General features: G+C 51.4%; 8 protein-coding genes, 5 long non-coding RNA genes and 2 pseudogenes across 38 annotated transcripts, besides 71 other annotated features; 10 read left to right on the forward strand and 5 right to left on the reverse strand.

The window, feature by feature from the left end:
- Positions 28-878: an enhancer, noted in NCBI's record as "H3K27ac-H3K4me1 hESC enhancer chr22:39345610-39346460 (GRCh37/hg19 assembly coordinates)". NCBI's record gives its function as "activates a minimal SCP1, AML or CMV promoter by ChIP-STARR-seq in naive H9 embryonic stem cells {active_cell/tissue: H9 hESC(naive)}" and the evidence as "EXISTENCE:reporter gene assay evidence [ECO:0000049][PMID:30033119]".
- Positions 4,745-5,624: an enhancer, noted in NCBI's record as "H3K4me1 hESC enhancer chr22:39350327-39351206 (GRCh37/hg19 assembly coordinates)". NCBI's record gives its function as "activates a minimal SCP1, AML or CMV promoter by ChIP-STARR-seq in primed H9 embryonic stem cells {active_cell/tissue: H9 hESC(primed)}" and the evidence as "EXISTENCE:reporter gene assay evidence [ECO:0000049][PMID:30033119]".
- Positions 8,032-13,607, forward strand: APOBEC3A (apolipoprotein B mRNA editing enzyme catalytic subunit 3A). Of its 2 annotated transcripts, none has more exons than NM_145699.4 (5): positions 8,032-8,143; positions 9,965-10,109; positions 11,810-12,104; positions 12,521-12,636; positions 12,918-13,607. In NM_145699.4, the coding sequence occupies exons 1-5, from the start codon at positions 8,115-8,117 to the stop codon at positions 12,930-12,932; spliced, it is 600 nt and encodes a 199-aa protein (NP_663745.1). In that variant the 5' UTR covers positions 8,032-8,114; the 3' UTR covers positions 12,933-13,607. The 2 variants fall into 2 exon arrangements, with proteins under 2 accessions (NP_663745.1, NP_001257335.1); NM_001270406.2 differs by having other exon boundaries at positions 10,019-10,109.
- Positions 13,803-14,612: an enhancer, noted in NCBI's record as "H3K4me1 hESC enhancer chr22:39359385-39360194 (GRCh37/hg19 assembly coordinates)". NCBI's record gives its function as "activates a minimal SCP1, AML or CMV promoter by ChIP-STARR-seq in naive H9 embryonic stem cells {active_cell/tissue: H9 hESC(naive)}" and the evidence as "EXISTENCE:reporter gene assay evidence [ECO:0000049][PMID:30033119]".
- LOC105373033 (uncharacterized) lies at positions 14,327-18,276 on the reverse strand. 3 transcript variants are annotated; one of them, XR_007068098.1, is made up of 4 exons: positions 18,131-18,276; positions 17,397-17,536; positions 15,835-16,083; positions 14,327-14,710 (listed from the first exon to the last, which is right to left on the reverse strand). It is a non-coding gene; the product is annotated as an uncharacterized LOC105373033 (long non-coding RNA). The 3 variants fall into 3 exon arrangements; XR_007068099.1 differs by having other exon boundaries at positions 17,397-18,276; XR_007068100.1 differs by lacking the exons at positions 17,397-17,536; positions 18,131-18,276 and adding an exon at positions 17,174-17,255.
- Positions 16,048-17,027: an enhancer, noted in NCBI's record as "H3K4me1 hESC enhancer chr22:39361630-39362609 (GRCh37/hg19 assembly coordinates)". NCBI's record gives its function as "activates a minimal SCP1, AML or CMV promoter by ChIP-STARR-seq in primed H9 embryonic stem cells {active_cell/tissue: H9 hESC(primed)}" and the evidence as "EXISTENCE:reporter gene assay evidence [ECO:0000049][PMID:30033119]".
- Positions 18,277-18,535: 259 nt separating the features above from the next.
- Positions 18,536-19,790, reverse strand: LOC124905118 (uncharacterized). The gene is made up of 3 exons (XR_007068101.1): positions 19,663-19,790; positions 19,211-19,268; positions 18,536-19,022 (listed from the first exon to the last, which is right to left on the reverse strand). It is a non-coding gene; the product is annotated as an uncharacterized LOC124905118 (long non-coding RNA).
- Positions 24,597-25,374: an enhancer, noted in NCBI's record as "H3K4me1 hESC enhancer chr22:39370179-39370956 (GRCh37/hg19 assembly coordinates)". NCBI's record gives its function as "activates a minimal SCP1, AML or CMV promoter by ChIP-STARR-seq in naive H9 embryonic stem cells {active_cell/tissue: H9 hESC(naive)}" and the evidence as "EXISTENCE:reporter gene assay evidence [ECO:0000049][PMID:30033119]".
- APOBEC3B (apolipoprotein B mRNA editing enzyme catalytic subunit 3B) lies at positions 32,770-43,202 on the forward strand. Of its 2 annotated transcripts, none has more exons than NM_004900.5 (8): positions 32,770-32,893; positions 34,498-34,654; positions 36,235-36,514; positions 36,721-36,835; positions 39,880-40,033; positions 41,755-42,049; positions 42,457-42,572; positions 42,854-43,202. In NM_004900.5, exons 1-8 carry the CDS (start codon positions 32,877-32,879, stop codon positions 42,866-42,868), a joined length of 1,149 nt encoding a protein of 382 aa, NP_004891.5. In that variant the 5' UTR covers positions 32,770-32,876; the 3' UTR covers positions 42,869-43,202. The 2 variants fall into 2 exon arrangements, with proteins under 2 accessions (NP_004891.5, NP_001257340.2); NM_001270411.2 differs by having other exon boundaries at positions 41,830-42,049.
- Positions 32,904-32,953: a silencer, noted in NCBI's record as "silent region_13737". NCBI's record gives its function as "represses an Ori minimal core promoter by ATAC-STARR-seq in GM12878 lymphoblastoid cells {active_cell/tissue: GM12878}" and the evidence as "EXISTENCE:reporter gene assay evidence [ECO:0000049][PMID:35858748]".
- Positions 35,152-36,351: an enhancer, noted in NCBI's record as "P300/CBP strongly-dependent group 1 enhancer chr22:39380734-39381933 (GRCh37/hg19 assembly coordinates)". NCBI's record gives its function as "activates an origin of replication core promoter dependent on BRD2, BRD4, P300/CBP, MED14 and CDK7 cofactors, with strong dependence on P300/CBP, by STARR-seq in HCT116 cells {active_cell/tissue: HCT116}" and the evidence as "EXISTENCE:reporter gene assay evidence [ECO:0000049][PMID:35650434]".
- Positions 35,394-35,683: an enhancer, noted in NCBI's record as "active region_19024". NCBI's record gives its function as "activates an Ori minimal core promoter by ATAC-STARR-seq in GM12878 lymphoblastoid cells {active_cell/tissue: GM12878}" and the evidence as "EXISTENCE:reporter gene assay evidence [ECO:0000049][PMID:35858748]".
- Positions 36,918-37,113: a silencer, noted in NCBI's record as "fragment chr22:39382500-39382695 (GRCh37/hg19 assembly coordinates)". NCBI's record gives its function as "represses an EF-1alpha promoter that drives an FKBP-Casp9 reporter gene in an ReSE screen in HepG2 liver carcinoma cells {active_cell/tissue: HepG2}" and the evidence as "EXISTENCE:reporter gene assay evidence [ECO:0000049][PMID:32094911]".
- On the reverse strand, positions 41,982-48,643 carry APOBEC3B-AS1 (APOBEC3B antisense RNA 1). Its single transcript, NR_104187.1, has 5 exons — positions 48,509-48,643; positions 47,904-48,160; positions 43,361-43,426; positions 42,821-43,004; positions 41,982-42,041 (listed from the first exon to the last, which is right to left on the reverse strand). It is a non-coding gene; the product is annotated as an APOBEC3B antisense RNA 1 (long non-coding RNA).
- Positions 48,508-49,148: an enhancer, noted in NCBI's record as "OCT4-NANOG hESC enhancer chr22:39394090-39394730 (GRCh37/hg19 assembly coordinates)". NCBI's record gives its function as "activates a minimal SCP1, AML or CMV promoter by ChIP-STARR-seq in naive H9 embryonic stem cells {active_cell/tissue: H9 hESC(naive)}" and the evidence as "EXISTENCE:reporter gene assay evidence [ECO:0000049][PMID:30033119]".
- Positions 61,061-61,562: an enhancer, noted in NCBI's record as "H3K4me1 hESC enhancer chr22:39406643-39407144 (GRCh37/hg19 assembly coordinates)". NCBI's record gives its function as "activates a minimal SCP1, AML or CMV promoter by ChIP-STARR-seq in naive H9 embryonic stem cells {active_cell/tissue: H9 hESC(naive)}" and the evidence as "EXISTENCE:reporter gene assay evidence [ECO:0000049][PMID:30033119]".
- Positions 63,892-64,510: an enhancer, noted in NCBI's record as "H3K27ac-H3K4me1 hESC enhancer chr22:39409474-39410092 (GRCh37/hg19 assembly coordinates)". NCBI's record gives its function as "activates a minimal SCP1, AML or CMV promoter by ChIP-STARR-seq in primed H9 embryonic stem cells {active_cell/tissue: H9 hESC(primed)}" and the evidence as "EXISTENCE:reporter gene assay evidence [ECO:0000049][PMID:30033119]".
- Positions 63,892-65,128: a biological region, named in NCBI's record as "H3K27ac-H3K4me1 hESC enhancers GRCh37_chr22:39409474-39410092 and GRCh37_chr22:39410093-39410710".
- Positions 64,487-64,781: an enhancer, noted in NCBI's record as "tiled region #8537; K562 Activating DNase unmatched - State 1:Tss". NCBI's record gives its function as "activates a minimal TATA promoter and a strong SV40 promoter by Sharpr-MPRA in K562 cells {active_cell/tissue: K562}" and the evidence as "EXISTENCE:reporter gene assay evidence [ECO:0000049][PMID:27701403]".
- Positions 64,511-65,128: an enhancer, noted in NCBI's record as "H3K27ac-H3K4me1 hESC enhancer chr22:39410093-39410710 (GRCh37/hg19 assembly coordinates)". NCBI's record gives its function as "activates a minimal SCP1, AML or CMV promoter by ChIP-STARR-seq in primed H9 embryonic stem cells {active_cell/tissue: H9 hESC(primed)}" and the evidence as "EXISTENCE:reporter gene assay evidence [ECO:0000049][PMID:30033119]".
- On the forward strand, positions 64,680-70,775 carry APOBEC3C (apolipoprotein B mRNA editing enzyme catalytic subunit 3C). Its single transcript, NM_014508.3, has 4 exons — positions 64,680-64,802; positions 66,018-66,174; positions 68,189-68,468; positions 68,692-70,775. The coding sequence occupies exons 1-4, from the start codon at positions 64,786-64,788 to the stop codon at positions 68,808-68,810; spliced, it is 573 nt and encodes a 190-aa protein (NP_055323.2). The 5' UTR covers positions 64,680-64,785; the 3' UTR covers positions 68,811-70,775.
- Positions 64,701-64,810: an enhancer, noted in NCBI's record as "active region_19025". NCBI's record gives its function as "activates an Ori minimal core promoter by ATAC-STARR-seq in GM12878 lymphoblastoid cells {active_cell/tissue: GM12878}" and the evidence as "EXISTENCE:reporter gene assay evidence [ECO:0000049][PMID:35858748]".
- Positions 64,921-64,970: a silencer, noted in NCBI's record as "silent region_13738". NCBI's record gives its function as "represses an Ori minimal core promoter by ATAC-STARR-seq in GM12878 lymphoblastoid cells {active_cell/tissue: GM12878}" and the evidence as "EXISTENCE:reporter gene assay evidence [ECO:0000049][PMID:35858748]".
- Positions 70,312-71,152: an enhancer, noted in NCBI's record as "OCT4-H3K27ac-H3K4me1 hESC enhancer chr22:39415894-39416734 (GRCh37/hg19 assembly coordinates)". NCBI's record gives its function as "activates a minimal SCP1, AML or CMV promoter by ChIP-STARR-seq in naive and primed H9 embryonic stem cells {active_cell/tissue: H9 hESC(naive and primed)}" and the evidence as "EXISTENCE:reporter gene assay evidence [ECO:0000049][PMID:30033119]".
- Positions 70,312-71,991: a biological region, named in NCBI's record as "OCT4-H3K27ac-H3K4me1 hESC enhancer GRCh37_chr22:39415894-39416734".
- Positions 70,904-71,413: an enhancer, noted in NCBI's record as "active region_19026". NCBI's record gives its function as "activates an Ori minimal core promoter by ATAC-STARR-seq in GM12878 lymphoblastoid cells {active_cell/tissue: GM12878}" and the evidence as "EXISTENCE:reporter gene assay evidence [ECO:0000049][PMID:35858748]".
- Positions 71,153-71,991: an enhancer, noted in NCBI's record as "H3K27ac-H3K4me1 hESC enhancer chr22:39416735-39417573 (GRCh37/hg19 assembly coordinates)". NCBI's record gives its function as "activates a minimal SCP1, AML or CMV promoter by ChIP-STARR-seq in primed H9 embryonic stem cells {active_cell/tissue: H9 hESC(primed)}" and the evidence as "EXISTENCE:reporter gene assay evidence [ECO:0000049][PMID:30033119]".
- On the forward strand, positions 71,550-83,700 carry APOBEC3D (apolipoprotein B mRNA editing enzyme catalytic subunit 3D). 4 transcript variants are annotated; one of them, NM_152426.4, is made up of 7 exons: positions 71,550-71,959; positions 73,245-73,437; positions 75,493-75,772; positions 75,980-76,094; positions 79,786-79,942; positions 82,117-82,396; positions 82,621-83,700. In NM_152426.4, the coding sequence occupies exons 1-7, from the start codon at positions 71,943-71,945 to the stop codon at positions 82,737-82,739; spliced, it is 1,161 nt and encodes a 386-aa protein (NP_689639.2). In that variant the 5' UTR covers positions 71,550-71,942; the 3' UTR covers positions 82,740-83,700. The 4 variants fall into 4 exon arrangements, with proteins under 4 accessions (NP_689639.2, XP_016884085.1, XP_047297098.1 ...); XM_017028596.3 differs by having other exon boundaries at positions 75,493-76,094; XM_047441142.1 differs by lacking the exons at positions 79,786-79,942; positions 82,621-83,700 and having other exon boundaries at positions 82,117-82,386.
- Positions 71,992-72,831: an enhancer, noted in NCBI's record as "H3K4me1 hESC enhancer chr22:39417574-39418413 (GRCh37/hg19 assembly coordinates)". NCBI's record gives its function as "activates a minimal SCP1, AML or CMV promoter by ChIP-STARR-seq in naive H9 embryonic stem cells {active_cell/tissue: H9 hESC(naive)}" and the evidence as "EXISTENCE:reporter gene assay evidence [ECO:0000049][PMID:30033119]".
- Positions 78,396-79,324: an enhancer, noted in NCBI's record as "H3K4me1 hESC enhancer chr22:39423978-39424906 (GRCh37/hg19 assembly coordinates)". NCBI's record gives its function as "activates a minimal SCP1, AML or CMV promoter by ChIP-STARR-seq in primed H9 embryonic stem cells {active_cell/tissue: H9 hESC(primed)}" and the evidence as "EXISTENCE:reporter gene assay evidence [ECO:0000049][PMID:30033119]".
- Positions 80,779-81,575: an enhancer, noted in NCBI's record as "H3K27ac-H3K4me1 hESC enhancer chr22:39426361-39427157 (GRCh37/hg19 assembly coordinates)". NCBI's record gives its function as "activates a minimal SCP1, AML or CMV promoter by ChIP-STARR-seq in primed H9 embryonic stem cells {active_cell/tissue: H9 hESC(primed)}" and the evidence as "EXISTENCE:reporter gene assay evidence [ECO:0000049][PMID:30033119]".
- Positions 87,201-88,091: an enhancer, noted in NCBI's record as "OCT4-NANOG hESC enhancer chr22:39432783-39433673 (GRCh37/hg19 assembly coordinates)". NCBI's record gives its function as "activates a minimal SCP1, AML or CMV promoter by ChIP-STARR-seq in naive and primed H9 embryonic stem cells {active_cell/tissue: H9 hESC(naive and primed)}" and the evidence as "EXISTENCE:reporter gene assay evidence [ECO:0000049][PMID:30033119]".
- Positions 91,097-91,156: an enhancer, noted in NCBI's record as "active region_19027". NCBI's record gives its function as "activates an Ori minimal core promoter by ATAC-STARR-seq in GM12878 lymphoblastoid cells {active_cell/tissue: GM12878}" and the evidence as "EXISTENCE:reporter gene assay evidence [ECO:0000049][PMID:35858748]".
- Positions 91,287-106,395, forward strand: APOBEC3F (apolipoprotein B mRNA editing enzyme catalytic subunit 3F). 5 transcript variants are annotated; one of them, NM_145298.6, is made up of 7 exons: positions 91,287-91,400; positions 93,360-93,513; positions 95,364-95,643; positions 95,851-95,965; positions 99,848-100,004; positions 102,497-102,776; positions 103,000-106,395. In NM_145298.6, the coding sequence occupies exons 1-7, from the start codon at positions 91,384-91,386 to the stop codon at positions 103,116-103,118; spliced, it is 1,122 nt and encodes a 373-aa protein (NP_660341.2). In that variant the 5' UTR covers positions 91,287-91,383; the 3' UTR covers positions 103,119-106,395. The 5 variants fall into 5 exon arrangements, with proteins under 5 accessions (NP_660341.2, XP_047297140.1, XP_047297141.1 ...); XM_047441184.1 differs by having other exon boundaries at positions 95,364-95,965; XM_047441185.1 differs by lacking the exons at positions 99,848-100,004; positions 103,000-106,395.
- Positions 92,209-92,986: an enhancer, noted in NCBI's record as "H3K27ac-H3K4me1 hESC enhancer chr22:39437791-39438568 (GRCh37/hg19 assembly coordinates)". NCBI's record gives its function as "activates a minimal SCP1, AML or CMV promoter by ChIP-STARR-seq in naive H9 embryonic stem cells {active_cell/tissue: H9 hESC(naive)}" and the evidence as "EXISTENCE:reporter gene assay evidence [ECO:0000049][PMID:30033119]".
- Positions 93,833-94,063: a silencer, noted in NCBI's record as "fragment chr22:39439415-39439645 (GRCh37/hg19 assembly coordinates)". NCBI's record gives its function as "represses an EF-1alpha promoter that drives an FKBP-Casp9 reporter gene in an ReSE screen in K562 erythroleukemia cells {active_cell/tissue: K562}" and the evidence as "EXISTENCE:reporter gene assay evidence [ECO:0000049][PMID:32094911]".
- Positions 99,735-100,934: an enhancer, noted in NCBI's record as "P300/CBP strongly-dependent group 1 enhancer chr22:39445317-39446516 (GRCh37/hg19 assembly coordinates)". NCBI's record gives its function as "activates an origin of replication core promoter dependent on BRD2, BRD4, P300/CBP, MED14 and CDK7 cofactors, with strong dependence on P300/CBP, by STARR-seq in HCT116 cells {active_cell/tissue: HCT116}" and the evidence as "EXISTENCE:reporter gene assay evidence [ECO:0000049][PMID:35650434]".
- Positions 101,602-101,691: a silencer, noted in NCBI's record as "silent region_13739". NCBI's record gives its function as "represses an Ori minimal core promoter by ATAC-STARR-seq in GM12878 lymphoblastoid cells {active_cell/tissue: GM12878}" and the evidence as "EXISTENCE:reporter gene assay evidence [ECO:0000049][PMID:35858748]".
- Positions 102,943-103,877: an enhancer, noted in NCBI's record as "H3K27ac-H3K4me1 hESC enhancer chr22:39448525-39449459 (GRCh37/hg19 assembly coordinates)". NCBI's record gives its function as "activates a minimal SCP1, AML or CMV promoter by ChIP-STARR-seq in naive H9 embryonic stem cells {active_cell/tissue: H9 hESC(naive)}" and the evidence as "EXISTENCE:reporter gene assay evidence [ECO:0000049][PMID:30033119]".
- Positions 112,854-113,033: a silencer, noted in NCBI's record as "fragment chr22:39458436-39458615 (GRCh37/hg19 assembly coordinates)". NCBI's record gives its function as "represses an EF-1alpha promoter that drives an FKBP-Casp9 reporter gene in an ReSE screen in HepG2 liver carcinoma cells {active_cell/tissue: HepG2}" and the evidence as "EXISTENCE:reporter gene assay evidence [ECO:0000049][PMID:32094911]".
- Positions 116,750-120,398, forward strand: LOC107985563 (uncharacterized). Its single transcript, XR_001755547.2, has 2 exons — positions 116,750-116,781; positions 119,132-120,398. It is a non-coding gene; the product is annotated as an uncharacterized LOC107985563 (long non-coding RNA).
- Positions 117,429-117,528: a silencer, noted in NCBI's record as "silent region_13740". NCBI's record gives its function as "represses an Ori minimal core promoter by ATAC-STARR-seq in GM12878 lymphoblastoid cells {active_cell/tissue: GM12878}" and the evidence as "EXISTENCE:reporter gene assay evidence [ECO:0000049][PMID:35858748]".
- Positions 119,995-120,498: an enhancer, noted in NCBI's record as "H3K4me1 hESC enhancer chr22:39465577-39466080 (GRCh37/hg19 assembly coordinates)". NCBI's record gives its function as "activates a minimal SCP1, AML or CMV promoter by ChIP-STARR-seq in naive H9 embryonic stem cells {active_cell/tissue: H9 hESC(naive)}" and the evidence as "EXISTENCE:reporter gene assay evidence [ECO:0000049][PMID:30033119]".
- Positions 120,499-121,003: an enhancer, noted in NCBI's record as "H3K4me1 hESC enhancer chr22:39466081-39466585 (GRCh37/hg19 assembly coordinates)". NCBI's record gives its function as "activates a minimal SCP1, AML or CMV promoter by ChIP-STARR-seq in naive H9 embryonic stem cells {active_cell/tissue: H9 hESC(naive)}" and the evidence as "EXISTENCE:reporter gene assay evidence [ECO:0000049][PMID:30033119]".
- Positions 123,249-123,328: a silencer, noted in NCBI's record as "silent region_13741". NCBI's record gives its function as "represses an Ori minimal core promoter by ATAC-STARR-seq in GM12878 lymphoblastoid cells {active_cell/tissue: GM12878}" and the evidence as "EXISTENCE:reporter gene assay evidence [ECO:0000049][PMID:35858748]".
- APOBEC3G (apolipoprotein B mRNA editing enzyme catalytic subunit 3G) lies at positions 127,428-138,166 on the forward strand. Of its 5 annotated transcripts, none has more exons than NM_001349436.1 (8): positions 127,428-127,591; positions 129,355-129,508; positions 131,356-131,650; positions 131,894-132,008; positions 134,154-134,307; positions 136,702-136,990; positions 137,434-137,549; positions 137,830-138,166. In NM_001349436.1, exons 2-8 carry the CDS (start codon positions 129,371-129,373, stop codon positions 137,842-137,844), a joined length of 1,122 nt encoding a protein of 373 aa, NP_001336365.1. In that variant the 5' UTR covers positions 127,428-127,591; positions 129,355-129,370; the 3' UTR covers positions 137,845-138,166. The 5 variants fall into 5 exon arrangements, 4 of the variants coding, with proteins under 4 accessions (NP_001336365.1, NP_068594.1, NP_001336366.1 ...); NM_021822.4 differs by lacking the exon at positions 127,428-127,591 and adding an exon at positions 127,698-127,801; NM_001349437.2 differs by lacking the exons at positions 127,428-127,591; positions 129,355-129,508 and adding an exon at positions 127,698-127,801.
- Positions 127,452-127,501: an enhancer, noted in NCBI's record as "active region_19028". NCBI's record gives its function as "activates an Ori minimal core promoter by ATAC-STARR-seq in GM12878 lymphoblastoid cells {active_cell/tissue: GM12878}" and the evidence as "EXISTENCE:reporter gene assay evidence [ECO:0000049][PMID:35858748]".
- Positions 127,512-127,591: an enhancer, noted in NCBI's record as "active region_19029". NCBI's record gives its function as "activates an Ori minimal core promoter by ATAC-STARR-seq in GM12878 lymphoblastoid cells {active_cell/tissue: GM12878}" and the evidence as "EXISTENCE:reporter gene assay evidence [ECO:0000049][PMID:35858748]".
- Positions 131,888-132,388: an enhancer, noted in NCBI's record as "H3K4me1 hESC enhancer chr22:39477470-39477970 (GRCh37/hg19 assembly coordinates)". NCBI's record gives its function as "activates a minimal SCP1, AML or CMV promoter by ChIP-STARR-seq in primed H9 embryonic stem cells {active_cell/tissue: H9 hESC(primed)}" and the evidence as "EXISTENCE:reporter gene assay evidence [ECO:0000049][PMID:30033119]".
- Positions 135,183-135,756: an enhancer, noted in NCBI's record as "H3K4me1 hESC enhancer chr22:39480765-39481338 (GRCh37/hg19 assembly coordinates)". NCBI's record gives its function as "activates a minimal SCP1, AML or CMV promoter by ChIP-STARR-seq in primed H9 embryonic stem cells {active_cell/tissue: H9 hESC(primed)}" and the evidence as "EXISTENCE:reporter gene assay evidence [ECO:0000049][PMID:30033119]".
- Positions 138,164-138,973: an enhancer, noted in NCBI's record as "H3K4me1 hESC enhancer chr22:39483746-39484555 (GRCh37/hg19 assembly coordinates)". NCBI's record gives its function as "activates a minimal SCP1, AML or CMV promoter by ChIP-STARR-seq in naive H9 embryonic stem cells {active_cell/tissue: H9 hESC(naive)}" and the evidence as "EXISTENCE:reporter gene assay evidence [ECO:0000049][PMID:30033119]".
- Positions 138,974-139,782: an enhancer, noted in NCBI's record as "H3K4me1 hESC enhancer chr22:39484556-39485364 (GRCh37/hg19 assembly coordinates)". NCBI's record gives its function as "activates a minimal SCP1, AML or CMV promoter by ChIP-STARR-seq in naive and primed H9 embryonic stem cells {active_cell/tissue: H9 hESC(naive and primed)}" and the evidence as "EXISTENCE:reporter gene assay evidence [ECO:0000049][PMID:30033119]".
- Positions 141,485-143,274, forward strand: LOC101927202 (uncharacterized). Of its 3 annotated transcripts, none has more exons than XR_007068102.1 (4): positions 141,485-141,543; positions 141,948-142,219; positions 142,431-142,533; positions 142,953-143,274. It is a non-coding gene; the product is annotated as an uncharacterized LOC101927202 (long non-coding RNA). The 3 variants fall into 3 exon arrangements; XR_007068103.1 differs by having other exon boundaries at positions 142,030-142,219; XR_938259.3 differs by having other exon boundaries at positions 141,485-142,219; positions 142,431-143,274.
- Positions 146,789-147,988: an enhancer, noted in NCBI's record as "BRD4-independent group 4 enhancer chr22:39492371-39493570 (GRCh37/hg19 assembly coordinates)". NCBI's record gives its function as "activates an origin of replication core promoter dependent on BRD2, P300/CBP, MED14 and CDK7 cofactors, and independent of BRD4, by STARR-seq in HCT116 cells {active_cell/tissue: HCT116}" and the evidence as "EXISTENCE:reporter gene assay evidence [ECO:0000049][PMID:35650434]".
- Positions 146,789-148,198: a biological region, named in NCBI's record as "BRD4-independent group 4 enhancer GRCh37_chr22:39492371-39493570".
- Positions 147,311-148,198: an enhancer, noted in NCBI's record as "H3K27ac-H3K4me1 hESC enhancer chr22:39492893-39493780 (GRCh37/hg19 assembly coordinates)". NCBI's record gives its function as "activates a minimal SCP1, AML or CMV promoter by ChIP-STARR-seq in primed H9 embryonic stem cells {active_cell/tissue: H9 hESC(primed)}" and the evidence as "EXISTENCE:reporter gene assay evidence [ECO:0000049][PMID:30033119]".
- Positions 147,529-147,868: an enhancer, noted in NCBI's record as "active region_19030". NCBI's record gives its function as "activates an Ori minimal core promoter by ATAC-STARR-seq in GM12878 lymphoblastoid cells {active_cell/tissue: GM12878}" and the evidence as "EXISTENCE:reporter gene assay evidence [ECO:0000049][PMID:35858748]".
- On the forward strand, positions 147,667-154,490 carry APOBEC3H (apolipoprotein B mRNA editing enzyme catalytic subunit 3H). Of its 7 annotated transcripts, none has more exons than XM_011529990.3 (6): positions 147,667-147,766; positions 150,695-150,851; positions 151,660-151,927; positions 152,341-152,465; positions 152,913-153,028; positions 154,112-154,490. In XM_011529990.3, the coding sequence occupies exons 2-5, from the start codon at positions 150,702-150,704 to the stop codon at positions 152,979-152,981; spliced, it is 612 nt and encodes a 203-aa protein (XP_011528292.1). In that variant the 5' UTR covers positions 147,667-147,766; positions 150,695-150,701; the 3' UTR covers positions 152,982-153,028; positions 154,112-154,490. The 7 variants fall into 7 exon arrangements, with proteins under 7 accessions (XP_011528292.1, XP_011528293.1, NP_001159475.2 ...); XM_011529991.4 differs by having other exon boundaries at positions 154,115-154,490; NM_001166003.3 differs by having other exon boundaries at positions 152,935-153,028.
- Positions 148,199-149,085: an enhancer, noted in NCBI's record as "H3K27ac-H3K4me1 hESC enhancer chr22:39493781-39494667 (GRCh37/hg19 assembly coordinates)". NCBI's record gives its function as "activates a minimal SCP1, AML or CMV promoter by ChIP-STARR-seq in primed H9 embryonic stem cells {active_cell/tissue: H9 hESC(primed)}" and the evidence as "EXISTENCE:reporter gene assay evidence [ECO:0000049][PMID:30033119]".
- Positions 164,391-165,365: an enhancer, noted in NCBI's record as "OCT4-NANOG-H3K27ac-H3K4me1 hESC enhancer chr22:39509973-39510947 (GRCh37/hg19 assembly coordinates)". NCBI's record gives its function as "activates a minimal SCP1, AML or CMV promoter by ChIP-STARR-seq in naive H9 embryonic stem cells {active_cell/tissue: H9 hESC(naive)}" and the evidence as "EXISTENCE:reporter gene assay evidence [ECO:0000049][PMID:30033119]".
- Positions 168,164-168,263: an enhancer, noted in NCBI's record as "active region_19031". NCBI's record gives its function as "activates an Ori minimal core promoter by ATAC-STARR-seq in GM12878 lymphoblastoid cells {active_cell/tissue: GM12878}" and the evidence as "EXISTENCE:reporter gene assay evidence [ECO:0000049][PMID:35858748]".
- Positions 168,274-168,423: an enhancer, noted in NCBI's record as "active region_19032". NCBI's record gives its function as "activates an Ori minimal core promoter by ATAC-STARR-seq in GM12878 lymphoblastoid cells {active_cell/tissue: GM12878}" and the evidence as "EXISTENCE:reporter gene assay evidence [ECO:0000049][PMID:35858748]".
- Positions 170,627-170,987, reverse strand: COX5BP7 (cytochrome c oxidase subunit 5B pseudogene 7; annotated as a pseudogene).
- Positions 179,072-179,121: a silencer, noted in NCBI's record as "silent region_13742". NCBI's record gives its function as "represses an Ori minimal core promoter by ATAC-STARR-seq in GM12878 lymphoblastoid cells {active_cell/tissue: GM12878}" and the evidence as "EXISTENCE:reporter gene assay evidence [ECO:0000049][PMID:35858748]".
- CBX7 (chromobox 7) lies at positions 181,195-203,103 on the reverse strand. 3 transcript variants are annotated; one of them, NM_001346744.2, is made up of 6 exons: positions 202,799-203,103; positions 200,212-200,255; positions 191,794-191,859; positions 189,059-189,125; positions 184,824-184,896; positions 181,195-184,471 (listed from the first exon to the last, which is right to left on the reverse strand). In NM_001346744.2, the coding sequence occupies exons 1-6, from the start codon at positions 202,865-202,867 to the stop codon at positions 184,314-184,316; spliced, it is 477 nt and encodes a 158-aa protein (NP_001333673.1). In that variant the 5' UTR covers positions 202,868-203,103; the 3' UTR covers positions 181,195-184,313. The 3 variants fall into 3 exon arrangements, with proteins under 3 accessions (NP_001333673.1, NP_001333672.1, NP_783640.1); NM_001346743.2 differs by having other exon boundaries at positions 181,195-184,468; positions 184,824-185,175; NM_175709.5 differs by having other exon boundaries at positions 184,824-185,175.
- Positions 181,849-182,410: an enhancer, noted in NCBI's record as "H3K4me1 hESC enhancer chr22:39527431-39527992 (GRCh37/hg19 assembly coordinates)". NCBI's record gives its function as "activates a minimal SCP1, AML or CMV promoter by ChIP-STARR-seq in primed H9 embryonic stem cells {active_cell/tissue: H9 hESC(primed)}" and the evidence as "EXISTENCE:reporter gene assay evidence [ECO:0000049][PMID:30033119]".
- Positions 184,050-184,734: an enhancer, noted in NCBI's record as "H3K4me1 hESC enhancer chr22:39529632-39530316 (GRCh37/hg19 assembly coordinates)". NCBI's record gives its function as "activates a minimal SCP1, AML or CMV promoter by ChIP-STARR-seq in naive H9 embryonic stem cells {active_cell/tissue: H9 hESC(naive)}" and the evidence as "EXISTENCE:reporter gene assay evidence [ECO:0000049][PMID:30033119]".
- Positions 184,735-185,418: an enhancer, noted in NCBI's record as "H3K4me1 hESC enhancer chr22:39530317-39531000 (GRCh37/hg19 assembly coordinates)". NCBI's record gives its function as "activates a minimal SCP1, AML or CMV promoter by ChIP-STARR-seq in naive H9 embryonic stem cells {active_cell/tissue: H9 hESC(naive)}" and the evidence as "EXISTENCE:reporter gene assay evidence [ECO:0000049][PMID:30033119]".
- Positions 185,525-186,502: an enhancer, noted in NCBI's record as "H3K4me1 hESC enhancer chr22:39531107-39532084 (GRCh37/hg19 assembly coordinates)". NCBI's record gives its function as "activates a minimal SCP1, AML or CMV promoter by ChIP-STARR-seq in naive H9 embryonic stem cells {active_cell/tissue: H9 hESC(naive)}" and the evidence as "EXISTENCE:reporter gene assay evidence [ECO:0000049][PMID:30033119]".
- Positions 195,134-195,203: an enhancer, noted in NCBI's record as "active region_19033". NCBI's record gives its function as "activates an Ori minimal core promoter by ATAC-STARR-seq in GM12878 lymphoblastoid cells {active_cell/tissue: GM12878}" and the evidence as "EXISTENCE:reporter gene assay evidence [ECO:0000049][PMID:35858748]".
- Positions 195,134-196,163: a biological region, named in NCBI's record as "H3K4me1 hESC enhancer GRCh37_chr22:39540727-39541516".
- Positions 195,145-195,934: an enhancer, noted in NCBI's record as "H3K4me1 hESC enhancer chr22:39540727-39541516 (GRCh37/hg19 assembly coordinates)". NCBI's record gives its function as "activates a minimal SCP1, AML or CMV promoter by ChIP-STARR-seq in primed H9 embryonic stem cells {active_cell/tissue: H9 hESC(primed)}" and the evidence as "EXISTENCE:reporter gene assay evidence [ECO:0000049][PMID:30033119]".
- Positions 195,874-196,163: a silencer, noted in NCBI's record as "silent region_13743". NCBI's record gives its function as "represses an Ori minimal core promoter by ATAC-STARR-seq in GM12878 lymphoblastoid cells {active_cell/tissue: GM12878}" and the evidence as "EXISTENCE:reporter gene assay evidence [ECO:0000049][PMID:35858748]".
- Positions 196,284-196,523: a silencer, noted in NCBI's record as "silent region_13744". NCBI's record gives its function as "represses an Ori minimal core promoter by ATAC-STARR-seq in GM12878 lymphoblastoid cells {active_cell/tissue: GM12878}" and the evidence as "EXISTENCE:reporter gene assay evidence [ECO:0000049][PMID:35858748]".
- Positions 198,448-199,046: an enhancer, noted in NCBI's record as "H3K4me1 hESC enhancer chr22:39544030-39544628 (GRCh37/hg19 assembly coordinates)". NCBI's record gives its function as "activates a minimal SCP1, AML or CMV promoter by ChIP-STARR-seq in primed H9 embryonic stem cells {active_cell/tissue: H9 hESC(primed)}" and the evidence as "EXISTENCE:reporter gene assay evidence [ECO:0000049][PMID:30033119]".
- Positions 199,047-199,645: an enhancer, noted in NCBI's record as "H3K4me1 hESC enhancer chr22:39544629-39545227 (GRCh37/hg19 assembly coordinates)". NCBI's record gives its function as "activates a minimal SCP1, AML or CMV promoter by ChIP-STARR-seq in primed H9 embryonic stem cells {active_cell/tissue: H9 hESC(primed)}" and the evidence as "EXISTENCE:reporter gene assay evidence [ECO:0000049][PMID:30033119]".
- Positions 199,127-199,266: an enhancer, noted in NCBI's record as "active region_19034". NCBI's record gives its function as "activates an Ori minimal core promoter by ATAC-STARR-seq in GM12878 lymphoblastoid cells {active_cell/tissue: GM12878}" and the evidence as "EXISTENCE:reporter gene assay evidence [ECO:0000049][PMID:35858748]".
- Positions 199,307-199,601: an enhancer, noted in NCBI's record as "tiled region #533; HepG2 Activating DNase unmatched - State 9:DNaseU, and K562 Activating non-DNase unmatched - State 23:Low". NCBI's record gives its function as "activates a minimal TATA promoter and a strong SV40 promoter by Sharpr-MPRA in HepG2 and K562 cells {active_cell/tissue: HepG2 | K562}" and the evidence as "EXISTENCE:reporter gene assay evidence [ECO:0000049][PMID:27701403]".
- Positions 202,681-203,262: an enhancer, noted in NCBI's record as "H3K4me1 hESC enhancer chr22:39548263-39548844 (GRCh37/hg19 assembly coordinates)". NCBI's record gives its function as "activates a minimal SCP1, AML or CMV promoter by ChIP-STARR-seq in naive H9 embryonic stem cells {active_cell/tissue: H9 hESC(naive)}" and the evidence as "EXISTENCE:reporter gene assay evidence [ECO:0000049][PMID:30033119]".
- Positions 202,681-203,409: a biological region, named in NCBI's record as "H3K4me1 hESC enhancer GRCh37_chr22:39548263-39548844".
- Positions 202,720-202,769: a silencer, noted in NCBI's record as "silent region_13745". NCBI's record gives its function as "represses an Ori minimal core promoter by ATAC-STARR-seq in GM12878 lymphoblastoid cells {active_cell/tissue: GM12878}" and the evidence as "EXISTENCE:reporter gene assay evidence [ECO:0000049][PMID:35858748]".
- Positions 202,840-203,409: a silencer, noted in NCBI's record as "silent region_13746". NCBI's record gives its function as "represses an Ori minimal core promoter by ATAC-STARR-seq in GM12878 lymphoblastoid cells {active_cell/tissue: GM12878}" and the evidence as "EXISTENCE:reporter gene assay evidence [ECO:0000049][PMID:35858748]".
- Positions 205,930-206,686, forward strand: FUNDC2P4 (FUN14 domain containing 2 pseudogene 4; annotated as a pseudogene).
- Positions 222,121-222,926: an enhancer, noted in NCBI's record as "H3K27ac-H3K4me1 hESC enhancer chr22:39567703-39568508 (GRCh37/hg19 assembly coordinates)". NCBI's record gives its function as "activates a minimal SCP1, AML or CMV promoter by ChIP-STARR-seq in naive and primed H9 embryonic stem cells {active_cell/tissue: H9 hESC(naive and primed)}" and the evidence as "EXISTENCE:reporter gene assay evidence [ECO:0000049][PMID:30033119]".
- Positions 223,939-224,608: an enhancer, noted in NCBI's record as "H3K27ac-H3K4me1 hESC enhancer chr22:39569521-39570190 (GRCh37/hg19 assembly coordinates)". NCBI's record gives its function as "activates a minimal SCP1, AML or CMV promoter by ChIP-STARR-seq in primed H9 embryonic stem cells {active_cell/tissue: H9 hESC(primed)}" and the evidence as "EXISTENCE:reporter gene assay evidence [ECO:0000049][PMID:30033119]".
- Positions 226,607-226,901: an enhancer, noted in NCBI's record as "tiled region #8665; HepG2 Activating DNase unmatched - State 2:TssF". NCBI's record gives its function as "activates a minimal TATA promoter and a strong SV40 promoter by Sharpr-MPRA in HepG2 cells {active_cell/tissue: HepG2}" and the evidence as "EXISTENCE:reporter gene assay evidence [ECO:0000049][PMID:27701403]".

The raw sequence follows: 244,625 nt of genomic DNA on the forward strand, positions 1-244,625 counted from the left end.
CAGAGAGGGACTCTGTCTCAAAAAAAAAAAATTAAGTTTCAAGAATTAAATTGTATGATTATGGTTAATACTCTGGGAATAGCTTTCGATTTATTAATGAAATGATTGTTTTAATTGGCTTTGAAGCTACACTTCTAAAATAAAATGTTAAGAATCTTCCATAATTTGTTAGGTAATTGTACCATGAATTGCAAGTGTGTAAATAAACACTAGGAAATGAATAAATGTCATTCCTTTTGGAGTGGACCTTCATGTGGGGCAAAAGTCACACTAACTCCTTCTGGGATGAGAAAACACAGCTAACCCTTCCGGGACAAGCACCTGAATTCAAACTCTGACCTCACTCACAGAGCTCCCCACTGCTGGCCAGCCCTGGCCGGAACGGACAGGCCAGGCAATAAGAGGAGAGCCAGCGGGGAGTCTCCCTGTTGGAAAGGAGCCACACGTGTAGTCAGGGGGCCTTGGGAGCAGCCCTGTTCCCACCCCTTCCGGATTCCACCCACTAGAGAGGGAGCCCAGGTGGGAAGGGTTCCACATGGAGGATGGACTCTGCCCCTGGACAGCAGCCCCCACTTCCCAACCTCAGCCATGGTGGGCACTGGTGCTCTCTTGCCTTTCCATCTGCAGAGCCTGAAGCCCCTGGGTCCAGCCTCCCGGCCCTGGTCACCCTGGACGACAGGATTGTCCAGAAAGGGCAGCCTTCCCCAGGTCTCCCCTTGGCAAACTTCTGCTCACATATCTGGGGCCAAACTGTGCCACAACGTTGACAGTGACTATATGGGCCTGGGGGAAAATAATTATTTAGTGGAGGGGATTAGAAGCAGCAGTGAGAGGGGATGGCGCAGGAGGGCAGGAAGAAGTCTGGCAGCCGTTTAGGCCCGAAGGGAAGAGCTAGTAGACTCAGATCCATGGAGAGATGGAAGGAAAGGAGAAGAGAGGAGGGAGGAGAGGGGCAGGGCAGGGCTGCAGGCAACTGCGGGAGGACAGGAGGCAGTGGACACGAAGGAGCCAGGAGGACAGGGGCGTGGGAACAGAGGGAGCTGGAGGGAGGTCTGTGGCTGTGGGGACCAGCAGAGCTGCCTGAGGGGCTGAGTAGGGTTCGGTCATTACATACAACAAGATCCAGGCCTGCGACCACGCTCAGGATCCAGGCTCTGCCCCCACATCTGCTCCTGCAGACGCAGCTCTCCTGCTGGTCACCTGGTGGCCCCCAGAGGGATGGCTGGCCATCTCCAGGCACTGGGCCTCATCCCAGGGAGGAAGAAAGAGGTCGTGGCTAAGCTGTGAGTGAGCCCCAGGGGACAGGGGGCCTGGGCCCTTGGAAGGTGGGGTTCTGGGGGACGGTGGTCCGGTCTCCCTGAGACCCGCCCTGTGACATGACTAACTGTGGGGTTCTTTCACCAGGGTGAGCCCCTCTTGCCTCCCTTACACTGGCCCCTTTGCCCAGAATGACTGCACAATTTTTATCACTTACTTCCAATGAGTGGAGTCAGGGCTGTTATCAAACCCAGAGACACAAGCAAAGGGCAGGGCGTCACGTGGGGGTGGTGAAGGCTTCTCTGGGGACCCTTCAAGCCTGGCTGCCATGAGGTGCCAGGGCAGGAAGCACACTGTCCTTCCTTAAGCTCCCACAGTGTGCCCAGCCCTTGATGGAAGTCTCAATTTAATTATAAATGCAGGCTTGAGGTTGCCAGTATCAATCATCTACCCAACTAATCTATAAACGAGTGCAATCACATTTAAAATGTTGATAGGGCTTTACTGGAACCTGACAAGCTGGTCATTGCATTCAGAGGACTTGGATCCACTCATTTGATTTTGAAAACTACGAGAGATAAAGAGAGTTAAGGTAGAAAATGTCAATACATGGCTGGGCATGGTGGCTCATGCCTGTAATCCCAGCACTTTGGGAGGCTGAGGCAGGCAGATCACCTGAGGTCAGGAGTTCAAGACCAGCCTGGTCAACATGGTGAAACCCTGTCTCTACTAAAAATACAAAAATTAGCTGGGTGTGGTGGTGCACGCCTGTAGTTCCCAGCTACTCAGGAGGCTGAGGCAGGAGAATCGTTTGAACCCGAGAGGCAGAGGTTGCAGTGAGCTGAGATCACATGACTGTACTCCAGCCTGGGTGACAGAACAAGACTCTTGTCTCAAAAAAAGAAAAGAAAAGTCCATACTATTTTAAAGCTATAACAATTGGAAGAGTGAGCTGTACAAAGTCTCAATACAGTTATAAAGCTATAACATTCAGAAGGGTGTGTGTAGGAGGGTGGACGGGTGCTCAGAAGGAAGCTCTAAAGCCACAAGGAGAAATTTCACCCCCTTTGGACTGGACATGGGCTGGGCTCTGGCAAATTGCACAATGCAAGGTGCTGACATTATTGCCCACTAGGTCACATTGCCTAAGAGTAGCAATTTATAAAATCTCATTAGAGAGTGCCTGTGTAAATTCTTTATTTCTGGGCCACCCGTGTACTTCCTCATTAGTAAGGAGGAGAATTAGGTGAAGCTCATGGTTGTGGATTGCTGCAGTTTGCACAGACTTTACAAAAAGAGCTTCAGCTGGTGTCCTGCCCCTCTAGGGCACTCACTGGGGCTTTCACGCTGGCATTGGAAAAGTGGGCATCGGCAAGTTCCGTGGCTGAAGAGGAAAAAGAAAAGCAAGCTTTCACCCGCCCTGGGTGAACTGTGAATTCTAAAGTGTGTCCCCAGGAATATTGGGAGACCTCAGCAGTTTACACTTGGTGGGTTGAACAGGGTTTGTTAGTATGAATTATTCATCCAATATTGAACACCTACCTGTGCACAGCACGCTTGCCTAGTGAAGAGAGCAGGGCTGCTGTTCCTGCTCTGTGCCCGGGTGGGAGGCAGACACAGGGGCTGTCATGGGAGAAGCTGGGCTCAAACAGCCCATGAAAAGGGACCCATGCACAGGCACAAAAGCCCCGAGGAAGAAGCCAGCTTGGTGCACTCGACGGAGCATCACCCACTTGGCTCAACAAATGTGTGGTGGTATGTGCATGTGTGTGTGTGTGTGCATGTGTGTCTCACACATGCGTATTTATCTACATATGCAAGAGGATAGGAAGAAATACAGGAAAACACTTTTGTAATCTTGTGGTTGAGAAAGCTGGCATAAACAAGGCACACAATGCCAGACACTATGGCCTTCAGGCCTCCCTGCCACGGGGATGCTGCCTTTTCTGCTCCGGGTGTTTCCACGAGGCAGGCATGGAATCTTCCCTGGACAAGCGACATACCGTGGAGAGACAGGTAAGAATTTCTACACATAGGAAGGGTGGAGCAGCCATGGTCTTAGATGTGAGCCCAAGGGAAGACAGCCTGATATATTTTACTGGGCCATATTTGAAATTTCTGCACAGCGGAAGACACCATACAGTAAACACAGGAGCCTGCGAGAGAACCTCTGCCGAGCACCAGTGAACGGCCAAGTGACACGAGTGACACCATGAGCTTGGTGCCCTCTCCATCCCAAGCCAGAGGCGGAAGCCAGGCCCTTCCTCCCAGCCCAGACTCCTACATCCCAAACTTGAGCCATGGCACACATGCTGGGCACTTACTCTGTGCATAGCAGAGGGAGCTGAGCTGCATCCAGAAACAGACCTAGGAGCTCACAGACCCAAGGCCTGGGTCTCCACCCCTGGAAGAGGGTGGTGCCGAGAGCAGGGCCCCCGGCTGTCACTGGCCCGGAGCTCACCGTGCAGGGGCAGCCCAGGCCCTCCGGGGATGGCACTGGGGTGTCGGAGGCCAAGGAGCAGAAACAGCTGTGGATGCTTCCCTCGGAGGACTGGGTGGGGCCGGGACCACCAGGACCTGCCCACCACCTTCTCTATGGGGCATCTGGCTGTGTCTGGGAGTATCTTGTGGAAGGGTCCTTTTTACCATGTGGGATCGGTGGTCCAGACTTGTCTGGGAGCCAAGGATACCAGGCATGTCAAGTAGGCTCTTCCAGAAGGTTTTCCCTCCTGGGATGTCTGTGTCTCTGCCCCTCTCCTGCTGCCTGCATCAGGAAGGGAGGGAGCAGATGGGCTGGTGAAGTGAGCAATGTCAGTCACATGCATGGACTGTCCAGGGCTCATTCTGTGCTGAGGGTCCTCCCGTGAATACGTGGCTCACCAGCGTCCCACCCCATAGAGAAGGTGGGGGGCTGGCCCTGGCAGCCAGGGCTGGAGTGGGAGGAGGTTGACCAGGAGCATGGGGGTGAGGGAGAAAGAGAGAGGGACCCCACTGTGCTGCCCTAGCACAAGGGACACTGGTCTTCCTGATTCCTGGCCTTCCACGAGGTGGGACGCCCCTCCTTCTCTGGGCTCCTTCTCTGCCCCGCGGGGTGGTGGATGCAGTAGGGACCTTCCACCTCAGGACCTCAGGAGCCGCATATGTGGTACACAGTGGGCCTCCTCGACAGCTGCTCATGAGCAAACAGGCCCAACTCCTTCTGGTGGCAAAGACACAGACACACACAGACACATAAGCACACACAGACAGTGACAGGACAGAAAGGAACCTTCCCCGGGGTTTCCCAGACACACCCAGATGTCTACCTCAGCTCTGCCCCAAGTCAGAGGATTGCAGCAATTCTTACCGTGAAGAGTGCTGGGGAAACCACGTCATCAACCCCGATCCTCTCGTTTTCATTTCTGGGTTCTGACAACAGCCCCAGCTCCACCCCTTGAAACAAGTGACCGAAAAATGGACAACATGTAGTCACTCTGGGCAAAGAGGCCACCCCAGTGGGGGTATGGGGGACAGAGGGCCCCACCCTGGGAGGACAGCACTGTCCCCTGTCCAAGGGCAGGTGCAGCCACCTCCTCCACCTCCCTATTCCCCCCACCCTTTGTCCCCCCCGCCCCCCCGAGCTTGGCCCCTTTGCTTGGAGAGATCCTTTGGTTTTTTCGATCACTTGCTTCTAGGCTGAGGAGGGCGGGGCTGTTGTCAGAGCCCAGAATCAAAGCCAGAGGAGCAGGTGGACGCTGAGACTGTCCCCTCACCCTGCTCCACGGGCAATGTTGAAGTGGGCATCTGGGTGTGTCTGGGGTATCCCAAGGAAGGGTCCTTTTCGTCATGTCACTCTGTTGGGGGCGGGGCACAGGAGCAGGGAGCCCTTTCTCTCCCGAGCTCCTCAGACTCCCAGCTTCCCTGGGTCTCATCTCAGAGCTTTGCCTATGACCTGGGAGCCCTGTGGGTCCAGGGGAGGGGACTGGACGCAGCCCCATGACAATGCTCAGACCTGGGCTAGGAACTGGAAGCCTGTGGTTCCTCTGGGCTGTAGGGGTTGGGGCCCCACAGTGATGGCAGAGCCAGGACCTCATACACAGCAGCATGGACTCCAGACCCGAGCGGGACCTCCGTTCTGGTCCCAGGGTGACCTGGGCTGAGTGGCCCAGCAATCAGGGACCACTTCAGGGTCCCTCTGCACTGGTCTGTCCCTCTCACCCAGTCTGGACCCCTGTGGGGCACTTGCCCTGTCCCCAGTTTTCCTTACAGGGGACCTGGGCAAAGCCCAGGGAAGCTTGCACCTGTTAAGGAGGCCATTCTCCTGCCTCCCCCTTGGGGATCCAGTTTCTTTCTCTCGCCTTGGACCTTCCCCAGGATCCTATGGAAACTCCAGCAAGACCTGGTATTTTATCACATTTTCACAGTTATCGCATTGATTGTTCAGCCAACATTCCAGGGACAGAAATGGGGGAGGGGCTGTCCTTCCCCAGGAAAGGGTGGAATCTCCTTCCGTCTTCCTTACAGTTGGCCTAGGGAAGGTGCACACTCTTAACCACCCCTGGGTTCCCCTGATGCCTTGAAGACCCTGCCTTGCCCTGGCTGCAGGGGGACCAGGAAGGGGCCAGTTGTGTCTGGGACATTCCTGCCGGGAGAGAGTCAGGCCCTAGTGCACAGAAGGATGTGGGTGTGGTCGGTGGGGGCACTGGCAGGGGGTAGGGCACATAAGTCCCTGGGGAGCTCACTCAGAGGTTCCAGGTTGTGGCCCTTATGGAAGTTCCTGGGTCCAGGGGCTAGAGTGAGACTGTTCCCCGCTCATGTCTGGGCTGCAGACGCCCAACCAGTGGCTCCCCCTGTCCACCCTTGGCAAGGGAGGGTCCTGGCCTCCCTCTCTGCTAGTGGGGACCCCCCAACACCCTGTCTTCTCTCCTCTCTGGAGCTCTGCCTGGGTGCATGGCTTGTACAGTGAGTTACTGAGAATTGAACTCTGGACAGTAGCTGGGCCCCACTTTGCTTTAAACATTTTAGTCTGAGGCCTTCTTTGTCATCAGATGAGAAGGTTCACAGATGTGCAGATGTGCTGATAGTCTAACCTGACTGGTTTGTAAAACTAGAAAGAGAAACAGACAATGTGCCTGTTTCTGTGATGGGCCATAAAGTGGATCTTACAGATTTGGAGACATTCTGGAAGATCTGGACCTGTCTGGATCAGAGAGGGGAGGCAGGCATGGGCCAGTCATGAATCCAGTGGGGCTTGGGCCAGCTGGGGCAGCAGGGAGGAGGACGTGCCCAGGGTGGGTGAGCTGGGGAGACCCTGGAACCCAAGGCTGAGGACCCAGAGCCAGGAGATGCAGGAGACGCCCCAGGGATGCTGAACAAAGCGCTGTCCCCTGTTGCAGCTCTCCTGGGTCTCCCCATAGAAAGCTCATGTGGGGGCTGTCCTGACCATGGGTCCAGGGGTGTATTTGCTCCAGGGGCATTTGATGCATTATTGAGCCAGGGGAAAGGCCATCACACTCTGGGCAGCAGGAGCCACCGGGAAGGGTTGGGGAAGGGTTGGATCCTCCCAAAGTTGGTACAAGTGTGGTCTCTGGCCCAGGTGGGCTGTGGGTACTGCGGGGCGTCCAGCTGTGCATGCCTCTGGTGTGAACTGGGAAGGGTGGCCTCTGGTCAGACTCACACAACACACCAAGATGAGCTCACACCAGAACCACCTGAGACTCAAATGGCAGTTGACTGCCCCCAGGGGACATCTTCTTGACTAGAAGAGTCCAACATCTGGAGACAGAATGGGAGGGGTCCTCACGGCAGAGAACAGGGCCTCTTCTAGTCTGTGGCGCCCACCAAAATGGCAGGGACACTGTGCTGAGGTGGGAGGATTGCTGGCCAAAGACAGGGGGGTCTAGTAAGAGCCAGAACAGGGGAGCAGGCAGGACAGGGGACAGCCCCTGGGCCCACAGGGCCAGCACCTTCCAGGGGCAGCTGTGCTGGGTGTAGCAGGTGGACCTGGGAAAGGACGGCGCCAGACCTGCCGCCAGGACTCAGGGGCTCACTTGGGGCAGGAGCACAGTGTCCCTCACATTTCTGCAGGGCCCAGAGGTGGGAGAAAGGGCACAGGGTGGCCCTTCTGACAGGGGGGTGGGGGTGTGTCCCTGCTGGGGACTCTGTTTCCTGGGAGGGCCTGGATCTCTAGGTACCTTTCAGAGCCTTTAGCATCTCCTCTGGGTAATGGGGATGAAAACACTCCTCCCTCTAGTTTACAATTATTAGATACACTGATGCATAGGAGGATGCAGGACCTGCTGGTCTCCCATCTTCACAGCCAGGGAAGAAGATGCAGGACCCTAACAGAGAGCACAGGATGCAGCAGGTGCCAGGGAGCCTGGACCAGGCACATCCTGCACTGGCCACAGGGGAGGACACAGGGGTGGCTGTCCTGGAGCCTGCTCTCTGGACCGCTGAGTGTTATTCAGGGTCTTTCTCCAGGGTGTGGACACCTGTCTTCTCACCTGCCCCCTGGTCTCCTGCCTTCCAGATTCCTGTGGCCCACAGGGAGCAAAGTGTGGCCAGCTCTACATCCCCATTGTCACTCCACAGTGTCTGGTGGTTCAGTGGTCAGAGTGGGCACATCAAAACCAAAGCTTGCCCAGAGGCATGGCAGAGAACTTCCTTGTTCTGACGCTAATGAGGGTGGCACACTCGGCCTGAGCTGGAGAAGGGGTGGGGCAGGGTATCGCTGACTCAGCAGCTTCCAGGTTGCTCTGATGATATATTAAGGCTCCTGAATCCTAAGAGAATGTTGGTGAAGATCTTAACACCACGCCTTGAGCAAGTCGCAAGAGCGGGAGGACACAGACCAGGAACCGAGAAGGGACAAGCACATGGAAGCCAGCCCAGCATCCGGGCCCAGGTATGGGAAGCCCCTCCGAGCACCTCTGCGCCTCAGCCTCCTCTTTGAGCTTTTCTGATGAGCACTCACCTCTCACCCTCAAACCCCTGGGGCCTCTCTTTTCCTCCTGACCCTCTCTCTGGACCTGGCCTCTTGCTCTAGGTTCCCAGTTTTGGTCCCAGCGCTGGTCTCTCCTCCGATGGTACCAATTCCAGGTCTCCTTCCACCTCCCGGGGCAGGTGCACAGGGAGCCTGAAAATCCCAATAGATAATGGTGCTGTGCCCCAGCCAGTGAAGACGGTCAGAGAGGGGATTCTCCTCACTTGTCTTTAAATGAGCATCTACTATTTCTTGCAAATGTTCCATGTATCTGGACTTGGCCTAAGCCCTTTTTATGTTCAGTGTCATCTCGTTCTCCCTAATATTAAGAAAAGGGGGTTGCTTGTAGGACTGCTTGGCTATGAGGAAGCCTTGTTTCCTTTTTTTGAGAACACAGAGCAAGTGAGTGGTAGAGCCCAGATTCATGCCCAGGTCTACTCGAAATGGTGGGGAACATTTTGAACCTTCCTTCCTTCTTTCCTTCCTTCCTTCCTCCTTCCTTCCTTCCTTCCTTCAATTCTCTCTCTCTTTCTTTCTTCTTTCTTTCTCTCTCTCTCTTTCCTTCTTTATTTCTTTTTCTTCTTTCTCTCTCTTCCCTCCCTCCTTCCTTCCCTTCTGTGCTTCCTTCCTTTCTTCCAATATTTCCCTTTCTCTCTTCCTCCCTTCCTTCCTTTCTCTTTCTTTCTTTCCTTCTTTCTTTCTTTTTCTTTCATTCTTTCCTTCTTTCTTTCTTTTACTTCCTTCCTCCCTCCTTCCTTCCTCTCTTTCTTCTTTCCTTTCCTTCCTTTCTTCCTTCCTTCCTCTCTTTCTCCCTTTCTCCCTCCCTTCCTTTCTTTTTTCTTTCTTTTCTTTCTTTCTTCTTTCCTTCTTTCTTTCTTTTCCTTCCTTTCTTTTTTCTTTCTTTCTTTCCTTCTTTTTCTTTTCCTTCCTTCCTCCCTCCCTCCCTTCCTTCCTTCCTCCATCTCTCTTTCTCTTTCTTTCTTTCTTTCTTTCTTTCTTTCCTTCCTTCTTTCTCTTTCCTTCTTTCTTTCTTTCTTTCCTTCCTTCTTTCTCTTTCCTTCTTTCTTTCTTTCTTTTGTGCTGCCTCCCAACAGAGATTTTTCTAATTCTGATTATGTCAGGATGCATAGAGAGGGGCTGGGAGAGGTCTTCAAGGTGGGGCTGGTGTTTCCAGCCCAGGAGTCCTGAGCTGCCCCATCTCAATTGCCTGAGAAGCACATTTGGGAGACCTCAGGGCACCCTAAGGGATGTGGAAAATCCTATGAATTACCCGAAAAGAAGTCCCTGGCAGGTTCCTCTCCCCAGTCATCCCCCTCAGGAGTGTCCCTGTCCCGATGCTCGGTGTGGTAGGAGTTAACCCTGCAGGCAGGAGGAAGCCCCAGAGGGTCCATCTCCAGCAGGGGCTGTGGGTGAGCAGAGCCAGGACAGGGGTGCATGGTGAGGCCACAGAATAAGACCCAGCTCTACCCCAGGGAGAGGAGCAGGGTCCTCCTCGGAGGGCCTGAGCACACTGAGCTGACCCTGGGGAGACCCTGACAAGGCTTAGACAGGCCCCAGGGCTGCAGTGATCTCCCAGTGAGCCATAGAAGGGGTCAGAGGGGGAGGTTTGGAAGTGTGCTAAGGGATGTGCGGAGCAGGGGGAAGGAGGGTGGGGTGCAAGGGAGGAAGTGTGGGGAGGGAGGAGGAGGCAGGGCAGTCCAGGAGGGCTCTTCCTCCTCTGGTCTTTTCCCTGGCTGTCCACAGACACTTGATGGATCCACACATATTCACTTCCAACTTTAACAATGGCATTGGAAGGCATAAGACCTACCTGTGCTACGAAGTGGAGCGCCTGGACAATGGCACCTCGGTCAAGATGGACCAGCACAGGGGCTTTCTACACAACCAGGTGACCGACCCAGCCATCCGAATCCGGGCAGGGCCCTTCCAATCCAGGGACATTCATAGGTAGAAGGTTCCGGATTGTACTTGTGGTTTCCTGCAGTGTTTGTCACTTGTGCTTCCTGCAGCTGCTGCTGCTTGGCCCTGGGGTTGGGGGGAGACTTCGGCTTCAGTGACTATCCATGCCCAGGTGGGGTTGAGTCTGCCCAATGGCAAAGTGCTTCCTGAGGACCCTCCCAGGATCCCCTCACAGACACAGCTCTCACCAGGAACAATTCAGCAATGTGGGATCTGAGGACTCAGGGCCTACCTGACCTCACAAGGCCAGGATGCCCCAGTGCCCTCTCCTGGGCTTCATCCTGCACGGAGAGAGACTGAGGCAGGAGAGGCTGACCAGGGATCCTGTCCTGCCCAGGGTGGAGCCCACAGCAAGGCCAGAACAGGTCCCATGTCAGGATGCAGGGATGTCCAGCATTTGGGGAGGAGCTGGGCCAGGCCAGGCTGAGGGGCCCTGAGCCCGGGGGACTTTCTTCCCTGGCCCCTACCCAGCACAGCCTCTGTCTGGAGAGACCAGGTAATGCTTGGCTCCGGTGCTGGAAACTGGGACCTTCTCTGGGCTCTATGAGCTCAATGTGGGCCTCGCTGGATCCACACACACTGCTTGGAACATCCTTTCAAGGGTGCCAGTCTCCATCACCGCCTAAGCAGTGGGACTCCCCCAGGAACGACCCACAGCCCCTTCTCAGCACAAACCATGTCATCCACTCCACCCTGCATCACTGCTGATGGAGTCCCTCCCTGTCTTTGTCCCCATCACAATCACAGTCCTTGCTGCCCTGCTGTCCCCAACTTGACCGATTCCTAGTCTTAGTGGAAAATCCTTTTCTCTGGAGTTTGGAGTAAATACCATATTTCTATAAGTCAAAATAATGACAATTATACCATGTCACAGGGACCTTCCCACGTTGGAGTGAGTCCTGCTGGTCTTCTCTTCCCCACTACTTTTGGTGGAATTCATTTTGGCCTAAGTCTATATCACATTTGGGCTCAGCACAGGTTGTGGCACAGAATAGAAGCTTCTAGAATTATGGGCCACAGATGGGATGGGAGTAGGGGAGTTGATGAGTAGAGCAGGTCAATCTCCCCTTGAAGGAAGCACACTCACTCAGGGCCATCAGGCCAATGACCTCGGGGCTCCGCCGGCCCCTCCTCCCTGCCCCCATCTCTGTAGCCCCTCCCTGCAGGGCTGGGTCTGGGGTGAGGGTCCTGAAGGCTCTGACCTTGGGTACAAAATTGATGGGGGCTCCAAATGCTCAGTAATTAGAGAAAACACATTTTAATTTAATAATTAATGCAATATTTTAAAACGCAAATTTAATACAAATAGATCATGATGAATAAAAGCAAAGATTTTAATAAAGCCTGGCAGGAGAGTGCTGTCCTGTGTATAGTGGAGCTGGGGCAAAATAAAACCTCATTGCTCCTGATCTGTTTGTATTTAAATGGGCAACATTTTGCTTATCTTGGGATTTTTGCATAACATCTGATATTTTTAATATTGCATAGAAAATCATGCATCCTAATAACCGGGGTTTTGGTGACCCCTCTAATTTCGTGCTGGAGGCCCCCGCCTCCCCAGCCCCACCTGGTCCAGGCGCTCCCTCCCTGTTCACCACACATCACCTCACACTCTGTTTCCTTTTCTAGGCTAAGAATCTTCTCTGTGGCTTTTACGGCCGCCATGCGGAGCTGCGCTTCTTGGACCTGGTTCCTTCTTTGCAGTTGGACCCGGCCCAGATCTACAGGGTCACTTGGTTCATCTCCTGGAGCCCCTGCTTCTCCTGGGGCTGTGCCGGGGAAGTGCGTGCGTTCCTTCAGGAGAACACACACGTGAGACTGCGTATCTTCGCTGCCCGCATCTATGATTACGACCCCCTATATAAGGAGGCACTGCAAATGCTGCGGGATGCTGGGGCCCAAGTCTCCATCATGACCTACGATGGTAAGAATGGAAGGTTCAGGTGGGGTGGGGTGGGTGGGGGCAGGAGAGGTTCCTGGGAAGAAAAGGAGAAAGGCCTTGGTCTGCTGCCTGCAGAAACGATGGCTGGACTCTGGGACCTGACTTTGGGGTCGATGGGAAGAGAGAGGCCAGGCCAGGAGATGTGGGCCCAGGGAGGGCAGGGAGAGTGGCTGGAAGTGGAAGCAGAACTTGGGGCTTTCTGAAAGAATGAGAACTGGGCTGGCCCAGATTCCAATGGGAAGGAACTGCCTGATGAAGGAGCTAAGTCCCTAGGGGAGGGAGAGGGAAAGGAGGGACTGAAACCAGGATGTGGGAAGTCTGTCCTGAGAGTCATGGGCCCTAGGTGCCACCCCGATCCCACAGCGGGAGCGTGACTTATCTCCCCTGTCCCTTTTCAGAATTTAAGCACTGCTGGGACACCTTTGTGGACCACCAGGGATGTCCCTTCCAGCCCTGGGATGGACTAGATGAGCACAGCCAAGCCCTGAGTGGGAGGCTGCGGGCCATTCTCCAGGTGAGGGCTTCCTCCCTCTGCCCGGTGCCCCATCGGCCTCCCCCTCCTCCCCACTCCCCTGGGCCTTGCCTTCCCCTCTGCTCAGAGCCTCCTCTGGGTTCCCTGCTCCCCACAGGGCGCCCAGCTCCGTCCCTCCCTTTCCTTCTCACAGCCTCCTTCTCTTTCCCACCTCCCGCATCCCTCCCTCCTCTCCCGTCATTGTCACTGTCCCCAGGCCACCTCCCTGTGCCCTCTTTCCACTCTCTCACCTCCTGCTCCATTCAACCCCCCTGCTCTTCCAGAATCAGGGAAACTGAAGGATGGGCCTCAGTCTCTAAGGAAGGCAGAGACCTGGGTTGAGCAGCAGAATAAAAGATCTTCTTCCAAGAAATGCAAACAGACCGTTCACCACCATCTCCAGCTGCTCACAGACGCCAGCAAAGCAGTATGCTCCCGATCAAGTAGATTTTTAAAAAATCAGAGTGGGCCGGGCGCGGTGGCTCACGCCTGTAATCCCAGCACTTTGGAGGCCAAGGCGGGTGGATCACGAGGTCAGGAGATCGAGACCATCCTGGCTAACACGGTGAAACCCTGTCTCTACTAAAAATACAAAAAATTAGCCAGGCGTGGTGGCGGGCGCCTGTAGTCCCAGCTACTCTGGAGGCTGAGGCAGGAGAGTAGCGTGAACCCGGGAGGCAGAGCTTGCGGTGAGCCGAGATTGCGCTACTGCACTCCAGCCTGGGCGACAGTACCAGACTCCATCTCAAAAAAAAAAAAACCAGACTGAATTAATTTTAACTGAAAATTTCTCTTATGTTCCAAGTACACAATAGTAAGATTATGCTCAATATTCTCAGAATAATTTTCAATGTATTAATGAAATGAAATGATAATTTGGCTTCATATCTAGACTAACACAAAATTAAGAATCTTCCATAATTGCTTTTGCTCAGTAACTGTGTCATGAATTGCAAGAGTTTCCACAAACACTAGCAAATGTGTAGATGTCTTTCCTTGTGTAGCGGACCTGTAGCGGGGAAAGGTCACACAACATCCCTCTGGATCCAGAAAACTCAGCTAAACCTCACAGGAGAGGAACCTAAATGCAGACCCCACCCTCACTCACAGAGCCCCGCCCACCCTCACTTACAGAGCCCCGGGCGCTGATTGGAAGGGACAGGCCCAGCAGTAAGAGGACAGCCAGCAGCCAGTCTCCCTGTTGGAAAGGAACCACAAACGTGCAGTCAGGGGCCCTCGGGAGCCGCCCTCTGTCCACCCCTTCCTGATTCCACCCCCCTAGAGAGGGAGCCCAGGGGAGGCCATGGCTGAGACCCAGGACAGGCCCAGTCGGGGGAAGGAGCCCAGGGAGGGGGCAGGTGTCTAGGCTGGGCCCAAAGAGAGGGCTGGGGAGAGGAGCAGCCCAGGAGGCAGAGCCCAGCCACAGAGGGGAGGGGAGCTGAGTCCCGGGGACAGGAGGCTCCAGAGGCAGAGACGGAGCCCAGGGCTAGGGCGGCAGGTGTCAGGGCTGTGGCTTCAGCTTGGCGTCTGTCCTGGGCCTTCTGCGCTGGTTCCCAACTCTGGGATGTGTGACTTATATGCCTGATTACAGCGGCGGCTCCCACCTCACGATTTCTGGAAAGTCCTCAGAAGCCGCATATAAGACCAAGAACGGGCCTCACATGCAGCTGCTCCTGGGCAGAAACGACTCACTGTTTCCCTGGCCTAGACACACACAACACACAAACACACACAAGACACACATACACACAACACACACAACACATACACACACAACACATGCACAAAACACATACACACACACACCCACACACAGTGACAGAGACTTCACACAAAGAAACCTCCTCCAGGTGCCCCAGAGCACTCCGGGGCGCACCCCAGCCCCGCCCTGAGCAGAGGACTTTGGCATTTCCCACGCAGGGGCGGGTGCGGGAGGGACCGGCTTGTCAAAGCTGCCCTTTGCTTGTGTCTCTGGGTTTGATAACAGTCCTAACTCCACTTGTTGGAAGCAAGTGATGAAAAACGTGCAGTCATTCTGGGCAAAGGGACCAGTGTAGGGGAGGCATGAGAGGCTCACCTGGTGAAAGAACACCAGAGTTAGTCATGTCACAGGGCAGCTCCCAGAGAGACCTGCCCCTCGTCCCCCAGAACCCCACCTTCCAAGGGCCCAGGCTCCTGTCCCCCGGGCCTCAACTCACAGCTTTGCCCATGACCTGGGAGCCCTGGGGGTCCTGGTGAGGTGACTGGACACAGCCTCATGACACTGCTGGGACCTGGGCTGGGAACTGAGAGCCTGTGGTCCCTCTGGGCTGTAGGGGTCGGGGCCCCACAGTGGCGGCAGAGCCGGGACCTCGTACACAGCAGCATGGACTCCAGACCCAAGTGGAACCTCCATTCTGGTCTCAGGGTGACCCGGGCTGCACAGCCCAGCACCTGCCCAGGGTCCCTCTGCCCTGCTCTGTCCCTCAATAGTCTGGACCCCTGCTGGGTACTTGCCTTGTCCCCCCCTTACAGGGGACCAGGGTGAATCTTGGGCGAAGCCTGCACCTGTGAAGGAGGCCATTCTCCTTGCTCCCATCCCTGCCGCCCACATGGGGAACCAGCTCCTTCTTGTTCCTGGGGACCTTTCCTGGGCTCTGGTGGAAACTCCAGCGGAATGTGGGGTCTTTCATTTTCCCTCAGTGTTGCAGAGGCCGAAATGGAGAGGGGCTGTCACTCCCCAGGAAAGGGCACAATCTCCTTCCTTCCCTCCAGCTGGCCCAGGGACGGTGCACACTCTTATCCTAGTCACCCTGAGGACTGCAGCCCTGGTATGAGCCCAGAGTCACCCCCAGGTTTTATGGATGCCTTACACACTCTGCCCTGGCCTGACCTCAAGAGGACCAGGAAGTGCCCAGTTGTCACTGGGTTTTGCTGCCCTGAGAGAGTCAGGCTCCAGTGCACAGAGGAACGTGTGTGTGCAGGGTGGTGGCACTGTCAGGGGGCACAGCAATCCCAGGGGAGCGTGCCCTGCTGTTCCAGGTTGTGGCACTTATGGAAGATCCTGGGTCCAGAGGCTGGAGTAAAATCGTTCCCACTCACATCTAACCTACCCTGGGCTGGCTCGTGGGAGTCAAAGGCCCAGACAGTGGCTGGCCCTGTCCATCCTTGGCCAGGGAGGGTCCTGGCCTCCCTCTGCGCTGGGGGGGGAGCCCCACTCACCCTCTCTTCTTTCCTCTCTGGAGGCGCTGCCCTGCTCTCCGGCTTGTACAATTTGCTACTGAGAATTTAACTCCAGACAGTATTTTTGCCCCAATTTGCTGTAAACATTTGAGCCTGAGGCCATGTTTGTCATCAGATGAAGTGGTTTACAGATGTGAAATTGTTGTTTGTAGTCTAACATTTCTGGTTTGTAAACCCATCCGTGATGGGCTCCCAGCCCAACCCGCTGCAGATGAGGCCGCTGAGTTTCTGTTGAGAATGAAGACCGGGTTCCCAATTAGGGCAACTCGTCCCTCACACTGCTCCTTACACCCCCATCTTCCAGATCCCAGCCAAGCCCCCTCCACCCAATACACCCCAGCGTCCTTGCATCCAATTAACATCTCAGAGTGGCCACCTTTGCAGAGACCTGGCTGGGGAGGGAGGTCACAGTAAAGACACAGCCTGGCTCCTGTGGGCCCCCTGGGGACAGCAGCCCTGCACACACACTCTGGGCCTTTCTCTCCCCCTTTCAGCCTTGTCCTTGGATATCCCCCAGGTCACTCTTGCTCAGGACCAAGCAGATTGACTGGGGACAGCAAATGTAACCATAAAAGGGGATTCTACAAGGACTCCCCTCAGGGAGCAGGTGCCAGCGGTGGGGACTGGGGAGTAGATAAGAGGTGGCTGGGAGCTAGGATAAGAGCGACAGCCCAGAGTTCCTGGATCCTGGCTGAGGCTGGGTCCCGGGCCCCAGGACAGTCCTGCAGACCCCAGAATCAGAGACTGAGGAGTCAAAGACAGGCAGGAGACGCCCCTGGGGATGCCCAGCAAAGCACTGTCCCCTGCGTGCAGCTTTCCCGGGTCTCCCCACAGAAAGCTCAGTGAGGGCTGTCGTGGCCACTGGCGACCCAGGCACATTTGCTCCGGTAAGAGGCCATTGCTCTGGGAAGCAGCAGCCACACAGGAAGAGTTGGGGGAGGGCAAGGGCTCTGCCCTCCGAGGGTCCTGCAGGGCACAGGGTCTGCATAGCAGGAACCCCAGACTCTTTGTGCCCCACCCCCACTCTAACTCAGAGCTCTGTGCTAAGGAGAGCCTTATCATGCCCTCGGTGGATTCAGAAGCACTTTGTAGGGCTGAGTGACGAAACATTTGGGGCTGGGAGTAGAGCTGGCTGGGTCAGGACGACACCCCCTCCTGGAAGGGCAGGCCTGTGGGGGGCACAAGCAGGGACAACAGCCCATTCGTGTCTGCTGGTACAGGTGCAGTCTCTGTGCAGGTGGGCAGTGGGTACTGCAGGGCACCATGCTGTGTGTGCCTCGAGTGTGAACTGGGAAAGGTGGTCTCTGGTCAGACTCACACAACACACCAAGATGAGCTCACACCGGAACCACCCGAGACTCAATTGGGAGTTGACAGCCCCCAGGGGATATCCTCTTGACTAGAGAAGTCCAAGGTCTGGAGACAGAATGGGAGGTGGCATCCTCATGGCAGAGAACAGGGCCTCCTCTGGTCTGCCCATGAGGAGTGGTGCCCACCAAGATGGCAGGGACACTGTGCTGAGGAGGGTGGATCACTCCCACCTTCTTCTGAGGTTTCCACCTCAGCGAGCACCGGCCAGGCTGGGAGGGCGAGGAGCTGTGCTTGGTCCGGGTGGCCAGGGTGGGACTGTCCCCAGGATGTGGACTCTCTTGCATGAGACAGCTGGCCAAGGATGGGGGGTCTAAGAGGAGCCAAGACAGGGGAATCAGCAGGACAGGGGGCAGCCCCCAGGCCCACAGGGCCAGTGCATTCTTCGGGCAGCTGTGCTGGGTGCAGTAGGTGGACCTGGGAAAGGATGGCGCCAGACCTGCCGTTGGGACTCAGGGGCTCACTTGGGGCAGGAGCACAGCTTCCCACACATTTCTGCAGGGCTGGAGGTGGGAGAAAGGGCACAGGGTGAGCCTTCTGAGGGCATTTGTGTCCCTGCATCACTCTGCTCACTGGGAGGGCCTGGGCAAGTCTAGGTACCTTTCAGAGCCTCTCGTATCTCCTCTAGAGGAGTAATGGGGATGAAAGCACCCCTTGCTCTAGTTTGCCGTAATTAGATGGACTGACACAAACAAGGGCTCAGCATGTCTGTCTCCTTCCCTTCCCAGGGCCTGGGATCAAGACCCAGGACACACTCTGCTCTCTGCACTGCACGCCCTGCAGGGCCCTGGATGCAGCAGGCATGCCCTGTGCTGGCTATAGTAGGGGACGTAGGGTCGGCTGCTCTGGAGCCTACTCTCTGGGGGCGCTGAGTCTTATTCGAGACCTTTCTCCAGGGTGTGGATACCTGTCCTCCTGCCTGTCCCCTGGCCTCCTGCCTTCCTGGTCCCTGCTGCCCAAAGTGACTGAAGTGTGGCCAAGGCTCGCTTTCCTCATTGTCACTCCACAGCATCCCTGTAGGGCTATTGTCAGAGCAGGGAAATCAAAACCAATGCTTGTGGGAAGACACAGCAGAGAACTTCCTTATTCTGTGACACTGATGTGGGTGGCACAGGGGACCTGAGTTCAGGAAGGGGTGGGGCAGGTCATTGCTGACCCAGCAGCTTGCGGTCACTCTGAAGTGATGTAAGCCTCCTGTGTCCTAAGAGCAACCAGAGGAGGACCACAGGAGCACATGCTGTGACCGTCACAGAAGCAGGAGGACCCTGACCTAGGAACCGTGAAGGGACTAGGACATGATGGCTAATGGCTAACACGGTGCTGACAGCCAGTCCTGCAGCCTCTCGAAGCCTCTGCTCCTGAGCCTCCTCCTCGGGTTCCTTGGTGATGGTCACTTGCCTCCTGCCCTCCAGGGGCTCCTTCTGGTTCCCTTGGGGACTGTCCTCTCCCCTTAACCCTCTCTGGACCTGGCTTCTGCTCTAGGCTCCCAGCCCTGTTCCCAGCCCCAGTCTCTAGTCTGATGCTATCTATTGAGTCTCCTCCTGCTCCTGGGGCAGGTGTGCAGGGGGGCAGCAAATCCCAGGTGATGGCACTGTGCCCAGGGGGCGAAGACGGTTGGAGAGAAGATTCTCCTCACCCACCTTTAGAGTGGCACCCACCATTTCTGGCAAATGCACCATGTCTCCCCTCTGGGCTAAGCTCTTTTCGCGCCCAATCCAACCCTATCTTACCCAATATTGGGAATAGGGAGTTGCTCCCGACACCACCGTGCTACGAGGAAAAGCCATTCTTTCCTTTTCCTGTGAACACACAGAGGGTAAGTGGTAGAGCCCAGATTCACACCGGTGTCTATGCAAAACCATAGGCAGCACTGAGATTTCCCTAAGGCCAGGCTCATTAGGGTTATGTAGGGTGCACAGAGCGGGGCTGGGAGAGGCCTGCAAGGCCCAGTAGGTGCTTCCTGCCCAAGAGTCCTGAGGTGGCCCACCTGGCTAGAGAAGCATGGTCGTTGCTTGTTTGGCAGAACACAGGACTGTTGTGGTATCCTTCATTGCCGTGTTCATGTATATAATTTAAATTAAAATGTAAAATTAAAGAAAAGAAAGAAAGACGTTAGAGCAGCCCCGGTCAGCCCCGGTCCTGGGAGGTATCACCCAGGTTGTGGGCTTTGCACTCCTCTCCCATATGATCACAGCTCCCCTCGGCCCCGGTGGCCCCCCTGCCACGCCGCCTTGAATTTGACAATGCCACATTAGAAGTCTTGGTCTTAATCCTGAATGTTTCTTTTGCCCACCTTCCCTTTCATTCGCCCAGCTGTTTCAACCCCAAAACGCTGCTTCCTCCCCTTCCTCTCACTTCCATATCTAATTAGTAACTCACTCTGGCTGAATTCATCCCCACAATTCACCCCCAATGTACCCTGACTGCCATCACTGTCACCTGTCGCCTGGGATGTCTGACAGTCTCCGGTTCACCAGCTCAGCTCCCATTCCCTTTGCATGCAGCTACTGGAGTGACTTTGTTTTTTTCTTTTTTTAGAGATAAGCTCTGTCTCTGTCACCCAGGCTGGAGTGCTGCAGCGTGATCATATCTCACTGCAGCCTCGAACTCCTGAGCTCAGGCAATCCTCCAATCTCAGCCTCCTGAGTAGCTGGGACAACAGGACCATGCCACCATGCCTGGGGAATTTTTTGTAGAGACAGGGTCTTGCTATGTTGCCCAGGCTGGTCTTCAAACTCCTGGTCTCAAGCAATCCTCCATCCTTGACCTCCCATAGTGCCAGGATTACTGGCATCAGCCACCTGGCCCAGCTCTGGAGTGACTCTTCAAAAGAAAAACCAGGTCATGTCACTGTTTGGTGACATGAAACAACCCCTACCCCAACCACACATGGATATGCACATGTACACATGCATGTAGGCTCACACACCCATGTATGCATGTGCACGTGCATGTGGGCACATGCGGGAGGGTACACCCAGTTGTTGTCTTTTAAAATGAAATCGAGGCCGAGTGCGGTGGCTCACACCTGTAATCCCAGCATTTTGGGAGGCCGAGGCGAGTGGATCGCTTGAGGTCGGGAGTTGGAGACCAGCCTGGCCAACATGGTGAAACTGTGTCTCTATTAAAAATACAAAACTTAGCTGGGCATGGTAGCAGGCGCCTGTAATCCCAGCTACTCAGGAGGCTAAGGCAGGAGACTCGCTTGAAGCTGGGAGGCAGAGGTTGCAGTGAGCCGAGATGGCACCACTGCAATCCAGCCTGGGGGACAGAGCAAGACTCTGTCTCAAAAAAAAAAAAAAAAAAAGAAATTTACATTTTTCCCAATGACCCATGAGACTCCCTCCTCCCGTGCCAGCTTTGTCACCCTCTACTTTTTTTTTTTTTTTTTTTAAGACGGAGTTTCTCTGTTGTTGCCCAGGCTGGAGTGCAATGGCACAATCTTGGCTAACCACAACCTCCACATCCTGGGTTCAAGTGATTCTCCTGTCTCAGCCTCCGAGTAGCTGGGATTATAGGAATGCACCACCATGACCAACTAATTTTGTATTTTTAGTAGAGACAGGGTTTCTCCATGTTGGTCAGGCTGGTCTCGAACTCCCGACCTCAGGTGATCTGTCCGCCTCAGCCTCCCAAAGTGCTGGGATTACAGGTGTGAGCCACCGCGCCCAGCTCCTCTACTTGTTTTCTATGCTGTCTGGCTGGTGTCTGTTCTAGTCCAGGTCACCCAGCCCTCTCTCGCCTCAGACCACGGCACCTGCCATTCCCTCTCTCTGGACAAAGCTTCCCTCGGCTCTTCCCACTGCTATCCCTTCTCTCCCTCAGGATTCAGTTCCCAAGTCACCTCCCCTGGCCTCTTAAAGCGAGCTGCCCACACAGTTCCCTTCTGCCCCATCTCCATGTCTATTTCCTGCACCGCCCTTGTTACAAACCAGATTTATCTTCCCTGTGTGTAGATTCTCATTTCTTGACCATCTGCCTCCACTTCCCATAAACGCACTGAGGTCAGAGTCCACTGCTTCCTGCCCATGCCTCGACGGCAGTGCTGGCAGCCAGCCTTGCCCCCTGGGTAGGAATCCATTTACAATTGTTGAAAGAAAAAAAATGAATGATTAAAAACAGTATAAAGGAATGAGAAAACGGTGGATGGTAATACACAAATTATTCATTAGCCCCAAGGAGTGGGCTAGGAGGTACACAGAGTGGACAGTCACATCCTCTGTGATACCTGTTTGTATTGGGCTCTTGAGTAATTGACAGAATGATAACACTGCCACCAGAGATGAGCTTTCCATGACGACCAAGGTGGAGGAGTCAGATTCTGGGTGCTGCGGCCAAAATACACGTTTCAAAATAAATGGGTAAAGAAATTCGTCACTGGAGACTGCATAAAGGTTGGGGCAATTGCCAGAGCCTTGCATGGAGAATCACACCTGCTTCAAAGATCCATTTCTGTGCTACAAACCACCCCACCTTAAAGCTTACCATAAGGTGTATTGTTCAGGCTTCTGTGGATCAGGACTCAGATGACCTGTCCACTGGATGAGCCAGCAGCTGGCTCACTCGTGCAGCTACAGTCGGAAGGCGGCCAGGCGGGCTGGATGGTGCCCAGTGGTCTCACTTACCTGCCTGGTACTTGGTGTGGGCTATCAGCCAGGCACCCAGCTGGGCTGTCAGATGCTCTCCCTGTGGTCACCCCATGCATCCAGCTTGAGCTCCCTCACCGAATGGCATCTGGGTTCCAAAATACCAAGTCTGGTCAAGACTCTGCCTACATCACACTTGCTAATGCCCTGTTGGCCAAGGTAAGTGGTCAAGCTCAGTGTTGATATGGGAGGACGAGGCTGGGCATGGTGGCTCTCACCTGTTATTCCAGCACTTTGGAAGACCAAGGCGGGTGGATCGCTTGAGGCCAGGAGTTCAGGACCAGCCTGGGCCATATGGTGAAACCCTGTTGCTACCAGGTGTGCACCTGTAGTCCCAGCTACTCCAGAGGCTGAGACAGGAGGAGAATTTGAGCCCAGAAGGTGGAGGTTGCAGTGAGCCATGATGGTACCACTGCACTCCAGCCTAGGTGACAGAGCGAGATGCTTTTCAAAAAGAAAATATACGTGTATGTGTGTGTGTGTTTGTGTGTGTCTGTGTGTTGTGTGGGAAGCCAGTCACAAGGATGTGAATATCAGGGGGTGTGTTTCACTGGGGATCGCCAACATGACAGTTTATCAGTCTTCCCTGTGTGCCAATGCATCTTACTCCACCCACTTGAAAATAACCCACCCATTCCCAACAGCCACAAAGTATCACCCCAATATGGAATCATGTTCAGACATCACATCCAAGATCCTGTCATCTAAATCAATCCCAGGTATAGACAGGGCACCTTCAGTTTGTTTTGTGGGGGTGAGTTGCCTCAGGTTCAGAGATCTGTGCTCTAAAACACAAGTGATCTCCAGCTGGGCTCGGTGGCTCAGGCCTGTAATCTCAGCACTTTGGGAGGGTGAGGCAGGTGGATTATCTGAGGTCAGGAGTTCAAGACCAGCCTGGCCAACATAGTGAAACCCTGTCTCTACTAAAAAATACAAAAATTACCTGGGTGTGGTGGCGGGTGTCTATAATCCTAGCTACTCGGAAGGCTGAGGCAGGAGAATCGCTTGAACCCGGGAGGTGGAGGTTGCAGTGAGCCGAGATTGCGCCATTGCACTCCAGCTTGGGCAACATGAGAGAAACTCCATCTCAAAAAAAAAAAAAAAAAAAAAGGGAATCGCTAGATGGGGCTGAATATCCAGGGGGCCTTCATCACATGCCTGGAGGCTTGGGCAGGCTGTCAGCTGGGGTGTTTCCTCTCTCCACCTGGTCTCGCAGCATTTAGGACTACAAGTCTGTTTTCCTTGCATGTAGGTGAGCAAGTCCTAGATATGCAAAAAATGAAACCTACAAGGCTACTCAAAGCCCAGCCAAGGAAATCACATGACATCATTTCTACTGCATTTTATTGGCCAATGCAAGTCACAGACCAGCCCAGATGGAAGGGGACAAAAAAATAGACTGCATCCCTTGATGAGAAGAGTGTCAAAATCTCATGGCAAAGGGTTGTAAAAACAGACCGGAGGAAGCGTGAGGCGTACACTGCACCCCCACCACACCAGCCCAAGCCCTTAGAGAAAAATGATGAAAAATCCACCTTTGGCCAGCCACGGTGGCTCATACCTGTAATCCCAGCACTTTGGGAGGCTGAGGCAGGCAGATGGCTTGATTCCAGGAGTTTGAGACCAGCCTGGACAACATGGTGAGACCACCTCTACAAAAAATACAAAAAAATTAGCCAGGTGTGGTGGCGTGAGCCTGTAGTCTCAGTTATGTGGGAAGCTGAGGAGAGAAGATGCCTTGAGCTCCGGAGGTTGAGGCTGCAGTGAGCGGTGATCGTGCCACTGCACTCCAGCTTGGGCAACAGAGTGAGATTTTGTCTCAAAAAAAAAAAAAGTCGACATTTGTTAGAGTCACCCAAGCAAGGGAAGATCAGACGAATAAGGTCTCAAGTGAACATTTTCTACGTGAGCATATCCAACCCGGGGCCTCTGCAGGGCCTGTTTTCTCTAGGAGCAAGGACTATTAGCAGGCAGGGGATGGGCCTGGGGGGCCTGGGAAAGGGAGAACAGGTGGAGGCTCCATACAGGGGGACGCTGGGGCCAAGCTCAAGGTAGGGCACACCCCTCCATATCGAAGTAGGTCATCAAGAGTCATGCAGACGGGACAAGGCAAGGAGTTCCGGTGCAAGCTCGCTAGGACCCTCAGTAACACCAGAATAGAACCTGGACCCAGGATCCAGGGCAGAGAGAACCTTTTTACCAAAGCCTGCTGTCACCACCCAGGCTGCTTTGCCTTGACAGTCCCACTCCTCAACTGTAGGAAGGTGAGAAAAATTCAACTTCTCAAGTGTGCTGTTCAGGTCACACCCTCTAGAGGGCGAGCATGCAGCAGAGGCATGCGGCATAAACCTTTGTCCCTTTCCTCGGCAGGGTCCCGTGAAAGTCAGGTTGCAGGACCCCCAGGCCACACTGGAGGAGACCCTGAAGCTCCACTTTGTCACCCAGGAGTCCGTGCCTTGCAGAGCCTGGGCCAGGTGCTGAGAAACACAGGGATGGGGCTGGGCTGCACCTGCCCTTGCTTGTTTTTTTTGTTTTTTGTTTTTTGGTTTTTGGTTTGGTTTGGTTTTTTTGAGACAGAGTCTTGCTCTGCCACTCAGACTAGAGTGCAGTGGCACCAACTCAGCTCACTGCAACCTCTACCTCCCGGGTTCAAATGATTCTCTTGTCTCATCCTCCTGAGTAGCTGGGATTACAGGTGCACGCCACCACACCCAGCTAATTTTTTATATTTTTGGTAGAGATGGGGTTTCACCTTGTTGGCCAGGCTGGTCTCAAACTTCTGACCTTAAGTGATCTGCCCACCTTGGCCTCCCAAAGTGCTGGGATTACAAGTGTGAGCCGCCGCGCCCGGCCTGCCCTTGCTTTTTGGGTTTTGTCTTTGCCACCCAGAGTGGCGTCACCTGGATAACATGCCCTAAGACTGCAGGGATGTAGGTGAGTCTGTCCCAGTCCAGGAAACCAAGGCTAGTATCAGATTGGCTTTCATGGCTTCTGGGCAGAGCCCAGATCTGCACCTCACGTGTCCCGGAGTCAGGGAAGGGTGATACTGGCTTCCCCAGTTCTGCCCTCTGGACGGGCGCTCCGTTGACAGAGACCCTGAAGAGCATCATGCCAGGTGTGGCCTCAAATAGTAAAGATAAGAGAAACAGAACTCGAGGAGGAGAAATATAGAGGCCAGGCCAAGGCCGTGCACAGCCCCCTACAGCATCTGGCACTGTGGTCGCTTCTTTACTCTGCCTCCCTCCTCTGGAGCTCCCGTGAATGTGAGCGTCCTCCTCCTGGCTGGACGGCATCTCCTCTCTCTGGGCCTTCTGCCCTGGCCCCATCCTCCCTCGGACTGGGTGCCGAGTCTCAATGTTGGTCACTTATGACCCCAAATCGCCTTCTCCAGCTGGACACCCCCAGTCTCCTGGGCTGGACTCTGCAGTCACCTTTAGTGCTCCCAGCTCCCCTGTTCCTAAGCCCTGCTGTTTCTACCTTTGGGAGGACACGCAGGCTGTCAGCCCATGTTTGCCGAGTGCTACGGTGCTTGAGTGTGCATAGCCCTAAACAGGGAGCTGGCACTGGGTGTTATGACTCCCCTTGCTGTAAACTTTAAGGACTCAAACAGAAGCAGAAAAAAGTGAAAATAAGCAACATCTACTGAGTACTGACCACCCACCAGGCTCCGTTCCTTATGCCTGAAGGGGAGCGGCTCATTTAAACCTTACACCTGAATGGGAGCGCTCATTGAACCCTTGCGCCCAACCCCACAGTGAGGAGCCATCATTTTCACCTTCCCTGTTCAGATGAGGAAATGGACTATTGCAGTTAGAGGTTGCAAAGCCAAGCTGGGGTTGACCCAGCCAGGTAGGTCTCTACCCAGGTGCTCAAACGCAGCTGGGGCAATTGAAACAAGTCTTGAAATCAGTTACAGAGATTCTTTCTTTTTTGTATTTTACCATTTACCTAACTTTACATGCAACTTCCTTAGTTCAGATACAATGTTTCATTAAAAAAAAAAAAATCTGGGCTGGACATGGTGGCTCACGCCTGTAATCCCAGCTCTTTGGGAGGCTAAGGCAGGCAGATCACTTGAGATCAGGAATTCGAGACCAGCCTGGCCAACATGGTGAAACCCTGTCTCTACTAAAAAAAATACAAAAATTAGTCAAGCATGGTGGCACATGCCTATAATCCCAGCTACTCTAGAGGCTGAGGCAGCAGAATGGCTTCAACCCAGGAGGCAGAGTTTGCAGTGAGCCGAGATCACACCACTGCACTCCAGCCTGGGAGACAGAGTGAGACTCTGTCTAAAAAAAAAAAAAAAAAAGTCTGCTCTTCTTTAGAGCAAGGGTCCCCAACCCCCGGGCCTCGGATGGGTACAGGTACATGGCCTGTTAGGATCCCAGCTGCACAGCAGGAGATGAGCCGTGGGTGAGTGAGCATTACCGCCCGAGCTCTGCCTCCTCTTACATCAGTGGCAGTGTTAGATTCTCACAAGGGCGAGAACCCTATTGTGAACTGCTGTGAACTGCACATGCGAGGGATCTAGGTTGGGTGCTCCTTATAAGAATCTAATGCTGGCCAGGCACGGTGGCTCACACCTGTAATTCCAGCACTTTGGGAAGCTGAGGCAGGAGAATCACTTGAACACGGGAGGTTGCAGTGAGCTGACCCTGCCATTGCACTCCAACCCCCGGCGACAGTGTGAGACTCTGTCTCAAAAAAAAAAAAAAAAAAAAAATCTAATGCCTGATGATCTGAGGTGGAACAGTTTCATCCCAAAAGCATCCCCCTCACCCTGTCAGTGGAAAAATTGTCTTCCACAAAACGATCACTGGTGCCAAGGAGTTTGAGGACTGCTGCTCTAGAGGAAATCATACAGTGTCCTACTGGGAAACTACCTTTAAGAAAGGAAGTTAACGTGTTCTTTAATTCACAGATGGAATTTTCAAATATTTGCAACCCAAATTATTCCTATTTTAAATTATAAATGCACCAGTAAAATGCTTTTTTTAAAAAAAAGGTTTTTGGCTGGGCGTGGTGGCTCAAGCCTGTAATCCCAGCACTTTGGGAGCCTGAGGCGGGCAGATCACGAGGTCAGGGGATCGAGACCATCCTGGCTAACACGGTGAAACCCCATCTCTACTAAAAATACAAAAAATCAGCTGGGCATGGTGGTGGGTGCCTGTAGTCCCAGCTACTCAGGAGGCTGAGGCAGGGGAATGGGGTGAACCCGGGAGGCGGAGCTTGCAGTGAGCCGAGATTGCGCCACTGCACTCCAGCCTGGGAGACAGAGCAAAACTCTACTTCAAAAAAAAAAAAAAGTTTAGGCTGGGTGCGGTGACTGGTGCCTATAATCGCAGCACTTTGGGATGACAAGGCAGGCAGATCACTTGAGGCCAGGAGTTCAAGACCAGCCTGGTCAACATGGTGAAACCCAGTCTCTACTAAAACTACAAAAATTAGATGGGCTTGGTGGCATATGCCAGTACTCCCAGCTACTCGGGAGGCTGAGGCAGGAGAATCGCTTGAACCCAAGAGGTGGAGTTGCAGTGAGCCAGGATCTCACCATTGCACTCCAGCCTGGCTGACAGAGCGAGACTCTGTATCAAAAAAAAAAAAAAAAAATTACACACTTAATAACAGACCATCAAAATATATGAAGCAAAAATTAACAGAATTGAAGGAGAATTAGAGTTCTACAATAATTGGAGACTTCAATACCCAATGCTCAATAATGGACAGAACAACCAGATAGAAAAAAAAGGAAGGAAATAGAGAACTCAACACAATAAGCCAACTAGATCTAACAGACATATATGGAACACTTCACCCAATAACAGCAGACAGCCGCTGTGGAAAACAGCATGGCAGTTCCTCAAAAAATTAAGAATAGAATGGCCAGATGATCCAGCAATTCCACTGCCAGGTGTACACTCAAAAAAATTGAAAGCAGAGTCTCAAGGAGGTATTTGTACACCCATGGAGGTAACCCAAATTTTCATCAACACATGAATGGAGAGGCCAAATGTGGTCTACACATGCAATGGAATATTACTCAGCCTTGAAAAGGAAGGAAATTCTGACTCACGCTACAACATGGATGAACCTTGAGGATATTATGCTGAGTAAAATAAGCCAATCACATAAAGAGAAATACTGAATGATTCCATTTATATGACGCACTTAGAATATTCCCAATGGCCAGTCTGGCGCAGTGGCTCAAGCCTGTAATCCCAGCACTTCGGGAGGCCCAGGTGAGCGGATCACCTGAGGTCAGGAGTTTTTTGTTTTTGTTTTTGTTTTTGTTTTGAGACAGGCTGTGTCATCCAGGCAGGAGTGCAGTGGCATGATCTTGGTTCACTGCAGCCTTCACCTCCTGGGCTGAAGCAATTCTCCTGCCTCAGTAGCCCGAGTTGCTGGTATTACGGGGGGGCCCACCACCATGCTCGGCTAATTTTGTTTTGTTTTTTTTTTTTTTTGAGACAGAGTCTTGCTCTGTTGCCCAGGCTGGAGTGCAGTGGCGTGATCTCGGCTCATTGCAACCTCCACCTCCTGGGTTCCAGTGATTCTTCTGCTTCAGCCTCCTGAGTAGCTAAGACTACAAGCACACGCCACCACCCCCGGCTACTTTTTTTGGTGTTTTTAGTAGAGACGGGGTTTCAGCATGTTGGCCAGGATGGTCTCAATCTCCTGACCCTGTGATTCGCCCACCTTGGCCTCCCAAAGTGCTGGCATTACAGGTGTGAGCCACCATTCCTGGCCAATTTTTGTATTTTTAATAGAGACAAGGTTTCACCATGTTGGCCAGGCTGGTCTCGAACTCCTGACCTCGTGATCCTTCCGCCTCGGCTTCCCAAAGTGCTGAGATTACATGCGTGAGCCACCTCACCTGGCAGGTTCAGGACTTCAAGATCGGCCTGGCCAACATGCCGAAACCACGTCTCTATTGAAAATACAAAAATTAGCTGGGCATGGTAGGATATACCTGTAATTCCAGCTACTTGGGAGGCTAAGGCACGAAGAATCGCTTGAACCTGGGAGGCAGAGGTTGCAGTGAGCCAAAATCGTGCCACTGCACTCCAGCCTGGGTGACAGAGCAAGGCTCCATCTCAAAACAAACAAACAAACAAACAAACAAACAAACAGAGAATATTCAAAATGTTAAAGACAGAAAGTAGCATGGTGGTTGCCAGGGGCTGGCAGAGGAGAGAATGGGGAGGAGGGAATGAAGATTTTGCATTAAACGGGTACAGAGTTTCAGTCTTACAAGATGAAAAGAGCCGGCCGGGTGCAGCGGCTCACATCTGTAATCCCAGCACTTTGGGGGGGCCGAGGCAGGTGGATCTTTTGAGGTCAGGAGTTCAAGACCATCCTGGCCAACAAGGTGTAACCCCGTCTCTACTAAAAATACAAAAATTAGCTGGGTGTGGTGGTGCGCACCTGTAATACCAGCTACTCGGGAGGCTGAGGGAGGAGAATTGCTTGAACCTGGGAGGCGGAAGTTGTGGTGAGCTGTGATTGTGCCACTGCACTCCAGCCTGGGCAACAGAGTGAGACTCTGTCTCAAAAAAAAAAAAGAAAAAGAAAAAGAAAAGAGCCATGGAGAAGGATGGTGGTGGTGGTTGCACAACATTACAAATATGATTAATATGTTTAATACCACTAAACTCTGTACTTAAAAATGGTCAAGATGGTAGATTTTATGTTATGTATAATTTAACACAACATTTTTTTCTTTTTTTTTATTATTATTATACTTTAAGTTTTAGGGTACATGTGCACAACGTGCAGGTTTGTTACATATGTATACATGTGCCATGTTCACAACATTTTTAAAATTGGAAAAAAAGAAAACCAGCAGCAAGGATTTTACCAGAGCAATAAGTAGATGACAGTCACATGAAAAAGACATTCGACATCATTAGCCATTAGGGAAGTGAACATTAAAATCACAATATTACTACAGACCTATCAGAATGTTACCACAGACTTATCAATGGGTAAAATAAAACTTAGTGGCAGTGCCAAATGCTGGAGAAACTGGGTCATTTATACATTGCTGGTGAGAATATAAAATAGTACAGCTATTCTCCAATTTAGTTTAGTAGTTTCTTTCTTTCTTTCTTTCTTTCTTTTTTGAGATAGTTTCTCACTCTGTCACCCAGGCTGCAGTGCAGTGGGACGATCTCAGCTCACTGCAACCTCTGCCTCCCGGGTTCAAGTGATTCTCCTGCCTCAGCTTCCTAAGTAGCTGGGACTACAGGTGTGCACCACCATGTCCAGCTAATTTTTGTATTTTTAGGAGAGACGGGGTTTCATCATGTTGGCCAGGATGGTCTCGATCTCTTGACCTCATGATCCACCCGCCTCAGCCTCCCAAAGTGCTGGATTTTTATTATTTTTATTATTTTATTTTATGTTATTTTGAGATGGTGTTTCATTCTTGTTGCCCAGGCTTGAGTGCAATGGTGCAATCTCGGCTCACTGCAACGTCTGTCTCCCAGTTTCAAGTGATTCTCCTGCCTCAGCCTCCCAAGTAGCTGGGATTACAGGCATGCACCACCACACCTGGCTAATTTTGTATTCTTTTTTAGTAGAGATGGGGTTTCTCCATGTTGGTCAGGATGGTCTCGAACTCCCGACCTTAGGAGATCCCCCTGACTCGGCCTCCCAAAGTGTTGGGATTACAGGCATGAGACACCACGCCTGGACTATTTTTTTATTTTTTGAGATGGAGTCTCACTCTGTCGCCCAGGCTGGAGGATACTGGTGAGATCTCAGCTCACTGCAATGTCCACTTCCTGGGTTGCATCTATTCTCCTGCCTCAGCCTCCCAGGTAGCTGGGACTACAGGTGCGTGCCACCATGCCTGGCTAATTTTTGTAATTTTTTTTTTTTTTTAGTCGTGACAGGGTTTCTCCATGTTGGTCAGGCTGGTCTCAATCTCCTGACCTCAGGTGATCCACCCGCCTCAGCCTCCCAAAGTGCTGGTATTACAGGTATAAGCCACTGCACTCAGCCATATATAACCTTCTTCAAATAAAATTACACAGGTGGAAAATTTTTTTCTTTCTTTTTTTTTTTTTGAGACAGGGTCTCACTCTGTCGCCCAGGCTAGTGTGCGGTGATGATGTAATCATGGCTTAAGTGATCCTCCCCGCCTCAACCTCCCTAGTAGCTGGAATTACAGGTGCACACCACCACATCTGACTAATTTTTTTGTTTTTGTTTTTGTAGACACGGGGTTTCAGCAAGTTGCCCAGGCTGGTTTCGAACTCCTGACCTCAAGTCATCCGTCCACCTCGGCCTCCCACAGTGCTGGGATTACTGGTATGAGCTACCACACCTTGCCCGAAAACGTTTTCAAAATAATAAAATGGGCTGGGCAAGTGGCTCACGCCTGCAATTAGAGGCCTGGAGACATTAAGTAAACCACCCAAGGTCACACAGTAAGGAAGGGGCAGATCTCAGAGTCGCCTGGCTGCAAAGCTGGTGTCCCTTCCCCACTGTGCCTTAACTGCCGCCTTACAGCTGGGTTGGAGGATGCCTCCCTGGTCTAGGGTCATTATTACATTTTCTTTTACAAAGTATGTTTCTGATAAACGGAACTGTTTATTTTCCACCGATGGTCTTATCCTTTGTCCATCTCTTTCTGACGGCAACAGAAAACTTCACCTTCCAGAGGAGCGCCTCTGCCTGGCTGTCCCACCGTCTGGGAAGTAAGGAGCGCCTCTGCCCAGCCCCCGCACCGTCTGGGAAGTGAGGAGCGCCTCTGGACGGCCCCCGCACCGTCTGGGAAGTGAGGAGCGCTTCTGGACGGCTCCCAGCAACCCCCCAGGTGTGAAGTGACAGCCCTGTGTGTGATCTTTCTGCCCTCCCCAAGTTTGCATTTTCGACAATAAAATTTACTTTTAAATTAAAAGATTTATACTGGGGAAGATTTAAAAAAAAAAAAAGAAAGAAAAGAAAACTCACCTTCCAAAAACAACCACTGGGAGTCCGCTTTGTGCAGAGGTTGGACAAGCTTCTGTGCAGGTAGGGGCGCTGCTGCTCCCCCTACCACCCACGCATCCTCCTCCCTGTCTGCATTCCCGTCGTCGTAGCCAGAGGAGTTCAGAGCCTCTACAGAGAGCACAACTTCTCCAGCTGGAACAAACTCCCCTTAAAGGAATCTATTTAGGAAGATTATTTCAATGTACATTCATTCCTCCAAAATATGCTTAGATGGACTTAAATAATCAGAAAGCTGTGTGTGTATGTGTTTCCCGTTTTCTTGGCCCACAAAGAACCCCTTGAGAGGTCCCTGGGCAGTGAGCCTGTTTATAGACACCCTTCTCCCTTCCTTGGTGTCGCAGACATCGCAGTCCCTCTGAGGGGCTGACCTGCCCCCCACCTTCTGGAAGCTGGGAGGTTGGAAGAGGGGACGCATGCCATGGACCCAGCACACAGCTGGGAACTCGAGGCACACCTAAGCCTTCCCTTGTGCTGTGCGGAGTCCACACTTCCTTCCCCACTGGAGTCTCAAAACCTCCCCTCACTCAACAGGGTGGTGCTGCTCAAAGCTCTGGGCACACATTAGGGCTGGGGAGGGGGTGGTGGAGAGGGGGCTCCAGCCTGCCCAACCACCAGGCAACGGGGCACCTGCCCCTCTCTCAGCTGGGTCTGGACCCGCCTCCCAGGCTCAGGCTGCAATGCCTTTCTCTTTCTCTTTGCAATTCCGTTGGGTCCTGCCCAGGACAGATAAAGACAGAGCAGCCTGTCTTTATTGGAGGTTCCTCTGCCAGCGGGAAGGGTCCGGGGAAAACCAGAGCCAGAGCCAGAGCCAGAGAAACATGAAGCACCCCGGGGCCTCCCACACCAATGCCTGAGCAGGAATGGGGAGGGGCCATGACTCATAAGGCCCTGGGAGGTCACTTTAAGGAGGGCTGTCCAACTGCAAGGACGCTGTAAGCAGGAAGTGAAACCACAGAGCTTCAAAAAAAGAGCGGGACAGGGACAAGCGTATCTAAGAGGCTGAACATGAATCCACAGATCAGGTACCGCTGCCCACTCTGCCTGCTGGGCCCCTCCTGCCCCTTCCTGCCTGGTGGTCCTGCTGGGCCTCAACCCTGGCCTCCCCCCGCCCCTGCCCCAGCCCTGGGCTCCCTCCCCTCTGGCTCCCCTGCCACACGAATCCCAGTCAGGCTCTTTGTCCTGCTGTGTGGTCACCCCACTGCTGCTTCTGAATGGGCTGCCTCCCCTACCTGCACCAGCCCAGGCCCCGTGCTGAGACTCTCCCTTAAAGTCATGCCCGGACTGGTGCTCCCCGCCCTGGGAGGGTGCTCCCTCTGTGTGCTTCCTGCCACTCCTGAGCTCAGAAACTGGGAGAATTGAACCAAAGGGTAATTGGAGCAATCAGGCATTTTTGTTCTCAGTGTTTTGATGAAATTTCTGTAAGAATTACTTTGCTTAAATACAAAGTCTTAGGAGAGGGTGCGGGGGTAGGAATGGTCTCTGAAGCACATGATAAATCGTGTCATCCAAGGATGACTCCATGGTGAGCAGATGTCCCCAGACAGGTTCCACTCCAAGGTCACTCTTCATCTTTTAGAACATGACCAGTGGTTGAGCGTGGTGGCTCACACTTGTAATCCCAACACTTTGGGAGGCCAAGGCGGGCGGATCATGAGGTCGGGAGTTTGAGACCAACCTGGCCCATATGGTGAAACCCCGTCTCTACTAAAAAACATACAAAAATTAGCCAGGCATGGTGGCGCATCTCTAGTCCCAGATACTCAGGAGGTTTAGGCAGGAGAATTGCTTGAACCTGGGAGGTGGAGGTTGCAGTGAGCTGAGATCATGCCACTGCACTCCAGCCTGGGCGACAGAGTGAGACTTCATCAAAAAAAAAAAGAAAGAACATGATCAGTAACATGGAATGTGAGAATGTGGGAAAAAAGTGCAATGATGAGGAGAAATGCTCTGATTTTAAAATTTAGTGAAAAGAGAGCCCAGTCCCCAACAGCTTTCTCCTACAGGATCCGTGATGCAGAGGCTGGACAGGGCTGGCCTGGAAAGGGGCCCCTGCTCCATCCGTCCCCAGCTCTGTGGCCTCGGCAGGTTACCCCGCCTCTCTGTGCCTCTGGCATCTCCTCTGTAAGATGGGAATGGCCCCTGCAGGCCTAGGGTAGCCTCACGTGAGCTCACACCCGCTCAGCACTTAGAAGAGTGGCCTGGGCCTCAGAATTCAGTTCTACCATGATTTTAAAATAATGTTAACACGCAGAGTGAAACATCAGGAAGGAATTGAGCTGAAAGGTTAAAAGCTATTTTTTAGGGGTGAAGGGTTTTATTCTCTTTTGCATTCTCCTAATGGGTTGGGGAGTGGGTTGGCAGAAATACTAGGAGGGTGGGGAATGTACCCCTGGAAAGGCCAGAGTTGGACCCGAGCTGGGAGAGATCACCCCAGCCCGCCTGCCAGCATCCCCTCCTCTTCCTCTCCCCTCAGTCTTCCTGCCTGGGAAGGCAGCAGAAATTCTCAGGGCTGTGGAGGGGTCGGGGAGGCCCAGGGCCATCCTGGGAGCTGTGTTCAGTGGACATGAGCCCCGAGGACTCCCGGGAGGGCTCCCTGCATGGGCCGGTTTCTCTCTTGTGCCTTCAGAAATCCGATGGAGCGGATGTATCGAGACACATTCTACGACAACTTTGAAAACGAACCCATCCTCTATGGTCGGAGCTACACTTGGCTGTGCTATGAAGTGAAAATAAAGAGGGGCCGCTCAAATCTCCTTTGGGACACAGGGGTCTTTCGAGGCCAGGTACCACCCAAACTTCAATCGAATCACAGGCAGTGTTGCAGGAATTAGAGGACTGGAGAGACTGATATGGGTGAGACAGGAGGATTTATTTAGGTGCACTGGTTCAGCAGACTCACATCCAAAAAGGCTGAGCCCTTAACAAAGACAGACTGAGGTATTTATAAGCAAACTTACAGAAGCAGAACAAAGGCGATTAATCAAACAGTGACAGGTCACATAATCTATAGCATAACAGATGACTTAGCATAACTTGGGGCCTTCTATAGCTGGTGGCCTTGCAGCTACATCAAAAGGAAAACAGGAACTGGCTAAATACAGACATTTGTAAAATATAGTTATAATGGTTCTGGAAAGGAGAGACAGTAAAGGAATTTGTCTTTTTTTTAAAAAATTTTTTTAAAATTTTCTTCAACCTTGCCCTGGAGGGGTGTGGGGGTGGTGTCTGGAGCCCATTCCTTTGGCCTTGACTTTTCAGGCAGTGTTATAACTGTCGTTGGAGTGAGCTGGCTAGGCAGAGGAAAACTTGTTCTTCTTTTCTTTTTAACCCTTGCTACAGTAGGACCTAAGCAGCTGGAAATGCAGAAAACACAACAATAAGTAAAATGCCCAGCACTGGGCTCTCAATTGTGTATTTTTCCCACATTTCTTTTTTCTCTTTTTTTCCTTTTTTTTTTTTTTTTTTTTTTCCGAGATGGAGTCTCGCTCTGGCACCCAGGTTGGAGTGCAATTGCACAATCTTGGCTCACTACAACCTCCACCTCTCAGGTTCAAGTGATTCTTCGGCCTTAGCCTCCCGAATAGCTGGGATTACAGAAGGCTGCCACCACGCCCAGTTAATTTTTTCTATTTTTAGTTGAGACTGGGTTTCACCATGTTGGCCAGGCTGGGGAATTCCTGACCTCAGGTGAGTCACCTGCCTTGGCCTCCCAAAGTGCTGGGGTTACAAGCATGAGTCACCGCACCTGGCCACTTCCCACAGTTCTGTTTTTTTGTTTTGTTTTGTTTTGGTTTTTTTTTAAGACTGAGTTTCACTCTTTGTTGCCTGGGCTGGAGTGCAATGACTCACTCTCAACTTCCACCTGCCAGGTTCAAGTGATTCTCCTGCCTCAGCCTGTGAGCTGAACAGTCACATGAGGGTGAAGGTTGTTGCCACAAGCTCAGGGGATGCTCCAGACAGAGTGGCCTGGGATGTCGAGTCACAGCTGCTCCATGCCACGGGGACAAGAGGAAGCAGGAGTTTAGTCTGACACACTGCCCTTCCAGATAGAGGGCAAGAGACAGAAAGAGGGGCTGAAGTCACCCTTGAATAACCACAGCAGTGGCACCCACAAAGGTGCAGTCCCCACAGCCTCATAGCCTCTTCTAGGTGCCACCTCTTAAGGCCATTACAATAGCCATTAACACTGAACGTGAGCTTTGGAGCAGACAATCACTCAAACTAAACAGGGGGGATGGAGGAAAGGAGCTTCAATGGCAAGATCCCCTGGGCTCCTGTCCTGGCCCCTCCTCTCCCTGCCCCACCCCTGCACTCCTCCTGCTCCCCCTCTCAGAGCATCCCCTGCCCCCTGCTCCTCTCCCAGGTGTATTTCAAGCCTCAGTACCACGCAGAAATGTGCTTCCTCTCTTGGTTCTGTGGCAACCAGCTGCCTGCTTACAAGTGTTTCCAGATCACCTGGTTTGTATCCTGGACCCCCTGCCCGGACTGTGTGGCGAAGCTGGCCGAATTCCTGTCTGAGCACCCCAATGTCACCCTGACCATCTCTGCCGCCCGCCTCTACTACTACTGGGAAAGAGATTACCGAAGGGCGCTCTGCAGGCTGAGTCAGGCAGGAGCCCGCGTGACGATCATGGACTATGAAGGTGAGAGGTGGAGGGGTCAGGGGAGCGTGAGCGGGAGGAACAGCATGAAAGATGGATGGATCTGCAATGCCATGGCTGGGGGTGTCCCAGGGCAGCCTGCAGGGGTGGGACTGGCACTGACTGCAACTGACAGCCAGGAGACCAGGCCTGGGAGGACAGGCCAGGGTCAGGGGAGAGCCTGACTGCTTCCCGCTTCTTCATCTCAGAATTTGCATACTGCTGGGAAAACTTTGTGTACAATGAAGGTCAGCAATTCATGCCTTGGTACAAATTCGATGAAAATTATGCATTCCTGCACCGCACGCTAAAGGAGATTCTCAGGTGAGGGTCTCCCTCTGGCCTCATCATCTCTCTCCTCTCACCTGCTCATCCTCCTGAGGCCTCCGTTGGCCTGGCCCTCCCGCCCTCCCTCTTGACCCACTGCCTGCCCTCATGGTCACACCACCTTCCCTTAACTCCTGGTGCTCCCTCCACACTGCCTCCTCCCTGCTTTCCTGGGCCCTTCCTGTGAGTAAGAGGCCCCTTCTGCCTCTAAGGCACCTGGGTCTTGGACTAGAGGAACAAACAGCAAGACAGGGTGGCCTGGGACACCAGCCGCTGCCCTTCTGTGACATGGGGACAAGAGGAGGCAAGAGCTCAGCCTTCCAGGGAACAACTCTGGGCAGGAGATGTGGAAGGAAGGAGCTCAGTGTGGGGGCACCCATGGCATCCTGGGGGGACATCTGAGGGCCACCCCCACCCGCTATTCCTCCCTCCAATGGTGGCCTCTGAGTGTGAAGGCATGGGGGAAGGCAGACACCTGCCCCTGACTCTCCCTCACTACCACATAGCTGCTGGGTGGCTGGGGACGGGGGGGGTCCCTGGGATGATTCCTGAGGGCAGGATCCAGGGGTCCCTCCAGATGTCCTCCCATCCAGGTGAGAAAGCAGCATAAAGTGAGGCTTGCACTCAGATGGGCCTGGGAGGTCACTCACAGCGCAGGTGTCTCCTGGAACAAGGGCCCTGGAAGATAGAAATAGAATCCAAACCCAGGACTAACATCAGGGCCAAGACAAGCCTGCCAGGGAGGCTGCACATGAAGCCCCAGATCAGGGACCACTGCCCGCTCTGCCCATGGGGCCTCTGCTGCCCTTTCCTGCCTGGTGGTCCTGCTGGGCCTCAGCCCTGGCCTCCCCCTGTCCCAGCCCCAGCCCTGGGCTCTCTCCCCTCCTGTTCCTCTGCCACCCCCACTCCCAGCCAGGCTCTTTGCCCTGTTGTGTGGTCGCCCCACTGCTGCTTCTGAATGGGCCACCTCCCCCACCTGCCCCAGGCCAGACCCCCTGCTGAGACTCTTCCCTGAAAGTCACCGCTGGGCTGGTGCTCCCTGCCCTGGGAGGGTGCTCCCTGTATATGCTTCCCACCATTCCTGAGCTCTGGAACTGGGAGAATTGAACCAAAGGATGATTGGAGCAATCAGGCATTTTGTTCTTAGCATTTTGATGGAATTTCTGTAAGATTTACTTTGTTTCAACACAAAGTCTTAGGAGAGGGTGTGGGGGAGGAAATGGTCTCTGTACCAGAAAATAAGTCATTTCTTCCAAAGACGCCTCCGCTGTGAGCAGAGGAGGATGCACACGACCCCAGACACAGGCTCCTCCTCCGTGAGCACCATTCACCTTTTAGAATGACACCTGCAACATGGAGTGTAGGAAAACATATGATCAGGAGAAATGCTCTTATTTTAGGCAGGGCACGGTGGCTTATGCCTATAATCCTAGCTCTTTGGGAGGCTGAGGTGGGTGGATCACTTGAGGTCAGGAGTTGGAGATCTGCCTGGCCAGCGTGGCAAAACCTCCTCTCTACTGAAAATACAAAAAATGAGCCAGGCATGGTAGCGGGAGCCGGTAATCCCAGCTACTTGGGAGGCTGAAGCAGGAGAATCGCTTGAACCCGGGAGGGACAGCAGTGCTGGTCACGGAAACACCCAGGACTCAGGACTGAAGCACAAGTGTTTCCAGTCCCCACACACTAAAAAGGAGACAAGAACTCCTCTTCGAGCTTTTCTGATGAGCACTCACCTCTCACCCTCAAACCCCTGGGGCCTCTCTTTTCCTCCTGACCCTCTCTCTGGACCTGGCCTCTTGCTCTAGGTTCCCAGTTTTGGTCCCAGTGCTGGTCTCTCCTCCAATGGTACCAATTCCAGGTCTCCTTCCACCTCCTGGGGCAGATGCACAGGGAGCCTGAAAATCCCAGTGGATAATGATGCTGTGCCCCAGCCAGTGAAGACAGTTGGAGAGGGGATTCTCTTCACTTGTCTTTAAATGAGCATCTACTATTTCTTGCAAATGTTCCATGTCTCTGGACTTGGCCTAAGCCATTTTTATGTTCAGTGTCATCTCGTTCTCCCTAATATTTAGAAAAGGGTGTTGCTTGTAGGACCACTTTGCTATGAAGAAGCCTTGTTTCCTTTTCTTGAGAACACAAAGCAAGTGAGTGGTAGAGCCCAGATTCATACCCAGGTCTACTAGAAATTGTGGCAAACAGAGATTCCTTCCTTCCTTCCTCCCTTCCTTCCTTCCTTCCTTCCTTGCTTCCTCTCTCTTTCTCTCTTTCTCTTTCTTTCTTTCTTTCTTTCTTTCTTTCTTTCTTTCTTTCTTTCTTTCTTTCTTTCTTTCTTCCTTTCTTCTCTCTCGTCTTTCTTCTTTTGCTGCTGCCTCCAAACAGAGATTTTTCTAATTCTGGTTTTGTCAGGATGTCTACAGAGGGGCCGGGAGAGGCCTTCAAGGTGGGGCTGGTGTTTCCAGCCCAGGAGTCCTGAGCTGCCCCATCTGGCCTGAGAAGCACGTTTGGGAGACCTCATGGCATCCAAAGGGACGTGGAAAATGCTATGAATTATCCAAAAAGATGTCCCTGGCAGGCTCCTCTCCCCAATGATCCCCCTCAGGAGTGTCCCTGCCCCAATGCTGGGTGTGGTAGGAGTTAACCCTGCAGGCAGGAGGAAGCCCCAGCAGGTCCATCTCCAGCAGGGGCTGTGGGTGAGCAGAGCCAGGACAGGGGTGCATGGTGAGGCCAGGGAAGGAGACCCAGCTCTACCCCAGGGAGAGGGGCAGGGTCCTCCCCGGAGGGCCTGAGCACACTGAGCTGACCCTGGGGAGACCCTGACAAGGCCTAAACAGGCCCCGGGGCTGTGTTGACTTCCTGATAATCCACCAGAAGGGGTCAGAGAGAGAGGATCAGTGGCCCCCACAAAGGGAGTGGAAGCGCCTCCTCTGACAGGTGCCTCAGTATATGGGGAGCAGGGAAGGAGTGGGGGGTGCAGGAGAGGAGCGAGAGGTAGTCCCAGGAGGAGTCTTAGGGCTTTTGGTTTCCCCTGTCTTTGTCCACAGATACCTGATGGATCCAGACACATTCACTTTCAACTTTAATAATGACCCTTTGGTCCTTCGACGGCGCCAGACCTACTTGTGCTATGAGGTGGAGCGCCTGGACAATGGCACCTGGGTCCTGATGGACCAGCACATGGGCTTTCTATGCAACGAGGTGACCGACCCAGCCACCTGCATCCAGGCAGGGCCCTCCCAATCCAGGGACACTCATAGATAGAAGGTTCTGGGTGGTGCCTGTGGTTTCCTGCAGTGTTTGTCACTTGTGCTTCCTGCAGCTGCTGCTGCTTGGCCCTGGAGTTGGGGGGAGACTTTGGCTTCAGTGACTCTCCATGGCCAGGTGGGGTTGAGTCTGCCCAATGGCAAAGTGCTTCCTGAGGACCCTCCCAGGATCCCCTCACAGACACAGCTCTCACCAGGAATGATTCGGAACTGTGGGATTTGAGGACTCAGGGCCTACCTGACTCACAAGGCCAGGATGTCCCTGTGCCCTCTCTTGGGCTTCATCCTGCGGAGAGACAGACTGGGGCAGGAGAGGCTGATCAGGGGTTTTGTCCTGCCCAGGGTGGAGCCCACAGCAAGGCCAGAACAGGTCCCATGTCAGGATGCAAAGATGGCCAGCAGTTGGGGAAGAACTGGGCCAGGAAAGGCTGAGGGGGCCAGGCTAGGCTGGCCAGGAGCCCTGAGCCCAAGGGACTTTCTTCCCTGGCCCCTACCCAGCACAGCCTCTGTCTGGAGAGGCCAAGTTCTGCTTGGCTCTGTTGCTGGAAACTGGGGGCTTCTCTGGGCTCTATGAGCTCAATGTGGGCCTCGCTGGATCCACACACACTGCTTGGAACATCCTTTCAAGGGTGCCAGTCTCCATCACCGCCTAAGCAGTGGGACTCCCCCAGGAATGACCCACAGCCCCTTCTCAGCACAAACCATGTCATCCACTTCACCCTGCATCCCCTCTGATGGAATCCCTCCCTGTCTTTGTCCCCATCACAATCACAGTCCTTGCTGCCCTGCTGTCCCCAACTTGACCGATTCCTAGTCTTAGTGGAAAATCCTTTTCTCTGAAGTTTGGAGTAAATACCATATTTCTATAAGTCAAAATAATGACAATTATACCATGTCACAGGGACCTTCCCACATTGGAGTGAGTCCTGCTGGTCTTCTCTTCCCCACTACTTTTGGTGGAATTCATTTTGGCCTAAGTCTATATCACATTTGGGCTCAGCACAGGTTGTGGCACAGAATAGAAGTTTCTAGAATTATGGGCCACAGATGGGATGGGAGTAGGGGAGTTGATGAGTAGAGCAGGTCAATCTCCCCTTGAAGGAAGCACACTCACTCAGGGGCATCAGGCCAATGACCTTGGGGCTCCGCCGGCCCCTCCTCCCTGCCCCCATCTCTGTAGCCCCTCCCTGCAGGGCTGGGTCTGGGGTGAGGGTCCTGAAGGCTCTGACCTTGGGTACAAAATTGATGGGGGCTCCAAATGCTCAGTAATTAGAGAAAACACATTTTAATTTAATAATTAATGCAATATTTTAAAACGCAAATTTAATACAAATAGATCATGATGAATAAAAGCAAAGATTTTAATAAAGCCTGGCAGGAGAGTGCTGTCCTGTGTATATTGGAGCTGGGGCAAAATAAAACCTCATTGCTCCTGATCTGTTTGTATTTAAATGGGCAACATTTTGCTTATCTTGGGATTTTTGCATAACATCTGATATTTTTAATATTGCATAGAAAATCATGCATCCTAATAACCGGGGTTTTGGCGACCCCTCTAATTTCGTGCTGGAGGCCCCCGCCTCCCCAGCCCCACCTGGTCCAGGCGCTCCCTCCCTGTTCACCACACATCACCTCACACTCTGTTTCCTTTTCTAGGCTAAGAATCTTCTCTGTGGCTTTTACGGCCGCCATGCGGAGCTGCGCTTCTTGGACCTGGTTCCTTCTTTGCAGTTGGACCCGGCCCAGATCTACAGGGTCACTTGGTTCATCTCCTGGAGCCCCTGCTTCTCCTGGGGCTGTGCCGGGGAAGTGCGTGCGTTCCTTCAGGAGAACACACACGTGAGACTGCGCATCTTCGCTGCCCGCATCTATGATTACGACCCCCTATATAAGGAGGCGCTGCAAATGCTGCGGGATGCTGGGGCCCAAGTCTCCATCATGACCTACGATGGTAAGAATGGAAGGTTCAGGTGGGGTGGGGTGGGTGGGGGCAGGAGAGGTTCCTGGGAAGAAAAGGAGAAAGGCCTTGGTCTGCTGCCTGCAGAAACGATGGCTGGACTCTGGGACCTGACTTTGGGGTCGATGGGAAGAGAGAGGCCAGGCCAGGAGATATGGGCCCGGGGAGGGTGGCTGGAAGTGGAAGCAGAACTTGGGGATTTCCGAAAGAAAGAGAACTGGGCTGGCCCAGATTCCAATGGGAAGGAAGTACCTGATGAAGGAGCTAAGTCCCTAGGGGAGGGAGAGGGAAAGGAGGGACTGAAACCAGGATGTGGGAAGTCTGTCCTGAGAGTCATGGGCCCTTGGTGCTGCCCCCTCCCCACAACAGGAGCGTGACTTATCTCCCCTGTCCCTTTTCAGAGTTTGAGTACTGCTGGGACACCTTTGTGTACCGCCAGGGATGTCCCTTCCAGCCCTGGGATGGACTAGAGGAGCACAGCCAAGCCCTGAGTGGGAGGCTGCGGGCCATTCTCCAGGTGAGGGCTTCCTCCCTCTGCCTGGTGCCCCATCGGCCTCCCCCTCCTCCCCGCTCCCCTGTGCCTTGCCTTCCCCTCTGCTCAGAGCCTCCTCTGGGTTCCCTGCTCCCCACAGGGCGCCCAGCTCCGTCCCTCCCTTTCCTTCTCACAGCCTCCTTCTCTTTCCCACCTCCCGCATCCCTCCCTCCTCTCCCGTCATTGTCACTGTCCCCAGGCCACCTCCCTGTGCCCTCTTTCCACTCTCTCACCTCCTGCTCCATTCAACCCCCCTGCTCTTCCAGAATCAGGGAAACTGAAGGATGGGCCTCAGTCTCTAAGGAAGGCAGAGACCTGGGTTGAGCAGCAGAATAAAAGATCTTCTTCCAAGAAATGCAAACAGACCGTTCACCACCATCTCCAGCTGCTCACAGACACCAGCAAAGCAATGTGCTCCTGATCAAGTAGATTTTTTAAAAATCAGAGTCAATTAATTTTAATTGAAAATTTCTCTTATGTTCCAAGTGTACAAGAGTAAGATTATGCTCAATATTCCCAGAATAGTTTTCAATGTATTAATGAAGTGATTAATTGGCTCCATATTTAGACTAATAAAACATTAAGAATCTTCCATAATTGTTTCCACAAACACTAGCAAATGTGTAGATGTCTTTCCTTGTGTAGCGGACCTGTAGCTGGGAAAGGTCACACAACATCCCTCTGGATCCAGAAAACTCAGCTAAACCACACAGGAGAGGAACCTAAATGCAGACCCCACCCTCACTCACAGAGCCCCGCCCACCCTCACTCACAGAGCCCCGGGCGCTGATTGGAAGGGACAGGCCCAGCAGTAAGAGGACAGTCAGCAGCCAGTCTCCCTGTTGGAAAGGAACCACAAACGTGCAGTCAGGGGCCCTCGGGAGCCGCCCTGTGTCCACCCCTTCCTGATTCCACCCCCCTAGAGAGGGAGCCCAGGGGAGGCCATGGCTGAGACCCAGGACAGACCCAGTCGGGGGAAGGAGCCCAGGGAGGGGGCAGGTGTCTAGGCTGGGCCCAGAGAGAGGGCTGGGGAGAGGAGCAGCCCAGGAGGCAGAGCCCAGCCACAGAGGGGAGGGGAGCTGAGTCCCGGGGACAGGAAGCTCCAGAGGCAGAGACGGAGCCCAGGGCTAGGGCGGCAGGTGTCAGGGCTGTGGCTTCAGCTTGGCGTCTGTCCTGGGCCTTCTGCGCTGGTTCCCAACTCTGGGATGTGTTATTTATGTGCCTGATTACAGTGGCGGCTCCCACCTCACAATTTCTGGAAAGTCCTCAGAAGCCACGTATAAGACCAAGAAGGGGCCTCACATGCAGCTGCTCCTGGGCAGAAACGACTCACTGTTTCCCTGGCCTAGACACACACAACACACTAACACACACAAGACACACATACACACAACACACACAACACATACACACACAACACATGCACAAAACACATACACACACGCACCCACACACAGTGACAGAGACTTCACAAAAAGAAACCTCCTCCAGGTTCCCCAGAGCACCTGTCCCCGGACGGGGACTCCCTTGCATGAGACAGCTGGCCAAGGAGAGGACTCCCTTCTCCCCTGCCAGCTTTGTCACCTTCTACTTGTTTTTTTGTTTTTGTTTTGTTTTTGAGATGAAGTTTTGCTCTTGTTGCCAGGCTGGAGTGCAATGGTGTGATATCGGCACACCGCAACCTCCAGCTCCCGGGTTCAAGCGATTCTCCTGCCTCGGCCTCTGGAGTAGCTGGGATTACAGGCATGTGCCACCATGGCCAACTAATTTTGTATTTTTCATGGAGACAGGGTTTCTCCATGTTGGTCAGGCTGGTCTCGAACTCCCGACCTCAGGTGATCCGCCTGCCTCGGCCTCCCAAAGTGCTGGGATTACAGGCGTGAGCCACCAAGCCCAGCTCCTCTACTTGTTTTCTATGCTGTCTGGCTGGTGTCTCTTCTAGTCCAGGTCACCCAGCCCTCTCTCGCCTCAGACCACGGCACCTGCCATTCCCTCTCTGGACAAAGCTTCCCTCGGCTCTTCCCATTGCTATCCCTTCTCTTCCTCAGGATTCAGTTCCCAAGTCACCTCCCCTGGCCTCTTGAAGTGAGCTGCCCACACAGTTCCCTTCTGCCTCATCTCCATGTCTATTTCCTGCACTGTCCTTGTTACAAACTGGATTTATCTTCCCTGTGTGTAGATTCTCATTTCTTGACCATCTGCCTCCACTTCCCGGAAACGCACTGAGGTTGGAGTCTACCGCTTGCTGCCTGTGCCTTGACTGCCCAGCCTTGCCCCCTGGGTAGGAATCCATTTACAATTGTTGAAAGAAAAAAAATGAATGATTAAAAACAGTATAGACCTAGGGCAGTGGCTCACGCCTGTAATCTTAGCACTAGGAGGCAGGGGCAGGTGGATCATCTGAGGTCAGGAGTTTGAGACCAGCCTGGCCAACATGGTGAAACCCCGTCTCTACTAAAAATACAAAAATTAGCTGGGCGTGGTGGTGCATGCCTGTAATCCCAGGAGGATGAGGCAGGCTTGAACACAGGAGGTGGAGGTTGCAGTGAGCCTAGATCATGCCACTGCACTCCAGCCTGGGTGACAGAGCAAGACTCAACTCAAAAAAAAAAAAAATTAATTAAATTTTAAATATAGAATTTTTGTTTTTTTGTTTTGTTTTGTTTTTGACATGGAATCTCACTCTATTGCCTAGGCTGGAGTGCAGTGGTGCAATCTTGGCTCACTGCAACCTCCACCTTCTGAGTTCTAGCAATTCTCCTGCCTCAGCTTTCTGAGTAGCTGGGATTACAGGCATGCGCCACCCTACCCGGCTAATTTTTGTATTTTTAGGAGACACGGGGTTTCACTATGTTGGCCAGCCTGGTCTCAAACTCCTGACCTCAGGTGATCCACCTGCTTCAGCCTCCCATAGTGCTGGGATTACAGGCATGAGCCACTGCGCCCAGCCTATAGAATTTTTTTTAATTCTTAAGATTTAAATACGACAATATGCGAACACCAAAGTGTGTACTCCCCAACTTAAGAAATAGGCACAACACAACTCCTAGCCACCCCCCTCCCCATTCATCTGCAAAGTGAGTCTAGGGAGGTTCTTGTGATTCTTTGGCCCAATTTTTTTCCTGTCCAATACTTTTATAGCAGAGATGATAGAATGTAACAGTTAAAAGCATGGGCTGTGGATGCAGAATTCCTGGATTCAACTCCCGGCTCTTCCTCCTCCTACCTGTGTGACCCCCTATTGAGTGACTCACCCTCTCTGTGCCTTGGCTTGGAGCTCATTAAGGCAGGTAAAGTATTCAATGGATGGACCCAGCCACAGCCATGGCCAACAGGTAATAAATAGTGCTATGCTGGAAACTATCTTGTGCCCAGAAGTTGGAGTCCTGCGTCTTTCCTTATAGTATAGTTACAAACATTTCCCCACATCTTAGGAAAAGGCTTCAAAAGGCTGCATAATATACGTGTGATAGCCAGGTGTAGTGGCGCCTGCCTGTAATCCCAGCTACTCGGGAGGCTGAGGCAGGAGAATCACTTGAACCCGAGAGGCGGAGGTTGCAGTGAGCCGAGACTGCGCCATTGCACTCCAGCCTGGGCAACAAGAGCGAAACTTCATCTCAAAAAAATCCATGCCTGGAAAGCCCCTGATCTACAAGTTCTCACCAACCCCCAGTGGAGCACAGTTAGGTAGTTTTCAAATTTCCAGTATTGTCCATGAAGCTGCGATGTGGGGTTTCATAATTGCTTAGGCATTTTGGACAGATGGTCGTAGAACATTTCCTAAGAACTGAACAAAGCTTTTGATGCACTTAGCCAAACCCGCCTATGAAAATCTTCTTGGAGTTCACTGTCCCCACGGAAGGGTGTGAGGACCTGCCTCCTCACCCATCTCGCAGCTCCTCTGCATCTGGGCATCCCCAGTGAAACTGTGGCACTAGTTGGGGAAGAACAGAGCCAACCCAGGGGCCAGCAGGAGTCCAGCCCCAAACCAGGACCCGGCCACTGTTTTGGAACCAACTCCTTCAGTGTTACCCTACAACACCCTCGCCCCATGAAGGCTCCACCTCCAGCCCTGGGCTCGCCGGAGTTACCCAGTCAGACGATGCCATTTCTGCTCCCTCCTGAAAGAGGAAGTGTCCAGGATGAGAACTTCAGGCAAAGAGGTGCCTGTGGATGGGCAGTGGGAGAAGACTTGGAGACAGAGCATCTGTGGCTAAGGACAGGGAGATTTGGGGTGGTCATCACAAAGAGGAGGGCCTGAGGGAGGGAAGGCACCGTTCCTGGGGCTGAGAAGTGACCCCATCCCTGACTCTACACAAGGAAAAATGAGATGTGGCCTCGTGGACTAGGCTGGATTCGGGGCAGAAGGTCCTGGAGACCACCAGCAAAGAAAGCAAAAAGCTTTCCAGGCTCATCCCAGGTGGTCGGGGCCTCAGAGATGAACAAGTGCCTGCCAGGGCTGCAGGGCACCCGTCTGTGTCTTCCTTTCATCTCCCCTCTGACCTCTGGATGCCAGATGTCTCCAAAGGACTTCAACTTTTTTTTGTTTGTTTGTTTTTGTTTTTTGAGAGAGTCTCACTCTGTCACCCCCGCTGGAGTGCAATGGCACCATCTCAGCTCACTGCAACCTCTGCCTCCCGAGTTCGAGCGATTCTCCTGCCTCAGCCTCCTGAGTAGCTGGGATTACAGGTACGAACCACCATGCCCGGCTAATTTTTGTATTTTAGTAGATGGGGTTTCACCGTGTTGGCCAGGCAGGTCTCGAACTCCTGGCCTCAGGTGATCTGCCCGCCTCAGCCTCCCAAAGTGCTGGGATTACAAGTGTGAGCCACCGCGCCTGACCTGGACTTCAACTTTAACTATGAAAACCTACAGCTGGCCAAAGGGCGAGGGGAGACTTGCCTATCCTACCATGTAGAGTGATCAGATGGTGACACCCTGTCCTGCTGGACACCAGTGTCCTTCACAACCAGGTGTTAGCTGGGGATGGACACAGGAATCCCAGATTGGTAGGGAAAGGGGAGCCCCCCACAAGACCAGCTTTCTTCCTCCCATCAGGCTCAGACCAAACACATTGCACAACGCAGTTGCATGGAAGCCACAAAGATGGAAACCCAGGGCCTGGGGCCCTCTGGGAGGGACCTACACACGATCATAGCCCCCCCGACAATGCCTCGTGTGCCCAACACCAGCCCACCAGGTAGCTAGAGCCATTCCCTCTGGTCACTGGAGCAGAGCAGCCACCACAGCCTCCTGCAACACACCCTCCCATGCTGCGCCCACCCGCCTGGGCTCTCCCACCTCCCTTTGACCTACCTTGTTCCTGGGCACAGCCCCCTGTCCTGGCTGCAGATCTCAGGGTAACAGACCTCCACACAGCTGCTGATGCAGAAGTCCAGGCTGCAGTGCCCACAAGTGGATAGAGGAGGGGGTACGTGGGATGGAGGGGCTCACTATGGGTCCTCGTTGATTTCCCTACACTGTGATCTCCTGGAGGGAGGACCATGTGCCATCCATCCTTGCATCCCAGGTTCCTGCCTGAGCCGTGGCCCTGAGTGGGTGCTCTTGGGTTACTGTTGAAGGAATGAAGGAACTAGTATATGAATGAACCAGTTGTCCTTCCTTGCCTCCCCCCTTCCCTCCCTCCCTCCCTCCCTTCCTTCCCTCCCTTCATTGACCCTTCCTTCCCTCCCTCTCTCCCTCCCTCCTTCCCTTCCTTCCTTTCTTCCTTCCTTCCCTCCCTCCCTTCATTGACCCTTCCTTCCTTCCCTCCCTCCCTTCATTGACTCTTCCTTCCTTCCCTCCCTCTCTCCCTCCCACCTTCCCTCCCTCCCTCCCTCCTTCCTTCCTTCCCTCCCTATCTCCCTCCCTCCCTCCCTTCCTTCCTTCACCCTTCCCTCCTTCCCTCCCTATCAGGGGACCTGGTCCGATAATCATGTAGGTTCTTTTCTATTTTCTTAAGTGTCGGCTGGCTTGAGAAATAAAGGGACAGAGTACAAAAGAGAGAAATTTTAAAGCTGGGCTTCCGGGGGAGACATCACATGTTGGTAGGATCCGTGATGCCTCACAAGCCGCAAAAACCAGCAAGTTTTTATTAGGGATTTTCAAAAGGGGAGGGAGTGTGTGAATAGGTGTGGGTCACAGACATCAAGTACTTAACAGGGTAATAGAATATCACAAGGCAAGTGGAGGCAGGGCGAGATCACAGGACCTCAGGACTGAGGCAAAATTAAAATTGCTAATGAAGTTTCGGGCACCATTGTCATTGATAACATCTTATCAGGAGACAGGGTTTTAAGAGCAACCCGTCTGACCAAAATTTAGTAGGCGGGAATTTCCTCTTCCTAATAAGCCTGGGAGCGCTATGGGAGACTGGAGTCTATCTCACCTCTGTAATCTCGACCATAAGAGACAGGTACGCCCTGGGGGGGCCAGTTCAGAGACCTACCCCTAGGTGCGCATTCTCTTTCTCAGGGATGTTCCTTGCTGAGAAAAAGAATTCAGCGATATTTCTCCCATTTGCTTTTGAAAGAAGAGAAATATGGCTCTGTTCTGCCCGGCTCACCGGTGGTCAGAGTTTAAGGTTATCTCTCTTATTCCCTGAACAATTGCTGTTATCCTGTTCTTTTTTCAGGGTGCCCACATTTCATATTGCTCAAACACACATGCTGTACAATTTGTGCAGTTAATGCAATTATTACAGGGTCCTGAGGCGAAATACATCCTCCTCGGCTGACAGGATTAAGAGATTAAAGTAAAGACAGGCATAGGAAATCACAAGGGTATTGATTGGGGAAGTGATAAGTGTCCATGAAATCTTTACAATTTATGTTTAGAGATTGCAGTAAAGACAGGCATAAGAAATTACAAAAGTATTAATTTGGGGAACTAATAAATGTCCATAAAATCTTCACAATCCACGTTCTTCTGTCATGGCTTCAGCTGGTCCCTCCATTTGGGGTCCCTGACTTCCCACAACACCTCCCTCCCTTCCTTGACCCTTCCTTCCCTCCTTCCCTCCCTCCCTCCCTTCCTTTCTTCCTCCCTTCTTCCCTCCCTCCCTGCCTCCTTCCCTCCCTCCCTCCCTCCCTCCCTCCCTCCCTCTCAGGAGAGAGCAGCACACTGGAATGGCTGAGCTTGAGGACCCCCCATCTGGCTTGCACAGTCACCCAAACCACCACCCCTCCCCTTCCCTCCTCTTCTGCCTTGAGGAATCTGACTGTCTGGAAACTTGTTTCTCCTTCTCCATGAACATTCTAAAGCCACTGGCCATGCACTGGTGCTACCAGGTCACCTGGAGCATCTCCTGGAGCCCTTGTCCTTAATGTGCCCAGACAGTGAACAGCTTCCTGGCTGAGCATGTCAACGTCAACGAGAAGGCTTGAAGCCTGACCCCTCCACTGCCAACAGCCAGAAATTGCAGGAAATGAGGACCCTGCACCGGGCTGGTCAGCTGTCATGTGGGATGTCAGGGGGAGGCTTTGGGCTGAAGGGTGGTTGGGAGCCGGTGGGGAGAGTCCTTGGCTAGGACTGTAGGTGACACCAAGGACAAGACTCAGGACGTGGAAGACTCAGGACGTCCACATGGAAAGGATGCCAGGGCCAAGGCCGAGAGGTGCTGGGGAGGGCTCCCCACCTGCCCCACACACCATGGCCTCAGCCCCTGTGACGGAAGCTGACTATCTCCCCCTCACCGCAGTGTTTAGCCCTGCTGGGAAGACTGTTCAGACCACCAGGGAAAGCCCTATGAGACCTGGTCCTGCCTGGAGACGGATGGACGCCACCAGCCTGTCCTGGGTCACAGCTGTCCCCAGGGCTCTTCTCTCCCTCTGTACCTTGGCGGGCCCCATCCTCTCTCCATTTCCTCCATGATAGCCACTTTCCAGATTTCTAATGCAATACGTTAGTTTAGCTTTTTCTGCACTTGCTCTAAACACCAGCACATAGTACACAATCTTCTGTGTGTGGCTCTTGTCACTCAACCCTATGTTTGCAAGGTTCACCCATTCTGTTTATCACGGTTGCAGGTCAATTCCTATTGCTGTCCACTATCCCACCCGTGAATACCCGGCACTCACTTTGCCAGTTCTGTTGTTGATGGGCATTTGGCTTTGGGTGTGATGACTGTGGCAGAGTGGAGGAAGACACGAGGGGAGCGAGGGGGCCGGGGGCCGCTGGGACCCGGCTTCACCAGGACCATGTTCTCTCTGCAGAACATTGTTCATTTATCTACTCAGTCTCTTTGATCTTTTCCAATCTGGTATGAGAATGGGCTACTGTATAGTATTTCAATGGTTACTAGGGGGAGATTAAACTGATGTCTTTGTTGTTTTAAACTGTTTTGTTTGTTTGTTTGTTAGTGGTGGTTTTCTTTTTCTTTTTTTTTTTCTTTTCTTTCTTTTTCTTTTTTTTTTTTGAGATGGAGCCTTGCTCTGTCACCCAGGGTCGAGTGCAGTGGCGTGATCTCGGCTCACTGTAAGCTCCACCTCCCAGGTTCAAGCAATTCCCCTGCCTCAGCCTCCCGAGTAGCTGGGACTACAGGCAACCACCACTACGCCTGGCTAATTTTTGTATTTTTAGTAGAGGTGGGGTTTCACCATGTTGGCCAGGCTGCTGTCGAACTCCCAACCTCATGATCTGCCTGCCTTGGCCTCCCCAAGTGTTGGGATTACAGGCATGAGCCACCACGCCTGGTCTGTTTTAAACTGTTTTTTTTTTTTTTTTTTTTTTTTTTCCCAAGACAAAGTCTTGCTGTGTCGCCCAGGCTGGAGTGTAGTGGCACGATCTCGGCTTACTGCAAGCTCCGCCTCCTTGGTTCACACCATTCTCCTGCCTCAGCCTCCCAAGTAGCTGAGACTACAGGCGCCCGCCACCACACCTGGCTAATTTTTTGTATTTTTAGTAGAGACGGGGTTTCACTGTGTTAGCCAGGATGATCTCGATCTCCTGATCTCGTGATCCACCCGCCTCGGCCTCCCAAAGTGCTGGGATTACAGGCATGAGCCACCGCGCCCGGCCACAAAGTGTTTTTAAGGAAATTTCTATCCACTCTTACTCCCTTTCATCCCGTAACACGTAGCTCTACTAGCCTGCTATTGGGCTTTCCTGCTAATGAACAAAGTTCCATAGCCTCATTCTAAAAATTGTGCACATCTTTGTATATACGAAATACTATAAGATAAAGATGAAGATGTCCCCTCTCCCCTGCAGCAACTGAGGGGGGAGATCTTGCTTTTATAGAACGAGTTCAATGAATCTGAACGTAAGAGTAAAGTCTGGCCGGGCATGGTGGCTCATGCCTGTAACCCCAGCACTTTGGGAGGCCGAGGTGGGCAGATCACCTGAGGTCAGGAGTTAGCAGAGAGCAGAGAGCAGCCTGGCCAACGTGGTGAAACCCCGTCTCTACTAAAAATACAAAAATTAGCCAGACGCGGTGGCGTGCGCCTGTAATCCCAGCTACTCGGGTGGCTGAGGCATGAGAATTGCTTGATCCTGGGGGGCGGAGGTTGCAGTGAGCCGAGATCGTGCCACTGCACTCCAGCCTGGGCAACAGGGCGAGGCTCCGTCTCAAAAAAAAAAAAAGAAAAGAGTCAAGTCTGATATTGACAGAGCATCAGTCCTGATTTTATGTGCTATTGGATACTGGTAGGAACGCTTGTCACTGTTACCAAGCAGCACAAGGGGAGCAGTGTGAGTGGCAACTCTGCAGCCGGCTGCCTGGGTTTCATCCTGCTTCTGCCACTTACTGGATTGTGGCATTTAGCAAGTTACTTAGCACCTCTGTGCTTCAGTCTGTCATATGAAATGGAGATGATAATACAACTTCTTCATTGTGGGTTGTGAGGCTTAAACGAGTTTGTTCATATTCATATTATAGCTACATATATTATAAAGAGCACCTGGCCCATAGTGAGCCATTTAGAATATTGGTTTGTTATCTATCACCAGAAATCTGTCCCTGAAAACAGAGTGTTAAAAATCATCTTGATGGTCGGGCACAGTGGCTGATGCCTGTAATCCCGCACTTTGGGAGGGCGAGGCGGGTGGATCACCTAAGGTCAGGAGTTTGAGACCAGCCAGACCAATATAGTGGAACCCTGTCTCTACTAAAAATATGGAAATTAGCCAGGCGTGGTGGGGTGTGCCTGTAGTCCCAGCTACTTGGGAGGCTGAGGCAGGAGAGTTGCTTGAACCCGGGAGGTGGAGGTTGCAGTGAGCTGAGATTGCGCCACTGCACTCCAGCCTGGGCGACAGTGAGATTCCATCTCAAAAAAAAAAAAAAAATCATCTTGCAGGCAAGGTGCAGTGGCTCACATATGTAATCCCAGCACTTTGGGAGGCTGAGGTAGGTGGATCGCTTAAGCCTAAGAGTTGAAGACCAGCCTGGGCAACATAGTAAAACCCTGTCTCTACAAAAAATACAAAAATTATCTGGATGTGGAGGCGTGCACCTGCAGTCCCAACTACTTGGGAGGCTGAGACAAGAGGATCACCTGAACCTGGGGAGGTCAAGATTGCAGTGAGCTGTGATTGAGCCACTGCACTCCAGCCTGTGTGACAGGGCAAGACTGTATCTCAAAAAAAAAAAAAAAAAAGAAAAAGAAAAAAAATCATCTTGCAAAAGTTGTATAAGACCCATACACAGAAAACTACAAAACTCTACTAAGAACTAAGAGAAAGTTTTTAAAAACACCTAAATCAATGGTGAGATATACCATGTTTTGGGATTGAAAGACTTAATATTAAGAGGTTAAATCGGCCAGGTGCGGTTGTGCATGCCTGTAATCTCAGCACTTTGGGAGGCTGAGGTGGACAGATCACTTGAGATCAAGAGTTTGAGACCAACCTGGCCAACATGGTGAAACCCGGTCTCTACTAAAAATACAAAAAATTAGCCAGGCGTGGTAGCGTGCACCTGTAATCCTAGCTACTCAGGAGGCTGAAGCAGTAGAATTGCTTAAACCTGAGGTTGCAGTGAGCAGAGATCCAGCCACTGCACTTCAGCCTGGGTGACAGAGCAAGACTCCATCTCAAAAAAAAAAAAAAAAGTTTACAGATTTGATGCAATCCTAATCAAATTCTCAGGGTTTGGGGTCAGCTCTTCTGCCCCCTTGCGGAAGCTCTGTAATGTGTGCACTAAGTCAGGATGCCCTCCCTTCCCAGCGGTCAGATTTCAGGGCTAGCCACAGAGACCGCCCTGGCAAGTCTGCTGGGAGGAAGTGAGGCAGCAGCCCTTTTCTGGCATGCTCACATCTCCTTGGCGTGAAGCAGCACCTGGGCCTGCAGCTGCCAGGAGCAGTCCTAGATGGTCCCTGAGTGTCTCTGATCCTGAGCCAAGTGTGTGTCTTTAGCTCCTTGAGGAAGGTCCCCAGTAGGACACAATTAAAGTCAGAGGCAAGAACGATGACATGGGTTCTGTCTCTCCTCGTACGCTCCACAGCTCAGACCTGTGGGTTCCAGCTGGCTCTTGCTCTCCCACACCTAGCATCCCTCATCCCTTTCTGATGGCCCCTTGAACCACCCCGCCGCAGACTTCAAGCTCCAACATCACAGGCAGTGAAGACAACATTTTATGGGGGTTGCTTAACCAGCCCCTGCAACTGGATAAGGTCAGATTCAGATTTTTTAAAATTCGTAAACAAAATATATACATCTTAGTGGTTCTGTTTATTGGCTGAACCCCAACTAATACACCCCTAAAAAGCATTACCGTGGCAGGGTACAGTGGCTCATGCCTGTAATTCAAGCATTTTAAGAGGCAAAGTTGGGGCCGGGTGCAGTGGCTCACGCCTGTAATCCCAGCACTTTGGGAGGCTGAGGCAGGCGGATCACAAGGTCAGGAGATCGAGACCATCCTGGCTAACACAGTGAAACCCCATCTCTACTAAAAAAAAAAAAAAAGAATACAAATTTGGCCGGGCGTGGCGGTGGGCGCCTGTAGTCCCAGCTACTTGGGAGGCTGAGGCAGGAGAATGGCGTGAACCCGGGAAGGGGAGCTTGCAGTGAGCTGAGATTGTGCCACTGCACTCCAGCCTGGGCAACAGAGCGAGACTCCATCTCAAAAAAAAAAAAAAAGAGGCAAAGCTGGGAGGATTACTTGAGCTGGGGAGTTTGAGGTTGCAGTGAGCCATCACTGCACTCCAGCCTGGGCAACAGAATAAGATCCTGTCTCTAAAAAATTAAAAAATTAAATTTAATTAATTAAAAATTTAAAAATTAAAAAAATGTTTAAAAAGCATTATTCTCTGCTGGGTTCGGTGGCTCACACCTGTAATCCCAGCACTCTGGGAGGCCAAGATGGGCATATCACTTGAGGTCAGGAGTTGGAGACCAGCCTGGCCAACATGGTGAATCTCCGTCTCTACTAAAAATACAAAGATTAGCCGGGCGTGGTGGCAGCTGCCTCTAATCCCAGCTACTCGGGAGGCTGAGACAGGAGAATCGCTTGAGCCCAGGAGTGGGAGGTTGCAGTGAGCCGAGATCGTGCCATTGCACTCCAGCCTGGGTGACAACAATGAAACTCTGTCTCAAAAAAAAAAAAAAAGAAAAAAGCATTATTCTCCTACATCTCTCCAAAATTACTTAAAATATTTTAAGGGACAAATGGATATCGATTTCCAATGAGTTCAGGGTAGGCTGTGCTGCTAGACACGGTGGTGTCCGTATTTGAGCTCGATTCCCGTTCTTGCTAGGGTAGCACGTTATCGCTCCTAAATCATTCACGCGTTAAAGACAAAATCATAGTGTGAATTAGGCACACTTAGAACTCAATGATCTTTTTTTCTTTTTTTTGAGGCGGAGTCTCGCTCTGTTGCCCAGGCTGAAGTGCAGTGGCACGATCTCGGCTCACTGCAACCTCCGCCTCCTGGATTCAAGCAATTCTCCTGCCTCAGCCTCCAGAGTAGTGCTCTAGCAAATTAACTGAACCCAAAGAATGGGTCATGGGAACCTCAACTTGAAGCCTGTTGGTCAGACACTCCAGATGTCTGAGCTTTCTACTGGTGTCTAAAGCAGGGGCAGTTTTGGGGACTGGGCCCTCAACCTGTGAGATCTGACACCATCTCAAGGCAATGTTGGATGTGACTGAGAGGACACCTGGCTGGTGCCTGCTGAAGAATGGATTGCTTGTTTGTTGGTGGGAAGAAATCCCCCACATTTGGTCACAGAAGTCTTCTGTGTTGACTGTTGTTGTGTTGGTGCGAGAGCAGAGGAAAAACACGGCTTGAGTTTGTGTGTTTTTCTACACACTCAGTTTCCCAAGCCCTCTTAATTCCCAGCCGTTGCTTGTTGCCTGTTGCTGGGGTCTCCCGGCCAAAGCTGAATGCCTCTTCACAAGACCTTGTCGTGAGTCTTTCTGTGGTGTATCTGTCTGACCCTCACCCATCTGAAGCTTTCTGTAGGATGTTAGGTACATAATCTCTCTTTGACCATGGTTTTAACTCCCGGCCACCAATTCCAGGGCAGATGGAAAAGTCGTGCTTGGCCTTCTAGCACACTTACATAAATATTCCATAAAAGTAAGAATCACCAAAACTGACACAAAATGGAGAAAAATCACTCAGTTAGGTCGATCATCAATGAGGACACTGAAAAGGTAACCAATCCTCACCTAACCTCAGGCCTTGATGGTTTTACTGGCAATTTCTACCAAATTGTCAATGAACAGATCATTCCACATTACAGAGACTATTCCAGAGAAAAGAAAATGATGGGAAGCTTCCCAAATCATGACCGAGGTTTATCACAACCCTGATGCTACAACTGGGCAAAAATAGAAAACAATTTTTTAAAAACTATAATTCATGAGTAATTTCAGTCAATGAGACACAGCAGCCCAGGAACTGAAGAGTCCCTGACTAAAAAGGCATTAAATCTGGCCGGGTGCGGTGGCTCATGCCTGTAATCCCAGCACTTTGGGAGGCTGAGGCAGGCATATCACCTGAGGTCAGGAGTTCAAGACCAGCCTGGCCAACATGGTGAAACACTCCTCTCTACTAAAGATACAAAAATTGGCCGAGCGCGGTGTCTCATGCCTGTAATCCCAGCACTTTGGGAGGCCGAGGTCGGCAGATCACCTGAAGTCAGGAGTTCGAGACCAGCCTGGCCAACATGGTGAAACCTCATGTCAACTAAAGATACAAAAAATTAGCTGGGTGTGGTGGCATGTGCCTGTAATCCCAGCTACTAGGGAGGCTGGGGCAGGAGAATCTGTTAAACCTGGGAGGTGGAGGTTGCAGTGAGCCGAGATCACACCATTGCACTCCAGCCTGGGTGACAGGGCGAGACTCCATCTCAAAAAACAAAAACAAAAACAAAAAACAAAAATTAGCCAGGTGTGTTGGCACGCACCTGTAATCCCAGCTACTCAGGAGGTTGAGGCAGGAGAATCACTTGAACCCAGGAGGCAGAGGTTGCAGTGAGCTGAGATCGTGCCACTGAACTGCAGCCTGGGTGATGGAGCGAGACTCAGTCTCAAGAAAAAAAAAAAAAACAGAAAGGTATTTAATCTGCAGGCCCCAGAGCTGATGGCTTCCCGGAGCTGGGCAGGTCCACACTCCCTCAGCCTCAGGACCAAGTGTCCGTGTGCGTGAGTGACAAGGGGCCTCAGAAGCTACACGTGGGAGTCCTGAGACTTCCGCTCTGTGCTGTTACACACGTTGTCCCACCTGTCCTGTATCTTTTCTTAAAGCCAAGGAAATGCATACTGGGTGAAGCCTATCACGTCTCTTTTGATAGTCAATCCAAATCACAAGCCACTACTACTTGTCAAACAGAATGATATTGCAACTATATCAATAGATTAAAGGAGAAAAACCACATGACCATCTCAATCATAAAAAACAGAAAGCATATGCTATTAAAATAGCATCTTAGGACCAGGCACTAATCCCAGCATTTTGCCTGTAATCCCAGCATTTTGGGAGGCTAAGGCAGGTGGATTACTTGAGGTCAGGAGTTAATGACCAGCCTGGCCAACATGGTGAAACTCCATCTCTACTAAAAATATAAAAATTGGCCAGGTGTGAAGGTGAACACCTGTAATCCCAGCTACTCAGGAGGCTGAGGCAGGAGAATCGCTAGAATCCGGGAGGCAGAGGTTGCACTGAGCCGAGATCGTGCCAATGCACTCCAGCCTAGGCAACAGAGCAAGACTCCATCTCTAAGATAAATAAAATAAATAAAATAAAATAAAATAAAATAAAATATAAAATAAAATAAAAAATAAAATAAGTGAAATGAAATGAAATAAAACAAAATAGCGCCTTAGAAGATGCAAAGGTAGCTTAGAAGCTATCTTAAGAGCTTGAAGCATGCTGCCATGCCAAAGAAAGCATTCCCAGTTCAACAAAAGTCTTAGCAAGCTTTCTTCATCTCATAAAAGGTTTCTAGATAAAAGGTTAGTCTACTACAAGTATCTACTAGATGGTGAAATCAAAGTCAAGAGAAAAGGCTGGCTCCTGAAACCCCAATCCAGCATTGGGCTAGAGGTTTCTGCCAACAGAAAAATGGGCAAATGATATGCACAGGCAATTTATAGAAGAAATGAAATAAGCAATAAAATATGCAAAATTGAACAGCCTTATTAATATACAAGTAAACACTAGTGGGAATATCAACTGGGAATCTCACTTTGGAGAGTGTGGCAGACACTAAAGGCAGGCTCACCCAAATGAATAAAAATAAAATGTAATGCAAATAGTAACCAAAAGAGAGCAGCAGTGGCTACACTAATATCAGATAAGAGATTTTTTTTAACCAGGTGTAGTGGCTCACGCCTGTAATCCCAGCACTTTGGGAGGCCGAGGTGAGCCGATGACCTGAGGTCAGGAGTTCAAGACCAGCCTGACCAACATGGTGAAACCCCGTCTCTACTAAAAATACAAAATTAGCTGGGCGTTGTGGCGCATGCCTGTAATTCCAGCTACTTGGAAGGCTGAGGCAGGAGAATCGCTTGAACCGAGGAGGTGGAGGTTGCAGTGAGCCAGGATCTCACCATTGCACTCCAGCCTGGCCAACAGAGCGAGACTCTGTATCAAAAAAAAAAAAAATTTACACACTTAATAACAGACCATCAAAATGTATGAAGCAAAAATGAACAGAATTGAGGGAGAATTAGAGTTCTACAATAATTGGAGACTTCAATACCCAATGCTCAATAATGGACAGAACAACCAGATAGAAAAAAAAGGAAGGAAATAGAGAACTCAACACAATAAGCCAACTAGGTCTAACAGACATATACGGAACACTTCACCTAATAACAGCAGACAGCTGCTGTGGAAAACAGCATGGCAGTTCCTCAAAAAATTAAAAATAGAATGGCCAGATGATCCAGCAATTCCACTGCCGGGTGTACACTCAAAAAAATTGAAAGCAGAGTCTCAAGGAGGTATTTGTACACCCATGGAAGCAACCCAAGTTTTCATTAACACATGAATGGAGAGGCCAGATGTGGTCTACACATACAATGGAATATTACTCAGCCTTGAAAAGGAAGGAAATTCTGACCCACGCTACAACATGGATGAACCTTGAGGATATTTTGCTGAGTAAAATAAGCCAATCACATAAAGAGAAATACTGAATGATTCCATTTATATGACGCACTTAGAATATTCCCAATGGCCAGCCCGGCGCAGTGGCTCACGCCTGTAATCCCAGCAGTTTGGGAGGCCCAGGTGAGCGGATCACCTGAGGTCAGGAGTTTTTTTTTTTTGAGACAAGCTGTGTCACCCAGGCAGGAGTGCAGTGGTGTGATCTCAGTTCACTGCACCCTCTGCCTCCCCGGCTGAAGGAATTCTCCTGCCTCAGTCTCCCTAGTTGCTGGGATTATAGGGGCCTGCCACCATGCCTGGTGTTTTGTTGTTGTTGTTGACCGAGTCTTGCTCTGTTGCCCAGGCTGGAGTGCAGTGGTGTGATCTCGGCTTATTGCAACCTCTGCCTCCTGGGTTCCAGTGATTCTTCTGCCTCAGCCTCCTGAGTAGCTGAGACTACAAGCGCACACCACCACCCCCAGCTATTTTGTGTGTGTGTTTTTAGTAGAGATGGGGTTTCACCATGTTGGCCAGGATGGTCTCGATCTCCTGACCTTGTGATTCGCCCACCTCGGCCTCCCAAAGAGCTGGGATTACAGGCGTGAACTACCATGCCCGGCCAAGTAGTTTCTTATAAAACTAAACGTGTACTTAATATACAATCCAGCAATTGCACTATTGGGCATTTATTCCAGAGAAATGAAAACTTATGCTCACATTTAAAAAACAAAAACAAAAACAAAAACAAAAACCTGTGTTCATAGCATCTTTGTTCACGATAGCCAAAAACCACAACCAGTCTAAACGTCCAGTGGGCGAATGGTTCAACCTGCTTTGGTACATCCATGCAATGAGTCGTGCCCTGCAATGAAAACGAACAACCTATGGAAACCAGCAACAATTCAGATGAACCTCAAGGGTATTATGCTGAGTGAAAAACGTCAGTGACGAATGATTCCGTATATACATTCCACATATAATCATATACTGATGATTCTATATATATCAAAAGAAATCATATTAAAAGATCCCATATATATATTCTAGATATATATTTCATATAATCATATACTAAAGATCCCATATATATAAAACCTTCTTTTTAATATTTATTTTTATTATTTTATTTTGTTATTTTGAGATGATGTTTCATTCTTGTTGCCCAGGCTTGAGTGCAATGGCGCGATCTTGGCTCACCACAACCTCTGTCTCCCGGGTTCAAGTGATTCTCCTGCCTCGGCCTCCCGAGTAGCTGGGATTACATGGTGGCATGCACCACCACACCTGGCTAATTTTGTATTCTTTTTTAGTAGAGACGGGGTTTCTCCATGTTGGTCAGGATGGTCTCTAACTCCTGACCTTAGGAGATCCCCTTGCCTCAGCCTCCCAAAGTGCTGGGATTACAGGCGTGAGCCACCACACATGGCTTATTTTTTAAATTTTTTCAGATGGAGTCTCACTCTGTGGCCCAGGCTGGAGTACAGTGGTGAGATCTCCGCTCACTGCAACGTCCACTTCCCAGGTTCCAGCTATTCTCCTGCTTCAGCCTTCCAGGTAGGTGGGACTACAGGTGCATGCCACCATGCCTGGCTAATTTTGTAATTTTTTTTTTTTTTAGTCATGACGGGGTTTCACCATGTTGGTCAGGCTGGTCTTGATCTCCTGACCTCAGGTGATCTGCCCGCCTCAGCCTCCCAAAGTGCTGGTATTATAGGTATGAGCCACGGCAATCAGCCATATATATACCTTTTGCAAATAAAATTACACAGGTGGAAAACGTTTTTCTTTTTCTTTTTTTTTTGAGACAGGGTCTCACTCTGTCGCCCAGGCTGGTGTGCGGTGATGCAATCATGGCTCAAGTGATCCTCCCCCATCAACCTCCCTAGTAGCTGGAATTACAGGTGCACACCACATCTGGCTAATTTTGTTTTTGTTTTTGTTTTTGTAGACACGGGGTTTCACCATGTTGCCCAGGCTGATCTCGAACTCCTGACCTCAAGTCATCCGTCCGCCTCGGCCTCCCACAGTGCTGGGATTACTGGTGTGAACCACCACACCCGGCCCGAAAAGGTTTTCAAAATAATAAAATGGGCTGGGCAAGTGGCTCATGCCTGCAATTAGAGGCCTGGAGACATTAAGTAAACCACCCAAGGTCACACAGTAAGGAAGGGGCAGAACTCAGAGTCTCCTGGCTGCAAAGCTGGTGTCCCTTCCCCACTGTGCCTTAACTGCCGCCTTACAGCTGGGTTGGAGGATGCCTCCCTGGTCTAGGGTCATTATTACATTTTCTTCTAAGAAGTGTGTTTCTGATCAACGGAACTGATTATTTTCCATCTATGGTCTTACCCTTTGCCCCCATCTCTTTCTTATGGCAACAGAAAATTTCACCTTCAAGAGGAGCGCCTCGGCCCGGCCGAAGTACCGTCTGGGAAGTGAGGAGCGCCTCGGCCCGGCCGAAGTACCGTCTGGGAAGTGAGGAGCACCTCTGGACGGCCACGGAGCAACCCTCCAGGTGTGAAGTGGCAGCCCTGTGTGTGATCTTTCTGCCCTCCCCGAGTTTTCATTTTCGATAGTAAAATTTACTTGTAAACTAAAAGATTTATATTGGGGAAGATGAAAGGAAGGAAGGAAGGAAACTTCACTTTCCAAAAACAACCACTGGGAGTCCGCTTTGTGCAGCGATAGGTAAGCTTCTGTGCAGGAACGGGCGCTGCTGCACCCCCTACCACCCACGCAGCCTCCTCCCTATCTGCCTTCAGGTGGTAGCCAGAGGAGTTCAGAGCCTCTACAGAGAGCACAACTTCTCCAGCTGGAACTGAAGGGGGCCTGCCCCTCCACACCGGCGGGTATTTCTCGAAAGGTGGAGATGAGAGACTGAGAAAAGAAATAAGACACAGAGACAAAGTATACAGGAAGAAAAGTGGGCCCAGGGGACCGGCGCTCAGCATATGGAGGACCCGCATGGGCACTGGTCTCTGAGTTCCCTCAGTATTTATTGATCACTATCTCTACCATCTCAGCGAGGGGGATGTGGCAGGACTATAGGGTAATGGTGAGGAGAGGGTCAGCAGGAAAACATGAGAGCAAAGGACTTTGTGTCATAAATAAGTTTAAGGAAAGGTGCCGTGCCTGGATGTGCACGTAGGCCAGATTTATGTTTGACTTTATACAAACATCTCAGTGCAGTAAAGAGCAGTATTGCCGCCAGCATGTCTCACCTCCAGCCATAAGGCGGTCTTCTCCTATGTCAGTAAATAGAATGTATGATCGGGTTTTACACCAAGACATTCCATTCCCAGGGATGAGCAGGAGACAGATGCCTTCCTCCTATCTCAACTGCAAAGAGGCTTTCCTCCTTCACCAATCCTCCTCAGCACAGACCCTTTACGGGTGTCGGGCTGGGGGACGGTCAGGTCTTTCCCTTCCCATGAGGCCATATCTCAGGCTGTCTCAGTGGGGGGAAACCTGGACAATACCCAGGCTTTCTTGGGCAGAGGTCCCTGCGGCCTTCCGCAGTGCACTGTGTCTCTGGGTACTCGAGACTGGAGAATGGCGATGACTTTTACCAAGCTTATTGCCTGCAAACACATTTTTACCAAGGCACATCCTGCACAGCCCTAAATCCATTAAACCTTGAGTCAATATAGCACATGTTTCTGCGAGCACAGGGTTGGGGCTAGGGTTACAGATTCACAGCATCTCAAGGCAGAAGAGTTTTTCTTAGTACAGATCACAATGGAGTTTCTTATGTCTTCCTCTTTCTACATAGACACAATAACAGTCTCATCTCTCTTTCTTTCCCCCACAAGAACAAACTCCCCTTAAAGGAATCTATTTAGGAAGATTATTTCAAGGATACAATGTACATTCATTCCTCCAAAATATGCTTAGATGAACTTAAATAATCAGAAAGTTGTGTGTGTATGTGTTTCACATTTTCTTGGTCCACACGGAACCCCTTGAGAGGTCCCTGTGGGCCGTGAGCCTGTTTGTAGACACTTGCTTCCACCGCTTGATGTCGCAGACATCGCAGTCCCTGATGTAGGGTCTGGCCCTATGGGGCTTAGTGGGTGTTCTCCCCGTGTGTGGAGATGAGAAATCGTAAAAAGTAAAGACACAAGACAAAGAGATAAAGCGAAAACAGCTGGGCCCGGGGGACCACTACCATCAAGACACGGAGATGGGTAGTGGCCCCAAATGGTTGCGTGCACTGTTATTTATTGCATACAAGACAAGGGGGGCAGGGTAAGGAGGGTGAGTCGTCCAAGTGATTGATAAGGTCGAGCAAGTCACGTGATCATAGGACAGGGGGCCCTTCCCTTATAGGTAGCCGAAGCAGAGAGGGAAGGCAGTATACGTCAGCGTTTTCTTCTATGCACCTATCAGAAAGATCAAAGACTTTAAGACTTTCACTATTTCTTCTACCGCTATCTTCTGAGAACTTCAAAGAGGGACCAGGAGTACAGGAGGAAAGTGGACAAGGAGCGTGACCATTGAAGCACAGCATCACAGGGAGGGGTTTAGGCCTCCGGATGGCTGCAGGCAGGCCTGGATACTATCCAGCCTCCCACAAGAAGCTGGTGGAGCTGAGCGTTCCCTGACTCCTCCAAGAAAAGGGAGACTCCCTTTCGTGGTCCGCTAAGTAACGATGCCTTCCTAGGCACTGGCGTTACCGCCTGACCAAGGAGCCCTCCAGTAGCCCTTATGCGGGTGTGACAGAGGGCTCACCTCTTGCATTCTCGGTCACTTCTCACAACAGCCCTTCAGCACCTGACCCTATACCCACCGGTTATTTCTTGGTTATATTAGTAATACAATAAAGAGTAATATTAAAAGCTAATGATTAATAATATCTACACTAATGATTGATAATGTCCATGATCATCTCTGTATCTAATTTGTATTATAACTATTCTTATTGTAAGTATATTCTTTATTATACTGAAACAGTTTGTGCCTTCAGTCTCTTGCCTCAGCACCTAGGTAATCCTCCGCCCACATCTCTGAGGGGCTGAACTGCCCCCCACCTTCTGGAAGCTGGGAGGTTGGAAGAGGGGATGCGTGCGATGGACTCAGCACACAGCTGGGAACTCGAGGCACACCTAAGCCTTCGCTTGTGCTGTGCGGAGTCCACACTTCCTTCCCCACTGGGGTCTCAAAACCTCCCCTCACTCAACAGGGTGGTGCTGCTCAAAGCTCTGGGCACACATTAGGGCTGGGGAGGGGGTGGTGGAGAGGGGGCTCCAGCCTGCCCAACCACCAGGCAACGGGGCACCTGCCCCTCTCTCAGCTGGGTCTGGACCCGCGTCCCAGGCTCAGGCTGCAATGCCTTTCTCTTTCTCTTTCTCTTCTTTTTGCAGTTCCGTTGGGTCCTGCCCAGGACAGATAAAGACAGAGCAGCCTGTCTTTATCGGAGGTTCCTCTGCCAGTAGGAGGGGCCCGGAGAAAACCAGAAAGAGGGCCAGAGCCAGAGAAACATGAAGCACCCCGGGGCCTCCCACACCAGTGCCTGAGCAGGAATGGGGAGGGGCCATGATTCACAAGGCCCTGGGAGGTCACTTTAAAGAGGGCTGCTCAACTGCAAGGACGCTGTAAGCAGGAAGAGAAGCCACAGCGCTTCAGAAAAGAGTGGGACAGGGACAAGCATATCTAAGAGGCTGAACATGAATCCACAGATCAGGTACCTCTGCACGCTTTGTCCGCCAGGCCCCTCCTGCCACTTCCTGCCAGGCGGTCCTGCTGGGCCTCAGCCCTGGCCTCCCCCTGCCCCAGCCCCACCTCTGGGCTCCCTCCCCCCTGGTTCCCCCGCTGCCCCCACTCCCAGCCAAGCTCCTTGCCCTGCTGTGTGGTCCCACGACTGCTGCTTCTGAATGGGCCACCTTCCCCACTTGCCCCAGCCCAGTCCGCCTGCTGAGACTCTCCCCCGAAAATCATGCCCGGGCTGGTGCTTCCCGCCCTGGGAGGGTGCTTCCTCTGTGTGCTTCCCACTATTCCTGGGAGCTCTGGAACTGGGAGAATTGAACCAAAGGATGATTTGAGCAATCAGGCATTTTGTTCTCAGCGCTTTGGTGCAATTTCTGTAAGATTTACTTTGTTTCAATACAAAGTCTTAGGAGAGGGTGTGGGGGAGGGAATGGTCTCTGTACCAGAAAATAAGTCACTTCTTCCAAAGATGCCTCCACTGTGAGCAGAGTAGGATGCACACGACCCCAGACACAGGCTCCTCCTCTGTGAGCACCGTTCACCTTTCAGAATGACACCTGCAACATGGAGTGTAGGAAAAAATATGATGATCAGGAGAAATGCTCTTATTTTAGGCCAGGCACGGTGGCTTATGCCTGTAATCCTAGCACTTTGGGAGGCTGAGGCGGGCGGGTCACTTGTGGTCAGGAGTTTGAGACCAGCCTGACTAACATGGTGAAACCTCGTCTCTACTGAAAATACAGAAAATTAGCCAGGGGTGCTGGCGGGCGTCTGTAATCCCAGCTACTTGGGAGGCTGAGGCAGGAGAATCCCTTGAACCCGAGGGGTGGAGGTTGCAGTGAGCTGAGATTGCAAACTCCAGCCTGGGGGACAGAGCGAGATGCCGTCTTTAAAAAAAAAAAAAAAAAAGTAGCAGAAAAACTGGGAGGTTGAGGGTGTTCCATTGGTAGCCCCAGAGCTGGGGTTCCAGCTAGGAGAGGTCACCCCGGCCCTGCTGCCCCTGCCAGCGTCCCCTCCTCTTTCTCTCTCCCCGTCTTCCTGCCTGGGAAAGCAGCAGACATTCTCAGGGCTGTGGAGGGATGGGGGAGGCCCAGAGCCCAGGGACGTCCAGGCAGCTGTGTTCAGTGGGCATCAGCCCTGAGGACTCCGGTGCGGGGGTCTCTGCATTGGGGTTTCTCTCTTGTGCCTTCAGAAACCCGATGAAGGCAATGTATCCAGGCACATTCTACTTCCAATTTAAAAACCTATGGGAAGCCAACGATCGGAACGAAACTTGGCTGTGCTTCACCGTGGAAGGTATAAAGCGCCGCTCAGTTGTCTCCTGGAAGACGGGCGTCTTCCGAAACCAGGTAGCACCAAAGTCCTAGTTACACCCTAAATAGGAGCTAAGCAGCTGGGAATGCAGAAAACGCAACAATAAGTGATGTGCCCGGCGTGGGCTCTCCTGTGTGCACTTTCCTGCCACATTTCTATTTTTTTTTTTTTTTTTTTGAGATGGAGTCTCGCTCTGTCACCCAGGCTGGAATGCAGTGGTCTGATTTCAGCTCACGGCAACCTCTGCTTTCCAGGTTCACGCGATTCTCCTGCCTCAGTCTCCCGAGTAGCTGGGATTACAGGCACCTGCCACCATGCCCAGCCAATTCTTTTGTATTTTTAGTAGAAACAGGATTTTGCCATGTTGGCCAGGCTGGTTTCGAACTCCTGACCTCAAGTGATCCACCAGCCTTGGCCTCCCAAAGTGCTAGGATTACATGCGTGAGACACCATGCCCCTGGCCTCCTCCCCACATTATTTATTTATTTATTTATTTATTTTGAGACGGAGTCTTGCTCTATCGCCCAGGCTGGAGTGCAGTGGCACAATCTCAGCTCACTGCAAGCTCCGCCTCCCGGGTTCACGCCATTCTCCTGCCTCAGCCTCCCAAGTAGCTGGGACTACAGGCGCCCACCACCATGCCCAGCTAATTTTTTCTTTTTTTCTTTTTTTTTTTTTTTTTAGTAGAGACGGGGTTTCATGGTGTTAGCCAAGATGGTCTCGATCTCCTGACCTCATGATCCGCCCGCCTTGGCCTCCCAAAGTGCTGGGATTACAGGCATGAGCCACTGTGCCCGGCCTCCCCACATTTTTTAAGTCCATGGCCCAGATCTTCCTCCCTGACTCTCCTGTGATCAGATCGTGGAGGGGGTTTGCTTCCTCCCAAAAGGCCTTGTTTAGCGCCCAGCACCCTCACTCTTGACTTTGTTTCCCAAAATCTTGTTATGGAGCTGTGCGTCCGGCAGTCCTCGGGAATCAGCAGCTGTGGGAAGCGGGGGGTGTTGTGTCCAGCGCTGTGTCTGGGCCAGTGACTGCGGGCTGGTGGGGCCGCCCCCGCCACTGCCCTGATTCCTCAGCAGAAGGCAGGCAGGGAACAAAGCTGACCCCAGAGAGCCAGGCCATAGCAGGGGCTGAGGATGCCTGGTGAATGGATGCCTGGGAGAAAAGATGGCAGAATTCACACATGAGTCTATGAGACAGGGAAAGAATCAATAAAATAAAGAAGGAAGGGGCCGGGCACGGCGCGGTGGCTCATGCCTGTAATCCCAGCACTTTGGGAGGCTGAGGCAGGCGGATCATGAGGTTGGGAGTTCGAGACCAGCCTGGCTAACATGATGAAACCCAGTCTCTACTAAAAATACAAAGATTAGCCAGGTGTGGGGGTGCATGCCTGTAGTCCCAGCTACTCAGGAGGCTGAGGCAGGAGAATTGCTTGAACCTGGGAGGCAGAGGTTGCAGTGAGCCGAGATTGTGCCACTGCACTCCAGCCTTGGCGACAGAGCAAGACTCCATCTTTGAAAAAAATAAAAATAAAAGAATAAAGAGAGAAGGAGAAGGATAGAAGAAGGGAAACTCAATGAATAAAACACCCTGGGGCCTACTATGTAGCCAGAAAAATGAAAAGTAAAGAAATAAAATAAGGCTGTGCATGTGGTTTATGCTCATAGTCCCAGAGCTTTGGGAGGGTGAGGCAGGAGGATCGCTTGAGCCCAAGAGTTCAAGATCAGCCTGGGCAACATGGTGAAACCCCGTCTCTAAAAAAATTATTTAAAAAATTAGGCAGGTGTGGCGGCATGCACCTGCATCCCAGCTTATCAGGAGGCTGAGGTGGGAAGATTCCTTGAGCCTGGGAGGTCAAGGCTGCAGTCAGCCCAGATCCCACCACTGCACCCCCTAACCTGTGCACCAGAGAGAGACCCTGTCTCAAAAATGAGTAAATAAGGAAACGGCCCGGGGCTCCAGGCCCGCCCTCTGCTCCCATCGCCCCACCCCTGCACTCCTCCTGCTCCTGGTCTGAGCTCCCCTGTCCTCCTCCTCCTCCTTCGCCAGGTGGATTCTGAGACCCATTGTCATGCAGAAAGGTGCTTCCTCTCTTGGTTCTGCGACGACATACTGTCTCCTAACACAAAGTACCAGGTCACCTGGTACACATCTTGGAGCCCTTGCCCAGACTGTGCAGGGGAGGTGGCCGAGTTCCTGGCCAGGCACAGCAACGTGAATCTCACCATCTTCACCGCCCGCCTCTACTACTTCCAGTATCCATGTTACCAGGAGGGGCTCCGCAGCCTGAGTCAGGAAGGGGTCGCTGTGGAGATCATGGACTATGAAGGTGAGACGTGGGGGGCTGAGGAGAGTGGGTGCAGGAGGGACAGCATGAGGGGCAGATGGTTCTCCAATGCTGTGGGGCGGGTCAGTGTCCCCTGGGTGTCTGTGGGGACCGGGCCAGCGCCCACTGCAACTGGCAGCCTGGATACCTGGGCTGGGAGGGGAGGGCCCAGGGCCAGGAGAGAGGCCTGCTGGGCCCTCACTGTTTTCTCCTTGTTTTTTCTCAGATTTTAAATATTGTTGGGAAAACTTTGTGTACAATGATAATGAGCCATTCAAGCCTTGGAAGGGATTAAAAACCAACTTTCGACTTCTGAAAAGAAGGCTACGGGAGAGTCTCCAGTGAGGGGTCTCCCTGGGCCTCATGGTCTGTCTCCTCTAGCCTCCTGCTCATGCTGCACGGGCCTCCCCTCCACCCTGGACCCGCTCTGTTTCTGCCTGGTCATCCTGAGCCCCTCCTGGCCTCAGGGCCATTCCACAGTGCTCCCCTGCCTCACCGCTTCCTCCTCGCTCTTCCAGACTCTTCCTGCAGAGGCTCCTTTCTGCCTCCATGGCTATCCATCCACCCCCACAGACCCCGTTCCTCCAGCCTGCGTGCCCCTAACCTGGCTTTTCCCATCTCCCCAGCATAACCAAATCTTACTAAACTCATCCTAGGCTGGGCATGGTGACTCACGCCTGTAATCCCCCAGCAATTTGGGAGGCAAAGGTGGGAGAATCGCGTGAGCCCAGGAGTTCCAGACCAGGCTGGGTCACATGACAAAGCCCCATCTCTACAAAAAAAAAAAAAAAAAAAAAAAAAAAGCCAGATGTGGTGGCATGCATCTGTAGTCCAAGCTACTTGGGAGGCTGAAGTGGGAGGATTACTTGAGCCCGAGAGGTGGAGGCTGGAGTGAACAGAGATCGCGCCACTGAACTCGGGTCTGGGCAACAGATAGAGACCCTGCCTGAAAATAAATCGATAAATAAACTCAACCTAAACAGGTGTGAATATATGTAAGTTGAAAACCCGAAGTTTTGAGAAACATCCTTTGTAAATTTCATCCTATGAATTGGGTCATTCATGTCCTACCCAGCTAAAACAGAGGCCAGGAGCCAGGGAGGAAAAGCAGTCAGGCCACACAACATTGTTTCCGAAATGGACTTCTCTGCAAGCCTGACTCCTGAGACTGTGCATTGTACCCTGAAACCAGCTTTATCCATAGCTTCTGCGATAAATGGCTGTAAGTCTTGGACTCCTTGCTCCAAACGCAGCGACTCAGCAATAGAACCTCCCAGCTCCCAGCCCTTCCTAGTGCCCATGGGCTTTACATAGGGCAAGAGAACATTTCTCCTTCTATAATTGCCATCTCTTTGCTCTCTCAACATGGTGAACACCATCCGGACTCCGTGTATGTCTCAAATTACAATTCTTTCTTTGCAAATGAAATATGAAATTTAGAGGCTCTTCTAAACACTTTAAATTTGATTTGACATTTTCAAAGCAGATGTAAGTTTTAGAGAATGAGATTCTCCATAAAAATGACCCTTTCATGCTGTGGCCTCCATAGAAGATGTCCCAGGCCAGGTGCCCACATGGCAGGCATTTATTTTCTCACAGATCTGGAAGCTGCAGGTCCAACTTCGAGGGGTGGGTGGGGTTGTTTCCTCTGAGGCCGCTCCTTCTGGCTGGCAGGGAGTCTCTTCCAGCCGTGTCCTCTGTGGCCTTTCCTCTATGCACACGCACCTCTGGGATCTCTCTGCCTCCAAATATCATCTTTTTTTTTTTTTTTTTTTTTTTTGAGACAGAGTGTTGCTCCTCTTGTCCAGGCTGGAATGCAATGGCACAATCTGGACTCACTGCAACCTCCGCCTCCCGAGTTTAAGCGATTCTTCTGCTTCAGCCTCCCGAGTAAAAGGCATGCATCACCACACCTGGTTAATTTTGTAGTTTTAGTAGAGATGGGGTCTCACCATGTTGGCCAGACTGGTCTCGAACTCCTGACCTCAGGTGATCCGCCTGTCTCAGCCTCTCCAAGTGCTGGGATTACAGGCATCAGCCACTATGCCCGGCTGGGATCATATGTTCCACACATGTTTGTTCAATAAGCATGGACTGCAACCACCTACATGAATATTCATAGCTCCTCCTGTAGCCTGTTGAATATGTATGTTTAGCCAACCTCTTCAGCATAAAGCTCCTGCCCAAACCCCTCCTGCTCCTAAATGTCTGTCTCTGGTGTTAACCAGAGGCTGCTCTTCCCAGGCTGCTGGATGGCTACCTTGCAGGCTGTCACCCTTAACAAGAAATAAAGTGTCCTTTGCAAATGCATCCCTTGTGTAATTTGTAGGTCACCGCGCCATGGGAACACGCTACCATGGGAAGGGAGCTGTGAGACGCGCAGGGAGGCTCCAGACAGGCTGGCCTGGGACACCAGCCGCTGCCCTTCCATAACATGGGGACAAGAGAGGGCAAAAGTTCAGCCCAACACGGAGGATCTTCGGGCAGGAGATGGGGAAGAAGGAGAAGCAGGAAGGAAAGAGCTCAGTGTGGGGGCGCGCATGGCATCCCGGTGGGACATCTGAGGCCCACACCCACCTGCTGTCCCTCCCTCCCACGGTGGCCACCGAGGGTGAAGGCCTGGGGGGAGGCAGACGCCTGGCCCTTTACTCTCCCTCCCTGTCCCCATGGCCGCTGGGTGGGGGCCGTCTCTGGGATGATCCCCGAGGGCAGGATCCGGGAGTCCCTGCAGAGGCATCAGCCTGTCTGTCTTGATGGTGGAGTGGCGGCTCCAGCTGGGCGGGACCACCAGGGGAGGGGCTTGTGCTCTGCTGGCTCAGCCTGGTGTGGACCCACCTCCCGGGCGCTGGCTGCAATGACTTTCTCTTTCCCTTTGCAATTGCCTTGGGTCCTGCCGCACAGAGCGGCCTGTCTTTATCAGAGGTCCCTCTGCCAGGGGGAGGGCCCCAGAGAAAACCAGAAAGAGGGTGAGAGACTGAGGAAGATAAAGCGTCCCAGGGCCTCCTACACCAGCGCCTGAGCAGGAAGGGGGAGGGGCCATGACTACGAGGCCCTGGGAGGTCACTTTTTTTTTTTTTTTTTTTGAGAGGAAGCCTCGCTCTCTCACCCAGGCTGGAGTGCAGTGGCAGGAACTTGGCTCACTGCAACCTCCGCTTCCCAGGTTCAAGTGATTCTCCTGCCTCAGCCTCCAGAGTAGCTGGGATTACAGGCGCACGTCACCACACCTGGCTAATTTTTGTATTTTTAGTAGAGACGGGGTTTCTCCATGTTGGTCAGGCTGGTCTCGAACTCCTGACCTCGTGATCCGCCCGCCTCGGCCTCCCAAAGTGCTGGGATTACAGGCGTGAGCCACCGTGCCCGGCCGGGAGGTCACTTTAAGGAGGGCTGTCCAACTGCAAGGAGCCGCAAGCAGGAAGTGAAACCACAGCACTTCAAAAAAAGAGGGAGACTGGGACAAGCGTATCTAAGAGGCTGAACATGAATCCACAGATCAGGTACCGCTGCCCACTATGTCCGCAGGGCCCCTCCGGCCCCTTCCTTCTGGTGGTCCTGCTGGGCCTCAGCCCTGGCCTCCCCCTGCCCCAGCCCCAGCCCTGGACTTCCTTCCCTCTGGCTTCCCTGCCGCCCCCACTCCCAGCCAGACTCCTTGCCCTGCTGTGTGGTCGCCCCACTGCTGCTTCTGAATGGGCCACCTTCCCCACCTGCCACAGTCCAGGCCCCCTCCTGAGACTCTTCCCTGAAAGTCATGGCCAGGCCGGTGCTCCCTGCCCTGAGAGGGTGCTCCCTCTGTGTGCTTCCCACCATTCCTGAGCTCAGGAACTGGGAGAATTGAACCAAAGGATGACTGGGGCAATCAGGCATTTTGTTCTCAGTGCTTTGATGAACTTTCTGTAAGATTTACTTTGTTTAAATACAAAGTCTTAGGAGAGGGTGTGGGGAGGGAATGGTCTCTGAAGCACAAGATAAATCACATCGTCCAAGGATGACTCCACAGTCAGCAGATGTCCCCAGACAGGTTCCACTCCAAGGTCACTCTTCATCTTTTAGAACATGACCAGTAACATGGAATGTGAGAAAGAACGCGATGATCAGGAGAAATGCTCTTATTTTAAATTTAGTGAAAAGAGAGCCCAGTCCCCAACAGCTTTCTCCTGCAGGGCCCGTGATGCAGAGGCTGCACAGGGCTGGCCTGGAAAGGGGCCCCTGCTCCAACTGTCCCCAGCTCTGTGGCCTGGGCAGGTTACCCCACCTCTCTGTGCCTCTGACCCCTCCTCTGTAAGATGGGAATGGTCCCTGCAGGCCTAGGGCAGCCTCACATGAGCCCACCCCCACGCAGCACTTAGAAGAGAGGCCTGGGCCTCAGAATTCGGTTCTACCATGATTTTAAAATAATGTTAACACGCAGAGTGAAACATCAGGAAGGAATTGAGCTGAAAGGTTAAAAGCTATCTTTTAAGGGTGAAGAGTTTTATTCTCTTTTGCATTTTCCTAATGGGTTGGGGAGTGGGTGGGCAGAAATACTGAGAGGGTGGGGAATATACCCCTGGAAAGGCCAGAGTTGGGCCCGAGCTGGGAGAGATCACCCCAGCCCCCCTGCCAGCATCCCCTCCTCTTCCTCTCCCCTCAGTCTTCCTGCCTGGGAAGGCAGCAGAAATTCTCAGGGCTGTGGAGGGGTGGGGGAGGCCCAGGGCCGTCCCGGGAGCTGTGTTCAGTGGACATGAGCCCCGAGGACTCCAGGAGGGCTCCCTGCATGGGCCGGTTTCTCTCTTGTGCCTTCAGAAATCCGATGGAGCGGATGTATCGAGACACATTCTACGACAACTTTGAAAACGAACCCATCCTCTATGGTCGGAGCTACACTTGGCTGTGCTATGAAGTGAAAATAAAGAGGGGCCGCTCAAATCTCCTTTGGGACACAGGGGTCTTTCGAGGCCCGGTACTACCCAAACGTCAGTCGAATCACAGGCAGGAGGTAAGCAGCTGGGAATGCAGAAAACACATAAGTAAAATGTCTGGCGGCGGGCTCTCAACTGTGTATTTTTTCCCCACATTTATTTATTTTTTCTATTTATTTATTTATTTATTTATTTTGAGACAGAGTCTCCATCTGTCGCCCAGGCTGGAGTGCAGTGGTGCGATCTCAGATCACTGCAACCTCCACCTCTTGGGTTCAAGCGATTCTCCTGCCTCAGCATCCTGAGTAGCTGGGACTACAGGCGCGTGCTACCACGCCCGGCTAATTTTTGTATTTTCAGTAGAGATGGGGTTTCACTGTGTTGAGCAGGCTGGTCTGGAACTCCTGATCTCAGGTGATTCACCTGCCTTGGCCTCTGAAAGTTCTGGGATTACAGGCATAAGCCACCGTGCCTGGCCACTTCCTATATTTCTTTTTTCTTTTCTTTCTTTCTTTTTTTTTTTTTTTGAGACAGAGTTTTACTCTTGTTGCCCAGGCTAGAGTGCAATGGCTCAATCTTGGCTCATTCAACTTCCGCCTCCTGGGTTCAAGCGATTATCCTGCCTCAGCCACCTGAATAGCAGGGATTACAGGTGCACGCCACCGTGCCCAGCTAATTTTTTTGTATTTTTAATAGAGAAGGGATTTCACCATGTTGTCCAGGCTGGTCTTGACCTCCTGACCTCAGGTGATCCACCCAACTCGGCCTCTGAAAGTGCTGGGAATACAGGTGTGAGCCACTGCGCCTGGCCTCCACTTCCCACATTTCTTAAGTCCGTGGCCCAGACCTTCCTGCTTGACCGCCCCGGCCACCGCCCGGATTCCTCCTTGGCAAAGATGCCTCATCACAGTTTGGTGAACCCTCACTCCTCACCCTGCCACCCCCACTGGGGACACTAAGTTCCCCGCCTTGTCCCACCCATCCCTACGGCCCCCTCCACCCAGGGAGGAGACTTTTCAGAGTGTGTTTGGGGAGGGAGTCGTCTGTATGCTGGGCAGTCCTGGCCTACAGCGGTGCTGGCCACGGAAACACCCAGGACTCAGGAATGAAGCACAAGTGTTTCCAGTCCCCACACGCTAAAAAGGCGACAAGAACCGGTGAAAGTAATTTTAATATTCTATTTAATCCAGTGTAGCTAACATATTACTTCAACGCTGATTAACATAAAATTCTTCGCGAGATAGTGAAGTTTCTTTTTCTTCTCACACTGAAATGAGTGGTGTATTTTTGATGTGCCGAGGTCTCTCATCAGAGCCCTGTTTCAGATGCTCAGTAGCGCCCTTGGCCAGTGCCCCCCAATATGGGACAGCGCAGGTCCAGTGGCCTCCCCAGTGGGGAACAAGGCGGACCCCAGAGGGCCAGGACACAGTAGGGGCTGAGGATGCCTGGTGAATGGATGCCTGGGAGAATGGATGCCAGAATTCACACACGAGGCCATGAACAGGGCTGGGAAAACTTCCAAACACAGGGAAGCACGTGTCTTGGTGCACCTTGTGATGCTTCAACAGCAGGACTGAGACGGGGACATTTACAGTGAACAGAAATGTGTTGGCTCGAGTTCTGGACTCCAGGAAGTCCAACGTCAAGGCACCAGCAACTTTCCAGGGCCTGCGAGCTGCACAGTCACATGGGGGTGAAGGTTGTTGCCAGAAGCTCAGGGGATGCTCCAGACAGAGTGGCCTGGGATGTCGAGTCACTGGTGCTCCGTGACATGGGGACAAGAGGAAGCAGTTTAGTCTGACATACTGCCCCCCCAGCTAGAGGGCAAGAGACAGAAAGAGGGGCTGAGGTCACCTTTGAATAACCACAGCAGTGGCACCCACAAAGGTGCAGTCCCCACAGCCTCATAGCCTCTTCTAGGTGCCACCTCTTAAGGCCAGTACCATAGCAATTAACACTGAAGGTCAGCTTGGAGCAGACAATCACTCAAACCAAACAGGGGGGATGGAGGAAAGGAGCTTCAATGGCAAGATCCCCTGGGCTCCTGTCCTGGCCCCTCCTCCCCCTGCCCCACCCCGCACCCCTCCTGTTCCCCCGTCCCAGAGCTTCCCCTGCCCCTGCTCCTCTCCCAGGTGTATTTCCGGTTTGAGAACCACGCAGAAATGTGCTTCTTATCTTGGTTCTGTGGCAACCGACTGCCTGCTAACAGGCGCTTCCAGATCACCTGGTTTGTATCATGGAACCCCTGCCTGCCCTGTGTGGTGAAGGTGACCAAATTCTTGGCTGAGCACCCCAATGTCACCCTGACCATCTCTGCCGCCCGCCTCTACTACTACCGGGATAGAGATTGGCGGTGGGTGCTCCTCAGGCTGCATAAGGCAGGGGCCCGTGTGAAGATCATGGACTATGAAGGTGAGAGGTGCAGGGGTCAGGGGAGCATGACGGGGAGGAACAGCCTCAGAGATGGATGGATCTGCAATGCCATGGCTGGGGGTGTTCCAGGGCAGCCTGCAGGGGTGGGGCTGGCACTGATTGCAACTGACAGCCAGGAGACCAGGCCTGGGAGGGCAGGCCCAGGGTCAGGGGAGAGCCTGAGTGCTTCCCACCTCTTCATCTCAGACTTTGCATACTGCTGGGAAAACTTTGTGTGCAATGAAGGTCAGCCATTCATGCCTTGGTACAAATTCGATGACAATTATGCATCCCTGCACCGCACGCTAAAGGAGATTCTCAGGTGAGGGTCTCCCTCTGGCCTCATCGTCTCTCTCCTCTCGCCTCCTGCTCATCCTCCTGAGGACTCCCCTGGCTGGGCCCTCCTGCCCTCCGTCCTGCCCCCCTGCCTGCCCTCATGGTTACACCCCCTCACCCACACTCCTCATGCTCCCTCCACCTTGGTGCCTCCCCCCTGCTTTCCTGGGCTCTTCCTGTGAGTGAGAGGCCCCTTCTGCCTCCAGAGCGACCTCCATCCACCCCCGAGGCTGCCCTCCCCACAGCCTGGGAGCCCCAACCTGGCTCCTTCTATCTCCCTGGCATAACCGAATTTGTCATAAAACTGGACGTAGTAAGTGGGCATGAATAGTCACAAGCCCGACAGTCGGAAGCTTTGAGCAACATCCTTCAAGGCCGACCTGAGCCCCTGAGAAGGAGCCGCCACCATGGAAACAGAGCTTCAGGCTTCCGCGGCCATAGAAGATGCCCCCGGGCCGGGTGCCCACAGGGCAGGCATTTATTTTCTCACAGATCTGGAGGCTGCAAGTCCAAGGTGGAGGGGTGGGTGGGGTTGTGTCCTCTGTGGCCGCTCCTCCTGGCTGGCAGGGGGTCCCTTCCAGCCCTGTCCTCTCTGGCCTTTCCTCTGTGCACCTGCACTCCTGGGGTCTCTCTGCCTCTAAATGTCCTCCTTGTTTATGGACCCCAGTCAGACAGGATTAGGGCCCACCCTAAGGGCCATGAGTTAATTTAATCACCACTTTAGTGTACTTGTCTCCAAATACAGTTATCCTGTGAGGAGGTGGGGTTGAGGGCTTCGACATGTCAATGTAGGGAAGATACAATTTAGCCCATGACAATGACCCAGGGGGCTTGGGTCAAGCTTGGGTGGGGTGTGCAGGGGTCCCCGTTCTGTGTGTCTGTCTCCCAGGCGAGTCCTGCCCTGACTCCCACAGCCCCTCCCTCCAGACCATGGCTTCCCCACCTAACAGCACCTAGCTGGGCCTCCGGCTCACGCCTGTCCCTTCTCAAATCCCTCCCACAGGGATGGAGATGCAGAAAGAGTCAAGCAAACACTCAGTGATCAAGGTCCCATTTGAGTAAGGTTTTTTTGTTTTTTTTTTTTTGAGACAGCGTCTCCCTCTGTTGCCCAGGCTGGAGTGCTGTGGTGCGATCTCGGCTCACTGCAACCTCTGCCTCCCGGTTCTAGCAATTCCCTTGTCTCAGCCTCCCAAGTACCTGGGATTACAGGCTCATGCCACCATGCCGGCTAATTTTTGTATTTTTAGTAGAGACGGGGTTTTGCAATGTTGGCCAGGTGTTGAGTAAGATTTTACAAAAGAGTAGGCTTGGATCATGGGAGGCTTGAGATGCTAGGAGCTCTCCAGGAAGCACAACAGAAAAGGGCAACCAGGGACCAGAGAGGCCCTAGAAAGAGATCTAAGGCCCTCGGGAGAGATGGGAACTGAGCACCTGGGTCTTAGACCGGAGGAGCAAACTGCAAGACAGGGTGGCCGGGGACACCAGCCTCCGCCCTTCTGTGACATAGGGACAAGAGCTCAGCCTGCCAGGGAACAACTCTGGGCAGGAGATGTGGAAGGAAGGAGCTCAGTGTGGGGGCACGCATGGCATCCTGGGGGGACATCTGAGGGCACCCCCACCCACTATTCCTCCCTCCAATGGTGGCCTCTGAGTGTGAAGGCAAGGGGGAAGCAGACACCTGCCCCTCACTCTCCCTCCCTACCACATAGCTACCGGGTGGGGGGCGTCCCTGGGATGATTCCTGAGGGCAGGATCCAGGGGTCCCTCCGGAGGTCCTCCCATCCAGGTGAGAAAGCAGCATAAAGTGAGGCCTGCACTCAGATGGGCCTGGGAGGTCACTCACAGCGCAGGTGTCTCCTGGAACAAGGGCCCTGGACGATAGAAATAGAACCCAAGCCCAGGACTAAAATCAGGGCCAGGACAAGCCTGCCAGGGAGGCTACACATGAAGCCTCAGATCAGGGACCACTGCCCGTTCTGCCCATGGGGCCTCTGCTGCCCCTTCCTGCCTGGTGGCCCTGCTGGGCCTCAGCCCTGGCCTCCCCCTGCCCCAGCCCTGGGCTCCCTCCCCTCTGGTTCCTCTGCTGCTCCCACTACCAGCCAGGCTCTTTGCCCTGCTATGTGGTCGCCCCACTGCTGCTTCTGAATGGGCCATCTCCCCCACCTGCCCCAGCCCATGCCCCCTGCTGAGATTCTCCCCTGAGAGTCATGCCCGGGCTGGTGCTCCCCGCCTTGGGAGGGTGCTCCCTCTGTGTGCTTCCCGCCATTCCTGAGCTCAGGAACTGGGAGAATTGAACCAAAGGATGATTGGAGCAATCAGGCATTTTATTCTCAGCACTTTGGTGGAATTTCTGTAAGATTTACTTTGTTTCAATACAAAGTCTTAAGAGAGGGTGTGGGGGAGGAAATGGTCTCTGTACCAGAAAATAAGTCATTTCTTCCAAAGACGCCTCCGCTGTGAGCAGAGTAGGATGCACACGACCCCAGACACAGGCTCCTCCTCCGTGAGCACCATTCACCTTTTAGAATGACACCTGCAACATGGAGTGTAGGAAAAAATATGATCAGGAGAAATGCTCTTATTTTAAAGTTTAGTAAGAAGACAGCGTGGTTGCCTACAGCTCCCCACCGCAGGGCCTGCGATGCAGAGGCTGGACAGGGCTGGCCTCGAAAGGGGCCCCAGCTCCATCCACCGCCCCAGCTCTGTGGTGTGGGCAGATTATCTGGCCTCCCTATGCCTCTGGCACCTCCTCTGTAAAATAGGGATGGCCCCTGCAGGCCTCAGGCACATGCCATGAGCTCAGACATATGCAGCACTTAGGAGAGTAGCCTGGACCGGCCGGGCTCAGTGGCTCATGCCTGTCATTCCAGCACTTTGGGTGGTTGAAGCAGGCAGATCACGAAGTCAGTTCAAAAGCAGCCTGGCCAACATGGTGAAACATGATCTCTACTAAAAATACAAAAATTAGGGCCAGGCGCGGTGGCTCACACCGGTAATCCCAGCACTTTGGTAGGCCGAGGTGGGTGGATCACAAGGTCAGGAGTTCAAGACCACCCTGGCTAACGTGGTGAAACCCCGTCTCTACTAAAAATACAAAAAATTAGACGGGCGTGGTGGCATGCACCTGTAGTCCCAGCTACTTGGGAGGCTGAGGCAGGAGATTTGCTTGAAACCAGGAGGCGGAAGTTATAGTGAGCCGAGATTGCACCACTGCACTCCAGCCTGGTGACAGAGTGAGACCGTGTGCAAAAATAAATAAATTCGCTGTGATCCCGATATAAAAATAATCATCATCATCATCGGACAGGTGAAATGTGAGGAAGGAATTGAGCTGAAATGTTCAAGCAATTATTTCAGGGTGAAGAGTTTTATTCTCTGTTGCATTTTCCTAATGGGTTGGGAGATGTGTGGCAGAAAAACTGGGAGGTTGAGGGTGTCCCATTGGTAGGCCCAGAGCTGGGGTTCCAGCTAGGAGAGGTCACCCTGTCCCTGCTGCCCCTGCCAGTACCCCCTCCTCTTTCTCTCTCCCAGTCTTCCTGCCTGGGAAAGCAGCAGACATTCCCAGGGCTGTGGAGGGATGGGAGAGGCCCAGACTCCAGGGACGTCCAGGGAGTTGTGTTCAGTGGGCATCAGCTCCGAGGAATCTCTGCACTGGGGTTTCTCTCTTGTGCCCTCAGAAACCCGATGGAGGCAATGTACCCACACATATTCTACTTCCACTTTAAAAACCTACTGAAAGCCTGTGGTCGGAACGAAAGCTGGCTGTGCTTCACCATGGAAGTTACAAAGCACCACTCAGCTGTCTTCCGGAAGAGGGGCGTCTTCCGAAACCAGGTAGCACCAAAGTCCTATTTACACCCTAAATAGGAGCTAAGCAGCTGGGAACGCAGAAAACACAATACGTGACGTGCCCCGCGTGGGCTCTGCTATGTGTACTTTCCTCTTACATTTCTTTCTTTTTTTTTTTTTTAAGACAGAGTCTCCCTCATGCAACCTCTGCCTCCCGGGTTCAAGCGATTCTCCTGCCTCAGCCTCATGGGTAGCTGGGATTACAGGTGCCCGCCACCACACTCAGCTAATTTTTATTTTATTTATTTATTTTTTTAGTAGAGACGGGGTTTCACCGTGGTGGCCAGGCTGGTTTCAAACTCCTGACCTCAAGCGATCCGCCCCGCTTGGCCTCCCAACGTTCTAGGATTACAGGCATGAGCCACCACGCCCAACTTCCTCCCACATTTTTTAAGTCGGTGGCCCAGATCTTCCTCCCTAACTTTCCTGGGATCAGATTGTCGAGGGGTTTTGCCTCTTACCAAAAGGCCTTGTTTAGCGCCCAGCGCCCTCACTCTTGACTTTGTTTCCCAAAATCTTGTCATGGAGCTGTGCGTCCGGCAGTCCTCGGGAAACAGCAGCTGTGGGAAGCGGTGGGTCTGGTGTCCAGCACTGTGCCTGGGCCAGTCACTGTGGGCTGGTGGGGCCGCCCCCGCCACTGCCCTGATTCCTCGATGTCAAGGACACATCCTCACAGGGTGGTGAACCCTCGCTCCTCACCCTGCCGCCCCCACAGCAGCCACTGACCTCCCACCCACCCTGCCGTGTCCCACCCAACCCTGCGGCCCCCTCCTCCCAGGCAGGAGATTTTTTCAGAGTGTGTTTGGGGAGGGAGCCGTCTGTGTGCTGGGCAGGCCTGGCCTACAGCAGTGCTGGCCTCGGAAACACCCAGGACTCAGGATGGAAGCGCAAGTGTTTCCAGTCCCCACACGCTAAAAAGGCGATAAGAACTCGTGGAAGAAATTTTAGTGTCTGCATTAGCTCAATTATCTCACATAGGATTTCAACATATACTTAATATAAAATGCCTCATGAGAGAGTTAAAGTTTGTCTATTCTCACAATGAGATTTTGAAATGCGCTGTGTATTTTACACGTGCCAACGTTTCTAATCAGAGCCCCATTTCAAGTGCTCAGTAGCCCCTTTGGCCAACCTTCAACTCCATGGGACAATGTGGGTCCAATGACCTTCCCAGCAGAAGGCAGACAGGGGACAAGGCAGACCCCATAGGACCAGGCCACAGCAGGGGCTGAGGATGCCTGGTTAATGGATGCCTGGGGGAAAGGATGCCAGAATTCGCACTTGAGGGCATGATGAGACAGGAAAAGACTCAATAAAATAAAGAAGGAAGGGGCCAAGCGCGGTGGCTCACGCCTGTACGCAGTAGCTCACGCCTGCAATCCCAACACATCGTGAGGCCTAGGCGGGCGGATCATAAGGTCAGGAGTTCAAGAACAGCCTAGCTAACATGGTGAAACCCTGTCTCTACTAAAACTACAAAAATTAGCCAGGCGTAGGAGTGCGCGACTGTAATCCTAGCTACTCCGGAGGCTGAGGCAAGAGAATCGCTTGAACCCAAGGGGCAGAAGTTGTGGTGAGCTGAGATCGTGCCGTTGCACTCCCGCCTGTGCAACAGAGCAAGACTCCATCTCAGAAAAAAATAATAAAAAAATAAAGAGGAAGGAGAAGGATGGAATAAGGGAAACTCAATGAATAAAACGCCCTGGGGCCTACTATGCACCCAGAAAAATGAAAAGTAAAGAAATAAAATAAGGTCGTGCATGTGGTTTATGCTCATAGTCCTAGAAATTTGGTAGGCTGAGGCAGGAGGATGGCTTGAGCCCAAGATTTCGAGATCAGCCTGGGCAATGTGGCACGACTCCGTCTCCACAAAAATTACAAAAAAATTAGCCGGGCGTGGCAGCACACACCTGCAGTCCCAGCTAATCAGGAGGCTGAGGTGGGAAGATTCCTTGAGCCTGGGAGGTCAAGGCTGCAGTCAGCCCAGATCGCACCACTGCACCCCAGCTTGGGCAACAGGAGAGACCCTGTCTCAAAAATAAATAAATAAGAAAATGCCCTGGGGCTTCAGGCCTGCCCTCTTCTCCCATCGCCCCACCCCTACACTCCTCCTGCTCCTGGTCTGAGCTCCCCCTGCCCTCCTCCTCCTCCTTCCCCAGGTGGATCCTGAGACCCATTGTCATGCAGAAAGGTGCTTCCTCTCTTGGTTCTGTGACGACATACTGTCTCCTAACACAAACTACGAGGTCACCTGGTACACATCTTGGAGCCCTTGCCCAGAGTGTGCAGGGGAGGTGGCCGAGTTCCTGGCCAGGCACAGCAACGTGAATCTCACCATCTTCACCGCCCGCCTCTGCTACTTCTGGGATACAGATTACCAGGAGGGGCTCTGCAGCCTGAGTCAGGAAGGGGCCTCCGTGAAGATCATGGGCTACAAAGGTGAGACGTGGGGGGCTGAGGAGAGTGGGTGCGGGAGGGACAGCATGAGGGGCAGGTGGGTCTGCAATGCCGTGGGGCGGGGCAGTGTCCCCGGGAAGCCTGCAGGGATGGGGCCGGCGCCAGCTGCAACTGGCAGCCAGGAGACCTGGCTTGGGAGGGGAGGGCCCAGGGCCGGGAGAGAGGCTTGCTGGGCCCTCACTGCTTTCTCCTTGTTTTTTTCTCAGATTTTGTATCTTGTTGGAAAAACTTTGTGTACAGTGATGATGAGCCATTCAAGCCTTGGAAGGGACTACAAACCAACTTTCGACTTCTGAAAAGAAGGCTACGGGAGATTCTCCAGTGAGGGGTCTCCCTGGGCCTCATGGTCTGTCTCTTCTAGCCTCCTGCTCATGCTGCACGGGCCTCCCCTCCATCCTGCACCAGCTGTGCTTTTGCCTGGTCATCCTGAGCCCCTCCTGGCCTCAGGGCCATTCCATAGTGCCCCCCTGCCTCACCACCTCCTCCCCGCTCTCCCAGGCTCTTCTTGTAGAGGCTCTCCATCCACCTCCCCAGTCCTGTTCCCCCAGCCTGGGTGCCCCTAACTTGACTCTTCCCATCTCCCCAGCATAACCAAATCTTTTTTTTTTTTTTTTTTTTTTGAGACGGAGTTTCACTCTGTCGCCCAGACTAGAGTGCAATGGCTGGATCTCAGCTCACTGCAAACTCTGCTTACTGGGTTCAAGTGATTCTCCTGTCTCAGCTTCTGAGTAGCTGGGATTACAGATGCCTGCCACCACGCCCAGCTAATTTTTTTTTTTTTTTTTTTTTTTTTTTGTATTTTTAGTAGTGACTGGGTTTCACCATGTTGGCCAGGCTGGTCTTGAACTCCTGACCTCAGGTGATCTGCCCATCTCTGTCTCCCAAAGTGCTGGGATTACGGGCGTGAGCCACCCGGCTCGGCCGCACAACCAAATCTTATTAAACTCAATCTAGTCTGGCCCTGGTGACTCACGCCTTTCGGAGGCAGAGGTGGGAGAATCGCTTGAGCCCAGAAGTTTGAGACCAGCCTGGGCCACACGACAAAGCCCCATTTCTACAAAAAAAAATACCAAAAAAAAGCCAGATGTGGTGGCATGCACCTGTAGTTTAAGCTACTTGGGAGGATGAAGTGGGAGGACTGCTTGAGCCGGGGAGGTGGAGGCTGGAGTAAACTGAGATCGCGCCACAGAACTCCAGTTTGAGCAACAGATCAAGACCCTGCCTGAAAATAAATCAATAAATACACTCAACCTAAATGGATATGAATATATGTAAGTTGAAAACCAGTTTTGAGAAACATCCTTTGTAAGTTTCATCCTACGAATTGGGTCATTCATGTCCTACGCAGCTAAAACAGAGGCCAGCAGCCAGGGAGGAAAAGCAGTCAGGCCACACACCATTGCTCCCAAAATGGACTTATCTGCAAGCCTGACTCCTGAAACTGTGCATTGTACCCTGAAACCAGCTTTATCCATAGCTTCTGCCATAAATGGCTGTAAGTCTTGGACTCCTTGCTCCAAACGCAGTGACTCAGCAATGGAACCTCCCAGCTCCCAACACTTCCTAGTGCCCATGGTGGGCTTTCCCACAGGGCAAGAGAACATTTCTCCTTTTTTTTTTTGAAGTGGAGTCTCGCCCTGTCACCCAGGCTGGAGTGCAATGGCGCAGTCTCCGCTCACTGCAACCTCCACCTCTGTTGTTCAAGTGATTCTCCTGTCTCAGCCTCCCGAGTAGCTGGGATTACAGGCGTGCACCACCACACCGGGCTAATTTTTGTATTTTCAGTAAAAACGGGTTTCATCATGTTGCCCATGCCAGGCTTATTTTTATTTTTTTCAGATGAAGTCTTGCTCTGTCACCCAGGCTGGAGTGCAGTGGTGCAACCTGGGCTCACTGCAACCTCTGCCACCCGGGTTCAAACTATTCTCCTGCCTCAGCCTCCCGAGTAGCTGGGATTACATGGGTGTGCCACCACGCCTGGCTAATTTTTGTATTTTTAGTAGAGATGGGGTTTCAGCATCTTGGCTAGGCTGGTCTTGAACTCCTGACCTGGTGATCCACCCGTCTCGGGCACCCAAAGTGCTGGGATTACAGGTGCGAGCCACCTGGCCAGGCTTAGGCTGGTCTTAAACTCCTGACCTCAAGTGATCCGACCTCCTTGGCCTCCCAAATTGCTGGGATTGCTGGTGTGAGCCACAGCGCCTAGCCCATTTCTCCTTTTTATAAAACCTGTTGCTGTCTCTGTTCTCCCAACATGGTGAACACCACCCAGACTGCGTGTATGTCCCAAATTCTTTCTTTGCAAATGAAATGTGAAATTAGAGGCTCTTCTCCACACTTTAAATTTGACTTGTCATTTTCTAGGCAGATGTAAGTTATTAGAGAATGAGATTCTCTATAAAAATGACCCCTTCATGCTGTGGCCTCCACAGAACATGCCCCAGGCCAGGTGCCCACACAGCAGGCATTTATTTCCTCACACATCTGGAGGCTCCAAGTCCAAGTTCGAGGGGTGGGTTGGGTTGTTTGCTCTGAGGCTGCTCCTCCTGGCTGGCAGGGAATCCCTTCTGGCTGTGTCCTCTGTGGCCTTTCCTCTGTGCACCTACCTGCACCTCTGGGGTATCTCTGCCTCCAAATATCATCTTTTTTTTTTTTTTTTTTTTTTGAGACAGAGTTTTACTCTCGTTGCCCAGGCTGGAGTGCAATGGCATAATCTTGGCTCACTGCAACCTCCACCTTCAGGGTTCAAGCGATTCTCCTGTCTCAGCCTCCTGAGTAGCTGGGACTACAGGCATGCGCCACCACGCCCGGCTAATTTTGTAGTTTTAGTAGAGGCGAGGTTTCTCCATGTTGCTCAGGCTGGTCTTGAACTCGTGAGCTCAGGTGATCCACCCTCCTCCACCTCCCAAAGTGCTGGGATTACAGGTATGAGCCACCGTACCCGGCCTTTTTGTTTTGTTTTGTTTTTGTTTTTGTTTTTGTCTTGAGACGGTGTTTTACTCTGTTGCCCAGGCTGGAGTGCAATGGCATGATCACTGCTCACTGCAACCTCCGCCTCCCAGGTTCAAGCAATTCTCTGGCCTCATCCTTCTGAGTAGCGGCGATTACAGGCGCCCAGAACCACTCTCTGCTAATTTCTGTATTTTTTAGTAGAGATGGGGTTTCACCATGTTGGCCAGGCTGGTCTCGAACTCCTGACTGCCCACCTCGGCCTCCCAAAGTGCTGGGATTAAAGGCATGAGCCAGGGCACTTGGCCACCCTTCTCCTTGATGGACCCCCGCCAAGTGAATTTGTGCCCACACTAGAGGTCTCGTTTAAATTAATCATCTTGGCCGGGCGTGGTGGCTCACGCCTGTAATCCTCCCACTTTGGGAGGCTGAGGCTGGCAGATCACTTGAGGTCAGGAGTTGGAAATATGCCTGGTCAACATGGTGAAACCCCGTCTCTACTAAAAATACAAAAAAATTAGCAGGGCGTGGTAGTGGATGCCAGTAATACCAGCTACTCGGGAGGCTGAGGCAGGAGAATCGCTGGAACCCGGGAGGCAGAGGTTGCAGTGAGCTGAGATCGTGCCATTGCACTCCAGCCTGGAAGACACAGTGACGCTGCATCTCAAAAAAAAAAAAATTAATTAATTAGTTAATCATCTGTTGGCTGGGTGCGGTGGCTCACGCCTGTAATCCCAGCACTTTGGGAGGCTGAGGTGGCGGAGTTGGAGGTCAGCCTGGCCAACATGGTGAAAACCCACCTCTACTGAAAGTGCAAAAAGTAGCTGGGCATGGTAGTGGGCACCTGTAATCCCAGCTACTCGGGAGGCTGAGGCTTGAATCACTTGAACCAGGGAGGCAGAGTTTGCAGTGAGCCGACACGGTGCCACTGCACTGCAGCTTGGGCGACAGAGTGAGACTCCATCTCCAAAAAAATTAATTAATTAATTAACTAATCATCTGTTGAAAAGGACCTGTCTCCAAATACAACCACACATTGAGGTAGAGGGGTTAGGGCTTCAGTATATTGATTTTTGGGAGAAACAGGGCAACATGGCAACAAGCCACAGTCACTGTGGGCGGGCCTGAGTGGGGAGTGCAGGGGTTCCTGTCCTGTGTGTCTGTCTCACAGGGGAGTCCTGACCTGACCCTCACAGCCCCTCCACCCAGACCTTCCTGCATGTTCCACCCAGCCCACCCTCCTGCACCCAAGAGCACCCAGCCCTCCCTTCTGCTCATGCCCCTCCCTTCTCAAATCCCTCCCAGCAGTGCAGCTCTGGGCTAGGACACAGCCTAGGGAACGTGACTGAGAAAGAGCCAAGAAAACTTGATCAGTGATCAAGTTGGTGTTTAAGTAAGATTTTCAATAAAAAGTAGAATTGGGTACTACATGGAGGCTTGAGATGCTCAGAGCTTTTCGAGAAAGCAGAACAGAAAGTAGAAGGGCAACCAGGAACCAGAGGTGCCAGAGAACTGGAAGCGCGGGCCCTCCGAGGAGACAGGGAGTGGGCACCTGGGTCTTGGGCCTGTCGACAAAAAGAGTCAAACTCTGTAAAATATTTGAAGAGACGTATTCTGAGCCAAATACGAGTGACCATGGCCCGTAACACAGGGCTCAGGAGGTCCTGAGAATGTGTGTGTGCTCAAGGTGGTGTGGGTGCGGCATGACTCCCCAGACCCCTTAGATAGGAATTTGGTTTTATATATTTTAGAGAAGCATCAGCTATCAATCAAACACATTTAAGAAATACAGAAGCTGAGCGTGGTGGCTCACGCCTGTAATCCCAGCATTCTGGGAGACTGAGGCAGATGGATCATGAGGTCGGGAATTCTAGACCAGCCTGGCCAACATGGTGAAACCCCGTCTCTACTAAAAATACAAAAAATTAGCCAGGTGTGGTGCTGGGCACCTGTAATCACAGCTACTCGGGAGACTGAGGCAGGAGAATCACTTGAACCCAGGAGGCAGAGGTTGCAGTGAGCCAAGATCACGCCACTGCACTCCAGTCTGGGCGACACAGCAAGACTCCGTCTCAAAAAAAAGAAAAGAAATACTTCGGATTGCTCCAGAAAGGTCGGACGGCTCAAAGTGAGGGCAGGAGTGCTGGGGGGCTTCCAGGCTACAGGTAAATTTAAACATTTTCTGGTTGACAATTGGTTGAGTTTGTCTAGAGACCTGGCATCCATAGAAAGGAAACGTTCAGGTTAAGATAAAAGATTGTGGAGATCAAGGTTCTTTTGAAGTCTCATAGTGGCTGCCCTTAGAGACAATAGATGACAAATGTTTCCCATTCAGGCCTTTAAAAGGTGCAATTAGTTCATCTGTTTAGGACCGGGAGGGCCTAGAAGAAAAAGATCCAGCTATGTTAATAGAGATTCTTTACAGATACAAATTTTGCCCCACAAAGGACAACTTTGCAGGGCCATTTCAAGATATGGCAAAGAAACATGTTTTGGGGTAAAATATTTTGTCTTTTTACTTTGTCACATAATGTTGTGCCTGAGTCAGATTGGAAAGTAACTCACAATATATAGGGTTAAATAAAACCCATGTGGGCCGGGCGCAGTGGCTCATGTCTGTAATCCCAGCACTTTGAGAGGCCTAGGTGGGTGGATCACCTGAGGTCAGCAGTTCAAGACCAGCCTGGCCAACATGGTGAAACCCTGTCTCTACTAAAAATACAAAAATTATCCAGGTGTGGTGGCGGGCACCTATAATCCCAGCTACTTGGGAGGCTGAGACAGGAGAATCGCTTGAACCCGGGAGGCGAAGGTTGCAGTGAGCCGAGACCACACCATTGCACTCCAGCCTGGGCAAGAAGAGTGAAACTCGGCCTCCATTAAAATACAATAGGAAAAAAAAAAAAAAAAATAGAACCCCTCTGATGAGGATGTACGGGTTGTAAGGCATGACTCCCCAGACCCCTTAGATAGGATTTTGGGCAAGATTAAATAAAAACAAATCAGAGCTTAGTCCAAAGGCCTATGAACTAAAAATAAAGTCTTTAGCCCCCACCGATCCCCCCCAACTTTGGCCCCCAGTGGCCAGGGGTATCTCAGAAAAACCTTAAAACTGAGTTCCCAGCCATGATGGGAGGGGAGGTCAGGCACGCCTCATTATCACCCCGCCCTTTTGCAGTTTAGACACAACTGACCAGCAGTAATGTTAAAACAGAATCATAAGATGGGCAGAACCAGAACAGACTCTTCATGGCAATCAGATACCAAATCACAACCAGGACCTCAGGCCGTGCCAGGCAAGGGTGAGATCACACACCCCACACTTAAACAGTCAACTCTGTTCTGCCTGCCCCAAGGTTTTTTTTTTTTTTTTTTTTTTGCTCTAGCAGCTAAACAAGCACTGCCTCCAGATAAAGATGAAAACAATCACAGCTCACCCAGCGCCCGGACGCGGAGCAACAGAGCCCCTGCTCCACAGCCCTAATTCCAGGTTTCCCTGGACAAGAGACTGATTTCAGTAACTTTCTCCAGATCGGAAGACCACGGACCACGGACTAGTTCTGAATGGTTTACAGACCTGGCAAATTTTGGTGCCTTCATGTCCTGAAAGGACCTTTTGACATACAGGCTTAATTGTGGTACATTTAAATGTTGTCTCCACCGCAATGTGAGGACGGATTATACGGTTGCTTTTTTTTTTTTTAGATTTTTGTTTGTTTGTTTTTTGTTTTGAGATGGAGTCTCACTCTGTCTCCCAGGCTGGAGGGCAGTGGCGCGATCTCGGCCCACTGCAACCTCTGCCTTCTGGGTTCAACTGATTCTCCTGCCTCAGCCTCCCGAGTAGCTGGGATTTCAGGCACGTGCCACCACACCCGGCTAATTTTTGTAGTTTTAGTAGAGACCAGGTCTCACCATGTTGGCCAGGTTGGTCTCGAACTCCTCACTGTCATGCGTGTCTGTATAGAAAACCACCTAAACAGGCTTTGTGTAAGCAATAACGCCATTTATTCACTTGGGTGCAAGTGGGCTGAGTCTGAAAAGAGAGTCAGCGAAGGGAGATAAGAGAGGGGCAGCTTTATAGGACTTGGGTAGGTGGTGGAAAGTTACAGTCGAAGGTGGTCATCTGTTGTCAGCAGGGGAGGGGGTCACCAGGTGCATGGTGGGAGACCATGAGACCCATTGTCCAGAAGAAGAATGTCATAAGGTCGATTGATCAGTTAGGGTAGGGCAGGAACAAGTCCTAATGGTGGAATGTCTTAAGGTTGGTTAATCAGTTAAGGGAGAAACTGGCTGTTTCACTTCTTTTGTGTTTTTTTGGCTGCTCCAGACTTCTTGGCTGCTGCAGGCCATCTGGATGTATATGTGCAGTTCACAGGGGTCACAATGGCTTAGCTCCGGCTCAGAGGCCTGACACTGACCTCAGATGATCCACCTGCCTCGGCCTCCCAAAATGCTGGGATTACAGGCGTGAGCCACTGTGCCTGCCTGGGATCATATGTTACACGCATGTTTGTTCAATAAGCATGGAGTGCAGCCACCCACATGAATATTCATAGCTCCTCCTATAGCCTGTTGAATATGTATGTTTAGCCAACCCCTTCAGCATAAAGCTCCTGCCCCAACCCCTCCTGCTTCTAAATGTCTGTCTCTGGTGTTTCCCAGAGGCTGCTCTTCCCAGGCTGCGGGATGGCTACCTTGCTGCCTGTCACCCTTAACAAGAAATAAAATCTCCTTTCCAAATTTATACATTGTGGCCAGGCGCGGTGGCTCACACCTGTAATCCCGGCACTTTGGTACGCCAAGGCGGGCGGATCTCCTCAGATCGGGAGTTCGAGATCAGCTGACCAACATGGAGAAACCCTGTCTCTACTAAAAATACAAAAATTAGCCAGGCATAGTGGTGGGCGGCTGTAAGCCTGACCAACATGGAGAAACACTGTCTCTACTAAGAATACAAAAATTAGCCTAGGCGTAGGGGTGGGTGCCTGTAATCGCAGTTACATGGGAGGCTGAGGCAGGAGAATCTTTTGAACCTGGGAGGCAAAGGTTGCGGTGAGCTGAGATTACGCCACTGTACTCCAGCCTGGGTAACAGAGCAAGTCTCCGTCTCAAAACAAACAAACAAACAAAAAAACACAAAAAAACAAAAGCAAACAAAAAAACCAAATGCATCCCTTGTGTAATTTTTAGGTCACCGCGCCATGGGAACACGCTACCAGGGGAAGGGAGCTGTGAGACGCGCAGGGAGGCTCCAGACAGGCTGGCCTGGGACACCAGCCACTGCTCTTCCATGACATGGGGACAAGAGGAGGCGAGAGCTCAGCCCACCAGGGAGGAACTCCGGGCAGGAGATGGGGAAGAAGGAGAAGCAGGAAGGAAAGAGCTCAGTGTGGGGGCGCGCATGGCATCCCGGTGGGACATCTGAGGCCCACACCCACCTGCTGTCCCTCCCTCCCACGGTGGCCTCCGAGGGTGAAGGCCTGGGGAGAGGCAGACACCTGGCCCTTTACTCTCCCTCCCTGTCCCCATGGCCGCTGGGTGGGGGCCGTCTCTGGGATGATCCCCGAGGGCAGGATCCGGGAGTCCCTGCGGAGGCATCAGCCTGTCTGTCTTGATGGTGGAGAGGAGGCTCCAGCTGGGCGGGACCACCAGGGGAGGGGCTTGTGCTCTGCTGGCTCAGCCTGGTGTGGACCCACCTCGCGGGCGCTGGCTGCAATGACTTTCTCTTTCCCTTTGCAATTGCCTTGGGTCCTGCCGCACAGAGCGGCCTGTCTTTATCAGAGGTCCCTCTGCCAGGGGGAGGGCCCCAGAGAAAACCAGAAAGAGGGTGAGAGACTGAGGAAGATAAAGCGTCCCAGGGCCTCCTACACCAGCGCCTGAGCAGGAAGGGGGAGGGGCCATGACTACGAGGCCCTGGGAGGTCACTTTAGGGAGGGCTGTCCTGAAACCTGGAGCCTGGAGCAGAAAGTGAAACCCTGGTGCTCCAGACAAAGATCTTAGTCGGGACTAGCCGGCCAAGGATGAAGCCTCACTTCAGGTACCGCTGCCCGCTCTACCCGCTGGGCCCCTCTGCTGCCCCTTCCTGCCTGGTGGCTCTGCTGGGCGTCAGCCCTGGCCTCCCCCTGCCCCAGCCCCAGCCCTGGGCTCCCTCCCCTCTGGCTCCCCTGCCCCCGCCACTCCCAGCCAGGCTCTTTTTCCTGCTCTGTGGTTGCCCCACTGCTGCTTCTGAATAGGCCGCTTCCCCACCTGCCCCAGCCCAGGTGCCCTGCTGAGACTCTCCCCCGCCACCGAAAGTCATGGCAGGGCTGGTGCTCCCGGCCCTGGGAGGGTGCTCCCTCTGTGTTCTTTCCGCCATTCCTGAACTCTGGAACTGGGAGAATTGAACCAAAGGATGATTAGAGCAATGTGGAATTTTGTTCACAGTGCTTTGATGGATTTTCTGTAACATTTACTTTGCTTAAATAGCAAGTCTTAGGAGAGGGTGTGGGGAGGGAATGGTCTCTGAAGCACAAGATAAATCGTATCTTCCAAGGATGTCTCCACTGTGGGCAGAGGAGGATGCAGATGACCCCAAACACACGCTCCTCCTCCACTATCAGCATTCACTGTTTATAAATGACACGAGTAACATGGAATATAGTGGCCGGGTGCGGTGGCTCACACCTGTCATCCCAGCACTTTGGTAGGCTGAGGTGGGTGGATTGCCTGAGGTCGGGAGTTCGAGACCATCCTGATCAACATGGATAAACCCTGTCTCTACTAAAAATACAAAATTAGCCGGGTGTGGTGGCGGGCGCCTATAATCCAGCTACTCCACAGGCTGAGACAGGAGAATCGCTTGAACCCAGGAGGCGGAGGTTGCAGTGAGCCGAGATCGCCCCATCGCACTCCAGCCTGGGCAACAAGAGCCAAATTTCGTCTCAAAAGAAAAAAAAACAAAAACAAAAAACATGGAATATATGGGAAAAAAACTCAATGATCAGGAGAAATGCTATTATTTTAAAATTTAGTAAGAAGAGAGTCTGGTCCCCAATGGCTCCCTCCTGCAAGGCTGGTGACACAGAGACTGGACAGGGCTGGTCTGGTAAGAGGCCCCAGCCCCATCCGTCCCCAGCTCTGTGGCCTGGGCAGGTTACCCCATCTCTCTGCGCCTCTGGCACCTCCTCTGTAAGATGGGAATGGCCCGTGCGGGCCTAGGGCAGCCTCACATGAGCTCACATCCGCGCAGCACTTAGAAGAGTGGCCTGGGCCTCAGAATTCGGTTCTACCATGATTTAACAATAGTAATATACAGAGGTGAAATGTCAGAAGGAACTGGCTGAAAGGTTAAAATCTATTATTTTGGGGTGAATAGTTTTATTCTCTCTCTCTTTTTTTTTTTTTTTTTTGAGATGGAGTTTCGCTCTTGTAGCCCAGGCTGGAGTGCAGTGGCACGATCTCGGCTCACTACAACCTCCGCCTCCCAGGTTCAAGCGATTCTCCTGCCTCAGCCTCCACAGTGGCTGGGATTACAGGCACCCACTACCACGCTTGGCTAATTTTTATATTTTTAGTAGAGACTGGGTTTCACCATGTTGGTGAGACTGGTCTCAAACTCCTGACCTCAAGTGATGGGCCTACCTCGGCCTCCCAAAGTGCTGGGATTACAGGCATGAGCCATAATGTCCAGCCAAGAACTTTGTTCTCTTTTGCATTTTACTAATGCGTTGGAGAATGGGTGGGAGAAATACTGGGAAGGTGGGGAATGTACTCCTGGAACGACCAGAGCTGGACCCTGAGCTGGAAGAGGTCAGCCTGCCCCTGCTGCCCATGCCAGCATCCCCTTTTCTTGCTCTCTCCCCGGTCTTCCTGCCTGGGAAGGAAGCAAAAATTCTCAGGGCTGTGGAGGGGTTGGGGAGGCCCAGAGCCATGCAGGGGGCTGTGTTTAGTGGACATCAGCCCTGAGGGCTCCCGGGAGCGCTCTCTACATTGGCTGGTTTCTCTCTTGTGTCTTCAGAAACACAGTGGAGCGAATGTATCGAGACACATTCTCCTACAACTTTTATAATAGACCCATCCTTTCTCGTCGGAATACCGTCTGGCTGTGCTACGAAGTGAAAACAAAGGGTCCCTCAAGGCCCCGTTTGGACGCAAAGATCTTTCGAGGCCAGGTACCACCCGGACTTCAATCACTTTGCAGGCAGGAGCTAAGCCAGCTGGGAAAGCAAACCACGCACTGATAAGTGAAGTGCCCGGCGGCGGGCTATCCAGTGTGTCCTTCTCTCCCACACTTTCCAAGTCCGTGGCCCTGACCTTCCTGCTGGACCGTCCTGGGATCGGATCGTGGAGGGGGTTTGCCTTTGCACAAAAGGCCTTGTGTTTTTTTTTTTTTTTTTTTGAGACAGAGTTTCACTCTTGTTGCTCAGGCTGGAGTGCAATGACGCGATCTCGGCTCACAGCAACCTCTGCCTCCTGGGTTCAAGCGATGCTGTCGCCTAAGACTCCCGAGTAGCTGGGATTACAGGTGCCCACCACCACGCCCAGCTAATTTTTTTTTTTTTTGTATTTTTAGTAGAGACAGGATTTTACCATATTCACCAGGCTGGTCTCGAACTTCTGACCTCAGGTGATCCACCTGCCTCGGCCTCCCAAAGTGTTGGGATTACAGGTGTGAGCCACAGCGCCGGCCTAATTTTAATATTTAATTAATCCAATGTGGCTAACATATTACTTCAACATTAATTAACATAAAATTCTTGACAAGATAATGAAGTTTCTTTTTGTCACACTGAGTCTTTGAAATGAGCTGTGTAGGCCACGCTTGGTGGGTGGCTCGCGCCTGTAATCCCAGCACTTTGGGAGGCCGAGGTGGGTGGATCACCTGAGGTTAGATGTTTGAAAACCAGCTTGGCCAACATGGTGAAATCCCGTCTCTACTAAAAATACAAAAAAAAAATTAGCCCGGTGTGGTGGCAGTCGCCTGTAATCCCAGCTACTTGGGAGGCTGAGGCAGGAGAACCGCTTGAACCCATGAGGCAGAGGTTGTAGTGAGCCGAGATTGCATCATTGCACTCCAGCCTGGGCAACAAGAGTGAAACTACGTCTCAAAACAAAAACAAAAAACAAAAAAAGATAAATGAGCGGTGTATGGTGTATTTTTCAGGTGCCCAGGTCTTTCATCAGAGCCCCATTTCAAGTGCTCAGTAGCCCCTTTGGCCAGTGCGCCCCACCACATGGGACAGCGCAGGTCCAGTGGCCTCCCCAGCTGACCGCAGGCAGGGAACAAGGCAGACCCTAGAGGGCCAGGCCACAGCAGGGGCTGAGGATGCCTGGTGAATGGATGCCTGGGAGAATGGATGCCAGAATTCACGCATGAGGCTCTGAACAGGGCTGGGAAAACTTCCAAACGAAGGGAAGCTCATGTCTTGGTGCACTTTGTGATGATGCTTCAACAGCAGGACTGAGATGGGGACATTTACAATAAACAGAAATGTATGGGCTCGAGTTCTGGCCTCTGGGAAGTCCACTGTCAATGCACCAGCAACTTTCCAGGGCCTGCGAGCTGCACAGTCACGTGGGGGTAAAGGTTGTTGCCAGAAGTTCAGGGGATGCTCCAGACAGAGTGGCCTGGGATGTCGAGTCACTGCTGCTCCATGCCACGGGGACAAGAGGAAGCAGTTTAGTCTGACATACTGCCCCCCCAGCTAGAGGGCAAGAGACAGAAAGAGGGGCTGAAGTCGCCCTTGAATAAACACGCCAGTAGCACCCACAAAGGTGCAGCCCCCACAGCCTCATAGCCTCTTCTAGGTGCCACCTCTTAAGGCCATTACAATAGCCATTAACACTGAACGTGAGCTTTGGAGCAGACAATCACTCAAACTAAACAGGGGGGATGGAGGAAAGGAGCTTCAATGGCAAGATCCCCTGGGCTCCTGTCCTGGCCCCTCCTCTCCCTGCCCCACCCCTGCACTCCTCCTGCTCCCCCTCTCAGAGCATCCCCTGCCCCCTGCTCCTCTCCCAGGTGTATTCCCAGCCTGAGCACCACGCAGAAATGTGCTTCCTCTCTTGGTTCTGTGGCAACCAGCTGCCTGCTTACAAGTGTTTCCAGATCACCTGGTTTGTATCCTGGACCCCCTGCCCGGACTGTGTGGCGAAGCTGGCCGAATTCCTGGCTGAGCACCCCAATGTCACCCTGACCATCTCCGCCGCCCGCCTCTACTACTACTGGGAAAGAGATTACCGAAGGGCGCTCTGCAGGCTGAGTCAGGCAGGGGCCCGCGTGAAGATTATGGACGATGAAGGTGAGAGGTGGAGGGGTCAGGGGAGCGTGAGCGGGAGGAACAGCATGAAAGATGGATGGATCTGCAATGCCATGGCTGGGGGTGTCCCAGGGCAGCCTGCAGGGGCGGGGCCAGCACTGACAGCAACTGACAGCCAGGAGACCAGGCCTGGGAGCGCGGGCCCAGGGTCAGGGCAGAGCCTGACTGCTTCCTGCCTCTTCGTCTCAGAATTTGCATACTGCTGGGAAAACTTTGTGTACAGTGAAGGTCAGCCATTCATGCCTTGGTACAAATTCGATGACAATTATGCATTCCTGCACCGCACGCTAAAGGAGATTCTCAGGTGAGGGTCTCCCTCTGGCCTCATCGTCTGTCTCCTCTCGCCTCCTGCTCATCCTCCTGAGGCCTCCCCTGGCCAGGCCCTCCTGCCCTCCGTCCTGCCCCCTGCCTGCCCTCATGGTTACACCCCTCACCCACACTCCTTGTGCTCCTTCCCCTTCTTGCCTCCTCCCTCTTTCCTGGGCCCCTCCTATGAGTGAGAGGCCCCTTCTGCCTCCAGAGCAACCTCCATCCACCTTCGAGGCCGCCCTCCCCACAGCCTGGGATCCCCAACCTGGCTCCTTCCATCTCCCTGGCATAATCGAATTTGTCATAAAACTGGACGTAAGTGGGCATGAATATTCACAAGGCCGACAGCCAGAAGCTTTGAGCAACATCCTTCAAGGCCGACCTGAGTCCCTGAGAAGGAGCAGCCTCTGTGGAAACTTCAGGCTTCGACTGCCATAGAAGATGCCCCCGGGCCGGGTGCCCACAGGGCAGGCATTTATTTTCTCACAGATCTGGAGGCTGCAAGTCCAAGGTGGAGGGGTGGGCGGGGTTGTGTCTTCTGCAGCTGCTCCTCTTGGCTGGCAGGGGGTCCCTTCCAGCCCTGTCCTCTCTGGCCTTTCCTCTGTGCACCTGCACCCCTGGGGTCTCTCTGCCTCTAAATGTCCTCCTCGTTTATGGACCCCAGTCAGACAGGATTAGGGCCCACCCTAAGGGCCATGAGTTAATTTAATCACCACTTTAGTGGACCTGTCTCCAAATACAGTTATCCTGTGAGGAGGTGGGGATGAGGGTTTCAACATATCAATGTGGGGAAGATACAATTTAGTCCATGACAATGGGTCAAGCTTGCGTGGGGCATGCAGGGGTCCCTGTTCTGTGTGTCTGTCTCCCAGGCGAGTCCTGCCCTGACTCTCACAGCCCCTCCCTCCAGACCTTGCTGCACCCTGGGCCCCACCCCATGGCTTCCCCACCCAACAGCACCCAGCCCGGCCTCTGCTCACGCCTGTCCCTTCTCAAATCTGCCCCCAACAGGGATGGAGATGCAGAAAGAGCCAAACAAACACTCAGTGATCAAGGTCCCAATTGAATAAGATTTTTTTTTTTTTTTTGAGACACTGTCTCCCTCTGTCGCCCAGGCTGGAGTGCTATGGTGCGATCTCGGCTCACTGCAATCTCTACCTCCTGGTTCTAGCAATTCTCTTGTCTCAGCCTCCCAAGTACCTGGGATTACAGGCTCATGCCACCACACTGGCTAATTTTTGTATTTTTAGTAGAGACGGGGTTTTGCAATGTTGGCCAGGTGTTGAGTAAGATTTTGCAAAAGAGTAGGCTTGGATAATGGGAGGCTTGAGATGCCAGGAGCTCTCCAGGAAGCACAATAGAAAAAGGCAACCAGAGACCAGAGAGGCCATAGAAAGGGATCTAAGGCCCTCGGGAGAGACGGGAACTGAGCACCTGGGTCTTAGACCGGAGGAGCAAACTGCAAGACAGGGTGGCCGGGGACACCAGCCTCCACCCTTCTGTGACATAGGGACAAGAGCTCAGCCTGCCAGGGAACAACTCTGGGCAGGAGATGTGGAAGGAAGGAGCTCAGTGTGGGGGCACGCATGGCATCCTGGGGGGACATCTGAGGGCACCCCCACCCGCTATTCCTCCCTCCAATGGTGGCCTTTGAATGTGAAGGCAAGGGGGAAGCAGACACCTGCCCCTCACTCTCCCTCCCTACCACATAGCTACCGGGTGGGGGGCGTCCCTGGGATGATTCCTGAGGGCAGGATCCAGGAGTCCCTCTGGAGGTCCTCCCATCCAGGTGAGAAAGCAGCATAAAGTGAGACCTGCACTCAGATGGGCCTGTGAGGTCACTCACAGCGCAGGTGTCTCCTGGAACAAGGGCCCTGGAAGATAAAATAGAACCCAAGCCCAGGACTACCATCAGGGCCAGGACAAGCCTGCCAGGGAGGGTGCACATGAAGCCCCAGATCAGGGACCACTGCCCGCTCTGCCCACGGGGCCTCTGCTGCCCCTTCCTGCCTGGTGGCCCTGCTGGGCCTCAGCCTGGCCTCCCCCTGCCCCTGCCCCAGCGCTAGTCTCTCTCCCCTCTGGTTCCTCTGCTGCTCCCACTACCAGCCAGGCTCTTTGCCCTGCTATGTGGTCGCCCCTTTACAGCTTCTGAATGGGCCATCTCCCCCACCTGCCCCAGCCCAGGCCCCCTGCTGAGACTCTCCCCCGAAAGTCACCCCTTTGCTATTGCTCCCCGCCCTGGGATGGTGCTCCCTCTCTGTGCTTCTCGCCATTCCTGAGCTCAGGAACTGAGAAAATTGAACCAAAGGATGATTGGAGCAATCAGGCATTTTGTTCTCAGCACTTCCATGGAATTTCTGCAAGATTTACTTTGTTTCAACACAAAGTCTTAGGAGAGGATGTGGGGGAGGGAATGGTCTCTGTACCAGAAAATAAGTCACTTCTTCCAAAGATGCCTCCACTGTGAACAGAGGAGGATGCACATGACTCCAGACACAGGCTCCTCCTCCGTGAGCACCATTCACCTTTTAGAATGAAACCTGCAACATGGAGTGTAGGAAAAAATATGATGATCAGGAGAAATGCTCTTATTTTAAAGTTTAGTAAGAAGAGAGTCCGGTTCCCAACAGCTCCCTCCTGCAGGGCCTGTGATGCAGAGGCTGGACAGGGCTGGCCCGGAAAGGGGCCCCAGCTCCATCCATCCCCATCTCTGTGGCCTGGGCAGGTTACCCCGCCTCTCTGTGCCTCTGGCACCTCGTCTGTAAAATAGTGATGGCCCCCTGCAGGCCTCAGGCACATACCATGAGCTCAGACCCTCACAGCACTTAGGAGAGTGGCCTAGGCTGGCCGGGCACAGTGACTCACGCCTGTCATCCCAGCACTTTGGGAGGCTGAGTCGGGCAGATCACAAGGTCAGGAGTTCAAGACCAGCCTGGCCAACATGGTGAAACCCAGTCTCTACTAAAAATACAAAAACTAGGTCTGGCCGCGATGGCTCACACCTGTAATCCCAGCACTTTGGGAGGCAGGCGGGCAGATCACAAGGTCAGGAGTTCAAGACCATCCTGGCTAACATGATGAAACCCCATCTCTACTAAAAATACAAAAAATTAGCCGGGTGTTGTGGCACGTGCCTGCAGTCCCAGCTAGTTGGGAGGCTGAGGCAGGAGAATCGCTTGAAACCAAGAGGCAGAGGTTGCAGTGAGCCGAGATTGTGCCACTGCACTCCAGCCTGGCGACAGACTGAGACCCCGTATAAAAATAAATAAATAAATAAAAGTACAAAAATCAGCCGGACGTGGTGACACAAGCTCGTAATCCCAGCTACTCAGGAGGCTGAGGCAGGAGAATCACTTCAACCCGGGAGGTGCAGGTTGCAGTAAGCTGAGATCGCGCCACTGCACTCCAGCCTGGGCAGCAGAGGGAGACTATGTCCCAAACAAAAACAAAAACAAAAAAAACAAAAAGAGTAGCCTGGGCCTGGGAATTCGGTGTGATACCAACGTAAAAAGAATCATCATCATCGGACAGGTGAAATGTGAGGAAGGAATTGAGCTGAAATGTTCAAGCAATTATTTTAGGGCGAAGAGTTTTATTGTCTGTTGCATTTTCCTAATGGGTTGGGAGACGTGTGGCAGAAAAACTGGGAGGTTGAGGGTGTCCCATTGGTAGGCCCAGAGCTGTGGTTCCAGCTGGGAGAGGTCACCCCGGCCCTTCTGCCCCTGCCAGCATCCCCTCCTCTTTCTCTCTCCCAGTCTTTCTGCCTGGGAAAGCAGCAGACATTCCCAGGGCTGTCCAGTGAGTGGTGTTCAGTGGGCATCAGCTCCGAGGAATCCAGGGGGGTCTCTGCATTGGGGTTTCTCTATTGTGCCTTCAGAAACCCGATGGAGGCAATGTATCCACACATATTCTACTTCCACTTTAAAAACCTACGCAAAGCCTATGGTCGGAACGAAAGCTGGCTGTGCTTCACCATGGAAGTTGTAAAGCACCACTCACCTGTCTCCTGGAAGAGGGGCGTCTTCCGAAACCAGGTAGCACCAAAGTCCTATTTACACCCCAAATAGGAGCTAAGCAGCTAGGAATGCAGAAAACACAATAAGTGACGTGCCTGGCGTGGGCTTTCCTGTGTGTACTTTCCTCTTACATTTCTTTTTTTTTTTTTTTTTTGAGACAGAGTCTCACTCAGTCACCCAGGCTGGAGTGCAATGGCGTGATCTCTGCTCACTGCAACCTCTGCCTCCTGGGTTCAAGCAATTCTTCTGTCTCAGCCTCCTGAGTAGCTGGGATTACAGGTGCCCACCACCACACCCAGCTAATTTTTATTCCATTTTTAGTAGAGACGGGGTTTCACCGTGGTGACCAGGCTGGTTTCGAATTCCTGACCTCAAGTGATCCGCCCCCCTCGGCCTCCCAAAGTGCTAGGATTACAGGCATGAGCCACCACGCCCAACTTCCTCCCACATTTTTTAAGTCCGTGGCCCAGATCTTCCTCCCTAACTTTCCTGGGATCAGATTGTCGAGGGGTTTTGCCTCTTACCAAAAGGCCTTGTTTAGCGCCCAGCGCCCTCACTCTTGACTTTGTTTCCCAAAATCTTGTCATGGAGCTGTGCGTCCGGCAGTCCTCGGGAAACAGCAGCTGTGGGAAGCGGTGGGTCTGGTGTCCAGCACTGTGCCTGGGCCAGTCACTGTGGGCTGGTGGGGCCGCCCCCGCCACTGCCCTGATTCCTCGATGTCAAGGACACATCCTCACAGGGTGGTGAACCCTCGCTCCTCACCCTGCCGCCCCCACAGCAGCCACTGACCTCCCACCCACCCTGTCGTGTCCCACCCAACCCTGCGGCCCCCTCCTCCCAGGCAGGAGATTTTTTCAGAGTGTGTTTGGGGAGGGAGCCGTCTGTGTGCTGGGCAGGCCTGGCCTACAGCAGTGCTGGCCTCGGAAACACCCAGGACTCAGGATGGAAGCGCGAGTGTTCCCAGTCCCCACACGCTAAAAAGGCGACAAGAACTTGTGGAAGAAATTTTAGTGTCTGCATTAGCTCAATTATCTCACATAGGATTTCAACATATACTTAATATAAAATGCCTCATGAGAGAGTTAAAGTTTGTCTATTCTCACAATGAGATTTTGAAATGCGCTGTGTATTTTACACGTGCCAACGTTTCTAATCAGAGCCCCATTTCAAGTGCTCAGTAGCCCCTTTGGCCAACCTTCAACTCCATGGGACAATGTGGGTCCAATGACCTTCCCAGCAGAAGGCAGACAGGGGACAAGGCAGACCCCATAGGACCAGGCCACAGCAGGGGCTGAGGATGCCCGGTTAACGGATGCCTGGGGAACAGGATGCCAGAAATCACACATGACCTATGATGAGACAGGAAAAGACTCAATAAAATAAAGAAGGAAGGGGCCGAGTGCAGTGGCTCACGCCTGTAATCCCAGCACTTAGCGAGGCTGAGGCGGGCGGATCATGAGGTCAGGAGTTTGACACCAGCCTGCCTAACATGGTGAAATCCCATCACTACTAAAACTACAAAAATTAGCCAGGCGTGGGGGTGTGCCCCTGTAGTCCCAGCTACTTGGGTGGCTTAGGCAGGAAAATCGCCTGAACCCAGGAGGCAGAGGTTGCAGTGAGCCGAGATCTTGCCACTGCCCCCCAGCCTGGGTGACAGAGCAAGACTCTGTCACTCAAAAAGATAAAGAGGAACGGCCAGGTGCAGTGGTTCACGCCTGTAATCTCAGCACTTTGGGAGGCCAAGGCGGGGGATCACGAGGTCAGGAGCTTGAAACCATGCTCGCTAACTCGGTGAAACCCCATCTCTACTAAAAATACAAAAAATTAGCCAGGCGTGGTGGCGGGCGCCTGTAGTCCCAGCTACTTGGGAGGCTGAGGCAGGAGAATGGCGTGAACCCCGGAGGCGGAGCTTGCAGTGAGCGGAGATCGCGCCACTGCACTACAGCATGGGTGACAGAGCGAGACTCAGTATCAAAAAAAAAAAAAAAGAAAGAAAAAGAAAAGAAAAAATAAAGAGCAAGGAGAAGGATGGAAGAAGGGAAATTCAATGAGTAAAAAGCCCTGGGGCCTAGTATGTACCCAAAAAAATGAGAAGTAAAGAAAATAAGGCCATGCATGTGGTTTATGCTCATAGTCGCAGAGTTTTGGGAGGGTGAGGCAGGAGGATGGCTTGAGCCCAAGAGTTCGAGATCAGCCTGAGCAACATGGTGAAACCCAGTCTCTACAAAAATTACAAAAAAATTAGGCAGGCGTGGTGGCACGCACCTGCAGTCCCAGCTAATCAGGAGGCTGAGGTGGGAAGATTCCTTGAGCCTGGGAGGTCAAGGCTGCAGTCAGCCCCAGATCGCACCACTGCACCCCAGCCTGGGCAACAGGAGAGACCCTGTCTCAAAAATAAATAAGGAAACGCCCTGGGGCTCCAGGCCCGCCCTCTGCTCCCATCGCCCCACCCCTGCACTCCTCCTGCTCCTAGTCTGAGCTCCCCTGCCCTCCTCCTCCTCCTTCCCCAGGTGGATCCTGAGACCCATTGTCATGCAGAAAGGTGCTTCCTCTCTTGGTTCTGTGACGACATACTGTCTCCTAACACAAACTACGAGGTCACCTGGTACACATCTTGGAGCCCTTGCCCAGAGTGTGCAGGGGAGGTGGCCGAGTTCCTGGCCAGGCACAGCAACGTGAATCTCACCATCTTCACCGCCCGCCTCTACTACTTCTGGGATACAGATTACCAGGAGGGGCTCCGCAGCCTGAGTCAGGAAGGGGCCTCCGTGGAGATCATGGGCTACAAAGGTGAGACGTTGGGGGGCTGAGGAGAGTGGGTGCGGGAGGGACAGCATGAGGGGCAGGTGTGTCTGCAATGCCGTGGGGCGGGGCAGTGTCCCGGGAAGCCTGCAGGGATGGCGCCAGTGTCCACTGCAACTGGCAGTCAGGAGACCTGGGCTTGGAGGGGAGGGCCCAGGGCTGGGAGAGAAGCCTGCTGGGCCCTCACTGCTTTCTCCTTGTTTTTTCTCAGATTTTAAATATTGTTGGGAAAACTTTGTGTACAATGATGATGAGCCATTCAAGCCTTGGAAAGGACTAAAATACAACTTTCTATTCCTGGACAGCAAGCTGCAGGAGATTCTCGAGTGAGGGGTCTCCCCGGGCCTCATGGTCTGTCTCCTCTAGCCTCCTGCTCATGTTGTGCAGGCCTCCCCTCCATCCTGGACCAGCTGTGCTTTTGCCTGGTCATCCTGAGCCCCTCCTGGCCTCAGGGCCATTCCATAGTGCTCCCCTGCCTCACCACCTCCTCTCCGCTCTCCCAGGCTCTTCCTGCAGAGGCCTCTTTCTGCCTCCATGGCTATCCATCCACCCACCAAGACCCTGTTCCCTGAGCCTGCATGCCCCTAACCTGCCTTTTCCCATCTCCCCAGCATAACCTAATATTTTTTTTTTTTTTTTGAGACGGAATTTCGCTCTGTCACCCAGACTGGAGTGCAATGGCTTGATCTTGGCTCACTGCAAACTCTGCCTACCAGGTTCAAGCGATTCTCCTGCCTCCGCCTCCCGAGTAGCTGGAATTACAGACGCCTGCCACCACGCACAGCTAACTTTTTTTTTTTTTGTATTTTTAGTAGTGACTGGGTTTCACCATGTTGGCCAGGCTGGTCTTGAACTCCTGACCTCAGGTGATCCGCCTATCTCAGCCTCCCAAAGTGCTGGGATTACAGGCGTGAGCCACTGGCCCGGCGGCACAACCAAATCTTATTAAACTCACCCTAGGCTGGCCGCGGTGACTCATGCCTATAATCCCCCAGCAATTTGGGAGGCAGAGGTGAGAGAATCGCTTGAGCCCAGGAATTCGAGACCAGCCTGGGCCACATGACAAAGCCCCATCTCTACAAAAAAATTACAAAAAAAAAAAAAACAGGTGTGGTGGCATGCACCTGTAGTTGAAGCTACTTGGAAGGATGAAGTGGGAGGATTGCTTGAGCCGGGGAGGTGGAGGCTGCAGTGAACTGAGATCACGTCACTGAACTCCAGTCTGAGCAACAGATCGAGACCCTGCCTGAAAATAAATCAATAAATAAACTCAACCGAAATGGGTATGAAAGTTGAAATGGGTATGTAAGTTGAAAACCAGAAGTTTTGAGAAACATCCTTTGTTAACTTTCATCCTACAAATTGGGTCATTCATGTCCTACGCAGCTAAAACAGAGCCCAGGAGCCAGGGAGGAAAAGCAGTCAGGCCACACACCATTGCTCCCAAAATGGACTTCTCTGCAAGCCTGACTCCTGAAACTGTGCATTGTACCCTGAAACCAGCTTTATCCATAGCTTCTGCAATAAATGGCTGTAAGTCTTGGACTCCTTGCTATAATCGCAGCTATTCAGCAATGGAACCTCCCAGTTCCCAACCCTTCCTAGTGCCCATGGGCTTTCCCATAGGACAAGAGAACATTTCTCCTTTTCTTTTTTTTTTTCTTTGAAATGGAGTCTCGCCCTGTCACCCAGGCTGGAGTGCAATGGTGCGGTCTCGGCTCACTGCAACCTCTGCCTCCCTTGTTCAAGTGATTCTCCTGTCTCAGCCTCCCGAGTAGCTGGGATTACAGGCGTCCACCACCAAACCAGGCTAATTTTTGTATTTTTCATAAAAACGGGTTTCATCATGTTTCCCAGGCTGGTCTTATTTTTATTTTATTTTTTGAGATGGAGTCTTGCTCTGTTGCCCAGGCTGGGGTGCAGTGGTGCAATCTGGGTTCACTGCAGCCTCTGCCGCCTGAGTTCAAGCTATTTTCCTACCTAAGCCTCCCAAGTAGCTGGGATTACATGCGCGTGCCACCACGCCTAGCTAATTTTTGTGTTTTTAGTAGAGACGGGGTTTCAACATCTTGACCAGGCTGGTCTTGAACTCCTGACCTCGTGATCCACCCGTCTCGGCCTCCCAAAGTGCTGGGATTACAGGCGTGAGCCACCTGGCCAGGCTTAGGCTGGTCTTAAACTCCTGACCTCAAGTGATCCAACCTCCTTGGCCTCCCAAATTGCTGGGATTGCTGGTGTGAGCCACAGCGCCTAGCCCATTTCTCCTTTTAATAGGACCTGTTGCTGTCTCTGTTCTCCCAACATGGTGAACACCACCCGGACTGCGTGTATGTCCCAAATTACAATTCTTTCTTTGCAAATGAAATGTGAAATTTAGAGGCCCTTCTCCACACTTTAAATTTGACTTGACATTTTCTAGGCAGATATAAGTTATTAGAGAATGAGATTCTCTATAAAAATGATCCCTTCATGCTGTGGCCTCCACAGAAGATGCCCTGGGCCAGGTGCCCACATGAATAATGCGGGCCACAGGCAGGCATTTATTTTCTCACAGATATGGAGGCTACAAGTCCAAGGTGGAGGGGTCGGCGGGGTTGTTTGCTCTGAGGCCGCTCCTCCTGGATGGCAGGGATCCCTTCTGGCTGTGTCCTCTGTGGCCTTTCCTCTATGAACCTGTACTGTACCTCTGGGGTCTCTCTGCTTCCAAATATCTTTTTTTTTTTTTTCAGACAGTTTTGCTCTTGTTTTCTAGGCTGGAGTGCAATGGCACAATCTCAGCTCACTGCAACCTCTGCCTTCCGAGTTCAAGCGATTCTCGTGCCTCAGCCTCCTGAGTAGCTGGGACTACAGGCGTGTGCCACCACGCCTGGCTAATTTTGTAGTTTTAGTAGAGACGGGGTTTCTCCATGTTGCTCAGGCTGGTCTTGAACTCATGAGCTCAGGCGATCCACTCTCCTCAGCCTCCCAAAGTGCTGGGATTACAGATATAAGCCACCATACACAACTTTTTTTTTTTTTTGAGATGGAGTTTCACTCTGTTGCCCAGGCTGGAGTGCTAAATAGCAGAATCACTGCTCACTGCAACCTCTGCCTGCTGGGTTCAAGCAATTCTCCCACCTCAGCCTCCTGAGTAGCTGGGATTACAGATGCCCAGAACCAATCTCTGCTAATTTTTCTATTTTTTAGTAGAGATGGGGTTTCACTGAGGAAGGAGACCACCTCTCTCATTGTCTCCTATTTCAGAAGGAAGCAAAAAGTTAGAAAGATGCAGAAGTAAGATCAATGGCCAGACTGTTTGGCGCTGCTACCTGGGCCTGGTAGTTAAAGATCAACTCCTGACCTGACCGCTTGTTTTATCTAAAGATTCCAGACATTGTATGAGGAAGCATTGTGAAACTTTCTGGTCTGTTCTGCTAGCCCCCACCACTGATGCATGTAGCCCCCCAGTCACGTAGCCCACGCTTGCACAATCTATCACGACCCTTTCACGTGGACCCCTTAGAATTGTAAGCCCTTAAAAGGGCCAGGGACTTCTTCAGGGAGCTCCAATCTTCAGATGCAAGTCTGTCAACGCTCCCAGCTGATTAAAGCCTCTTCCTTCCTAAAACTGGTGTCTGAGAGGTTTTGTCTGCAACCGTTCCTGCTACATCACCATGTACATTCCAGGCGAGGCTGGTCTCGAATTCCTGACGCCCACCTCTGCCTCCTAAAGTGCTGGGATTAAAGGCATGAGCCATGGCACCTGGTCGACCTTCTCCTTTATGGACCCCAGACAAATTAATTTGTGCCCACACTAGAGGTCTCATTTAAATTAATCATCTTGGTCGGGCGTGGTGGCTCACGCCTGTAATCCTAGCACTTTGGGAGGCTAAGGCAGGCAGATCACTTGAGGTCAGTGTCACACGTGTCCATGTGAAGAGACCACCAACAGGTTTTGTGTGAGCAACAAGGCTGTTTATTTCACCTGGGTGCAGGTGGGCTGAACCAGAAAAAGGAGTCAGCAAAGGGTGGTGGGATTATCATTAGTTCTTACAGGTTTGGGATAAACCTATCCCAAACCTATAAGTGTACATTCTTAAAGGCATACAAAGTACATTCTTAAGTGTGGGGGAGAATATTACAAAGTACCTTCTTAAGGGCAGGGGAGACTATATGGTATCAGTTGGGGTGGGGCAGGAACAAATCACAATGGTGGAATGTCATCAGTTAAGGCTATTTTCGCTTTTTTTTGTGGATCTTCAGTTGTTTCAGGCCATCTGGATGTATACATGCAGGTCACAGGGGATATGATGGCTTAGCTTGGGCTCAGAGGCCAGACATTCCTGTCTTCTTATATGAATAAGAAAAAACAAAATAGTGGTGAAGTGTTGGGGTGGCGAAAATTTTGGGGGGTGGTATGGAGAGATAATGGGCGATGTTTCTCATGGCTGCTTCAAGCGGGATTAGGGGCAGCGTGGGAACCTGTGGTGGGAGAGATTAAGCTGAAGAAAGATTTTGGGGTAAGGTGATATTTTGGAGTTGTTAGAAGGAGCATTTGTCGTATAGAATTATTGGTGATGGCCTGGATGCGGTTTTGTATGAATTGAGAAACTAAACGGAAGACACAAGGTCTGAATAAAAGAAGGAGAAAAATAGGTTGGTTTTTTTTTTTTTTTTTTTTTTTTGAGACAGAGTCTCGCTCTGTTGCCCAGGCTGGAGTGCAGTGGCACGATCTCGGCTCACTGCAACCTCTGCCTCCCTGGTTCAGACGATTCTCCTGCCTCAGCTTCCTGAGTAGCTGGGACTACAGGTGCACGCCACCACGCCCGACTAATTTTTTTGTATTTTTAGTAGAGAAGGGGGTTTCACCATGTTAGCCAGATGGTCTCAATCTCATGACCTCGTGATCCGTCCACCTCAGCCTCCCAAAGTGCTGGGATTACAGGCATGAGCCACCACACCCAGCCAGAAAAATAGGTATTAAAGGACTAAGAATTGGGAGTACCCAGAACATCTAATTAGACAGTGTCCAAGGGGGTTCAACATAATTATTTGCTTGGTTGGTGAGTTTTTGGCCTCTATCCTTGAATTTTTTTATGTTGTCATATACCTGTCCAGATTGATTTAGGTAAAAACAACACTCTTCGTTTAAAAATATACAGAGTCCTCTTTTTTTTAGCAGTGAGTAAGTCGATGCCTCGGCAATTTTGGAGGAAAGAGAAATGCAAAGCCAGCAATTGTTCATTTAAGAAGGATTAGAAATGGCTAAGAGAGAGTTTGATAGTGTGGTGGAGATAGCTGGGGAGAGGTAGAGGGTAGCATAAGAACGGAACCAGAATAAGAGTGAGTATAAAAGTAAAGAATAGGACTTCATCAGGGTGAAAGTACTGGAGGGTACCTTGCCACTGAAGATCTTCTATCGACTTCAAGAGCGACTTAAGGGTGGTGATTTGAAGTAAAACCAGGAGCCTCCAAATACCAAGAGCCTGAGAACCTTCTTGGGTGATTTGACTAATAAAGGCCGGTGCGTTATCAGACTGTATAGAGGTGGGAAGGACAAACCCAGGAATTCTGTCTAAAAGAAAGGAAGAAATGATCACGGTGGACTTCTCAGACCCTGTGGGAAAGGCCTCTACCCATCCAGTGAAAGTGTCTACACAGACCAAGAGGTATTTTAGTTTCCTGACTCAGGGCATGTGAGTAGTCAATTTGCCAGTCCTGGGCAGGGCCAAATCCCAGAGCTTGATGTGTAGGGAAGGGAGGGGGCCTGAACAATCCCTGAGGAGTAATAGAATAGCAGATGGAACACTGAGAAGTGATTTCCTTGAGGATAGATTTCCACAATGGAAAGGAAATGAGAGGTTCTAAGAGGCAGGCTAGTGGCATGTAACCTACATGGAAGAGGTTATGAAAGGACGACAGAATAGACTGGGCCTGTGAGGCTGGAAGGAGATATTTTTCTTGGTCCAAGAACCATTTGCCTTGTGTGGGAAGAGATTGATAGGTGGAAGTTTCGGTGGGGGAGTAGGTGGGAGTGACTGATGAGAAGGAGAAAAACCGGCCATGAGGGACAGAAGTTGGAATGCTAGCTGCTTCTTTAGCATTGCCCTGAGCGATGGGATCCGATGCCTTTTGATGGCCCTTGCAGTGAATGACTCCAGCTTCCTTTGGAAGTAAAGCAGCTTTAAGAAGACTTTTTATTAAGGAGGCATTGATGATGGAGGACCCTTGCGTAGTGAGGAAACCTCTTTCTGCCCATATAACAGCATGGTGGTACAGGATATGGAAGGCATATTTAGAGTCAGTATAAATATTGATGTGTAGTCCCTTTGCAAGAGTGAGGGCCTGAGTTAAGGCAATGAGTTTGGCTTGCTGAGAAGTAGTGGAGTGGGGCAGAGTGGTAGCCTCAAGGATAAATATGGAAGATACTATAGCATAGCCTGCCTTTGCTGGTGAGTGGCAATTAGGCCTGATGGAACTGCCATCAATAAACCAAGTGTGATCAGGGTGAGGAACAGGAAAGAAGGAAATATGGGGAAATGGAGTGAATGCCAGGTGTATCAGAGAGATACAGTCATGGGTGTCAAGTGTGGTATCAGGAATAATGTGGGAGGCCAGATTGAAGTCTGGGCCAGGAACAATGGTAATTTTGGGAGACTCAACAAAGAGTGAGTATAGCTGAAGGAGCCGGAGAGCAGAAAGTATATGCATCAGGTGTGAGGAAGAAAATAGATTTTGGAAGTTATAAGAACTGTAGAGAGTGAGTTGAGCACAGTTTGTGATTTCAAGGGCCTCTAAAAGTATTAAGGCAGTGGCAGCTGCTGCACAGAGACATGATGGCCAGCCTAAAACAGTAAGGTCAAGTTGTTTGGACAAAAAGGCTACAGGGCACAGTAGCCTTGTGTAGGAATCCTGGTCCTTGTGTAAAAATTCCGACTGCACAGCCCTGTACTTTGGCTGTGTGTAATGAAAAGGGTTGGGATGAGTCAGGGAGAGCTAGTGTGGGAGCAGTCTCTAAAGCTGTCTTCAAGGAACGGAAAGAGGAGTAGGGAAAGGATTTAGGATCTATGGGGTCAGCTAGGTTTCCCTTTATGAGTTTACATTAGGTTTTGTTAGTACGGCAAAACCAGGTATCCAAAGATGAAAGTATCCAACCATGCCCAGGAAGGAAAGAAGTTGTTTTTTTGTAGAAGGGGTTGGAGTTTGAGAGATTAGCCAGACATGATTGGCAGGGAGAACATGCATGTTTTCATGAAGAATTATGCTGAGGTAGGTAACGGATGGGGAAGAAATTTGAGCTTTGGAGGGGGGATACCTGATATCCTCTGGAGAATAAATGTTGAAGGAGCAGGAGGGTATCTTACTGAGAAGACTCAAAGGAGGGACTACAAAGTAAAAGGTCATCCATGTATTGAATAAGGTGGGAAGCAGAGGGGTGGAAAGAAAGTAAATCACGAGAAAGGGCTTGGCTGAAGTAATGAGGGCTGTCCCTGAAGCCTTGTGGCACTATAGCCCAGGTAAGCTGCTGGGACTGACGTGTGTCAGGGTCAGTCCAGGTAAAAGCAAAGAGAGGCTGGGATGAAGGGTGCAAAGGAATAGTAAAGAAACCATGTTTGAGATCCAGGACAGAATAATGGGTTGTGGAGGGAGGTATTGAGGATAGGAGAGTATATGGATTTGGCACCATAGGGTGGATAGGCAAGACAATGTGGTTGATAAGGCACAGATCCTGAACTAACCTATAAGGCTTGTCCAGTTTTTGCACAGGTAAAAGGGGGGAATTGTAAGGAGAGTTTATAGGCTTTAAAAGGCCATGCTGTAACGGGTGAGTGATAACAGGCTTTAATCCTTTTAAAGTGTGCTGTGGGATAGGATATTGGCATTGAGCAGGGTAAGGGTGATTAGGTTTTAATGGGATGGTAAGGGGTGCATGATCAGTCACTAAGGAGGGAGTAGAGGTGTCCCATACTTGTGGATTAAGGTAGGAAGACACAAGGGGAGGACGTGAAGGAGGCTCTGAACTGGGGAAAAGGGCGGCAATGAGGTGTGGCTGTAGCCCAGGAGTAGTCAGGGAAGAAGAAAATTTGGTTAAAGTGTCCTGACCTAATAAGGGAGCTGGGCAGGTGGGGATAAATAAAAAAAGAGTGCATAAAAGAATGTTGTCCAAGTTGGCGCCAGAGTTGGGGAGTTAAGAATGTTGTCCCAGTTGGCGCCAGAGTTGGGGAGTTTTAAGAGGTTTAGAAGCCTGGCTGTCAATACCCACAACAGTTATGGAGGCAAGGGAAACAGGCCTTTGAAAAGAAGGTAATGTGGAGTGGGTAGCCTCCGTATTGATCAAGAAGGGGACAGACTTACCCTCCACTGTAAGAGTTACTCAAAGCGTCCGTGATGGTCCAGGAGGCTTCTGAGGCAATCGGACAGCGTCAGTCTTCAGCCACTAAGCCGAGAAGATCCGGGAAGGAGTCAGTCAGAGAACCTTGAGCCAGAGTTCGAGGGGCTCTGGGACTGTCTGCTGGGCGAGTTGGACAGTCCGATTTCCAGTGGGGTCCTGCACAGGTGGGGCATGGCTTAGGAGGAATCCTGGGCTGTGGGCATTCCTTGCCCCAGTGGCCAGATTTCTGGCACTTGAAGCAAGATCCTGGGGAAGGCAGTCCTGGAGGAATGCCTGACCCTTGCAGTTTAGGCGTTCTGAAGTTCTTGTGTGCTGGAGATGTGGCTGGGGTTTCTCTCACAGAAGAGGCAAGTAATCGCAACTCTTCTCTATTATTGTACACCTTGAAGGTGAGGTTAATTAAGTCCTGTTGTGGGGTTGAGGGCCAGAATCCAATTTTTGGAGCTTTTTCTAATGTCAGGAGCGGATTGGGTAATAAAATGCATATTGAGAATATGACGGCCTTCTGGCCCCTCTGGGTCTAGGGCGGTAAAGCATCTAAGGGTTGTTGCCAAACGGGCCATGGACTGAGCGGGGTTTTCATATTTGATGAAAAAGAGCCTAAACACTAACTGATTTGGGAGAGGTTGGGTAAAGAAAAAGGAGCATTAACCTTGGCTATGCCTTCAGCTCCAGCCACCTCTCTAAGAGGAAACTGTTGGGCAGGTGGGGGAGGGCTAGACGCAGAACAAAACTGTAAGCCAGACCCGGTGTGAGGAGGGGAAGTGATAGAAGGATTATAGGGTGGGGGAGCAGAGGCTGGCGAAGAGTTGGGACCTGGCTCAGCCTGGCGAGGAGCAGCCTGAGGAGAAGAGGAGAGGTCAGATGAGTCTGTGGAAAAGGAGGATTCAAAGGACTCAGAGCTTGGGGTGGAGACTGAAGGAACAGACAGGAGAGAAAGAAGAAAGTTTTGGGATGAGTCTCATCAGGAGCAGAGATTAGGAAGGGACTGAAGTGTAAAAGAATGCCTGGACATCAGATACCTCAGACCATTTGTCCATTTTATGACAAGAATTATCTAGATCTTGTGGGATGGAGAAATTGAAAGTGCCATTTTCTGGCTATTTGGAATCATTGTCGAGTTTGTACTGGGGCCAAGCGGTGTTGCAGAAGAAAATAAGACGCTTAGGTTTCAGTTCAGGTCTGAGTTGAAGAGGTTTTAAGTCTTTGAGAACACAGGCTAAGGGAGAAGAAGGAGGAATGGAGGGTGGAAGGTTGCCCATAGTGAAGGAGGCAAGCCCAGAGAACAGAGAGGGTAGAGACACGGAGAAGAGGGGGTAGTGAGCAGCCCTGGGCTGCAATGTGGGTGAGCAGCCAAAGCAGGCATCCCCACAATTGACTGACCACCAAGGGAATGTGGGTGAATAATCAGGCAGGCGTCCCCGTGGAGATCAGACACCAATGGAGTGTGGGTGAATAATCAGGCAGGCGTCCCCGCGGTGATTAAACACCAAGGAAAGGCTGTCTTCCCGAGTCCGTGACTGGCGCCGGAGTTTTGGGTCCATGGATAAAATGTGTCTCCTTGTCTCTACTAGAGAAGAAAAAGAACTGGAATTGGAAGGACAGGAAGATTGAAGGGTAGCGAGAGAGGAAGGCTGGAGGGTAGTGAGAGAGGCTGGAGAAGAGCGAAAAGACCACTTACCTGATTTGAAATTGGTGAGATGTTCCTTTGGCTGGTTGGTCTGAGGACCCGAGTTGTAGGTGGATCTCCTCACCCAGTGAAGGTGAGGACAGGGGACCGGTCTCCCGAAGGAGTCCTCCCGTCCCGAGTTTTGGCACCAAACGTCACGCACGTCTGTGTGAAGAGACCACCAACAGGCTTTGTGTGAGCAACAAGGCTGTTTATTTCATCTGGGTGTGGGCGGGCTGAGTCCGAAAAAGGACTCAGCAAATGGTGGTGGGATCATCATTAGTTCTTATAGGTTTGGGATAGGCGTACAAAGTACAGTCTCAAGAGTGGGGACAATATTACAAAGTACATTCTCAAGACTGGGGAGAATATTACAAAGTACCTTCTTAAGGGCGGGGGAGAATATATCATATCAGTTAGGGTGGGGCAGGAAAAAATCACAATGGTGGAATGTCATCAGTTAAGGTTATTTTCACTTATTTTGTGGATCTTCAGTTGCTTCAGGCCAGGTGGATGTATATGTGCAGGTCACAGGGGATATGATGGCTTAGCTTCAGCTCAGAGGCCTGACAGTCAGGAGTTCAAAACAAGCCTGGTCAACATGGTGAAACCCCGTCTCTACTAAAAATACAAAAAAATTAGCCAGGCGTGGTAGTGGATGCCTGTAATCTCAGCTACTTGGGAGGCTGAGGCAGGAGAATCGCTGGACCTTGGGAAGCAGAGGTTGCAGTGAGCCGAGATCATGCCATTGCACTCCAACCTGGAAGACAGAGTGAGACTGCATCTCAAAATAAAAATAAAAATAAATTAATCATCTGTTGGCTGGGTGTGGTGGCTCACACCTGTAATCTCAGCACTTTGGGAGGCCAAGGTAGGCGGATCACCTGAGGTCAGGAATTCAAGACCAGCCTGGCCAACATGGCAAAACCCCGTCTCTACTAAAAATACAAAAAGTAGCTGGGCATGGTGGCGGGCACATGTAATCCCAGCTACTCGGGAGGCTGAGGCTTGAATCGCTTGAACCAGGGAGGTAGAGGTTGCAGTGAGCCGAGATGGTGCCACTGCACTCCAGCTTGGGCAACGGAGTGAGACTCCGTCTCTAAAAAAATTAATTAATGAATTAATTAATCATCTGTTGAAAAGGACCTGTCTCCAAATACAACCACACATTGAGGTAGAGGGGTTAGGGCTTCAATATATTGATTTTTGGGAGAAACAGGGCAACATGGCAACAAGCCACAGTCACTGTGGGCGGGCCTGAGTGGGGAGTGCAGGGGTTCCTGTCCTGTGTGTCTGTCTCACAGGGGAGTCCCGACCTGACCCTCACAGCCCCTCCACCCAGACCTTCCTGCATGTTCCACCCAGCCCACCCTCCTGCACCCAAGAGCACCCAGCCCTCCCTCCTGCTCATGCCCCTCCCTTCTCAAATCCCTCCCAGCAGTGCAGCTCTGGGCTAGGACACAGCCTAGGGAACGTGACTGAGAAAGAGCCAAGAAAACTTGATCAGTGATCAAGTTGGTGTTTAAGTAAGATTTTCAATAAAAAGTAGAATTGGGTACTACATGGAGGCCTGAGATGTTCAGAGCTTTTTGAGAAAGCAGAACAGAAAGTAGAAGGGCAACCAGGAACCAGAGGTGCCAGAGAACCGGAAGCGCGGGCCCTCCGAGGAGACAGGGAGTGGGCACCTGGGTCTTGGGCCTGTCGACAAACAGAGTCAAACTCTGTAAAATATTTGAAGAGACGTATTCTGAGCCAAATACGAGTGACCATGGCCCGTAACACAGGGCTCAGGAGGTCCTGATAACATGTGCCCAAGGTGGTGGGGGTGCAACTTGGTTTTATATATTTTAGAGAGGCAAGAGCTATCAATCAAATACATTTGAGAAATACAGGAGCTGGGTACAGTGGCTCATGCCTGTAATCCCAGTGCTTTGGGAGGCTGAGGTGGGTGGATCATGAGGTCAGGAGTTCGAGACCAGCCTGGCCAACACAGTGAAACCCTGTCTCTACTAAAAATACAAAAAATTAGCCGGTGTGATGATGTGCACCTGTAATCCCAGCTACTCAGGAGGCTGAGGCAGGAGAATCACGTGATCCTGGGAGACGGAGGTTGCAGTGAGCCGAGATCACGCAAGGGCACTCCAGCCAGGGCGACGGTGTAAGACTCCATCTCAAAAAAAAAAGAAAGAAATACATTGGTGGCTGGACACAGCAGCTCACGCCTGTAATCATAGCACTTTGGGAGGCCGAGCCAGGTGGATCACGTGGGGTCAAGAGTTTGAGACCAGCCTGGCCAACATGGCAAAACCCTGTCTCCACTGAAAATACAAAAATTAGCTGAGTGTGGTGGTGGGCGCCTATAACCCCAGCTACTTGGGAGACTGAGGCAGGACAATTGCGTGAACCCAGGAGGCAGAGGTTGCAGTGAGCCAAGAGCATGCAACTGCATTCCAGCCTTGGAGACAGAGCAAGACTCTGTATCAAAAGAAAAGAAAAGAAATACATTGGTTTGGTTCAGAAAGGTCGGATGACTCAAAGTAAGGGGAGGGGGTTTGGGGGGCTTCCAGGGTACAGGTAAATTTAAATATTTTGTGGGCCAGGCACAGTGGCTCACACCTGTAGTTGCAGCACTTTCGGAGGCTGAGGCAGGCGGATCACGAGGTCAGGAGATAGAGACCATCCTGACTAACACGGTGAAACCCCATCTCTACTAAAAACACAAAAAATTAGCTGGGCGTGGTGGCGGTCGCCTGTAAGCCCAGCTGCTCGGGAGGCTGAGGCAGGAGAATGGCGTGAACCCAGAAGGCAGAGCTTGCAGCGAGCCGAGATCGCACCACTGCAGTCCAGACTGGGTGACAGAGCAAGACTCCATCTCAAAAACAAACAAACAAAAAACATTTTCTGGTTGACGATTGGTTGAGTTTGTCTAGAGACCTGGCATCCATAGAAAGGAAACGTTCAGGTTAATATAAAAGATTGTGGAGACCAAGGTTCTTTCGAAGTCTCATAGTGGCTGCCCTTAGAGACAATAGATGACAAATGTTTCCCATTCAGGTCTTTAAAAGGTGCAATTAGTTAATATGTTTAGGACTGGGAAGGTCTGGAAGAAAAAGATCCAGCTATATTAATAGAGATTCTTTACAGATGCAAATTTTCCCCCACAAAGGACAACTTTGCAGGGCCATTTCAAGATATGTCAAAGAAACATGATTTGGGGTAAAATGTTTTGTCTTCTTTGTCACGTAATTTTGTGCCTGAGTCAGACTGGAAAATATCTCACAATATATAGGGTTAAATAAAACCCATCTGGGCCGGGTGCAGTGGCTCATGTCTGTAATCCCAGCACTTTGGGAGGCCTAGGTGCGTGGATCACCTGAGGTCAGGAGTTCGAGACCGGCCTGGCCAACATGGTGAAACCCCATCTCTACTAAAAATACAAAAATTAGCTGGGCGTGGTGGCGGGTGCCTGTAATCTCAGCTACTTGGGAGGCTGAGGAAGGAGAATCGCTTGAACCAGTGAGGCAGAGGTTGCAGTGAGCCAAGACTGCACCATTGTACTCTAGGCTGGGCAAGAAGAGTGAAACTCAGTCTTAATTAAAATAAAATGAAATAAAATAAAATAAAAATAGAAGCCATCTGATGAGGATATATGCTTGGTAGGGCATGACTCCCCAGACCTCTTAGATAGTGTCACACACGTCCGTGTGAAGAGAGTCCACAGTAGGCTTTGTATGAGCAACAAAGTTATTTATTTCACTTGGGTGCAAGTGGGCTGAGTCCGGAAAGAGAGTCAGCAAAGGGAGATAGGGGTGGGGCAGTTTTATAGGATGTTGGTGGGCAGTGGAAAATTACAGTCAAAGGGGGTTTTTCTCTTGTGGGCAGGGGCAGGGCTTACAAGGTGCTTGGTGGGGGAACTTCTGAGACTCATTGTCCAGGAGAAATAACTTCACAAGGTAATGTCATCAGTTAAGGCAGGAACCGGCAATTTTTACTTCTTTTGTGGTTTTTCAGTTGCCTCAGGCCATCTGGATGTATTTGTGCAGGCTTGGGCTCAGAGGCCTGACATTCCTGTCTTCTTATATTAATAAGAAAAATAAAACAAAATAGCGGTGAAGTGTTGGGGCAGTGAAAGTTTTTGGGGGTGGTATGGAGAGATAATGGGTGATGTTTCTCAGGGCTGGTTTGAGTGGGATTAGGGGCATCATGGGAGAGATTAAACTGAAGAAAGATTTTGGGGTAAAGGGTGATAAACCAAGTGTGATCAGGGTGAGGAACAGGAAAGAAGGAAATATGAGGAAATGGAGTGAATGCCAGGTGGATCAGAGAGATACAGTCATGGGGGTCAGATGTGGTATCAGGAATAATGTGGGAGGCCGGATTTAAGTCTGGGCCAGGAACAATGATAATTGTGGGAGACTCAACAAAGAGTGAGAACAACTGAAGGAGCTGGAGGTCAGAAAGTATATGTGTCAAGTGTGAAGAGAAAAATAGATTTTGAAATTTATGGGAACTGTAGAGAGTAAGTGGAGCATGAGCATAGCTTTTGATTTTGAAGGCCTCTAAAAGTATAAAGCAGCGGCAGCCACTGCACAGAGACATGTGGGCTAGCCCAGAACAGTAAGGTCGAGTTGTTTGGACAGAAAGGCTACAGGGTGCTGTCCCGGCTCTTGTGTAAATTCCGACCGCACAGTCTTGTACTTCGGCTGTGTGTAATGGAAAGGGTTGGGTTGAGTTAAGAAGCGCTAGTGTGGGAGCAGCTTCTAGGGCTGTTTTTAAGGCATGGAAAGAGGAGTGGGGAAGAATTTAGGATCTATGGGGTCACCTAGGTTTCCTTTTGTGAGTTTATGTAATGGTTTAGCCAGGATGGCAAAACCAGGTATCCAAAGGCAAAAGTACTTAACCATGCGTAGGAAGGAAAGGAGTTGTTGCTTTGTAGAAGGGGCTAGGGTTTGGGAGATTTGCCAGACACAATCAGCAGGGAGATCACGCGTGTTTTCATGAAGAATTACAGTGAGGTAGGTAACGGATGGAGACAAAATTTGAGCTTTGGAGGGGGATACCCGATATCCTTTGGAGAATAAATGTTAAAGGAGCAGGAGGGTGTCTTGTTGAGAAGATTCAAAGGAGGGGCTATAAAGTAGAAGATCATCAAAATATTGAATAATGTGAGAAGTAGATGGACGGAAAGAAAGTAAATCATGAGAAAGAACCTGGCTGAAGTAATGAGGGCTGTCCCTGAAGTCTTGTGGCAGGACAGCCCAGGTAAGCTGCTGGGACTGATGGTGTCAAGGTCAGTCCAGGTAAAAGCAAAGAGAGGCTGGTATGAGGGGTGCAGGGGAACAGTGAAAAAAGCATCTTTAAGATCAAGAACGGAATAGTGAGTTGTGGAGGAAGGTATTGAGGACAAAGAGTGTACGGGTTGGGCACCACCGGGTGGATAGGCAAAACAATTTGGTTGATAAGGCACAGATCCTGAACTAACCTGTAATACTTGTCCAGTTTTTGGACAGGTAGGACAGGAGAGTTGTAAGGAGAGTTTGTAGGCTTTAAAAAGCCATATTGTAACAGGCTGGTGATAAGAGGCTTTAACCTTTTTAAAGCCTGCTGTGGGTTGGGATATTGGCATTGAGCAGGATAAGAGTGATAGGGGTGGGACAGTTTTATAGGATTTGGGTGAGTAGTGGAAAATTACAGTCAAAGGGGATTTTTCTCTTGCGGGCAGGGGTGGGGGTTACAAGGTGCTTGGTGGGGGAGCTTCTGAGACTCATTGTCCAGGAGAACGGATTTCACAAAGTAATGTCATCAGTTCAGGCAGGAACCGGCCATTTTCACTTCTTTTGTGGTTCTTCAGTGCCTCAGGCCATCTGGATGTATACTCGCAGGCTGGGCTCAGAGGACTGACAGGTAGGAATTTGGGAAAGATAAAAAAAAAAAATCAGAGCTTAGTCCTCACGCCTATAACTAAAAATAGAATCCTTAGCCCCCACTTACCAACTTTGGCCCCTAGTGGCCAAAGGTATCTCAGAAAAACCTTAAAACTGAGTTCCTGGCCATGATGGGAGGGGAGGTCAGGCACGCCTCATTATCACCCCTCCCTTTTGCAGTTTAGACACAACTGACCAGCAGTAATGTTAAAACAGAATCATAAGACCGGCAGAACCAGAACAGACTCTTCATGGCAATCAGATACCAAATCACAACCAGGACCTCAGGCCGTGCCAGGCAAGGGTGAGGTCACACACCCTACACTTCAACAGTCAACTCTGTTCTGCCTGCCACAAGGTTTTTCTTTTGCTTGTTTAGCAGCTAAACAAGAACTGCCTCGAGATAAAGAAGATGAAAACAATCGCAGCTCATCCAGCGCGCTGACACGGAGCAACAGAGCCCCTGCTCCACAGCCCTAACTCCAGCTTTCCCTGGGCAAGAGACTGATTTCAGTAACTTCCTCCAGATCAGAAGACCACTGACAACAGACTGGTTCTGCATGGTTTACAGACCTGGCAAATTTCGGTGCCTTCATGTCCTGAAAAGACCCTTTGACATACAGGCTTAATTGTAGTACATTTAAATATTGTCCTTTAGGAGGCCGAGGTGGGTGGATCACGAGGTCAGGAGATCGAGACCATCCTGGCCAACATGGTGAAACCCCGTCTCTACTAAAAAGGCAAACATTAGCAGGGCGTGGTGGCGCACACCTGTAATCGCAGCTACTCAGGAGGCTGAGGCAGGAGAATCACTTGAACCCAGAATACAGACGTTGCAGTGAGCCGAGATCTCTCCACTGCACTCCAGCCTGGTGACAGAGTGAGACCCCATCTCAAAAAAAAAAAAAATTCCTCATGAGAGAGTTAAAGTTCGTCTTATTCTCACACTGAGATTTTGGAATGAGCTGTGTATTTTACACGTGCCAAAGTCTCTAATCAGAGCCCTATTTCAGGTGCTCAGTAGCTTCTGTGGTCAACCTTCAACTCCACGGGACAATGCTGTTCCAATGGCCTCCCCAGCAGAAGACAGGCAGGGAACAAGGCTGACCCCAGAGGGCCAGGCCACAGCAGGGGCTGAGGATGCCTGGTGAATGGATGCCTGGGAGAAAGGATGCCAGAATTCGTGCTCGAGGACATGATGAAACAGGGAAAGACTCAATAGAATAAAGAAGGAAGGGGACGGGTGCGGTGGCTCACGCCTGTAATTCCAGCACTTTGGGAGGCTGAGGCGGGCGGATCACGAGGTCGGGAGTTCGAGACCAGCCTGGCCAATACGGTGAAACCCTGTCGCTACTAAAAATACAACATTTAGATGGGCATGGTGTCACGAGCCTGTAGTCCCACCTACTTGGGAAGCTGAGGTAGGAAAATCCCTTGAACCTGGGAGACAGAGGTTGCAGTGAGACGAGATTGTGCCATTGCACTCGAGCCTGGCTACAGAGTGAGACTCTGTCTCAGAAAAAAATAAAAATTAAAAATAAAGAAGGAAGGAGAAGGATGGAAGCGAATCTCAATGAACAAAATGCACTGGGACCTACTATGTACCCAGAAAAATGAAAAGTAAATAAATAAAATAAGGACTTGCATGGTGGTTTATGCTCATAGTCCTAGAACTCTGGAACTCTGGAAGGCTGAGGCAGGAGGATCGCTTGAGCCCAAGAGTTTGAGATCAGCCTAGGCAACATGCGAAACCCATCTATACAAAAAGATATGAAAACATACAAAAAAAATTAGCCAGGTGTGGTGGCACGCGCCTGCAGTCCCAGCTAATCAGGAGGCTGAGGTAGGAAGATCCCTTGAGCCTGGGAGGTCAAGGCTGCAGTGAGCCCAGATCGCACCACTGCACCCCAGCCTGGGCAACAGAGAGAGACCCTGTCTCAAAAATAAATAAATAAGGAAATGCCCTGGGGCTCCAGGCCCACTCTCTGCTCCCATCGCCCCACTCCCGCACTCCTCCTGCTCCTAGTCTGAGCTCCCCCTGCCTTCCTCCTCCTCCTTCCCAGGTCAATCCTGAGACCCATAGTCATGCAGAAAGGTGCTTCCTCTCTTGGTTCTGCGACAACACACTGTCTCCTAACAAAAACTACCAGGTCACCTGGTACACATCTTGGAGCCCTTGCCCAGAGTGTGCAGGGGAGGTGGCAAGTTCCTGGCCAGGCACAGCAACGTGAAGCTCACCATCTTTGCCGCCCGCCTCTACTACTTCCAGTGTCCATATTACCAGCAGGGGCTCCACAGGCTGAGTCAGGAAGGGGCCTCCATGGAGTTCGTGGGCTACAAAGGTGAGACGTGGGGGGCTGAGGTGACTGGGTGCAGGAGGGACAGCATGGGGGGCAGATGGGTCTCCTGATATGGTGAACACCACCCGGACTGCGTGTATGTCCCAAATTACAATTCTTTCTTTGCGAATGACATGTGAAATTTAGAGGCTCTTCTCCACACTTTAAATTTGACTCAATATTTTCAAGGCAGATGTAAGTTATTAGAGAATGAGACTCTCTATAAAAATGACCCCTTCATGCTGTGGCCTCCACAGAAGATGCCCCGAGTCACGTGCCCACATGGCAGGCATTTATTTTCTCACAGATCTGGAGGCTGCAAGTACACGTTCGCGGGGTGGGTTGGGTTGTTTGCTCTGAGGCCGCTCCTCCTGGCTGGCAGAGAGTCTCTTCTGGCTGTGTCCTCTGTGGCCTTTCCTCTTTGCACCTGCACCTCTGGGATCTCTCTGCCTCCAAATATCAACTTTTTTTTTTTTTTGAGACAGAGTTTTGCTCTTGCTGTCCAGGCTGGAGTGCAGTGGCACAATCTCAGCTCACTGCTACCTCTGCCTTCCGAGTTCAAGCGATTCTCCTGCCTCAGCCTCCCCAGTAGTTGGGACTACAGGCATGCGCCACCACGCCCGGCTAATTTTGTAGTTTTAGTAGAGATGGGGTTTCTCCATGTTGCTCAGGCTGGTCTTGAACTTGTGAGCTCAGGTGATCCACCCTCCTCGGCCTCCCAAAGTGCTGGGATTACAGGTATGAGCCATTGTATCCAGGCTTTTTTTTTTTTTTTTTTTTTGAGAGGAGGTTTCACTCTGTTGCCCAGGCTGAAGTGCAGCGGTAGAATCACTGCTCACTGCAACCTCTGCCTCCTAGGTTCAAGCAATTCTCCTGCCTCATCCTCCTGAGTAGCTGGGATTACAGGTGCCCAGAACCACTCTACTAATTTTTGTGTTTTTTAGTAGAGATGGGGTTTCACCGTGTTGGCCAGGCTGGTCTCGAATTCCTGACTGCCCACCTCGGCCTCCCAAAGTGCTGGGATTAAAGGCATGAGCCAGGGCACTTGGCCACCCTTCTCCTTGATGGACCCCCGCCAAGCGAATTTGTGCCCACACTAGAGGTCTCGTTTAAAGTAATCATCTCGGCCGGGCGTGGTGGTTCACGCCTGTAATCCTAGCACTTTGAGAGGCTGAGGCCAGCAGATCACTTGAGGTCAGGAGTTGGAAACAAGCCTGGTCAACATGGTGAAACCCCGTCTCTACTAAAAATATAAAAAAATTATCCGGGCGTGGTAGTGGACGCCTGTAATCTCAGCTACTCCGGAGGCTGAGGCAGGCGAATCGCTGGAACCCGGGAGGCAGAGGTTGCAGTGAGCTGAGATCGTGCCATTGCACTCCAGCCTGGAAGACAGAGTGACGCTGCATCTCAAAAAGTAAATAAATAAAAAATAAAAAGAAATTAATTATCCGTTGGCTGGGTGCGGTGGCTCACGCCTGCAATCCCAGCACTTTGGGAGGCCAAGGCGGGTGGATCACCTGAGGTCAGGAATTCAAGACCAGCCTGGCCAACACGGCAAAACCCCATCTCTACTAAAAATACAAAAATTAGCCGGGCGTGGTGGCAGGTGCCTGTAATCCCAGCTACTCGGGAGGCTGAGGCTTGAATCGCTTGAACCAGGGAGGCAGAGGTTGCAGTGAGCCGAGATGGTGCCACTGCACTCCAGCTTGGGCAACGGAGTGAGACTCCGTCTCTAAAAATATTAATTAATGAATTAATTAATCATCTGTTGAAAAGGACCTGTCTCCAAATACAACCACACATTGAGGTAGAGGGGTTAGGGCTTCAATATATTGATTTTTGGGAGAAACAGGGCAACATGGCAACAAGCCACAGTCACTGTGGGCGGGCCTGAGTGGGGAGTGCAGGGGTTCCTGTCCTATGTGTCTGTCTCCCAGGGGAGTCCCGACCTGACCCTCACAGCCCCTCCACTCAGACCTTCCTGCGTGCTCCACCCACCTCATTCCTCCTACACCCAACAGCACCCAGCCCTCCTGCCTCCTCATGCCCCTCCCTTCTGAAATCCCTCCCAGCAGTGCAGCTCTGGGCTAGGACACAGCCTAGGGAACGTGACTGAGAAAGAGCCAAGAAAACACTCAGTGATGAAGTTGGTGTTTAAGTAAGATTTTCAGTGAAAAGTAGAATTGGGTACTACATGGAGGCTTGAGATGTTCAGAGCTTTTTGAGAAAGCAGAACAGAAAGTAGAAGGGCAACCAGGAACCAGAGGTGCCAGAGAACCGGAAGCGCGGGCCCTCCGAGGAGACAGGGAGTGGGCACCTGGATCTTGGGCCTGTCAACGAAGAGTCAAACTCAGTAAAATATTTGAAGAGATGTATTCTCAGCCAAATACGAGTGACCACGGCCTGTGACACAGCCCTCAGGAGGTCCTGAGAACATGTGCCCAAGGTGGTGGGGGTGCAGCTTGGTTTTATACATTTTAGAGGGGCATGGGCCATCAATCAAATACATTTAAGAAATACAGGAGCTGGGCGCGGTGGCTCACACCTGTAATCCCAGCACTTTGGGAGGCTGAGGCAGGTGGATCACGCGTTCAGGAATTCAAGACCACCCTTGCCAACATAGTGAAACCCCGTCTCTACTAAAAATACAAAAAATTACCCGGGTGTGGTGGTGTGCACCTGTAATCCCAGCTACTCGGGAGATTGAGGCAGAAGAATTGCATGAACCCAGGAGGCAGAGGTTGCAGTGAGCCAAGACCACACCACTGCACTCCAGCCTGTGGGACAGAGCAAGACTCTGTTCCAAAAAAAAAAAAAAAAAAAGAAAAGAAAAGGCCAGGCGTGGTGTCTCATGCCTGTAATCCCAGCACTTTGGGAGGCCAAGGCGGGCGGATCACGAGGTCAGGAGATGGAGCCCAGTCTGGCCAACATAGTGAAACCGCGTCTCTACTAAAAATACACAAAAAGTTAGCCGGGCGTGGTGGTGTGCACCTGTAAACTCAGCTAGTCAGGGGGCTGAGGCAGGAGAATCGCGTGAACCCGGGAGGCAGAGGTTGCAGTGAGCCAAGATTGCCCCACTGCACTCCAGCCTGGGCGACAGAGCAAGACACAATCTCAAAAAAAAAAAAAAAAAGAAAAGAAAAGAAAAAGAAAAAGAAAAAAGAAAAAAAGAAACAAAAAAAGTAAAGAAAAGAAATACATTGGTTTAGTCCTGAAAGGTCAGACGACTCAAAGTGAGGGAAGCGGGGTTGGGGGGCTTCCAGGCTACAGGTAAATTTAAACATTTTCTGGTTGAGGATGGGTTGAGTTTGTCTAGAGACCTGGCATCCATAGAAAGGAAATGTTCAAGTTAAGATAAAAGACTGTGGAGACCAAGGTTATTTTGAAGTCTCATAATGGCTGCCTTTAGAGATAATAGATGACAAATGTTTGCTATTCAGGTCTTTAAAAGGTCCAATTAGTTAATCTGTTTAGGACTGGGAAGGCCTAGAAGAAAAAGATCCAGCTATGTTAATAGAGGTTCTTTACAGATGCAAATTTTCCCCCACCGGGGACAACTTTGCAGGGCCATTTCAGATATGGCAAAGAAACATGTTTTGGGGTAAAATATTTTATCTTTCTTCTTTGTCACATAATGTTGTGTCTGAGTCAGATTGGAAAGTAACTCACAATATATAGGGTTAAATAAAACCCATTTGTGCCAGGCGCAGTGGCTCATGTCTGTAATCCCAGCACTTTGGGAGGCCGAGGCGGGTGGATCATCTGCAGTCGGGAGTTCGAGACCAGCCTGGCCAACATGGTGAAACCCCATCTCTACTAAAAATACAAAAATTAGCCAGGCATGGTGGCGGGGACCTATAATCCCAGCTACTTGGGAGGCTGAGACAGGAGAATCGCTTGAACCCGAGAGGCGGAGGTTGCAGTGAGCCGAGACCGCACCATTGCAGTCCAGTCCGGGCAAGAAGAGTGAAACTCGGCCTCCATTAAAATACAATAAGATAAAAAAATAAAAAATAGAACCCCTCTGATGAGGATGTATGGGTTGTAAGGCATGACTCCCCAGACCCCTTAGATAGGATTTTGGGCAAGATTAAATAAAACAAATCAGAGCTTAGTCCAAAGGCCTATGAACTAAAAATAAAGTCTTTAGCCCCCACCGATCCCCCCCAACTTTGGCCCCCAGTGGCCAGGGGTATCTCAGAAAAACCTTAAAACTGAGTTCCCAGCCATGATGGGAGGGGAGGTCAGGCACGCCTCATTATCACCCCACCCTTTTGCAGTTTAGACACAACTGACCAGCAGTAATGTTAAAACAGAATCATAAGACGGGCAGAACCAGAACAGACTCTTCATGGCAATCAGATACCAAATCACAACCAGGACCTCAGGCCGTGCCAGGCAAGGGTGAGATCACACACCCCACACTTAAACAGTCAACTCTGTTCTGCCTGCCACAAGATTTTTCTTTTGCTCTAGCAGCTAAACAAGCACTGCCTCCAGATAAAGATGAAAACAATCCCACCTCACCCAGCGCCCGGACACGGAGTAACAGAGCCCCTGCTCCACAGCCCTAATTCCTACTTTCCCTGAGCAAGAGACTGATTTCTGTAACTTTCTCCAGATCAGAAGACCACAGACCATGGACTAGTTCTGAATGGTTTACAGACCTGGCAAATTTTGGTGCCTTCATGTCCTGAAAGGACCTTTTGACATACAGGCTTAATTGTGGTACATTTAAATGTTGTCTCCACCGCAATGTGAGGACGGATAATACAGCTGCTTTTTTTTTTTTTTTTTTTTAATAGATTGTTGTTTGTTTGTTTTTTGTTTTGAGATGGAGTCTCACTCTGTCTCCCAGGCTGGAGGGCAGTGGTGCGATCTCGGCCCAGTGCAACCTCTGCCTCCCGGGTTCAACTGATTCTCCTGCCTCAGCCTCCCAAGTAGCTGGGATTTCAGGCACATGGCACCACGTCCGGCCAACTTTGGTAGTTTTAGTAGAGACGAGGTCTCACCATGTTGGCCAGGTTGGTCTCGAACTCCTGACTGTCATACATGTCCATATAGAAGACCACCTAAACAGGCTTTGTGTAAGCAATAATGCCATTTATTCACTTGGGTGCAACTGGGCTGAGTCTGAAAAGAGAGTCAGCGAAGGGAGATAGGAGAGGGGCAGCTTTATAGGACTTGGGTAGGCGGTGGAAAGTTACAGTCAAAGGCGGTCATCTGTTGTCAGCAGGGGAGGGGGTCACAAGGTGCATGGTGGGAGACCATGAGACCCATTGTCCAGAAGAAGAATGTCATAAGGTCGATTGATCAGTTAGGGTAGGGCAGGAACAAGTCCTAATGGTGGAATGTCTTAAGGTTGGTTAATCAGTTAAGGGAGAAACTGGCTGTTTCACTTCTTTTGTGTTTTTTTGGCTGTTCCAGACTTCTTGGCTGCTGCAGGCCATCTGGATGTATATGTGCAGTTCACAGGGGTCACAATGGCTTAGCTCTGGCTCAGCGGCCTGACACTGACCTCAGATGATCCACCTGCCTCGGCCTCCCAAAATGCTGGGATTACAGGTGTGAGCCACTGTGCCCGCCTGGGATCATATGTTACACGCATGTTTGTTCAATAAGCATGGAGTGCAGCCACCCACATGAATATTCATAGCTCCTCCTGTAGCCTGTTCAATATGTATGTTTAGCTAACCCCTTCAGCATAAAGCTCCTGCCCCAACCCCTCCTGCTTCTAAATGTCTGTCTCTGGTGTTAACCAGAGGCTGCTCTTCCCAGGCTGCTGGATGGCTACCTTGCAGGCTGTCACCCTTAACAAGAAATAAAGTGTCATTTGCAAATGCATCCCTTGTGTAATTTGTAGGTCACCACGCCATGGGAACACGCTACCAGGGGAAGGGAGCTGTGAGACGCGCAGGGAGGCTCCAGACAGGCTGGCCTGGGACACCAGCCGCTGCCCTTCCATAACATGGGGACAAGAGAGGGCAAAAGTTCAGCCCACCACGGAGGATCTCCGGGCAGGAGATGGGGAAGAAGGAGAAGCAGGAAGGAAAGAGCTCAGTGTGGGGGCGCGCATGGCATCCCGGTGGGACATCTGAGGCCCACACCCACCTGCTGTCCCTCCCTCCCACGGTGGCCTCCGAGGGTGACGGCCTGGGGGGAGGCAGACGCCTGGCCATTTACTCTCCCTCCCTGTCCCCATGGCCGCTGGGTGGGGGCCGTCTCTGGGATGATCCCCGAGGGCAGGATCCGGGAGTCCCTGCGGAGGCATCAGCCTGTCTGTCTTGATGGTGGAGAGGAGGCTCCAGCTGGGCGGGACCACCAGGGGAGGGGCTTGTGCTCTGCTGGCTCAGCCTGGTGTGGACCCACCTCCCGGGCGCTGGCTGCAATGACTTTCTCTTTCCCTTTGCAATTGCCTTGGGTCCTGCCGCACAGAGCGGCCTGTCTTTATCAGAGGTCCCTCTGCCAGGGGGAGGGCCCCAGAGAAAACCAGAAAGAGGGTGAGAGACTGAGGAAGATAAAGCGTCCCAGGGCCTCCTACACCAGCGCCTGAGCAGGAAGCGGGAGGGGCCATGACTACGAGGCCCTGGGAGGTCACTTTAGGGAGGGCTGTCCTAAAACCAGAAGCTTGGAGCAGAAAGTGAAACCCTGGTGCTCCAGACAAAGATCTTAGTCGGGACTAGCCGGCCAAGGATGAAGCCTCACTTCAGGTACCGCTGCCCGCTCTACCCACTGGGCCCCTCTGCTGCCCCTTCTTGCCTGGTGGCTCTGCTGGGCGTCAGCCCTGGCCTTCCCCTGCCCCAGCCCCAGCCCTGGGCTCCCTCCCCTCTGACTCCCCTGCACCCCCTACTCCCAGCCAGGCTCCTTGCCCTGCTGTGTTGTCGCCCCACTGCTGCTTCTGAATGGGCCGCCTCCCCCATCTGTCCCAGCCCAGGTCCCCTGCTGAGACTCTCCCCTGAAAGTCATGGCTGGGGTGGTGCTCCCGGCCCTGGGAGGGTGCTCCCTCTGTGTGCTTCCCGCCATTCCTGAACTCTGGAACTGGGAGAATTGAACCAAAGGATGAGTAGAGCAAGGTGGAATTTTGTTCACAGGGCTTTGATGGATTTTCTGTAAGATTTACTTTGCTTAAATACCAAGTCTTAGGAGAGGGTGTGGGGAGGGAATGGTCTCTGAAGCACAGGATAAATCATGTCTTCCAAGGATGTCTCCACTGTGGGCAGAGGAGGATGCAGATGACCCCAAACACACGCTCCTCCTCCACTATCAGCATTCACTGTTTATAAATGACACCAGTAACATGGAATATAGTGGCCGGGTGCGGTGGCTCACACCTGTCATCCCAGCACTTTGGGAGGCTGAGGTGGGCGGATCGCCTGCGGTCAGGAGTTCAAGACCAGCCTGACCAGCATGGATAAACCCTGTCTCTACTAAAAATGCAAAATTAGCTGGGTGTGGTGGCGGGCGCCTGTAATCGCAGCTACTTGGGAGTCTGAGACAGGAGAATCCATTGAACCCAGGAGGCGGAGTTTGCAGTGAGCTGAGGTCGCCCCATTGCACTCCAGCCTGGGCAACAAGAGCAAAACTTCGTCTTGAAAGAAAAAAAAACAAAAACAAAAGAAAAAACATGGAATATATGGGAAAAAAACTCAATGATCAGGAGGAATGTTGTTATTTTAAAATTTAGTAAGAAGAGAGCCCGGTCCCCAATGGCTGCCTCCTGCAGGGCCAGTGATACAGAGACTGGACAGGGCTGGCCTGGAAAGGGGCCCCCACTCCATTTGTCCCCAGCTCTGTGGCCTGGGCAGGTTACCCCGCCTCTCTGCGCGTCTGGCCCCTCCTCTGTAAGACGGGAATGGCCCCTGCCAGCCTAGGGCAGCCTCACATGAGCTCACCCCCGCGCAGCACTTAGAAGACTGGCCTGGGCCTCAGAATTCGGTTCTACCATGATTTAACAATAATAATATACAGAGGTGAAATGTCAGGAAGGAACTGAGCTGAAAGGTTAAAAGCTGTTATTTTGGGGTGAAGAGTTTTATTCTGTCTCTCTCTCTCTTTTTTTTTGAGACGGAATTTCGCTCTTGTCGCCCAGGCTGGAGTGTAGTGGCGCGATCTTGGCTCACTACAGTCTCCGCCGAAATTCTCAGGGGAGGGGAGGGATGGGGGAGGCCTAGAGCCGTCCAGGGGGCTGTGTTTAGTGGACATCAGCCCGGAGGGCCCCCAGGAGTGCTCTCTACATTGGCTGGTTTCTCTCTTGTGTCTTCAGAAACACAGTGGAGCGAATGTATCGAGACACATTCTCCTACAACTTTTATAATAGACCCATCCTTTCTCGTCGGAATACCGTCTGGCTGTGCTACGAAGTGAAAACAAAGGGTCCCTCAAGGCCCCCTTTGGACGCAAAGATCTTTCGAGGCCAGGTACCACCCGGACTCCAATCACTTTGCAGGCAGGAGCTAAGCCAGCTGGGAAAGCAAACCACGCACTGATAAGTGAAGTGCCCGGCGGCGGGCTATCCAGTGTGTCCTTCTCTCCCACACTTTCCAAGTCCGTGGCCCTGACCTTCCTGCTGGACCGTCCTGGGATCGGATCGTGGAGGGGGTTTGCCTCTGCACAAAAGGCCTTGTGTTTCCGTTTTTCTTTTCTTTTCTTTTTTCTTTTTTTTTTTTGAGACAGAGTTTCACTCTTGTTGCTCAGGCTGGAGTGCAATGACGCGATCTCGGCTCACAGCAACCTCTGCCTCCTGGGTTCAAGCGATGCTGTCGCCTCAGACTCGCAAGTAGCTGCGATTACAGGTGCCCACCACCACGCCCAGCTGATTTTTTTTTTGTATTTTTAGTACAGATGGGGTTTCACCATATTCACCAGGCTGGTCTCGAACTTCTGACCTCAGGTGATCCACCTGCCTCGGCCTCCCAAAGTGTTGGGATTACAGGTGTGAGCCACAGCGCCGGCCTAATTTTAATATTTAATTAATCCAATGTGGCTAACATATTACTTCAACATTAATTAACATAAAATTCTTGACAAGATAATGAAGTTTCTTTTTCTTGTCACACCGAGTCTTTGAAATGAGCTGCGTGGGTCACGTACAGTGGGTGGCTCGCACCTCTAATCCCAGCACTTTGGGAGGCCAAGGCGGGCAGATCACCTGAAGTTAGATATTCAAAACCGGCCTGGGCAACATGGTGAAATCCCATCTCTACTAAAAATACAAAAAAAAAAAAAATTAGCCAGGCATGGTGGCAGTCACCTGTAATCCCAGCTACTCGGGAGGCTGAGGCAGGAGAACCGCTTGATCCCATGAGGCAGAGGTTGTAGTGAGCCAAGATTGCATCCTTGCATTCCAGCCTGGGCAACAAGAGCGAAACTCCATCTCAAAAAAAAAAAAAGAAATGAGTGGTGTATTTTTCAGGTGCCCAGGTCTCTAATCAGAGCCCCATTTCAAGTACTCAGTAGTCCCTTGGCCATGTCACCCCCCCCGACATGGACAGTGCAGGTCCAGTGGGCTCCCCACTGACTGCAGGCAGGGAACAAGGCAGACCCTAGAGGGCCAGGCCACAGTAGGGGCTGAGGATGTCTGGTGAATGGATGCCTGGGAGAATGGATGCTAGAATTCACACACGAGGCCATGAACAGGGCTGGGAAAACTTCCAAACTCAGGGAAGCACGTGTCTTGGTGCACCTTGTGATGCTTCAACAGCAGGACTGAGATGGGGACATTTACAATGAACAGAAATGTATGGGCTCGAGTTCTGGACTCTGGGAAGTCCCCTGTCAATGCACCAGCAACTTTCCAGGGCCTGCGAGCTGCACAGTCACGTGGGGGTGAAGGTTGTTGCCAGAAGCTCAGGGGATGCTCCAGACAGAGTGGCCTGGGATGTCGAGTCACTGCTGCTCCGTGACATGGGGGCAAGAGGAAGCAGTTTAGTCTGACATACTGCCCCCCCAGCTAGAGGGCAAGAGACAGAAAGAGGGGCTGAAGTCGCCCTTGAATAACCACAGCAGTGGCACCCACAAAGGTGCAGTTCCCACAGCCTCATAGCTGCTTGTAGGTGCCACCTCTTAAGGCCATTACCATAGCAATTAATACTGAACATGAGCTTTGGAGCAGACAAACACTCAAACCGAACAGGGGGATGGAGGAAAGGAGCTTCAATGGCAAGATCTCCTGGACTCCTGTCCTGGCCCCTCCTCCCCCTGCCCCACCCCTGCTCTCCTCCTGCTCCCCCTCTCAGAGCTTGCCCTGACCCTGCTCCTCTCCCAGGTGTATTCCGAACTTAAGTACCACCCAGAGATGAGATTCTTCCACTGGTTCAGCAAGTGGAGGAAGCTGCATCGTGACCAGGAGTATGAGGTCACCTGGTACATATCCTGGAGCCCCTGCACAAAGTGTACAAGGGATATGGCCACGTTCCTGGCCGAGGACCCGAAGGTTACCCTGACCATCTTTGTTGCCCGCCTCTACTACTTCTGGGACCCAGATTACCAGGAGGCGCTTCGCAGCCTGTGTCAGAAAAGAGACGGTCCGCGTGCCACCATGAAGATCATGAATTATGACGGTGAGAAGTGGGAGGTTCAGGGGTGTGGGAGAGACTGCTTAAGTGTCTGTGATGGGTCCTTCCCACACATACCTGTGGGTCTGCTCTGATGCCTGCAAAGGCCAAGTGTCCCAGGGGAGCCTGTGGGGTTGGGTCTGGCGCTGACTGTAACTAGTATCTAGAATATGTCTGGGAGGGGAGGGTCCCGAGGTCACAGAAGAGAGGCCAGCTGGGCTTGACTGCGTTCTCTCTTCTTTTTCTTAGAATTTCAGCACTGTTGGAGCAAGTTCGTGTACAGCCAAAGAGAGCTATTTGAGCCTTGGAATAATCTGCCTAAATATTATATATTACTGCACATCATGCTGGGGGAGATTCTCAGGTGAGGGTCTCCCTCCAGGCTCATCGCCTCGCTCCTCTCACCTCCTGCTCATCCTCTTGAGGCCTCCCCTCTGTTCCAGACCAGGTCCTCTCCTGGCCAGGCCCTCCTGCCTTCCCTCCTGCCCCCTGCCTGCCCTCGTGGTTACACTCCCTCACCCACACTCCTCGTGCTCCCTCCACCTCCCTGCCTCCCACCTGCTTTCCTGGGCCCTTCCTGTGAGTGAGAGGCCCCTTCTGCCTCCAGAGCAACCTCCATCCACCCCCACAGCCTGGGAGCCCCAACCTGGCCCCTTCCATCTCCCTGGCATAACCGAATTTGTCGTAAAACTGGACGTAGTAAGTGGGCATGAATAGTCACAAGCCCGGCAGTCAGAAGCTTTGAGCAACATCCTTAAAGGCCAACCTGAGCCCCTGAGAAGGAGCTGCCTCCATGGAAACAGAGCTTCAGGCTTCGGCTGCCATAGAAGATGGCCGGGCTGGGTGCCCACAGGGCAGGCATTTATTTTCTCACACATCTGGAGGCTGCAAGTCCAAGGTGGAGGGGTGGGCGGGGTTGTGTCTTCTGCAGTCGCTCCTCCTGGCTGGCAGGGGGTCCCTTCCGGCCCTGTCCTCTCTGGCCTTTCCTCTGTGCACCTGCACTCGTGGGGTCTCTCTGCCTCCAAATGTCCTCCTCGTTTATGGACCCCAGTCATGTGAATTTGGGCCCACACTGAAGGTCTCATTTAAGTTAATCATCTGATGAAAGGACCTGTCTCCAGGCCAGGTGCAGAGGCTCATGCCTGTAATCCCAGCACTTTGGGAGTCCAAGGCGGGTGGATCACCTGAGGTCAGGAGTTCGACACCAGCCTGGCCAACATGTTAAAACCCCATCTCTACCAAAAATACAAAAATTAGCCGGGAGTGGTGGTGGGCGCCTATAATTCTAGCTACTCGGAAGGCTGAGGCAGGAGAATCGCTTGAACCCGGGAGGCGGAGGTTGCGGTGAGCCCAGACTGCGCCGCTGCACTCCAGCCTGGGCAAAAAAGCGAAACTTCTTCTCAAACAAACAAACAAGAAAGAAAGGACCTGTTTCCAAATACAGCCACCCTTTGAGGGAGCGGGGGTTAAGGCTTCAATACATTGATTTTGGGGAGAAACAGTGAAGGCCACGGCAAGAAGCTGCAGTCATTGTGGGCGGGCCTGGGTGGGGAGTGCAGGGGTTCCTGTCCTGTGTGTCTGTTTCCCAGGGGAGTCCTGACCTGACTCTCACAGCCCCTCCACCCAGATGTTCCTGTGTGCTTCACCCACCCCATTCCTTCTGCACCCAACACTCCTGAGCCCCTCCTTAGCTCCCCCGACAGGCTCCCCTGCTCCCCCACTCCCGGGCTGCTCCTCTTCTCAGCCTCTCTCTGGGCCTCTCTGGGGTCCGGACATGACCCCTCAGCTGATGCCTGTGGCTTCCCCAGCCAGAATCTTCCCAGTTCCAGGCTGGGCTCTGCAGAGTCCTATCAAAGGTGGCATCCTCCCCTCTGTCCACTCCAGGGTGAAGATCTGGTGTTTCTGGTTTGGAAATGCCTCTGCACTGGGTGCTAATAATTCACTTTTACCTTTATAATTGTGGTTTTGTAAGGACAGGTATTTTTGGCAACAGAAGAAATCCTGTGAGTTATTTAAAAAAAAACAAAAAAACTCCCTGGCAGGCTCTTCTCCCCGCTGGTCCCGCTCAGGAGTGTCTCTGCCCTGATGCTGGGTGTGGCAAGAGTTAACCCTGTAGGCAGGAGGGGTGCCCCAGTGGGTCCACCTCCAGCAAGGACTGAGAGCGAGCAGAGCCAGGACTGGGGTCTATGGTGAGGCCAGGGAAGAAGACCCAGCTGTACCCCAGGGAGAGGGCCTGAGCACACTGAGCTGACCCTGGGGAGACCCTGACAAGGCTTAGACAGGCCCCAGGGCTGCCGTGATCTCCCAGTGAGCCCCAGAAGGGGTCAGAGGGGGAGGTTTGGAGGCTCTAGCAAGTGAGTGGGAGCCCCTTCTGACAGGTGCTAAGGGATGTGGGGAGCCGGGGGAAGGAAGGAGGGTGGGGTGCAAGGGAGGAAGCGTGGAGAGGGAGGGGGAGGTGGGACAGACCAGGAGGGCTCTTACTCCTCTGGGCTTTTCCCCCACTTTCCAGACACTCGATGGATCCACCCACATTCACTTTCAACTTTAACAATGAACCTTGGGTCAGAGGACGGCATGAGACTTACCTGTGTTATGAGGTGGAGCGCATGCACAATGACACCTGGGTCCTGCTGAACCAGCGCAGGGGCTTTCTATGCAACCAGGTGACCAACCCAGCCACCCGCATCCAGGCAGGGCCCTCCCAACCCAGGGACACCCATGGGCAGAAGGTTCTGGGTGGTACCTGTGGTGTCCTGCAGAGTGTCTGTCACCTGTGCTTCCTGTAGCTGCTGCTGCTTGGCCCTGGGGTTGGGGGAGACTTCGGCTTCAGTGACTCTCCAGGATTGGTGGCTTCCAGCCCCACACGCCTAACCAGCCACATGTCTCAGGGGCTAACACCACTAGTCCAGAGTCACCCCCAGGTCCAGGTCTCAGCCGTCCCCACTCCTGCTGTGCTCTGAGAGGGTCAGGGCAGAGGAAAAGGGTCTGCACCAGGGCCAAGTGGGATCAAAGAAAAAGCGCTTCCGGCCGGGCACGGTGGCTCATGCCTGTAATCCCAGCACTTTGGGAGGCCGAGGCTGGCGATCACAAGGTCAGGAGATCAAGACCATCCTGGCTAACACGGTGAAACCCCATCTCTATTAAAAATACAAAAAATTAGCCAGGTGTGGTGGCAGGCGCCTGTAGTCCCAGCTATTCAGGAGACTGAGGCAGGAGAATGGCATGAACCTGGGAGGCAGAGCTTGCAGTGAGCCAAGATCGTGCCACTGCACTCCACCTGGGCAACAGAGCGAGACTCCGTCTCAAGAAAAAAAAAAAAAGTGCTTCCTGAGGACCCTCCCAGGATCCCCTCACAGACACAGCTCCCACCAGGAATGATTCAGAACTGTGGGATTTGAGGATCAGGGCCTACCTGACCTCACAAGGCCAGGATTCCCCAGTGCCTGCTCCTGGGCTTCATCCTGCGGGAAAAGAGACTGAGGCAGGAGAGGCCGACCAGGGATTCTGTCCTGACCAGGATGGAGCCCACAGCAAGGCCAGAACAGGCCCCAAGTCAGGATGCAGGGATGGCCAGCATTTGAAGAAGAGCTGGGCCAGGCCAGGCCGAGGGGCCCTGAGCCCGAGGGACGTTCTTCCCTCGCCCTTGCCCAGCACAGCCCCTGGCTGGAGAGGCCAAATTCTGCTTGGCTCTGGTGCTGGAAACGGGGTTCCTCTGGGCTCTATGAGCTTAATATGGGCCCTGCTGGGCCCACACACACTGCTTGGAAGCTACTTTCAAAGGCACCGGTCCCCATCACTGTCTAACCAGTGGGATGGGACTCCCCCAGGAATGACCCACAGCCCCTTCTCAGCACAAATCGTGTCATCCATTCTACCCCGAGTCCTCTCTGCACTGGACTCCTGGGCTTGACTAGTTCCCAGTCGAAATTTGGACAAAACACCATCATTCCTTGGGCTCAACAAGGACAATCACCCCATGACTGGGGCCCTTCCCAATGTGGGGTTAGTCCTGCTGGGGGCCCCTCATCCCCACTTCTCCCTGCAAAGGGAGCCCTCTGGCCTCAGTCTATGTCACTCGTGGGCTTAATACAGGGTAAAGCACAATGTGGAAGCTTCTAGAATTATAGGTCACAGAAGGGGTGGGGCAAGGGGAATTGACGGGTAGACAGGTCAGCCTCCCCATGAGGGAAGCACACGCAGCTCAGTGGCATCTGTCCTCCCTCCCCCAGCTCTACAGCCCCTCCCTGCAGGCCTGGGGCGGAGTGAGGGTCCTGAAGGCACTGACCTCATGTGCAGAATGAGAGGATGCTCCAAATACTCAGTATCAGAGAAATCTCATCGTAATGGAAAATTAAATTATTTAATAGATTATTGTAAAAATCCGGTCAGGTGTGGTGGCTCATGCCTGTAGTCTCAGCACTTTGGGAGGCTGAGGCGGGCAGATCACTTGAGGTCAGGAGTTCAAGACAAGCCTGGCCAATATGGTGAAACCCCGTCTCTACTGAAAATACAAAGATTAGCCAGGCGTGGTGGTGCATGCCTGCAGTCCCAGTTACTGGGGAGGCTGAGACACCAGAATCGCTTGAACCCGGGAGGTGGAGGTTGCAGTGAGCCAAGATGGCGCCACTGCACTCCAGCCTGAGTGACAGAACCAGACTCTGTCTCAAAGAAAAGAAAGGAAAAGAAAAGAAAAGTCATCTTGATAACTGGGGTTTGGTGCCCCCGTCTAATTTTGTGCTGGAGGCTGCCCCGCACCCACCCTGATCCAGGCTGTCCCTCCTGACTCACTAAAAATTCCCTCGGCCGGGCGCTGTGGCTCATGCCTGTAATCCCAGCACTTTGGGAGGCTGAGGAGGGCAGATCACCTGAGGTTGGGAGTTTGAGACCAGCCTGAACCACATGGAGAAACCCCTTTTCTACTAGAAATACAAAATTAGCCTGGTGTGGTGGTGCATGCCTGTAATCCTAGCTACTTGTACACTCCAGCCTGGGCAACAAGAGTGAAACTCTGTCTCAAAAAAAAAAAAGATTACCTCATGGCTTGCTTTCTTTTCTAGGCTCCACATAAACACGGTTTCCTTGAAGGCCGCCATGCAGAGCTGTGCTTCCTGGACGTGATTCCCTTTTGGAAGCTGGACCTGGACCAGGACTACAGGGTTACCTGCTTCACCTCCTGGAGCCCCTGCTTCAGCTGTGCCCAGGAAATGGCTAAATTCATTTCAAAAAACAAACACGTGAGCCTGTGCATCTTCACTGCCCGCATCTATGATGATCAAGGAAGATGTCAGGAGGGGCTGCGCACCCTGGCCGAGGCTGGGGCCAAAATTTCAATAATGACATACAGTGGTGAGAATGGAAGCCTGGAGTAGGATGGGGTCAGCCAGGGCAGGAGAGGGCCCCGGGAAGTTACTAGAAAGTGGGGAGGGTCGGCATCCCTGTGGGAAAGGCCTTGATCCTCTGCCTGCAGAGGCGATGGCTGCACTCTGGACCTGACTTTGGGGTCGACGGGAAGAGAGAGGCCAGGCCAGGAGATGTGGACCTGGGGAGGGCGGGGAGGGTGGCTGGAAGTGGAAGCAGAACTTGGGGCTTCCAGAAAAAATGAGAACTGGGCTGGCCCAGATTCCAATAGGAAAGAAGTGCCTGATGAAGGAGCTAAGTCCCTAGGGGAGGGAGAGGGAAAGGAGGGACTGAAACCAGGATGTGGGAAGTCTGTCTTGAGAGTCATGGGCCTTTGGTGCCACCACGATCCCACAGCGGGAGTGTGACTTATCTCCCCTGTCCCTTTTCAGAATTTAAGCACTGCTGGGACACCTTTGTGGACCACCAGGGATGTCCCTTCCAGCCCTGGGATGGACTAGATGAGCACAGCCAAGACCTGAGTGGGAGGCTGCGGGCCATTCTCCAGGTGAGGGCTTCTTCCCTCTGCCCAGTGCCCCATCGGCCTCCCCCTCCTCCCCTCTCCCCTGCGCCGTGCCTTCCCCTCTGCTCAGAGCCTCCTCTGGGTTCCCTGCTCCCCCAGGGCACCTGTCTCTGTCCCTCCCTTTCCTTCTCACAGCCTCCCTTTCTCTCCCACCTCCCACATCCCTCCCTCCTCTCCGATCATTGTCACTGTCCCCAGGCCTCCACCATATGCCTACTTTCCACTCGCTCACCCTTTGCTCCATTCAACCTCCCTGCTCTTCCAGAATCAGGAAAACTGAAGGATGGGCCTCAGTCTCTAAGGAAGGCAGAGACCTGGGTTGAGCCTCAGAATAAAAGATCTTCTTCCAAGAAATGCAAACAGGCTGTTCACCACCATCTCCAGCTGATCACAGACACCAGCAAAGCAATGCACTCCTGACCAAGTAGATTCTTTTAAAAATTAGAGTGCATTACTTTGAATCAAAAATTTATTTATATTTCAAGAATAAAGTACTAAGATTGTGCTCAATACACAGAAAAGTTTCAAACCTACTAATCCAGCGACAATTTGAATCGGTTTTGTAGGTAGAGGAATAAAATGAAATACTAAATCTTTCTGTATATGTTTCCCTGTGTGATTGTATCATGAATTGCAAGTGTTTCCATAAACACTAGCAAATGTGTAGATGTCTTTCCTTGTGTAGCGGACCTGTAGCCGGGAAAGGTCACACGACATCCCTCTGGAGCCAGAAAACTCAGCTAAACCTCACAGGAGAGGAACCTAAATGCAGACCCCACCCTCACTCACAGAGCCCCGCCCACTCTCACTCACAGAGCCCTGGGCGCTGATTGGAAGGGACAGGCCCAGCAGTAAGAGGACAGCCAGCAGCCAGTCTCCCTGTTGGAAAGGAACCACACACGTGCAGTCAGGGGCCCTCGGGAGCAGCCCTGTGTCCACCCCTTCCTGAGTCCACCTCCTAGAGAGGGAGCCCAGGGAAGGCCATGGCTGAGACCCAGGACAGGCCCAGTCAGGGGAAGGAGCCCAGGGAGCGGGCAGGTGTCCAGGCTGGGCCCAGAGAGAGGGCTGGGAAGAGGAGCAGCCCAGGAGGCAGAGCCCAGCCACAGAGGGGAGGGGAGCTGAGTCCCAGGGACAGGAGGCTCCAGAGGCAGAGACGGAGCCCAGGGCTAGGGCGGCAGGTGTCAGGGCTGTGGCTTCAGCTTGGTGTCTGTCCCGGGTGTTCTGCATTGGTTCCCGACTCTGGGATGTGTTATTTATGTGCCTGATTACAGCAGGTGGCTCCCACCTCACGATTTCTGGAAAGTCCTCAGAAGCTGCGTATAAGACCAAGAAGGGGCCTCACACGCAGCTGCTCCTGGGCAGAAACGACTCACTGTTTCCCTGGCCTAGACACACACAACACGCACACACAATACTCGCACTACACACAACACACACACAACACACACAATACTCACACGACACACAATACACACATACAAGACACACAAAAACACACATGCACGTACACAACACACACAACACACGTGCACACACACACACACACACAGTGACAGAGACTTGACAATAAGAAACCTCCTCCAGGTGCCCCAGAGCTCTCCTGGGATGGGAACTGGACACAGCCCCATGACACTGCTGAGACCTGGGCTGGGAACTGAGAGCCTGTGGTCCCTCTGGGCTGTAGGGAGGCGGGCCCCCACAGTGGTGGCAGAGCCGGGACCCCGGACACAGCAGCATGGACTCCAAACCCAAGCGGAACCTCCATTCTGGTCCCAGGCTGCACAGCCCAGCACCTGCCCAGGGTCCCTCTGCCCTGCCTTCTCCCTCAATAGTCTGGACCCCAGCTGCGTGCCTGCCTTGTCCCCCCCTTACAGGGGACCAGGGTGAATCTCAGGTGAAGCCTGCACCTGTGAAGGAGGCCATTCTCCCTGCTCCCATCCCTGCCACCCACATGGGGAACCAGCTCCTTCTTGTCCCCGAGGACTTTTCCTGGGCTCTGGTGGAAACTCCAGCGGGATATGGGGTCTTACATTTTCCCTCAATGTTGCAGAGGCTGAAATGGGGGCGGGGCTGTCACTCCCCAGGAGCTGACCCCTGTCACCTGTGCTTAGAAGTGTCTCCGGGAGGCACAGTGTTTTATCAGTGTTATCTACAAGCATTTTACAGTGTAGTTTGTTTTTTTTGTTGTTGTTTGTTTTTGTTTTTTTTGAGACAGAGTCTCGCTGTGTCACCCAGGCTGGAGTGCAGTGGCGCGATCTCAGCTCACTGAAACCTCTGCCTCGCAAGTTCCAGGATTCTCCTGCCTCCACCTCTCGAGTAGCTAGGATTATAGGTGTGCACCACCACACCCAGCTAATTTTTGTAGTTTTAGTAAAGATGGGGTTTCACCACTTTGGTCCAGGATGGTCTCAAATTCCTGACCTCAAGCGATCTGCCCGCCTGACGTCCCAAAGTGCTTGGATTACAGGCGTTAGCCACCGTGCCCAGCCGTGAGTGCTAGTTTTAGATCGGATCCCAGGCCCCAGGCTGTGTCTGTCATGGGCAATCATGATGAACTTTTGTTGCGCTGTGCTCTGGGAAAAGCTGGACATTTTGCCACCCACTCCACTCCACTCCACGTAGCAAACAAAACAAACCCATCAGGATCCCAGCATGGAGGGCCATGCAGTCTAATGATGGTTGGACAGACTGGCAGAGGCAGCCCCGAGCTGTTCCTGGGTAAGACCAAGGGAATAAGACCATGATTCCGGTCAGTTCTTGGTGAATGTCATCCCCCTACCCCACCCTCAGAACAAATACAGATTTTCAAAATCTACCACTTTTTTCTTTCAAATTTTCTACCCATGGAAGAATGAATGACCATCCGGAGACAGCAGGGAAGGTTATTGCTTAATCAAGATGCTGGTGTGTTTCAGGGAGCTGGCCAGGGTGGAGTAGGCTTGTGGCCACGTTCCCTGGGTGGGAAGACTGAGATGGAGGTGGGCGTGGTCCAGGGACTGTCAGGAGCAGGGCTGGGGGAGACGACCTGGCACAGGGCCGTGCCTGCACACAGAGCAACAACGCCCACCATCAGGTCTGCCCTGTGCCAATCAGAAAATTCTGGACAGAGACTGTGACCCTCTGTGTCACTCTGGGGCAGGGGGTAATGGTTCCACACACTTCTATGGGGACCTGGAGAGTGGAGACCAGAGCACTGGTGGGCAGGCAGGCGAGCCTGGGTCTAAGAGCCCACTGTGCCTGCCACTGTCCCGTACCTCGGCACGTCACCTCCCCTGAAACCTCTCTTTACTCATCTGTAAAGTGGGGGCAATTATACCTCCCTCTCAACTGTGCACTTGGAGGGCAGTGAGGGCTGGATTTGGGACAGACCTGGTACGCACCAGGCGTTGGGCAAGTCTGAGTCTCCTCCTCTCCCTGAGTCAAGCTGCCTGACGTGATGGCAGTCTTCCTGCCCACAAGTTCTGGTCCAGCCCCTCCACCCAGGAAGCCCTCGGGGAGGTGATGCCACCGGCAGCGCTGTGGTTTTGGCACCCACAGGCATAGGATGGGCTGCCGTGGAAGGTGCCTGCTGTCCCTCAGGGTCTGTACCTCAGCCACCCTCCAGGGTGGGGCCCTATCCTCCTCCCACTGCCTTCTCCGGCCCTCACCACCCCGGGCAGGCACTGCTTCCCAGAGAGCCACCCGGGTCAGGAGTAAAGTGGCCTCTGTGGTCAAAGTCTGAAAAAGTTGCCCCCACACCTGCCTAACGGTGCACAGGGCTTTCTGGGGGGGTAGGGAGGAGGCAGGCAAGACTCTGGCACCTTTTCTGAGTCACATCCCTTCTACCGGGGCCCTGAGCCTGCAGGACGGAAGGATGTGGCCTTGCCTGTCAGAGGGTTCTGAGAACACGGAAGGCTCCTGAGTCCTCGAAGGGCATCCTCAGTGGGAGAGTGGCCCTGAGCAGAGAGGAGCGTAAGGGGCAAGGCACACCCCTTGAGAGGTCGGTGTCAGCAGCAAGCCCGTTTGCCTGTAGACATCTGTCTCCACTCTTTATTTATACATATTTTTTGAGTAAGGGTCTCACCCTGTCACCCAGGCTGGAGTGCAGTGGCAAGATCACAGCTTGCTGCAGACTCAATCTCCCGGGCTTAACCAATCCTCCCACTTCAGCCTCCCAAGTAGCTGAGACTTCAGGCGTGCGTCACCACACCCAGCTAATTTCCGTGTGTGTGTGTGTGTGTGTGTGTGTGTGTTTGTGTTTAGTAGGGATGGGGTTTTTCCATGTTGCCCCAGCTGGTCTTGAACTTCTAGGCTCAGGCAATCCTCCTGCCTCAGCCTCCCGAGGTGCTGGGATCACAGGTGTGAGCCGCCACTGGCAGGCATCTCCTCAACTTGACATTGCAGTGAGAAAGGGCAAAAGTAGCCGGTCTCACAGAGCAGACATGTGCTTCCCGTCCTGACCTGCAACGTGCTGCCTCCTTACAAGTGCTACCAGATCACCTGGTTCATATCCCGGAGCCCCAGCCCGGACCATGTGGTAAAAGTGGCCGAGTACAACAAAGTGAAGCTGAGCATCTTCATTGCCCGCCTCTATCACGACTGTGACCCGGGATTCCAGCACGGGCTTCGCAGACTGCAGGACACAGAGGCACGCGTGCACATCATGTCTTCTAAGGGTGAGAGGTTGGGGCCTGAGGGGTGTGTGTGGGGGAGGGACAGCATGAGGGGCAGGGGAGTCTGGGATGCCATTGGGACGATGTCCCAGGAGAGCCTGCAGGGACTGAGCCAGCACTGACAGCCAGGAGATCACACCTAGGAGGGGCAGGCCCAGGGTCAGGGGAGAGAGGTCTGCCGGGCCTGACTTCTTTCTCCCCTCTTTTATCTCAGAATTTGAACACTGTTGAGAAGACTGTGTACAAGAGAGATGTGCCATGTCAGCCTTGCAAGGGACAGCGTGAAAACTACCCATCTCCGGTCACCAAGTTGCAGGGTAGCCTCACAGCTGATGCCCTCGCTCCTCTCGGCTCCTGCTCAGCCTCCTGATGCCTTCCCTCTGTCCTGGATCAGATTCACCCCTGCCTGGGCCTTCTGAGCTGCTCCTGCCCTGAGTACCACCCCTCAGTGCCCCCCACCTCACTGCCTCTTCCCCACTTTCCTGACCCTGCCTGTGAGAGGCTGCTTTCTGCCTCCATAGCAACCTCTATCCACCCCCCAGTCTCCTTCCTCCCATCCTGGGGGCCCCTAGCCTGGCTCCTTCCATCTCCTCATCATACCTAAATCTTGTCATTGAACTGATATAAATAGGTAGTAGAAATATACATAAGTGTGAAAGTTAAGTTTTGAGAAACACCTTTTGTAAAAAACCGATGGTAAGTATTGGGTCATTCTTGTCACACCCAACTCAAACAGAGGCCAGGAGCCAGGAGGGGAAACCACTCAGTTTGCAAAACGTCGCTTCCACAAGCCTGATGGCTGAAACTGCTCACTGTACCCTGAAACCAGCTTTACCTACAGCTTCTGAGATAAACTGCTGCAACTCTGGGACCCACGATGCCTATCACAGTGGCTCATCAATGGAACCTGCCGGCTCCCAACCCTTCCTAGGGCCCATGAACTCTCTGAAAAGAGGAACAGAAATATTTCTCCTTTTTGTAAAATCTTTAACCTTCCCTTTGTTCTTCATGTACACGCTGAACTGCAATTCTTCTTCCCAAATAAAACATTAAATTTAGAAATTTCTCTCCATAGTTTTATTTTGACTTCAACATACGTGGGGTCAGAAGTGGGATCCAATTCTCACTTCCCTCCAGGGGAATCAGCAGCCCACAGAACGATGGTGGGAGGTACCCACGCTGGTAACCTCTTCTGCCCCCTGGCAGATCTTTCTTGGACAAAACTCCAGAATTGGGTTTGCATTCTGTTTCATTTGGGATAAGGCTGGGGAGGGGTCTTTCCCCTTCCTGTTTGGGAGATTTTCTGTTAGGAGGGTTGTTTTCCTCCCGTTGATCTGGGCTGTGAGGTTTGGACCTCGACAAGTTTGGAAGAGGTGATTCCCCCTCATTTGGAGAAAGCTATCATCCTTCCTGGTAAACACCTACTTTATTTCCCATCAGTGCTTGCATTTATTGTGCTTTTGTGTATTTGATGTCAAACTAAATTACCTAGATAAACTGAGCAACAGGCAGGGCGCGGTGGCTCACGCCTATAATCCCAGCACTGTGGGAGGCTAAAGCAGGTGGATCACCTGAGGTCAGGAGTTTGAGACCAGCCTGGCCAACATGGTGAAACTCTGTCTCTACTAAAAATACAAAAATTAGCTGGGCGTGGTGGCGGGCGCTTGTAGTCCCAGCTACTCGGTAGGCTGAGGCAAGAGAATTGCTGGAGCCCAGGAGGCAGAGGCTGCAGTGAACCAAGATCATGCCACTGCACTCCAGCCTGGATGACAGAGTGAGACTCTGTCTCAAAAAAAAAAAAAAAAAAAAAAAAAAAAAACTGGATTACAAATGAAATCAAAGTTCAAAGGCATGCCAAGATATTTTCTGGGACTCCCGCCTGTAACGTCTTCAAACATTATAGGGATTATTCAATCTATTGTTCTTTTTGTTTTGAGATGGAGTTGTTTTTTGTTGTTGTTTTTGTTTTGTTTGTTTGTTTTTTGGAGATGGAGTTTTGCTCTGTTGCCCAGGCTGGAGTGCAATGGCTTGATCTCAGCTCACTGCAACATCTGCCTCCTGGGTTCAAGCGATTCTCCTGCCTCAGCCTCCCGAGTAGCTGGGATTATAGGCATGCGCCACCACGCCTGGCTAATTTTTGTATTTTTAGTAAAGACGGGGTTTCTCCATGTTGGTCCAGGCTGGTCTCAAACTCCCGACCTCAGGTGATCGGCCAGCCTCGGCCTCCCAAAGTGCTGGGATTACAGGCATGAGCCACCGTGCCCGGCCCAATCTATTGTTCTTAAAACTAAACCAAAAGACCATGGTTTAAAAATCATACACTTTAAATAAGATATGCATATCTCATTGATATCTTTTTTTTTTTTGAGATGGAGTCTCGCTCTGTCGCCCAGGCTGGAGTGCAGTGGCAGGATCTAGGCTCGCTGCAACCTCTGCCTCCCGGGTTCAAGAGATTCTCCTGCCTCAGTCTCCCGAGTAGCTGGGATTACAGGTATGCTACCACCACGCCCACCTAATTTTTGCAATTTTAGTAGAGATGGGGTTTCACCATGTTGGCCAGGCTGACCTCGGACTCCCAAAGTGCTGGGATTACAGGTGTGAGCCACCATGCCAGGCCCTGGATAACTTTCTTTAAATCAACAAAGTAATAAATTTTGTCACACTGTCAGCTTGCTTGCATGTAGACATGGCTTAGGTTTTACATTGGTAAGACTCCAATATAAGGAGAGTTTAGGCCAGGCACAGTGGATGAGGTCATTGGGGTAGTTCCTAATCCAATAAATCTGGTGTTCTTATAAAGGGGAGATTTAGGCCGGGCGTGGTGGCTCACACCTGTAATCCCAACACTTTGGGAGGCTGAGGTGGGCAGATCAGGAGTCAGAAGTTTGAAACCAGCCTGGCCAATATGATGAAATCCCCTCTCTACTAAAAATACAGAAATTAGCTGGGTGTGGCACTGCACACCTGTGAACCCAGCTACTCGGGAGTCTGAGGCAGGAGAATTTCTTAAACCTGGGAGGCAGAGGTTGAAGTGAGCCGAGATCGCACCATTGCACCACATCCTGGGTGACAGAGCGAGACTCCATCTCAAAAAAAAAAAAAAGAAGCTTAAAACAAAGACGGGACGTTCTTCCTTCTGCCTTCTGAGGCCTCCCTAGTCTGTAGTGCCGGAGCTTCTAATAAATGATCACAACTTCACCGCACCCTGTGGCTCAGCTTGAGTTCTTTCCTGTGAGAGATCCAAGAACCCATTCTTGGGGTCTGGATCGGGTCCCCCTTTGCAGCAACGAACACAGGCCAGAGTGGCCAGCCTAACCTCCCGTCCTCCTGGAGATAACACCTAAGCACAGGCCCGTCCTAGACACCACAGGGTCTCTGCTGCAGGAATTCACTGGAGGAGTAGTGGGAATGCTGCCTGTGGGAAGGACCAGGAAAGGGTTCCGCCTTCCTTTCCATCCTCCCTGCTTCTCAGCCTGGGAGACTCAGCTCTGTGATTAACCAGCACTACAGTGTGCAGATCTGATGTCTCTCCTGGCAGGACCCCGCTCATTCTGGAATCTTCCATGGACTGTAGCCCCAACATTTAGGACAGATAGGGTGGAGGGGATGCCATTCCCAGGAACCTTCTAAATTCTCACCCAAGCTCCTGTGACCCCAGGGGCCATGCAGGGTCTAGAGGGCTGTCAGGGTGTGCAGGGCGGGAGGATATGGAGGGACAAGCTGGGCAAGGTTCAATGGGACTCCTTGGTGTGGAACCTAGACTCCGCAGTGACTGCCCCTAGTCCTCGCCCTTGGGATTCAACTTTCCTAGGGGTTCTTTGGTTTTTCTTTTTCTTTTCTTTTAGACAGAGTCCCGTTCTTGTCGACCAGGCTAGAGTGCAGTGGCACAATCTCGGCTCGCTGCAACCTCTGCCTCCCAGGTTCGAATGATTCCCCTGCTTCAGACTCCTGAGTAGCTGGGATTACAGATGCCCGCCACCACGCCTGGCTAATTTTTGTATTTTTAGTAGAGACGAGGTTTCACCGTGTTGCCCAGGCTGGTCTCGAACTCCTGACCTCAGGTCATCAGCCTGCCTGAGCCTCCCGAAGTGCTGGGATTACAGGCGTGAGCCACAGCACCTGGCCTGGCTCTTTGGTGTTTATGATCTGAAGGGTGTTGGTTGATATGCATGAAGACGAGGACATGGGTTCCAGAATGCAAATGTGAAGTCCAGGTCCTTCATCTCTGACCTGGGAGGCCCTTTAGGAGCAGTAAGTCCCCTCCCTCGTGTCTCCTCTCCTGCTCCTTTCCATGGAGCAATGAAGAACCTCAAAGTAGCTAGCTGTGGGGGAGAAGGGACACAGGAAGTCCTGGCCAGCACTCCAGCTCTGCTGTTGATTTGCTGTGTGACGTGGGGACAGTATCTTAGCCTCTCTGTGCTTGGGACCTCCTCTGACTGTCAGGATCACTGCCCTCCCCTCCCAGTGCTATCTGGGGACTGGGCTAGATAATGGGCACTGGATCCGCTGGAGATGCAGTCCTGAGCCTGACCCCAGTGCTCATTTCACATCAGGCTCAGGGTCCTGCCAGGAGGCTGAATGCCAAAGGTCAGTGGGGTGGTGGGGAGGGGGCTGCAGCCTGCCCTGTCCACCAGGGGAGTGGCATCTGGTCTATGGTGTCAGCCCTGGTCTGGATCCCTGCTCCTTTCTGTGGCTTCTATTCCTTTCATTTATTTTAGTTTAGTTTAGTTTTTGAGACGGAGTTTTGTTCTTATTGCCCAGGCTGGAGTGCGGTTGGCCAGGTTGATTTTGAACTCCTGACTTCAGGCAATCCACCTGCCTCAGCCTCCCAAAGTGCTGGGATAACAGGCACCGTGACCAGCCATCAATTCCTTTCTTTTTTCTTTCTTTTTTATTTTTATTTATTTATTTATTTTTTGAGACAGGGTCTCGTTCTGTTGCCAGGGTGGAGTGCAGTGGTGCGACGTCGGCTCACTGCAACCTCTGCCTCCAAGGTTCAAGCAATTTCCCTGCCTCAGCCTCCCAAGCAGCTGGAACTACAGGCGCAGGCCACCAAACCTGGCTAATTTTTTGTATTTTAGCAGAGACGGGGTTTCACCATGTTGGCCAGGATGGTCTTCATCTCCTTACCTTGTAATTTGCCCACCTCAGCCTCCCAAAGTGTTCGGATTACAGGTGTGAGCCACCGCATCTGGCCTTTGTTCTTTTGTAAACTATACCTGGGGAGGGAGTTGAGTCTGGCTGTACCTGGAGAGGGAATTGGGGGTGGGAGGATGGGAGGTGAGCCACCTCCATCAGACTTCCCCTGCCAAGCCCGAGGAAATAGAGAAAGAAAGGAGCCTGAGGGATCTGAAGCACCCCAGGGCCCTCCCACTCCAGTCCCACAAAAGGAAGAGGGTGGAGCCACCCTCATCAAGCAGTGACTTTTTGTGACTTTTGGGAGAGCTGACCTTTTGTGACTTTTGGGAGAGCTGCCAAAAGTGAAACTTAGTGCCTCAGACAAGCAGGGGCAAGTCTGCTAAGGAAGCTGTGGCCAGAAGCACAGATCAGGTACTGCCGCCCACTCTGTCCACTGGGCCCTCTGCTGCCACTTCCTGCCTGGCAGCCCTTCTGTGCCTCAGCCCTGGCCTCCCGCTGCCCCAGCCCCAGCCCTGGGCTCCTTCTCCTCTGGCTCCCCTGCCATCCCCACTCCCACCCAGGCTCTTTGCCCTGCTGTGTGGTCACCCCACTGCTGCTTCTGAACGGGCCGCCTCCCCGGCCTGCACCAGCCCAAGACCCCTGCTGAGACTCTCCCCTAAGAGTCATGGCTGGGCTAGTGCTCCCCACCTTGGGAGGGTGCTCTCTCTGTGTGCTTCCTGCCATTCCTGGGCTCTGGAACTGGGAGAACTGAACTAAAGGATGATGGGAGCAATCTGGAATTTTGTTCACAGTGCTTTGATGAACTTTGTGTAAGATTACTTTGTTTCAATACAAAGTCTTAGGAGAGGGTGTGGGGAGGCAATGATCTCTGAAGCACAAGGCAAATCATCTCTTCCAAGGATGTCTCCACTGTGGGCAGAGGAGGATGCAGATGACCCTGAACACACACTCCTCCTCCATGATCAGTATTCACATTCACCGTTTATAATGACACCAGTAACACGGAATATACGGAAAAACTCAATGATCAGGAGAAATGCTTTTATTTTAAAATTTAGGAAGAAGAGAGCCTGGTTCCCAAAGGCTCCCTCCTGCAGGGCCCGTGATGCAGAGGCTGGCAGGGCTGGCCAGGAAAGTGGCCCAGCTCCATGGCCTGGGCAGGTTACCCCACCTCTCTGCACCTCTGGCCCCTCCTCTGTAAGATGAGAATGGCCCCTGCAGGCCTAGGGCAGCCTCACGTGAGCTCAGATCCTCTCAGCACTTAGAAGAGTGGCCTGGGCCTGGGGATGGAAGTGCTACCCTGATTTTTTGTTTCGTTTTGTTTTTTTGAGAAGGGGTGTCTCAGTCTGTTGCCCAGGCTGGAGCGCAATCTCGGCTCACTACAAGCTCCACCTCCTGGGTTCACGCCATTTTCCTGCCTGGCCAGGCAAAATGGCTCATGCCTGTAATCCCAACACTTTGGGAAGCTGAGAGGGGAGGATCATCACTAAAGGCCAGGAGTTCCAAACCAGCCTGGGCAACACAGGGAGACCCCCTTATCTACTAAAACTAAAAAAATAAAATAAAATAACATGAATAGGTAAAATGCCAGGAATTAATTGAACTGAAATATTAAGAGCTCTTATTTTGAAGGGGAGAATTTTATTCACTTTTCTTATTTTTAATGGGTTAGAGGATGGGTGGCAGAAATACTGGGAGGATGGGAGATCCATCCCTGGAAAGACCAGAGCTAGGGCCCTGAGCTGGGAGAGGTCACCCCGGCCCTGCTGCCCCTGCCAGCATCTCCTTCTCTTCTCCTCTCCCTGGTCTTCCTGCTTGGGAAAGCTGCAGAAATTCTCAGGACTTGGAGGCTTGAAATGCTCAGGGGTTTTCCAGAAAGCAGAATAGAAAGTAGATGGGCAACCATCAATCAGACAGGCCAAAGAAAAGGAGCTCAGGCCCTCGGGGAGACAGGAGGTGAGCGCATGGGTCACAATCCTGGCGGGGCGCGGTGGCTCACGCCTATAATCCCAGCACTTTGGGAGGCCGAGGTGGGTGGATCACCTGAGGTCAAAGGAGTTCAAGACCAGCCTGGCCAACATGGTAAAACTCCATCTCTACAAAAATACAAAAATTAGCCGGGCATGAAGGAGGGCGCTTGTAATTCCAGCTACTTGGGAGGCTGAGGCAGGAGAATTGCTTGAACCCGGGAGAATCACTTGAACCTGGTAGGTGGAGCTTGCAGTGAGCTGAGATTGGACCACTGCACTCCAGCCTGGGCAACAGAGCAAGACTCTCTCTCAAAAACAAAAAAAAAGCAAAATCCAAAATTGAATCCTCTGTAGAATGTAATCACAATTCAGGAGAGCAAAATCTATGTAATTTCTTCAGCCAAAAATGTGTCACAACACTCCCTTGGTGACAACAGCTTTTCTGTTCACTCAACTGTGTTCTGTGCAGACAAACTTGTCAAACACACACCTGAGCAAAGAGCACAGTGCTGGAGGAAGCCCCAGTTTCCACCCCATCACTCCCCAAGGGGAAGGGTTCTGGTATTGGACATGTAGGGGTCGAGAGGCCTGTGGACCTCAAGGAGGGGGTGTCCAACTGCAGCTGGAAAGAGGGATCTGGGACTCAGGCCAGAGGCGTGTGAGCAGCTCAGAGCAGCTCTGAGCCCAGGGGAGCCAGAAAGGCACACCCACAGTTCTCAGGCAGGGGATCCCCACCCAACCCAGGAAGAATAGTGACGAGGTCGGGGCATCCCCATGCAAAGAGCCTCAGCTGTGGGCAGCAGCCGGTGCCCTCCCAGGTGGGAGGATGGGAGATAGCAGACAAGGTGGGAGGGAGCACTCCCCTCCTCCTGTCCTCCTGCCAGCCCTTCCTTCCCCTGCTCCACTGCAGTCCTCCTGGCCAACAACTAAAGGGGAGACCCTCCCTCACCAAGGGGAAGGGCCCAAATGAACAGAAAGGGTTGGGTTTGGCTGGGCGCAGGGGCTCACACCTGTAATCCCAACACTTTGGGAGACCAAGGTGGGTGGATCACCTGAGATCAGGAGTTCGAGACCAGCCTGGCCAACATGGTGAAACCCCGTCTGTACTAAAAATACAAAAATTAGCCAGGCGTGGTGGCAGGCATCTGTAATCCCAGCTACTTGGGAGGCTGAGGCAGGAGAATCGCTTGAACTTGGAAGGCGGAGGTTGCAGTGAGCCAAGATCGGGCCACTGCACTCCAGCCTGGGCGACAGAGCGAGACTCTGTCTCAAAAAACAAAAAAGAGTTGGGTTTGAAAAGTGGCTTGAGCCTGGGGTGACTCAAGAGGACGCTCCCTTCATCTTTGGTTTTCCCCTTTCTGTTGCACAGAAACACGATGGCTCTGTTAACAGCCGAAACATTCCGCTTACAGTTTAACAACAAGCGCCGCCTCAGAAGGCCTTACTACCCGAGGAAGGCCCTCTTGTGTTACCAGCTGACGCCGCAGAATGGCTCCACGCCCACGAGAGGCTACTTTGAAAACAAGGTGCCACACGGGCTCTCTGGGCACAGGGCCGGCAGGGGCTAACCCCATCTGATGTGTGCAGAAAATACATGAAATGCCTGCCTATAAATTTCTCAATTTTTGATGTAACACCCTCTGTGTTTTCGTAACCCTTGGTGCCTGCCTGGGTTTTGGCTTAGCTGGATCTGAGTGGCCCAGTTTCCCTAGGACACTCCCATTCTTTCCCGTCCCCGGACCTCTGAAGAGGCCAACCCTTCTGTAGAATGCTCCTTCTGCCCCTCTCATTTACTCATTCTCCCGATCTCAGCTCAGTCACTACTTCGGGAAAGCCGAGGTGCCGTGCCACGGTCCGAGTGCAACTCCATCACACCCCTGTCCTCTCCGCTCTATTGCCAGCCCCTACCTGCCCTGCCTCCCCGCCTCCCCGCCCCCCGCCCCGGCTCTCACCTGCTCTTTAGGATCATCCCGGGTTGGACACAGCCTCCTAGGCGGGTGTCCAAAGGCAGGGTCCACAGAGCTTCGGGACTGGGGCGTGGAGGTGTTGTCTCCTCCTCTGGACACAGGGATCTTTGTCCAATTTACAGAAAGATGTGGAAGTCCTGGGACAGATGAATTAACACACGGGTGCGTGAGTGCAGGGCTGTATAAACCAGGGAAGGCAGGAAGCGGGTGCTTGCCCTGCACTAGGCCAGGCCACGCACTAGAAAGTTCACCGGACAGACCCCTCTGCCCCCCCATCCCCGCCCCCGTCCCGGCCCCCGCCCCCAGTCACATGACTCCTGGCCTCTCTCTTCTCCCCTCCCTTCTCTCTGTTTGGGACCCTCCCCAGAAAAAGTGCCATGCAGAAATTTGCTTTATTAACGAGATCAAGTCCATGGGACTGGACGAAACGCAGTGCTACCAAGTCACCTGTTACCTCACGTGGAGCCCCTGCTCCTCCTGTGCCTGGGAGCTGGTTGACTTCATCAAGGCTCACGACCATCTGAACCTGGGCATCTTCGCCTCCCGCCTGTACTACCACTGGTGCAAGCCCCAGCAGAAGGGGCTGCGGCTTCTGTGTGGATCCCAGGTCCCGGTGGAGGTCATGGGCTTCCCAGGTAGGAAAGAGGCTTTGCAGTTATAAGAGTGCAAACCCCCGGGGGCACAGGCTTGGCAGGGGCTGGGGGTTGGGGGTTGGGGGTTGGAGGAGGTTGGCGGGGGGCGGGGGCGGGTTGGAGGAGGTTGGCGGGGGGTGGGGGCGGGTTGGAGGAGGTTGGCGGGGGGCGGGGGCGGGTTGGAGGAGGTTGGCAGGGGGTGGGGGGGTGGCGGGGAGCGGGGGGTCTGTGGGAGGCCAGGAAGGAAGGATTGTGGCTCAGTCAAGGCCCAAGATCTGACACCACCCGGGAGGGAGAATTCCCCAGACAGAGCAATGTCCAGGGAGAGGAAGAGAAGAGAGGGGAAAGGAAGCAAGAGCTCCTGGCACTGCAGCTGCTGCCCCTGGGGCCTGGCTGGTTTCCCTCTTCCCTCTCAGAGTTTGCTGACTGCTGGGAAAACTTTGTGGACCACGAGAAACCGCTTTCCTTCAACCCCTATAAGATGTTAGAGGAGCTAGATAAAAACAGTCGAGCCATAAAGCGACGGCTTGAGAGGATAAAGGTGAGGCACTGTCCTGCCTGCTGCCCCCGACCTCCTCACCGCCTGCCGCAGCCCCATACCCAGTCACACCTCTGCCCACTGCCCTTACCCCTACCTTTTTTTCTTTTCTTTTCTTTTCTTTTTTGAGACAGGGTCTCACTCTGTCACCCAGGCAGGAGGGCAGTGGTGTGATCTCGGCTCAGTGCAACCTCTGCCTCCCGGGTTCAAGTGATTCTCCTGCCTCAGCCTCCCGAGTAGCTGGGAGTACAGGCACTCGCCACCATGCCCAGCTAATTTTTGCATTTTTAGTAGAGATGGGGTTTCACCATGTTGCCCAGGCTGGTCTTAGAACTCTTGGCCTCAAGTGACCTGCCTTCCTTGGCCTCCCAAAGTGCTGGGATTACAGGTGTGAGCCACCGTGCCCCGCCCCACTACCTGTTTCTTTTTTGTGTTCTCCTCTCGCACCAGGGGCTCCTTCTTGTTCTTTTAGATTCCAGGGGTACGTGCGCAGGGTCGTTACATGGATATATTGTGTGATGCTGAGGTCTGAGTCACCCAATCTACTGGAACATAGCACCCAATAGGTAGTTTTTCAACCCTGGCCCCCCTCCCACCCTCTCTTCTTTTGGAGTCTCCAGCGTCTATTATTTACATCTTTATGTCCATGTGTACCTCTCACCATATACAAAAATTAACTCGGCCAGGCACAGTGGCTCACGCCTGTAGTCCCAGCACTGGGAGGCCGAGGCAGGTGTATCAAGAGGTCAGGAGTTCGAGACTAGCCTGGCCAACATGGTGAAACCCTGTTTCTGCACCTATAATCCCAGCTACTCAGGAGGCTGAGGCGGGAGAATTGCTTGAACCCAGGAGGTGGGAGGTTGCAGTGAGCCGAGATCATGCCACTGCACTCCAGCCTGGGCAACAAAGCAAGACTCTGTCCCAAAAAAAAAAAAAAAAAAAAAAAAAAAAATTAACTCAACATGTGCTGAGCATGAGGACTCATGCCTGTAATCCCAGCACTTCAGGAGGCCAAGGCGGGTGGATCACTTGAGCCCAGGAGTTCAAAGACCAGCCTGGGCAACATGGCAAATCCCCATCTCTACAAAAAATACAAAAATCAGCCAGGCATGGTGGCATGTGCCCGTGGTCCCAGCCATTCGGGAGGGTGAATGGGAGATTGCATGAGTTCAGGGAGGTGAAGGCTGTAGTGAGCTGAGATCGTGCCACTGCACTCCAGCCTGGGCAACAGAGTGAGGCTTTGCTTAAAAAAATAATAATAACCCAAGATGAATTAAAGACTTAAATGTAAGACCTCAAACTATAAAAATCTTAGAAGAAAACCCGGGAAATATGAAATACTCTACTGGACACTGGTCTATGCAAAGAATTTATGATTAAATTCTGAAAAGCAGATGCAACCAAAACAGAAATTGACAATTGGGATCTAATTAAATGGAGCACAGCAAAAGAAACTATCAACAGAGTAAACAGACAATCTCCCTTTTCTAAGATGCTCTTGTCACCTCCGTGTTTTTCTCCAGGCCTTCTGGGCCCTTCTGGTGCCAGTTCTTTTCTCTTCCTAATGATCTCATCCTCACCTCTCCCTCCCTTCCTCCCTGTGGTGTCCCACCAGTTGGTACCTCCTAACTTCTCTCTTTCCCTCTCAGCAGTCCTGAAGTGTGGATGTTTTAGAGAATGACTTAAGAAGTTTGCAGCTTGGACCCGTATCCCACTCATTATCAAGAAGCAACTCAAGATGACTTTCCCTGGGGCATGTCAGTTGCCTCATAGCCTGCTGGTCCTGTAAGCAAGCACTAAGCTCCACAGTGCCAGTTCCTTGCCCCAACCTGGCCCCATCCAAGTACAGAAGACCTTCCTTTCCTCCTTTTTCCATATTGCTTTCTGTTCTAAGTGGGTGAATAATTTTATAATTGAAAAAATAAAGATAAAGTCTGTAAATCCAGCCGGGTACGGTGGCTCACGCCTGTAATCCTAGCACTTTGGGAGGCTGAGATGCTCGGCCAATAAATTTCTATTGTTTATGAATCACCCAGTCTGTGGTATTTTGTTATAGGACATATGGACTAAGATACTGAGTTAAGGCCAGGTGCGGTGGCTCATGCCTATAATCCCAGCACTTTGAGAGGCCGAGGTGGGTGGATCACCTGAGGTCAGGAGTTTGAGACCAGCCTGACCAACATCGCGAAAACCTGTCTCTACTAAAAATATAAAAAATAGCCAGGCATGGTGGCACGCGCGTGTAATCCCAGCTACTTGGGAGGCTGAGGCAGGAGAATCACTTGAACCTAGGAGGTGGGGGTTGCAGTGAGCCGAGATCACGCCACTGCACTCCAGCCTGGGCAAGAGAATGAGACTCCATCTCAAAAAAAAATAAGAAAAAAGGCCAGGCACGGTGGCTCACCAAAATGCTGTAATACCAGCATTTTGGGAGGCTGAGGCAGGTGGATCACCTGAGGTTGGGAGTTTGAGACCAGCCTGACCAATGTGGAGAAATCCCGTCTCTACTAAAAATACAAAATTAGCCTGGCGTGGTGGCGCATGCCTGTCATCCCAGCTACTCGGGAGGCTGAGGCCGGAGAATCGCTTGAACCTGGGAGATGGAGGTTGCAGTGAGCTGAGATAGCGCCATTGCACTCCAGCCTGGGTAACAAGAGCAAAACTCCATCTCAAAAAAAAAAAAAAAAAAAGAAAAAAGAAAAGTACAAAGGATTTTATTCTACAGCACCAAAAAAATAAAAATAAAAAAACAAACAACAACAACAATGCTCTATTGAAGGAGTCTCTGTTGAGTCTAGAATCGCTGCATTATTTTGTAGTCCAGGTAACCTCTGTCCTTTCTCAGTATCTGTGTTCAAATAAATAAGGTCAAACTCTATGGAGCAGAGGTGCCCACAAAATTGATTGAAAAAAGCAAAAAACAGCCAAGTGCAGTGGCTCACGCCTGTAATCCCAGCACTTTGGGAGGCTGAGGTGGGCAGATCACAAGGTCAGGAGTTCGAGACCAGCATGGCGAACATGGTGAAACCCCGCTCTACTAAAAATACAAAAAAATTAGCCGGGTGTGGTGGTGGACACGTGTAATCCCAGCTCCTCAGGAGGCTGAGGCAGGAGAATTGCTTGAACCTGGGAGGCAGAGGTTGCAGTGAGCTGAGATCACACCACTGCACTCCAGCCTGGGTGACAGAGCGAGACTCTATCTCAAAATAAAATAAAATAAATAAAAATTATAATTATTTATAGTCATTTCCACAGTTAATTGCTTAAGGCTGATGCAGTTTCTGAAAACTTCAGAAGCATGCAAAATCCTAGAATATGGTATCTTTTAAAAGGTTCATAAAAGGACTCTGAAAAGCACCTTTGAATACAGGTTTCTAGTAACTTTAAAATCATATCATGTAAAAATAAATAAATTTTGAAAGATCACATCATAAGTAAGAATTTCCCATGAATTCCACAATTCCCCAAGAATTGGACTGGGTAAGAATTCCTGTTGCTTCAATAAGAAAAGAAAACAACTGACTGGTTTATAAAACTGCTAACACAAGTAAAACAAAAATTCATGAAATACCAAAAAACTTTGCCAGATTATCATGCTAAATCGGCCAATATTAAAATTGTTTAGATATACAATTTGAATGAACTTTATGGTCTAAATCAAATTACCTATGATAACCCATTAGTTATCACTGCTATGCACCTAGATTGGAGAAGCAGCTGGTATTCAAGAGGACATAAGTCCAGTGTTAAGCATGGACTCATGGAGAACCAGGACGGCCGCCTTGTCCTTCCTGAGTCCTAAAAACTTTTGTTATTAAAGGTTCTATATTCCATGACTCATCATGGAAAAGATAAAATAATCCAAATTGAATATGTGGACTTACAAATTGAGGAAATAGTTTATTTTTATTTATTTATTTATTTTTGAGATGGAGTTTCACTCTTGTGGCCCAGGCTGGAGTGCAATGGCGCAATCTCAGCTCACTGCAACCTCCACCCCCCGGGTTCAAGCGATTCTCCTGCCTCAGCCTCCCGAGTACCTGGGATTACAGGTGCCTGACACCACGCTCAGCTAATTTTTGTATTTTTAGTAGAGACGGGGTTTCACCAGGTTGGCCAGGCTGATCTTGAACTCCTGACCTCAGGTGATCCATCTGCCTAGGCCTCCCAAAGTGCTGGGATTACAAGCGTGAGCCACTGCGACCGGCCAAGGAAATAGTTTAAAATCAATGTTTGGTTGCATATTCTTGGGAAGACAATCAAAGCTTCAGGTACATTTGGCTGCGTGATGGGCCATTTAAACATTTATAAAGGGATTTCATTCAATTGTCATTTTCAGTGCTTTTTTTTTGGTTGTATAAAAGCTTTCCCATGCAAGAGGGCTAATGTAGCAGTAGATTATTGTGCTACAGTGTATTTTCACCAGATAAAGAAAGCTTTGTGTGGTTCACTGAGGACAACCCTTTCACAATCCAGAACCCGAAGAATGGATCTTCTGAACATCAGAGAAAGACTGTCCTTGCCATCCACATTGCAGCAAAACTTTGGAACCTTGAACTTTGGGTTCATAATCTCACAACTGAGAAGCGACCCTCCACATTCTTGGAACTGTTCACCCACCAGAACCCTTAAAGTAAAACTAACCAGAGATGTCACTCCCCAGAAGAAGATGGCATCCTTAATGTGAACAGCTTTTCCCAAGATCACAGATCAAGACTTCTCTAGGCTGGGCGTGGGGGCTCACGCCTGTAATCCCAACAATTTGAGGTGGGAGGATCACTTGAGGTCAGGAGTTCGAGACCAGCCTGGCCAACATGGTGAAACCTCTTCTCTACTAACAGTATAAAAAATTAGCCAGGCATGGTGGTGGTGCAAGCCTGTAATCCCAGCTACTCAGAAGGCTGAGGCAGGAGAATTGCTTGAGTCTGGGAGGCGGAGGTTGCAGTGAACCGAGATCGCGCCACTGCACTCCAGCCTGGGCAACAGAGTGAGACTCCATCTCAAAAAAATAAAAAAAGGTTTTTCTATTATCGTGAGACTCTTATCCTTGAATATTTTTTCTTATTTATGCCTCTATGAACAATAGAAGTGGAAAAGGGGTCTATTATGTGCACTTATGGGGTATACTTTTATTTGTAAAGGAGTTTGCAGCCAGCCTTATATATGAATAACCTTATACTTTAATAGATAAAAGATAAAGGCCCAGTGTAGGTGAAAAACTTTAATGGTACATATGTTGCCTCATAATAAGTCAGAAACAGAACATTCATTCATGTCTCTTAACCCACATCACGAGTTAAAGAAAACACTGCCTTTACTCTTCTAGAAGGACATCATTTGTTAGGTCCTTTTTCCATAGTTTAGAATAAAAGTGGCAATACTTAGTATGTATCCCTCACAATAGACTCTATAGCAGATTCTACTTTTTTTTGGGTGGGGGGGGTAACAGAGTCTCCCTCTGTCACCCAGGCTGGAGTGCAGTGACACGATCTCGGCTCACTGCAACCTCTGCCTCCTGGATTCAAGCAATTCTCCTGCCTCAGCCTCCTATGTAGCTGGAATCACAGGCGCCCACCACCATGCCCAGCTAATTTCTGTATTTTTAGTAGAGATGGGGTTTCACCTTGTTGGCCAAGCTGGTCTCGAACTCCTGACCTCAAGTGATCCGCCCGCCTCGGCCTCCCAAAGTGCTGGGATTACAGCATGAGCCACCACAGCTGACCCTTTTTTTGTTTGTTTTTAAGATGGAGTCTCGCTCTGTCACCCAGGCTGGAGTGCAGTGGCGTGACCTTGGCTCGCTAGAACCTCCGCCTCCCGGGTTCAAGCGATTCTCCTGCCTCAGCCTCCCCAGTAGCTGGGATTACAGGCACGTGCCACCATGCCCAGCTAGTATTTGTATTTTTAGTAGAGACAGGGTTTCACCATGTTGGCCAGGCTGTTCTCAAACTCCCGACCTCAAGTGATCCTCCCGCCTCGGCCTCCCAAAGTGCTGGGATTACAGGAATGAGCCACCATGCCCGGCCAGCAGAGTCTACTTTAAAGGGTAGCATTATACAGCAGACTTTAAATTCTCTTGTGAAAGTTATGCTGAACAATAGAATTCACGAAACAGAAAAGTACCTGGGCTGCTGTTGACACTTGTGGCCTGTGGAGAAATACATCAAATGTAGGTTACACAAATTCAGTTGTAGTAGATTAATGAAAAGACTACTTAGTCAAGATGAAGAGTAGACTCTTCATCCAGCTCATTTTCTATTTAATTTTAAGGTTTGGTGTATGGGGACCCTGGGTACTCCAAATTCTTGGTGTTATCCTCCCGATAGTCATAATAGTCTCCCTGATGTGCTGTATTCTCTCAAAGGTTTTTAATGTTTGTACACAGCCAGCTCTAAAACATCAAATGGTCTCTCTTCAACTGGAATGACAAAAGCTAAAAGAAATGTGTGACCATGAGGTCACCATGACCTATGAATGACATGCTGAGACCCACAACCCAAAATGATAACAGAGTGGTGATAAGGCCCTAAGTTTTGGTCACACTCTCACTTAAGTGAGAACCTGGCCAAAAAGGGGGAATTTTTAAAACAAAATTAAGGACGGCCATTATTTTGGACTGAGCTCATACACTAGGCCTCAACAGACCAAACCAAACAAAATGGAGTCACTCGTGCTAAATGTGACATAATCAAACTAAGACTTTAACGAAACATAGATCCTAGAACACACCAGGTTTTGTTTTTCTCCTGTAAACAGAACATCCCAGCATAAAGGGGTACCGTCTACTCAGTTCTTGTTCCCTCCTCACAAAACCTACTGTTCTACTGTTTCCCAGTGGGTTTCAAGACCAAATAAGCACATTTATGATGGTAACAGTGACATCAATGACTAATGTTTTCATCAGTCTCTCAAATTGAGAAAATTATCAAAAGGGGGAAACTGGCCAGGAGTGGTGCCTTACACCTGTAATCTCAGCACTTTGCGAGGCTGAGCAGGCAGATCATGAGGTCAGGAGATCAAGACCATCCTGACTAACACGGTGAAACCCCTTCTCTACTAAAAATACAAAAAGTTAGCTGGGCCTGGTGGTACGCACCTGTAGTCCCAGCTACTCGGGAGGCTGAGGCAGGAGAATCACTTGAACCCAGGAGGCGGAGGTTGCAGTGAGCTGAGATCGCACTGTTACATTCCAGCCTGGGCGACAGAGTGAGACTCCATCTCAAAAAAAAAAAGAAAAAAAAAGAGGAGGGGGATTGTTATAGCAAACTAAATATGGCCTGAGAAGGACTCCATACTTCTATATTTGAGTCCTTGTGGATGAACTGTAACCTAGCTTAACAGTCAGACAACATTTAAAACCTCATTTAGGAGTATGCACCTGTAACAATAACTGAGGCTGGGCCAATCCTAGCAGCCATACTTCAATCACTCATAGACTGCTGTGTTCAAACTGTGTTCAAATAAAGTAAACGCTAACCTGTAAGCAATCCGTCTGTTTCTGTACCTCGCTGCCGATTTCTGTATGTCATTTCCCCTTTTCTGTCTATAAATCTTTTTCCACCACGTATCTGCACTCAGTCTCTGTGAATCTGCTGTGATTCTGTGGGCTGACCGATTCGCAAATTGTTCATTGTCCAATTAAACTCCTTTAAATTTGGGCCAGGCACCTGTAATCCCAGCACTTCGGGAGGCCGAGGTGGGCAGATCACCTGAGGTCAGGAGTTCGAGACCAGCATGGCCAACGTGGCGAAACCCCATCTCCACTAAAAATACAAAAATTGGCAGGGCATGGTGGCAGGCGCCTGTAATCCCAGCTACTAGGGGGGCTGAGGCAGGAGAATCGCTTGAACCCAGAAGGTAGAGGTTGCAGTGAGCCGAGATTGACCCATTGCACTCCAGCATGGGGGATGGAGTGAGACTCAGTCTCTAAAAAAAATAAAAATTAAAATTAAAAAACTCTTTTAAATTTAATTCAGCTGAAGTTTTTCTTTTATCTGTACCGAGCTTAATACCTGGGTGATGAATTAATCTGTACAAAAACCCCCATGTCACAAGTTCATTGTCGATAAAAAGAGTAAAACTCTGTAAAATATTTGAAGAGATTTATTCTGAGCATAATATGAGTGACCATGGCCCATGACACAGCCCTCAGGAGGTCCTGAGAACATGCGCCCAGAGTGGTCAGGGCGCAGATTGGTTTTATGCATTTCGGGAAGGAATGAGACATCAATCAAATACATTTGAGAAATACATTGGGCTGGACGCGGTGGCTCACGCCTGTAATCCCAGCACTCTGGAGGGCTGAGGCGGGTGGATCACAAGGTCAGGAGATCGAGATGATCCTGGCTAACACAGTGAAACCCTGTCTCTACTAACAATATAAAAAATTAGCCGGGCATGGTGGCGGGCGCCTGTAGTCTCAGCTACTTGGGAGGCTGAGGCAGGAGAATGGCGTGAACCCGGGAGGCAGAGCTTGCAGTGAGCCGAGATCGTGCCACTGCACTCCAGCCTGGGTGACAGACCAAGACCCCGTCTCAAAAGAAAGAAAGAAAGAAAGAAAGAAATACATTAGATTGGTCCAGAAAGGCGGGACAACTCAAAGGTAGGAGGGCTTCCAGGCTATGATAAATTTAAACATTTTCTGGTGAAGCAGGGGTTAAAAGAGAAAAACAAGTTTCCTCTTGCTAGGCTGACCCACTCCAAGACCTGGTGATAGGCAGCAGAGCTCTGGCAAAGATTTGATAACTATCTGCAAAACCAGAGCCCTCAAAGGATGTGCTCCAGAGCCCCCTCCCCTCCCAGTTATGGGCAAGGACGAGAAAACAGGTTCTTCTCCTATCCCAGCTCCCCACTCCCCTCTTAGTAACCCTTCCTTAGTGAAACTCAAGGTTACTTTACAAAGTTTTACGGATTCCTGTTTCTCCTCTGTGTAACATAACAAGGTCATCAGACATGCTCAGGTAAGACATGTACCAGCTGTAAATCCTGCCTTAGTTTGGTAAGTTCCTGTTTTTTCCTCAGGTTGCAAAACCTGTCACTGTATGATTAACTGCCTTTGTTCTGCCTCTGTAAGTCCGCTTGCCTGCCTTGTAAGCTTTGTGCAACTAGATGGCCAACCCCCTCAGTTGTATGTATAAAAGTCAAGCCCCGTCTTTGTTCAGGGCTCAGCCTTTCGGATGCGAATCTGCTGAGCCGGTGCACACTTTAATAAAATCCTCCTGTTTCACCCATTTGGTCTCTTTGGTCCTTTGATTCCTACAACACTAGTTGACGATTTGCTTGTGATACCCTACCTTGTTTAACCTGAGTAACTCTCTCCTAGCAGAGAGAGAGCCGGACAGACTCCATTTTAGTTTCTTCACTTGCAGCCTCCCTTAAGGCATAACTAGTGTAAACCGACTCACAGCACGTCCAGGAATGCACCTACTGAGAAGATACTGAGGCAAGCTGCACTAGCAGCTCCTGGGGACGCGCGTGGTGGATGGCACCCAAAACCCCTGCATTTATCTCTTCGTGATAGTTTAGGCCCCTGCACCTGGAACTGTTTATTTTTTGTAACTGCATTTGTAACCAATTAATTTTTTTAACTTTTTGCCAGTTCTGCTTCTGTAACAATTGCCTCAGCTAAACTTCCCCCTCCCCTATTTAGACCATGGTATAAAAACAAAACTAGCCCCTTCCTCAGGGCTGAAAGAATTTTGAGCATTAGCTGCCTCTCGGTCGCCGGCTAATAAAGGACTCCTTAATTTGTCTCAAAGTGTGGCATTTCTCTATAACTCGCTTGGTTACAGCAGCTGAGCTGTCTAAAGACCTGGGATCACTAGGATCATAGAAAAGAAATGTTCAGGTTAAAACATTGTGGAGACCAGCCAGGTGCAGTGGCTCACGCCTGTAATCCCAGCACTTTGGGAGGCTGAGGCAGGTGGATCACCTGAGGTCAGGAGTTTGAGACCACCCTGGCCAACATAGTGAAATCCCGTCTCTATTAAAAATACAAAAATTAGCCAGGTGTGATGGTAGGTGCCTGTAATCCCCCACTCCAAAGGAAAAAAAAAAGACTGCAGAGACCAAGGTTCTTTTGAAGTCTTATAGTGGCTGCCTTTAGAGATAATAGATGACAAATGTTTCCTATTCAGATTTTTTTTTGAGATGGAGTCTCGCACTGTCGCCAGGCTGGAGTGCAATGGTATGATCTCGGCTTACTGCAACCTCCGCCTCCTGGGTACAAGCAATTCTCCTGCCTCTCAGCCTCCCGAGTAGCTGGGATTACAGGCACCCACCACCATGCCCGGCTAATTTTTTGTATTTTTAGTAGAGACGGGATTTCTTTATGTGGGCCAAGCCGGTCTCAAACTCCTGACTTCGTGATCCACCCACCTCGGCCTCCCAAAGTGCTGGGATTACAGGTGTGAGCCACCACGCCTGGCCCTATTCAGATTTTTTAAAGGTGCTAGACTCCTAGTTAATCTGTTTAGGATTGGGAGGGCCTGGATCTAGCTACATTAATAGAGATTCTTTACAGTTGCAAATTTTCCCCCACAAAGGACAGCTTTGCAGGGCCATTTCAAGATATGGCAAAGAAACATGTTTTAAGATAAAATATTTTTATTTTCTTCCTTGTCTCGTAATGCTATGCCAGAGTCAGGTTGGAAAGTGAGTCACGATATGTAGGGTTAAATAAAACCCATCTAGTGAGAATTTATGATTTGTAGGGCATGACTCCTCAGATCCCTTAGATAGGAATTTGAGCAAAACAAAAAAATCACAGTGTAGTCCTCATCACCCATGTAACAAACCATTCGTTGTCCCCCTGTACCTATAATCAAAGTTTAAAAAATAAAGTATTTTTGAAAAGAAAATGCAGTATATACAAACAGTAGAATATTAGGAGATTCTATCATGTGCTACAAAGTAGGTGGTATGTACACATAGTAGAATATTATTCAGCCTTGAAAAAGGAGATTCTGTCATACCTATAATATGTTTATAATAAAAGTTTTAAAATATACCCCTGTACCTATAATAAAAGTTTAAAAAATAAAATAAAGTGTTTTTTGTTTTGTTTTTGTTTTTGTTGTTTTGAGATGGAGTCCCGCTCTGTCGCCCAGGCTGGAGTACAGTGGCACGATCTCGGCTCACTGCAACCTACGCCTCCTGGGTTCAAGTGATTCTCCTGCCTCAGCCTCCCGAGTAGCTTGGACTACAGGCACTTGCCACCACGCCTGGCTAATTTTTTGTATTTTTAGTAGAGACGGGGTTTCACCATGTTAGCCAGGATAGTCTCAATCTCCTGACCTCGTGATCCGCCCGCCTCGGCCTCCCAAAGTGCTGGGATTACAGGCATGAGCCACCACGCCCGGCCAAATAAAGTAGAAATAAAGCCAAATAAAAAAGAAAATGTGGTATATACAAACAGTAGAATATTAGAAGATTCTGTCATATGCTACAAAGTAGGTGGTATATACACATAGTAGAATATTATTCAGCCTTGAAAAAGGAGATTCTGTCATGCACTACAAAATAGGTAAACCTGGAGGACACTATAGCAGGTGAAATAAGCCAGTCACAAAAAGACTAATACTGCATGATCCCACCTCCTTGAGATATCTACAACAGTCAAACTCAAGGAAACAGAATGTAGAACAAGGGCTATCTGGGGCTAGGGGAGGGGGAAACTGAGAGTTGTCATTCAATGAGTATAGAGTTTCAGTTTTGCAAGATGAAAAAGCTCCAGAGATCTGTCACCAAACAATGTAAGTATAGTTAACAACACTGGGCCAGATGAGGTGGCTCATGCCTGTAATCCCAGCCTCCCTGAGGAGGGCGAATCGCTTGAGCTCAGGAGTTCAAGACAAGCCTGGGCAACATGGTGAAACTTGTCTCTACCAAAAATAGAAAAAAAAAAAAAAAAAAAGCCGGGCATGGTGGCGCATGCCTGTCATCTGAGCTACATGGGAAGCTGAAGTGGAAGGATTGGTGGACCTAGGAGGTGGAGGTTGCATTGAGCCGAGATCGCACCACTGCATGACACAGTGAGACCCTATCTTCAAAAAAAAAAAAAAAAAACCCACTGAACTGTACACTTAAAAATGGTTAAGAAGCCAGATGTAGTGGCTCACACCTATATTCCCAGCACTTCCCAGAATTTATGGTTTGTAGTGTAATGCCTAACTTTGTTTTTTACTAACCTTATTTTAACCTTGTTTTTACTAACCCTATTTTTAAATGTTCCCTTTTTGTCTCCTTAATTACCTAGCCTTGTTTCCCATATGAATAGACTCTCCCTTAGCGGGGAAAGCCGACGAACTCCATCTGGCCCCTTGATTTACAAGACGTTAAGGGCTCCTTACCCGACCCCCTTCGTCAAGGAGTTAACCTGTGTAAGCTGATCCTCAGCATTTCAAAGGAGCTCAATGAACTGATAAGGTACTAGAACAAACAATGTATGAAGTTCCCAGGATTTTGCTCAAAAAGATAACAACATAAAGCCTTGAGTCTGTGTCCGGCATAGCATCCATATCTAACTCTTATGAAGGATTTAGAGCCCCGCACCTGGTTCCGTTGCTTTTTTTGTAACCATTTGTCTTTTAAATTGTTTATTTCTCTGTAACCATTTGTTTTTTGATTCTTGCGTGTTTTTACTTCTGTAGAATTATTGCATTTGAGCTCCCCTCCCCTTCCTAAACCAAGCTATAAAAGTAAATCAAGCCCCTTCCTCGGGGCCGAGAGAATTTTGAGCGTTAGCTGTCTCTTTGGCCACCGGCTTAAATAAAGGACTCTTAATTCGTCTCAAAGTGTGGCGTTTTCTCTAACTCGCTCGGGTATAACAGTAGGGCATGACTCTTCAGACCCCTTAGATAGGAATTTGCACAAGCTGAAAAGATCAGAGCTTAGCCCACACAAAGTAGATGAATAGGAGAAAAGGCATACTAATTTATTAACATGTCCATGAGAGAGAATGACAGAGGGAGCACTCCAACCCCACAAAGAGCTGTAGCAGTTCATATACCATCTTGAGGTTACAGAAAGATTTGGGGCTTGGATCCTGGCAAAACAGGCTATGGGAAAGGGAGAAGAGGAGGCCTGGCTGGCAAAGGTGGTCTTGTTATGTAGATGAAACCTCACAGATAGCAGTCCTCGGAGGAAAAAGATGGTAAATGTTTCTTTCAGAGTTTTAGGGTGTCAGAATCTCAGTTCCTCTTTCCTAGATCTGGACAAGGGAGGGCCTGGGAGAAAACCAGGCTGCAGCAATGCAGATTTTCTACAGATGCAAATCTCCCCCACAAAAGACCGCTTTTGCCGGGCGCGGTGGCTCAAGCCTATCTGTAATCCCAGCACTTTGAGAGGCCGAGGTGGGCGGATCACCTGGGGTTAGGAGTTCAAGACCAGCCTGGTCAACACGGGGAAACTCCATCTCTACCAAAAATAGAAAAAAAAAAAATTAGCTGGGTGTGGTGGTGTGTGCCTGTAATCCCAGCTACTCATGAGGCTGAGGCAGGAGAATCGCTCGAATCCAGAAGGCGGAGGTTGCAGTGAGCAGATATCATGCCACTGCATTCCAGCCTGGAGGACAGAATGAAACTCAGTCTCAAAATAATAATAATAATAGAAGACCGCTTTGCAGGGCTGCTTCTGTTTGCAGGAGCAGCCATCTCAAAATATATCAGAGAAGGATATTTTGATTACCTTTACTAGCCTTTCAGGTCTCAGAAGCAGATAGATGATGATGGATAGATGGATGGATAGATGAATGGATGGATGGATAGATAGATAGGTAGATATGAGGACTAAGCTCTGCTTTTTTTTTTTTTTTAATCTTGCCCAAATTCCTATCTAAGGGGTCTGGGGAGTCATGCCCTATAAACCATAAATTCTCATCAGATGAGTTTTATTTAACCCTCTGTTTCATGACTTACTTTCCAATATGATCGCTGAAGGGGTTCACCTTGCCCACTGCCTAGACAGAGCTGATTTATATCAAGACACAGCAATTGCAATAGAGAAAGAGTAATTCACGCAGAGCAGGCTGTGCAGGAGACTGGAATTTTATTATTACTCAAATCAGTCTCACGGAAAACTTGGGGATCAGAGGTGGTTTTTTGTTTTTTGGTTTTTGGTTTTTTCTAGAAGGAGACTTGCTGTCATCCAGACTGGAGTGTTACCGGTGGTGACAGTCTAGCACCTTTTAAAGGTCTGATAGGAAACATTTGTCATCTCTTGTCTCTAAGGGCAGCCACTATGAGACTTCAAAAGAGACTTGGTCTTCACAGTCTTTTATTTTATTTTATTTTATTTATTTTTGAGACACAGTCTAGTTTTGTCACCCAGGCTAGAGTGCAGTGGACCTCTGCTCACTGCAACCTCCCGCCTCCTGGGTTTGAGAGATTCTCCTGCCTCAGCCTCCCGAGTGGCTGGGATTACAGGCGTGCCACCATGCCTGGCTGATTTTTATATTTTTAGTAGAGATGGGGTTTCGCTGTATTGGTCAGGCTGGTCTCAAACTCCTGACCTCAGGTGATCCATCCGCCTCGGCCTCCCAAAGTGCTAGGATTACAGGTGTGAGCCACTGTGCCCAGCCACAATCTTTTATCTTAACCTCAACATTTTCTTTCTGTTGATCCCAGGTCTTTAGACAAACTAAACCGACTGTCAAGCAGAAAATGTTTAAATTTACCTATAGCCTGGAAGCCCCCTGACTTCGAATTGTCCTGCCTTTCTGGACCAAACCAATATATGTCTCGAATGTATTTGATTGATGTCTCATGCCTTCTTAAATATATATAAAACCAAGTTGCACCCCAGCCACCTTGGGCACATGTTCTCAGGACCTCCTGAAGGCTGTGTCATGGGCCATGCTTACTCATATTTGGCTCAGAATAAATCTATTCAAATATTTTATAGAGTTTGACTCTTTTCGTTGACAGATAGACAGACAGATACTGGCATAGGAATAGACAGGCAAATCTAAGACTTTTAATCTCTCTCTTTTTTTTTTTTTTTTTTTGAGATAGCATCTCACTCTGTCACCCAGGCTAGAGTGCAGTGGCGCGATCTCGGCTCACTGCAACCTCCGCCTCCCGGATTCAAGTGATTCTCCTGCCTCAGCCTCCCGAGTAGCTGGGATTACATGCGCTCGCCACCATGCCCAGCTAATTTTTGTATTTTTAGTAGAAACGGGGTTTCACCATGTTGGCCAGGCTGGTCTAGAACTCCTGACTTGAGGTGATCTACCTGCCTCAGCCTCCCACAGTGCTGGGATTACAGACGTGAGCCATCATGCCCGGCCTTGATCTCTTAATTAAAACATCAATTTGCTGGAATAACAGGATGTATTTTTCTTTTATCATGCAGGACGGAGATGAGTAAAATCTCAGTAATCCTCTTCAGGGTTGACACAGCCCCCTTTTTTAAGTATTTAAGTGCTTAAGGAATATACAAAGATGTTGATTACAACATTATTACCAGGAAATATGGCTATCAATTAGAACCGAAGGCTTCTTCTCAAAGGTTAAGACTATTTTCATATTGAGGTAGTTCAGCAGGGCTGGTTTCACAAGTTACAGATCACAAGGACCCCCTGATAAAACAGGATGCGGTAAAGAGGCCCGGACCAAACCTGCCAAAACCTCTGATCATCCTCACCGCTCATTATATGCTAATTAAAATTAATTCTTGTGCTAAAAGACGCTACCGCTACCACCAGTGACTTGACAGTTTTACAAATGCCATGGCAACATCTATACATTACCCTGTATGGTCCGAAACGGGAAAGAGTCCTCAGTTCGGGGAATCCCCCACCCGCTGCCCAGAAAATTCATGAGTAATTGAATGAATAACTGTTGATAACCTTCAAGTCATGTTCAACAGTAAGCAGGCTTCCAAAGCAATCCACCTTGGGAGCTGTAACCCAGCCTATGCTATAACAACCATAAGATGTTGGTTACTTATTTTCTTCTCTGTTCTTTTCTTCCTCCACATGTGGTCATTGAAGTAGAGGGTGTTCACCAATTCACTAGTAATTGATTAACGTCACATTCTGCCCCCTGGAGGCTGCCTGCAAGATTCATGAACTTGTTTTGCTTCTGAAGAATGAAGATCCTGAGGTCATGCGACCTCCTTGGCGATGTCCAGAAGTTTGATTGACGAAGGGACGCAAACAGCTTTGATCATGGGGGAATCTCACCTCCCGCCCTACCCACCTTACAAAGGAAGGTCAGATTCGAGAGTTTGGGTCTCCCATCCTCAGGCCGTGGCCAAATTGAATAAACCTTTCTCTGCTCCTAAGCGCCCACATGTCAGTGCTTGGCTTACAGCGTGTCAGGTACTCAAACCTACCCTTTGGGGTTCTGCAACAGTCTTTTGACTCGATGGTAACATTGCGTCTCCAACTAAAGAATCTTATCATAAATTTCTCAAATGATTGATGTACTGATCAGTGTGTAACCTGCAGACACTAAATAGGACACTGATTTCTTTTAAGGTGAGCTGAAGTCTGAAGTTCGACTGATTGTCTTGTGTGTAGGCATTCTTATCCTGTATGATGTCATCTGTACCCCATGATGGTGATGGTAACCTCTGTGTTGTACCCTCTAAGGAAAGGAGTCCCCCTCCATTGTTTTTTGTTGTTGTTGTTGTTGTTTTTGAGATATATTTTTGCTCATGACACCCAGGCTGTGGTACTGTGGCACAATCTCGGCTCACCGCAACCTCCACCTCCTGGGTTCAAGCGATTTTCCTGCCTCAGCCTCCCAAGTAGCTGGGATTACAGGCATGCACCACCATGCCTGGCTAATTTTTTTTTTTTTTTTTTTGTATTTTTAGTAGCGACAGGGTTTCACCATGTTGGTCAAGTTGGTCTCAAACTCCTGACCTCAGGTGATCCACCCACCTCGGCCTCCCAAATTGTTGGGATTACAGGCATGAGCCACTGCGCCCAGCTCCCCCTTCCTTCTTTTAAACTTTCCTAAAAAAAACCTTGTGACAGACTCTGAAATACCCCCAACCTTGTTGGTGTGTCTTCCTGGGTCGATCATCACATTTGGCTTCCAATAAACCTTTATCAAATTATTTCTGCCTCAATAGCCTTAATTTCGGTGGACACTCTGGACTGCTTAATAAATGGTGCTGGCACAACTGGCTATCCATCTGGAAGAAAATTGAGTCCTTTTTCATACCATATGCAAAAATAAATTCCAGATGGCTCAGAGCTTCAATGTAAAAAATTAAAATCTTAGAAAAAAATCCAGAAGACATGTACAAAACAGAAATTAGGAAAATCCTTATAATTAAAAGAGAGAATCCAGAGACCTTCAACAAAAATATAGATCTATTTGATTACATAAAATCTAAAATGTCTGTATGGGAAAAGATACAAATAGACAACTAGGCCAGGCATGGTGGCTCACACCTGTAATCCTAACACTTTAGGAAGCCAAGGCAGGCGGATCGCTTGAGGTCAGGAGTTTCAGACCAGCCTGGTCAACATGGTGATACCCCATCTCTACTAAAAATACAAAAATTAGCCAGGTGTGGTGGCGTGTGCCTGTAATCCCAGCTACTCGGGAAGCTGAAGCAGGAGAATCACTTGAACCCGGGAGGCAGAGGTTGCAATGAGCCAAGACTATCCCACTACACTCCAGCTTGGGCAACTCTGTCTCAAAAAAAAAAAAAAAAAATCTGCATGTGACTTTTTTTTTTTTTAAATAGTTAGGGTCTCACTATGTTGGCCAGGCTGGTCTAGAACTCCTGGGCTCAAATAATCCTCCTGCCTCGCCCTCCCAAAGATGTGGGATTACAGGCATAAGCCACCATGCCTGGCCTTTTTTCTTTTCTTTCTTTCTTTCTTTCTTTCTTTTTTTTTTTTTTTGAGAAGGAATTTCACTCTTGTTGCCCAGGTTGAAGTGCAATGGTGCGATCTCTGCTCACCACAACCTCTGCCTCCTGGGTTCAAGCGATTCTCCTGCCTCAGCCTCCTGAGTATCTGGGATTACAGGCATGCGCCACCAAGCCCGGCTAATTTTGTATTTTTAGCAGAGACGGGGTTTCTCCATGTTGGTCAGGCTGGTCTCAAACTCCTGACCTCAGGTGATCCACTCACCTCGCCTTCCCAAAGTGCTGGGATTACAGGCATGAGCCACCGCGCCCGGCCCTTTCTTCTTTTTTTTTTAATGGGAGAAGGAGCCAATGCAATGGCTACTCTTTATTGGAAAGAAGAAACTTTGCAGCACATTTTGGGTAACTTGGTGCAGGTGCTCAGTACGTCAGCTGGCGGGGCACCAGCTTGTAATGGGTTCCATAGCTGGGGCATCACTGGGTCTCGCCTTTGTGCAGCCCAAAGCAGGTGATGGTACTGTTGTCCTCTACGCAGATGCAGCCCACTCTTCTCTTGTTGGTGATGGAGAGGACTAAATTAGGGTCTTCTTTGGTGCCTGAAGCTGCCTTTAGGGGTAGTATATTATATGGGTCCGGTCCCTTCCTTGCAGCCATGATGACCTCCCTCTCCAACGCAGTTGCCTGCTTGTCATCAGTAGTGCGATGCTGTTTGCAGGGTAAATAAATTGGAAATAAAGTGAATTCCCACTGGTGGATGAATGTGTAATTTATGGTACATTCACACCATTGACTAGTATGCAGCCAAAATTTCTACAAGAAATTATTGAGAAAAGGGACAGAATGATGTGTATAATCATGTGTGATGGTTAATACTAAGAGTCAACTTGATGGGATTGAAGGATGTAAAGTACTGATCCTGGGTGTGTCTGTAAGGGTGCTGCCAAAGGAGATTAACATTTGAGTCAGTGGGCTGGGAAAGGCAGACCCACCTTTAATCTGGGTGGGCACCATTTAATCAGCTGCCAGTGAGGCCAGAATATAAAGCAGGCAGAATAACGTGAAAAGTCCAGACTGGCTTAGCCTCTTAGCCTACATCTTTCTCTCATGCTGGATGCTTCCTGCCCTCGAACATCAGACTCCAAGTTCTTCAGCTTTGGGACTTGGACTGGCTTTCTTACTCTTTAGCTTGCAGATGGACTATTGTGGGACCTTGTGATTGTGTGAGTTAATACTCCTTAATAAACTCCCCTTTAGATAGATAGATAGATAGATAGATAGATAGATAGATCTTATTAGATAGATAGATAGATCGACAGATAGATAGATAGATCCTATTAGTTCTGGCCCTCTAGAGAATCCTAATACATCACGTGATGTTGTTTTTATAAAACAATGAAAAAACCTACATATGCTCATGCACAAGTACCTATGTTCCTTTGAAATTCTATGATCATGGAGAATATTTCTTGTATTCCAAGATCATTTACATGAGTTATCTGAAGAGCCGTGTGAAGTGGGAGAGAAGAAACAAGGGATGTGGGGAGCAGGGAGCAGTAAACCAAAAAGAAGGCCGGGCAAGGTGGCTCACATGTATAATCCCAGCACTTTGGGAGGCTGAGGCGGGTGGAGGTCAGGAGTTTGAGACCAGTCTGGCCAAGATGGTGAAACCCTATCTCTACTAAAAATACAAAAATTAGCCGGGTGTGGTGGTGCACGCCTGTAATCCCAGCTACTCAGGAGGCTGAGGCAGGAGAATTGCTTGAACCCGGGTGGTGGAGGTTGCAGTGAGCCAAGATGGCACCACTGCACTCCAGCCTGGGTGACAGAGTGAGACTCCGTCTCAAAAAAAAGAAAAGAAAGAAAGAAAGGAAGAAAGAAAAAAGCCAAAATGAAATAAACTGCATTCAAAAAAAGAAATTATACACAATATATTTTCATTTGTTCATTTAAGTGAGAGAGAGAAAGAGATTGTGTGTGTGTGTGTGTGCGTGTGTGTAATATAGAGAAATTCTTAGTGGTCAGTAAAACAACAACATATTTAGGTAGGATGATGTAAAAAGTCAAGTCAGAGGTATTTATATACTTAGAAATGCTTTTCTGCTCTGCCACCAAAAATAATAATAACTAAGAAGAAGAATCAATTTTAGGCTGGGCACAGTGGCTCACGCCTGTAATCCCAGCACTTTGGGAGGTAGAGGTTGGAGGATCGCTTGAGGCCAGGAGTTTGAGACCAGCCTGAGCAACATGGAGAGACCGCAGCTCTATTTTGTAAAAGTTAAAAATAAATAAATAAATATAAAGAATAAATTTCAGGGGCCCTCTAGTGGCTGCACATCATTTTCCTCCACTCTGACAGGTACCCCAGTAGCACCTCTATGACAAAAAGAAACTTAGTCCCGGATGCCACAAATAAACATTGTTATCATGATTTAAAGAGACACGGCCTGACGATGAAAGGTCTCCGTTTAAATCTCCTTGGTTTGTGCAACTCTGTAAAGAATCAATCATTAGATTGCTCAGATCCCGCCATCTCGATCAATCTGAAATACTGTATTTGTGTGTGTCTGGCCTGCTAGTTAAGATGTCTGGAGTGTTCAAAAGAATCAGTCTAGATTTATAATACTAGATTTATAATTAATCAAATTAATAATGTTTAAATGCTTAAGGAAAATTGATTTTCAGAGTTATATTACTTGAATAAATTGAGCAATAAAGTACCAATGTTAATGAGTATTCCTCTCCATACACAAAAATATCTTGAATAAAGCAACTATTAAAAAATCTGTTTTATTACTTAAAATTTTTTTTTTTTTTTTGAGACGGAGTCTCACTCTGTCGCCCAGGCTGGAGTGCAGTGGCGCCATCTCGGCTCACTGCAAGCTCGGCCTCCCGGGTTCACACCATTCTCCTGCCTCAGCCTCCTGAGTAGCTGGGACTATAGGCACCCGCCACCACGCCTGGCTAATTTTTTGTATTTTTAGTAGAGACAGGGTTTCACCGTGTTAGCCAGGATTGGTCTTGATCTCCTGACCTCGTGATCCGCCCACCTCGGCCTCCCAAAGTGCTGGGCTAACAGGCGTGAGCCACAGCGCCCGGCCATTTTTACTTAAAATTAAGATCACCTGCAAGTAACTGAAGCCTCAAAGCCAGAGGCCAAAACCAGACAGAAGCAGGCCTTCTGAGGATGGCCATGCATTTGTTCACCTTACAACCCCAGGTGAACCGGACATGCACAGTGTCAGCTGGATGATCAGACAGACAGGGGAAAAGTGAGCCCCCAAATGGACAGGTGAGAGGCATAGGCTCTTCCTCTCTGGCAAAGTGCTCTCCCTCCAGCAAGGCAGGGACGATGGCCTGCACTCCCGCTGGCCTGACTGCCCTGGCCTGGCCATCAACCGGAACCTGGCCCTCCTTCTCCAGAGGAGACCTCCCCGCATCCCCCCAGCCACATGGCTTCCTTGAAAGATTCCCACCCCCTGTCTGTGGTGGGCAGGGACCCAAATCCCACCACACCCTCCCAAAGTCAGAATGGACCCGGTGAGGCCAGGCGAGATGGCTCACACCTGTAATCCCAGCACTTGGGAGGCTGAAGCGGGCAGATCGCTTGAGCTCAGGAGTTTGAGACCAGCCCGGGCAACATGGTGAATCCCCATCTCTACCAAAAATACAAAAAACTAGCCAGCGTGGTGGTGGGCACCTGTAGTCCCAGCTACTTGGGAGGCTGACGTGGGAGGATCACCTGAGCCCAGGAGCTCAAGGCCGCAGTGAGCGCAAATGGTACCACTGCACTCCAGCAGGGGCAACCAGAGTAATATTCTGCCTCAATAAATAAATAAATTAATTAATAAGAACGGATCCAGTGAGGTGAGAAAGCACCGAAGCCACTGGAGGAGGCCAGCAGAGGAGCACAAGGAGGAAGGAGGCAGGGGGTGCAGGGGCAGGCGGGGCTCAGAGCCATCGGATTCCATCTAAAAGGCAGGGCCCAAAGGTGCAGTCAAGAGGAGGACAGGGAGGTCCTGGGGGTCCGGGGGTGGGGCAGCTTCTTCCCCGCTTTCCCATGGGATTTATTTTCAGGACAGCTGGGCAATTTGGGGAGCCGGGAAGGCTGCACCTGCCCCACCCCAGGCCAGCCGGGCGGCCTCCCTCCCCTGCTCCACCTTCTTGGGGTGCTGCTCTTCCTCTCCCTCTCCCTCTCATGGCACCCGGCCCTTGGGGCCTGCTTCCTCTGTGCCTCCTCCCTCTCAGGACAGTGGAAGAGGCGTCCGCCTTCCCCTGACCCCAGCGACCGCCGTCCCCTCCTCTCCCCTAGTGCCTGCATTCCTTCCTCTTTCCTTCTGCAGCTTTTCTCTCTTGCCCCCTCCCCTCCAGCTTCACAGGAACTTTCCCGCGCCTGCTTTCCTTCGTGCTGTATGGCTTTTCTTTCCAGGAGGCATCCGGACTGAACAGTGAAGCGGCCAGGGATGGGGGGGTGCGGAGGGGGTCGGGGAGGGGGGCGGGGGAGGGCAGTGAAGCTGGGAGGTGGACGGTGAAGCGTGGGGGACTGTGAAGCGGGGCGCTGACAGGGGATCTCCACGCAATGAGCTCTCCCGGGGCACCGGCCAGAAGCCACGCCTTCCAGGAATGGACCACGGACCGGCCTCAGATGGCTAGCTGTGGCCACCTGCCCAGGCGAGCTACAGGGAAGAAGACGGTGGCTTCCAAGTGTGCCCCCAGCCTTTTCAGGGCCTGTAAGGTCCACGGTTCTCATCATCATGTTTAAGATGTTGTCTTCCCGCTCTCATGTTCTCACAACGAACTGCGGAATTTTCCAGAGGCTGCATGCCATGCAATACTGCAACAGGTTTTTACGCAGGAGATATGATAATCCACCTAACTATTAAGCCAAACAAAAAAGAGGCAACGGGGCGTGGGGGGGACACGGCGGGGAGTAAAGCAACGCCAACTCTCCTCACTGAATCTTTCTGTTTTGGAAAATATATTTTTCATAAAATGTGTTACTTATGTTAATAGGTAATGGCTTCAGGCCCAGTGCGGTGGCTCACATCTGTAATCCCAGCACTTTGGGAGGCTCAGGTGGATCACCTGAGGTCGGGAGTTTGAGACCAGCCTGGCCAACATGGCGAAACCCCATCTCTACTAAAAACACAAAAATTAGCTGGGTGTGGTGGTGGGCACCTGTATTCCCAGCTACTCGGGAGGCTGAGGCAGGAGAATGGCTTGAATCCAGGAGGCAGAGTTTGCAGCCGAGATCACGCCACCGCACTCCAGCCTGGGCAACAGAGCAAGGCTGTCTCCAAAAAAAAAACAAAACAAAAACCATATATATATATATATATATATATATATATATATATATATATATATATATATATGAGAAATTTAAAAATATCTAATTCATTAAAAAATAATGAAGCCATTACTTTTTTTTTTTTTTTTTTTTTTGGAGAGAGTCTCGATCTTGTCGCCCAGGCTGGAGTGCAGTGGTGGGATCTCGGCTCACTGCAACCTCCACCTCCTGGGTTCAAGTGAATCTCCTGGCTCAGCCTCCCAAGTAGCTGGGATTACAGGCGCCTGCCACCACGCCTGGCTAATTTTTGTATTTTTAGTAGACATGGGGTTTCACCATGTTGGTCAGGCTGGTCTCAAACTCTTGACCTCAGGTGATCCACCTGCCTCGGCCTCCCAAAGTGATGGGATTACAGGCGTGAGCCACTGCACCTGGCCTCTAATATGATAAATATTGATAGCTATAACCCACATACACAAAAGCTCTCTGGGGTTCTTAACAGTTTTTAAGAATGTATATGGATTCAGCAACCAAAAAGTTTGAGAACTGCTGTAGAAGGATTAGTCATGAGGTGTCTGGTGCCAGATACAGGTTCAAGTCTCTGCTCTGCTACGTCCTAGCCATGTAGCCTTGAGTAACTAACCGCAGCCTCTCTAACCACTTGTCTCCACTCACAGAAACAGGTGCAACAATAGTACCTACCTCAGAGAGTCGTTGTCAGCATGCAGGTAACAACATACACAAGAGCTATACTGAGCACGTGTACCAGGGCAATTCTGAGACTTTTCTTGTTTTTCGTTTTTTCCTTTGAGACAGGATCTCACTCTGTCACCTGGGCTGGAGTGCAATGGCATGATCATAGCTCACTACAGTCATGACCTCCTGGACTCAAGCAATCCTCCTGCTTCAGCCTCCCATGTAGCTGGGACTAGAGGTGCCACCACACCCAGCTAATTTTTTCTCATTTTTCATAGAGACGGGGTCTCGCTATGTTGCCCAGGCTGCTTTCCAACTCCAGGCCTTAAGTGATCCACCTGCTTTGGCCTCCCAAAGTGCTGGGATTACAGGCTTGAGCCACCACACCCAGCCATGACATGTTCTTGGGGATTCAGAACTTGGGTTAAGGCTTAAAGCTAAAGACAAAGCATGCTGAGTGCCCCACTTTTTATTTTATTTTATTTTATTTATTTATTTTTTGAGACAGAGTCTCGTTCTGTTACCCAGGTTGGAGTACAGTGTCAAAATCTCGGCTCACTGCAAGCTCCGCCTCACAGGCTCAAGTGATTCTCCTGCCTCAGCCTCCCAAGTAGCTGGGATTACAGGTGCACGCCACTATGCCTGTCTAATTTTTATATTTTTAGTAAAGACGGGGTTTCCCCAAGTTGGCCAGGCTGGTCTCAAACTCCGGACCACAGGTGATCCTCCCGCCTCGGCCTCCCAAAGTGCTGGGATTACAGGCATGAGCCACTGCGCCCGGCCCTGAGTGCTCCACTTCCTAAAGGGAGCCACCAAGGAGTTGCCAGCAATCGACTAGAGCCAGACTCTACCCCCAGTGCAGGAAACTAGGACGAGGCAGAATCAGCCCTCATGTTACCACCTATGAGCATACACATGTGCGTGCATGCGTGCGCACACACATACACGAGCGTGCTATAGGAAAACAGCAAGAGTGACGCCACCTTGAAGCGTAACCGCCAGGAGGACTGGTGTCTGACCCTTGCATAACAATGTGTCCTGCAGCAAGGTCTTTAAACAATGCCCATCGCACAGATGACCCCTCGTAAAGATGCTTATCCAGCCTCCCCAGTGCTCATGAGTCTTGACAACAAAGTCTGAAGACATGACCAGCTACACGTTTCACCCTAAAAGCTTGCTATATAAAGAACACTTTCTGGAGGGCGGCTACGGGGATCTGCCATCTCTCAGCTGCCGGAGACACGGCCTCTGTTCTTAAGTCCCCATTAAATGTTTCTTTCTCAGAAACTGGATTTGTCAGCCTCTGTCTTTGGTCTCTTGCCTCCCTTGGTCTTGGGGGCAGGCATGCATAAATCTACCCACCACCAAACACAGGCACATCGCCTTCTTCCTCCTCTGACCCTTCCCCCACCCGTGGCTTTATCTACCACTATGTGCCCAGGCCCCAGCATCTGCATCCCAGCAAGTGTGGGGTAGCACTGAGGATGGTGGAGTCTGGGTGAGTGGCGCATGAGGGTCTTTATATTGCTGCCTCTACTTCTGCATGTTTGAATTTTTTCATAATAAAAAGTTTAGGCCAGGCACAGTGGCTCACGCCTGTAATCCCAGAACTTTGGGAGGCCAAGGTGGGTGGATCATGAGGTCAGGAGTTCAAGACCAGTCTGGCCAAGATGGTGAAACCATCTCTCTACTAAAAATACAAAAATTAGCCGGGCGTGGTGGCATGCGCCTGTAATCCCAGCTACTAGGGAGGCTCAGGCAGAGAATTGCTTGAACCTGGGAGGCAGAGGTTGCAGTGAGCCAAGATCGTGCCACTGCACTCCAGCCTGGGCAACAGAGCAAGACTCTGTCTCAAAAAAAACAGGGTGGGCGCAGTGGTCACACCTGTATTCCCAGCACTTTGGGAGGCTGAGGCGGGTGGATCACGACGTCTGAAGTTAGAGACTAGCCTGACCAACATGGTAAAACCCCGTCTCTACTAAAAATACAGGCATGGTGGTGCGTGCCTGTAATTCCAGCTACTCAGGAGGCTGAGGCGGGAGAATCGCTTGAACCTGGAAGGCAGAGGTTGTAGTGAGCCGAGATCACGCCATTGCACTTCAGCCTGGATGACAGAGGGAGATTCCGTCTCAAAAAAAAAAAAAAAAAAAGGCTGGGCACAGTGGCTTGTGCCTGTAATCCCAGCACTTTGGGAGTCCCAGGCGGGTGGATCACGAGGTCAGGAGATTGAGGCCATCCTGGCTAACATGGTGAAATCCCGTCCCTACTAAAAAAGATACAAAAAATTAGCTGGGTGTGGTGGCAGGCACCTGTAGTCCCAGCTACTCAGGAGGCTGAGGCAGGAGAATGGCATGAACCCGGGAGGTGGAGTTGCAGTGAGCTGAAATCGTGCCACTGCACGATTCTACCAAATGTGTTTTTCTCCCCTAAGCTTCAGAACTGTTTGTGAACTGCTTGTGGGACCACTCTACCTCAACACCTGTATCATGGACTGAATGTCTGTGTGTGTGTCCACCCTCTCATCACCCACCGCAAATTCTTATGTTGAAGCCTTAGGCCCCAGTGTGACGTTATTTGGAGGTGGGGCCTTTGAGAGGTCTTTAGATTTACTTGAGGCCATGAGGGTGGGGCCCCCATGATGGTATTAGCATTCTTAGAAGAAAAGAAAGAGACATCAAAGCATCCTCTCTCTGCCAGGTAAAGACACAGTGAGAAGGTGACCCTCGCCAGATACTGTATCTGCCGGCATCTTGGTCTTGGACTTCCCGGCCCCCAGAACTGTGAGAAATGAATATCTGTGTTCTGGTGTATGACACTGTGTTAGAGCTGCCTGTACTGCCAACCCACACACACTCTGAACTCAGTGAAACCAGCCCGGCCACGCCTTCCTCTGCCAGGTGTTTCCACTTGCTCAGCTCTCACCCTGCCATCCTCATCTCTGCCTTTAGCCATGGCCAGGGTCCAGTCTTCACTTTCTGCCTAGTGGGTAATTTGGATGCCAGGTGGGGGTGCCTTGGCCTCTGCATGGACCCAGCTGAGAAGTGCACGAAGTCAACACGCCAGAGCAGCTTCAGTAATGGGATGGGAAGGATGGGAGAGTGGCTATAGATTCCTATCCCCAGTTGGACGGACAATTTCGGGAGGCGTTTCGAACCCTTCCCCGAAAGTCCAGGTGGAATCAAACTCCTGTTCCCACAGCACCCACCTCAATAATGTGCCCTTACCCTGGCTTTCCCTCCTCCCCTGGCCCTGTCTCCACTCTTGCTTCCTAGAACCCCCTCCCAAATAAACTACCTGCACCCAAGTCCCTGCCTTAGACTCTGTTCTCATGGACGCTGCATCAGCTTGCTACGGCTGCCATAATAAGCTCCCACAGACCAGGAAGCTTAAACAACAGAAATGTATCCTTTCACAGTTGTGGAGGCTGAAGTCCAGGATCAAAGGTCAGCAGGGTTGGTTCCTTCTGAGCTTGGAGAGAAGGCTCTGATGTAGGCCTCTCTTCCTGGCTTATGGATGGCATCTCTGTCTTCACACAGTCATCTCACAGCATGTGTTTGTGTCCAATATCCCCCTCCCCCCCTTTTTTTTTTTTTCGAGATGGAGTCTCCAGGCTGGAGTGCAGTGGCGATCTTGGCTCACTGCAACCTCCACCTCTTGGGTTCAAGAGATTCTCCTGCCTCAGCCTCCAGAGTAGCTGTGATTATAGGTGCCCGGCTAATTTTTGCATTTTTAGTAGAGACAGGGTTTCACCATATAGGTCAGGCTGGTCTCAAACTCCTGACCTCAGGTGATCCGCTCACCTCAGCCTCCCCAAGTGCTGGGATTATAGGCATGAGCCATTGTGCCAGGTCCCAGGCATATTCTTGATCCCTCACTTTCATCAATTCAGTGGCCACATCTTGACGCTTCCACCACCTAAACCTATCCCCAGTCTATCTGTTTCTCTTTCACTGACATGTCCACAGTTGCGGCCACCATCCCCTTCCACCTGCATGGCTACAACAGACTGTTTAACTCTTCTCCCCACCATCAGCCCTGCCTGCTCCAGCCTAGCCTCTGTCCTGCAGCCCATGATGCACTGAAATGCAGACGTGCTCCCAGGACTTGCCCTTGGCTCTGACCACCTGTCTCAACGTTCAGATGTGTGTGCTAAGCTTGGCTGAACACACAGTAGGTGAGCGTTAGCCCCATGACAGTCCTGCGATCCGGAATCTGCCGTTGCAGAGACCTGCGATGCTCACCCCTCCAAGGTTCTGGAATAAAGGACTCTTGGGGAGAAGCAGATAAAAGGTGCCAGAAGCACTTCCAGGCCTCTGATGACACACTACGGACCATGGTGATGGCCTCACCCAGAGACACCCGCAGTTTCCTGTTCCCGTCACCTCAGTGAATTCTCTGTCCATCTGGGGTCTCAGCGAAGGGAAAGACTTGTCCGAGATTATGGCCGGTGACCAGCAGACCTGGGACCTAAACCCCAGGCATTGCCAGGGGCTGAAGCTCTTTCTTCAGCACAGTGGGGACACCACTGTCTGGCCTCTGAGCTGCAGCTCAGCCATTGTAACCCCTGTGACCTGCACATATACATCCAGATGGCCTGCAGGTCCATTATGGCTTGTTCCTGCCCTGCCCCAACTGATCGACCTGGTGACCTTCTTCCGGACAATGAGTATTATGATCTCCCCAACAGGCACCTTGTGACCCCCTCCCCTGCTGACAATAGCTAACCACCTTTCACTGTAACTTTCCACTGCTTACCCCAGTCCTATAAAACTGCCCCACCCCTATCTCCCTTGGCTGACTCTTTTTGGACTCAGCCCACTTGCACCCAAGTGAAATAAACAGCCTTGTTGCTCGCACAAAGTCTGTTGGTGGACGGATGCACTTGACAACCACCAGAAGGAATAATCAAATGCCCAGGAATTTTCTTTTTTTTAAATCATCTTTAATGTATTTTTAATAATTTTTTTGCCTCATTTACCAGATAAATCATCTAAATAAATAGATGCTATACAGTCTCTTACCAATGTCAGTACAAAAATAAAACCGCGCTCTACATCCACTCTGACTCTCCCAGCACACACACACTCAGCAAAGGCATGTGCTTGGAATCAACTCGTGCCCCCGACCCCTCCCAGATACATTCATTTAGTCTGAACAAAGCTCGAAGCTCATTCTGTGCAAAGGAAGCGCTCTTGTGCTGAGACCTGGTGGCCGCAGCTGGCCACTTCGAAAGCAAAAGCTAAACCACCTCACAGAAGCACAGCGCCTGCCCCCAGAACAAGGGGACAGGAGGAGCTTGGCAACGAGGTCATCACCCGAACAGCAGTGACAGTCCTGCATTCCAGGCGGCTGTGCCAGGGGTGGGGGTACCTCCTCCGCACCCCCCACCACAAAAGGAAAAGTGCCCACGGGTCTCTACATTCAAAGCGGGTGGGGGCTGGGGGAAAGAAAGGCAGATGGGCAAATGCTTTCTAAACCCTCCCCCCACCCCCAAGAGTACTGGCCTTTTAAGAGGGCTGCGGGGGTGGAGGTCACTGTCTGCCTTGCTCTACTGGGCCACTCTGGGCTGGAAGGAGGCCTGCACGGCCACAGCCGTAGGTGACCTCATAGAGGTCACCTGTCCTGGAGGATGGTCCTAACGGCCCACAGCCTTTTCCCCCAGGGAGCTGGCTCACTACAGCCCATGAGCCACCTGGCTGCCCTGAGCTGGGCACCTCAGGCCCACCCGTCCCAGGTCACACCCCTGGAGTTCAGCTCTCCCTGAGCCACGGAGTTCCCCATGGGCCATAAAGGGCTGAGTAAGAGGAAAGATGTGTCCTGCTGCTGCAGACAAAAGCAACTGCAGCACCCACACAGAAAGCCCCGTGAATCCACAGACCCACAGATTGCGCAAATAGTTCTTTGAAAGTGACCAGGAAGCAGGAAAAAGGTCCTATGTCCCCTGGGGGATGGGGAGCGTGACTTCTGCTGGAAGCTGCCAGCCATGTTCCAAAGTCATGGGCCAAAACATTCAACTAGAGACCCCCCACAACCCTCTATCATCTTTACCTCCGCTGGGCACCCCTCTCCTGGAAGAGTCCCCTCTGAACCCCAAGCTTCCCCTTCCCCTCCACAGGGCTCCACAGCTGGAGATGGGTGGTGATTCCTGCCGCTCCTTGTCCAGACCCACCCCACGTATTCCTCTAGATTCCATTCCCTGGGCTGGAGGTGAATCAGGTCATCCCGGAGGGGACTGTCCCCCAATGGAAGCACTGAATTGACCGTGGACAACTAAAGATCGAGGAGGAAGGAAAGAGAGACTCAGGGATCTGGGAAGCCTGTCAACAGAGCACCCCATGCAGAAAGGGCTGCAGGCTGTCTTTGGTTTGGGAACCAGGGAAGAAGGGATTTGGGGAAAGAATCACCCTCTCCTTGCCTCAGTAGACTCTGTGACTTCCTGAGGACACAGAGCAGAGCTGCGAGGAGGGCGGGCAGGTCTCAAACTTGCTGGCCGCACTCCACTCTTGGTGTGTGTTACCCTGACTCTGACAGCCAAGGAAAGACAGGGGAGCCGGCCTTTTCCATGCTCCCCTTGGGCCCCCCAATCTGGTTTTGTCTCCCCTACAGGACTGGAAGAGAGGGAGAAGTCACTCCTCACTGGCAGGGAAGCCACGGGCCCCCAGGACACCTTGTACAAACCAGAAAACAAGTGCACCTTGCCAGGGGTGGGCTGGGGCAAAGCCTGCCCATCACACAGCACAGCCTGACCTCAGAGAGGCACGGCAGAGGTCCCTCCACAGGAATACAGCTCAGCCCCAGCTGTGGCATTTAGGTTGGATGGGGAGGGGATGCAGAATGGAAGGAGGAAGGGGCTTAGGAGTCAAGGGCTGCCCTGAGAACGTGGTGGGACACTCCCTCCCTCCCTGACTGCCCACACCTGGGTTGGCTGAGTTGGAGGGGAGGGCAGAAAAAGAGGGGAATTGGAAGGGCTGAAAAGTCACCTGAGTCAGAAAGAACAAGAACCCCTCACGGGAGGAAGGACAGGGTCCAGACGTCTCAAAGCCTGTGCTGATACATCACACAACTTAGCAGACGCCTGCACACCCGCAGCCTGGCCCGGTGCAGCCGAGAAACCACATCTGTATGCCTGGAGCATGGGGTGCCATCGCACCTGTGCCAGACCCCTGCCCTCCACTGAAAGCCGCAAGCAGGTAGCAAGGTGCATGCAAGGTGGGGTGAGTGCAGGTGTGGTGGTGAGGTCTTTTGTGCTGTGAATCACCCCACGTTCGCCTGGCCAGGGTTTCTAACCCAGGTTCGCAAGGCCCATGTGGACACGTCTGCAGCCACACATGCTTTCACGGGGCACATGGGAACGTACACGCGAAGGGTAATGCGTGCACACCTGTGCAGCCAGGTGTGCATGAGCGTTTCTGCACAGGCCAGGTGATGAGGGGAGGGCAGAGCTCTCAGCAGAAGGGTCTCAGCGGCGCCTCCTCCCTGGGAAGGATAGAAGCCTCTCTGAAGGGGAAGGGACTCGCCCCAAGTAACCTCAACCCTTCCTCCTGCCCCTTCCTCCCGCCCCACTCACTTTTGGTCAAAACCAGCCTCCACAGCCCACCGCAAAGCCAGAGAGGAGAGTTCAAGGTAAAGACCCAATTGAAACAAGAGAAAAGGGGAAAACCAGCCAACCAGGCTGGGGTGGCCACTCAAGGGAGAGGGTTTGGGCCTTCCAATGCTCCTTTAACTCCCAGAACCAGCTGCTGCGTCACTAGAGGAGAATGATAATGGTGGTGTCCCGGGCAGGTGATCCTGTCCCCATCCTGCCCTGGGGGTGGTACCCCAACTCCCAGAGCAACTCTCTCCATCCCCAGCCTGAGGCCTCGTGGTAAACGTCCCTCAGAGAAAGGGCAGGTGGTGGGAGAGTAGTGGGATCTTCTCCCCTTTTGCTGCTCGGTATTTTTTTAAATAAAATAATTACCCCGCCCCCAACCCATCCCTATCTCTGGAAGTCCCACCCCAAGCCCAAAAGAAAACAGTTTAAGAAGAGTAAAAACGGTGATTCAGAACTTCCCACTGCGGTCTCGGAAGAAGCCCTCAGCTGCCTGGGCCTCGCGGAAGGTGACGGTGATGGAGTTGGCGGTGATGTCGGTCACGGTCACCTCACTTGAGGGGAGCGCAGGTGTCCAGGGAGGGGGCCCCTCGGCCAGGTCGGCATCTGCTGCAGCGTCAGACACACAGATGGGGGCAGCGTTGACAAGGTGGGAAGCCATGCAGACCACCCAACCCGACCCCAACTCCAGCTCCTCCTCTCTGTGTCTTCAGTCAGCTCAGGGCCTCACACAGGGCTGGACACTTGGGAGGAGGGCACTGGGTGCATCCTCCCCACCTAGACAAGAGCTCAGCCAGAGCGGGACGACAGGAGGAGCCCTGGGCTAGTGTTGGGCCCTGAGCCCAGACCCGACTGGCCCCACAAAGCACTACAGGCCCTCTTTGGACATTGAACCAGCTGGACCTTATGACCCATAGGGCCCTTTCCAGCTCTGAGGGTCTCTGGGCTGGGGCCGCCTTACCCTCCTCTTCAGGGGGCTGCGCAGCAGGCTCCCACTCGCCAGCCGCCTGCAGGACGTCTGGGGCCGGTGGCTCCTGCAGGAAGAGCTCCCGTCGATGGCTGTGGCTCTCCAGGTTGGGCCCGCGGGGCGGGAACTTCTTGCGCGAGAGCCGCAGGTACTTGTGGGCCTTTCGGGGCTTGCGGAGCGGGAAGGGCAGGGTGGGCACCAAGGGGCCCTTGTCCACCAGCTCAGGTGCCCCCGCCTTGACCACCCCCTCAGGGCTCCCGCTGCCGAGTGGGCACGTCAGGGAGAAGCAGAGCTTCTCCTTGCCCTTGGCCTTGTGGGAGCTCCGCAGGTCCATGCTGTACAGCCGCTGCGGGGGCAAGCCAGGGCAGCGCGGGTCAGCCCCACCCTCCCACCCGCCACACCTTTGCTCATGCTGTTCCTCCCACCCGGAATGCCCTTCCCATGCCATGTCTACCCACTCAACTCCTTCCCATGCCACGGCTGGCCATCACCCCACCCCACCCCAGCCCAGAGAGTGCGCCCCGGGCAACCCCAGGGTCGGCCAGCTCAGCCCTGCCTCTGGGCCCCACAGAGCACTCGCGTCCCAGCGTTTACTCCTTTGATACCCAGCAGAGAAGCATACAAGAAGGACAAACTGAAAACTGGCCAAGAGAAACAAATCTGGATGCATTAAGGAGTTAGCCTTCGTTTTAGGAAAGGCATCTTTGCTTGCCAGAGCACCTCCAAAACTGACACTGCCAGCTCACCCGGGAGATGGTGCAGGCAGAGGGCCAAGGTGTGCTCTTGGAGTTGCTTGGGGCAAAGCCAGGCCAGCAGCACACACAGCCCCGGATGCCCATGCTATCCAGCCAAAGGGACAGGGCTCCACCTGGCCTGCAGATGCACCCCGACCCCTCCAGGGGGCTCCTGGGCTCTGTGATTGCAGCCCGCTCTGCTGATTGCCCGCGACACATCTGGAGCTGGAGGGCAAGTCTGTCCACCCCTGGAGTTTGTAATGTCGGGATTTATCTTATTTACTTGGGGAGAATTTACATGAATCTACAAAAGATTCATGGTGCCAAGATGTTGGGAGACTCTGGATCACTGGGACAGTACCTTCTCCTGCCACCTGCTACCAGAGGTCAGGAGCTCCCAGGAAGATAGTGCAGCCATCAGATGGGACCTGTGAGGTCAAACACCTCCAAGCTGAGGGAAGGGATGACACACGCAGGTCCCACTCACAGTCGTGCCTGTTAACGGCATCACATGTCCCCAGGTGCCGGCTGCTGCAGTGATGGGAGGAGGGCTAAACTGGGAGGGGACTGGGAAAATACTGCAGTGCCTGGGAGGCACATCTGGTAGGCAGCTGACTCAAAACCCACTCCTCCCAGCGGGCTCACAGGCCATCAGAAGCCTAGTATGGGCCAGGCACAGTGGCTCACGCCTGTAATCCCAACACTTTAGGAGGCCGAGGCAGCTGGATCACCAGAGGTCAGGAGTTCAAGGCCAGCCTGGCCAACATGGCGAAACCCCATCTCTACTAAAAATACAAAAATTAGCCGGGTGTGGTGGCAGGTGCCTGTAATCCCAGCTACTTGGGAGGCTAAGGCAGGACAATCATTTGAACCCAGAAGGCAGAGCTTGCAGTGAGCAGAGATCGCACCACTGTATTCCAGCCTGGGCGACAGAGCGAGACTCTGTCTGGGAAAAAAAAAAAAAAAAAAAAAGAAGCCCAGTACATTCTACCATTCTGCAAGGCAGGGTCTTCTACGTCCTTGGCAACCTCATCACGAGAGAACTACAGCTACTAAAGGGACGCGGGTGCCAACAGTCAGGTCCTGGGTAAGCTACCGGCCTCCCTGGGCCTCAGTTTCTTTCTCAGCGAAACAATGAAGAGACTGTAGGAGCCAGCCTCCGAGGAGGGCCCCAACCACACCCACCTCCTGGAATTCACACCTATGCGCCGTCCATTCCCACACCCAGTGCTGTGTTGTGTGACTTCCCAGGCTAGGGCATAAAAGACACTGTGGCTTCTTCCCTGCTCTCTCTCTCAGGTCACCCACTCTGGGAAGCTGGTGGCTGCACTGTAAGGACACTCAAGCAACCCTCTGGAGAGGTCCACATGGTGAGGACCAGTCCCTGTCAACGTCCAGCCCTGACTCGATGGCACGTGAGCAGCCCCCTCGGAGGCAGATCCCGCAGCCCTGGTCGAGCCTGCAGATGACTGCAGCCCAGCCAACACCTTGACTGCAGCCCAGACTAGAACCACTGAAGAACCAGCTAGCACAATTCCAAATTCCTGACCCCCAGAAGCCATGTGAAATAATCAATGTTTATTGCTTTGAGTTGCCATGTTAGAGGGGAAGAGATAACGAACACACCTGCCCTGTAGGCTTAGTATGTGGATGGAGTATATTCATCTGTGAGGCACACTGGGCAGACAGCCTGGCACACAGACGTCCAGGAGATGTTACTTCCCTTCCTAGGCTCAATTCATGCCAAACCCAATGGAACATGCCCACTGCATGAAGGGAGGCCCACCCCCTCTGGCGAAAGCCTCCATGGGTTTTAATCAGGAGTGGCCAAGGACGCTTGACATGGACCACATACAAGTGGACCAAGAATCCTGACTTTCTGGCTTCCAATATCCTGCCTGGTGGGTCTTATTACATTAAGGAGAGCGGGTATTCTCTTCATACCCATTTTACAGGTGAAGAGGCTTACCTACAACCACACACAGGCAGAGCATTCCTTATCCGAAATGCTTGGAACCAGAAGTGTTTCAGACTTCGAATTTTTTTAGGATTTTGGAATATTTGCATTATATATACTAGCTGAGCATCCCCAATCCAAAAATCTGAAATTTAGACTGCTCCAATGAACACTTCCTTTGAACATCATTTTGGTGCTCAAAATGTTTTGGATTCTGGAGCATTTCAGATCTTGTTTTTCTTGTTGGGGTGGGGGGGCGGGGCGGCAGGGGACGGAGTTTCACTCTTATCACCCAGGCTGGAGTGCAATGGTATGATCTTGGCTCCCTGCAACCTCCACCTCCCGGGCTCAAGTGACTGTCCTGTCTCAGCCCCCTGAGTAGCTGGGATTACAGGTGCCCGCCACCATCCCCAGCTAATTTTTGTATTTTTAGTAGAGACAGGTTTTCACCATGTTGGCCAGGCTGGTTTTGAACTTCTGACCTCAGGTGATCCACCCGCCTCGGCCTCCCAAAGTGTTGGGATTACAGGCATGAGCCACCGCACATGGCAGCATTTTGGATTTTGGATCAGGGAGACTCAACCTGTGACTGCACTGCTCCAAGATCCACGTCCCTGTCACTGCAAAGCACTGAGGTCAGGAAAGGCCCCCAAGACCTACGACGTGGGTACTCCGGGATGCTGCAGAGACTTGGGTCCCCAACTGACTGAAGGCTGGAACAGGAGGCCCACTCAAAAATGACACACTTCTAGGGGTCTGACATTCCAAGGCTGTAGTTCTACAATTCTAAGATTCTGTTTCTGGCTGGGCGCGGTGGCTCACGCCTGTAATCCCAGCACTTTGGGAGGCCAAGCCGGGCGGATCATGAGGTCAGGAGATCGAGACCATCCTGGCCAACACGGTGAAACCCCGTCTCTGCTAAAAATACAAAAATTTAGCCAGGCGTGGTGGCGGGCGCCTGTAGTCCCAGCTACTGGGGAGGCTGAGGCAGGAGAATGGCGTGAACCCGGGAGGTGGAGCTTGCAGTGAGCCAAGATCGCGCGCCACTGCACTCCAGCCTGAGCGACAGAGCGAGACTCCGTCTCAAAAAAAAAAAAAAAAAAAAGATTCTGTTTCTTAGATTCTGAAACTCCAGCCTCTCATGTTTCCTCAATTCTCAAGTTTATGTTTCTGAGATTCTCAGTGATAATTTTGTGTTTAGGGATTCTGAGCATCGAAAGGCTCAAAGCTTTCAGGGCTTCCTTACAGCAAGATTCTAAGCTTTGAGAATTCTAGGATTCCACTGGCCATATGCCTACTCCCCCTCCCAGGTGGCACCGCCCACCCAGGCTGTCTTCCCCGGGCACCAGCCCCACACGCAGGCTTTTCCCAATTCCTCCCATCAAAACTTACCCAAGTGCCCCACCCCACAGTGCCCTGGGTGGTACAGGCGAGGGGACACAGATCAGCTCAATCAGCCAGTGCAAATGCACCAAGGGGCAGAGGGGGACTTGGGGTTGGGCAGGGGGAGAAAGGAGGCACAAAGGCAGGCTGGTTACCTGCAGCAGAAGCCGCTTGGGTTTCGGACCTCTCTTCCTATACCCCGATGCTCGGTCTCTCTCCTCCCTGGGGTGTGAAGCAGGTGGCAGAAGAAAAGGAAACACTGGTGACATCTAAGGGAAGGGAAGGCATCCGCTTCGCCCGCCCTCTGCTGTCTGTCAGGGAGGGGACACTCCCCACAGGCCTGCCCACCAATCCTCCCCATTGCCTGGCTGGGGCCATAACAACGGGGTCAGATGTTCAACTCCCAGGGCCAAGGTCTTCCCATCTGACAAACGTGGAGGGCAACTGCTGAGGGGGGACTTGCAGCATCTCCAAAAACAGTGGGTCCTTAAGGGGCTCCAGGGCCATGTGCGGGCTCTGCTCTACGTGCTCCTAAGGACCCCCTAAAAACGTGGCTCAGTTTTTCCTCCTAGGGGAGTGATACAGAAGCCTGTCAATCCAATTTACCTTGAATGTCCCAGGAGAGCTGATGGGAATGGCTAGTCCCTCTGCAAGTAAAGCTCTGCACAGACTCCCCCGAATTTGGGATCTCTGTGAACCTGGGAGAGCGGACCGGCTCCTACCCTGTCTGTCCCATCTTGTCGGGGGACAGGATGAAAACCAGCCTGTTCTGAGTGCCCAGCAGATGCCTTCCCATGTATCAAAAACACAAAGCACAACTCAGGCCGGGTGCGGTGGCTCACGCCTGTAATCCCAGCAGTTTGGGAGGCTGAGGTGGGTGGATCACTTAAGCTCAGGAGTTTGAGACCAGCCTGGGTGACATGGCAAAACCCCATTTACCAGCCAGGCACGGTGGCTCACGCCCGTAATCCCAGCACTTTGGGAGGCTGAGGCGGGCAGATTACAAGGTCAGGAGATCGAGACCATCCAGGCTAACACAGTGAAACCCTGTCTCTACTAAAAATACAAAAAAATTAGCCGGGCATGGTGGCGGGCACCTGTAGTCCCAGCTACTCGGGAGGCTGAGGCAGGAGAATGGTGTGAACCTGGGAGGCGGAGCTTGCAGTGAGCCGAGATCGCGCCACTGCACTCCAGCCTGGGCAACAGAGCGAGACTCCATCTCAAAAAAAAAAAAAAAAAAAGAAAGAAAGAAAAAGAAAAAAAAACAAACAAAAAACCCCATTTACCAAAAATACAAAAATTAGCCAGGCACGGTGGCATACACCTGTAGTCCCAACTATTCAGGAGGCTGAGGCAGGAGAATTGCTTGAGCCTGGGAGGCAGAGGTTGTAGTGAGCCAAGATCGCACCACTGCACTCCAGCCTGGGAGACAGGGTGAGACCCTGTCTCAAAAAACAAAAAAAAGCACAACTTGACAATGCCACGAAGCTACACATGACACATAAGACAACACAACCAGAGACTCCAAACAACTGCCAAAAGTAATGAGGAGATTCAGTCATTTCATCCTGCCTCCCACTTCAGTTCTTTCCATCCACACTCTCTGCAGCCCCCAGTACAGAGGTCACGTGGACAACAGAAAGAATGTGGAGGCCTCGTGTGACCTTGGGCCAGGCTCTTACTCTGAGCTTAGCACATACCAATGAACCCCACGGCACCTATTGCAAATGTCTGACCATCCACTGAGCATCCATCCCCAGCAGGACACCAACGGACCAAAGGGAAAGTGTCCCTGGTGGAGGACTAGAATCCGGGCCTTTGATACCTGTCCACTGCTCTCCTTACCACGCTCCATGGGATTCCCAAGTGTCGCACCCTGTTGGACCAAGGCCCCACCACACACCTGGGAGGCAGAAAGAAACCCTGGGATGGGGACACCCTGATTTTAAAAGGAAAGAACAATAAAATTTGTCTTTTGAATCCATGGCAGGAAATCTCCTGGAGAAGGAGCCAGAAGAACCCAGCAGCGAGGGGCAGTGGAAAAGCCCCCACCTGGAGGTGGCAGCCCTGGCCAGGTCCTTGCTCTGGGCTCCAGGTAAGAGCCTCAGTTTCCTTCTCTGTCAAACAAAACCCTCATTCCTGCCTCAGGAGGTTGCCATAGGGGCCAAATACAAATGATTTTGTGAAATGGTCCCAAGCCGCACAAGGCAGGCGGGCTGGGAGAGGCAGGGGACCTGGGCTGCCTGCTGGTGGGGGGGGCGGCCAGAGAGGGCACACAGAACTGTTAGGGTGTGCCCAGCTTCCCTGAGGGGCCCTGGCAGAGGTGGGAGACTGTGCCTGGGCCACTTGGACAGGAGGTGGCAGGGGGACAGGCCAGAACTCAGAAATCCCAGCCCCAAAGCCCACGCTCCTGCCCAGCCTTCCTTGAGCTTCGTCAGACACTCCTTCCTGCCCTAAGAGGTCCTCTAGAGACACCGTCTCTGATCTGTCACCCCCGCACAACTGGCAGTGCCGCCTCCTAGCACACAGGGCATCTTTGTGAAGCATTTTAACATTCTTCACTGGAACAGAAACCTCTTACGGCCCCTCTGAGGTTTCACCCTGGGAAATGGGTGTACTCTTCAGGGTGGCCCATTTGACAGCAGAGAGACTGAGGCCCGGGTGGGTAAAGGAAGTGACCGAGATCACCCAACAACAGGAAAGGGCCCCAGGGTCCTCAGCTGCCCTGGGACTCAGTGCCCACCATTTTCACCCAGCTGCAGGCTGGGCTGGCCTGCCCCATCGGACACCCCTGCCCTGCCCCAACAACCCCTGCCAAGCCAGCAGCAGGCTCCTGGGAAGCCTCTGAGCCGGCCCTAAGCCCCACCCGGCGGTGCCGAGGACACCGTACTTCTCCTCGTAGGCCATGACGAGGCGGGGGTCCAAGATGTGCTCTTCTGGCTCCCACGTGCTGTACCTGGGGAGAGGAATGAAAGGTCAGAGTTGGGGCTGGGCGCGGTGGCTCATGCCTGTAATCCCAGCACTTTGGGAGGCCGAGGCGGGCAAATCACCTGAGGTCAGGAGTTCAAGACCAGCCTGGCCAACATGGCAAAACCCCATCTCTACTAAAAATACAAAAATTAGCCGGGCGTGGTGGTGCATGCCTGTAATCCCAGCTACTCAGGAGGCTGAGACAGGAGAATTGCTTGAACCCAAGAGGCAGACGTTGCAGTGAGCCAAGATGACACCATTGCACTCCAGCCTGGGTGACAGAGTAAGACTCTAAAAAAAAAAAAAAAAGGTCAGAGCCATCGCTTCTACTGGGCAGGTGCACCAGCAGAGGCCACTGCTGCTGACCCAGTGCCCACTGCAAGTGTGCCTTCACCCTGTCCTGGTAAGGTGTCATTGTCACCTACTTCAAGGACAGACCCAGCCTGGGCCTCCTGAGGGCTCCAGCAACACCAGAGTTGTCCTGGTTCATATCACTCTACAATGTGACTGGGTCCAACTCCTTGTTAGACTCCACAATCACTAGAGACCCTCGGGTGCCAGGAGGAGAGAGGGCGCCTGTAAGCCCCACACCAGGCAAGAGAGGATGAAAAGGAGCCAGGGCTCTGGGGACAGGCTCACGGCCTGGGTTCAAGTCCATCTCTGCCCCTAGCTAGCTGTGCGACCTTGAGCAACTTCCTGAACAGCTCTGTGCCTCAATGTCCCCCTCTGTAAAGGACTCTTGTGCTGATGAGATGTGTATTCCAAGTGTTTAGAGGGTGTTACAAGAGTAACAGCGTGCCTGATGTGTCGTCAGCGCACTGTGTTTGCTGCTGTTGCTGTTCCTCCCCGCCCTCCAAACCCCATCCCCATCCCCAGCATAGTCTCCCTCTTCAGTGCACCCCACCCAGGCCACAGCCAGGTCTGAAGTTCCCTTGTCTCTGGGCCTGGTACACAGCAGGTATTTGGTAAATGTCTAGTGGCTGAATGGTTCAGCAGGCCTAGCGCAGGCCCCCGGGTAATGCTACAGGGGATCTTCTACCCTCGCCACCCAGCCAGGGAGCACCCTCCTGCTGGGGCAGACCCTGTGATGTCAGCGCAGCGGCTCCAGAGCTCACCTATCTGTGGAACCACCGTGGTGACACCCACCACACCCTCGTTCCACTAGCACTCCTGTTTACTTCGTATCTGCCTTTAGAGGAGCTTTTTTGGTTTAAATTATTTTAAAAGCAAACTATGACTTCCATAAATGGAAAAACCAGTATCACTCACCATCGACGCAAACATAAAAACTTTTCCATTAAAAACAATATATGTACAGTCAAGTGCCGAATAACATTTCTGTCCGTGACGGCCTGCGCATGTAATGGTGGACCCATAAAATTACAACGGAACTGAAAAATTCCTGTCATCTAGTGACGTCTTGATGATCCTGACCCTGTGTAGGCCTAGGCCAATGTGTGTGTTTGTGTCTTAGGTTTCAAAAACAAAGCTTTAAGGCCAGTGTCTTAGGTTTTAAAAACAAAGCTTTAAGGCTGGGCACAGTGGCTCACGCCTGTAATTCCAGCACTTTGGGTGGCCAGATCACTTGAGGTCAGGAGTTTGAGACAAGCCTGGCCAACGTGGAGAAACCCCATCTCTACTAAAAATACAAAAATTAGCCAGACATGCTGGCGGGCGCCTGTAATCCCAGCTACTCGGGAGGCTGAGGTGGGAGAATCGCTTGAACCTGGGAGGCAGAGGTTGCAGTGAGCCGAGATCGTACCACTGCACTCCATCCTGGATGGCAGAGCAAGACTCCAGCTCAAAAACAATGAAAATAAAAATATAAATTTTATTTTAAAATTAAAAAAAACTTTAAAAGTAAAATAAATTAAACTTTTTTAAATAGAAGAAAGCTTATAGAATATAAAACAAATATTTTGTACAGCCATACATGTTTATGTTTTAAGCTAAGTGTTACTACAAAAAGAGACAAAAAGGTTTAAAAAGTTAAGTTTATAAAGTAAGAAAGTTACTATAAGCTCAGGTTAATTTATTACTGAAGAAAAATATTTCTGTATAAATTAGTGTAGCCTAAGTGTTCAATGTGAAAAATATTTCTGCATAAGTTAGTGTAGCGTAAGTGTACAATGTTGACAATAGACCAGGTCTTCATATTCCACTCATCGACAGTGAGTGACATGTGTCTGGGTGACAGAGCAACTTCCAGCCCCGCAATCTCTGTGCCTGGGAAGTGCTCTAGAAGGTGTCCCAGGTTTTATCTTTTACACTGTATTCTTACTGCACCTTTTCTACGTTTGGATGTATTCAGTAGTCACACGCTGTGCATGCTTGTAGCCTGGGAGCAGCAGACTCTATTACACAGCCCAGGCGTGCAGTGGGTTGTACCATCTAGGTGTGCCTAAGGTCACTCTGATGTTCGTACAATGAAATCACCTAACAATGCATTTCTCAAAATGTATCCTTGTCATTAACCGACGTGTGACTGTGTATAAAACATACAGACAAAAGCAAAGCGATGCCCTATGGTCCTGGCCAGAGGCTCTGCTAGGTAAGACGGAAGGCAATGGGCGTTAGCGAGGGGTTAAAAGGCAGAAAGAGCCTGGGAGAGCCCCTGCCCTGCCGCCTCCCAATCCCTAGAGCTGAGGCCTCTACCTTACAGTATCCCGGGAACTACCTAACGCTAGTTCAGTCCCAAAATGCTGCCCAACGACAGAATGCTCGCCTCCTTGCTTCCTCTAACACTCTGGCACACCCACTTGGTGTCGGGCCTCTATGGGCTCGCAGTGAAGCCCTGAGCCTGGGCTGCCCCTTCCCATGTGCCCCCTGCCAGCCGGCCCTCCCTCCCTTTGGGTGCCCCATCCCTCCAGTCAACTCCTAGCCGACCCTTAAGAGTCAGGTATTTGTAGCCTTCCCTGACATCCCTCCCAGGCTGTCCCACTGCCAGCAGGACGAGCCTGCCCCTCCTCCACCCTCCTTACAGCTATACCTAGCCTTGGCCATAATCACTAATGGACCAGGAAACACCCTGGCGCGCAGAGCCACCGCAAAGTGGCCCGCTCAGGCCCGCCCGGGGCTCTGGGAAGGGCTGGGGAGCCCCTGCAGAATGCCGAAAGCGAAACTACAGCAGAAGCCACGAGAGGCTGGCAGACACTCTAACCCTTCCTCCCCCCGGAAAAGGCTGAATCTCCTCACTCTAACTGGTAGGAAGGGGAATTTCGTGCTCCTCTCTCCACAGCGTGCTCCTCCACACCGCCCTGCCCATTGCTTGCTGATGTCCCTGCTGTGTGGATCCTGGCAGGTCCCAACCCTTCTCTGAACTTCAGTTTCCTCATCTCAAGAATAATGACCACTACAGTAACAGCAGGTGTGCGGCCGGGACCGCCAGGACCGCACCCATCCTCAAAAGGCGCTGGCGAGGTAGGTGCTTAGTTCTTACCCCCATTTTACAGATGGAGAAACTGAGACACGGAGGTTGGGCAGCCAGCCCAGCGTCACTGAGCCAGTCAGTGGCCGGCCCGTGTTGGCTCTCGGCCACACTCCGCCTTCAGGCTCCTCCCAGGCCACCGCGTCTGGGACCCCCGACTGTGCAGCCCGCGGGAGGGGGCGTCGCCCCCTCTCCAGTCCTCAGTGTCCGACCGCAGGGCGCGGCGCACAGTGAGCGCCCCGAAAGGCTCGGCTGGATGCAGAAGGGGTGGTTGCCGGCCCGGGCAGCTGGGTCTGAGATAACAGGGTCGCACTTGGCTGCCGAGTGCAGCCCCAAGTGGGGGGCAGGGGCGGCACCAGCATCTTAATTGTTTGGACCCAGCCGGTAAGGAGGACGCCGCGCCGCACCGCGCCGCGCCCTCCGCAGTGCAGGAGCCCAGAGGCGCCAAGGGGAACGCGCTTCCGAAGAGCCGGGCGCTGGCAACCCAGGAGCGCGCCACTAGCGTGGGCGCCGCGGATCGAAGGGATTAGACCCCACGACCATCGGAGACCCTCGGGTGCCTGGAGGAAAGCGGGCTCCCGCAAGTCCCAGGACACCCTTCCCACACCAGGGGAGGGAGAGTGGAAAGGAGCCAGGGCTCTGGGGACACGCTCGTTGCCTGGGCTGCGCGGACCGCGGCGTGGACACCGGGGGACTGCGGGGGTCTGCACTGGGCTCGCGGCGCCGGCGGGGCGGGAACCGATCACCCCGTGGGAGGGGGCGGAGCGCCAGGCCCCGCCCCCGCCGGCCGCGCGCACGCACGCACGGGGAGGGGCGCGCGCCGGGATTACCGGCAAACCGAGGGGGCGGGGGCGGGGGCGGGGACAGGGACGGCGCGCGCCGGCTCCGAGATAAACACGGCCACGTGACCTCCCCGCCCCGCCCCACGGCCGGGTAAACAAGCCCCGGCCGCCCAGCCAAAGCCCCGCCGCGCAGGGCTCGCCCTGCTGCGGTGAGGGCACGCAGTGGGAAGGGGCGCAGCGGGTGCAGGACCCCCGCCGGCCTTTCCCGGGGGGTCGGGGGAAGCGGGGTTTGGAGGCGCTGCTGAGCTGTGACGCAGGCGGCCTTGGGGCAGGTGGAACCACCCGGAACCCCGCAGAGCCAGGCCAACCCCCAAGCCCCAGTCCCCACTCCGATTTAAAGCTGCTGCACAGAAGACACAGCACGGGCTCTGGTCCAGACTGCGGGGTGCGGCCTCGTTCAGGAGACGCCACCGCTCTGGGGCCTCATCCTAAAGTGGGCCCACCAGTAACCCCAGTCGTATAGGGCTGTAGTGAAGATTAGATGTGTTAAGCCACGGAAAGCATTTCGATCAGTGTGGTACACAGTGAAGGCAAATAAGCCTGAGTTAAATCAATGAAAAGCCCAGGGAGCGTAAAAGTCTGCGGCTCCTAACTCCAGTCTCCCCAGCCTGGGTGGAGACAGCTCCCACTCTGCCCCTGGCAGGGTGTTAATGAATCTTGTCTTGTCTCAGGCAATCTTCAGCAGGGCCCTGTGAGGTTAGGGCCTCATTTTTATAGGTGGGGAAAGTGAGGCACAGAGAGGTTGAGGGCTTTGCCCTGGGTCACACAGCTGTAAACCTTCAGAGGTGGAAAGCCTCAGCACTTCTCACTGAACTGGCCAAAAGGCCAGCAGGCAAGAGTCCTAGTCATCTCTAGTGGAGTTGCCTGTGTATCAGGCAGCCCGTAGTTCACATCTGCCCAGCTCTATGACCCTGGGCAAGGCCTCATTTGCTGTAGGCTTCTGTCTCTCCATCTGTAAAATGGGTTGCTATGAGTGGTTCAAAGAGTCAATGCCTGATTCATAATAGGGGCTTATTGACAGCCTGGCCATGGCTGTGACCACTGACATCATTCCTAAAACTCCATAGGGCCACTCCTTCCAAAACGATGGAGAACCATTCACAAGTGGGGAAGAGAGGAAGTCATTCTGGAAGGGGGAACAGCAGGGCCCTGGACAGGCTGAAATGTTATCTGGAGGCCTCAGGCACAGCTGGCACCTGTACCTGATAATGTCACATTCCCTGTCCCGGGCCCCGAGCCCCTCCCTGTGCCATTTGCTGTGCTTTCCAGAAGAAGCAAGAGAGCCCCTCTGCCACACTTGTTTGCTGGGGAGATAAAACAGGCAAGGCATGTAGTGGTTTAGCCTAGGCCTGGCACAAAGTGTCCACTTTTTTTTTTTTTTTTTTTTTTTTTTTTTTTGTGGGGGACGGCGTCTCACTGTGTTGCCCAGGCTGGAGTGCAGTGGCACGATTCTCCTGTCTCAGCCTCCCAAGTAGCTGGGATTACAGGCGCACATCACCATGCCTGGCTAATTTTTTATGCTTTTGGTAGAGACGGGGTTTTTGCCATGTTGGCCAGGCTGGTCTGGAACTCCTGACCTCAAGTGATCCGCCCACCTCAGTCTCCCAAAATGCTGGGATTACGGGCATGAACCACCATGCCCATCCTAGAGTGTCCATTTAAATCATGGTTCCTGTTACTGTTACTGAGAAGAATGTAAGTCTCCCCACCTACAGGGCAGATGCTGAGCAGGAGAATCACTACCCCACCCAGGCCGGCACTGCCCAGCCAAGGCTCCCAGGCCTGGAGGACACAGCCTGCCTAACTCCCCACCCCCCACCCTCTTTCTCAGCTTTTTCTCCAAGCAGGGCCCCCGAGGAGGGGAAGACAGAGCTGGCTCCCCTGCTTCTCCCCCAGAGTGAACCTCTGTTTCCCCCAAGTGAGGTGGGGATGGTTAGCAGCCATACCTGCCTCACTCCCAGACCGTGGTGGCACTGTGGATGGCATGAAGTGGGCACCACAGTGCATGGGGTTGGCAGTTATATTTTTTTAAGGACCAACCCTCTCTGGGCCTCAGTTTCCCCATCTGAAAAATCAGAGGACTGGCCTAAATGATTTCTAAGGATACTTTGCACTCCTGAGAAGAATGGAATCCCTTAGGTCCCTTTCCTGACTGGGGAAAACAAAAAGAACAGCTAGGCTATCTATCTAACTTAATCTTAAAACCAAATGTTTACTAAAGCACTTGGACTGGGCTGAACATGCATTCGCTCAATTACATCCACCCTCTCACCCTCACAGTAGCCTGCAAAGGAGGCTTCACCATCTCAACTCGAAGATGAGGAAGCAGAGACCCAGCCATGGTGGGGCCCTGTCCCAGGGCTCATGCCTGTCGGGTGGGCAGCCAGGCCTAGAACCCAGGACCAAAGTGGAGGGGGGTGAGAAGAGGCAGCCATGAGGGCCCATCTGGTGGCCTCAGCATGTTAAGAAACAAATGGGTCCCCAGGCTAGGGGCACAGCGCAACAGAAGCATCGAGGGCCTCTGCTCTGGGAGCCTCGTTCCTTCCCTCCTGACGAGCTGCAGTGGGCAGATGGATTCACATCCAGGATCAATCAAAGTGGGGGAAGGAACTTTTCATTCATAACGGCCTCTGTTTACAGAAGAGAATCTTCCAAAGAGTGGAGTCTCCAGAGGAGGAAAAATAGCCAATAGTGTCCTGAAGGCTAACAGCTGGTGGCCACAGCTTCCTGGTGCGAAGCGAGAGAGGCAGGGGTGTGCGCGCCCAGGGAGGCGGTGCTCCTGCTGCCCACTCTGGGCATCGTCACTCCCTTTACTGCCCCCTTCACTCAGGCTGGAAGCCCACCTTCTAGCAGCTGGGTGTGGCGGGGGAGGGATTCTCCTTCAGCCCTCAGAATATTCGGGAAGGGAGAACTGAAGTGGGGGTTGGTGTGAGGGGTGGAGTGTATTCTCGGCCTGCCAGCTCCCAACCCCTGTCATCAGGATATCCACAGGTCACCCAGAACATGTGCCCAGGCCTTTCATCCGATAGGGCCACCAAGCCTGTGAGATGAGTGCAGGGCCTGGGTTTCTGAACCCATTTTGCAGAGAGGGAAGCTGAGGCACTGTGGGCTGTCTTCCTCTCTGCTGTCTCTCCCCACCATCACCCCAGAATGCCCACAGGACCCCATACCAGGTCAGCCCCCACCAGCACAGCAAAAAGTCCCTGCCCGACAGCAGCAGCTCTGGGCAGAGGGGGTTTCCAGGACTCAGTCTCCGGGAGGCGGGGCAGGGGGTGGGGCACCCACAGACCAATGGGGAGGCCCCACGACTAGCTCATTCCCTCCCAACAACTCCCTGCTGGAGGGCATTGGTGGGTTCCTGATGGGGCCTCAGCAGGAGAGGTGGAGAAGCTGGGAGGTCTCAGATACAGCTCCCTGCCTCCCAACTCCGAGATGGGAGGCTGGGAAGGCACAGAGGAGACACCTGAAAAGGAGAAGGCCTAGTTCAAGTCCCAACTCTGCCTCCACTTGCTGTGTGACCTAAGGCAAGCTGCTTACCCTCTCTGAGCCTGTTTCCTCACCTTGAGAGCGCCTGATCACACCTACCTTACAAAGCTGTATGGGAACCTGCTCTATAGACTGGAAAGTGCCGTCTAGAGGTGAGGGGGATTCAGGCTCTGCCCCTGGCCACACAGCACTGAGGACTCATGCAGCACTGTGCTTAAAGCAGCTGGGGTCCCCTCCTCCTGTCCAGCAGCCATCTCCAGTAGCCCGGATGCTGGGCCTTCACCTCCCAGTTGCCAAGAAAAGCCACAGGGAGGGGAGGAGGGAGAGCAGAAGCTCCAACTAGCAGAGGAGCTCAACACTCAGGAGGGCAGGGTGAGAAGAGAAGCTGGAGACCCACCTTGACCCTCCTGTGGTCCAGGGGGAAACTGAGGCCCAGAGAAGATGATGATTAAATCAAGGTCAGCTGTCCAGTTACAAGAGTAGCTGGAGCTAAAAGCTAGGCAGGGGAGGGGGCAAAAGGCAGGTGGAGGAATGCATGGGTCGGTAGGCAGACAGACAGACACACACACATGAAGGAGCTTACTTTGGGGGCCATCCTTTCCACTTCACCAGATACTCGACTTTACCCTGAGAAGAGAGAGAAGCAGACACAGTGAGTCTCGTGGTTGCCCCTACAGCCACTCGGAAGGACAGTTAAGGCCCAAAGGAGCCCAGCTCCAAATCCCATCTGCAGACAGGTGTCTCCCCAACACACAAACACAATCCGGGGACTGTCCACCAGATCCTCGCCAACCCATATAACCGCGACTGCTGCATGCCCGCCCCATACTGCCCTCCCTAGGACAGCACAGGAGTGCGTCTGGCTCCAGCCACCTCTGAGGCTCCTGAGGCCCAAGCCCAGGGCTCATGTCACACACTGGGAGCTGAGACTGCATGGAGGTGTGCATGCGTGGCCAAAGACCCACAGTGTCTAGAGCCCCAGTGCACAGGTGGGAACGCTTACTTTCTTTTTTAGATTGGAAGAGTCTCCAAATACGAAAACATTCCTCTCTGGGGTAGTCCCCACGCTCCTCCCCCATCTGCTGAGTCCCCTTTCAGTCTGTGAGTGGCTGCCTCTGGCTCAGAGGTAATGGGCCAGTGACTTGAGGACTCTCAACTCAAAAGACCCTGGCAGGACCCCATGGAAGACTGGCAAAGTCTCCACCTTCAGAAGGGGTGGTCAGCCCTGTGGTTGTTAGAAAGTAGAGCCAGGCCCCTCCCTTCCTCACAGGCTTTAAAAGTTTACAGTTACGGTGGCTCAAGCCTGTCATCCCAACACTTTGGAAGGCTGAGGCTGGAAGATCGCTTGAGCCCAGGAAGGAGTTTGAGACAAGCCTGGGCAACACGGTGAGACCCCTGTCTCTGAAAAAAGGAAATTAGTTGGGCATGGTGGCACTTGTCTGTGGTCCCAGCTACACAGGAGGCTGAGGCAGGAGGATCGTTTGAGCCGGGGAGGTTGAGGCTGCAGTGAGCCATGTTCATGCCCCTGCACTGCAGCCTGGGTGACAGAGTGAGATCTTGGTGCCAAGAAAAAAAAAAGTTTACAGTCCAACCCCATTGTGAGTGAAGCCCCTGCACGCCAGAACTTTAAGACCAAAATATGATACCTCCTCACAGAGGCTTTCCCTGGTGACCCTCTCCCATGCTGTCTCCACTGGCACCTTGCAGTTCTATTTCTGCAGAGCACACAGCTCCATCTGAAGGCATCTGTCTGTATCTCCTCATTCACTGTGTGCCGCCTCTGCAGAATGCCAGCTCCCTGAGGGAAGGGGTGGATCCCTGGGGCTTAGACTGGTGCCTGGTACCTGACCAACCCTCAATAAATATTTTGAGTGACTGGCCGAAGGAATGATGATCTCGCCCTCTTGTGCTACCCTGCGGGCTCCATCGTAGAGGGAGTTAGTGCTGTGCCTGCTTCAGGCTACACAGCACGAAAAGCACTGAGCTTTGTGGAATAAATCAATTCTCTTTTAAGTGGAGAAAACCCTAGGAAAAAGGAGAAGGAGGAGGAACAGCTGCCTCAATCAGAAGAGTAAAACCCCAAGCACAGCTGGAGGAAGAAAAGATGCTCCTGACCACCTTGACCTTCACCCTTGGCCCGAGATGCCAGGACTGAGTTTTCTCTATGGAGAAAGAAGATGGGCTGCCAATCAGCCCAGTTGAGCTCCTGCTCTACCTCCCTATCTAACTTGCTCGGTGACCTTGAGCAGGTCACTTCCTCTGCCTGGGCCTCAGTTTTTGTCTCTGTTAAATGGGAGGAGGTGACCCCCTAAGGCCCCTCCCAGTCGGCCTGGAGCCTCCCAAAGGGCTGCAGGGAGGAGGAGACAAAGGAAGGACAGTAGTGCGTACCAGGAAAGGAACTTCTCCCCAAGGATTTCCCCAGCCTTAGGCGAGCCCCCTCGCCAAACAAGTGCACGGGAGGTGTAGACGCCAGGCCCGGACAAAGTCTAGCCCCAAAGTGTGGGGTTCTGAAACCAGCAGAACAGACACCTCCTTAAATTGCAGGGTGTATGTTTTGAAGAAGGCAGATGGGGTAGGAGACTAGGGGATGCCCCAGCGCAGGGGGCGGGCTTCAGAGCCCTGGCCTGGGCTAGGAGTTGAGGTGGGGGTGGGGGCGGGGAATAGGGATGTGCTCGGGTGGCGTAGAGGGGGCAGGATCGGAAAAGGCCAAAGTCCAGCAGGAAAAACTTCAGAGGCCGGAGGAGACTTTTCCAAAGCTCCACTTACAACTTGAAAGGATTTGGTGCCAAGCGTCCAGAGTCCCGAGTTCAAAACCCAGCTCTGACCATAACGCGCTAGGCAAGTCCTTTCAACTTGGGCCTCAGTCTCCCCATATTTACAATAAAAGGGGAGCGAGGTGGGATGGCGCTGAGGATCCCTACGTCCGATCCTAATCTCCAGCTCAGGCAGGCTCGGCCGCCACTAGCATCCTGGAGCGACAACTTTTGTTCTACTCGCCCTACACGGTGGCAGGGAAACTGAGGCACGGGCTGGGGAGACGGGCCCAGCAGCGCAGGGCTGCCGGGGCCCCCGCGCCCCGCTTTCCCCTTCAGCCCCAGCGTGGAGGGAGCGGTGCTGGGGACGGGAGGGACCCCACTGGGGTCCTGGGAGCCGCCCCCGGGCAGCCTCACCTTCCGCACGCGCTTCTTCCGGATGCTCTCCACGGCGAACACCTGCTCGCCGATGGCTGACAGCTCCATGCGGGGCGGCGGGCGAGCGGGCCCGGGGCCGGGCCGGGCCGGGGGCGGAGCTGCGGGGCCGCGGCTGCGGCGCGCGATGCTGGGGCTGGCGGGGTCCCCGTCACCCTCGTCCGGGCGCGCACGCGCACGCGCACGCGCGCACACCCCCTCGCGCTCCCTCACGCCGCCGACGTTCCATTTTTGAACCTGCGCAACGTTTTCCTCGGCGCCAGCGAGCGAGCGCGCGCAAGGAGGGGGCGGGGCGGGAGCGCGCGGAACGGCCGCGGGCTCGGCTCGCGCCCTGAGGGTCAGCTCCGCCCCCGAGCCCCGCCCCCATCGGAACCCCGCCCCCGGGGCCCGCCCCCGCGGGTTGCGATTGGGCCGCGGGCCGCGAGCCGCGAGCGCTGCCGTGGGACTTATTTGGCTCGGTCACCGGCTGGGGCGGGGCGGAGGCTCGCGCGCCCCGTCTTGCTGTGACGCCGGGGCGGGACGTGATCCTTAATACCCAGGCGGGCGCCTCATAGCCTCCCGGTGACTGCCAGGGGCCGAAGTGGCAGGGCCCAGTGGAGCCGACGACAAAGTCAAGGCTCAGAGCGGGGAGGCCATTTGCTCACCTCCCGCAGCGGAGGAGACTGGGCCCGAGGCGCAGCCCCTCGAGTTGCAGGAGAGCCGGGACCCAAAAGGCTTCCCACCGTGTCCGGACGTCGCAGGGCCGAGGTCTCCCTAATCCGGCCTTCTCCGCGGCGCAGTTTGGCCAGTGTCTCCACGTCCGTCCACCCACCCCTCCATCCGCCCTTCCATTTGTCCATCCACCCGACCCTCGGTGGTCGGTGCCCAGACGCACGGGTCAGACGCGGGCGCTGCCTCGAGGGCTCCCGGGCCGGGCCCTCGTTCGCGGCAGGAGCGGCCGCGGTGGAGCTGAGGTCCCCCGGGGACGGATTTTGCCGCCGCGCTGCCCCAGCCTTCCCCAAACCCGCGTGTACTGGGCGCTAGGTGCTTAGTGGGGGCTCAACCATTTGTGGCACGAGACGAACTCTTGATTCCCCACCCCCCTTCCTTTTTCGCTAACGCGCCTCCATTCCTCACTGGGAGCCCGGCGTCGTCCCTGCTCCTTCCTGTACTGACCCCAACTTCTGTCGCTCCGGCATCCCCTCGGGGACTCGGGTCTGCCTGCCCTCACCGCACCCACCTCCCAGGTTCGCCCCGTCTTTTCTCTGGACCACAGCAGAGACCTCGCGGAGCTGCCCTCCCTCCGATCTCAGCCACACAGTGCCAGAGTGTGCTTCTAAAATGCAGATCTGACGGGGTCACCCTGTGCTTAAAAATTTTCCTCCCTATTTCCCTCACAATAAAATCCAACACCTCTTTCTGGCACATAGAAAAAGAGAATAATAGATTCACACCTGACTTTTCATCAAGAGCAACAAAGCCAGAGAGAAAATAACCATCATCTTAGAATTATATATTCAGTGAAAATGTATTTCAAGAATTATGTACCCAGTATGAGGCACATGTATCCAGAACGTAGGTGAAATCATAGCACTTACAAATACAAAAACTTAAGAGTTTGCCACTGGTAGACCCTCCGGAGGGAGATTCCAAAGCTGGAACTTCAGGCAGGAAAAAGATGATCCCAGACGGAGGTCTGATGCAACTGGGAATAAAGAAAAATGAAGAACAGCGATAGTGTGAAACAATAACAATGACTTCTGGATAAAAACAGATTTAAAATACACAACAGTGATGGCATTTACTTGGGTGAATGGAGTTAAAGTGTTCTAAGATCCTTATATTCTTCAGGAGGAAGGTGAAGATAGATACCAAATACACTTTGACGAATTTAAGAATCCAGATTGTCATTACTGGGATAAACACTGTAGGACTGGAAATACTGTGTATAGTTATCCAAATTATTGGAGGAGGAAAAAGAATGATTAAACCAACCCAAACAACTGTAAAGCAGGCAAGAATGGAGAGAAAAATAAATACAAGACGGGGCAGGGAGGGGACAAATAGACGATAGCTATAAATTCGAATATTTTGTGATTCAATAAATGCAACTAAATATTGCAGTTAAAATACAAAGATTATCAGAATGCATAAATAGCTAGATGCAGTTTACAAGAGAAACCCACAAGAGACACTTCCAAAACATAAAGCTAGTGATGGTCAAAAGTAAACACATGGGGGGAAAATACCACGCAAATGCTAACGAAAAGAAGGCTGGTGCAGTTATTTTAATATCGAGGGAAAAACATCACTAGAGATAAATAAGGTCATTTCATAATGAAAAGTGTCCAATTCACCAGAAAAATAGAACAATTTCACATTTGTATGCAAATCATCTTAAAATATAAGAAACATGAAGAAGACAGCTAGATGGAGAGATAGACAAATCCACAATTATAGTGGGAGATCTTAACACTCACCCCTCCATAAGTGGTAGGAGAAGAAGAAAAATATTCAATAGTATATAGGAGATTTGAACACAATTAATAAACTTAACTAATGGACTTCATAGCACACTGTTATCTACCATGGTAAAATACTCCCCTTTACAAGACATGGAATACTTACAAAAACAGTTCATTTCAATAAATTTCAAAAGTCAGAAATAACAGAATACATTCTCTGACCACAACACATATAAGCTAGAGATGAATAATAAAAAGTTCACTTCAAAAGCCCCATATGTTTGGAAAGTAAGAAGTATGGGTTTTTTTGTTTTTGTTTTTCATTATATTTATTTATTTATTTTGAGACAGAGTTTTGCTCTTTCACCCAGGCTGAAGTGAAGTGGCACGATCTTGGCTCACTACAACCTCTGCCTCCCAGGTTCCCAAGTAGCTGGGATTATAGGCACCCGCCACCACCCCCAGCTAATTTTTGTCTTTTTAGTAGAGGTGGGGTTTCACCATGTTGGCCAGGTTGGTCTCGAACTCCTGACCTCAGGTGATTCAACCATCTTGGCCTCCCAAAATGCTACAATTACAGGCATGAGCCACGGAAGAGGTACGTTTTTATGTTAACTAGCGGTTCAAAAAAAAGAAATTGTAATGGAAATTATAAAATATTTTTAACTGCTCTTCCGCTGTCGCCGTGGGAATGGAAATCTGTCCCTCGTGCTGGAAGCCAACCAGTGGTGATGACTCTGTGTGCCACTCCGCCTCCTACAGCGCGGATCCTCTGCGTGTGTCCTCGCAAGACAAGCTCGATGAAATGGCCGAGTCCAGTCAAGCAAACTTTGAGGGAAATTTTGAGTCGCTGGACCTTGTGGAATTTGCTAAGAAACAGCCATGGTGGTGTAAGCTGTTCAGGCAGGAATCTGGACCTTCCCCGAAAAGTGAAGGGTGGCAACCCAGCCGTTCATTGGGGGTGTCACTGAATGGTGCACGGGTTTCATATCCCAGAAGGTTGGAAAGTTGGCTGTAACAGTTGTGGGAGGTGTTTTGTTTTTTTCTCCTTCAGCTTGCAAATCATACTGGGTACATCAAAGTTGACTGGCAACGAGTGGAGAAAGATATAAAGAAAGCCAAAGAGCTGCTGAAGATCCCTTAAGAGCAATCAGATACCTACCAAGGTCAGGAGCAAAGCTGAGGAGGTGGTGTCGTTTGTGAAGAATGTTCTAGTGACTGGGGGATTTTTCGGAGGCTTTCTGTTTGGCATGGCATCCTAAGGAAGATGACCTTATTTTCATTGTTCTTGTTTTTTTTCCATCCAGCAGTCTCTACACTCCATCATAGGACATCAAGTCTCTCCTCTTCTCCTGTGCCTTCCTCCCTGCTGTAGCAAATCCGAGTGGCTTCTATAAGCATCTCTTGGTACAAGTTAATGTGGCCCTTGGCCAAGTGCGGTGGCTCATGCCTGTAATCCTAGCAATTTGGGAGGCCGAGGCGGGTGGATTGCCGGAGCTTAGGAGTTTGAGACCAGCCTAGGCAATATGATGAAACCCCATCTCTACTAAAATACAAAAAAAAAAAAAATTAGCCAGACGTGGTGGCAGGCACCTATAATCCCAGCTACTTGGGAGACTGAGGCAGGAGAGTTGCTTGAACCCGGGAGGCGGAGGTTGCAGTGAGCTGAGATCGCGCCACTGCACTCCAGCCTGGGTGACAGAGTGAGACTCCGTCTCCAAAAAAAAAAAAAAAGTTAATGTGGCCCTACCATGAGCTTGATGGTGGCAGAAGAGGCAATAGTTGTTAGGTCTCCTCCCATACACCCCGTATGTGGCCAATCTGTAGGTCAGCAAGAAGGTTCCTTTTCCCCCATGCAAGACACTTACCAGATCACATTGCAAGATGACTCGCCATGGAGGATGAGCAGACCCTGAAAGGTTGTCTCAAACTGTTGATTTGGAAAAGAAATAAGCACATAGATAAACTTATTGTGTGCTGCATGGAAAGGAACTGAATACATTTGCCTTTAAGCATGAAAAAAATATTTTTAACTGAATGACAATAGAAATATTACATAGTAAAAATGTTGGGCTATGGCTAGTGCGCTTCTTAGAGGGAAGTTTATTGCCTTTTGTGCTTATATTAGTAAAGAGAAAAGGCTGAGAGTAATGAACAAGCGCTCGTTTCAAGAAGCTAGAAAAAGAGCAGCAGAATAAACCAAAGAAAATGAAAGGAAGGCAAGAGTAAAGGTACAGGAGAAAATAGGCCAGGCACAGTGGCTCACGCCTGTAATCCCAACACTTTCGGAGGCCAAGGCAGACGTATCACCTGAGGTCAGAAGTTTAAGACCAGCCTGGGCAACATGGCAAAATTCCATCTCTACTAAAAATATAAAAATGAGCAGGCTTGGTGGCTCGTGCCTGTACTCCCAGCTAGTCAGGAGGCTGAGGCAGGAGAATTGCTTGAACCCTGGAGGCGGAGGTTGCAGTGAGCCTATATCATGCCACTGCACTCCAGCCTGGGCAACAGAGTGAGACTCCATCTCAAAAAAAAAAAAAAAAAAAAAGAAAGAAAGAAAAAAGAAGAAGAAGAAATGGTAAAGAGAAAATAATGAAATGGGATCAGCAAAACCAAACATTATTTCTGTGAAAAGACTAATGGCATGGACGACTCCTGTTGAAATTGATCAAGAAAAAAGAGAGAAAACACAATTAACTAATATCAGTAATTAAAAGTTACAGAACCTGTAGACATTTTAAAAAGGAAAATAAAAGAGGATATTATGAATAGTCTCATTACAATAGCGTAAAAATTTGAATGAAAGGGGCAAGTTCCTAGGAAAATATGCCTTACCAAAATGGTCGCAAGATGAAGAGAAAACCCGAATGAGTACCATCCCTAGTCATAGTACCAAATTATGAAATACTTTCATAGCCAGTTACTGACCATTTGAAACACTTTCCAGCCTTCACATGGAGCAGGGTCCAGAAGGCTGTCCAGGCAGTAATTCCGTGATTTATGTGACATCAGAAGGTCTGGGGGATCTGGGGCATCCCTGGAAGAGTCATTGCACTTAGGAGGTTGATCGTAGCGGCTACATACCAATTGGTATGAAATTATTTTGGAATTTGAGCAACCTGAAGTCCTATGGCACCAGCTGGACATCAGACCTCCCCATAATGATTAAAGGAAGGAAACCGGTAATGCTTCCACAAAGAAAGCTCAGACCCAGAAGACTTCACCTATAAGCTCTTGAAAGAACTCATTCCAATGCTACCCCCAACTTTTCCACATAATAGAAAAAGAGAGACTGCTTCCCAATTCTTCATATGGCAAGTACAGCACAAGAGAAAATTACAGGCCAATGTCACTTATGAATATAGATACCAAAATCCTAAATAAAACAGCAAATCAAATTGAGCAGTATGTAAAAATGATACTACATAGTGGTAAAATTGGGTCTAATCCAGAAATGCAAGGTTGGTTTAACATTTGAAAACCAGTCAATATAATTTGCCTCATTAAAAAATGAAAGGAGAATTAGCCAGGCATGGTGGCGGGTGCCTATAATCCCAGCTGCTCCGGAGGCTGAGGCAGGAGAATCGCTTGAACCCGGGAGGTGGATGTTGGAGTGAGCCAAGGTCGTGTCGTTGTACTCCAGCCTGGGCAACTAGAGCAAACTCCACTCAAAAAAAAAAAAAAAAAATTAAAGGAGGAAGACATGTGATCATCTCAGTATATGCAGAAATAGTTCAACATCTGTTTGTTTTAAAACTTGTAGCAAACTATCAACACAAGGGAATGTCTTTATCCTGGTAGAGGGCTCTATAAAAAACCTACAGCAAATATCTTAATGAATGTTGAAATGTGGAAAACATCCCCTTGAGATCAGTTACAAGGCAAGATTGGATGAATCCCCATTTCTGCTAAACATCACACTGGATATCCTGAATCTGTTGCCCACTGTGGTGGCCATTGGCCAAATGTGACTGTCAAGCATTTGAAATGTGACTAGTTCGAACTCAGACAGAAGAATAAAATTAGATACAGGCCAGATTTCAAAGATTTAGTACCCAAAACATGTAAAATGCCTCATTAATAAGTTGATATTTATTTAATATGGAAATGATAATATTTTGATACATTAGGTTAAACAAAAAATTCATCTTTTTTTTTTTTTTGAGACGGAGTTTTACTCTTCTTGCCCAGGCTGGAGTGCAATGGCGTGATCTCAGGTCACTGCAACCTCCGCCTCCCAGGTTCAAGCGATTCTCCTGCCTCAGCCTCCTGAGTAGCTGGGATTGCAGGCATGCACCACCATGCCTAGCTAATTTTGTATTTTTAGAAGAGATGGGGTTTTGCCATGTTGGTCAGGCTGGTCTCGAACTGCTGACCTCAGGTGATCCGCTCGCCTTGGCCTCCCAAAGTGTTGGGATTATAGGCGTGAGCCACCGCGCCTGGCCTATAAATTAATTTTTAATGAAGATTTTAGAAAATTTTAAATTACAGTTGATCCTTGAACAACACAGGTATGAACTATGTGGGTCCACTTATTCATGAGTCTTCTTCCACCTCTGGGAGGTGGCAAGACAGCAAGACCCACCCCTCCTTTTCCTCCTCCTCCTCAGCCTACAAAGCATGAAGAGATGAAGACCTTTATGATGATCCACTTCCACTTAATGAAGAGTAAATATATTTTCTCTTCCTTATGATTTTCTTAATAACATTTTCTTTTGTCTGGCTTACTTTATGGTAAGAATACAATATATAATGCATGTAGCATATAAAATATGCGTTCATTGACTGTTTATGTTATAGGTAAGGCTTCCAATCAACAGTAGATTATTAGTAGTTAAGTTTTGGGAGAGTCAAAAGTTATATGAGGCCAGGTGCAGTGGCTCACTCATGTAATGCCAGCACTTTGAGAGGCCAAGGTAGGTGAATCACCTTAGGTCAGGAGCTTAAGACCACCCTGGTCAACATGGTGAAACCCCATCTCTACTGAAAATACAAAAATTAGCCAGGTGTGGTGGTGGGCACTTGTAATCCCAGCTGCTGGAGAGGCTGAGGCAGGAGAATTGCTTGAACTCAGGAGGCAGAGGTTGTAGTGAGCTGAGATGGCACCACTGCACTCCAGCCTGAGTGACACAGAAAGACGGTCTCAAAAAAAAAAAAAAAAAAAAAAAAAAAAAGACAACAAATGAAAGAAAGGTGAAGTGATTTGAAATAAGACCATCAGCCAGTCGTGGTGGCTCATGCCTGTAATCCCAGCACTTTAGGAGGCCTTCAATAGCTTATAGGTGAAGTCTTCTGGGAGGCTGAGGTGGGCGGATCACAAGGTCAGGAGTTTGAGACCAGCCTGGTCAACATAGTGAAATCCCGTCTCTACTAAAAATACAAAAATTAGTCGGGCGTGGTGGCTTGCACCTGTAGTCCGAGCTATTCGGGAGGCTGAGGCAGGGGAATTGCTTGAACCTGGGAGGCGGAGGTTGCAGTGAGCAAAGATCGCACCAATACACTCCAGCCTGAGCTACAGAGTGAGACTCTGTCTCAAAAAAGAAAGAAAGAAAGAAGACCATCATTATTTTCAGATTTTATGTAGAAAATTTTAAAAATCTTCAGAATATTTATTATAATTAATAAGAAAATTTAGCAAATTGTTGGATAAAATATCAACAGACAAAAACCTATTGTGTTTTGTGTTTCCATATGCCAGTAATAATTAGAAAATGAAGTAAAATATTATTTATATTATAATAAAAATATGTAAGATATCTGGGAATAAATCTAATGAAAATATGCAAGGCCCTTATGGAATAAAATCATAAAATTATATTGCAAGACATTAAAGAAGATCTAAATTTATTTTTTTGGCCGGGCACGGTGGCTCACACCTGTGATCCCAGCACTTTGGGAGGCCAAGGCGGGAGGATCACTTGAGGTCAGGATTTCGAGACCAGCCTGGCCAACATGGCAAAACTCCATCTCTGCTAAAAATACAAAATTTAGTCAGGCATGGTGGCATGTAGCTATCTATGATCCCAGCTATTCTAGAAGCTAAGGTAGGAGGATCGCTTGAGCCTGGGAGGTTCAGGCTCCACTGCACTCCAGCCTGGGTGACAGAGCGAGACTGTTTAAAACAAAAAACAAACAAAAAAAAACAACAACAAGACATAAAGCTATAGCAAATAAAACAATGTCCTATTGTTCAAGACTAGACAAATAGAAAAAAAGGAATGACAATGAGAGCTTAGTCAAAGAGAGAAGGAGAGAGAGAGAATAAAATTGCAGTCACTGGGTAAAGGATACACTTTTCAATAAATGGTGATAGTTATTCATACAGGAAATTAGACCATTAGACCTCCTGCCTGGCAAAAATTGACTCCATCTGACTTCAAATCCTAAATGTGAAAGACAAAATTCTGAAACTTTTAGAAGATGATATTTTAAAATATCTTTATCTTTATGATCATGAAGTAGGGAATCGTTTCTTAAACAAGAAACCAGGAACATAATTCATATAGGAAACAATTGATAACTTAGACTCCATTAAAACTATGAGCTTTCTTTATGAAAATACATATAAAGTCAGCCAGCGACTTGAAAAGCTGAGGCAGGAGAACCGCTTGAACCTGTGGGGTGGAGGTTGCAGTGAGCTGAGATCGTGCCACTGCACTCCAGCCTGGGTGACAGAGTGAGACCCTGTCTTAAAAAAACAAGGCCAGGAGCGGTGGCTCATGCCTATAATCTCAGCACTTTGGGAGGCTGAGGTGTGTGGATCACCTGAGTTCAGGAGTTCGAGACCCGCCTGGCCAGACTGGCCAACATGGTGAAACCCCGTTTCTACTAAAAATACAAAAAATTACCGGCCGTGGTGGTGGGTGCCTGTAATCCCAGGTACTCAGAAGAATCGCTTGAACCTGGGAGGCGGAGGTTGCAGTGAGCCGAGATTGCACCACTGTACTCCAGCCTGGGCAACAAGAGTGAAATTCCATTTCCAAACCAACAAACAACAAAACAAAAAGAGCCAGGCGCGGTGGCTCACACCTGTAATCCCAGCACTTTGGGAGGCTGAGGCGGGCAGATCACCTGAGGTCAGGAGTTCAAACCAGCCTGGCCAACATGACAAAACTCCATCTCTACTAAAAACTACAAAAATTAGCCAGGCGTGGTGGCAGGCACCTGTAATTCTAGCTGCACGGGAGGCTGAGGCAGGGTTGAACCCAGGAGGCAGAGGTTGTAGTGAGCTGAGGTGGCACCACTGCACTCCAGTCTGGGCGACAACGTGAGACTCCGTCTCAAAAAAAAAAAGAAAAGAAAAGAAGAAAATATATATAAAGTGAACAGAAAAGAAAAATATTTAAAACACTCATAAATGGACAAAGGAGGTGATGTAAAGAGTTCCTGTGAATCAAGTGGGAAGATGGACAATCAGTTGTAGCAAAATACAGGAGTGCAGAATGTGGCAAAGACTTGGACAGGCAAAGAGAGGAATCACCAGTGGCCAACAGTTGTGAAAAGTTGTTCAAGCTCATGAGTAACGCAAATAAAATCCCACAATGAGATACGACTGATTAACAAAAATGTTAAAGTCCGTTTTAAAAATTATTGCAAGCAGGCTAGGTGTGGTGGCTCACGCCTGTAAACCCAATACTCTGGGAGGCTGAGGTGGGAGGATTGCTTGAGCCCAGGAGTTCGAGATCAGCTTGTGCAATATAGCAAGACCCTTGTCTCTACAAAAAAATCAGAAATTAGCCAGGTGTGGTGGTGCATGCCTGTACTCTGAGCTACTCAGGAGGCTGAGGTGGGAGGATCACTTGAGCCCAGGAGTTCAAGGCTGCAGTGAGATATGATCACGCCACTGCACTCCAGCCTGGGTGACAGCGAGAGACCGTTAAAAAAAAAATCTTGCAAGCACTGGCAAGAATGTGGAACAATTCTTCTTCTTCTTCTTTTTAGACAGTCTCACTCTGTCACCCAGGCTGGAGTGCAGTAGTGTGATCTCGGCTTACTGCAACCTCCACTTCCCGGGTTCAAGTGATTCTCCTGTCTCAGCCTCCCGAGTAGCTGGGATTACAGGCATCTGCCACCACACCTGGTTAATTTTTTTGTATTTTTAGTAGAGATGGGGTTTTGCCATGTGGGCCAGGCTGGTCTCGAGCTCCCGACCTCAGGTGATCCACCTGCCTCGGCCTCCCAAAGTACTAGGATTACAGGCGTGAGCGACCGCACCCGGCCTAATTTTTGTATTTTTAGTAGAGATGGGGTTTTACTATGTTGGTTAGGCTGGTCTCAAATTCCTGACCTCGTGATCCACCCACCTTGGCCTCTCAAAGTGCTGGGATTACAGGCATGAGCCACTGTGCCTGGCCTATGTATGGTAACTTTAACTTTTTTTTTTTTTTTTTTTTTGAGATGGAGTCTTGCTCTTGTTGCCCAGGCTGGAGGGCAGTGGCGTGATCTTGGCTCACTGAAACCTCCGCCTCCTGGGCTCAAGCAGTTCTCCTGCCTCAGCCTCCCAAGTAGCTGGGATTACAGGCACGCACCACCACGCCCAGCTAATTTTTGTATTTGTAGTAGAGGCAGTGTTTCTCCATGTTGGTCAGGCTGGTCTTGAACCCCTGACCTCAGGTGATCTACCCGCCTCGGCCTCCCAAAGTGCTGGGATTACAGGTGTGAGCCATGGCACCTGGCCATGTATAGTAACTTTTAAAGAAAATTCCAAACTGTTTTCTAATGTAGCTGTGCTATTTTGCATTTCCACCAACACTATTTGAGAGTTCCAGTTGCTCCACATCCTCACCAACTCTTGATATTGTCAATCTTCAATTTTAGCTATTTATTGCCCATATACTGACTGAATGTAGAGAATTTGCATTTCTCTAATGGCTAATGATGTTGAGGACCCTTTCAAGTAGTTATTTGCCATTCATATATCCTCTTTGGTGAAATGCGTTTTCAAATATTTTGCCCATTTTAAAAATCAGATCATCTTCTTAGTCTTGAGTTACAAGAATTTTTGGCCAGTCATGGTGGCTCACACCTGTAATCCCAGCACATTGGGAGGCCGAGTCAGGCAGATACTTGAGGTTAGGAGTTTGAGACCAGCCTGACCAACATGGTGAAACCCCGTCTCAACTAAAAATACAAAAATTAGCCGGGCATGGTGGTGTGTGCCTGTAATCCCAGCTACTTGAGAGGCTGAGACATGAGAATCACTTGAACCCAGGAGGCAGAGGTTGTAGTGAGCTAAGATGGCACCACTGCACTCCAGCCTGGGCAAACGGAGCAAGACTCTGTCTCAAAAAAAAAAAAAAAAAAAAAAAAAAAGATTTCTTTATATAAATATTTTCACCAAGACTGGTTTGCCTTTTAATTTTTTTCTTTCTTTTTTCTTTTCCTTTCTTTCTTTTTTTTTGAGCTAGGGCCTCACCCTGTCACCCATGCTGGAGTGCCATGGCATGATCATGGCTGACTGTACCCTTGACCTCCCAGGCTCAAGTAATTCTCCCACCCCAGCCTCCTAAGTAGCTGGGACTATAGATGCACACCACCATGCCCGGCTAATTTTTGCATTTTTTTTGTAGAGATAGGGTTTGGCACTATTGCTCAGGCTGGTCTCGAACTCTTGAACTCAAGCAATCCACCTGCCTTGGCCTCTCACAGTGCTGGGATTATAGGCATGAGCCGCTGCATCTGGCCACCTTTTAATTTTTTAAATGATGTCTTTTGAAGAACAAAAGCTCTCACATTGCAGAATAGGATCCATTTTGGGTTAATTTTATATATGATGTGGGGTGAGGGTCAAGGTTCATTTTTTTCTCCATAAGGTTAATCGATTGTTCCAGCACCTTTTGTTAGAAAGACTGTACTTCTCCTTACTGAATTGCCTTAACACATTTATCAAAAGTCAGTTGCTTTTATGTGCATGGATTAAATTCTGAACTCTCAATTCTGTTCCTTGATCACTTGGGCTCAAGTGATCCTTCTCCCTCAGCCTCCTGCGTAGCTGGGACCACAGGTGTGTGCCACCATGCCTGGCTAATTAAAAAAAAAAAAAATTGTAGCAATGGGGTCTCACTATGTTGCTCAGGCTGGTCTCCAACTACAGGCCTCAAACGATCCTCTCACCTTGGTCGCCTAAAGTGTTGGGATTACAGGCATCAGTCACCATGCCCAGCCCTATATTAAGTCTTAAAATCAGGTAGTCTAAGTCTTGTAACTTTGTTCTTTTTTTTTTTTTTTTTTTTTTTTGGCTTTTCTAGATCCTTTGCCCTTTCATATAAAGGGCAAAGGGCACATTGTCAATTTCTACCAAAAAGAAAAAAGACTACTGATATTTTTATTGGGATTATTTTGCATCTATAGATCAATTTGGAAATAATTTACATCTTAACAATATTGAATTTTCCAACCCATGAAAACATTCTATCTCTTCATTATTTAGGTTCTGTTTAGTTTCTATAAGCAATGTTCTACAGTTTGGGGGTACAACTGCAGTTTCACATCTTCACCAGGTTATCCCTAAGTGTTTCATGGCCATTGTTAAGTGGTGTTTCTAATTTTCTATTTTAATTGTTCATGACTAGCTTATACAACTCAATGGTATTTCTTTATATTGGGCTTGTATTTGACAACACTGCAAAACTCGCTTGTTAGTTCCACTAGCTTTTTTGTGAATTCCATTCAGTTTTCTTTTTTTCGTTTTTCTTTTTCTTTTTCTTTTTTGAGATGAAGTCTTGCTCTGTCGCCCAGGCTGGAGTGCAGTGGTGCCATCTCGGCTCACTGTAACCTCTGCCTCCTGGGTTCAAGTGATTCTCCTGCCTCAGCCTCCCTCGTAGCTGGAATTACAGGTGTGCGCCACCACGCCCACCTAATTTTTTGTATTTTTAGTAGAGACCGGGTTTCATCAAGTTGGCCAGATTGGTCTTGAACTCCTGACCTCAGGTGATCCGCCTGCCTCAGCCTTCCCAAGTGCTGGGATTACTGGTATGAGCCAGGATACCTGGTCCAGTTTTCTTTTTTCTTTCTTTCTTTTTTTTTTTTTTTTTTTTTTGAGACAAAGGTTTTTGCTCTTGTTGCCCAGGCTGGAATGCAATGGCACAATCTCGGCTCACTGCAACCTCCACCTCCTGGATTAAAGTGATTCTCCTGCCTCAGACTCCCAAGTAGCTGGGGTTACAGGCATAAGCCACCACGCCCAGCTAGTTTTTGTATTTTTAGTAAAGACAGGGTTTCACCATGTTGGCCAGGCTAGTCTCGAACTCCTGACCTCAAGTGATCTGCCTGTCTCAGCTTCCCAAAGTGCTGGGATTACTAGTATGAGCCACAGAGCCTGTCTCAGTTTTCTATATAGATGATAATGTCTGTGAATAACGACAGCTTTAATTTATTTCTAATCTGTATGCCTTTCTTTTTCTTGCCTTATTGCACTGGCTAAGACCTTCAGTACAATGTTGAATAGAAATATTGAAAGTAAATATACTTGCTTTCTTCTTGATCTTAGGGAGATAGCACTCAGATTTTTACCAGAATTTGTGATGTCGGCTATAGATTTGTGTAGACACCCTTTATTAGATTGAGAAAGTGCAGTGGCTCACACCTGTAATCCCAGCACTTTGGGAGGCTGAGGTGGGCAGATCACGAGGTCAGGAGTTCAAGACCAGCCTGACCGACATGGTGAAATCCCCTCTCTACTAAAAATAGAAAAATTAGCCAGGCATGGTGTCATGCACCTGTAATCCCAGCTACTCAGGAGGCTGAGGCAGGAGAATCGCTTTAACCCAGGAGATGGAGGTTGCAGTGAGCCGAGATCACGTCACTGCACTCCAGCCTGGGTGACAATGCAAGATTCTGTTAAAAAAAAAAAAAAAAAAACAACCAATGGGTCATATACAAAAATGATGACCCAGAATGACTTCAGACTGCTCAATAGAGACAGTAGAAGTAGGAGGACGATAGAGGAATCCCTTCACATTCCTGGAAAAACATCATTTCAACTTAGGATTCTATACCTAACCAAACTACCAAAGAAGTATGAGGAGGGACACAAAAACATTTCAGACACGCAAAGTCTCCCAAATTTTATTGCCCATGCACTCTTTCTCAGGAAGATACTGCAGGATTTTTGCCACCAAAAAGATGGAGTAAAACAAATAAGAAGTCATGGGAGGCTGGGCGTGGTGGCTCATGCCTGTAATCCCAGCACTTTGGGAGGCTGAGGTGGGTGGATCACCTGAGGTCAGGAGTTCGAGACCAGCTTGGCCAACATGGCAAAACCCTGTCTCTACTAAAAATACAAAAATTAGCCGGGCATGGTGGTAGGCACCTGTAATTTCAGCTACTTGGGAGGCTGAGGCAACAGAATTTATTCAATCCAGGAGATGAAGGTTGCAGTGAGCCAAGATCATGCCACTGCACTCCAGCCTGGGTGACAGAGTGAGACTCTGTCTCAAAAAAACAAAACAAAGCAACAACAACAACAAAAAGAAGTCATGAGAGCCAGGGGGAAAGGAGAGAACTGAAGGAGATTTCCAGAACAACGGGTATAGCCTGGGTGCAGAGGAGAGTCGGTTCAAACCACAGCAACTTAGGAGGCACTGGGAGAGCTGCCTTCAGGAAGATGAAATTGACGGAATAGCTGATGGGCCCAAAAGCATTGAGATGGCTTAGGTAATTGGCAGGATGTCTGCGATCAAACTAGTAATAAGCACATTTTAAAAAATGAAGCAGGCCAGGTACAGTGGCTCACACCTGTAATCCCAGCACTTTGGGAGGCTGAGGCAGGAGGAAGACTTGCTGTATACAGGAGTTCAAGACCAGCCTGGGCAACATAGTGAGACCTAGTCTCTACAAAATATCAAAAATTAGCTGGGTGTGGTGGTATGTGCCTGTAGTCCCAGCTACTCAGAAGGCTGAGGTGGGAGGATGGCTTGAGCTCATGGGGTTGAGGGTGCAGTGAGCTGTGATCACATTACTGCGCTCCAGCCTTGGTGACAGAGTGAGACCCTGTCTCAAAATAAATAAAATAAAATGAAGCAAAATAAAAGACAAATAGAAAGCCCAGAAAAAATACAGTTAATTTTGAGAAGTGAAAGTAGTCATAGTATACCATGTGGCTCAGCTATGAAGCAAACTGACATAATCTTAATGATATAATACTGGATATTGCTATAACCAAAAGGACAATATTATTATGCTGGGAGAATGGAGGGAAAGGAGGAGCAGAGGAGAGCCATACCCTCCCACTCTATAGTAGCCATCAATAGGTAATGTTAAACACCAAAAGATCCAGAAGTGGCCCATAGCATGCAGTTTTCGTGGTTTACACAAAAGAACCAGCTAAAGGAACTGAAATGGTTGCCTCTGGAAAGAGGTAAAACAGGGTGGGGAATATTATTTTTCTCAATGAACCTTGCAGAGGGCCAGGCGCGGTGGCTCATGCCTGTAATCTCAGCACTTTGGGAAGCTGAGGGCGGCAGATCATGAGGTCAGGAGTTTGAGACCAGCTTGACCAACATGGTGAAACCCCATCTCTACTAAAAATTAGCCGGGTGGGGTGGCATGCACCTGTAATCCCAGCTACTCAGGAGGCTGAGGCAGGCGAATCACTTGAACCCAGGAGGTGGAGGTTGCAGTGAGCTGAGATCACACCACTGCACTACAGCCTGGGTGACAGAGCGTGATCCTGTCTCAAAAAAAAAAAAAGAATCTTGCAGAACTATATGATATGTGTGTATATGTACACATTATAAATATAAATTATATGCATGTATAATGACGTGTGTATCCATATAATAAGAAAATACATATATATACATTACACAGGTATAATTTTGATGTGTAAATACCAAAAAAAGAGGCCCTGAATATAATCTCTAAGGGAAGGCAGTCGGGGGGCCTCTGCAACTGCCTGTGGACCTTCGCTGGAGGGAAACAGGACTGAGGTGGGTGGGCTACTCAGGAAGCCTCTGCATGGCCCAGCAAAGACAAGAGCATGGCCTAGACTATGGCCCTGCAGGAGAATGGAGAGAGGTAATCAGATTAGAGAGAGAGAAAAGATGTGGTGAATTAACTGGGGTATGGGGCAGGTAGAAGGTCAGTTTGGATGCCCCAGTCTGGGAAAGCATAGTGCCCTCCACTGAGCTGAGGCTTCTCCTTTCAGAGGGGAAACAGACGTCATCAGAGGAGAAGCCCCTCACCTTCCTGCCTCAAACCCCCGCCCCAGGAGGACCACCTTCATGGGCAGGTGGTCAGTCAGTCACACAGGACTTCCCTCCTCAAAGGGCCAGGCATGTGGCTTAATGCTCTGCTGTCTTGAAATTCATAACAATTGTTGAACAAAGGGCTCCATGTTTTCATTCTGCATGGGACCCCACAAATTATGCAGCCACCCCTTCCCACCCCCAGTATGTCTGTACCCATGTCTGGCTCGCGTTACCTGCTCAGGCATCAAAATTATCTGTAGAGCTTGTAAAAACCCAAACTCTCAGACCCACCTCCACCTCTATGTGGGTTCCTGATGTCAAGGACAACTGCCACCATCCTCTAAGTGTCTTAGACCTTCTGTCCTCAAAGTGTGGTCTGAGACCTGCAGCATCAACCTCACTCGAGAGCTTGTCAGAAATGCAGATTCCCAGGATCCACCCCACACCCACTGAGTCAGAACCTGCAGTGTAGCAGGACCCCCAGGGGACTCACCTGCACATTTATTTGTGAGAAGCACCGTCTTAGGCTATCTCAAGGGAACATTCTAGACTTTTCCCCCTAATTCACAGGTCACCAGGTACTGCGAGTTATTCCCTAATTACATCACACATCCCGCTGCAACTGCCCCCAGGATGGCTCCTCTTGGAGGTCCCACGACCTCTCAAACTGAACATACCCAGACCTGAGCGCCCTGCCCTCTTCTTCTCCCAAGTCACTTCTTCCTCCCCCTCCTCCTCCCCTTTTTCCAGTACCTGTCCAGGTGAACTGAGCCAGCCAAGCCAGGTACCCAAGGAGTGTTCCAGGGCCTCCTCTGGCTCACCTCCCTCCACCTCTCACCATCCCCTTCTCCCAGTCTCTATAGCAACCACCAACCACCCTCCAAGACGTAGCCACCAGCACCTCTCACTTCAGCCACCTCCACCATCTCGCACTGGCAGTGGACTGACCATGTCACTCCCTAGAACGACCCCTCGGTGGCTCTCAGCTCAGGGCTGTTCTGCAATGGCACACCTCCACACCTGCTCTCTGCTTACTAAATGCTTCCACTATTACTATTGCTTCCAGCTTTCAAAACGAAGCCTGATCAGCTTCTCCTCCACAGCCTGCCCTGGCTACCCCTCTGCCTGCCCCCACCAAAACTTCTGGGCTCCCCTTAGCCACAGCCCTGGTCCTGCTGTGGTCTGTGAGTTTCCCCCAGCAGCCTGAGAGCTCCTCTGGGAGGGACAGGGAACTGCCTGATTCAATCACCAGCCTGGTGCTCTGCCTGGGGCCATGCACACAATAGGGGTCCTGTGTTTGAGTAGATAAAGGCCCAGTGAGGGGCTAGCCTTCAGCAAGCCACAGGGAGATGGCAGAAGATGGGGTTACGCAGCGGGAGTGGGGAAAGCTGTTACAGAGGTGCCCTTGTGGACCCAGCTATAGGCGGGAGGATTGCTTGAGCCTAGTTCAAGACCAGCCAGGGCAACATAGCAAGACTCCATCCCTAAAAAAAATAAATTTAACATTTTATTTTATTTATTTTTAGACGGAGTTTCACCTTGTTGCCCAGGCTGGAGTGTAGTGGTGTGATCTCAGCTCACTGCAACCTCTGCCCCCCAGATTCAATCGATTCTCCTGCCTCAGCCTCCCTAGTAGAGCTGGGATTACACGTGCGCATCAACATGCCTGGCTAATTTTTGTATTTTTAGTAGAGACGGGGTTTCATCATGTTGGTCAGGCTGGTCTCAAACTCCTGACATCAGGTGATCCACCTGCCTCGGCCTCCCAAAGTGCTGGGATTACAGGCGTGAGCCACCACGCCTGACCAAAAAATTAAATTTAAACTCTTAAAAAGGTCAGCCCCGGTTGAATAAAAAACAGAGAGGGATGGCTACAGGACGCCTGGTGCCCAGTTCCCGTCCAGAGCCCTGGAGGACAGCAGGATTCTCTCTGCCCACCAGGTGGCGCCAGATTCCCGGCGTCCGGCTGCCCAGCGCTCGGTGTTGGGTGGATGGGGCCCCAGGGAAGCCAGAGGCAGAGCCTGCAGGACCCACAGCAGGTCCTCGAGGGGACATGCCCCATCTGCTTTCCTTGCCTGAGCGTCCACCATCAGCACCCTCCACAGTACAGGGAGGAGGGCTGTGGATGATGGGTGTGTCACGGGAAAATGGAAGAGAAGGCTGAGCGTCTTGCAAAGCAGCTATCGGGTGATGGAGCTAGACATTTGCACACCTGCAGGCTGGGTCACATCCTGTTTTCTGAAGACGCTCACCATGGGGCCTGTCTGCGCGGCCACCGGAGCCAGGATCGAGCCCAGACAGTCCAGTCCCAAACAGACCCACACTCTTAAGCACTGGGCTTGCCTGCTGCCCCTCCCTGCGGTCAGATCCCCTCCTGTTACAGATGAGGAAACTGAGGCCCAGAGAGGGGAATCGCTTGCTGAGGATCCACCCCTTGTGTGGAGCAGAACCAAAATGAGGGCTTCTGCCTGGTGGCTCCGAGGCCAGCACGCCTTCCTCCGCCATCGTGGAAACCCCTTGTCCCTTCCTGTCCAAGGAGCCCCGGCCCCCCTCCCGTGGGCTTTTCCCAGGAGCCTCCCTGTTCTGCCCAGCTCCCCTCTCCTCCCTTGCTCCAGACCCAAGCCACCCACAGACTACAACCCTTCCTACAGCCCCTTTCAACAGCCCCCGAGAGGATTTCCACCAGGGATTGGAAGAGGTCCTCATTCCTCCCACCCCCGGGCCGGATGGGGGCCGGAGGGGCAGGTGCGCGAGCGGCGCCGGATGGAGGATAGAGGGGCAGGAGGAGGTGTGGGCAGGCATGTCTTTTCCGGGTCCCACCTGAGGCCCCAGGTGCAGCCCCCTCGCACCATCCCCCGTCTGCCTGTGTTTGGGACCCAGGGCTGCGGCCGAGATCCATTTCCTCCCAGCCTCTGACCACCTGCTCCTGCCTCTCAGCACGTCTGCTTCTCCCCTCATCCCCTTAGCAAGCCCTGGCCTCTGCTCCTTTCCTGCAAGCGCCCCACAGTTATCCTGCCTCTTCTCAGGGCACCCTTCCCTTCCTCCCATGTCTCAGTGTTGTCTTCCCCCAGCTGGGCCCTGGGCAGCCCCCTCCCTGAGCACTCCTCCACCAGCCCTCAGTCCACAGCTGGGAAAACTGAGGCCTCTAATCTGGGGGCTACTCAGGCACATGGTTGGAGTTCAGTTATCTGTGTGTCCCCCAGGCCTGGCACAGAGCCCCGCACTGGGGTGGACTCTGCAGTGGGAGATGGTGGATGGGTTCAGCACAGAGCCCAGCGCTGGGGTGGACTCTGCAGTGGGAGATGGTGGGTGGGTTCAGCACAGAGCCCAGCGCTGGGGTGGACTCTGCAGTGGGAGATGGTGGGTGGGTTCAGCTGTGCTGGAATCTTGCTCCACCACAGCATGCTGTGCAGCCTGGAGCAGGTCCCTCAACCTCTCTGAACCTCCATTTTCTCATTTGTAAAACCAGGAAGAATGAGGCCTATTTTTTAGGCTTGTAGTGAGAATTGACAAGACAACGTATGCAAAATAAATATCACAGTATAAGGTGGTTGCCATTCATTCATTCTATAAATATTGATTGAACACCTTTTTTTTTTTTTTTTTCAGATGGAGTTTCACTCTTGTTGCCCAGGCTGGAGTGCAGCGGTGTGACCTCAGCTCACTGCAAACTCCGCCTCCTGAGTCCAAGCAATTCTCTTGCCTCAGCCTCCCAAGTAGCTGGGATTACAGGCGTGTGCTACCACGCCTGGCTAATTTTGTACTTTTTTTTTTTTTTTTTTAACTAGAGATGGGGTTTCACCACCTTGGTCAGGCTGGTCTCAAACTCCTGACCTCAGGTGATCTGCCTGCTTCGGCCTCCCAAAGTGCTGCGATTACAAGCGTGAGCCACTGTGCCCGGCCTGATTGAACACCTATTATGTCTCATTATTATTAAGTTCAAAAGAAAAGAAGCCAATTCAGCAGACCCCAGATTCTGACCTCCCATCCTATGCTGTTTCCTGGTGCATCCTCCACTCCTAATCCACACGGAGGCGTCACCCTAAATTACCCGGCTGCACATATCACTACCCTGGTCAAAAGCCCCCAGCAGTTCCCCGGTGCCTAGGGTGTCAGCTCCCGACTCCTGGCAGTGACACTGAAGACCCTCTGTGATCTGGTTCCAGCCTCTTTTCCATGGGATCTCTCTATCTTGTGACACCAACTTTGACTACAGGTGTGCAGATCTGGGTCCCGTGGCCAGAACACCCTGGGCTTTCTCACTGCCACGCCTGTGCTCCTGCTATGCCCTTGAGTGGAACAGCTACCATTTTTGTCCTTACCCAACAAAGTCCCGTCCGCATTTTCTGGCCCATTTCCCCCAGGTGGCCTCTCTGACCACCTGGAGCCAGGCTCTGAACCTCAGTCAGCCTCCTCGCCTAAGCATCCCGTTCCCCACTCCCCAACCGGGCCCTGCAAGGCCAGCTCTATCACCAATCATTGGCAGGAACCACTGGGCTAACAGCAGGTGCTGGACCGATCCACATGACAGGGGATGGCCTGACCTGCCCGTGTGATCAGAGTCCAGCTCTGCCACTGTCCCACGGGGATCATTCTTATCCGTCACATTCCTAAATGGACTAGAATGGTGGCCTCCTCTGCCCTGGGACCCTACTCTCTCCAGGCAATGGAGAAAGAGCCAGGGGTCCCCCCACCACTAACTGCCCCACTGACACTGTGGGGTCTCTTCCCATAGTCACGGTGCAGGCATCAACCAGATACCAGACTAAATGGGATTATCCAGACAGGACCACTGGGCCAGAGCCTTCTGCTGGAGGGAGGGAGCTTTGCTCCTCCCCTACACCCTCCCTGTTCCAGGGCTCAGTCCCTTCCACAAGGTCCCACCAAGCCTTCACAAGCCTGCCCCGTCTAGCGATGGGGAGCCCCATACCCCCTGGGGCATCTTGTCCATCTCTGATAGTTAGTTCAGAGCTGAGCTAGCTGCCTCCACGGAATTTCTGCCCCATTCATTCATCCTCTGTGAGTTCCTTCTGCACGCATTGAGCACCTACTGGGTGCTAGTTGATGTGCCAGCTCGCCTGAGCTTTGCAACACCTCTGTGAGGTGTGAAGGCGGATGCTGATGACAGTGATGGTTACAAAACCAATGAGGAAAGTGAGGTGCAAAACCAATGAGGAAAGTGAGGTGCAAGAGAGATCGCCACCCACACAGAATCTCACAATCATCAGGCAGCGGCTGGGCCAGGAGTAGATTTTCCATCTGGGTGACCCAGGAGCCTGTGCTCTTTCTTCCACTGAACTGAATACGTCCCCTAGCAGGACTTAGGAGGGGTAATACTTGGGGAGGTGGGGGCAGGACTAGCCTATCCAGTCCCCCAAAGCCTTCAGTAGAGGGCATAGAGCTGGACCTGCGTTGGGGTTACCAAGGGTAGCCAAGGGTAGTTTTGGAGCTGCTGCAGCCGCTGCTCACCCCCGGGAGCCTCCTTCTGAGAAGGAAGTATTATTGAGCCTACATTGTGTTGGGAGGGAAAACGTGGGGTCCTTGGAGCCCTGCCAGCCCCCTGCCTTCAGGCTGTTTGGCTTTGTTTGTTTTTTTGGTCTTTTTTTTTTTTCCTTTTTCTTTGGGCTGATTGTTCTCATTAAATCTTTTTGTCCTGTTTTGTTTTTTACGGGGCTGACAATGCTGCTCAGTGCTTAGCGCGGCTTCCTGTGTTTCTGCCCCAGCGCAGGCCTCGATGGGGCTGTGCTTCCTGTTGTGAGCCGTCGCCATGGCAACTGGAGGCCTGGTGGGCTCCATGGGGGTATGGGGAGGGGTGACATCAGTGACGTCACCGGGTGAGAAGGCAAGGGGCAGGGGTCTGGAGGGGGTTGCATGGGGGAAGGGCAGCCAGCAGCCAGCCGGCGCATTGCTGGGAGCTGACTCACAGCCCGGGAAGGGGAAGAATGCCCTCACATTCTTTTGGGAGGTAAACAAGGTCAGGGAATGCGGCTGGGATCCTGTTTACCTGACCCTGGCCCCCCGGGGGACCCGAAGCCCTTACAGGACAACACACTGGAATAGAACCAGCCAGACTTGGGGGGCTAGGGAAGCAGGGGAGAAGAGAGGAACCGTGAGGGGCCCCCAGGTGGGGGCCAGAGACAGAAAGCCCAGGATTCCAATCACATCTCCACTAGGTGACAGCGTGACAGCTCTATGACTCTGAGCAAGCCACATGGCCTCCCTGTGCCTCAGTTTCCCCTATTTCTAAATGGGGAGAATTTCTCGTGCAGATGGTCCCTTGGTCTCCAATCACTTTGGGCTGGTTTCGGGGGTTGCGAGGGTGGCAGCACAGCCCGTGCCTCTGCATTTTCTCCGTTCTCCACCCGCCCAAGGCCTGATCCAAGGCTAGGGTCTCCACGTCTCTGCCTGCACCTGACCCTGCTAGGGTAATGCCCCAGACCTGTAGCCAAACCAAAGGGCCGAGGTGGGCTGGCCTCGAAGGGAGGTGATGGGCGTGCAGCCCAGGGCGGGGCGCGGCACCTCTAGGATCCCAGGGCTGGAGTTGGTGCAGCTAGCCCCGCTCTCTCCCCTACCCTGTGTCCCCCCTTCAGCTTTCTCAGAGCCCCACCTCTTATCCCTGAACCTCCAGAGTGACGGCCTCCCCTGCTCATTAGGGAGGGTCCAGAGGAGCCCCTCCTGGTGCCAATGGTCTGTATCCTGATCAAACTCTGGGATTCCATGGTGCTGAGATCTGCAAGAACAGCCCCGGGGGCAGGGCCGGACTCTGCATCTCTAAGACAAACCTTTGCCACCTTTGAAACTGACCAGCTGGGAACAACGTGCCCTTCCCCCACAGGTGCCATGTGAGGGCACAGGCCATGCCCCCATGGCCACAGTTGAGTTGGGGCCACCTGGCCTATGGCTGAGAGTCTGGGTATCAGAGTCTGACTGGCTTTGCGGCTTGCTAGCTAGGGCCTTCGGTCAAGCTCCTTAGCCTCTGTGAGCCTCAGTTTCCTGATCTGCAAAGCAGAAGCTCCCAGGGTTGATGTGAGACTGAGTGAGTTAATTCACATGAAGCCCTTAGCGCATAGTAGGCCCTCATATGTGCTGAACCCACACAGAGCCAGCCCCCACAGACCCCTGCATCCTCCGCAGCAGCACCCAATGCCCCCGTCTCTGAGGGCTCCCCTATGCTGAACACCCGTCCCAGTGCAGGAACAGTGCCCACCAGATGCCCCATGGTTTTCCCATAAAGGGACCGGACTTGGGTTTCCCTGGACAGGGAATATCCTGTTCTGGGCTGGCGGGGGGGAGGAAGAGGAGCGGGAAGGACACGGCGGCTCCGCATTCCTGGCATTCTTGGCGGCCGCCCTGTCCAGCTGCCTCGGCGCTGCCGGGGGCCCTGGCCTACTGCCATGCTGGCCCGACACGGCACAGCAGCACCCCGCTTGGGGCGCCCCTTGGACTTGGGGTGATAGAGGACCCATCTTGTGCCAGTCCCACCCATCCCAGACTATCGCAGAAGCAAATGAACCCCAACCCTGGAAGCAGAGATTCGGGGGCTCTGGGAGGAGTCAGTTAACAGGGGAGGAGTTTCTGCTTTCAGTTCTACCTTATGGGGCTCCCTAGCCCACCTACCGTTCCCCAGGGAAGCTCTCGGGGTCAGAGCCGGAAGAGGGGAGAGGTAGAAGACTCCTGGGTTCTAGTCTCCAGTGCCCAGACAGCCACTTCCCCTCTCTGGGACTCAGTATCTCTGTCTGCAAGATGGGAGACTTTGATCCCTTCCTTGGGCAACCCCAGCATTGCTGCCCTTGTCACGCTCTATGGCATCATCACTGCCTCTCTGCAGAGCCTGTGCCTCTGGCTAAGGGCAGGAGCCCATCCCTTCTCCGCACTGGGCCGGGCCTGGTGGGATATAGTGGTTCCCACCGCCACGCAGCCATGGTATGCAGGATTCGAACATTCAGAGGGGAGGGCCTGGGGGCGGTCAGGCTCTGGAGCCCTCACCCTGGGAGTGCCTTTGGGGTCCTAGGAGGAAAGGGGTCCTTGTCCAAGATCCCACAGCTAGCTCGGTCAAGCTGACCCGGGAATCCGGGGACTTGCTGTTCTGCAAAACCACCAGAAACTAGGGTAATTCTTTTCCATGTTTTTCTGCAAACGCCCCCTAGTTTCAGGCCCAGAGCAGTCTGGGGAGAAGCTGGGAGCTGGAGGCTTCAGAGACCTCCACTCTGCAGGAGACCAAGCCCGCTCCCCATGCTGCCCTCTGCCCTTGGGGAGCCTGGAGGGGTCTTCCAGGGCCGGGAGGGGACAGGCAGGAGGGGCTGCAGTGGGATGGATGCATCTGGGCTGCCAGTCTCTAGCCTCCCACCCTCTCCCTCCCCTCTCCTGCTGGCTCGAGGACCACCCCAAGCCCCTGCCCAGTCCTGGGAACTCCAGCTCCATCTGCACTGCAGGCCCCATTTCCCACTTCAACAGCTCACGGTGGCTCTGGGCACAGGGACCAGAGCAACCTGGTCCAGGCCACAGCGAGAGGCAGGAGCAGCTCTTTGCTGGAGTCAGGAGGCCTGAGAAGTCCCTGGGCCTCTGCACCTCCACTTGATCATCACAGGGTTAGAGGATGTGGTCCCTGGGGCCAGCCTCATCAGTCCTCTGTGGTCCCAGGATTCTGAAATTCAACTGTTTGGTTCTGAGACCATCAGTCACCTCCTTCTGCCTGCCCTTGAGAGGATTAAGCAGAGGAAGTCCCTCCCTGTTACCTGCTCTTCTCTAGGGCTCACCCTGCAGAGTTCAGCTCCCATCCAGGCCAGGGCCCTGCTCCCAAGGACCCCATCTCCCTACCACTTGACCCCCCCAAAAGGCCAGACACCCCCAACGCTATTGCCTCCGCCTTCCCCTGGTGCCTCCTGCCTGCCTGTCCCGCCTGCCTGTCCCACCCGCCTGTCCCACCCGCCTGTCCTGTCTGCCTGTCTGGCTGGCTGGCCATCTGTCTGTCTCTCTGTCTGTCTGAGGGACAGTAGGAGGAAAAGGCTGGAACCCCACCCTGCTGGGTCCACATGTCCAGGGCATTGTTCAGCCTCCTCTGGGAAATCACCTCAATTGTGAGGCTTAGGGGCCACTGCGGCACGGCCGGGTGTGTTTACAGATGCGGGGGTGGCCAGGGGTTGTGTCTGTGGAGGAGGATGGGCACAGGGGGTGTCACGATCATCTGTGTGTGGCACGCTTGATTAAATAATGATAAAATGACGAAATGGAATATTATGCAGCCATCAAATACGAGGCCTTTGAAGAAGAGTGAGGACATAAGAAATGGTCCCAGTGTAAGATTTACTAAAAGGGAAAGTGCACAATGAGAAGAAGTCAAAGTGACCCACCAAATGCTAATCACAGTGATCTCTGCGCAGCCAAATCATGAGTAATTTCCTATTTCCTGTGTATTTACGGTGTATTTTCAATGTTTTTGGCAATGAGCACGTTCGTTTTGTAATCAGAAAAAGGAGAATAAATGTTGTAAAAATCAAACTAAAGATGAACTAGAAAACAAATGAACATGACTAAAATAAAATAAACTCACTGGGCATGGTGGCTCACACCTGTAATCCCAGTTCCTCAGGAGGCTGAGGCAAGAGGATCACTTGAGCCTGACAGTTTGAGACCAGCCTGGGCAACATAGTGAGACCCTGTCTCAAAAATAAATAAATAAATAAATAAAATAAGGCCAACAGAAAAGACTAAACATAAAACTAAGGCAAATGTTCAACTCCAGTTAGCAAACACTGAGTGGGCGCCTGCTGTGTGCAGAGGCTCTGCTGAGTGCCGGGGTTACAGAAATGAAGGAGACGGAGCCCTTGGCGAGTTAACCGTCCATCAGGAGGGTGGGAGAGTCACCAGTCATGAGGCCCCCTCAGGAGGGCACCGGAGAGAGGGAGACATGGATGAATCAGGAGGCCTTCAGGGAGGAGGTGACGGCTCACACAGAGGCTGGGGACAGGGGATGTGGTCCTGGTGGGAAATATGGCCGGTGGTGGTTGGAGGGTCCGCTGGTTGCACGAGCTCAGTTTAAGTATAGCGTGGGGAAGATAGGCTAGCTTCAACTCGCTACAAGTCTGGAGTGCCGGGTGGAGAGAGATTCTTAGCCAAGTGGGCATTCCTCAGGAAAGAACACAGGGAATGGTCAGCCATTCATTCACTCATTCATTTATTCAATTCAACAACTACTTCTTGAATACCATCCACACGCTAGGCACTGTGCAGCTTCCATTCAAATGCAGGGAAATGGGCAGGAAAGCAACCAATGAGTAAAGGGAATAGAAGTTGGTGCTGTGCGGAAGGATGGGGCAGGGTCCAGAGGTGGGGGTAGCTTGATGTGGGGTGACCAGGGAGGGCCTCACAGACTGAAGGAAGTGAGGGAGTGAGCCCACTGAGGCTGGGCTCTGCAGGAGGAGGGCTGTCAGCAGAGGGGGCCCAAGCAGACAGAGTCAGGGTGAAATCCCATAGGTCCTTGCAGGCCTTTGTAAGCACCTGAGCTGCGGCTCTGAGTGAGGACCGGAGCAGGAGCCGGGGAGGGTCTGAGCAGAGAAACACATGATCTGACTTAGGCTTAAGCAGCCTGTAGGAGGGGAGCTGGTGGGGCTAGGCTGGGCCAGCAGCCCTGGTGAGGGCGAGGAACAGAAGGCGGAGCCAACAGCAGTACGGCCTATCTGATGAAGGGTGGTGGTAAAGGAAAGAGAAGGTCAAGGCCTATTCCAAGGTTTGGGCCCTAGCACTTGGAAGGACAGAGCTACTGAAACTGATGGGGCCAGCTGGGGATGGCAGGTTTGGGGTGGGATGGAGCAGGGAAGACAGGCACTGAGGCTGGACAGGTCGAGGTGGTGATGCCCGGTGATAAATCCGAGACTTCCACCCGGCAAAGCTGAGCAGGCAGGGGCCAGCTGGGGACACTCATCGGGCGTCACTGGCTCGTGGGTGGGGATCAGCCCCTAGAGCCGGATGAGACCACCCTGGGGAAGGGTGTAGACAAAGAGTAGCTCCAAGGATTGAGCCCTGGCACCCCCCGCCAACGTTTAGAGATGAGGGGGGCCGGCAGGGGAGCCTGAGAAACAGCATCGGGGAGGAGGGAGGCCCAGGAGGGTGGGGCCTCAGCCGAGGTGCCTGCAGGCAGCAGATGGAACAGCCACAAATGAGGCTCCCACAGAGCCATAGGTGACAGCCTGACGGGGAGGAGACTTGCGAAAAGAACAGGAGAGAGGACATTAAAAGGCAAGGAGGGCCGGGCGCGGTGGCTCACGCCTATAATTCCAGCACTTTGGGTGGCCGAGGCAGGTGGATCGCCTGAGGTCTGAAGTTCAAGACCAGCCTGGCCAACATGGTAAAACCCCATCTCTACTAAAAATACAAAAAAGTTATCCGAGCATGGTGGCACATGCCTATAATCCCAGCTACTGGGGAGGCTGAGGCAGGAGAATCGCTTGAACCCAGGAGACGGAGGTTGCCGTGAGCTGAGATCGCGCCATTGCACTCCAGCCTGGGAGACAAGAGTGAAAATCCATCTCGAAGAAAAAAAAAAATGGCAAGGAGAAAGAACTCTCCCCTCAGAGATTCGAGGGCCCCACCCTTGTCCCTGATGGCTGCCCCTCTCAAGGGTGACCAAGAGGTGGCTGTTTGCTGCGGGGGTAAGGGTGATGGGCAGAGCTTGGTCTGGGTGCTCACGCACCAGCGCTCCAGGCCATTCAAGGTGTGGATGAGAGCTGGGGGCCAGAAAAGAAGGGGGGTGCTGTGGAGCGAGGCCAAGGCCAAGGCTGGCTCTCCCCAAAAAGCCAGGTCCCAGGAGCCGGAGAATTCTAAATCCAGCCCTCATTGAGAAGATCTACTTAGCGAGTAGGAAGAAAGCATACTTGATTTAACAGTTTGTTCACGTATTTATAACATCTTGATATTTAGCCTCAGAGCGTGCAGGCCTCCATCTGTGCTCTGGGCCCGAGCCCTGCACATGTTAGGGCTGAGCTGGGAGCAGACAGCTTGAGGGGAGAGGTGAAGGGAGAGGGTTTTCTTTTTGCTTCGGTTCAGTTTTTAGTGGTTGCTGGTTTTTGTTGTTGTTTGTTTGTTTTGAAACGGAGTCTCACTCTGTCGCCCAGGCTGGAGTGCAGTGGCGTAATCTCGGCTCACTGCAACCTTCACTTGCCAGATTCAAGCAATTCTCCTGCCTCAGCCTCCTGAGTAACTGGGATTACAAGGGCCAGCCATGATGCCTGGCTAATTTTTTGTATTTTTGTAGAGACGAGGTTTTGCCGTGTTGGCCAGGCTGGTCTCTAACTCCTGAAACTTCAGGAGATCCACCCACTTCCCAAAGTGCTGGGATTACAGGCTGGAGCCACTGTGCCCAGCCAGTGGTTGCTGTTCTTTTTAAGAAGAAAGAAGAATGAGCATTCTCCCCTGGGGAATGATCCTGAAGAGCGGACACTGCGGGAGGAGGAGAGGGGTGTGCATGGCGGGAGGGATAGGTCCACCCGCCTTGACACACAGGCCCTCCATCACAGTGGCAGCAGGAGGCAGCGTCAGTGGGTGCAGGGGTGCACAGTGAGCACAGGGAGGTTCCCCAGGACCCCTTCTGCTTTCTCAGTGAAAAGGCAGCAAGGCCCTGGAGGTCTGAGGGGTAAGGAGAAGGTGTGGAAGAGCCCTCTTGGAGCGGTGCGTGTAGACCCAGGAAATGCAGCGGCATTGCCCAGCAACACTCTGGCAGATTGCATTTTCCAAGATGGCTGCAACAACATCTCCCGCCCCACAAGTTATTCTAGAACCTTTCGCTCCTCCACCAAGAGGTAGAGTCTAATTTCGCCTCCCCTAGAACCTAAGCAGGCTTGCGACTCACTGTGCTACCAATGGACTGCAGCGGAAGTGACAATGCATCACTTTTGAGGCTAGGTTATCAAAGCTTCTGCCATATGGAGTGCTCAGGCTGGCGCCTTGAGCCTCCATGCTGTGAGGAAGCCCAACCAGCCCCTGCACATGGAAAGGCTCTCAGAGCACCTGAAGAGAGAGTTGCTCCAGCCACCACCTGTCTGTCACCTGTGAGACCCTGAACAACCCAGCTGAGCCTCTCCCAAGTTCATGACCCACAGAATTCAGGAAAGATAATAAAAAATATTGTTGTCTTAAGCCTTTAATTTATTATGCAGAAATAGCTAATTGGAATAAATGCCAAGGACTAAACTGAGATTTGTGGTTGTGAATTTAAAGTGACACTCCTTTTTAGCCAAATGATATCTAAGGCATTTCTGCAGGGACAAGAGGCTGCACAGTCGCTGCAGGTTTCCCCTCCTTGCTGCAAGGGAGGAGAGAGACAATGGAGGAGGAAAGGTAGAGGAGATTGGGCCTAAGGTGTCAGGCAAAGTTGTGTGAACTGGACTCTGTAGGTAACCGGGAGCTACTGAGGGTCCTTCAGTGAGAGATGTTACATTCCATGCATAGGCTGAGCTCATTCTGGACTTAGCAATACAGAATGCAGCCTGCATCCTTGGATGAACTGGGGGTATGAGGAGGAGAGAGGTCTCCCCAGAAAGCCTGGCCACAGGTCAGAGGCTGGGGACTCTGGGCGTAGCTGGACCTTCAGCCCCTTCTCTATCTGCCTGTTCCTTAGACATTCAGCCAACTAGGAGAGGGGTGGAGAGTGGTGACCCTCAGTGTTCCCACCTGAAAAATGGGCACATTGGACTTCAGGTCTCTAAGTGGGCTTCTGGCTCTGAGGCTACAGACAGGAAAGAGACATTTGTGGTCATATTTCCACATACACATTGCTTGTGGTCAGGACAGATGCTAGGCTGAGCCCTGGCTCCGTCCTGGTTGCTGGAGATGCAGGAAGAGGCCTGGCCCTCACTATACAATAGGCCCTGCTCAGGATTCTTAGGTTCAAAGGAAGAGAAAACCCAACTCATGGTGGCTTTAACAACTGGAATGTGGCTGGGCGTGGTAGCTCACGCTTGTAATCCCAGCACTTTGGGAGGCTGAGGTGGGTGGATCGCCTGAGGTCGGGAGTTTGAGACCAACCTGACCAACATGGTGAAACCCCATCTCTACCAAAAATACAAAATTAGCTGGGCATGGTGGCTCATGCCTGTAATCCCAGCTACTTGGGAGGCTGAGGCAGGAGAATCACTTGAACCCGGGAGGCAGAGGTTGCCATGAGCCGAGATCGCGCCATTGCACTCCAGCCTGGGCAAGAAGAGCGAAACCCCTTCTCAAAAAAACAAAACAAAACAAAAACACAAACAACTGGAATGTGTGAGCTACTGAGGACCCGAGCTACTGAGCAACCAAAAAGCATGGGGGTATTTGAGGGTTCGAGCAAAACTTGATCCAGCCATGAAACTGAGTGACAGGACCCATTTCTCTGCCTCCCTCTCTTAGCTCCTCTCTTGGGCTGGCTCTCCCATGGGGGTCTCAGGCGGCTCCCAATCGGTCTAGATCTTTTTTTGGCGGGGGAATGGGGATGGAGTCTCGCTCTGTTGCCAGGCTGGAGTGCAGTGGCGAGATCTCGGCTCACTGCAACCTCCACCTCCTAGGTTCAAGCGATTCTCCTGCCTCAGCCTCCCAAGTAGTTGGGACTATGGGCGCGTGCCACCATGCCCAGCTAATTTTTGTAGTTTTAGTAGAGACGGGGTTTCACCATGTTGGCCAGGATGGTCTCGATCTCTTGGCCTTGTGATCCGCCCACCTCGGCCTCCCAAAGTGCTGGGATTACAGGCGTGAGCCACCGCACCCAGACTCTTTTTTGTTATTATTATTATTATTTTTTTAGAGACAGGGTCTCTCTGTCACCCGGGCTGGAGTACAGTGGCATGATCTCAGCCCACTGCAACCTCTGCCTCCCAGGGTCAAGCGATTCTCCTGCCTCAGCCTCCAGAGTAGCTGGGACTATAGGCTCAGGCTACAGCGCCTGGCTAATTTTTCTGTAGAGATGGGATTTCGCCATGTTGCCCAGGATCCAATCCGGGTGTAGATATTGTCCTTCTCTCCATGTTCAGTGGAGAGAGAGAGACAGTCTTCTTCCCGGGGAGCTCAGATATCTTTGCTCTGATTGGCCTGACTTCAGCCTTGTAGCCATCCCTGAACCAATCACAATGGCCACCAGATGGGATATAGTAATTGTCTTAGGCCAATGAGAGCCCACCTGGGGCGGGGCAGAATCTACCCCACCCTGGGCTGGGAGACACTGGGTCCTGTTGGGAGAGAGGAAGGGATGGACGAAGACCCAAAGCATGTCCCTGGCTCCACCCAGTAGAACCTTCTGGAGACTCTATGCTCTGTCAGAGACGAAGTGGTTGAGCACCAGAAAGGGGGCAGTCTCCCCATCAGAGCTATTTCCTGCCACCAGTACCAGCTGCCCATCTGGCCCGGCCTGGAGCCCCGGGATGCAGGCAGCCGCTGTTGGCGGGAACCCAGGGCCTGCTTGGGACGCTTGGGCAGCTGGAGACTGATTAAGCTGGGAAAAGTGCAGGCTGGAGAAGACTGGGACGGGGAAGTGATCCGACGCTTCCTTAACACCAAAAAAGGGAACAGAAAGGGTCAACCTAGGCGCCAGGAGGAATCCAAACAGGTAGCACATAACAAAAGCAGATGACTCTTCCGTTTGAGTCTGACTGTGTTCCACGTCCGCACGCTTCCTCCCCCACTACCCACCGGAGCACGGCTCCGTAGGGATGACTCCCTTGCTATGACAGGGAGGCTGAGGCCCTGAGACAAGTGACTCACCCAAGGTCACCGTGAGGTGGGGCAAAGCCAGGGTATCAGCCTGAGCTCTCCCAGGACCCCCACTCCACGGCAGCAGAACTGAGCCATACCTGTGCCCACTCCTGCAGCAAGGTGATGGTGACGGTGAAGCTCCTGTCACCACCACTGGGGAGGCCATTCCAGTCCCTCACGGCCCCCACTATTGGAGAGGCAGGGGAGCGGACAGGAAAGGGGCTGCCGGGTCCAACTGGCTCAAGTTCAAGTCCTGCCTCCCCCACTCTGGCTGGGTGAACTTGGGCAAGTCAGCATCCTCATTTGCGAAATGAAGAAACCGATGCTTCCTTTAGCAGGAATGCTAAGGAACGAATGCAGGAAGCGACTGACATCACACGTGGAAAACAGCTAGCACACCGGGCACAGGGAAAATACGACATTTCTCATAAGAAGGAAGGAAGGTGTTTGAGGCTTAGTTACCACACCACGGCAGGAACACTACAGTACACATGTGAACCCAGTGCTGTGGGGAGTAGAGGTTTGGTGGACCCTTTCAAATAAATGCTGAAAACCAGAGTAGGGGTGGAGGGTGTTTCCCAAGAAATAAACCAGGGGTGCAGGAACTTCAGTGCTGTTCCTGCCACTCAGCAGGGACCCAGGCACTCCAGAACCTGCTCTCACACTTTCCCCAGGCACTGGAACAGAACTCTCACCCCCTGAGCCTGGGCTCAGCAGGGGCAAGGAGGCTGTAGACAGGAGGTCATTGTCCAGCCCGACTGTGTCCAGATCCCACAGATGCCAACCCATCTGGGGGACAGGGTCTTCTGGGGACCCGCCTGCCATGGGGGAGGCTATTTGTCCCCTAGTTGCCACGGGAGACTTAGATTCAACACTAGGCACTCTCTCCAGTGTCCTGACGGTGACCCGAGAGCATCTCCACCAGCAGGCCTGGGTGGGGCCTGCATAGACAAAGCGGCCTTTGGCTGCCAGCGGCCGGGTTGCAGAGCGTGCGTCAGCTCAGCAGCCAGCCAGAGAGGCCTGGAAGTCAGCCTTGCTGCCCCCCTCCCTTGTCACCATGTACATCTTGTTTCTTGTCATGACACGATGTGGCAGATGTTTCTTGTCAGCTCTGCCGCTGGTCCCTTCTGTCCACCCCCATAGCTGCTGCCCTGGTCGCCCCACCACCCCTTCCTGGTCTCACAGTCAGTCTGTGCTGCACACCGCAGCCAGAGGGAGCTTTCAGATATGCAGTTCAACCTCATCAGTTCCTAGTTTAGAATCCTTCTGTGAATATTTGCAAAACGAGTACCTGACAAAGCATTCATATCCCAAATATGTAAAGAACTTCTACAAATCAATAAGAAAAACAGAGGCAACCAGTAGAAAGGGGGCAGGAGACTTTGAGCAGGCCCTTCACAAAAGAGGTTCTCCAGGCTGGGCGCGGTGGCTCACACCTATAATCCCAGCACTTTGGGAGGCTGAGGCGGGCAGATCACTTGAGTTCAGGAGTTTGAGACCAGCCTGGCCAACATAGCAAAACCCCATCTCTACTAAAAATACAAAAATTAGCCGGGCATGGTGGTGCACGCCTGTAATCCTAGCAACTCAGGAGGCTAAGGCAGGGAGAATTGCTTGAACCCAGGAAGCAGAGATTGCTGTGAGCCAAGATCACGCTGCTGCACTCCAGCCTGGGTGACAGAGTGAGACTTCATCTAAAAAAAAAAAGGTTTATAAATATGTAAAAGTGTTATTATTCATCAGAAGAAGGTAAAATAAAGCCACAATGAGATACCACTGCACTCCTACCAAAATTGCTCAAACGAAAATCATAAAAAATGTCAAGTGTTGGTGGGAATATGGAGCAACTGGAACTCCCAGAACATTGCTACTGAAGGGAGTGCAAATTGGTGCAACCACTTTGGAAAATTATCTACTAAAGCCGAACATATGCCCAGCCTGTATTCAGCAATTCCACTCCTAGGTAGGTGTCCAACAGAAATGCGTGCATATGTCCACCCAAAGACATGACAGGAACACTGACAGCAGCTTCATTCATACCAGCCAACAACTAGGAACAACCAAATCTCCATCAGTAGTAGAATGGATTGGGAATGAGTGAGATTTGTGAGGTGCAGGTGCACACAGTGACATGGGTGCGTCTCACATTGTGTCGAGAGGAAGAAACTACACATGAGGTGCCGTGGTTTGGACATGTTGAAATGTAATCCTTGGCTGGGCTCAGTGGCTCACACCTGTAATCCCAGCACTTTGGGAGGCTGAGGCGGGTGGATCACTTGAGGCCAGGAGTTTGAGGCCAGCCTGACCAACATGGCGAAACTTTGTGTCTACTAAAAATACAAAAATTAGCCAGGCATGGTGGCAAATGCCTGTAATCCCAGCTACTCAGGAGACCAAGGCAGGGGAATCGCTTGAGCCCAGGAGGCAGAGATTGCAGTGAGCCGTGATTGTGCCATTGCTCTCCAGCCTGGGCGACAGAGGGAAACACTGTCTCAAAAAAAATTAAACAAACAAAAAAAAAGAAATGTAATCCCCAGTGTTGGAGGTGGGGCCTGGTGGGAGGTGATTGGATCATGGGGTGGATCCTTCATGAAGGTGCTTAGCACCATTCTCTTGGTACTAAGTGGGTCGTTGCTCTGAGTTCGTGTGAGATCTGGTTGTTTAAAAGCGTGTGGCACCTCCCCGCTCTCTCTTGCTCCCTGTCTGGCCATGTGACACACTGGCCCTGGCTTTGCCTTCCACTGTGAGTGAAAGCTCCCCAAGGCCTGACCAGAAGCTGAGCAGGGCCAGGTAACTGTGGCTCATCCAGGAAATCCCAGCACTTTTGGAGGCCGAGGAGGGAGGATCTCTTGAGGGTGGGAGTTCAAAACCAGCCTGGCCAATAGAGTGAGACTCCATCTCTACAAAAAATTTAAGAATTAGCCAGTCACGTTGGCATGGCACACACCCGTGATCCCAACTACTTGGGAGGCTGAGGGGGGAGAATATCTGGAACCCAGGAGTTCAAGATGACAGTAAGCGATGATCATGCCACTGCACTCCAGCCTGGGCAACAGAGTGAGACCTTGTCTTAAAAAGTAAAAATAACAAAAGAAGCCGAGCAGATGCCGGCACCATGCTGGTATATAGCCTGCAGAACTCTGAGCCAATGAAACCTCTTTATAAATTATCTAACCTCAGGTATTTCTTTTCTTTTTCCTTTATTTCTTTCTTTCTCTTTCTTTCTTTCTTTCTTTCTTTCTTTCTTTCTTTCTTTCTTTCTTTCTCTTGCTTTCTTTGTTTCTTTCTTTTTTTTTTTTTTCAGAGTCTCACTCTGTCACCTGGTCTGGAGTGCAATAGAACGAACACAGCTCTCTGCAGCCTTGACCTCCTGGGCTCAAGGGGTCCTCCTGCCTCAGCCTCCTGAGTAGCTGAGACTATAGGCACACACCACCACACCTGGCTAATTTTAGTATTTTTTGTAGAGACAGGTCTCACTTTGTTGCCCAGGCTGGTCTCCAGCTCCTGGGTTCAAGCAATCCTCCTGCCTTGGCCTCCCAAAGTGCTGGGATTACAGGCGTGAGTCATGGCGCCCGGCCTGGGTATTTCTTTACAGTCACGCAACAGACTAACAAAGAAAATTGCACACATTGTGTGATTCCATTTATATGAACTTCAAAAACAGACAAAGTCAGGATAGTGCTTATTCTTGTGGGGAAAGGAGGAATTACACCTGAGGAGGCACGGGAGGATTTCTTACAGACTGGTACCATCCTACCTCTTGACCTGGGCAGTGGTTACCCAGCTGAGTTTAACTGGTGAAAATTCATCAAGCTGGAGACACGATATGACTACTTTTCTTTGCATATGTTATCTTTTTTTTTTTTTTTTGAGATGGAGTCTCGCTCTGTCACCCAGGCTAGAGTGCCGTGGTACCACCTTGGCTCACTGCAACCTCTGCCTCCCAGGTTCAAGCAATTCCCCTGCCTCAGCCTCCCCAGTAGCTGGGATTACAGGCATACACCACCACACCCGGCTAATTTTGTATTTTTATTAGAGACGGGGTTTCACCATGTTGGTCAGGCTGGTCTTGAACTCCTCACCTCAGGTGATCAGTCCGCCTCAGCCTCCCAAAGTGCTAGGATTACAGGTGTGAGCCACCGTGCTCGGCCGCATATGTTACTCTTTAAAAAAAGTTAAAAAAAAAAAAAAACCAGCCTACTTGGCCAAGTGTAAGTTCTCACCGGCTTATCTTCAACGTCGTCATATCCATACACCTTCCAGCATTACTCCCAGTTCCCTGGACATGCCGTGCAATTTCTTCTGCCTGGAACCTCCTTATCTAGTTGGCAATATGCTCTGGGGTCGCTGCCACCACGAAGCCCTCCCTTCTGGCCCCAGATAGAAGTGTGGTCACTCTCTTCTTGGGAAGCCATATGCACCTCCATTGCAGCCCTTATTCATCTGACAGTCACTCCACCAGTATTCAGTGAGCACTGGTTATATGCCAGACACATGCAGTTGTGAATAAACAGTCATATGTTGACAAATTAAATTTAAACAATTTAAAATATCACAAAAATAGATAGATACTAACAAATTGTGATAAAGCCTCCAAAAGCAAAGTCCAGGCAATCCGTTGGAGGAGAAGGCAGGGTACGGGGAGGTGGAAGGTGCTGGTTTATGCTGGAAGATCAGGGCGGGCCCCCAGTGCAGAGACCCAGGGATCAAAGAGGAGCAAGGCCAAGAGTGGGAGGAACTCCCGAGGCTGAGGGATCCACGCTGAATTGAGAACACTAAACTGAATTTCCTGGGGTCACAGACTGGGTCATTCCTTTCTCAAGCCCCAGGAGCTTAGCGCAGGGCCTGGCCCAGTTAGGCATCTGGCAGCATTTTATGAATGAATGAATGAATGAATGATAGGAAAAGAAGGGCAGAGCGACCACAGACAGAGTGGTTTGAGGGCCCCTGGACACTGGTTGCCTTCACAGGTGTGTGCCTCCAACTAGCTGAGCCAATGTGGGAGACAGAGATTGGGATTCCCAGCAGCACACACCTCCAGCAAGTGCCCAGAGCCCCAGGCCAATGATTCTTTTCTTCCTTCATTCATTTTGTTGACAAATATTAATTAAGCATCTACTATGTACTGGGCTTTAAACTAGAAGCTGTCTCCTTTGCCTTCCACTCATGCCAGATCTCCAGCAGGCTATTGCTCTCCTGAGCTCTCTGAGGTTTGAGTCTCTCTCCACTTCTGGATGTTTCCCTAATCCCGTACCTCAGTCACCTGCCATGGGACCTGCCAGGACATCCTCCTGATCACCAGGAGAAATCCAGGGCCATCTTTGATTATACTGCCTTGTTATTCACAAGCCCAAACATGATTTAGGGGGCAGTTGCTCACTTTGCCAAAAGAATTTCTGCTTTACCAAAAAAATTCCCAAAGTTATTTTAATTCGTCTTCCTAGGAAGATTTCCCAGACGTTGCTGGCTGGAGGGTAAAGTGGTGCTGCCCTCTCAGAAAGCTATTTGCCAGAGCTTGGAGCAATTATGAAAGCGGGTGTCCATGCCACAGCAGCCCCACTCCACGGTGTCAACCCCAAAGCACAGGGCACCCAGGTCTACAGGGGAGCATACCTGAGAGGTTCCCGCAGCAGCTGAGGGTTGGAGGCAACCCAGGGGTCCCCCTCTAGGATAAGTAAAAAGCGGTGGATACACATGTAGTCAGAGGAGGCCCTGACATCTGCAGGGCAGCATGGGTCAAACCAAAAAGACTTTTCTGAGGTCGGGCGCAGTGGCTCACGCCTGTAATCCCAACACTTTGGAAGGCCAGTAGGGGTGGATCACCTGAGGTCAGAAGTTCGAGACCAGCCTGGCCAACATGGCGAAACCCTGTCTCCACTAAAAATACAAAAATTAGCCAGGCGTGGTGGCACATGCCTGTAATCCCAGCTACTGGGAAGGCTGAGGCAGAAGAATCGCTTGAACTTGGGAGGCGGAGCTTGCAGTGAGCTGAGATCGCGCCACTGCACTCCAGCCTGGGTAACAGAGTGAGACTCCATCTCAAAAAAACAAAACAAAACAAAACAAAAAAACTTAGCTTTGATTAGCTTTGAGTAAAAAGGGAGATAAATAAAATGGGATGCCTGACATGATAGAATTTGTGTAAATTTAAAAGGCACACACACACACAACGACAAAAAGCTATACAATTATTGAGGATACACACGGATTTAAGGGCACATATTGAGTACATTAGAGCGGAAGCCTTTGTGTGGGGGTGGGAGAGGAATGGAAGTTTGGCCCAGGAATGAAAAAGAGATTTTTTTTTTGAACTCATACATACACCTATATATATATATTTTTTTGGTTTTGTTTTATTTTACTTTGAGACAGGGTCTTGGCTGGAGTACAGGGGCACGATCTCGGATCAATGCAAACTTCCCCCTCCCAGGCTCAAGTGATCCTCCCACCTCAGCCTCCCAAAGTGCTGGGATTACAGGAATGAGCTACTGCACCCAGATCACATACATAGTTTATATAAAATAAAGGAGGGCTTTGCATGAACAATGAAAGTGTACTACGAACCAAGGAATAAAATTATCTCAACAATCCCCACAAGAGATAAAAATGTAAACTTAAATTTAAATTTCAAAAGTTGACTGCTACTGGGATGTAATAGACACTGCCTCCCACCAAATATACTGTAAAACTCTAGGCATGATATATAAGACAAGCAGGAGGAGATCTGAAAGGAGGGAAGGAGAAGGCAGATCTGCTAGGCCCCCGGGACCCCAGGAACACCATGGGGTGAGTTTGCTGGAATTTTGTTCGTTTGTTTGAATTTGCCTCCTGTATCCTCGACTTGGAGCTGAAGACGCCAGCAGCCAGAAACACCAAGGGGCATAGATATTTTTTTAAAACTCCACAAAGGCCTGCCTTCTTCCCAAAGAACTAGAAAAGAGGCAACCTGGCAAGACAGAAAATTTTCAGACAATAATTACTCTACTGTAGCCAAGCACCTCAGAAAAATCTGTGTCTGTGCCGATGCCAGCAATGGCCGAGTGGAGAGCATAGACATCCGCCCTCAACAGGTTATAACAAGGTTCTCCAACCTCCCTGCCAGGGCACCATCAGAGAAGGCCAAGTACAGAGCTGGGACTTTCATCCCTACCTAAGCGGTAACAAAGCACTCCGCCAGCTCATCCGCCAACAAAGGCCAAGTGGAGAACTTGGATTTATTTCTTTTCTTTTATTTTCTTTTTTTTTTTTTTTTTTTTGAGACAGAGTCTCGCTCTGCCACCCATGCTGGAGTGCATGGCGCTGTCTCAGCTCTCTGCAACCTCCACCTCCCAGGTTCAAGTGATTCTTCTGCCTCAGCCTCCCGAGTAGCTGGGACTACAGGCGAGCACCCCTACACCCGGCTAATTTTTGTATTTTTAGTCGAGACTGGGTTTCACCATGTTGGCCTGGCTGGTCTTGAACTCCTGACCTCGTGATCCACCCGCCTCGGCCTCCCAGAGAGTTAGGATTACAGGTGTGAGCCACCGAGCCTGGCCCGAGAACTTGGACTTCGAACCCCACCTGGCAGTAATGAGGCAGCATCCTTGCTTCCCCTGCTAATGCAGCATCAGAGGCAACTAGCTAAAGCAAAAGGTTTCATAAGATGCAGAGATCTCATAACAGAATACCCACAATGTCCAGTTTTCAATAGAAAATCACTCATGGGGCCCTGTGCGGCGGCTCATGCCTGCAATCCCAGCACTTTTGGGAGGCCGAGATGGGTGGATTACTTGAGCTCAGGAGTTTGAGACCAGCCTGGACAACGTGGTAAGAACCTATCTCTACAAAAAATACAAAAATTAGCCAGGTGTGGTGATAGACGTCTGTGGTCTCAGCTACTCAGGAGGCTGAGGCAGGAGGATCGCTGGAGCCTGGGAATTTGAGGCTGCAGCGAGCTGTGATCATGCCACTGCATTCCAGCCTAAGTGAGACCCTGTGTTAAAGACAAAAAACAACAACAAACAAAAACAAAAACAAAAAACTCTGAAAAATCACTCATGGCAAGAACCAGGAAGGTCTCAAACCAAATGAAAAGGTAATCAATAGATGCCAACACCAAGGTAATAGAAATTTTTTTTGTTGGCGGCAGTGGTGGTGGTTTTGTCTTTGTTTAGAGATAGGGTCATACTCTGTCACCCAGGCTTTAGCGCAGTGATACGATTTTGGCTCACTGCAGCCTCAACCTCCCAGCTCAAGTGATTCTCCAGTGATTTTCTCACCTCAATCTTCTGAGCAGCTGAGACTACACGCACATGCCACCATGCTCAGCTAATTTTTGTGTTTTTTGTTGAGACGGTGTCTTGCCATGTTGCCCAGGCTGGCAGAAACGTTACAAACACACTTGAAACCAGTGAAAAAATTGAAATCCTCAGCAAAGAAACAGAAAATATAAAGAGATGCCTCAAACACAGAATGGAGAGCACAGAGGAAGGAATTCGTGAACTGGAATGTGGAGCAGGAGAAATCATTTAACCTGGATAACAGAGATAAAACAGACCTAAAAAAAACCAAATAGAGCTTCCAGGAGCTGTTTGACTATAATGAAAAAATCTAACGTCATGTCACTGCAGTCACAAAAGGAGGGCAGGGATGAAAAAGTACTCAAAGAAATAAGGGGCTGGGCGTGGTGGCTCACACCTGTAATCCCAGCACTTTGGGAGGCTGAGGTGGGTGGATCATGAGGTCAAGAGATTGAGACCATCCTGGCCAACATAGTGAAACCCCGTCTCTATTAAAAATACAAAAATTAGCTTGGCATGGTGGCACACCTGTAATCCCAGCTACTTGGGAGGCTGAGGCAGGAGAATTGCTTGAACCCTGGAGGCAGAGGTTGCAGTGAGCCAAGATCACACCACTGAACTCCAGCCTGGTAACAGAGCAAGACTCTGTCTCAAAAAAAAAAAGAAAGAAAGAAAGAGAAAGAAAGAAAGAAAGAAAGAAAGAAAGAAAGAAAGAAAGAAAGAAAGAAAAAAGAAATAAGGGCTGAAAATCTGTCTCAAATTTGGCAAAAGACATAAGCTGACTGAATCAAGAGGGCTAAGCAAGGCTGGGCACAGTGGCTCATGCCTGTAATCCCAGCACTTTGGGAGGCCAAGATGGGCAGATTTCTTGAGCCTAGGAGTTCAAGACCAGCCTGGTCAACATGGTGAAACCCCATCTCTACTAAAAATACAAAAAAATTATTCAGGCATAGTGATGTGCACCTACAGTCCCAGCTACTCAGGAGGCTGAGGTAGGTGGATCACTTGAGCCCAGGAGTTCTCCACCTCCTGGAGGGTGCAGTGAGCCATGATTGTGCCACCACACTCCAGCCTAGGTGAAATCCTAGAGTGAAATCCTGTCAAAAAAAAAAAAAAAAAAAAAAAACAGGCTAAGCAAATACCACACAGGATAAACCCAAAGAAATCCACACCAAGAAACATG

The sequence above is a fragment of the Homo sapiens genome, chromosome 22 (assembly GCF_000001405.40).
Source record: "Homo sapiens chromosome 22, GRCh38.p14 Primary Assembly".
NCBI lineage: Eukaryota > Metazoa > Chordata > Mammalia > Primates > Hominidae > Homo > Homo sapiens.

Excerpts from the sequence above, each read along its gene's own strand:
- APOBEC3A (NM_145699.4), top strand. The coding sequence starts at position 8,115 with ATGGAAGCCAGCCCAGCATCCGGGCCCAG. Across the intron at positions 8,144-9,964 it reads AGCCCAGCATCCGGGCCCAG|ACACTTGATGGATCCACACA; the intron begins GTATGGGAAGCC and ends GGCTGTCCACAG. Across the intron at positions 12,105-12,520 it reads CTCCATCATGACCTACGATG|AATTTAAGCACTGCTGGGAC; the intron begins GTAAGAATGGAA and ends GTCCCTTTTCAG.
- APOBEC3G (NM_021822.4), top strand. Across the intron at positions 129,509-131,355 it reads CAAAGATCTTTCGAGGCCAG|GTGTATTCCGAACTTAAGTA; the intron begins GTACCACCCGGA and ends CTCCTCTCCCAG. Across the intron at positions 136,991-137,433 it reads TTCAATAATGACATACAGTG|AATTTAAGCACTGCTGGGAC; the intron begins GTGAGAATGGAA and ends GTCCCTTTTCAG.
- APOBEC3F (XM_047441184.1), top strand. Across the intron at positions 93,514-95,363 it reads CAAAGATCTTTCGAGGCCAG|GTGTATTCCCAGCCTGAGCA; the intron begins GTACCACCCGGA and ends CTCCTCTCCCAG. Across the intron at positions 95,966-99,847 it reads ACGCTAAAGGAGATTCTCAG|AAACCCGATGGAGGCAATGT; the intron begins GTGAGGGTCTCC and ends TTGTGCCTTCAG.
- CBX7 (NM_175709.5), bottom strand. The coding sequence starts at position 202,867 with ATGGAGCTGTCAGCCATCGGCGAGCAGGTGTTCGCCGTGGAGAGCATC. Across the intron at positions 200,256-202,798 it reads GGAAGAAGCGCGTGCGGAAG|GGTAAAGTCGAGTATCTGGT; the intron begins GTGAGGCTGCCC and ends CTCTCTTCTCAG. Across the intron at positions 185,176-189,058 it reads CCAAGCGGCTTCTGCTGCAG|CGGCTGTACAGCATGGACCT; the intron begins GTAACCAGCCTG and ends TTGCCCCCGCAG.
- APOBEC3B (NM_004900.5), top strand. Across the intron at positions 36,515-36,720 it reads GACGATCATGGACTATGAAG|AATTTGCATACTGCTGGGAA; the intron begins GTGAGAGGTGGA and ends TCTTCATCTCAG. Across the intron at positions 40,034-41,754 it reads TGGGCTTTCTATGCAACGAG|GCTAAGAATCTTCTCTGTGG; the intron begins GTGACCGACCCA and ends TTCCTTTTCTAG.
- APOBEC3H (XM_011529990.3), top strand. The coding sequence starts at position 150,702 with ATGGCTCTGTTAACAGCCGAAACATTCCGCTTACAGTTTAACAACAAG. Across the intron at positions 151,928-152,340 it reads GGAGGTCATGGGCTTCCCAG|AGTTTGCTGACTGCTGGGAA; the intron begins GTAGGAAAGAGG and ends CTTCCCTCTCAG. Across the intron at positions 152,466-152,912 it reads GACGGCTTGAGAGGATAAAG|GGGCTCCTTCTTGTTCTTTT; the intron begins GTGAGGCACTGT and ends CTCTCGCACCAG.
- APOBEC3C (NM_014508.3), top strand. Across the intron at positions 66,175-68,188 it reads CGGGCGTCTTCCGAAACCAG|GTGGATTCTGAGACCCATTG; the intron begins GTAGCACCAAAG and ends CTCCTTCGCCAG. Across the intron at positions 68,469-68,691 it reads GGAGATCATGGACTATGAAG|ATTTTAAATATTGTTGGGAA; the intron begins GTGAGACGTGGG and ends GTTTTTTCTCAG.
- APOBEC3D (XM_017028596.3), top strand. Across the intron at positions 73,438-75,492 it reads AGTCGAATCACAGGCAGGAG|GTGTATTTCCGGTTTGAGAA; the intron begins GTAAGCAGCTGG and ends CTCCTCTCCCAG. Across the intron at positions 76,095-79,785 it reads ACGCTAAAGGAGATTCTCAG|AAACCCGATGGAGGCAATGT; the intron begins GTGAGGGTCTCC and ends TTGTGCCCTCAG.